The 218,915-nt window shown below is 38.6% G+C and overlaps 4 protein-coding genes and 1 pseudogene across 7 annotated transcripts; 3 read left to right on the forward strand and 2 right to left on the reverse strand.

Annotated features, from left to right (window-relative positions):
• Positions 1 to 14,236: 14,236 nt before the first annotated feature.
• Positions 14,237 to 81,599, reverse strand: UBN2 (ubinuclein 2). Of its 2 annotated transcripts, none has more exons than XM_036230835.1 (17): positions 80,978 to 81,599; positions 76,768 to 76,857; positions 63,921 to 64,022; positions 59,515 to 59,652; positions 58,738 to 58,841; positions 56,733 to 57,234; positions 51,722 to 51,792; positions 45,856 to 45,985; positions 43,023 to 43,141; positions 42,386 to 42,499; positions 41,656 to 41,799; positions 40,841 to 40,891; positions 38,864 to 38,906; positions 34,130 to 35,677; positions 27,887 to 28,118; positions 27,376 to 27,465; positions 14,237 to 24,481 (listed from the first exon to the last, which is right to left on the reverse strand). In XM_036230835.1, exons 1-17 carry the CDS (start codon positions 81,455 to 81,457, stop codon positions 24,432 to 24,434), a joined length of 4,008 nt encoding a protein of 1,335 aa, XP_036086728.1. In that variant the 5' UTR covers positions 81,458 to 81,599; the 3' UTR covers positions 14,237 to 24,431. The 2 variants fall into 2 exon arrangements, with proteins under 2 accessions (XP_036086728.1, XP_016017386.2); XM_016161900.2 differs by having other exon boundaries at positions 76,768 to 76,860.
• A 12,244-nt stretch (positions 81,600 to 93,843) lies between these two features.
• Positions 93,844 to 129,662, reverse strand: TTC26 (tetratricopeptide repeat domain 26). 2 transcript variants are annotated; one of them, XM_016161909.2, is made up of 18 exons: positions 129,532 to 129,662; positions 128,854 to 128,991; positions 126,621 to 126,713; positions 125,021 to 125,135; positions 123,474 to 123,523; positions 122,736 to 122,881; positions 121,646 to 121,817; positions 113,285 to 113,359; positions 108,516 to 108,618; positions 107,171 to 107,226; positions 106,283 to 106,336; positions 105,220 to 105,283; positions 103,693 to 103,781; positions 103,408 to 103,491; positions 102,384 to 102,453; positions 101,408 to 101,514; positions 96,760 to 96,893; positions 93,844 to 95,377 (listed from the first exon to the last, which is right to left on the reverse strand). In XM_016161909.2, the coding sequence occupies exons 1-18, from the start codon at positions 129,532 to 129,534 to the stop codon at positions 95,266 to 95,268; spliced, it is 1,665 nt and encodes a 554-aa protein (XP_016017395.1). In that variant the 5' UTR covers positions 129,535 to 129,662; the 3' UTR covers positions 93,844 to 95,265. The 2 variants fall into 2 exon arrangements, with proteins under 2 accessions (XP_016017395.1, XP_036086730.1); XM_036230837.1 differs by lacking the exons at positions 128,854 to 128,991; positions 129,532 to 129,662 and adding an exon at positions 127,893 to 128,377.
• A 13,679-nt stretch (positions 129,663 to 143,341) lies between these two features.
• ZC3HAV1 (zinc finger CCCH-type containing, antiviral 1) lies at positions 143,342 to 191,250 on the forward strand. 2 transcript variants are annotated; one of them, XM_016161894.2, is made up of 13 exons: positions 143,354 to 143,717; positions 158,272 to 158,407; positions 161,606 to 161,858; positions 165,657 to 166,778; positions 167,216 to 167,314; positions 169,617 to 169,740; positions 171,647 to 171,812; positions 174,634 to 174,754; positions 175,888 to 175,990; positions 179,811 to 179,901; positions 180,654 to 180,784; positions 181,146 to 181,279; positions 187,418 to 191,250. In XM_016161894.2, exons 1-13 carry the CDS (start codon positions 143,410 to 143,412, stop codon positions 187,678 to 187,680), a joined length of 3,051 nt encoding a protein of 1,016 aa, XP_016017380.2. In that variant the 5' UTR covers positions 143,354 to 143,409; the 3' UTR covers positions 187,681 to 191,250. The 2 variants fall into 2 exon arrangements, with proteins under 2 accessions (XP_036086729.1, XP_016017380.2); XM_036230836.1 differs by lacking the exons at positions 179,811 to 179,901; positions 180,654 to 180,784; positions 181,146 to 181,279; positions 187,418 to 191,250 and adding an exon at positions 177,655 to 178,529 and having other exon boundaries at positions 143,342 to 143,717.
• On the forward strand, positions 156,057 to 156,184 carry LOC118610896 (annotated as a pseudogene).
• A 192-nt stretch (positions 191,251 to 191,442) lies between the features above and the next one.
• On the forward strand, positions 191,443 to 202,433 carry ZC3HAV1L (zinc finger CCCH-type containing, antiviral 1 like). Its single transcript, XM_016161895.2, has 4 exons — positions 191,443 to 194,306; positions 195,289 to 195,424; positions 197,117 to 197,375; positions 198,565 to 202,433. The coding sequence occupies exons 1-4, from the start codon at positions 193,951 to 193,953 to the stop codon at positions 198,699 to 198,701; spliced, it is 888 nt and encodes a 295-aa protein (XP_016017381.2). The 5' UTR covers positions 191,443 to 193,950; the 3' UTR covers positions 198,702 to 202,433.
• Positions 202,434 to 218,915: the final 16,482 nt, after the last annotated feature.

Genomic DNA, 218,915 nt, shown 5'->3' on the forward strand with positions numbered 1-218,915 from the left:
TCTCCAGGTATCTGAACTTCCCATTGTATTCCTCTCCACACCTTATGTGTTACTCCCTCTGCCTGAAACATAACCGTTTGTATTAATATTCCTACTCACCTTTTGGGCTTCAAGTTTCCTTGAGAGGTCTAGGTTAGACACTTTTCTAGGCCCTTGTGGTTAATATGGCAAAGTTAAAACAATTCCCCTAACCTCTGGGCTCCTCTATATCACCTATGATTTTACCTTTTAATAGCTAGATTTCCTGTGTCTCAGCTCCATCATCTTCCAAATGAGCCAGGATGCAACTGCTTAAATTCAGGAATTCCCATTCTAACAGGTCTCTCCTAGGTCCCTGTCAGGGTTCACCAACTCTAGCTGTGGCTAGCTTTGAAGTAACTTTTATATTTTGGCTGGAATTTTGACACTTCAAGAATCAACAGAAAATTGGTATGATTTAATGTGAATGAATTACTCTCCCTATTACACTCATAAAATATTCATTTTTATCAACGTATAATTCACAAGTATCTGATTTTAAAAGGTAAATGTGCAGGAGGTAGGGAGAATGCTATCAATTATTCTTTTAATATAAATTTGTTTAACTAGCCTTCTAAGATGTAGCGATTTAAGCCAGCTCTGAGGAAGTGGAAGAATTTATAGGAAGTAGGTCTTAGGTAACTTAACCGTTGATACATTGTGGTAAGAGGGAATAAATAATTCTGAATTCCATTTTACTGAATTGCCAAAGACTTTTCTTCCACCTGAAGCTAGTTTTACACTAAGGTAATTGTAAAATGTTAGCTCTGTGTAGTCACTGGTCTCCTTAAATGGCCTTCCCAACAATCTTCTCCATGTATATATGTTGCTGTGTACATCAAGAGGTGAAGCTTATTTCTCATCTCACCCATCCCTCCCCCTTTTGAATCTAATGAGGCCTTGTGACTAGCTTTGACCAATAGAATGCAGCAGAAGTAAATCCTAGGGCTTCTGTGGAACACCAGGCCTTAGAACTGGCAAGTCTAACTTCTTATCTAACTACCATGCGGTGAAAACCCCAAGGGCCGTGGAAGAGTACTGAGACAGATTTCGCGAAGCCCTCAGCGGAGAGCGTTGACTATCCACCATGTCAGTGAGCCATCCTGAATGTGTCAATCAGTAGCACCCCCAGATGATGACAGTCTCGGCCAACATTGGATGGAGCAGAAAATTGCCCAGTTAAGCCCAGACAATCCAAAGAAACATTAAAGATAATAAAATGGCTGTTGTTTAGGAATAATTCCACTATGTTTTCAAATTATTGTGCGGCAATCAAAAAACCAAATCAGTCTAGAAAAGTTCTTAGAACAATTTAACCAAACTTCTTAATTTGGCAGTTTTAGAAAATCTTTATATTCCCAGGGCAGGGCTACAAACTCAAAACCCTCCAGCAGAGACCAGGCAGGTAAGACAAGAATGAATCAGGCCACGTGAGTTCCTACCTCCTCCAAAGGAGCTAGACTCTTCAGCTCAAAATCATTGTTGCAAAATAGGAGTGTGGTCCCAGTGTCATCAGAGCTTTCGATTTTTCAAGAGCAGTTATACATCCAGAATTTTTACAAAATGCCGTATGTTTTAAATGTTAGCAATCAGTTAAAAACAACCAGTCAAAAAAAACCACTTCTGTGGCCTAGGTTACTAGGGTTGCAAGTGTACAAACTATGTCCCAGTGCATTTTATACACACTGTCTCATTTGACCTTCACCAAAAGCCAGTGAATGAGATTGTACTCTGATTTTCCCCACTTACAAATGTGGGAACAAGCTCAGAGCGGTTTTATGGTTTGGTCCACGGTGAAGCTAGTGTTTGACCTCAGGCACTCTTAACTCCAAGGACTATTAAAGAAAAACATCTTTTAAGTTTATAGCAGAAAAGAAATTTTTATTAAAAAGATGCTGGGTGATTTTCAGAATTTCCTGGTTAAGGCTAGAGATCAGGCTTGGAGGCTGCAAGCCAAGAACCTGCCCCCCAATCCTGCTCCAGATTTGGTCCAGTGAAAACACCATCAGGTACAGTCTCTACATCTCACAGTGCTGACACAGTGACACTGGGCAGGGACTGGACGCCAGCATCAAAGCTGCTGCTCCAGCACATTGCCCATTGCTGGCTTCTCTCCTCCTCGGTCCAGGATGGATGAAGTCATTGAGTCATGTCCTGGGATGAGTACTTCTAACTAGCATAGCCTGGGTCATGTTCCCACATAATGGTTCAGGGAGGCTGTGAAAGCAAGTACTTTATCATTCAATGAATTTTTATTGAACACGTGCTATGAATCGGTCACTCTTCAAGATGCTAGGCCAACCAAAGCAGAATTGGTCAAACTTCCTATACTCGTGAAGCTTCCATTCTAGAAAGTTGGACAGACAATAATGATATAAGCAAGTAAAACATAAAAATTTTCAAATGATGGTAAGTGCTATGGAGAAAAAAATAAAAAATAAAAGCTGGCAGGGGATTGGGATCTGCTGCTTGATAATGTGTTCAGGAAGGTCCTTGCTGATAAGGTGACATTTGAGCAGAAACCCAAGTGACGTGAGGGCATTTTCAGCTTGTGTGTGTGTGTTGGGGTGGGGCAATGCCCATACTTTTAAGTGGAGAGACTCTGTCTTTATTCTCCGGCCATTGTGAGGCCACCATACTCTACCCTTCAAGCTCTCTGAGGGTAAAGAAGTTGTTTTCGGTCAAGCTTTCTATGTCCAGTAAAACTGTGGAAACAGATACCCGAGGGTCCGGTCTTAACTCTGCAACTACAGTAGTGACTGGCTACCAGGCCATGCATGTGGGAACTGGGGAGAAATTTCGGTGGGAAAGAGCCAGGACTAATCAAATGGGTATTTCTGAGAGAGTATACATGTGTAGGCACTCACTTCCATCAACTGTGATACTGTTGATGTGTATCCTAAAGCATTTATTTCTAAACTTTTTTGATATAGTGTATCCACAGCTGTAAAAATTTTGTGCCTCCGCCATGTCTTTGTATTTATTTTTAGATAACATACATGTACTACTGAATCAATGTAGTATAATATATATTCAAAACATGCACAAAATAGAAAAAGGATGTTTTTAAAATGAAATAAATAATTTGAAAATATTTTTATTTATTAACAGTAAAAAAGGTCCTAATTTTTCTCGGTAAAGATTATTACTGTTTATTTTATTGAAAACAGTGTAATTCAGTATGTTTCATTATTTTGAAAATCTCAGTGGAACACATTATTTTGGGCAACAGAATCACATAGTGATAAACATTTCTAAACATCCATTTTCAAATTTCTTCATAGCATGAGTTTCTTTTAAAAAGGCAGTTAATGCCTCACTTGTAGTTTTTAAAAAATTACTTTTAACTTAAAGGGACCCATTAAGTATGTTCGTTTCTTTCAAAATATCAGCTAGGCAGCTGTGTCCAGCAGACCTCCTTCAGAAAGAGAAACCACTGCAGGCCTTTCAAGCAGAAAGAAATTGAGTGCGGGGGCATTGAGGTGCTAATGGCACTATTGGGAGAACTGTGGAAGTTGGGGGACTTTGCCATTGACATTCAGCAGTTCAGAGTATTAGGAGGTTGCTGCTGTTATGCGGGTCAGAAAAAATGCAGGGTACCTCCTTTGCTGATCAGAGCGGCCCCCAAGTACTGAGCCAGGAGGCTAATGGGAGGTCACTGGAGGCTATGGTACAGCTTTAAATCTACCATGGCCTACTGCCTATTTTGCTAGGTGCTGCCAGAGAAAAAAATGCCACTTTTCCCTCCCACATCTGAAATCTCACAGGAACACACTAGCAGAAAGAAGTCACACTCAAAACCCTGAAGGCAAAGGAGTTTGGGAAATGTAGTTTCTGCTAGAGAGTCACACGGAAGGATGTGGGGATGAAGGCTGGCTGCCAAAAAAGACTTTAGACTGTACAGCAGCCTACTCCCGACAGCCTCTTGTCATCACAGAAGAGGACAGCAAATGAGAAACATGTGCTTGTTTTGTAAAAGAAAAATAGTAGTAATTTTTAAGTCTGACAACTCTTATAAGTACCTTTCAAGAAGACAACCACTCAGTGTCTGGTTTACAGGATTTTCATGGCGATTTCCCATTATGTATTAGTTTCTATTTAAAGGTCTTCTTTTTAATCAAATTAACCTTATTGATAACATCCTGTCACATGTAAACTGCAGTACATTGTAATACTCAGAAGTAAACACGGTTATTAACCAGCAGGCTGGACTTGCTCAGTGCAGGCAGAGAGCAATTTATTCCGCTCGCCATGGCTGCTTGCGAACCTCCCGGTTCTTTCTCTCCAGCATAAAATCGTGGGTGGTTCACAAAGCTTTTCCAGAAACTAACAGGACAATTAGCCTTTTTTTCTTTGGTTTAAAAAAATTCCAGTCTGTATAACATGGAAACTCCAAACTTCATCCAGTGAAACGTCTCATTGTCAGCAGAGGCTGCCGGGGGGATGAAAATGGGCCGTGAGGGCGGCAGGCCTCGGCCACTCTCTGCACCTCCCTGATCTGCTCTTCTGCTCTTCGAATTCAACCTGTCTGTGGGACAAGCTAGACCTTGTGAGGTATAAACAGAAAGCAACTTTGTTTTCTCACGAATACCCCTACAAACTTATTCTTATGCCTGGGTGAAATTTATAGCCTTTCCAGCCTTTTTTTTTTTTTTTAGGGAACAAACAGGTTAGAGAGTTATCATCATCACCACCATCATCATCATCACCATTTTTAAAAGTCTCTTTTTTCTAAGTATTAACAAATCTCATTCACTGTTATATCAAAACTTCAGATATCCATTAATTTAAAACTTCTCCCCTCCTCCAGCCTGGAAATCTGAGGGAGGATGGGGTTCATGGTCAGAGTCATTTCTATTTCTCACTTACCACCTCCTCCCCGCTTGCTAGCTGCTCTTCTGTGCCTGGTATCCTGTTGTAGCAGGGGAAGGAAGAAGAGGTAAGGGCTTACTTGATCGGTAGAGCTCTAAACTGGTGTTAGTGTCCTCTGGGAATAGCAGATTCCAGTGCTGCTTCATTGTTCATAGGTGCTTTCTCCTGGGTTCTTCAGAGTTTCTCCATCACTGGGAATCTCTCACCTGTAGTCCCCTTCTCTACTTAGGATTTCTGCCCGGCCCCTTAGTTTCCAGCAGCCTCCCCTCCACTACGTGTTCCCCTTGGTTGGATTCCTTCTTAATGACCAAATCTGGCTCCCTCTCTGGAGAACCACATCGGGTCCACAGGAACTCAGGAACTTTGAGAGTGCAAGCTGTTCCCATTGCGGCCTTCTCTCCTCTTCTGTCTTCTCAAGGAGCTAGCCACCTAGAATTTGTCTTCAGACGTTTAGGAGTGAGTCAGACATCAGTCCCCGTGTCCCTCCAACTCCGCAGGATGTGTCATGCTCTCCAAAAGGTCTTCTTGAAGTGCCCCCTCATTTGGCATGAGGTGAAGAGGAAGCACCCCCACCCTCCCCTTCTTGGGGAGAAGGGAAATGTCCAACATACTGACAACTGCTTCCAAAGAAATGCTCTCACATTTTCTTACCCAGCACGGAGGTGGTTGCCGGGCTAATGCGTCCCAGTATTGAGCTAGTGCTTCCCAGTTTCACAATCTCTTAGCGTGTAGTACACAGGTGATCTAGCTCCTCCTCCCTTTAGAATGTGGATGGACTTGGCACCTATTGTTTTGTTCTCAGCCTTTGGGGTTTCTGGTGAAACTGACACAGAAAGAGTCCCATTTTAGTAAATAAAGTTACATTGTCAACCCTTCCTCCTTATGGAACTCCTGTTCTTTCATTGAGGACACCTGACGCCCTGTAGGTGACTCGGGACAGTCTGACTTATGAACTGCTGGGTAATGTGACTGTACAGTTAAAGGAGAACTATTAAATATATAGTAATTAGCAAGTGTATTAAATATTAATTATGTTAAATATTCGTACTTATATGTTTGTATTTAGATGTAACTATTTTTATATAAAATATATACAGGACTTTTTGTTTTTGACATTATGGAAGATTAGATGTATAGAGAAATCTCTCTCAATATATGAAACCCCTTAAACAGCTAGGTGAAATTTTAACACACAAAAATACTTTTTTGAAGCATGACTGAGCTTAACGTACAATAAAGGAAGCTAGAAAAACCAGAGGCCAGAAGAGGAGGAGGAATGGGTAAGAGAGCTCTGAAAGCAGCATTTGCCTTGAGGATATCTGCTGATCCCTGGTGGCCTTGAGCCTGGATTTTATCTTACTTTAGAAAGTCATAAGGAAAGACAGCTTCAGACTAGCACGGAAGGAGGTCAGATCATAAGCTCTTGACAAATGACGAAACCTCCAATGATTGACCTCATTGCTGGGAATGAAAAAATATATATCCCTGACTTCACCAAAAAGAGACTTTTCTGACTCAACCTCAGCTCAGGTTGGAGTGGCAGGGTGGGGAACCTCCTACAAGTTTTTAGCCACCAGCATTAACCACCCATGTACATTTGAGGCTGAAAATCATTCTATCTCTGTGGCCCCCAAATCCCTAAGCTAAACATTTAGTCTGAAAGGTTTTTCTGGGTTGGTAATGATCCTAGAAGCCTGTAAGAAGTAAACTCAAATATTCTTTAGAGCAACACACTTTAAATCCAGGCCTCAAAGAAAGGTCTTCGCTAAAGTCCCAAAGTACAGAGATATGTAATAAAATATCACCAAACACACAGAGAAATAGGCCACTGTGGGCAAGTTGCAGGATTAGACCCAGAGTTTGCTTCAAGGTCTAACTCTGGTGCCTGGGACATTGCTGTGGGAAATGTCCCCTGATCTTCCCAGCCTGCTTATCAAAGCACATGGTAAGGCCCTGACCTTGGCCTCTCCCCTTAGTATACATCACCAACTAAGAAAGCTGATAAACTTAGGAAAATATAAGCTCATAGGTGAAAAATAAATGGATATTTGAGGAGTATAATTACAACAAAAGAGACAATAAATGAAACAAACTGTGCTGAACCAAGCAGAATGGTACAAGACAGATCAAAAACTTAAGTTTAATAAATATCTTCACAGAGATAAGGGGATAATAATAAGGAACAAGCAGCTATACAGAACCAAATGGAAATACTAGATATGAAATATGTAGTAGTTGAACAAAACCAATAGACTGGATTAAAAAAAATAATGGCTACATAGCTGAGAAATGGATCATGACCTACAACAACTCAGGGAATTTTCCCAGAAGATACTGGAAAGAGATGGAAAATATAAACATATAAGAAATTACTGCTACTGCTAGATATTACTGTCAATATCTCTATAATACATGTCCCAGAAAGAGAGAAAATAGGTTCAGGGAAGAAACTATTTAAAATCATAAGTGAGGAACTTTAAATAATTAAGACTCCATTTAATAGTAGGGATATCAAATTTAATATTAGGGCAAAAAATATCAAAGAAAAATGAGGGACATTATATATTGGTTAAGAACTTTAAAAAATTAAGTACCAAACAGAATATATACATAAAAACTCAAACTATGACACATTATAGTGAAATTTTAGAACATTACAGAAAAAATAAAAATAAAAAATTTAAAAGTGTCTAGAAAGAAGGGCAGATGGTCCACAAAAGAATGAGAATTAGATTGACATTAGTCTTCCCAAAAGAAACACTGGAGACAAAAAAGCAAAGAAGTTATATTTTCTAAATGATGAAGAAAAATAACAACTTAGAATATTATGTCTAGATAAACTACTATTTAAATGTGAAGAATCAAAGATAATATGTTCAGATATATAAGACCTTAGAAAGTTTATAGCACAAAGGGTCTTTTTGAAAACTCTACTGAAAATATTTTTATACTTAATATACTAATATATTTAATATACTAAGTACTTAACGAGCACATGAAAAGATGACTCAACGTTATTAGTCATTTAGGAAATGCAAGCCAAAAGGAAGAAGATATTACTTTATAACTGCCAGGACAGCGGTAATAAAAAAAAAAAATGAGAAACGGCAAGTGCTAGCGAGGGTGTGAAGAAATTTAAATAATTACGTGTTGCTGGTAGAAATGTAAAATGGTTCAGCTTCTGTGGGAAACAGTTTGGTGGTTCCTCAAAAATTACACAGAGTTACCATATAGATACAGCAATTTCACTCCTATGCATATTCCCAAGAGAACTGAAAAACAAACATCCACAAAAAACTTGTACACAAGCATTCACAGCAGCATTATTCATATTCGAAAAGTGGAAACAGCCCAAGTGTCTATCGGCTGATGAATGGGTAAATAAAAATGTGAAATAATTCATACGATGGAATATTATTCAGGATATGGTTATCACATTTAATACTAGAGATATCAAATTTAATATTAGGGCAAAAAATATCATAAAGAAAAATGAAGGACATTTACGTATTGGTTAAAAAATAGATCAAAAAGATATAACCATAATGAACATATATGTATCTGATAAACTTCATGGTTCTTTGAAAGATTAATTTAAAAAAACCTCTGGCAAGACTGAATAAGAAAAAGGAAGTTGTCTGTAAACACAACAGAGAATGAAAACAGGAAAACAAACAGACACAACGGCAAAAAAAAAAAAAAAAAAAAAAAAAAGTTATGCATATACTAAGAAATTTTCTGCAAGTGTGGATCACATATGGATGAGATGGAAAACATTTAATATAATTCAACTCACAATTATGATCAACAGTCCCAAAAAATTAAGAATAGAAAACTCTTAACTTCATAAAAAGGACATTCCAAAAATTTATAATAAACACCATACTTAATGGAGAAAATTTAGATATTTTCCCATTAAAATAAGGAGCAAAGATGCTATTTTCACCACTTCTGTCTAACACAGTATTAAAAGACCAGTCTAATGCTCAAAGATGAGACAAGACATAGAAAGTAAAAGAAATAGGAGAGGAGATTAAACTATTATTATATGTAGATTATATGATCATCTCCATTGAAAAGGTAATAAAATCAAATGAGGTATTAGAACAAGAGTTTAGCAAAGTTGTTGGACAAACTCAAATTTCAAAAATCAATAGCATTCCTTGATACCAGCAAAAACCATGAGAAAATATAACAGAATTACATACATACCATTTATAAAAGCTGTATTATGACATAAAATATTTGAATATACTACAAAGAAGGGAATTTGACAGGGTAAAGAGTCTATTCTTCTTCAAATTACTAATTAAATTCAATCCCAATAAATATTTCAGCAGAATTTTTTAAAGGAATTTGAAGATTTTATTCTAAAATTTATAAAGGTGATAAAAATGCAAAATTAGCAAACGCAATGTAGAAGAGCAGAGAGGAAGACTCTCTTTACTAGATCCAGTCATCCCCCTATCTATTTAATAATTTCAGACTGTGGTTGACAATGGGTAACTGAAAAAGCAAAAAGTGAATGTGGATTCAGGGGGACTACTGCATTAAGGCATGCTATAAGTCTACAGTAGTGAAAAACAGTCTAATACTGGCATGGAAATAAATAGAACGATGGAACAGAATAAAGCTCAGAAACAGATCTGTGCATATATGAGAACTTGACATATGATAAAAATGATACCAAAAATTAACAGAAGTATTGATTTAGTAGATGGCGTTGGGAAAATTGGCTCACTAAATGAAGAAAAATAAAGCTAGACCCTTATATTACAAGACATACAAAGGTGGACAACAGCTTGATCATAAACGAAAAAATGAAAGGTCAAACTATAAAGCTAATAGAAGAAAATGTAGGAAGATATCTTTGTGACCTAGGAGTAGGGAAATATTTCATAACAAACTCTTTGAAACATATAGACAAATGTAGACAGATTTGACCATTAAAAAAAGTAATGTTTTCTGTTTAATGAAAAGACAGGTAAAGAGACTAAAATATCTGACACATCTAACACTGATGAGAGATTATTATCTATAACAAAAAGATAAAAATGCAATTGAATAATAAGCAGAGATGAATAAGTAATTCACAGAAGACTTTCTTGTGATAATAAGGAATTGGAGGTGACCTAGGTATCCAACTCAAGGGGGACAGGTATGGAAATGTGGATGCACGGTGGGGAATTCTATGCAGCAATAGGAAGCAACACACAGGAAGTACCTATAGCAACTTGGATAAATCTAAGAAAAGTAAGGAAAGTAGGAAACAGCAAAATTTATAGTACAGGACCATGTGTATAAATTTAAATTGCATACACACAAAATAACACTACTGATTATAGAACGATGCATGCATAACAAGATGCACGTGTCAAAAAAGTGGAGTGGGTGCCTACGAGACAGAAAAGAGAGAGGACTAAAGGAGACGTAATTTATAATGAGGGAATAAACTCTTATACTGAGTGATGATAACCATGTATGATGAATTGAGAAACATGATTAATGCATTGCTTTGCATTTGAGGTACAATAAAGCAGAAATAAACTATATACGACACACACTCCAAATAGTTTGGAACTGCAGTAGCCAGTTGGCTATGAAGGGCGAGGCTGAAGTTGTCAGAGGTCTACTGCTTGTGAAGCCTGACAGTGACTGCCAGAGCAGGGGCAGGCTGGATCTCGGTGACATTGAATCACTGGATAAAGCTTCTCCTGAACTAGGTTTACCTCTAGACTACTCAGTTATGTGAACCAAAGGATTCCCTTTACTGTTCTGTTTAATAGATTTTGTTTTCAGAGCAGTTTTCCATTTCCTTGTTAAGCCATGGGGGTTTGACACCTGTGATGAAAAAGTTTTAACTGTACTTTTAAATATTAAAAAAAAAAAAAGATTAAAAAAAAAAACACTGTGGCTTCACTTAGATATTTTGGGAAATTAGGAGAGCAAGAAGAAGCATGAATTTAAGAAGAAAAAAGGCAGAAAAGAAACAGAGTAATAGTAGCCACCATTTATTAGCTCCTATGTGCTAGGCACTATGCTAGGTGCTTTCCATACCTTGTCTCTGATTCAACAACAGACCCCGTCGTTGGGCATTATCGCTGTAGAAAGGAGGCAACAGGCTGACAGGAGCTAAGCATCTTGTCTAAAGTGCCACAGCTTCATCGTGAGGACTCGTGAACCCAAGTCTGTCTAATGTCAGCCTGTTCTCCTTCAGGCTATGCCACCCAATTAGAAAAAAGAGAGTGGGAAATAGCGAAGGGACAGACACAGGGACAGAGAAGTAAATACACATAAAAAACGAGCCATGTCAAGGCACATATTGATGAGGAAGAGTGAACGTTTTTTGAGGTAAGGACACTCACGACATACCAGGCTATACCAGCATCAGAAGGGGTTGTCAGGGTTGCAGGGTCTTTTGAAAAGCGCATGATCTCGCTTGCAATGTAACTCAACTCTTGGTGCACCCAGACTAGCTCCCCTGCTTTTATTTCCAATTTTCAAAACTCTTTTAAATAAAAGACTTTTCTCAAGCGTTTTTCAAAGCTTACAGGGATATGAGGCAATGTCAGATTCTAGACAGACTTTCAAATCTAGAGCGTCAGGGCATTATTTTTCATGCCAAAATAAACTTTTGACCGTCCGTTTGATATGCATTCACGGACTATAAATATCTAAAGGATATTATAGCTTGACCTGTGATATCTAAATGCCCATCTATAATGAATGGATACAGTAAGTCATGATACCGCAACTACGGAACACTATGAGCTTGTCAAAAAGAACAAGACAGATCTCTATATGCTGATGTGGAATAATCTCCACAATTGGAAAAAATCCTAGGTACAGTACAGCAGATAAGTATGCTAAACTTATGTTTAAAAATCAGATACATATTTATATCTAACTGGAGAAATTGATAGCAGTGGTTTTTGTGGGGGAAAAAATGGGGATCATGGATAAGAAAGAAATGCTTTCCCTTCACTGTCTGCCTGTGTACTTGGTACTTCTTTTTTTTAATCAAGTACAAGAATAATCAAGCAGTTCATTGTGTCTTCCTTCCTCCAAGCCAGACACAATTTTGAGATCTAGTAGGGTCTGAGTAGAAGAAATAAATTACTTTCCCTTCCCCCAGTGACGAGACGAAAGCTTTTCCTTTTCTCCCTCTCTTCAACCAAGTCTACCGATTTTCTTTAAAACAAATCCAGGCTACAGTCCTCTCTGGTGTAGCCCATTTCTCCTGAATAAATCTTACTTCTATTAAAAAAAAAAAAAAAAAAACCAAAACCACCAAAAACGCCAAAACTTACTCATGTCATCCATGTTCATCGAAAATACATTTAATTAAAGGAAAAAGCAAAGCACTCCTATCACTTCTCTTTGTATTTTGTAGGGTATGTCTTACGTATTTTTCTGTGCCTAGGTGCATTTACACTTATAACTGCTCTTTCATTTAATACATGCACATCTTGCTCTTTACTTTTTGAAGTTTTTTTATTTAATGCTATTGTTTTTTACATAACTAATCCCCTCTAACATGGCATTAGCTAGACTGTTTCAAACTTTCACCGTTATGAGCAACATTGAGAGGGATATCCTTATGCAGAAGTCTTTGTACAAGTCCATCTTCCTGAGAATAGATTTGTAAAAGCAAAGTTGCTTCATCACCAATTTGACTTTGCCTGCGATCTCCATCTGTAGTTGCTGCTCCATGCATTTTTTTTTTTTAAATTAAGTTTACTGGGGTAACATTGGTTAATACAATTACATAATTTTCAGGTGTACATTATAATTTGACATCTGTATCTTGTATTGTGTTTACCACCCAAAGTCCAGTTTCCTTCAGCTACCATATATTTGATCCCCTTTACTACACCCTCCCTCTACCCCCTATATTTGACCCCATCTATGCATCCTTTTCCTAACCAGCCGTAGACACTTCCCTGTGCCAAAGCTCAGCTCTGAGATGACTTCTTGCCCACGTGGACAAGTGTAAAACATACTTCCTGCTTTGCGTTTTTCTATACTCCCTTGAACAACCCTCCCTTTTGGATACCTGGCCCTTGATTGAACTCTATAGAATTAGTTGCATTTCTCCAGCTGTTTACTTCTTGGCTCTCTAAATCAAAATTTCTCTCTTGGTTATTATGAAATCCTTAACTCTTTGGGCCATGGTTTTTTAAAACTTTTTTTTTCCCCAAATAAAGAATAAAACAGAACTGGTATGAATGATAATAAAAGCTAACATTTACTGCAGTGCTTACTATGTGTCATTATACTGTTTTACGTGCCTTATAAATTTTTTGTGCCTTGTAAAATTAATGTTAATTGGAGTTACATGAAAAAAAGCATTCCATGGTCAAATTAGTGGAAATTATGGGTTAGAAAAAATCATAGGAATGGCACTTTTAAAATGTTAACATACATTAACAAGATGGCAACGACGTAGCTAAGCATTGTCAAATTATTTCACAGATTTCTTGAGGGGACAGTACTCCCAAGAACACACTTTCATAAAACTATAAAGGCACTTGCAGCCTACCTACCTCCCACATGAGGACCATGCCTTTTCGAAATTCATCTTAGTGACAATGCACTGAAAATATACTTAAGTTAAACTAAAAAGCACTCATACTATACTCATATTTCAGTACATACATCCTTTTCTATATGCACTCATAAATGACAAACTTCAATTTCTCTGACAATTTGCTTTCTATCTCTTCATCTTTTCTCACTACCTAGATTTATAAAGGTTGAAATCTTTTTCTACTCTCTTAACACTTTTCCTAGAATGCCCCACAAGTAAAGCTTGAAAAGATGACCACTTTTGCAGATAATTCCCAGATCTATATTTCAAACTGTGACCCTGGTAGCATCTGGAACACCCTTGCCCCCACAATCCATTCCAGGACTCACACGACCTGGCTTCTTCTGCTAATCACAATGCACGACTCACACCAGCCTGGTCTACTGCCTGCTTCTGGTTTGCTCAGGACATTCCCTTCTTTCCTCCTAGCCAAATGCCACTTATTCTTGGAGGTCCTGCTCAACTGCCATCCACCTGACAAAGTCTTCCCAGACCCCTCCAGTCCAGTTTCTCCTTGCTCTGAACTAAATAACAGGTGGCAATGAAGCATAGTTTTGTGACAAATTTTGAACTGCTGTCTTTTAACCTGTCATGTGATTGCAAACTGTCAATATATTGAGGGTGGGGACGGTGTCCATTACTTCTGTATCCCACAGTGCCCAGCACTAGTGCGACACAGACGACAGATACTCAATTGCTACTGAAAGATGAGATATTAAAATCCAAGTTAGGCCAATAATACAACAGACACAAAAATAATATGTACATTCCTCTTTATTTAATACAACAAACACGGAACACATACAAAAAGAAAAAACAATCATGTAAAAGGTCCTGTCACAAAGGAGAGACAGGAAACATCTACACTAAATCAAATAAGGCTCCTGCTTTAAAACAGGGATTTGCTAGCTACACCTGGAATATGAGCAAGGCTGTTGCAAAAAAAAAAAAAAAAAAAAAAAAGAAAAGAAAAAAGAAAAAAAGAAAAGGAAAGGAAAGAAAGAAAAGAAAAAGAAAAAGAAAAAAAGAGAGAGAGAGAGAGAGAAAAAATTCCCTGCACTGAAGTAGTATATCCATGGGGTTAATTTACTAAATTCACAGATCCATATTTTAGGAATGTTTAAGCCCTCTCACATAATTCATCAGGATTTTATGAAGTGTGTGATTTTCTTCCTTTTTGGTTAGAAAAATTTACCTGTCCCTTCTTCTTAGAAAATAGTGACAAGAGCTCTCTAAAAACTGGAAACCAGTAAACCACCCGAAGTTTGGAAAGCTTTACCATTGAACGTCAAAGGGCGTATAGAACTCAGAATGCAAAGGCAAGATGGCAGTGGGAAGAAGAATTGAACTTTTCTTATTAGTCATTTCCTGGTAGCTCGTATGTAATCGACCACTGGGAAAGACAAAATGGAAATACCTAGGCTCAGTGCAGGGTTCAGTAGCAGCAGTTTGTCCATATTCCTGCTCTGATTAGAGCCGGAAATTAAACAAGCACCAGTTCGTCTCAAAAGAGCCTTATACAAACACACACACATACATACCCACACCCATTCACATGTCATCACCACCCCCTTTTATTTAAATTTATTATTATTATTTTTTTTTACTAAAATAATACAAAAAAGGGAGACAGGGATATTTACAAAAATCCATGGCTGGTACAGTACATAATTTTTAAGACACACTAATGCTACAATCTTTCAGGTCCTGAGATTATTACAAATATCAACTCAAAGCTGTGTTCAGGTCCAGTTTTAAAGGAAGAAAAAAAAAATCCCCAAATATTAAGTCACACACTTATTTAAAATACAGCATATCCCTTCAAGTTAGCGAAAATGCACCTCCCTATAAACAAACGCAATACAGCAACCAGCGCCCCTCCCCCAGAGGAGCAGCTCTGAGGCTCCTTCCTTCAAGATCGGTTATGAAACATGTTGGCATCTGTATCGAACGTGGAGGTGGCTAAAGTAAGAGAAGATGGGTAACTGGAGGGAAGTTCCTCTACAGAGTGAACATTCACTGTATAAATAAGTCCCATTTTTCCTTATGTTACCAAACGAAAGTCTTTCCCTTATCAAATTTATACCGTACAGGCTGGAAATGTGTGCTTGGCCAGACTAAAAATCAGAATCCTTATTTCCAATCAGTTATAGCAAATAGGTCTGCAGTCACACCGTAAATGTTACAACTGCAAATTAACTTTCTTGTTCTAATAAAAGAAAGAGAACACCTATCACTTAGTTACCTTGGTAGACTTTGATTAACACGTTATTTGGGGCACAGAAATTTCACCAGCCAGAGATTTCTTTTCCTCTTCTTTTAAGCTTGAAATGTTTCACAAGCAAAACACAATGGCAAGCCTCAGATTTACATACTCTTCTGAAGAACAATTTGTAGTTTTGATACTTTCTATAATATAATTTTTCAATGACAGCCAACAAAGGACAAATAGTACAAAACTTGAATCCTTTCTCTGGAGGCTCGCCATGGATCAGAGGGAATTATCTGTAGGTTGGGAATCCACTTCTATTGGTGGAAGGGACCCTTGTTTATCTGAAAGTCTCAGAGGGTATAGGTAATTAATTATGTAGGCATAGCCAGGATTTAAAAAGTTGGCCAAAGTTGGTCAACTTTCCGACTAACTATATAAAACAGTAATACCTCTGTTAACTGAGAATAACTTCTTTCACTTTTAATGCCTCTAGTCAAAACTACGGTAATCCTTGGTAACTTAGCAGGTACAAGAAAACCCAATGCGCTCACACAGAGCACACTACCCTGCAAGCAGCAGAGATAAGCAAAACACGAGGAAAGTTTATGGCTGCCCGGACAGGAAATACAAGACAGCTAAGATCCGACAAATCAAGAGCAGGCTGTCACACAGAAAGACACGCCAACTGGCTGGTCCTAAATGTGCTTAGAGGCTGGATGGAGCTGCTGACTTCAAAAACAGAAGTATTTCCCAGTTATCTTGAGTTATAGTCATCCTGTTTGAATTTAATTAGGTTTCCACGAGTGCTCCACTGCAAAATATTTTAAAACTAGATTTAAGGTAAAATAGAATTATATCATTATTAGGAAAATGGGAGCAAATACTGTACAGAGTTTCGGAGAAACATAAAATTGTTACTAAGGATTCATATGACCTATTTGGTTCAAACCTTTGAAACTGGATTTATTCCAGGGAAATATGAAAATATGCAAGGCAGAACAGTATGAGAAATAACAGCCGCTAAGGAAGGCCTGCACCTCTTTTGAATAACCTCAAAAAATGTCCAGAGGAAGCCATGAAATGTGGCTACTACCATGTTATATAGTAGAGAAATCTATTTTTTAATACAAAGGAGAAGAGAAAAAAAAATTCTGGTCACCAGTGATAATTCTAAGTCCTGGAAATACAGACACCCTTAATTATACTACTGAGTTGTCTGAAAATATTCTTGACCTATTTGGGTAACAGTTAGGAAAAGTGTCAGAAATTTAAGTACTAACTCACTATAAAGGGAAAATATGTAAGAAAGATTGAGAAGTAGCAGTATTACAGAATGAGGAAATTAAATAAAGATCACAAATAGCTACTCTGAAGTAAATGGTACTCTGAGACTATCTGAGAAAAATAATTTAATGTCAAGTTATTCAAAGGCAGTCTGCTTAAAAGCCTATGAGTCTCTGTCTGAGTCTTTGCTGGGATGTGAACAGCCTCCTGGAACACGCTTGTCGTCTTTATGCAACCGGTATTCCAGTGCAGCAACTGGCTGATGAAATGGTTGACTTCAGAGCTCAGACCAGAGGAAAGAAGAATGAAGACTAAAGCAAATGAAGAAAGAATTATTCGACATTAATACTCAAAGCTGTCTTTAGAGTCTGATCATCTGTTCAGCTCTACAAACCTCAACACTGTGGCGCAGTATCTAAAACTGTCTAAGACTTATACACTGGGATGATTTATCTTAACAACCCAAAGATATTCCATGATTCTAACTATAGTTTTGCACCAGTGAAAGGATCTGTACTTAGTTTTTGAATATAAAGTTCACATTTTAGGATAGAAGAACACAAAATATCTCTATTTTATGCTTCTGTTAATTTTCCCTAGGGGAACCAACACACATTCAACAAAACCCTTATGCCTTATTTCTTTGGGTAGAAGTCTTAACGTGTTATTTAAAGAATAGCAAAAGAAGAAAAACGTGGTAAATAAAAATATATTTATCTGCATAGTTGATACTTAGAGGCTACTTATTAACTAAGGCCTTTTCTGGAAAATGCAGTAAAAAACCCAAAAGTGATTTTTAAGAAAAAACCATCCTCACACTAGAGATTACCTGGGCCTGGCTGTGCTGACCCCGGGGACTGACCCAGCGCTTGGTCTGCTCGGGCCTGGTGCTCCCTCCTGACTCACTTGGGCTGGACAATCTGTTCCTCATCCCTTCCATTGTCTTTCCTAATCCTCAATATGTGCTACAATTCAAATCTACACACAGCCCCTGACAACTGTTGCTCAGCATTTATCCCTAACTAAAAACGCAGCATCTATTTTTTTTTCCTGTTGTTTTAAATGAAAAAAGAAAAATTCTATGTATTACTATCTAATATGCTGGGATGGAAGGCGGGATAAAATGATCTTCACTTCATTTTCTCTTCAGAGTTGGGCAAAACGTTTCTTTCTACCCCCACCCTCTTCACCCCTGCCCTGGCTAGGAAGTGAACACACTGCCTTCCCTCTCCCATTTCCCTACCACCTGAGCAGTTGAGGGCTCTGACTCTTTCAGGGATAGAAAAAGCATAAACTGCAAAGGTAGATGGGCTAAAAGTGTACCCAGCTGACTGCGTGTAGTGCTTGCCCCTTGGGAGCAAAGCTGGATAAACTCATAGTCACAAAAATAGGACACAATCTCTGATTGATAAGAATGAGGAGACTCCCATTCATTCTTAGAAAGTTAAAAGCTTAGCTATCCATCACCAAACAACTAATAAAGGGAAATTAGATTGAGAAGATGGAAAAGTGAGGCAGACAACACTTTCGGGATCATTTATCACCTCCAATAAGCAATCATCCGAACTGGATCTAGCTTGATTTAGCTCCACAACCGTGGCAAAAATCACACATGTAATAACACCATAAAAGGCTAAAAAAAAAATCTATGTATACTTAAGAAACTTAGTGTTATTTCCCTCTCCCCACTTATTAACCTGAAAGTACCCATTTTACCCCATCACAAATATGTTTAAATAACAAATATGTATCTAAATTAGAATTCCAGTGACTTTTTTTAACTTAAAAATCATATGGTGCTTTTTATACCCATTTTTTTTAGCCTCTGCAGGATGATGATAATACTTTAGTTATATACGACATTTGAGAAAAACTCAAATTATTTTTGAAATAGTAAAGTCTCTGATATCCCTGGGAGGTAGGTGAATATTATTATACCCAATATTCTTAATGGGTAATCTGAGGCACGAAGGTTAAATGATATTCCCCCTAAACACAGTAATCCAGAGTACCACGACTGACAGAGGCTGCTGACGACGGTTTTGCTAGCAGGTGGCATGATCGGGAGCCTCTGCCCTCTCCTTTTCAGCCACCAGTCTCCTCTTCCCACTCGTATTCAGAAGGGGGCACTTATCAGATCTTTGTGCTGGCTTTTGAGGATTGGTTCACCTTAGTCTTCCTTAATATGTCGCATCTGTTTTCAACTAAAAAGTCGGATGAATCTTAGATACTGAAATTATGTTATTTTGCTCAAGGGAGGAATGTAAATAACCATAAAAGCAGATGAAGCCAAATGAAAAGTGAAGATCTCTCAAGGGTGCTATCAGTTATATGAGTGTTCTTCTCAGTATCTGAAGTCCTTCTACTTCTAAATGTATCAACCTTTTGACAGATATGCAGCTATGTGAATTCTTCAAAAATAATTTCCCAGAAGAAAACAGGATGCATTTTTAATGTTGACAAAGTTGCTGACCTCCTTGAAAACGTATCCAGATACAATACCATGACTTCAACTCTAGCGCCTCATGTCCTTTTACCTGCCACAGTGCACCTTATTGACCTGACCCACAAAAGACTCTTGTTATTCCAATGCTTTCTCCAGTATCACTCGTGCCATCTGAAGGGCACAGAGTGGTTGGTTACATCCGGGAATAGTCAAGTAGTCCATACATTTATTTTACTTGTATTAACTGACTTTTTATATATATGTATATATTTTTGGTTAACTTCTACAGACAGATATTCGAAGGGGGAAGAGAGCATCTTGTGAAAAGACAATTTCCCAATCCACCCACCTGCATTGACTAAAAGCAGTGGAATAAACAAGGCAGAAGTCTCGCAACACTGGAAGGAGAGTGTTCAGAAAGGATGCGATGTTACAGCAGCTACTAGATTTATATATATATTACATATGTATACATACATATATATACACACACACATATATATGTATGTATGCCTGTATGTCTCTTACAACATATCCATATACATATAGGGAAGATGAAGAGTATGACATGACATAATGTTGGCAAGTTTGAGATTCTTCCTCATGTATCCCCTGACTTACTAGCCTGTACTTTAGGATATCTGAGAACAGTTTCAAAAGAGGAAGAAAAAGAAAAAAAAAAGGCACTTAACAAAGACAAAGGCCTGAATTGAGCATGTTTTAGAGGAGCAATATAAGCATTTCACCAGAGCTAAGAAATGACTTACAGAGTTAAACTTTTCCTCTTAAATCTTATAAAATAAAACTGCATAACATGTTTGTAATCAGTCATTTACCTATTTCTGCATTTTTCTTCTGCTTCATTATTATAAAAACAAAAGCCCCAAAAGCAATGAATAAAACAACGAAAACAATTATACATGCACAACAGAAAGTAAAAGTGCCCCTTCTGAGAACATAAGGTCAGCAGAAACTACAGTGCTGAGTGAAGCACAGGGGAAGTTCTCAAGTTTGGCCTGATTATAGGTTCTTCTCACTCTTCTTTTTCTAATTTAAAACAAAACAAAACAGAAAGAGTACCAACAAACAAAACAAGCGAACACAAATTCAAAACCTAAGTGATGATAAAAAGAATACAGAGACCAGTGTGCTTTTATGGTACACTCCTAAAATAAAGTATCCTAATTCTATAAATGGGTCAAATTATATGACAGAACCTTCCAGAAATAAAGAACTGTAAATTAGGTTAAAGTCAACCAATGCAGGCAAAGTTCATTTTAAAAATTTAGCAGCAAATATGATAGGTAAATGAAGTTCTAAGAGATGATCCCAAGGGACACACAGTCCTCATAATCAATGGCAGTTTGAAAAACAGTAGAATTTCCATTTCAGGAAATATCTTGAACCAAGTAGAGGTGGAAAGGGGTATGGCAGAGGGCAACCAGAGGAGAAAGACTAGAGGTGTCTGCCCTTTCCAACCCTGGGTAGTAAACAATTTAGATCTGCTTTGGGAAAAAAAAAAAAAAATCCTGGGTTAAAAATCTTTTCCAATAAGTTGTTTTCAAACAGGTGTCAAACCCACAGTATTCAAACATGTGTGTGCCCGGTTCTTCCTCCTACCTCAGTGATACAATAAACCCTACTGGACTTCTATGATACATAAAAAAATGTTATTTGGGCTAACGACATCCATCAAAGGGGTGGTAGGCATGAAGAATGTACTAACACAATCCTCTGACTTCCTTGGAATATCAGGACTTTGTAACTTCAGATTAACCTCTCTTCTTTTCCCAAACCTTTTTCTTCAGGCTGTTTTAAAACCATGATTTTTTTAATCCTCTGATCTCAGAAGCATAGGAGAAAGAATTATAATCGACTTATAGTGGAATTATTGCTTGCATGGATTTTGGAGGCTCTGAATGAGCTTGACACTTTGCTCCCAAACAGTCTCCAACTGGGGCTCAGCATTGCTATCTTGGAAGACAACGCTGCTGACCGTTATTGCTGTGAATACTGAGGATTAACTTGTATGTACAGTAACAGCTTATACATCAGTGAAGGCAATTTAAAATACAAGACAGTCGAAAACAGAACAGCTTAATTTTCCTGAATCAAGAATCCCGCTGAGTGGGATATAATTAAGTGTGCTGATTATTTTTGCATTGGGATGTTGCTAATGCTCTTCAGAAAGACACATTGCTCTAAATCCTTTCCAATTACTCACCATTTAAAAAATAACAGAATTTGACTTTTAAGTGCAAAAATACAGTATGAGTCACACGTCTCTGTGCTAAAAAATAACCAATTTTTATGTTTGTTTTCTAGTAAGAAAAAACTGTAAAGTTAAGTGACCATATAGTATGGACATCACTTTCAATGTTATGGTCTAGAAAAGAAATAGTTTTGTATTTACATGTAGGAACTCTTTGATTATATTTATCTATTAAGGGATATAAAACTGTTTGTCTCATTTGTACAACAGAAAAGGGTAGTCTTGATTGAAATGGATTTAAGTTAGTGAAAATGTGGCGGTGGGGGTGGGGTGTGAGGTGGGAATCTGGCAGCAGCCCCCAAGGAATCAAGACTGAAGAGAACAGAACATCATCTTCACTTACATGGACCTCTCAGAGTCAAGGGCCTTCAGACAGTTTTCATGGCTAGTTATAAAATGATACCAAGGGGAAGAGCTGATAATCCTGTTCTTTAATGACGACAGAACCACCAGAGATTTTCACACAGCATGATTCAGAAATGAGGGATTTAAGAAATTAAATTGGTGCTCCTGACTTAAACTAGCGATGAATTTATATGTGAATAAATACATGTGTGCATCTATACACACATACAAATGAATACATACATGCACAGCTATCAGCAGGAAGAGATTAGTATGCACTGACTTCCCTCCTGGTACCGGAAGTAAAACAAAGGCTGGCTTCCCAAAGGGCAACTCCTACATAGTATTAGCAAAGGCTTCCTACACCCCAAATTAAATAAAAACAAAAGGTATGCTATAGTGGAATAACTCAAGAATTGGGTAAGCTTCCCTAATTAAAAAAACCAAACAAATGTTAATCAAACAGACCCATTCAAGTCAAACCTCTCTGCAACATCCCAATATCCTTCCAAAATATCTACCAGGGTTGATACAACATTCTTATTTGTTTTACGGGTAAATTAAATTCTTAGAGGCAAGTAATTATATCAATGATTCCTTTGAAATAATCCTTTCCTCTTACTGTAACAAGTTCTTGGAACTAAAGTTTTCAGTTATTTATTAACTTTTTTGCTATGAAGCAAGCCAATGTGACTCTGAAGTCGAAATATAGGTATACAGATCTGAAGAGATCTGTGGTCATTTATTCATAGTTCTATAGGCTATTTGGGACTTTTGTTTGTAAAAAGAAAAAAGGGGCCTGGATAATACTCTGATTTGAATCAGCTTAATGGTATAGAGTGATTTGTAATGAAAACATTTGCAAGAAATCTTGCTACTATCAATCTGATGCTGTTTTTAGTTAGTTTGTCATTATAAATGGACCATGTTCATACCATTTTTGCATATTGTTTGAAAATATTCAGAAGCTTAAACAGGAAGAGAAAAAAAAGAAGAGTGATACTAGACTGATGATGAGGCATAAAAAATCAAATAGAATGTATCCAAACGGAACCATAAATTTCTCCCTTAACATCCTTTGTGGACTATGCTGTTTGCATGAGGAAGCCATAATAAGCAAGGAGTCTGTAGTATTATCTGTAGCATTACTCATATACTATATTCTCAGGAAATATTAGTAAATGCTCCAAATCAGTTTCACTAAACTGGATATAGGGAGTAAAAATACACTGTGATTGTTACAAAAAATAATCCCTTGTACACATGATTCTAATGCAATTCCTCTCTTTAAAATACTATCTTAAAAATTCCAAAAATATATATATGCTATTTGAATGACCAGTGAAGAAGTCTATGTAGTACACACTTATACCTGTTTATATCGATATTTAAGTCACCTGAAGTACCACTAGCTAAAAGAACAGGAGAAATTGTGAACTGAGGTGAAGATGGGGGAAATTTACAATTCGTAGTGGTAAGCTTGCGAGGGCTCAAGAGCACCAAAGCCACAGCCCTACGTCAAAGATCCCCATTTCTCAAGAGAAAAATGTGAATAGTCACATTTTAGCATCAAGAATGGAAATAAGAATTAACCAGTCATACCAGATGCACGAATCACCTGAAGAAAAGAGTTAAGTACCTGCTTCTGAATGGAAGATGAAATTGACCCTTTTACGAAAAGGGGACATCTAAGTTTCGTCTGTTAAAGAGCAACAGGCTCAATTTCTTGACTTTTAAAAATCTCGATGATTAACAATATATATCACTGTGCTAAAATAGCTTTCCCGAAGCATTTTTAGTCCACTGATTTCTATGGGGGAGTTGCTACACACTGGAGAAGATTCAAGTTTGTTCAGGATTTTTGAGGGTAGTATTTACTCAGCTACTGTCTGTATTAGACATAGTGTAGTTTTTTTTTGGTGGCAAATTTGCTGCAGAGTCCACTCAAATAGACATGCTCATTACTCCTGACAAACTGGCCTAATTCCAGACATATTGCCTTTTATTATGAAATTATGTCTATAAGTGTTCAGATCCAACCCCCAGGATGGATGGAGTATACCCAAATCCTCAATTTCCTTCTTCCTCCCCCCGGGGAAAAATTAAATTTGTACTTCTGTGGGTTTGACAACTGAGTCTCTTTCAAGTCAGTTATTATGGTAACTTTGTCTTTCTTTAGAAGAGACCAAAGGTCACTAACTTCGCAAGAAAGCGTTTCTTCCTCCTGCAACTGGCTTTACTCAAGTAATGTTCTCTTTTCTCTTCCTCCTCACCACAGTGCTTGGGACGAGAGAGTGTAAACATCGACAGAACAGCAGCCCTATGACTATGCGAGTACTTTCCCATCAGGTAGATCCATCAGCCAGCTGGATGTCCTTCTCTTGTTGGGAAGTCACTGAGATTTCCGTGGTAATTTAGTGTCCCCTTTACTTTGGCCTCCATCTAAGAAAAGATATGTTTAATGGGTATAGGTAGGCATGTTATAAAGAATTGATAAAAACTAACAAAGCAAAAAATATCCTTCAATTTTCATGTGGATGACATGGCTACAAAGATAACCTTTTATATTTCACATGCTATAGCATTACAGAAGCTGAGAAAACATAAAGGAGATACAAACTCTGCAAGACCGATCCTCTTATCTCAAATGACTGTGGTTCAACTGGTTTACAGTGTCCTACAAAACCTATCTGAACAAGTATTTACCACCTACTTAATAGCCGATTGTGCCGAATTCTCTGAGGATTATAAAAGAATTTAGGACATAATCCCCACCTTCTTGGGACCTACCACATCTTTCGATTCCTTTAGGAGACAAGGTCAATTTCACTTATTTTGCAAGTGAAATTGAATTTCTTGCCATGATAGAGAGCACTTGATAATGAATTCTCAATTATTTAGGTTAATGAATGGGGCACCCTGGTAGTGAAAAATCCAGTTGAGTCTTTGTTTTGGTCCTAATCTGGCAAAAGTTGTAAGTGGTAGGAGAGTCTGCTGCTGGGAATAATGGTTTCCTGTTTTTACACATAGGACCCTTACTAGAAAAATGTTGCTTACTCTGTTTAAATGAGGCAAGAGGAAGGCCCAGAGATTTCAAAAGCCCAAAAAATATAAAGGAAGTCTCTAAAAGGCCATTCCCTTAGCAAGGAATATGAAGACCTCTAGGCCTAACAGAAAAAGACGGGGGGTGGGGGGGAGCATGGTAGAAATACACAGGTGAAAAGGACAAAATATTGTATTACAGTAACAATCTTAAGGTTGGAGGAGACCACAAAAATCATAGTACTATGTCCACTCATCTGAAAATTACTGTTAAAAAGAAACGAAACAAAACAAAAGCACTTCCTCTACTTTAGGAAAGATGTATCAATGAAACAGAATGATTCTTTCCAAAGCTGTATAAACAGAATACTATTAAAATAACTTTGGCGACAACAGCTAAGGTATTGGCTTTTCCATTTATTATATAATTGCATTAGTAGAGAGTAACGATTTAACTTGAGGCATAATTAAACTCACAAAATGGCAAGGTGGGATTTTGCTCAAAGACGCTTTCTTTGGTTAATTAGCAAAATAAAATACTCCTAATAATTGAACTGTGAGAGTCTTTAGACCAAGGGCCAAAACCAGCCCACCACCTCTTTTTATACATAAAGTTTTATTGGACTCCAGCCACAGTCATATTATAAATTTCCTATGGCTGTTTTCGCACTATAGCGACAGAGTTGAGCTGTGATAAAGACTATACAGTCTGCAAAGCCTAAAATTTACTCTTTGGGCCTTGATAGGACAAGTTTACTGACCCTTGACTTTAGATAAAGTTAGAGAATTAGTATTAATTGAGCTCTTACTATGTTATCAGATGCCATGCTAGAAGCTTTAATACATTTTTATTAAATTCTCATAAGAAGCCTATTAAAATATGTTGTCCCCAGTTTACAAGCTAGGGAAGTGATAGCCAAACAAGTTAAGAAACTTGCTCAAAGTGGCACTCCTTGAATTCAAAAATCCAACCCTGATAGTCAAATTCTGTCTTATACTTCTAAATGTTATTAAAATGAAAAACTGTACACTTTTTATTTCAATTACTTGAAAAATACTGAGTCATATTTCCTTTCTCCCTCTGGAACAGTGGTGCTGCCCAGACAAGAAGCTAATTCATATAAAAGCTGGAATACTGGGGCCATGTTGAACCACGAGAATCCTGCATCTAATTCCTTGCTGGTTCACACCAATTGCTCTATGTGCATATGGCCCTAAGCCAAACTTGTCATACCAAGCATCGTCAATACTCAGGGTAGAACAGCTTAAAGCATTAAACCTAATTGAGGAGTTTAGGAAGATTAGGATGGTGGACATTTATACCTACTTTGTGTACCCCTTTTGCACAACTGTGGTTTTTTTATTCATTTTCTCAAGGGGTGAGTCTGAGGCAGCTTACCACTTAGGACTTTTACATGGCTAATTACAACCTATTGCCTCAAGATCGCCACATAGCTCCTCCTATTTCCATATGTGGCCAACCCTAAGTAAACTTGTTTAAAGACAATTTGAAATGCAGTGACCAAAGAGATCAGTGAGGCCCCAGGCAACTTCCAAAGTTAAGAGGGTTTCTGAGCAATTATTTCTGCTCAGAAGATCCTGAAAATGGCCTTCAGAACAGTGTCAGCAGTCTATACTGATGCCAACTGCTGTGAGAGCAGGAACTTGGAGGCCAACATGACCAGTGCCCACTATCTCATTTCATATTTCAGAGTTATCTAATTGGGCTGCAAGTATATAATGTATAGATTTTGGATTATGCTAATTTAATCCGTGCTAAGAGGCAGAAAGGTTTAATGGTTAAGGATACAGGCTGTGAAGTCAGACTTCCTGAGTTTATACCTTAGATTGCACACTTGAGTGTATCGTCTTGGGCAAACTGCTTATCACTAATTCAGTTTCCTGATCTACAAAATGGGAGTTGTTATCTCATTCACAGGCCTGTTGTAACAATTAAATTACTAATACAAGTAGTCACAAGACCATCTGGCACTCAGTAAGCTTTCAATAAATGTAAACTATTATAATTACTTGACATGACTTTTGTACACTGTCTCATGAATCCTCTTGTCATTTCCATATAACACCTTCAAAGAGGCTCTCCTCATTGTTAACAAAAGATCTCATTTACTTATTTCCTCTCAAAAGGAGTTTGTTGCTACTGAGGATTTAGCCATATGAAAATGTTTTTTCCAACCTTTGTCATTCCATTCACATTTTCACAAAAGATTTCTAATCCAATCGATATAGCTATATAAACAATAAAGAGATGAAGAAATAGGTGGCTTTCTTACCATTAAATGTTTGCTGTAAATGTGTAGGCAGAGGTGCGTGGGAAAGTGTTGCTGCATGCTGAGCTCCTGGCTGTAAACCCTTTAGTAAATCTGAGAGGAAAACGGATTTGTCAGTGATCTCCTTAAATCTGATTCGAGCCCTCTTAGATCAAAAATGAAAATAGCTTATCTAATGCAAGCACAGCCTGTGACTTCAAAGGCCTTCTTAGAGTACGTATACTTTTTAAAATTTACATATATAAATGTATCTAAATAATGCAGCAAATTTAACTTCCTCTTACAAATTTCATTAAGATAGAACTGTGGTACAGTGGTTCATTTAAAATGCTAAATTAAATCTTGAAGTCCAGTAATTTGACTTTTCATATATAGATGAAATGAACTGCATTTTAAAAAATCCTATAATCTTCATTCACTAACTCCAACTGGACCACTCTCAGTTAGTATAAATTCGTGAGGTTTCCTATTCTGTCAAACTCAGTACCCAAGCAAATAAAAGAATGCTACTTACTCTGAGTTAGGCTATGGTGGAAAGCGGCTGAGGTAGATCCCGAGGTGGTTGTCACTCCAGCTGTGTCCGTTCCAAAGCCAAGTAGCTCCAAGGGAAACTGGAAGGGCATGGTCACTGGAACAAGGCCACCCAGCATCCCAAAAGGAGTCACATTTTGATTTGTTACAGACAAAGGTGATGTCATGAGAGTCAGAGGTGAGGCATTAGCCAATAATGATGCTCCTGCTGTGGACTGCAGAAACCAGGGGTCAAAATACATAAGAAATCAAATCTTTAACCTGAATTATTTCATATCCTCATGGGTGCAAGACTGTGTCTTATAACTGCTCTAACAGAAACTTTTTGAGACAGAAATGAAGACTGAGGTGAAAAAAATATATTTCAAAGAGCTACCAATATTGGTTTTGCAATAATTCTATACTCAGCTCTTCATCGCGTTTGGACTCAATTTAATGCCTGTATTAACTTGCATTTACCCTCTTAACCTACACTCAAGTCTCACTGTAGATTTCCACTTTGGCTCCTAGCCCCTCGTTCTCAACGACTCGTGATTAATTCCATACAACTGTAATCTGGTCTCTGAAAATGCTTGGTCATTTTTCTCTTTGTCTCTCACTCCTTCTTGGCGCAATCCCTGCAGTTGCTGTTCCAGGCTATTCCTCTCTCAGAGCCTCCTAACTCGATATCCTTCACTTACAATCTAACACCTTAAAGAGATGAGGCCGCCCTGGATGTTCTTCCTCACCATCAGCCTTACCTGCCTCTTCTCCAAAAGCTGACCACTGGACCGATGCCACAAATCCCATCTAGGCACAACTTTCTGGTACAAATAATATCTAGTACTACACCCCTTCCATGTTTTTTCTGCCTTCTCATATACAGAGACCTCTTACCTCTGTACAACCACAGTAATTCTGGGCTCTTCCTCAACCACTAGAAACAACCTGACTTTTTGTATTCCTTTCATTATCAAACTTACTGAATGACAGCCTCTGGTTTCCACATTATTTAGTCTCTCCCTTACACCTGAAAGCTGGTATCTATCTCTACTACTTTTCTAAACTCAGACTCCCTAAGGTAAAAGGTAAATTAGAGGATATTTTGACGCTTCCTTACTTGGGCTTTACAGCTATGTTTATGAAAAAAACACTTAAATCAGAAATATGATAACACTGATGAACTTTCATTGAGAAATGAAATGTTTTATTAAGCTAATTTAATTCCTTAAACGATTTTTCTATACAGTAATTAAATAATTTTTCCCATTTTGACACTTCCCTCTGTGCACTTATTAACAAAGATTACAATAAGCTTTTCTTGGTATCAGATATTATCTATTATAGTTTCTGCAACTGTGAGTTTTCTTTTGTAGTCATATTTCATCAACTCTAAATTTCCCTGGCCAAAAACTTTACATGTTAGCTATTGTTAGGTTTATTTTATTTTATGCGTTGATTATTTTACCAGTAAATGTTAATTTATAAAGGATTGATCATTTTATTTCTTAGTTGATGTATAAGAAAAACGTAGGTGATCTTCCCACACATATATGCTATATTTTAACAAATATTTACACACTTAGTGGTCCATGCCACTGCTGAACAAAAATTGAAGAACATCCTCAAAAAGCTTTCTCTTCTGGTTTCTTTCCCTTCTAGTTTTTACATTCTCTCTCCAATAGCCCCTCTTTCCATTATCTCCTTTATTTTTAATCTCTTAAATTTATACCCATAGTTGTGACCTCTCAATTTCAATTCTGTACATCTAGAAGTTAGTGAAGAATTTCACTTTGATACCTAACACTCACCAATCTGGCACGTCCACAAGTGAATTCATCATCTCCTGCAATGTTAACTGCTACCATTAACAAGCAGTCTCATTTTTTCCCACCATTGAGGCTTGAAACCTTAGTTTTTTGGCATAAGGTGAAGGACAAGCTGAGCTCATACCCATTCTTTCTTTTTTTTACCATGACTCCCTTCAACACTTAAGCATAGTCTTTATGACTTCATGCTTGGACATGATCCTTTTCTTATTTTCCAGTCTTTCTGTTGTGCTGATCCTGACACACAAAATTGGTGCATTACAAAAGAATTACTAAGTTAAAAATAGTGCTTTGAAGCCATTTGAAGAGAAAGAATCCTGCATCACTTTTAGAATTAACAAGAGGTCTTTCTTCTTTTTAATAATAATTCTATTGTGGTCTCAGGATAATATGAGGTTCACACTCCAAGGCAGTGTGCTCCAAGTGGAGCCCCCTAGTGAGAAACATTAAATACTGCGAATACGGAGAACTCGGGCTTTTTTGGAGGCTAATTTAAGCATTAAAATATTTTAGATGGAAAATGTAAATTAGGGCAATTTCAAAAATTAAGTAATTGAATATTAGCAATAAAAAATGGTGCCATGCCATAATTGTCTAATGTTTTGTAATGTCAAAAACTTCTTTACTTAATTTTGTTTATAAAACTAAAATGAAACATCGGATTATCTAAATGTTACATGGATATTTACAAATTTCTCTCTCCTAGAAGATGGAGAATTTTCAAAACTGGGGTGTCCCACCATTGATGTCATTCAGAACCATACATGAAATAGGTAAACAGCTTGGGATAGTGCCTCATAACCAAAAATACTTTCTATGATACTTTCTATGACTTCCACATTTCATTTCCAGGGGAAAAGATGAAGGTAAACTTTGCTCTTCCTGTGGTGGGCACTACATTATTTTTAACCACATTTTATTTTGGTGAGTGTACCCACTCCCCATCCCTATTCTCTGCAATACCCAGAGTGATCCTTAGAAATATCAAACAGACCTTGCCACTCTCCTAGAAAATACCCTACAATAGCTTTCCACTGTGCGCAGAATGAAATCTAAAGTCTTTATCATGGCGCATGGTCCTCCATCACATGATTCTGGTTGACCTCCAACCTCATCACCTACCCATCGCTCCCTGGTCTAGCTATCAGGTCTAAATGTCAGGCTCTTTCTTGTCTCAGTGTCTTCACAGCCACCATCCCTCTTGCCTGGACTTTTTGTTCCCTCATTCCCAAATGGCTGGTTCCTGCTCATTCAGTTCTGAGCTTAGATGATGCTTCCTCAAAGAGGCCTTCCCCAGCTGCCTTATCTATGTTAGCAACAATCACACTTTATCATATCGTTCTATTTTATTTTTTCATGGAACTCAATACATTTTTTAAAATTGCATTTTGCTTAGCTTCCTATCTGGAACACATGCTCCACGAGAAGAGGAATCTTGGACACGGTGTTCACCCTACTTCCCCAGCACCTAGAAGAGTGCCTGGCACATAGTAAACACGTAACGAATTATTTTGGGAATTATAAAGTGGCAAAGACAGGATTCATAGATAATCAGTAAGCTGAAGGACAAGAAAGAAGAGGAGTGCCTTGACTGGAAAAAGTTATTAAATAGAAATTAGGTAGAGGCAGTACTTTGAACCCAGAAAGATTTTAACTTTTGTTAAACTCAGAACCTGTCACTTTTACTCTGCAAATGCAGATGAGTAGACAGCTGAAGATGTCTTTCATAGAGGAGTTGCGTGCTTTGCAGGAATATATAGGAAATCAGTGGTTAGTGCTGGAGTGCTAGAGAGACAGGATCTAGAGGCCACCAAAGTAGCTGATAAAACTTCAATGAGATACGCAAAAAAAAAAAAAAGAAAGAAAAGAAGAAATAAAGAAAAAAATAAGAAAAAAAAGAACCTTAGGTCCACCAGAAGCTGGAAACAATCTTATTCAATTACTGACCTTTTCTTCAGTCAAACCAGTAAGATAGAACAAAAAGGATCAGGTATAAAGGCAGGCACAGTAAGGTCTCCAAATTGTAAAGCCCAACTGGGAAGGGGGAAAAACCCGGAGGGAATACTTTTTAGAGAAACAAATTTTGTAAGTTCACGTTGACAAAATAACTGGTAAACGGCCGCTACACCAAGTATGTGGGTTCTTTTGGGATAAATAATCATACAGAAATGTTCCTGGGGGAAAAGAAAACTGATAGATTCTGGAGATAACAAAGGATGAAGGAAGAAAAGGAAGAAAATGAACAAAAAATTTTTTTAACTCTAGGAAAAAAGCCAAAAATTTATAATAAGAAAGCAAATGAAACAACAGCATTCGATATTTAGCCCAACAGAGAAAATACTGTACATATGTCTTTAACCAAAATTGTAATTTTACTATTTCAGGAAACTGAGAAAATTATAATAGAGCTAAAGCCTTGATTTATCACAATGAGAAGTTAAAGACAATACTAAAAAGAATAAATTAAGAGTCTCCCATTCATTCTTATTATTTAAAAACGGAGAAAAAGCTAAAAGTTATAAGTAGTTGACTCTAGGAAGGAGGATATGGGGCAGGGAACTGCCATTTCCATTATTCTCTCACATTCCCTTTGACCGATTAAAAATTAATTTAAAAAAGTCAGTATTTTAATAAAGGTTATACAAATAGGAACATGGACTTTCTCAGACTTTAACTTAAATTTTAATATACAATCCCTAATCAGTTTTTTTGTTTTCAATTTCCTGATAAAAGTAAAATTATATAGATAAAACATCAGTAAATCCTAGATTTCAATTAATAAAATATCAGGTAATTGAATTTTGTTCTATATTAGAATTCTGGAATTAATTCGCTTCAAGCCTATAGTGATGGCAGTGATGATTTGGGTTTTAATTATATACTGAATACCAGTGCTTAGCTTGTTTCCAATACCAGAGAACATCTACGAATGCCAAGGTGTTAATTCTTTCATTAAGTGTTCCTATTCCACACAAATAGGATGCAGTACAAAGTTAGAGAACTTTCTTAGACAATAGAATGCCATACATCAATACGTCAGGTTTTCAAAGAACATTTAAGAACTTAAGAATACATCATAAAATATTAATTTTTAAAAAAGCTTGGTATGAAACAGAATATTATGTAAAATCTACTTTCTGGAAAAAGAGTTTTAAAAGGACCAGGAAAATATACACAGTCGTGGAATAAATGGGTGATTTTTTTTCCCTTTTTTGACTTTGCCTACAATGAACATGTTTTACTTTTCAAGAGAAAAAAAAAGGAACATGGAAGAAACCAAATCAGTAACATGAAGGACAAATCTGAGAATGTCTCAGAATACAAAGAAGTGGAAGAAAGATGAAAAGAGTAACAGAGAAGATGACATGGAAGGCAGAGAGAGACAATATATGATTAATAAAAGAGGTCTGAAAACTCCCAGGCCAAATGGACCAGAAATAATAAGACACATAATAGAATGAAACATTCTTGAGCTGAAAAAGCAGCCAGGTCTGAGAATGAAAGACATTACCACGTTCTGGGTACAAAATTAATGAAAACAAGATAAATCTAGCCAGAGTCTGGAAACACTTCAATTTCAACGAAAAAGAGAAAATCTTACTAGCATTTAGGCAGAGAAAATAAATTACTGGTAAGGGAATGAAAACCAGAATAGCCTGAGACTTCTCTGTAATCCTAAATACAAAGCAAGGGTCAGCGGGACAGTATTTACAAAATTTGGAGTGAGACACTTAGCGATCCAAGAAGTCCACAACTACTCAAGTGTGACAGCACAGAAATAATCAGGTATGCAAGAGCTTAGGTAGCACCGCTTTCACATTAGCTTTTCGAAAAGATTCCTTAAGTGAGGTACTCCTGTTAACTGAGAGACAAATTTAAATTAAAACTCATGAATGGGGGGACTGTGGTATAAAAGGATGACTGAAACTAATCTGACGTAGAGAATCAGATAGGAGTAACTTCAAAATTCATGCAAATAAAAACTTTATTCAAAAAGACAAATGGTTAAAGGAAAACACATGAATGTATCAATTTGATTGAATGAAAAAATAAGAAAGTTGACAGGAGAAAGGGTACTGGAGTGGGAAAGAGAAAACAAGTGAAGGTATGCTAAATTCATAAGTTACTACTTTGTTCTGGACTTCAATAAGATAGTTTTAAATATGCACTTTTGTCATGTCTTTCAGAAATTTAAGGTTAGCACGTGATACTTTATTAAAACAGACAAATCCGCAGCCCGACAAAAGCCTCCTTTCCAGTGTCCCCATTACTGTGATGTCAGCATCAGGAACGGTTGTTGGCCATAAGCTATAATAAGCTATCATAAACAAGCTATATATTATAATCAGGTTTTTAAACGGCCTCACAAGATCACACAATCTTACATTTTATCACATGAACGTATGTAACATACATACCTGCACACTGGCTGTTACCACTGAAGACCCTGAGGCAGAGGATGGTCTATGTGGAGTAGACAACGGTTTAGTAGCACCCTGTGTTCCACTTCCTGTTCCCCCAGATAGACTAGTCCTATTAGCTCCGCTTGAGTTAAGGTTGCTACCTCTGCTGGCGGGTACATTCATTGCAATTCCACTCAAGCTGTTCTTCCCAACAGTTCCAGTGGATGATGAGTTTGGTAGCTTTGAAGAGGCCTGAAGATTTTTTGTAGATGAAAGGCCTGAAGTACGATTAGAGGGCAATAAATTCAAGGTGGGAGACTGTCTGCTGATGTTTATTCCACTGGGCTGTTTATGGACCGGGGTGTTACTGCTGGAGTGACTACTCTGGGCTACTAGTGCATTTGGACTGGAACTTGGGGATACAGTAGGCTTGGGAGTTGGGTTGGACTTAGAAATAAGTTTAGTTGATACTGAAGGCTTAGCTGACAGAGAGGGCTTGGGTGAGGCAGAAGGCTTAGGTGAGGGCAAGGGTTTAGGAGATGTGGCAGGTTTGGGGGATGCGGCAAGTTTTGGGGATGCAGCCATTGAGAAGGGAGATTTGAAACCCTGCGTGGAGATTTGTGACACCATAGCCTTGGCTAAATAGTTACTGGAGGTAGTGGTGCTAGGTACTGTCCTAGAAACCAGGGGATGGGACCCTTGAGAACCATTTCCAGGTGAGGGAGCAGATAAGGGAAGGCGGTACATAAGTGGCTTATCTGAAGTCTTAATAAGTGAGGATGAACAGGAAAGCTGGGGATTATTACTTAATTTCACCACTGGGTTGGTCTGTGATTTACTAATGGTTGCTTGTAATGGAGACACATAATTTTGTTGGACAGCTGAATGCTGGTGCACCTTTGTTACTTGTGTTAATGAAGAAGCTTCTTGGGCCTCTGATGTTCCCAGAGCATGAGAGGAGGCAGCAACTTGGGCTTGGGAAGAAGAGGAGATGTGAGTCTGTGAAGAGGAAGAAGCATGGATCTGGCTTGACCTCTGCAGTCCTTGTTGAAGTAGTCTGGCTGGCAAAGGTTCTAAGGAAACTTTAGGGTTCTGAATTGAAGAACCAGCAATAAGGCCTGAAGAGATGCCAGTATGAGCTAAATCCTGGGGTTTCTTTGGTACTGGCCCTGTGTGACCAGCAATAAGACTTGATGAATGTGCAGTCTGAGTAGAATCTAGTTTTTTGGGAGTAGCCAGTGGCAGCTTACTCATGATACTTGCTAATTTTTCTTCCCTCAGCCCTGGACGAGGTTTTGCAGTTGGCATGCTTATCCTTGAGCCAGCCGGAGGGCCCTTGTTCCCATTGTTGATAACAGCTAAAGCTTCAGAAACAAGATCTAGTGCAGGTGGATGGAAAGAAAGGTCTTCATCTAGTGAGTCGTCAAGGCAGATCGTCTCCTGGGCTGGTGTAGAGCTAGAACTGGTGGAGGCCACGGCGGATGTACTAGAGCTCGTTGAAGGACCACCAACTGAAGCCACCAAGGATGCAGGAGTTTTCTGGTCCTTTTTTGGACTACACTCCTAGCATAAACAGAATTATATTAGAACAATTAAACTGATGAATAAAAAAATCACAAAGTATTATTTTTAAAGAACTAAGAAGTTATGATGATTAAAATTCCACTGTGAAAACCAAAATAATTTTTGACAGGACAGAACTCCTGAAAGAATTGTCCTCATAAGCCTAACTTATCTGATATATTGCACACAGCTGCCATACCTTAGTATGCCATCCTCAGAAGGCTTAAAATGAAACTGAAGGTACATTCATAAATGAGTCACATTGTTGATGAAACTCCCCTGTCCAACCCACCCATGTCAGATCTTTGGATAATATTACTACAAATACATCTGTTCAGAGATTACTCTCTTTTTATTCTTGTACCTAGGAGAAATTCTGTCTTTATCTTAAGACTCTGATCCTCTTGTGTACTATAATTTGCTAGGATACTGACCCTCATTTTCTGCTTCTTTGCATTTCTGCCTCTTTGTATGCTGTCCTGAAGTTACTCATGGCTAGTTCATACAGAAACTTGTACACCAAACTGGCAGATGATTCAATCCAAGCATACTTAAATTGTGTTTTCTATTCATTATGGAAGAAGTCATTGATAATGTTTTCAACACATATTTACTAAGTGTCCACTACGAGTGAGGTACCGTGGTAAGAAAACAAGGAAACAAACAGCCCCAAGTAAACCCAAACCCAAAGTCTTGCACAGTAATGGTTATTTGCACAACCACAGCACTTACCTTAGCCATAGTGAGGAAAGAATGGAGAGGAAAAGGTCTTTACCATGACTTTCTAGGTACTATGGTAAACAAGCTGTTAACACTGTTACACTTTAAGGCCCTTAGCCCTTAGCAATTTTTCTAAGTTGCTATTCTAAAAGCCATGATTGAAAACCTCACTGCTTCTTAGATGTCTGTAGTGCATTAAGGTCAAAATTGTCTGTGAGGATGAATGTTAATGCAGGTGAGACACATTTGTTTTGACACGCCATCCAATTAATTACATGATTAGTAAAAATTCCATTATTACAAAAGGACAGAAACTGAGTGTGGGGGAGTATTATCAGAATAATACTGGTAGTGTTTTTTAAGTCTATTAATTGTTGTTTTAAGTCTATTAATAATTTTTTCTATATAAAAATAACATTAAATCCACCCAAGAGAGCACCAAGTAGATTTACATTGGCAAAGAAAACTGGTCAGGACATATATTTGAGTCAAAAAAGCAGGTTACTCCCTTTATACAAAATGTTAATTCAACCTGAATAAATGAACAGTTGGATGGATGGATGGATGGATGGATAAATGGAAGGGGGAGAGGTAGAGGCAGAGATCCAGAAGATGGGAGGGCAGATGCATACCAAAATGTTCAAAGCATTTTTTCTCTGAGTAAGCAAAATTTCTGGATACTTTTACTTTTCTCTTTCTTACTTTTCTGTATTGTTTGTATTTTATACTGTATTTCCTTATATTACCTAACTAAAATAGATATTTAAGGAGTGATAGGATAGGAAAAAACCAAATCAGCAATATAGTTTTTCCATTTTGAGAAAAGAAAAAAGTAACTTAATTACAAAAAAATCTTATAGTATCCTATCACAGTTATTACTAGAATTCTGACAAATTAATCATATATTTGATAGATGTACCAAAATTTAACCAACCCTCATTGGAGGGTATTAGGGACTTTTAAAATAAAGTGTCAAAACAAAGCATAAACTTAATGGATTTAATAAAATATTGGCTCAATATTATTTGGATTAGAAGACTAAGTAGGTTACTAACGAAAAGAAGGCTGTTTACGCTTTATTCAAAGAGCCCGTAAAGTTAAAAGTTAAAGCCCCAGAGTAACAAAAATTTTGCCCTTCTGATCATAACCTCATAAGCAAAGAAACTCATCTACTCAAAAAGATGAAGGCTATGGGAAAAGTCTAAAACCTAAAGGAAGTGAGTTTTCATTATAATTTTAATTTCAAGTAATTACAGATTTCACCGCTAGAGGTTACACTTGGTTCTTTCTTAACTCTGCTTTGTCTATTTGATAGGATATCTTTTATCCCCATTTCTAACTTCTTAACTATCAAAAGAAATTTGAGTTATATTACTATGTTCTAAACCCAATAAATCCATCACTTGCCCTCCTTAAGGATCTAATTCTGTTGATCGTTTCTGAGTCTCGCTCATAATAATTTATTTCCTTTCATATTCTGTATTTGCAGATTGTAAGCTTATACTTGATGCGGTATTTATTTATGTGATAAGCTGTTGAGACCTGGGATGAGGGTGCATTTTTCCAGAAAGAATTTGATTTGCCAGGTGCCCTTGGTTAATACTAATCTAATAACTTAGGGTTATTTTCTCAGCTTGATGTTTTCCCAGATTGTACAGGTAGTGTAAATTAAACTCCTGAACCAAGGAAATTCTCAGGGAGGACTCTCCTCTACTCCAGAACCCAGGCCAAGACACATGAGTTTCTTAACCTTTCCGCTAGTGAGTGGATTTCTTTTCTAATCCTTTCTTTTACTAAAGATGTACTTCTTTGAGGGTCCCAAGTTTACGCAACGTTTCATTTTAATTCTCAGTCTATGTTAGCCCAAGAAAAGCTAATCTGCTGTGCTCGGAGAAGAAATTTAAAGGTCCATCACAAGGTCATGCACAGAAATTAGCAAATGTCCCTAAGGACAACCAAAGTTTCAGTAGCTGATTAACACTATGGTAGCTGCTTCTTCGTTTGGGGCCTTAGGATTTCTCCTATATATCTGTAATCTCAGCTATGATTTTAAAGAAGATCAGACTCCCGAGTTCCTTCCAGCCCCTATTAACCCTAACTTCTCGCTGGTATACTGTGCGCCATTGGCCTCCCACTAGTGTCTGTCAGCACGGGACGGGGGAGCCTTGCATCCTCCTTGCCACTGGGGCCTCTGAGTCTGCACCTGGCACAGGGCGGCTGCAGGCAGGACTTCTAAGTAGCATTAAGCCTTACAATGTAATTACTATATGCAAACATCCCAGTGCTACATAGTCATCCATTCTCCCGAATTCAACTGTTTTTGGGTTTTTACAAAGTCTGAAAACCACCATCTTAAGAGTACAGTACCTGTTGATCTATGCTAAACACCATATACCATTTCCATCTTAAGAATGCATTTCGACATTCACCATTATGACTAATACAAGATTTGGTTCAATAGTTACCTTCACTTTGGGTTTAGGTGGAGGAATCACCTTTTTCTTTGCCCTAGGATGAAAGATGAAAAAGGAGGCCAGGTCAGCAGCAGCTAGGTCACTCATTAGGAAGTTGTAATTACACGGATAATTTTTCCTGCTATCTGGAGAGGTCTTTGAAGGAAGGAACTACACATAAGTGCTGAACTTCTACGTGACTATATAGCAACATCTTCCCCAATTTCAATTAACTCAACGAAAGGAAATATAGATGATACAAGTTTTTTAAAAAATTGAATGTAAATATTCAAAGTAAAATAAAAATAACTCAAACTAGGCTAACAATGCTGCCTAAGGAGATTCACTTCAAAGAGCTGGTAAGAATTTATAATTAGTTATAAGAAAACAAAGGTTCGAGAAACTTCGAACTCAAATTAAATCATGCCAAGTTGTAAATAATATTTAAAAAACAAAAAAACTCTCAAGTTTTAAAGAAATTATTTGTAATATAAAAATTCAAATAAAAACATCAAAATAATAGAAAAAAGGCAAGAAAAATACCATGAAAACCTGGAACCTTTGGAAAGCAGTGTGAAAAATTTAGAAGATTAAAAGCATCCTATGAATTCCATAGTAGGAGAAAGTATTCAAATGTCTGTTGAATAAAGGGTTGACAAGCTAAAATACTTAACATTGTCTGAATATTTCTATTTCACTAAGTTAATGTCATTAATTAACAAGTATCTTGATTAAAACTGCCAATCTACATACGACTTCATTAAGGCAACAGCAATTTTCAAAGTTGATTTTTTTTTTTTCTTTTAATAAAGACCACTTGGACAAAAGACTTTCAGGCCCACTTATTCCATAGATTCCTACTTTCTGGTACAAAAGAAAATACAAATTTAGTTATGCTAATGAAACCATTAAAAAAAAAACTGGAGAGAATCTCTGTAAACACCTGCTTTATAATTAAGGAAATGAATTATTTATATCTGAATTAAAACATGCGATTTTAGAACTATAGGGAAATTAAAGGCCAGAAATAATATTGACAAATACACATATACACATATCTCCCCATCCTAGGATAACTAAACCACCTACAACAAGATAAACTTGTAACATATGAAACCAAAGAACTCCAAATTTATACCTAAAACAAGAATAGTAAGAATTGAAAACCACAATGAACTCAATATATTTCTGATGGTATACTAACAAAGTGTCCTTCCTAAGAATGGAAAAAATTGCTTCTGTTATAACTATATGCAAGGAGAGGGAGAATTCTGTAATGTCACCCAGATGTTAACCAGAACTCTTAGCAGTGACTTGCTTATTTTTATAGTTTATTAACCCATTAATACGACACTTGTAGGCTACAGAGAATTAGCTCTAAGTTGCAGGTGAAAATAAAAATCTTGTCGAGTTAACAAGTATGCACCCAAAAATGTGACCACAGAAAAAACTTGCCTTTTTACTACTGCCTTAGTAATCGCATCATTGAGGAAATAGCCAGTTTTGAACAGAAGAAAGGACATGAAGAGTAGGTTATTTTGTGGAATGAAACACTCTACAAGGCAAGTTAGTATAGGTATGTATACGAAACTGTCTTGGAAAGTACAAAGCTGTAAGTTACCCATGCAGATGGTCATTGAGAGTGGAAGAAAGAGGATACAAAAGAACTAAAGGACAGAAGGCCCAGGACAAAGGGAACCACCACAGCCCTTCCCATGTACATGGCTCCTTACAACACGTGTTACAGTAATGGATGCAAGTTTTTGGAGACTAGCCTGAGAACTGTGTAACAGAAAAGTGTGTTCTGAGGTCTACACAGTTAATGGTAAAAATAATAATTTTTTAAAAAGGCGATGGTAACTTGGAAATTGTTTAAATGTATGTTTAAATCTGATTTCACCTAGCATTTAATTAATGATACTTTTGTTTACTAAAGCACATAACGTGAATAAAAATAAATGAAGAAATCTGGAGTCTGCATTTACTCACGGAGCAGAAGTAAGATGATTATGTACACTTCGGCTTTCCTTAAAAAGCATTCTAGAAAAATTAAAAGGACACAAATTTTTTTATGGCAGATAAATAACATCATTTCAATTATCTGATTTTCGACAGGCTAAATATCTGCTTAATTACCAAGTAAAATGTATAATGGTACAGTAAATTCAATAATTTATTTCATAGGGAGTTATTATATCACTTCTATTTAAATCTTTAACAGATCAACAGGTGTTTTCTGTTGATTTTAGATGCAACACTTTAAAATGACTGGTTGAGATGGCCAAGTCTATTCATTTTAACATTCTTTACTTAAATCTTTAAACTTTAAATTGGGATACTCAGAGTTTTCAATAGAACTGTTTCAATAGAATCTAAGGCTACATCTCTTTTACTACCCTCTAAATCTTGTATTCAGTTCCTTATCTTCATAACTCTCATATGAAATTCCCCAACCAAAGTTCATAATCATCTTTTCCCCCTCCCTTTTTCTCTACCACAAATGAGGGCAGAAAAGAGTTAAAAAAAAAAAAAAAACCTTTATTATATTTCTCTATCTCTATATCCATGTGACTGTTTAGTATTTTAAGTGCCTGAAGTTTCCAAAGCAGAGATCATCTGAGATGATGATATAGAACGTTAAACTCTTTAGGTTCTTAGCAAAACGAATGCCATATATGTGTGTGTGTATATCTACATCTTTTTTTTTAATGTTTGGCATTTTAATTTAGGTTTGTATTTGAGTTTAATGTTGTGTATAAACAGCAACAATAAGAAAGTACACTCTAGGACTTCGTATTGCTTACCTTGCCTGCATCCAGCCCTTAGGCCACAATGGTTTCACTTCTGTCTCCATAAAGGATTTAAGATAATCCTCAGCAGACTGGCTTTTATTTGGCTCTAACTCGTAGCATCCCAATTTGATCTCAACGAGGTTACATAACAAAGTTCTAAAGAGATTAAATATGTATATCTATAAATAAATCTGACTGTAAAATCATAGAAAATTAAGCTCAAAACAGATTTTTTAAAAAGCACATAAATCTGACAGCATTAGTAAAAAGTATTACCCAAAGAATTCAGAAGATGACATAAAGATAGTTAATTTCTAACATACATCAGTAAGTGAACTACAGCCAGATCCCCGAATTGAACAATTTTTTGAAATCTTTAATCAAGGCACCAAAGATGGAAAAGCGTAGCCGCACAACTAAATCCTTATTTGGGGTACGGAATTATTGTTAAGAAAGATGACTGATTACACAACAATTCTGAGTCCTTCACCTTCTGAAATTAGTATATGACTTACTCAATAATTAAAAGATTAGCTAATAAAAAGCATTATATGAAAATAAAACTGGTAACACTTTAAACATATTAGGATCAAATCAATCTTCTCTTGAATTAATTTTTCCTAAATACTAGTCTTTGGCTGCTTCTAATCTAGTCTTCGATTTACTGTAGATTATTTTTATGAGAAACCTTACTTCTACATTATCTATTTAGTTGAAAACGAAGGCTCTAGTTAAATCTTACCTAATGGTGTCATCCCAGTGGAATTTCTTTCTTGGTCCTATGACACGTTTCCCTGGTTTTTCATCATCATCTTCCTCAGATCCATTTTTTTCTCGTTCTTCATCTGTTTGTAACCTAAAAAAGAAAAACGTTTTATGAAGCCAAGGTCTAATTCAACATCGCCTATAATATGCTCCTTAGAGACTTGTTGAATTGCTTAATTGGATGTTAACCCAAAAAACAAAGTAAACAGGAAATCTATCTTTCCACATGTCACTTTGAATTTCGAGAACGTTATAAAGAGACTGGTAAATAGGTCTTCAAACTATAATATAAAGACATGAACACTTATCTTTTAGTTCAGAATATATTTGTGTCCAACCTCAGGCAGTGAGGTTGGTCAACAAGTAAAATATCTGACCAAGTGTCAACTCTTCCTTTGATTACACCATACACTAAATCAACAGATCTTTTGCCTTTTGCATCAAAGCAACTGAGTGGGAAAGTGATGTGTCATTTAGAAAATATTCAATTATACCATTTCAGTGGTACATACTTTAGGCATTACGGATTAGCCTTAAATGGACTTGATCACCAAGAAGAAATCCACAAGTATTTCTCAAATGCAAAAGCCAGTCCAAATAGAAGAGGTACATACTTGGCACACTTCGCTTGACTACGAGCCTGGCAGTCCTCTTGGTATTTAAACAGCTGTTCAGGCATGACATTGCTAACAGCCAGTTTCAGTTTTTGCAGAGGTTCTCTTAAACGATCATCCTGAGGAAAAAAACAAGGTTTTTTCAAACATATTTACAAAACTTATTTTGCACGCAGATCCTCAAAATATAAAATTTATGTTTTAGACATTGATTAGATATTTGAAATATTAACATATTTAAATGCAAACATTTCTTCTACAACACTGAGTTTTCATAATGCATACTGATATAAAATTAGGACGACTAGGTAGCCAAGGAAAGTCCAGTTTTTAAATTTTGCCTCAACGTTAAGTATTAATAGAGCTCCTCTACATTCTTAAAAATCCCATGTCTGGCCAACAAATTATATGGACACTTTAACTATAATACAAATGATTAAATAAAGAACAAAATCTATAGTGTACAGACTGCTACTGGTTAACCCCAGCATGACGAGGAGCCGGTACCATGAGAAGAGATACTGCTTTGGAATGCCACAATGCACGATTTGGTCTGGATGACTGACAACAGGATGCTGGCATCCTGTTCTCCCCTTTATTGTTAGTAATTGTGACGTTAGTAATTATGACTTATGTTGCTAGCAAAAATGCAAGGCCAAGGCCAAAGTGAAAGACAAAACTGGAAGACTCTTATTCATGTGGGTTCAGGGCAAAAAGAAAAGCAAGTAAATTTGTATCTGACTAGTTTAATCAACTAATTTATTATTTTCATCTTGTGGGTAACAAAATATATATGTAACTATTTAAAACATACTTTTATTACTGTCATAAGCGCAGAAATATTATGAGACTGCTTTTCTTCACTGACATAACTATTTTTAACGTGATTTCTGGTATGGGGAGGATTTTCAGGAATACAATGACCATGTTATGGCAGGAATATTTTACAAATCAAAACATTTTATTTATAACATTTATGTTATAATAAAAATATAAATGTTACTAATAAGCATTTTACCTATTTAATTCATACCAATTAATAAATATTACTGCCATATGACACTGTCTGCTATAAAATCCTAATTTAAAAAACGTGAAAAGCCAGTATCATAGTTCCTGGATGATCACCTTTTAAGAATTATGTAGCTGAGATTATCTGCCTGGGAACAACCCGAATATCCATCAATGGTAAAATAAATTAATTGGGCTATATTCATACAATCGAACACTGTTCACATAGCAGTAAAAATGGAGTTCCGCCACATGTCAAGACACAGAAAAATGTGAGGTACATAAATAATGCTAAGTGTAAAAAAGCAAGCTGCAGAAAGAAACAGTACGACTCTATTAAAAAAAGCTCAAAAACATGCAAAGCCAAAGAATATTTGTTTACAAACATACGAGCTAAAACCATAGAAATAAAAAGCAAAGGTAGCCAACAGGGATGTCATTTTCCTACTTCCAGTTCTTTTTTTATTAGTATTCACTTGTATCATTTGAACTTATAGCAGTCACCTCCAACTGTCAATGTCTGAAGAAGCCAGCCAGGCACATGCACAAAACCTGACCTCAGATAAATTTCACTTGTTCGTTAACCTGCTTTGAATTGAGAAAGAACTATAGTTTTCCAGTTGAAAAGTATTTTGTTAACAGAAGTATAGTAACTATAATAAAGAAACCTATGTTTGTCAGATCACATCTAGCACAGTCATCCAGGACACCACGCTTATTCCCCCGTTTGCACCCAATGGACCTTGCATAGCCATGTTGCGCTGTGTGACTCGTACCCCTTGGCCAGAAAAGTTTAGGTTGACCCAAGATGGTATAATCGGATTTTTTTGTCCCAAGAAGAATTTGGACTGGGAAGACAGAGCTGAGTCAGTCTCTCTGTGTGGCTTTTCTGTAATATAAAACCTTGGGAATGAAGTAATCTTATCTGCAGATACGCATAAAAGGATAAAAATGAGATGTGGGGAAAGAGGCAGAGAGAGAGTTGACCCAAATGAACAGCTCCCATCTTTCTTGGCTACATTCTTGCCCTTAATTCCACGAAATACCTTTATTCCTAGAAAAAAAAGTCCTTGTTTCTGGTCTTAAACTTCATTCAAGTTTTTTCTATTACTTGTAAATAATTAGTATTTTTAAAATATATAGGCAAACAACTCATTAAGGGGCAAGTAATCAAGACAATGAAGGTACTAAAAACCATTTTATGGGAAGTGAAGAAGGGGACATAATAAATGCTTTTAAATATATAAAGGCCATCAAGTGGAGAAATGAATAGATTCGTGAATGGACTCGAAGGCAGAATTAGGACCAATAGGGTGGAAAGCACTTGAATTTGGCTCAATGTATAAAAGAACTTTTTGGTATCGTAATGAAATGTTTCTGACCAATGAAAGTATTTAACTTGGAAGCTTAGTTAACCTGAAGTCGAGAAGAATCTAACAAAACATGGATTTTATTACACTAAATAATCTTTAAATTTACGTGCAACCCGTGATTCTTACCACTGGTCTTCATAATGTCTTTACAGAATCATTTCAGGAATAAGAAAATTGAGTTATAAATGTCAGATTATTTGTTGAAGGCAAAGTTGTGTCAGCTGTGGAACTGAGGTTAATTTATTAGCCCAAGAATCTATGCCTTAGAAAACATTATTTCTCACCTAAACCTATCAATTATTGAAAAGTAATTTTTTTCAGGGATCCAATATGCTTTTAATATACATACCACATAACGATAAAGCAAATGACATGCAAAAATTCGAAACAAAAACTGGCCTCTTGATAGGTTATAAAACCCCCAGCGTAGATATTGTTTCTCCTCTTACCTGGACATTGAGATGTAACTTCTTTAGACGTTTTACCAGTGTTTCTTTGTTGCATGGCACAAAAGCTTCAAGATGGGCATAGACACCACTACGAATGACAGGGCCTAGTTCTTGTAGCTGTAACTCAATGCTGACCAAAAGCAACAACAAATAAACAGAATTTCTTTTAGGCAGCACATATGAGCAAGGAGGCAAAGGTAGTGATTCTTTTCTCATTTTACATTTCTATGATTTCCTAGATAGCACTTTTCAGGGCAAAAAAAATCAATAAATAGTAATGCTATAGAAAATTTCAATGAGTCTTGCTTGTTTAAGAGTAAAATTTATATAACCACAAATAAGTTGCCAAATACTTTTTCACGACAGGGGCAAAGCTTACATTTTTGTGCAAAGCACAGGAAATCCATTATTAACCGAAAGCTCATTTTCTCAAAGAGACATCATATACCCCTCCCTATAAATCCCCTGCAGTTACAGTACTAGTGAGTCACATAGTTTTGGTGAGTTCTTAAGAGTATATTTTCTTTAGAGGTGTTTGAAAAAATTTCATATTCAAGAGGTAAAACTCTTCTGGCTACTACGCATACAATCTGTTTTATTCATCTTTGTTTCTCTTATCGTGCCTGCATTACGAACTAGACATTTAATACTTTCTTGGATGTATTCCACTTTTTTAGTTCCTTTCCTGTTTTCACTTGAAAGTTAGTTCTTTAGGCAGAAAACAAAGTGTCAAATGGATTTTTCGCCTAATAGTTATTTAAAAGTTAAAAAATAAAAATAAAGGAAGAGTTTGTAGCAGACTGCATATGCTCAGTAGGACAAGCCGATGAATAAGTAATTGAGGTTTCTTCCAAGATGGAAGACATTACATCTGACAGCTGCTACTGTAGAGAGATGAAAACACATGTTAAGTTGAAGGCCAAGACCAAACTGGGGCTCTTGGCAACAAACTATGTCCAACTCTTTACATTCTATCATAGGGGAAGGTGCAGATAGAATAAATACTTTTCGCAAACATAAGATGCATTCAAAGACTCATTTAACAGCTTTTGGGGAAGGAAAGAAACCCTGCTATAGCAAATGTATCCGTCAATCCTAAGACACAGTGCGATTTCAGAAACAACAAAATGTGGAAACCTATGTTCCTTGGAATTGGCAATGGAATTCAGCAGAGAAGCCAAACACAATTTTTTAAAAAAAGGATGGGGTGGGGAGACATTTAAGATCTGTAAGAACCAGGGGTCAAATGTGGAGGTTCATCTGGAAAACAATTACCATGGTCACAAGTTCTGGGTATAAACATTTGGTTAGGTAACAGTATGTGGTTAGATTTTTATCACAAGTCTAGACTCCAGGTAGGAGGCTTTTAGGCTTGCCCCACTATTAAAGGTTAGTTGAGGCTGAAAAGAAAATAGAAACACCACGTAGTAAGAGATTTCAAGTAAGGAAAGGTTAACTCAATGACCTACTTATACAAATCAGTGGTTTCCAAAGAGGGAGGTAACTCAGTAATAGAAGAGCTGACTCCTTGCTCCTAAGCCAATAATATTAGGTAAAAAGTATAGAAACGTATTAATCCTCGAGGTTACTGACTGCATTGGTCTATCACAAATATACGAAAATTGCTATCTGAGAGTAGTACACAATCATGTGCCACATAATGATGTTTCAGTCAACAACAGACCACATATATGATGATGGTCTCCTAAGATTATAATGGAGCTGAAAGTTTCCGTCACCTAGAGATGTTATAGCCATCATAATGCCATAGTCCATCATGTTACTCGCAGGTTTGTGGTGATGCTAGTGTAAACAAACCTAATGTGCTGCCAGTCATGCAAAAGTGAAGCACACAGAATTATGTATAGTACATAATGCTTGACAATAAAAATAAATGGCTTACTGGTTTATGTATTTACTATACCATACTTTTTATTGCTATTTTAGAGTGTACTCTCTCCACCTATATAAAAAAGTTTGCTATTAAACAGTATGCTGTGTTAAACCAGCAGCAGCCCCATGTCTTGTGTTTACTCCGTCTCTTGATTGCATTAATTTTCTCGTGTTTCATTTAATTTCATGTTGTTTTACAAATTTAGTGTAGTCTAAGTGTACAGTGTTCATAAAGTCTACAGTAATGTACAGTAATGTCCTAGACCTTCACATTCACTCACACTCACTCACTGACTCACCCAGGGCAACTTCCAGTCCTGTAAGTTCCATGGACGGTTAAGTGTCTCATATAAGAGTACCATTTATTATGTTTTCCTGTGGTCCTCAACATTTTTGGTATCAGGGACTGGTGCTCCTCTGAGAATCTAATGCCTGATGATCTGAGGTGGAGGTGAGGTGGTGATGCTAGCGCTGGGGAGCGGCTGCAAATACAGATGAAGCTTTGCTTGCTCACCTGCCGCTCTCGACCTGCTTTGCAGCCCAATTCCTAACAGGCCACTGACAGGTACTGGTTCACAGCCTGGGAGTTAGGGACCCCTGTTTTATACCATAATTTTACTATACTTTTGTTTAGATACAAAAATACCATTGTGTTACAACTGCCTACAGTATTTAGTACAGTAACATGCAGTACAGATTTACAGCCTATGAGCAATAGGCTGTACCATGTATTCTAAGTGTGCAGTAGGCTACACCACACCGTCTAGGTCTATGTCAGTACACTCCATGCTGTGTGCACAATGACGAAATTATTTAACATATTTCTCAGAATGCATCCCCATTGTTAAGCAGTGCATGGCTATTTTAAGCACAAGTCCCTCAAACATCTACTTTAATTTTTTTTTAACGAATTCCAATCTTCTAAGATCTAAGAAGTATCTGGGGACAACTATAAACACATGGCAATGAAAGTTTGAATTTCAGATATTTTCTTATTTATTTCACAGAGAAATAAAGGTTCTCCTGAAGTGGTAAACATTCTTTAAACCTGCCTCCTTCTTTCCATCAGGCTCCTTTTCCTTCTTAAGTGAAATCTCTTCGAGAGCAGATTTCCATGCATGAAAGTTAGTATCAATGGGACTCAAACCTCTGATAATTATGAGCATGAGATCACTAAAGGGTCTAAATAAATGAAAATATACTGGGACCATCTGCTGTTAATGCACTAGAGAACAAACATGGGTTCTGTTGAGTAAATATGTTGGAAACACACATTTATACCCCTGTCTATGCAAGGCTCTCATTTGCCTGTGCAGAAGCTTCAAAGAAATGCTACATGTGAATCCAAAGCTGAAGCAATGGCTACCTTTGTAAAAAAGATTCTCCTGCTTGGGAATATTCAGTGATAACTACTATGGTATTTTTACACAGTATTCTAGAAATACAGCCATTTTCCTATAGGTGATATATGACATAGCTTCATAGCTCATCGACTCCCTTTTTTTTAAAAACAAAATATTTTTCTTATTCAATCAGTTTAAAACACTAGTAAAGAAAAGCTCTAACTCCAAATGAATTCTGGAATCTACTGAATTTCCTGGATTTTTCCTCACATATTCCAGGTATCCTACCAATATTGTCTAAGTAACACAACCGTCAAAAAATACTCATTTAAGAAAGTCTTAGGGAGCTGTTATATTACAGCAAGAATTCAAAAGCCTATTGACGTTTTAACTGATTATAGACAAGACATGTGCTTGTCCCTCCTGTCCCTGAACAACTACTTTATTCAGATAGGCTGGTTAGGGTTCCCTAAAGACTTGGTGTGGAAACGTAGACATGCGGTTGAGAGTTGTTCGGGATTTTTCTAACCCCTCAAAAGAGTAAGAAAAAGCTGTGGCATAGGATCAACCCTTTCACTTTGTTAACCTTCCTTTATTTGAAAGAGATAGACACAGACTGACTTATTGATAAGTCCATTCATACTGAAATTCAAAAGTCACTACTCACTCATGAGCTCCTTAAAGGAGCATCTAACAATGAGACTACAGACAGGTCTCATTACAAGTGTCCAACAGGAGTGGCAATAACTGCCTACAGCATTTGTTGAACAGAACCATTAGGCTGAATTGAAATCAGAGGCAAAGAATGTCAAAGATTTTATTAGCAATGTCTCCCTGAGGTAAAAGAAGAAATAGGGGAGAAGATCAAGCCAGCATATTGTGCAAGTGTTGATCTAGGTTGAATTCAATTAGGCAAAAAGTAAAAGTGTTTCCTATTCCAACAACTCATCTTTTTTCCTCCCCAGCACAAGGCAGCAATGGTGAGGCAGATCCAGGACACTTGGATAACTTCATAGGAATAACTACCCAAAATAACCACGTACCATATGCCCTTTGAAGATCAACTCTGTCCAGGGAATAAGAGAGGTTTGTTTAAGAAAGTGGAAAAAAGAGGTCAAGGGCATTAGCAAATGATGAAAAGGAAAAAAGTTCAACTGCACAATAAGGCTTGCAGAACTGGAGGCACACTCTCTGTGAAAAAAAATGTAGATGGGCTCCAAAAAGCTAGAGGATTTGTTTTAAGAGACACATGGGATGAATTAACAGAGAAGCCTGTTAATAGAATGCTGATAGTTTATTTGGGATGTTATGTCTCAAGGAAGGTCTTTTGATTTTCCCAGGGAAAAAATAGTCATTCCCACTCACAGAAGAATAAAATAAAAATAAAAAATTGTCTCAGTCTCAGGAAACAGACCTGATCTAGTAAACGTAAGGCTTTCAAATATAAAGAAAAAGAAGAGCTAATCGGATCCCTGATGATGGAATCGGGGGCAGCGCTGATGAGTTATGGTCGCCCTGTTCACTGGATCTGGGTTTTAGAGGAGATAGGTAAAAGGAGCTGGTGCAGACAGGAAGCTTTCACCTTGCTTTTAGACGACAGAAGGAATCTAAAAACACCTGGTTAAAAGAGATACACCACACTAGTAGTATACTAGGTTTTGGTCTATGGGGACCAAAAACATATTTTAAGTACTCCAGGATAATGAGAGATTGCAATTAATTAAAATAGTTATCAGAACCAACAATCCAATCCATTCTCTTATCTCATGAGAAAACATCTCCATTATATATTTTAAAGGCAAAAATAATATTAGAAACACTGCCTTCCTGTTTCTATACGATGCAACTAAACCACCAATACATTATTTTTATCAGAGAGGAGTAAAATTTGCTATTTTCCCCAGGATCACTTCTTTTTTGCCCAGTTCTGCTTGCAGCCAATTATATACATAATTTTTTTAAGTTAAAATTTATAAGTCAATAGGTTTATAAGTACATCTTATTAGACCACAATCTTAGAATCTGAAGCTTCATTACTATCAAACTAAACTAAGAGTGAAAATTATCACTAATTTAAACAGTCTATATCAGCCCTGACCCGCTCCTTCCCAATCTAACTTTTGTCTTCTCCACACTGGACTCCATCCTACCCCATAATCACGATTTCTTCATTAAACATACTTTCCACTTGGCTATAAATGTTTGTATGTATTATAATTAACTTCATTAGACATCAATGGAATTATATTTCCCAAATCTGAAAAGAAAAACAGAAAATTCTATCGAATTTAATATAAACACTCAAAACTGTCCCGAAGGGTATGTTCATATAAGTTAACAAAAAATACATTTAAATCTAGAATACTATTCAACCTATACAGTGCTCACTTGCAATTGTAACACTGGAAGTTTTGATCATCACACAGAAGCATAATTTTGCCGAGGAACAAATGTTAATCACACATGCTGTGAAGCTAAATGGGAAGAGCCAATGCATGAGACTAGTCAACCACTCAGTATTGTTATCTCGAAGACCAGCGATATTTTTAAATAAATTCTTATTTTTAAATAAATTAAGGTTTAAATAATTTTTAAGATTTTTTTTTAAATCAAAGAAGAAAATTACTTACTCCAGAAGAATGTTATTCATATCTTGTGTAAAGAATTTTTTCCTTCCTTCTTCATCAAAAAGTTTGGCAGCCTAGAGAAACATAAGATTGGCAATATAACTCTCAATAAACTCATTATTTGTTTCCCTATTTACCAAAGAATAATCTCCTTGAGGGTGGGGTTATGATTTACTTCACTTTTTATCCTCATAGTACCTGGTATAAGTAGTCAATTAAAGAGTACTGAGACAAATTTAGCATACATACTTTTTTTCCCCATTATGTCTGTATTTAAGTTTTCTCAATCTTCCTAAATTCACAAAATTATACATAACAACTTTTTAGTGCTTTGGGTTTCTTATATATTTTGACTATCCACAGATTTATTAATTTTTGCTGTGACTGTCAAGATAACAGAAAGCAGATGTCTAAGGTTCTACAGACATTATTGTCTACAATGTATCTGATGTTATATTTTATACTCATTACCATTTTTAATACACAAAACAGCTGATGATATTGGTATTATAGCCCCCATTTTATAAACAAGGAACCTAAATCTTACAGAGGTTACAGAATATGCCCTAAACTCACACTGCTAGTAAATGATGGATCCAGGGCTCAGACCAGAAGCTTTCCGACTTCAACTGTGCAAACATGGCCACTCTGTACAAAGACACTTGGCTTACTGCAGCCAGCTGGGTTCTATCTAAGTACATACTAACGATGAATAAATGAGCCACCAAGGTTATTATCAACAGATAAATAAAAATTCATTCGATGAGCTTAAGGATAATATTTTCATCATATTTGTCACCTTAACCAGCTGACCAGAAAGAAACAAAGAATTTACAAACCAAGACATTCTCTCATAAGCAAATTTTACTGGGAAATCACCAGATGTCAAACATCAATAGGCCTGAGCCAGCCACATGTGACTCTGTCAATCTACCAAGTTATCTGACATGCTGTAAACTGATGAGGAAAATTTCTGAGATAAGCTTCAGCACTTCTAAGAAAGGATAAAGACTGGCTATGTGTAGGGGGCAGAAATATAGAGGAAATATAGAAGAAAGCTAGAATGAAAACTAAACTTCAAGAAAGGGAATTAAAAAAGTCAAGAGGTTGAATAATGGAAGAATGTTACATAGTAAGAAAAGAACACCAAGAAGAAACTCTTTATCAGACACGAGCATTTTAGACAAGGATGAATTCTCATCTACTAAGGGGCGGGGGGACCTTTCATATTTAAAAAAAAAAAAAAAAGGAAAATTCATAGATATCAGTAAGTAAAATGAATCCTCTTACTGATAACTTCCTGAAAGAAATAAAATCACAACCTAGAATATTATACCCAGTGAGGTTATCATTCAGAACTGAAGGAGAAGGAAACAGATTCCCAGACAAGCACAAATGAAGGGAGTTAACCACCAGTAAAGCAGCTTTGTAAGAAATGTCAAAGGGTCTTTTTTACGTAGAAAAAAAAAAGGCTATAACGAGAAATAAAATAGAGGGAAAAAATCTCACAGGTAAAGGCAAATATATAGAATTAGTACAATGAACCAGCGACTTATAAACCTAATGTGAAGGTTAAAAAACAAAAGTAGCAAAATTAACTATAATTATAACAAATAATCAAGATATGCAAAACAAAAAAATATAAAATATGCTGTCAAAACACAAACTGTGCAAGGGGGTAGTATAAATGCAGTGCTTTTAGAATGTGTTTAATAGCTTAAAACAGACTGCTATAGAGATGGATGGATATATGTGAACCCTGTAGTAACCACAAATAAAAAAAAATTACAAAAACTTCACAAAAAGTGAAAAGAACCCAAACAAAATACTAAAGAAAACAAGCAAACCAAAAGGAAAGAGATCAAGAGAAGGAACAGAGAACTAAAAAAACAACCAAAAACAATTAACCAAACAGCAATATACTTGTCGATAATTACTTTAAATGACTAAACGGACTAAAAGATCCAATCAAAAGACTAAGTGGCTGAATGACGTAAAAATCATGACCCATTGATATGCTGCCTATGAGAGACTCCACATCGAAAGACACACACAGACTGAAAGTGGAGGAATGGAAAAAGATGTTGCATGCACATAGAAACAAAAAGGAAGCTAGGATAGCAATACTTATATCATACAAAATAGACTTTGAAACACAGACTGTAAAAAAAGACAAAGGAAGAAATTACATAAAGATAAAAGGATCAATCTAAAAAGATACAATAATTGTAAGTATTTGTGTACCGAATATAGGAACACTTCAATATACAAAACATCTTAATGAACCTAAACGAAGAAATTAACAGCAATAGAATAATAATAGGGGACTTTAATATCCTTCTAACATCATTGGATGATCATCCAGCCAGAAAATTAATAAGGAAATGAACTTAATGACATTAGATAAGATCAAATTAAGATATTTATAGAACTTTTAATCCAAAAACTGCAATGTACACAATTTTTTCAAGTGCACATAGGACATTCTCCAAGACCGATCATATATTAGACCACGAAACCAGTCTCAACGAATTCAAGTAGGCTGAAATTATATCAAGTATTTTTCTAACCACAATGGTATGAAACCAAAAATCAACTATAAGAAAACTGGAAAAAACATAAACATGTGGAGACTAAACATGCTACTAAATAACCAATGGATTAAAGAGGAAATCTAGAAATACCCTGAGACAAATGAAAATGAAAATACAACTCCCCAAATTCATGGGATGCAGCAAACGCAGTTCTAAGACAGAAGTTTATAGATATACAGGCCTACCTCAAAAAACAAGAAATGCCTAAAATAAAAACTTAATTTTATTAAAGTTATAACTAAAGGAACTAGAAAGAACAAAACCCAAAGTAGAAAAAAGAAAATACAGAAAAGATTACTAAAATCAAGAGCCATTTCTTTGAAAGGATGAACAAAATCGGCAAGCACTTAGTGAGATTCATTAAGGAAAAAAAAGGGCCCAAGAAATAAAATTAGAAATGAAAAAGGAAAGGTTACAACTACAACTGACATCACAGAAATACAAAGGATCATTAAAGAACACTATGAATAATTATAGGCCAACAAACTGGACAACATAAAAGACATAAATAAATTTCTACAAACACACAAACTTTCAAGACTGAATCAGGAAGAAATGGCAAATCTGAACAGACTGACTACTAGCAACAAAATTGAAATTAAAAAAAAAAAGAAAAGTAAAAAAAAAAATCCCAACAAACAAAAGACCTGGAGCAGACAGCTTCACAGGTGAATCCTACCAAACACTTAAGAAAAATTAATACCTATCCTTCTCAAACTATTCCAAAACATTGAAGAGGAAGGACTGTTTCTGAACTCATTCTTAAATTCTCCATAACACTAATACCAAAACCAAAGACGCAACAAAAAAGGAAAATTATAGGCCAATACCTCTGATGAACACAGATTCAAAAATTCTCAATAAAATATCAGCAAACCAAATTCAACAGCACATTAAAAAGATTATATTAAGTGGGATTTGTCCTAGGGATGGAAGGAAGGTTCAATATCTGCAAATCATTTAACACAATACACCACACTACATCAACAAAACAAAAAATAAAAATCACATGATCATCTCAACAGATGCAGAAAAAGCATTCGACAAAATTCAACATCCATTTAGGATGAAAACTCTCAAAAAAGTAGGTACAGAGGGAACTTATTGCACATAATAAAGGCTATACATGACAAAACTCACAGCTAGCAACATAACAGTGAAGTGTAAAAATCACTATTACTAGAAGAAAACACAGGCAGTAAACTCTTTGACATGTCTTAGTAGTGTCTTTTTTGGTATGTCTGCTCAAGGAAGGGAAACAAAAGAAAAAATAAACAAATGGGACTGGAAGGCTATATTCGCAAATGATATATTTAGGTTAATATCTAAAAGACATAAGAAACTCATACAACTCAGTAACATAAAAAATAAACAAACTGATCAAAAAATGTGCATAGGATATAGACATTTCTCCAAAAAAAACATATGGATAACCAACAGACATGTGAAAAGATGTTCAGCATCACTAATCATCAGAGAAATGCAAATCAAAACCACAGTGATACCACCTCGCGCCTGTTAGAATGGCTATTATTAAAAAGTAAACGAATAAGTGATGGCGAGGATATGGAGGAAAGGGAACCTTTGTGCACCGTTGGTGGGATTGCAAATTGGTGCAGGTACTATGGAAAACAGTATGGAGATTCCTCAAAAAACTGAAAACAGAACTACCATATCACACAGTGATTCTACTTTTGGGTATTTATCTGAAGAAATTCAAAACACTAAAAAGACATATGCACCTCTATATTCATTGAAGCATTATTTGCAATAGGCAAGATATGGAAGCAACCTAGATGTCCATCAACAGATGAATGGGCAAAGAAGATGTGATACACACATGCATGCACACGCACACACACACGGAATATTATTAAGCAATAAAAAAGAATGAAATCTTGTCATTTACAACAAAAGGGGTGGACATAAAGGTTATTATGCTAAGTGAAGCAAGACAAAGACAAATATCGTATGATTTCACTTATACGTGGAATCTAAAAAACAAAACAAAACAAATGAACAAACAAAACAAAGAGACTTATAGAAATACAGATTGAACTGATGGTTGTCAGGAGGGAGGGAAGTGGGGGGACGGGTAAAAAAGATGAAGGGGAATACAGTCAATAATACCGTGATAACTGCATAGTGACAGATGATTACTAGACTTAGTGTGGTGATCACATCTTATTAAGGTATATAAATGTCGAATGATTATACTGCACACCTGAAGCTAATATTGTATACAAATGATGCTTAAGTAAATATACTAAACAAACAAAGGCCTATGCATATAGCTAAGGACTGAAAAATTAAGTTTGTTGATAATACGGGTGTTGGAATTGTGGGTTATTAGTTTTGTCTTTAAAAAAATTTGTTATAATTGTGTAGCAAATAAAAAACAAGAGAATTAATCCACTTACTACACGGAGGTCTTCAATACGTTTTTCAAGAAGGACAGGTAGACCCTCTGGGAGTGTAGGTACCACCTTGGGCATAACCTGAGAGGCATAGGTTGGCTGGGTGGTGTTTCCGTTCTCTCCCCCTGACTCAGAGAGGGGGCTACCATCAGAAGCAGCATCCAGTAATCTGTCAAAGTCGATATCATCTATTATCTTGAGGGCACTTTCAGCTTCCTGCAACAGTTCATGTTCATTTGTGCTAACAAAAATGGGGAGGTCCGGATCAGTATTGTTCAGATTTAAGTCTGAGACCTTATTTCCCAATGCTGCAGCAGCAGATGGGGGTTTATTCAGAGAGGTGGTCATTAAGTTCACTGGGACTTTGATGGGGACTTTAGGGTTAGACTCTTTATCTAACGCATCCTTCTCTTTCTCAAATTTTCGTAACATGGCAGCTAGAGAAAGAGGATCTTTATAACGTTTCTTCTTTTTTTCAGACTTGTGTGAATTTAGAGCCATAACTCTGTAAAGAAAAAAAAAATCAGTCAGACTATGTATGATTTTAAAGATTAAAGTCCCAAGTAAATAAGTAGACACAGATTATCAAAATAATCATTTGACAGGTGGGAGAGCTGACTTCTTGTTAAATTATATTTTTACACTAGCATCTTCATCATCATCTGGATTGTCACTTAAGAAAGGTAGATAGGTAAATGGGCATTCAAGTGAAGAAATGAAAGGAATAAAGTTAACAGTGTAACAAAACTGAATGTAGCTCAGGTTTATTAAAGTATACTAGGCTTAACTTCCTACTCTTTTTGGTATGTTCACATTCTTTAGCACATCTATAAAGTTGTCCCCTAAAGAATTGACTAAGTAAAGAAATGTACTTTTGTTGAAAACAGAGCTGTCTTAGAGCCAGAAAAGCCCACATAGTACACCTTCAAACTTGTAACTCAAGTGGCTTGTGCTGCAAACTGCCAAAGAAATACAAAATCCTCTTGTCAGTCTGTGAGGCTTCATCCATTACCGTGTCATCTATCTAGACCCTATTCGACCTGCTACTACCTTCCGATCATTTTTCACTTTCTATTCTAGGAACAGTCATGGTGGCGATTAGAGATATGAAATCTTTCCTAAATTCTATGGCTTATATGCTTCCATGCGCACTAGAGAACCTAAAAGATTATGAGTACCCTGAAGGCAGTCCAATGTTTCAATTATTGTGCCTAGTATGGGTACTTAATAAATAATTGCTAAATAAGTTATAAATGAGACGATAAATTCAATAAAAGGCATTGCCTATAGTTTCTCTTCCCAAAGAAGGTTACTTATAAATAATGAACATTTTAAAAAAACGTTAGTAATAAATATATTGATAGCCAAAATTTCAGATGCATTTATGCTGCTAAGGAAGGGAAGAATATCTGGCCTCTCAAATTTCTGTAACTTAATTTAAAAAAAAGAAAAAGCCTTAGAGTGGCAAGGGCAATTGGTAATCTATGACTACATGGCACGAACATTTTATTCTTATTACTTAAGGTTTCTGAGAAATTCTACTTGGTTTTTAGAGGTAATGTCATTAGCTAAAGTCACAAGTATTAAGGATGGCTAAATAAAATGACTTTCGATTAAAACCACCATAAATTGTTTACACATAGACTATTGCCAATTCTCATTGCCTAGATATCTAAACTTAGTTTTAGCACAAAAAGATTAAAATGATTTGTTCAATATTTATAACCATCTTTTCAAACTGGTTCTTATTGGTAAAAGTTTTAACAAGGAAAATACCTAATGAATCAATTTGTATATCTGATCTAATATACTGTGAGTCTCTCAGATGACAAAGCCTACTTACTAATAAATACAATATTACTAAGATATGTTAGTATGTCATTGATATTTATAAAACTGTATTAAATTAGACCCAGCTAAGCTGAATTATTTAATGCAAAATATATCTTTCTAAAAGGAGAGCTAGTCATGCTACGATCCTAGCTCTCTTATGTTTAATTTCGCATACCCCAGTTGTTTGGGTACTTTTTTCCTCGGCTTCTTCTCTTTTTCCCCTTCCTCTTTCCGCTTCCGCTTCTTCATCTCAATATCATCTTCTTTTATTTTGGGAATCTGCAAAATGATAAAATAATGCATTGCTTATCTAAGTAGCAATTCTTTTCTCTGATGTTAGCAAGCCAGTATCCAGGGCAGTGTTTCTCAAATATCAGACTGTATTAGACTTGCTTGTTAAAAAATGCAGACTCTTGGAATCCAGGAGAACTCCCACACCTGGTCTAGATTCAGTTATCTGGGGTAAGGCCTTATATAATCTGCATTTTTTTAAACAAACATTTTGATGATTCTGGTATAAATATGTCTTTGGACCACATTTAAAAATTACTTTGCTTAAAGACACTCTCTCCGTATATCAAATATAATATATATAATATATATATTCCATAGAATTTGCTGTACAAATAACATCTTAGGAAAGATAATGGCTATTAGCAGTTATTTCTATATGAAATCTTAACACACCATAGAAACTGAACCATATCCCATAACTAGTAGATTATGAGATCACATAGAGAGAAGTTTTAATAGAAAATAGAATTTTGTTATGATGTAAATATCGACTTCCCCATATCTACATTTTACTTTAAGGCATGTAACTAACTATAGACTCATTAAACAATGGCTGGCATCTTCCTTATATTCCAGTAAAAAGCACAAGTAAAATTCAAAAAGTATATCCTGATTAACTGAATGTTCCCATTACTGTTGCAATGTTAAATAAACTCACTTTGGGTGGTTTGTGCTTTTGGTTGTCTGTAATATCATCTTCTTCAGTATCTGAAGCCTGGCGAAACTGAAGAGTGCCAGTGTTGATATAAAAGCCTCCATATTTTGTTGTTAGAGAAGCAGGAACTAATTCATCATACTAGATTAAAAAAAAAAAAAAAAAAGGTTCCAGATATAGCTTATTACCTTTAATTCTATAAATATGTCAAAGAAATTCAATCACCATGACACCATCTTCCTTAAATCCTAACTGCAAAACTGACTGCAATGAGAATGCTTGTGGAATAAATTTAGAAGTTACTATCTGGAATAAAAAGGAGCTGTGATCATTGAGTATCTATTAGAGAGGCACTTCTAAAATAATGAAGCAAATTCTAAATATACAGTCTGCTGAGAAAAATTTAAGGATCACTGCTGCTACTGTTCTCAATGACTGATTCTGATAAAAAATTAAGACAAAAATAGATGACTAAATCCAGACAAATAATAAATTTCATCCCTACCATACCAATACATAATTTTATTCATAAGATTATAAAGAATAACAAAGGCATTTTTTCGCTCTTAGCTCTAAGCTTTTATGTGGAAATTTTTTTTTAAACATCTAAGAGAGAAATAGCATCTATGTGTTTTAAACGGAAGAAGAAAAAACTGCCCAATTGAGTGACCATACACTGGGGCCGGCAATGAGCTAATAAGCACTTTGCTTCACACAAGAGACGCAAATGGCCTAAATCAGACTGAAGGTTCAACCTAGAATAGTCCTTAAAACTGATGTCCTCTAAGCCTGGATTTTAAAGTTTATCATTATCTCACCTGACAAAGATGAACAAAACGCAACCGTTAAATGAAGGTCAATCTTAAACAAATGAAGGTGTTTACAATGGAAGAGAAGAAAGGAACTATTTATCTAATAGAAGCAAAATCCATGCTATCTGGGGTCCCCAGAACTCTACTTAAGGGTTCCTTCATATTATATAATTAGTCTTTAAGAAAGTCAGATTTTTAAAGAAATTTCTTTGCCATTGGCAAGAAATATATATGACATACCAGTTGCTGTAAGAATATTAAGGCTACGTACAAAACTTGCGATTTTAACCTGTATCCTTTTAAATTACATGAGAATGGAAAAAGAAAACAACGTCTGGTTTAATCATATTGAATCAAAAAGAAATGAAGTGAGAAAAGAAAAGGCATGAACTCCTTGTTGCTCCACTTCATGGACTATTAATACAAATCTACAGGTAAGGCCTTCGGAAAGGGTCTAGTATTATCTATCTGCTAGTAAAGGAGTGATAAGAGGAGTAAAGGATCAAAAGTGGAAAAACTTTTTAGTAATTATTTGAAAAATGTGTAATTGTGATAAGATAAATACACCTGTACCTTTTGCTTACATATACTTATACACTGCTTTATAATTTTCGATGTTTCATCACATAAATTATTTCAGTTGGTCTTCCTGATACCCTTGTGAGTCAAAGAAGGCAAACATATTCCTATTTTATAAGTGTAATCCAGATGCAGAGAGGTCAAAAACCTTGCCAAGTAATTTTATTAGTTTATGGCAGAGTCCCTGGCCGGCTCCCCACCCACCCACTTCGTCAAGCAGCTTCTCACGTGGGAAACACCCTCAATCATCAGGTCATCAGGTAACGCGGACATTCTCAACATATCTTTTGCAGTATTCTGTTGAGCTTCCTCAGAACACTCTTTGGTAGAACAAACTCTTTATGAATATTTAACTTATCCTTTTAAGTAGAATGTGTTAAGAGGCAAATGCAGGGTTGAACTTGAGATCATCAGCAGGCCCGGACTTAGGTCTTTTACCAATGACTAGCTATGTGACCCAGAGCAAAGCATATACTGTCAATATTTTGGGGTTGTAAAACTGTAGAAATATTTCACAAAGTTCTTGTGAAATTTAAAAGAGACAACCTAAACAAAACTCATGCCTGGTATTATTTATTAATAATAAAAAACACTTTCAGTCTTTTTTAAAATTTGGCAGCATTTAAGCATGAGACTACAAATAAGCTTCAAAAGCATTTATTTTCAGTTCTTTATACCAGTAAGTAGCACATGATTCTGAAAATTAATTATAACCAGATTATATCCACTCTTTATCAAATAATAAATGAACAGTAAAGCCAACTGGCAATATAATCAATGAGAAGAACAGAGAATCACTTGGTTGGATCATAACTGTTTTATATCTGAATTTTCTGATAAAAGAACCAAACAATCTGTTCAAAACAATACAAAATTATTTTACAAATCAATAAACAACCTGAATTTTAGTTTGATTTCTGCTTATAGAACAGTGATGTGCCTTGTCGTATAACTGCGTCACTTTTATGCAACTTATACCTATGAAATGTATCCTCATTTATTAAAGCAGTGGCTTTCAAATTTTCTTCACCACAACCAAGTGGAAAATAATCATACATCATAACCCAGTGCATATGTACGCACGCACATTCACACACGCATAGAAAATCACATAATCTAGAGTGGTTTACTATGACAGGTCCTACTCTATTCTATTTCATTTTCTTTAAAAATGTTGTCTACACTTTTAAAATTGATATATAATCTAAGTATGGGTTGCAAAAGTGTTTGAAAACACATTATTCAAATATTCTGAATGATACAAAAGAAGATATTTAAAATGCTATTTATGAAAGGCTCCATACTGTATGATTCCAACTATATGATTCTGGAAAAGGCAAAACTACGTTGACAGTAAAAGAACTGGTGGCTGCCAGGGGATAGGGAGAAAGACACGAACAGGCAAAACAGAGACTTTTTTAGGGGAGTGAAACTATTCTGTATGATACTATAATGGTGCATGCATGCCTGTCATAATACATTTGTCAAAACCCACAGAATGTACACTAGGAGAGAACCCTAGAGTAAACTATGGACTCTGGATGATGAAGTGTCAATGCAGATTCGGTGACTGTAACTAATGTACCACTCTGGTGGGGGTGCTGATAATGGGGAAACTGTGCACATGTCGGGACAAGGAGTATATGGGATATCTCTGCACCTACTGCTCAATTTTGCTGTCAACCTAAAACTGCTCTGAAAAAATTAAGTTTATTAATTTAAAAAATGCTACTTATGTAAGCCTCAGTACATGTAACATACATTTATATATGGCTAAGTTCTTTCTTGGGTTATTTAGAATTCAAAATCTACTTTACATATTAAGTTAACATTAATACTAATGCTTTATGTATGCTTTATGCTTTTCGGCATGTCATTATCTTATCTGAGTCTCAGAGTAATCCTTCTAGGCAAGCCAATCATAGCAGAGAGAAGTGGGTGATGCTAAAAGACCTGCTTATGGTCCATGGCAAACTAGAAACAGTCAGGTCTGGAATCTAGGACTTTTGACTTGAGTTCCAAATCAAGGTCATAACTCTTGAAAATACCCCACACCCTAACCTTCTGGCTGACAACCTTTTCAGTAAACAGGAAGCCCTCTCTGCTCTAAAAGGCACTGTCAGTATTTTACCTCCACAGACCAGGTTGCCTGGTATGGTAAACCAGTTTATGTCAGGACACAGAAATAACTCAGAAGTATGATAGGGTATCCAGTGTGCCTCATGCTGGAAGTCCTTCTTGTCCACTCTTGTACCTCTATGTGCCTCATCATCATCTAAGCAACCAAGCACTACAGCACCAGGTAAAAGACATACTAATTTGTGGGTAAGTCATTTTAGTGTCACTTTCTGTACATCCTACGTAATCACTGCATGATGATGATGATATAATTCCAGCATTTAGATTACTCTAGTACACTGAGAAGAATGTAAGAACATATATTTAACCTATCCCAAAACATGATATATCCTCCTTCACTTAAATTCCTCTTAAATTAAGAAAAAGAGGATTCCAGGGGGAAAGCTGTAGTGCTTGATCAAAACAGGCTGGTGATAAAGGCTGGCAATTAATTCCCACCATTGTAATAAGTCTTGGCAGCAATAAACAAATTTCAGTACATTTTAAAGATGTCTGCCAGATTAACTTAAACCCAGTAGCTCCAATCTTCGAGATCACGTGATTCTTATCTAGAAGTCATTTCGAAATATGTCTGGTCCAAGTTTGGGAATATCAATAAAAATTCAAGATGTAAATATCCTTTGATCAATAAATCTCATGGCTAGAAATCTATCCTACACGTATATTTGCACTTTGTAATTATCTTATATACATATTTACTCAAGTACACAAAGATAAATGTATAGAGATGCTCAATTATTTTCAAGTGCATAAAACTAGAAACAATTTAGATGTACATCAATGGGGGGTTAGTAAAAACATTCACTGAACTATTTTACTTACTTTACCCTTGACTTCTATCCCAAAGAATTACTGCTATATTATAGACACATTACTCACAGCCTCTGAGTTATCAATAAATGGATCTGTCTCATCATATCCAGAGCCTATATCAATTAAATCTTGTAGCCGATCCTTCCGGTGTTTATGGGGTTTCCCACCCTGCAAAGAACAGATATGTTAGACTGATTCAGTACTCATAATATATTTCCGTAAAGTTAAAAAATACCTGTTGGAAGAATCCCAAATAATTTTTTGTGACTATTGCCCTCCAGGAGGTTGAATTTAAGTTCCCCGACATCCTGAATGTAAACTGTGCTTGGGGACTTGCTCCCAAAGAGCGGAATATAAAAAAGAGGAGCAAACATAACCTTAAAGTGAAAACCTGGGCGACATTACCTCAGCCAGGTGCTCAAGGTCAACATCGACAGTAATAAGTCATGCTGACATTATGAATCCTTGGTAACAAGTGATAAAAATGGTACTTTACCTGTGTGGTCTTCCTCTCAAAAGCCTATAACCCCAGTTATAGGTTCACAATGGAACTAGTAACAGACGTTCTATAAATAATTGACCAGTATTCCTCGAAGTTGTCAAAATTACAAAAAACAAGGAAAATCTGAAAAACCATCACGGTATAGAAGAGCTAAGGTGACATAATGACTAAATGTGATGTGGTATCCTGGATGGGATCCAAGAACTAAAAAAAGGACATTAGGAGAAAACTGGTAAAATCTGAAGAAAGTGTGGAGTTTAATCAATAGTAATGTACCAATGCTGGTTTGTGAGATGTAACAAAAGCACCATACAAATGTAAGATGTGCTAAGGGAGAGTGGTTAAGAACTACGTAGGAACTTTCTGAATTATCTTTGTAACTTTACTTTAAATCCAAGCTATATGTGCTTTTTAAATGTCACAGAATTATTTACATAGACATACAAGAAAATGAAACATAAGTGCATGCAAAAACTGGTGAAATCTGAATAAGCTCTATAGTCTAGTTATTAAACTGTATTGTGCCAATGTCAATTTTCTAGTTCAGATGACTAATGTAAAAGATATTATTACAGGGAGAAACTAGGTGATGGAGATAAAGGACCTCTCCGTACTACATTTGCAGCTTCTTGTGAGTCTATAATTCTTTTTAAATAAAATTTTAAAAGTAAAACAGCAAAACAAAAATAAAAGAACTAATGAGTGTAAATTCCACTTTTAATGTCACACTTTATGAAGCCTTTTAACTCTGGCTAATTACAATATAAAGAACTCACTCTATCTCAAATATAAAATGTTACATGTATTCTAAAGGTTATATACTATAAGCTTGTTAAAAGTCGTTTCAGTGAGCAGGAAGCCTAAAATTACTGTGGCACTATAAAAATGAGGATTTAGTTCAGTCTCTAAGACTCATTTAAAATATTCAAATAAATTTATTCACTCGAATTCAACTATACTTTCTAAGCATCTTTCTAATACCTCTCCAACCCCTGATTTTTTTTGGGGGGGGGGTGGTGGTGAGGGGCACTGAGGGAGAGGATGCTCAGAGAGAGGAGGGAAAACAAATAGTGTAAAGAATTCTGTCTACCAACATGCCCACACTAAGCCAGGGTGACTCCTACAGAAAGCATGAGATGCAAGGTATAAATTTCTCATTTGGTTTCCATTCTCACAGTGCACTTCTCTCAATGCAAAATGTGATTCTAATGCTGAAAGATGAGTAATATTTGTGTAACACGGTCCTTAAATGAAAGCAAACTGTTTCACCTTATTTCTATGCAAAGAAATAGTGATCTTTTCCAGCGCTTGATGGAAAAAATGGTTATGCTGGGTATACCGAGAGTTGTCTCCAACATGGTGCCATCCCTTTACAAGTAATTTGCAAAAGTAATTCTGACTAAGTGCTATGTTTGTATTAGATATTTAAAACTTAATTCCCATAAGCTCTGACTCCACTGTATGCTTTTCAGTGGACAAAACAACACTATTACTATACCATCCCTCCAACAGAGTCATTATGGTGTGAGATAAAGTAGTAGTTCCCATATTTTCAGATTTTACAAGTTAGGTAAATTTCAAAAAAAAATAATAATAATAATAATAATTCTAGAGACCAATACAGGGTGGCAACCATTTTATTTTGCTAAATAAGGCCACTAAAGGCATAATCTCAGGACAAGGACAATCCTTCTCAAGAAATACCAGTTGGCAACTTTAAACATACAGACAAATGTGTAGCATATATATGTAGACACATATATATACACACAACATATGTGTGCATAAATGCAACACACATAATTAATTGTCCTTACTTTTTCCATTTGTTAGGTCTATAAACTGTTACCTTTATGGTAAGTTATAGAATTACAGTGAGAATCAAAAGTCAGAGGAAGGAAAGAGATATTTCTAAAATAGGAGTTATTCTATTGAGAAAGTCACGTACGAGTGGTTAAGTACATGAGGGATTGTTTCACCCAAAAAAGAGAAAGAGCTCTAGAGGAATGTGAAAACCCACAGACAAAAACTAATGAAGAGAACTAGCTGTCACATACTAAATATATATAGTTATAGGAGTTAAGAATATACCAATAAAACTCAAAGCAATCTGAAAGCATCTGTCATGAAATTTTTTGTCAATCTCTTACATTTCCTGTGCCTCTTCCATGTTTTCCAAATATTCTATGAAGTATTAATGTGATAATAAAAATATCCTAAAATAATTTTTAAAACTTCATATTTGATTTGATAATTCTAAGTTATATAGCTTATTTCAAACCTGTTTAGACTCAAAATTATGTTAAGAACTTATGCTACAGAAAGCAACATGTTAAATGTCAGAAGGAATCTAAGTGTGAAAAGTCCTGTCCTCGAGGAACTTAAGATAATCTTCTCAACAAATTTACTGAGCAACTACCCAGTGTCAGCCTTCATGGAGTTTATAGTATTGTGGCGAGGAGAAAGATCTGACAAATAATTACAGTAGTAAATGGTAGAAAGAAAAATATAGGTGGTCCTGAGACCTTTTTTAACAGAGAAGCTAATCAAGGCTTTTTGGAGACCTTTACACCCAGACTAGGATGACTGGAAGTAATAACTAGTAGAGGCCACTGAAAGGATTAGAACAGGAGAGTAACCTGACAAGATTAGTGTTTAACAAAACCACTATTGCTGTTAGGGGAAATGAACACGGTTGAGGAGGCGATCAGTTATGAAGAGAAAAAATGCCAAGATTTACAAAAAAGTTACAAGTTATGAAGGCATAAAATTATATTTCAGTACCAGTCATGACGAGGATGACAGCTACCATTATGGAGCACTATCCTTGCATTAGCACCTATACTAAGTACAACCACCTATTATATCACATTTGACAACAAATGGGGGAAAAACTAAAACTCAGATATTTTCATTATTCACTAAACTTAAAAAGGCTGATAGTACCAAATGCTAGCAAGAATGGGAAGCAGTTTGAAACTCTCCCATGTGGCTAGTGCAATATGATACAGTCACTTTGGAAAAGTTTGGCAGTTTCTTATCAAGTCAAAGGTACACCTACCACATGACTTAAGGATCCCATCCTTGTATTCTAACTTCAGAGCACTTTATTCATAGCAGCCAAAAACTAGAAATAGCCGAATGCCTATCATCCAAATGCCCATCATCTGGTGAATGGATAAACAAACTGTAGGACATCCATACAACGAATCACCATGAAACAACAAAGAGGCAGAACTACTGATAAATTCAACACATGGATGAATTCCAGAAGCCTTATGCTAAGTGAAAGAAGCCAGACACAAAAGACTGTAAGATTCCATTTATAGAAAACTCTAGAAAAGGCAAAAAAAATCCCCCAAACCTACAGTGACAGGAAATAGATCTGCGATCGCCAGGGTCAAGGCTGGAGGGGGAGGATTATCTGTAGGTAAATACAAGGGAATTTTCTGGAGTGATGAAATTGTCCTGTGTCATGATTGTATAGTGGTTATAGAACTGTGCGCATCTGTCACTTATCAAATTGGCACACTTAAAAGGATAAACTTTATTTTGATTATATTTCAATAATGTTGATTTTTAAAACCCTCACAACTATTTCCACTTTAACTTTCTGCCCCCACAAACCTTTGTTCCTATGTTTATTCACATCTACAGCTTTCTTTCCATTCACCATCACTATGCTGGCTATTGTTTTTCACTTAAAAGCGATAAATGCTTTAATTAGCCTCTCCTCCCTCATATTTATCCTCATTTATCCTATGCAGTATCATCTAATTAAAATTTCTAAATTACCATTTCATATCACTTCCCTGCTCAAAATTCTTCAGTAACATTATACCTACTATAAAATAAATCCCAAACTCTTATCATGGCATATATAAAATGCTTTCTGCATGTTGACTCAGATTACTTTTCAATGTTTTTCTTATAATTTTCCAACTTGAACACTGATCCATTCACTCTATCTATGCTCCCCTAACACACTGTTTATCTTTCCTCATGCTTTTTCCTTATTCAGAATAATCTTTTAATTCTCTCTGAATTCTCCCACCTTCACAGCTCACCTCAAGTTTTAAACCTTTTCTCCTTGATGCTTTCTCCTTAAAATCACAATATTTTTTCTGCTTTCCTAACATATTTTTTTCTAGGCACAACAAGCTGCCTGTAACATTTACCTAAGGGAAACTAACAAGAAAACAACAACAAAACAAGCACCACCACCACCACCTCCCCAAATAGGTTCTGTTGTGATGGGCACAATCAGACACATGCAGAAGTACAAATAACTTATGTATAATTAGAAAGATTTGGGAACATTTAATCTAGTCAAGGTGACCAGTGGTTACCACAGAAAACATAGCTGGTAATCTAATCATTCTGAGTCCATAATCTAATACATGCAGTAACCGGTCTAATTAGTAAATGTGAATCTTATCAATGATAAACAAAATGGCTAAAGCTTTACTTAATTATAATTGTATTAATCTGACAAAAATGCCTCTCAGAAAAGGATCTTACTAGTTTTAAGATCTTCACCGAACATTTTATCAATCACAGCATAACAATATTGATAAAGGTATAAATTGTATATATTATGACACATCCATTCAACATTAACAGCTATTTTAAAATAACATGGTCAAAGCATATTTACTAATACAGAAGGCAACAGAAGCAGTTTATCAAATGTTATGTGTAGTTCAGGCTATTCACGGAAAAGGTGACATTAATGCTAACTAAGCATTTGAAAGTGTTTACGAAGTTAATCATGGAGGTGATATTAAAATAACAAGACACGCTTTTTCAACTATCAATACAAACAATGGGATCTCGTTTACGGAAAACGCAACACAGCGATCCATGTCAACAGATATATATTAAATGCTCAAGGAATCATGATGAGCAGATAATCGTTATCACGGATCGAAAAAGGATGAAATTGGAGACAGTGGTGAAGGAAGGCTTTGGCTCAATATGTATTACTTAAATTTGTTTTAATGACAGGAATGTATTCATGTATTATTCAAGTGATTAAATTTTTTTTTTACTCAGTAGATCACCAGTTTATTATAAAAAGAAGTAACTCAGGAACAGCAGGTAGAAGAGATGCACAGGGCAAGGTCTGGGGAAGGCAGCCCAGGGTGCTTCCAGACGCCAGCCTCCCCACCTCTTCACAGGTTCCCCAACCCAGGGCTCCAAAAATATTTTAAGTGCAAGAGAGCATACACGTGAGCACGCGAGCATTTTTAAAAGCCCTGAAAGAATAATACTCAAACTATTAACAGTGGTTATGCCTGGCAGTCGGCTTACAGATGATTAGGTGATTTTTTTTTCTTTTTATTTATCTGTATTTACACATTATTTTGCAGTGAACAAAATCTTTGAAATATGTAGATACTTCCATACACATAGATCTCTGGGACAGGAAACTCAAAAGAGTGCTTATCCCGGAGTATGAAACTAATTACCTGGGAGTCAGGAGTAGGTGTAGGAAGATCTACTTTTCATATTACTCATGTATCTCTTGAATTTTTAAGTACATGTATTACTCATTCGAGAAATTTTATTTTCTTGGGTCTGGTCCACCAAATGTTCAAAAGCATTCGGTTACTGACTCCAGTCCCACAGTGGGGACAGAGCTTTGGATAACCTGCATTTGACACACCCATCGCTAAGTAGCTCTTCCTTAAATCCCTGTCCAATAGCCAGGGTTAGATAATGTATAGTCTTTGCTCTACCTATTAATGGATTTCTGCTGAAGCATTTATTGTTCAGGCGTGTTCAGTCCCCTGCTTTACCACAGAGGCCACGAAAGTAGTTTTTTGCCCTCAGTTTTCTTTTCCTCACCTCTGGCCTTACTGGAAAAACTTCTCCCCTGGCCAGCTTCCTGCCTCACTCCCCATCCCTGACTTTCTATTCTCTAACCTCCAGTTCTCTAGTTCTCCAATAATGCTAAGTCTGTGACGTGCAAATGATACAAACTGCAACCAAACTTTTGACAGTTGCCAAAAAGGTACAAACCAATTAATATTAAAATTTTACCAAAATGAACTCAAGATAGATTGGTGAAGGATTATTTCACACTGTCTTGCCTACGAGGCTAACTTTGAACTGCTCTCTTTTCAGCATCCTTAGCAAGAACACCCACTGCAGCAAAATCAAAGTCTTATTTAATAAATTCTCTGGACTTCTACAGTTGTTGACGTTAACAGTTTGCACAGTAAATACATCTCATAAAAATACAAAATATATTTTCCAAATTTAAAAAACACTTCAATTTTGCTACATCTAAAATGAAGAAACCCCTTTAAGTCTGTTCCCCTAGGGCACTAGTTCACTATGACTCAGAAAAAATTACTGAGTCATTAATACCTGCTTAACTTGATAATCAGTGTTTCCAGCCAATACAGTCTAATTACACAGTAACACTAAGCTGGAGAACATACAAACAAATAAGATGTTCTTTGTATAGGACCCCTACTGCCTGCAGAAAATAAGAAACCTAACTAATAACCAACATTCATTGATCACCTATGGCAGACTTAGCAAGCTCTACATTAATTGCTAGGACTCCAGCCTAATAATTAAGGAGAAAATATCCCCTGGTCACAAAGCTTCCCTATCTGTCCCAGCCCTGTCACAATCTAAGCTTTCTCCACCTCTGCTGATTTCCTTAACCTACCAATAGAAAAGGGCAGAGATTTAAGTCAGGGGAAAGACAGCCAAGAGCTGATTTCACAGCACAAAAACAGTACACCCAGATTTCTATAATCACCACTTAAGAATACAGGGCCTTCCTCCCAAATATCCTAAAACTGCTGATTCTCAGTTGTTCCTAAGGGATTTAAGGGAGCTGAAGAGTTATTTAGCTCTAAGAGGCCAAGGAATTAAACAGGCATGTCAAGGCAAGTGATTACAATCACTAACTGCAATATGAAATGATTATTTGAGTTGAGAATTCTTCCTTGCCCTTTTTAAGATCTTCTCCTCCATCTGTTTTAAAATGCTATTATTTTGTTTTTATTGTATATGTAATATCATACTATTGGTCTATAGAATATTGGTCTATAGAATCTAAATACACTGTTGTTTGTGTTTTGTAAGTAGAATTTATTCGGTGGTGATGGTAACAAGCTTATCCAAACTGCTTTAACCAAAGCCTTACCAAGTTGATCCCTTAGGGACCAGATCCAACATGAGGCCAAAACAAACAAGAAAACCTTTCAGCCAAGAAACTTCCCTAAAAGCTTTAACCCCTCAGAAGTGTGGATGACCAACTAATAATATGACTGATAGAAATCTTAAAACTCCCCAAAAGAGTGCATAAATGCTTTCTGACATCCACTTGTGTGTTAGTCCATATTTGAGGACACTTTTTAAACAACTGATAATTATTTTAAGTATGAAAATATATGTCCTTCACACTCAACTCAGTAATATTTAACTGTGAAGAAATCATTCGTTGGAAATTATAGTTATTCTAAGATATTGCCATTCTTTAAAACCTATTTGTACAAAATCAGTTTTAAAAGCCACACCAAAAGAAAATCAAGACTTGTTACGGATATACTTTGTTTTTGAGTAAAACCAATGTTAACTCCATTTGATCAACTGTTTTATTTATAAGACTACTCAGAATTATTTTTATACCATCAAATCTACCCTTATCCTTTCCTTTTAAAATACAAAGCCACTATACCCCAAGAGTCCAAAACCACATAGAGTTAAGTATCAAAGGTGGTATTCAAAGTCTACAGAGTATAGTAAGTAGATTTTAAAACTCATAATGTGATTTTATAAATGCTAATAAGTGCCTGGCAGGCTACGAGTCTTCCTATTCAAAAAGTCATTCAAATTTAAATAGTCTTAACTGAGCCCCTACTAGGCACCCAGTGTTGTGCTAAGCACTTTCATTTAGATTACTCATTTATATACAATTCTAGGATAGCAGGATCTTAAAAGATGGGAGGAGTAACAGAGTGAGAAAAAACAAACCACTAAGAAATCTTCCACCAACTACAGGATATCCTATGCTCTCAAAAGCTCAGAGAACAAATCTATACCCATCAAACCCAACATCATTCCCTGCTCGAGTTCATGATATCAGAAAAAGCATATACAACCTAGAAACCATCTAAAACTGGAAGCGGAAACTAGGATAATTAACCTAAATATCTTGAGCCTTAAAAATGGTAATAAGGAAAGGAGAGGAAGGGAGCGGGTTTAAACTGTATTCTGCTTCCTTCCTACAATAATCAAAACAAATCTGAAACCTATAAAGTAGAGATGTCAAAACTTGGACTTAACTATTAAATGAGATTTATGCAGAACAACCAATTTAGTATACGCTAGGTCATAATGCACTTCCCTCCCCCCAAAAACCATTTAGCAATTGATGCTGAATATGGACTGTCACATTACCCAAATAGTAACACAACCGGAAATAGGACATAAGCATTACAAATAGGACAGGATTGGGGGAAAAACACAAACCATTCAATATAGGGTATCCCTTTCACAATTTTATACTCTCTGTAATTTGTTATCACTGCTTTTCAAATCCTTCTACCCTGAGCACATCCTATACGACACGGTTACCCTTCCCTTCTCCCTTAAGTGGCAGCACCGACCGCTCCTTGCATATGAAAGACCAAAAAAAGCCCATAAACTTGCCACTCAGGCCTTCCACCAACCATAGAATACATCGCTAATGCCACTCTAGACCCAGCCACACCTCAGTGTACCTAATCTCTGCCCAAATCTGAAAACCCCCAGTTGAATTTCGCTTGCTCAGTTCTCTGAAATTTCCTACAAATAATCTTCCTCCTCAATGGAAATGGCATCTGCTCCCACACATGCCCTCAACGACTCTGTATGCAGAAGACAAAGGGCAAAATGTGAAAGCTGACAGACTGGTGAGTTAAATAAAGTAGGAACAAAATAGTGAAGCAAGTATACTGAGGTCTCAAACTAGGGCTTGAGAACTGAACTTTGCCCACAGATGTATTCTGCTTGGTCCTCTAGGCGTTCTCATCAGAAACCAACATGTAAAAGAAAGAGATGTTAGAAGAACCTAAGCCCAAGTTCCTGCAAAGTAAAAAAGGGCTGAAGCTGAGAAGCAGCTGGCCCCTTTCGCTAGGGCAAGTGCTGTCCTCTGCTTGAGACAATCACCCATATTGATTGTCCATCTGGCCTGCTTCAGATTGAGCAGCAAAAGTCTTGGGGACTTCTGAATTTGCTACTCCTGAACTATAGGACAGTAAACTATAAGTCAATAAAGATCTTCATTTGTTGTTTATGAGTGATCCTTGGTGAGAGCCTAGCACTGGACAAGACATCTTCTCCCAGGTCACTTTTGGCTTGATGATTTTCTTAAGTGGTTCCAAATAAAAGACCAAATAGTTAAGATGAATCAGTAAAAAGTGACTGAAGGACCAAAGGTAAAGGCCATTTGGAAGAGAATGCCTGAACTAGAAGATCGGATCAGTGTGGGAATCAATCAAAATCCGATATTTACGTTAAAAAGAAATTATGACATTTACAGAATAAAAGTAGCTATCTACAAGAGTGATGTTTAAGTCACTAAACAGCATTCATTTAGAGAGCAATTTCAATATGTCAAACCTGAACAACTTATTTTTTCATCTATGTTGATAAAACTCTTGTGCGATAAAATTGGCTAGGCAGATCTTATTTTCCCCTCACAAGTACCAAAGCATAAAAAAGCCAAGAGTCTTCACTAAAGTGACCCTAGTTAACATGGCAAAGATAGGATCAGAATCCATCCAGCTGCATTAACTCATAAATTGTGCGCTTCTTCCACTACAATACTGCCACAATCTCCATCCACCGCTATCTGCAATGGGTAGAAAAACTACTCCAAAGATTAAAGGGAAACTTGGTTCCATAGGAAATTGGGAGTATCCAATCAATGACTCTGCACCAAAGTCTAAAATGCATTTTGATTTCAAGAACAGAACCTGCCCTTTATTCACTTTGAAACCCCCAAAGGAGAGTCACTCATTTCTATAACCACTTCCTGAAACTCCATTTGTGTATCACATATATATCTCTTGTCTTGACAACTATTTTTAAAGTTTTTCCAAGAAAGGGCAACTGTTATGTCCCTTTGTATGTCCAGTGTAAATGCTCAAATAATTATTTGTACACAAAATTTAACAAATAACTGCATCTCTTGTTTCAAGAAACAAAGGGCTAGAAGTAATCTTAAGAGCTTTTCAGAAATAATGACAAGGACATCAAAATTATAATGTGAAGGAAACAAAAGTAAGAAGAAAAGATGGCAAATTTTGTTTTATAGGCCTCATAGAATTAAGTCTTTTTCCCATCAGCAAAAACAAAAAAAGAAAGAAAGAGAGGGAGTGGGGGGGAGGGATGGAGGGAGGAAGGAAGGAATTTTCTGGGTTAACATTTTGCAAGGTCTTACACACAACATTTAAAAATTTTTCTTTTACTTAAAAATATAACTATACCTATAGCATATGTATAAATGCAAATACACATACAGACATCTGAATTTGCTAATCAATAAAAATCTTTGTTATTTAAGAGGGACCTTTTGGGACAGCCTGGCAGAGGAGGTATACTCTGCCAGGTCACTTTTAGCCTGATGATTTTCTTAAAAGGTTCCAAATAATTTGTTATAATATATATATATATTTAATACTCGAAGATATAATACTTAGGACATGATTTTAGGTGTATGCACATAAATCCTTCATGAGGTAGGACATTTTAAATCTCTACTTAGAATGAAAATGAGCATTGAGTAGCCAAAGTAAAGATCTGGAGAAGAAATACAGACCAATAATTTGGATTATAACAAAATTAGAACGTTATCCCTGCACAATGACAGCTGTGGATACATACCAGTTATTTGGAAATCAATTTTACAAATCAACCAACTTTAGAACACTGGTTTTTCTATGCCAAGTACTATTAAAGGACTTCCCAATAAGATTTAATGTCATGCTACTAAGTAATTTGCTGTAGCATTATTTACAAGAGCACATTTTGCAAACAACCTAAATCCTTTGGGGACTAGTTAAATAAACTGTGATGCGTCCACACAATGGAATACTATACAGCCTTAAAAAAGACAAAAAGATCTCTTTGTCCTAATATGAAAAAAATCTCTGACAGAATAAATGAAAAAAAAAAATTAAAGAGTGGAACTGTGTACTTTGTAATACGTGTAAAAAGGGGTGTCGGGTGGAGGGAAGGAATTACATATATGTACATAAAGATATACATAGAGTATCTCTGGAAGGACTTCCAAGAACATTAGTTGCCTCTAGGAAGTGAGATTAGGTGACTAGACCAAAAAAATGAAAGGAAGAAATTTTATTCTATACTTTTAATTTTTGAACTTAAAACTTGTAATTGAATTGCTTGGTTAAAAAATTAAATTTAACGAATGTATTAACTTACATAAGTATAGACAGTACTTCAGAATTTGTAATCTGAGAACACTGTCCTGTAATTAAACAATGTAAGTAACAACTTCTGCTATTCGTTCCATCAAAACGCCTGCCCATCTATCCCTAAAGTTATTATTATACGGTCACAGAATATAGTGCCAGAAGGGGTTTCAATAAAACTAAACCCTTCAATTTACAGAGATAAGAAAACTCTTTGGGTGATAAATACACAATAGAATATACAGATGTCAAATGATAATGCACACCTGAAAATTATATAATTGTATTAACCAATGTTACCCCAATAAACTTAATTAAAAAAAGAAAATAAATTTAAAAAGGAAAACTACGGCCCAAAGAAGGTAAATAATCTCAACAAAAAACATAATTAGTAGGCGGCAAAATATGGCCTAGAACTTGACCCACAGTCCAAAGTATTCTCATACATTTCCTCTACCCCTAAATGGTTTCTTTACTACAAAGAGCCAACAAGTGTCAACCAAGATCCTAGTTAAATTTTGAGGATAACATGAATGACAGGACTAAAGGGAGCTGACATCCTACTTTTGTGAGATACTTTTCAATGTTCACAGAGGAACCGGAGGGTTAAGTCTTGCTTCTGATGGGTTTAAGCAAAGTGCCAAAAAGTAGTCAAAGACATAAGAAAAATATGGGGTGGAAACAACTAGAAAATTCAACTAGAAAATGAGAAAATTTTAAATAGTTTTGTTAGAATTGGAGATAATACATGTTAAGCAAACTGCCTGATTCTAGAAGGAGTAAAATAATGGCTACTAATAATAGCTATTACAAACCTATCAGAATCTTTATTCAACTGTCTAACCATTTATTTGGATTCAATTTGTGAGACTAAGATAAGGTGGGCAATGGATATTATAAGCCCTCCCAAGCAGTCAAAGAAAGAAATTAGGCCAAAGGGATAAAGTGAACACTTTATTATACTCACATATTTCATTTCAAACTTCTTAGCCAACATTTCCACTTCTTGCCTCTCTTGATGCTCATCATTAAACGGGTCTTCTGTGTGAACAGGCTTCTTCTGATTCGAAGTGAATGGGAAAAGAAAGAAAGAAGTATTAGTACCACTTCAACCAGAGTTGAATGTATCCTTAAATTTAATAAATTCTACCAAATATTAACAAATAAGTTAGAAACAATAAAAGTAACCAAAAAGAAATGTTGTAGTAAAAAAATTTTACAGTTTTAATGGATTCTTATACATTCTATAGTTTTTTGGCAGTTAAGAACTCAACAATTCAAATTGCTCCCACCTGTAAAATGGTCATATATATGGTGACCCCCCCCCCAAAATATGGCCAATAAACTCCCAAGAAAATTAGGTAAAAATAAAAATCCCATTTATAACTCTACTTTGAGATCTTCTCAACAAACATTAACTGCTTTGGTCAGGAAATGCTTCTAACAGGATCTCTAGGTTATTAACTTCATCAGCATTTAATCGTCTGCCCTGAGTTATTGACAGAGTATCTGTAATGACTACACCTCTCTGCTGAGGCCCAGCATCAACCTCCATAGCACCTACATCCTGTCAATAGATATCCATTCAGAGAATACATTCTACTTGTAAACAAACTAGAGCAGTGATATCGCTGCAAATAGATTACATTATATGGCTTAACTGTGGCAGGGGGGAGCGAGAGTTTGTTAATCATACATGTTTTTTAAAAACACACATACAGCTAGGATCCCGTATTTGCCATCTATTTACCAAAACAAACAAAAAGCTAAATCACATCCTTTATCCAAGTTTACTATTTTAGTACACTCATTTTATATATGTAGTTTTTCAATATACAAAAATGTCCAAATAAAAAGAAACAATTGACTAGAAAGTTAATTTTTTAAAAGCCTAGAAATTTTTCCTGAAGTAGCACCTTCAAGTAATTAAAAGGGAAAGCACATTACAGCTGAAATACTGGATACAGATTTCGATGACCCTGAAGGACAAGAAAAAAAATCCAGAAGATCTGCACACTTTGGAATGGAGACACTTACTTCATCCTGGATACAAAGGCTGAAATATCAGCCCAAAAAATATGACAGAAAAATAATACAGACATATGAATATAAAACAATTCATCATACCTAGGGCATTAGAATAAAGAGGTTCTTCTTAAAGCTTAAAGGAAATAATTTCGGAATAAATCTTAAAGGTTATCATAAGTAGTAATAAATTCACAGAATCCTTTATTCTTACAAGATTTACCAACAGAAAATATAAACATGATGTGAGAGGAAATAAACTAGCAGGAACAGACTGATAATGAAAAGAGATACCAGGCACATTCAGAGTACGGCCTTGAGACTAAAGGACTGAGCAACCACCATGTCTTGCCATTGTAAACTGTTCCTTCATGTTACTATGAAGTCTAAATAGTAGGTCTTACTACTGGATATATATTTTTAAATAAGAATCACCTTACAGGCCATTCTAAAACATTTTATGCAGGCTTTTTATAGGTAAATCTCTTATTTACTTGGCAGTCTATAAAAATAAATTTACAAAAACTGACTCTTTTCTTTCACAGTTAAGAAATAACCCCCTACCCACAATCAAGGCTCTAAGTAAGCTGTATGCTTTTTAGGTGGAAAAAAAGATCTGAAAATAAGTAAATACCAAAATTACCGATTGACACCACATAAAATTGATGCAATAATTTTGTTTTTTGATGTTTACTCATTAACATCACTTTCAGATCTTTCATATTATCCAAAATACGCATGACAAGCAATAGAAAACCACAGAATTCTATAACAATATAATCATATTATTATTTATTTTCTCTTTTATAGTAAATGTTCAGTTAATCATGTTCACAAAAGGATATTCTCTTTAACTGATTTTCTGAGTTAAATAAAAAGTTTCTTGTGTATCAATTACTGCTGAAACGTATTTCTAAACTGTACTACTTCCTTTAGCCAGCAATGGTGAACGAATTAATCTTTCAAGATAAAGATTACAATGCCTTGCCACTTTACAGATCAATTCTAATGGCCACATTTTGCTTCTTGATGGTCTGTCTCTCTTCCTAGGATTTGCTTTCATGGATCTATGACAACTTTATCTAGAAAAGTATCTTCTATATTTATGTAATGAATATGTTCATTGAGAGTAATCATAAGAAAATCTGGCAAATCTTTGCTGCAAAGATGCACTTGTATAAAAAATGGATTTTTTTTTTGTTAGGTGGAATATGTCAATTGATATATGACTACATAGACAATGAAAAAGTTAGACCAATAAACCTTAAATTGGTAAACAGAAGAATTAAAATGAATTATTCATCTTTCTCCTACTAATGAAACTAGTAGTTCTGATGTTATTATTATAACAAGTTAACATGTTGAAATTAACTTTTTCATAATTAAGACACATATCTATTATTAATTTATCAATAAGTGAATATTACAGCGTAAAGAGGGTTATAATAGAGGTCTCTGTATTCTATGACTTTAATACTAGTTCATTTTGGCAGGATCCTATAAATTTAAACTATGCGTGAATTGTAAGAAATTTTGTTTTACTAAGAATTGGTGCACACAAGTATTAAAATATATATATATAACCACTCTGCGTTAGCCTTCTCATTTGTAAGGTACTTCATGGATCTCAGCTGCACTAAACTATACACCGTACTTAGAACTGTGTCTAGCACATCCTAAGAACTCAGTAAATATTAGCTATTGTTATGTATTTTTACCCAAATATGCTTTTCACCTACAATTTATGAAATAGATTAGAGTAAAACTGCAAACCTACTTAGATTAGAAGATAAAATACAATTTATTTGAAAAATGCTCCAATCCAGTTTTTTCAAAATTCTTTTGGGGAAAAAAAATGACATTATGTTTATAAATAATAGGGGCACTACAGTGGGTCTAAAGGATACGATGTTATGTAAAGTGACCAAAATGGTCTGTACCCTTAATTCATTTTGGTTGGAAAATTCAATAATGATTTGACATACAATTTTTGTAAATAATGATCAAAAGATTAGTTGGCCATAAAATAAAATCTAGTAACATCGTTTAATATGATATTTAAAACTAAGGCATCATTTATTTCAACTACAAAGATAACTGAGGATAAAAAACAAAACAAGTGATTTCTGGAGTCCATTAGACTTGTGCTAAAGCAAAACCTAATAAAGCGCATAACCTCTAAACAATGGAGGAAATGGTTCTCTTATTACTGTTACTGTATCATTTCCCTTTTAGTTTACTTCTGAAGCTCACCAACCCAACAAACCTATCTCCATTGTTCACCAGTTCCACCAAAAGCATAGTCATATATTTTCAATAAAGTTTTTAAAAATTCAAAGTTAAGGTTTTTTTTCATCATTCTCCAAAAATTATGATGACTAAGTGCAATATCCTCCACCTCGGACTTATAAATTAATGATATGCACTGAAATAAGAATATGATTGATAGTAGACGCCAAATACAACAGGAGTCACCTTCCCTTTTAACTGTGATATGAACAAACTCCGGAGAAAACAAAGCTAAAAACGATTACCAATAACAACGCGAGAGAGAAAAATACGTAACCAGATAATATTTCTCCTTCATTCCTGAAGTGGAATACTTAGTCTGAAAATGTTTAGATTACTTTTAAATCCCTTTCAATTAAGAAATACAATCCACGCTCACAAGCGCATCTCTGTAGCCACAGCACCAAGCATAAATAAGAGATGAAGATGAGGATAATACTGGAGGGGGTTACACAATTTCCCTGCTTTAGATTGGGGGGCGTGTCCCCCAAGGTTTTCTCTTCTTTTCTACTGTAAAGGACAGCTGGAGCTCCGCAGGGAAAACACAATCACACAACTTGCCAGGGCCCCGGGATTTTGTGTGGGGAGCAGAAATGAGGAAAATCTGAGCTTTCGAAGGGTGCAGAGGAAAACCTGCTCCGAGCCGCTTTGGGAGAGGGTTCACGAGGGGCCTCGGCCAACCCTAGCGAGCAGAGGAAAGCAGCACTAACCACCCGCCCAACTGCTCAGCCCCTGCCCCCCTCCAGCCCACCATCCGGGGCGACCCCGCGCAGGGTGGGCGTCCGAAGGTGCAAACCACTGGGGCAGTCGGACAGGTCCTGAGGCTCCGGGGGTCTGGGGGATGAGGGAGGAACCTTCTGTACCCGTTGTTCTCCGAAAAGCAGCAGCTCCGGGTAACTGAACTCCACGCAGCTCTCCTCGGTGGGATCCTTGAGCACCAGCTCCAGGCGCACCGTCTCCCTCGGTGGCCTCTGCTGCGGCTCGGCCCGGGAAGCCGACTCCCGCGGCGGGGGCGGCTGCAAGTGCAGCTGCGGGAGCGGGAGCGGCGGCGGCGGCGGCGGCTCCGGCCGCGGGGGCTCGCGCTGTAGCGACATTGGAGGCTCGGCGCGGCTGACCTCGCGCTGGGCGAGCGGCTTCTCCCGCGGCGGGGGTTGCGCGTCCGGCCGGGGGGCAGCCTCCCGCGGGGCCAGCTGCTCCGCCCGGGCCGGCTCCCGGTGCGGCTGCGGCTCCAGCCGGGGGGGCTCGCGAGGGTACTCGGGCTCGCGTTCGGCCCCCGGGTACTCGGCCTCGCGCCGCCTCACCGGTGACAGGCTAATAAACGCTACTCTGCGCGGCTCCGCCATCCCCACTGTTCTGGCCCTCTGCCCTCGCTCGAGCCGGCGCTCGGTTCTACGCCGAGTTGTTTGCCTGCCCGCCCTTCCTTTTGCTCTCCGTCGCTTTTCTTCCCTCCACCACCCTCAGCCGTCTCCCCCGACGCCACCGTGAGTGCGGACTGTGCCCCCCTCCCCGCCACTATGTTCTGATGGGTTCCACCGCCATCGCCAGGGTCGCCGCAGCCGCCATGTTGGATCCCCCACATAAATAGAAGCTGGCCGCTGAGCGGGCGCATGCGCACACCGGAGACGCTCGCGTCCACCGTCGTGGCTCTGGCTCAGTTTTCCTCTTTTCCTCCCAACAGTCTGGGAGGCCAGACAGGTCAGCGGAAGTGACGTCACGGCAGGGCCGGTTTCCTTGGAAACGGGGACGCAGTCTGCGCCCTTCCTACCTGGGAGGAGTCTGGGGGTTCCTGAGAAGCTTCCTATTCGCACCCGGAAACCCGAGGCGCGCTTGAGGCTTGCGGTGGGCGAGCGGCGGGATGTGCCTGGGACCGACTTAGTCATGGCGCCGGTCCCTCCTGGCACATGTCTCCCTCTCTCGGCTCTAGAGAGCTGGTGTTGTCAAGGCGGAGTCGGAGAAAGCGTAGAGGGACGCGAGGACCAGCCGCTGTACCTGCCGGCCCAGCGCCCCGGTCGCCCTAAGTACTGAGGAAAGAAAGGAAATGGCTAACTCCAGCCGGACTCGCCCGGAGGCTTCTTCCTTCCGCAGAGCGGGACGCTGACTCCCACAGGCCTCCCTATCCTACACCGGTTTTCTGGAACGACTCCCGTTTTTCTCGCCTGGCCGCGGTGGGGATTTTGTGGCACGGTCGTAAAATGCTCAAAAACGTTTTGCAGTTGGGAAATTGAACTAGCCAGTGAATTATTCCGGGCTTGATTATAAAGCCTAAACTGTTGAAATCAATAGAAAACTTCTCAAGAATGTTCGATGGTACTTTAGGATACGTACTCTGAAAGAATGCTCAATGACCCGGTTCGGGGTAGGGGAGGAACCTGGATTGGGCACGCCTTGATTAACTATTTGGAATTCAGATTAAATGGATACAATTACTGTCAGGTTTAATCCATTCAGTAGGAAGTATTCGAGGGCACGCCCCCCACATCCTGAAGGGAATCCTGTTAATTCCACTGACGCGGTAACAATGCTATCAACTATTGACGACTCTTTGATTGAGTCATTGTGCGTCAGAGAAATTATCAGTAGGTTCAGTTTTTTTCTTCTGTTACTTTCCCTATTTGTATGAATATGATGATGGAATCCATGGTCCAGAGGTCCCTCCCAGCGCCAAAATGCTATCATTTTCCCCTGGCACTCCGTTTTACCTCTGGTGTCTTTCCCATTGCTCCTCTTATAATTCTGCATTAAGGTCTCATTTCTGGTTTGTCTTCTGTAGCACTTTAGTCACCTTTGTGTCTTCAGTCTCTTTTCCTCCCAGTCTTGCAATGGGGCAATATTAATTCTTGTAAAACACTTTTATATTATATCATTCGCTGTCTTAGCTGCAACTTACCTGCAAAGTAAATTCTATGCTTCACTCACATTCAGGATCCTGCACAGTTTAACTCAGAGCACTGGTAGTCTGTGTGCCACAGCGTTCTGTAGGTGTGGTACTCTTCCAATTTTTATCTTCTAACATCTAATGCATTTTCCAACTTTTTGAACCACGACCCACAGTTAGAAATAGATTTCATCTTGTAACCCAGTATACATGCATATATGTATATGCACACATATCTGAAATACAAGTTTCTCAATACTTATTGTGTAGAATACAGTAAGAACAACAAAGGTAATATAAACATTTTATAATACATAGAAATAAATCTTAATGTAAACAGTACAAAAAAGCAAATTAGTAAAAATTTTATCGAATGCCTTGCCTGCTCATAGGTTTACTCCAGTACAGAATGTATGAGAACAATACTACATGCACATCTGGTCTACTACTGAGCCTGATCTTATCCTTTTGTTTTAAAACAGGTCAAAATTGATAATCCTGATTCACATACGTAGGCAGTTGTTAGTAGTAATAATGTGAATCAACTTTCTCTTAAGTTCTTTAAATACAACATGATAAATTTCATGTCTGGCAATTACTTTTCTGTGTAAATGAAGTACTAAGCCAAAATAATTTACTCTCTTCATGGAACAAGTTTAATTATTGTATACCTTATATACAATTTGTTGTTTTAATGTTTCAAATTATCTTCTGTTTTTATTGGTTCCTAAAAAATTTTTGTATTTATACTATGCTTCTTGATTGTATTTGTACTTTTATCACTTGCAATTCTAGTATAAACTATAAATATAATTTTCTTCACAGTCAATAACTCCTCTCTAAAATTGTCTCGCTACACATACCGCGTAAAAGTGTTGTAAAACTTGCAATGTTAGTAATCTCATCAAGTTAGACTGCATCTTGCACAGTAATCATTGATTCTTCTAACTGTTCTGTGATAATAGAGTTGATATTGTGCTATTGCCAAGGATTATAGCTTTCAATTTATCAGCTGCCTTTTCATCAAAAACATATGCACCATATCTATAAACACTGGTTGAAGGAGATTTTCAGCACTTAATACGATCCTTTTCTCTTTTGCTACATTGATGGGCAACTAAAGTTGTCTCTCTCGTTAAGATTTACGGAGCAACTGAGAAATTGTGCCAATAACTTTATGCCTCTTCCTTTAAGAACATATTCGAGAGGCTTATTGACAAGTTGATCATGCCGTATTTTCAAATGTCCTTTTAATTTCGAAGGTATTAAGCTTTCATTTGCAGGAAATGCAGTATCTTTTCCTTTTTAGAATGAGATGTCAATTCAGTATTTTCTGATTCCTATGAACATTTTTCTCAATATTTTCACTATAATTCCAAACCTAACAGCTAAACTTAAACATGCATCTGTGTTTTTTACTTCATTTTTTATTCAATTAATAAAGCAACTTCTTTGAGCATTTTACACTAATTTGATTAATATATTTTAACACACACACACACACACACATACACACACCATACTTGGTGAAATCCTTTCCCAAAAACATACTGTTTTTCATTGGAACTCAATTGAAAATTCTGGGTTTTCAATAAATAAAATTCCCGTTATTCATTTCATAAATCACAAGTAGTTGTGATAATAAAATTAGGCCTTTCGGTATTATCTGTCCAGGAATTCCACTGAGATACTAGTGCATACTTCACCCCACTCTCCCTGACTCTAGTCCTGGATAAGGATTAGTGTGGTATACTCTGATATTAAATTCTGCCGTGGTCTGTTTCATTTTTTAAAAAACACTTCTTGTGACCCCCAAAACTGGTTGCAGTCACCAATTTCAAATGGATAGCCACCTTAGCAGTTGGGGACTTTATTAAGTGATAAATTAATTTGGTAGCTAGGGAGTTTTTAGGGGCAAAGCATGTCTACCTATGCATTTCTGTGCAAATTTGGAAAATCACTTGTTCAGTAGTAAGGACCTTTGAGATGACTGGGAAGAGGTCAAAGTCAATTTCTTCAAAACAAAGTCTTTAAAGATATTATCTTTTAGACATTAGATTAAGATATCTAAGATATTAGTGTTGTCTAACCATCTAACCAATGCTAGAAGATCAATCACTTTTTTTTTTTGTTATACGGAAAATATCAAGCTGCTCATACCTTTTTCGTGAATAATTACTGTGTAAAACATCTTCAGCATAGCAATTTTGATAATTTTGCAAACTCGAATCTCATATTGAAGAGTAATGTTCAATTCAGGGTGTAGTAATCTTGCACCTATAGAAAAGTGGCAGATCGACCCCACTTAATAGTGCCTTCTCTGTTAATGTTATATCCTAGAAATTGAAAAGTGGGATTGTCCCCAAATCCCTGTGTCCCATCTTCCCCCAAATGAATTTAGCGATAAGGTAGGATGGTCATCCTCTGAAATTAAACAATAGGAAAAACTTAACTGGCAATAGCAGAGACAAAGAGAATCAACATAAATAGGTAGAATGGACCACAGTTCATGACTTCTTATGTTAGTCTTCTGAGGAAGAAAATTTTAAATTAAGACCAAAAAGTCTCTGGAAGACCTTAAGGAAGAGCATCATAGAGAAAGAAAAGCAAATGCAGAAGGAGTGAGCTGGGAGGATTGGTCAGAATGGCTGGAGCACAGCCAGCAGGATGGGAAGAGATGTAGGACCCAAATCCAAGTGGGAGGTACAGACCAATTCACAGAACGACGAAAGGAGCTTGGGTTTTATTATAAATGAAACCGGAGCCACTGAAAAATTTTAACCAAAGAAATAACATGATTTTTGAAGAAAAGCATTTCAAGAAAGTGGGAGTAGTCCACTAATGTTGAATGCTACCAAGTCTAGTAAGATGAGGACAGGGGGATGATTCCTGCATTTGGCAAATGGAGGTTATTGGTGGCTTTGATGAGCTTTTTAATTTCAGGCGAAGGAGGTTGAATTAATCATATTCCAGTTTTTGGCACATTATCATCATTTGGTTATAAAAGGCGCTTCTCAATCTTCCCCCTTTTCTCTCTCTCTCTGCCTCTCAGTCTCTTTCTCTCTATCTGTCTGTCTGTCTCTCTCTCCTCCCCCTCTCTCCTCTCTTCCCACCTCTCTCTGAAATTTTCTCTTGACTATCATTCCTTATCTCCAACAACAGAAATTCTCTAACTTTTTGTTTGTATGTGAGTTTGTGAACGTGTATTATTTTGTATGCATCTATTTTCAATTTGTAAATTTACTGTTATGTATCTCATGCTGTTTCTTTTTTCACTGAACGCCATGTTTTTTTAAGACCCACCCATGTTGCTGTGTATAATACATTTGGTTTATAACTTTTGGTAGCAATCTGCAACAGCACATTTTGCCTGTTCACTCAGTCATGGATACTCCAACTGCCTCCTGCTCCCCTTTTACCATCACAGTGCAACTTATGAACATTCTTATTCGTGTGCCCTTTGGATCTGTGTGAAAATGTCTTTAGACATATACTCAGGTGAGAACCATATACATAAAAGGTCTTGCTCTCCAGAATGGCTGTCCCAGTGCCTGCGAGTTACCATATCATTTCCTGCCCTCTACCCCATTGCCACCACAAAATCCAGTTTTAATTTTTGCCAGGTGCTTTTCTCTCTCTGTCTGGTTTCTTTCAATCAATATAATGGTTTCAAAATTCAATCACGTTACCGCGTATTATCAGTAGTTTGTTTTTTCTTGCTGTGTAGTATTCCATTTATGAACTCACCACAATTTGTTTATACAGTGAACTTATTAATGGACATTCTATATACTCTTCAACGTTTATGCTTATAAAGTGCAATAATTTTCTGTTTTCTAATTTTAAGGAATTCATCTTGCACAGTTCCCTTGAGCAGAGCCTGTTTTGTTGCTAATCGTGCTTAATGTAAGGAAGTACTGAATTAATAGTAGATTCGCTTTTGAACAGTTTTGTAAGATTATAACTATGGGACAAAGCTATGGGAATTTCACACTGCAGAAGCAGGAAGACTAAAAGAGTCTGTGTGAAAGTCAGATGCTTGAGATGGAAAAAGTTTTGAGGGTTATTTGGCATAGATGGACAAACATTTTTCGGTTCTTCCAATATACAAAAGTTACATGGACCTTTAGAGAAGAAAGGCATCAAAGAAATTTGGAATAGTTGAGAACACTTATGGAGGAAACAGGGACTTAATTCTTCAGGGTGATGAGGATGTAGATAAACAGAACAAGAGAAGGCGTGACCACAGAATTAGAGATGGACCGTGATGGCCTGTGAGTATGGAATGAGCTGCCATGAACCAACATGGTTACAAGAAAGGCAGTGGGGATTAGAACTGAATAATATTAGAACTTTCAGGTTCAGGTCTTATAAAAGAAATCAATATAAGCTAGTTGAATACACAGAGAAGTGTTTAAAGCGGATGCTTGGGTATCTCTCAGAATCCAAGAGAAGGAAGGCAATCAAGCCCCAAGAAGATGAAACCGGAATTAGGGACTAAAAAAGCTACACAGACTCCAGACAGTGTTGTCTCTGTCTCATTTTTGCTTCTCTCTCAGATCTGTTTTGTTCTGCTCCCTCCTCCTATGGTGTAGCTTTCTCTCTTCCCCATGTTACATGATTTAAAATATGGCCTCATTATAGTACCTCCAATTTTTTTTACATCTTTACATCACTTGATGTCCACTACATGAGATGGCAGAACAAAATTGCGGGTGACATTGTGTGGTAAAATCACTGTGACTCACAATGATGATTTATCCTAGAAAAATATGTAACAAGTATTACAAAACCGATTTCAGAAAGGACAGAAAATCCAGACCAATTATTATGAAGGAATCAAAAAAATGTCGCTTCCAAGGAGCTAAGCCCCACTCAAACAAACAAACAAACAAACAAAAGACAAAAACGAAAAAAAAAACTAGGACCAGACATGGAAATTCTACCAAGGATTTATAGAAGAGTAGGTTTAATAATATTTAAAGCGGTACGTGATATATAATGGGAGAAAAGCTTCCAACTTCTTTTCATGACTCAAGCCAAACACAGATTCTGCTTCTAGCAAAGACTGTTCCCACAAAACAAAACAAAATATAGACATTAAAAACCTATACGGGGATATTATTTTTTATTTATCAGGTTGACAAATGAAAAAAGAAACTTGATAATACTGTGCCGCTGAGATATGGGGAAACAATTGCTTTCATTCATTGCTGGTGGAGACAGGAATTGCAATAACTTCTGTATATGGTGGTTCAGCAATATCTGTCTAAACACCAATGTTCATACTCTTTAACCCAGTAGTTTCACTTCTATCAATTTATCCAAGAGCTATAATATTTTCTATGTATGTGTTCTCTCCTCCTACCTTGATTCATTCAAGTTTTTTCTATTTTTCTTTCAAAGAACCAACTTCTTCACCTACTTATTAGTTATACAATTTTTCTAATTTTAAATACTTTAATTTCAGAGTTTATTAGTTCTTCTTCATGGAGTCCTTATGTTTATTTTAATGTTCATTTTGTTACTTCTTGATAAGGTACTTAAGTCGCTCATTTTTTTTTTTCTGTTTATTAATGTAAAGATTCAAGACATTAACCCATCCTCCAAGCTTTACATCTAATCCAGTTTGGCCACAGCTTGGATTTTCTCTCTCACCCAAAAGTTAAGAGACAGTTTTTTGTCTAGGTTTTGTTTGTTATTTGTTCAGTTTTTTTGGTTGTTGATTGATTGGTTAATTGGCCTGCCTTTTTCTTCCTCCCTCCCTCCCTCCTTCCCTTCCTTCCTTCCTTCCTTCCTTCCTTCCTTCATTCTTCCTTTTCTTTCTTCTTTTTCTTTCTTCCCTTCCTTCCTTCCTTCCTTCCTTCCTTCCTTCCTTCCTTCCTTCCTTCCTTCCTTCTTTCTTTCTTTCTTTCTTTCTTTCTTTCTTTCTTTCTTTCTTTCTTTCTCTTCCTTCCATGTTTAGGTACAGGGTTCTTAGCTTTCTGATTTTATTTTCTACTTTATGACATTGCAATTAGAAAACATCTTCATTGGTTCTATTTTTGAGACTCGTGCTTGCTAACTGTGACTTTAATGCAAGCACCTTCAGCATCCAGTGTCTTAGTTTGCAAAGTTGGAATAATAATATACATACTTTTCAAAGTTGTTGGAATTGAGTTAATATATGTGAACACTTTGATGAGTGGCTAGTGCATAGTAAACACATGTGTTCGACTTTATTTTCTTTGTGGCCTGTATACAGTCATTTATTAAGTGAATGTTCTATTGGCTCTTGAAAAGGAAGTCTGCTCTCTATTTTCCAGATATAAGCTGTGTTAACAGTATATTCCTTATTAGTTGTTGTATTTATCTATATGCTTTACTTACATTTTTTTTCATTTCAGCTGTCGTGAACTGTAATCATCTGTTGCTACTGTCGTTGTAACTCTTATAATTTTTGTTTTTTAAATATCGATGCTATTTCCTTTGTTGCATATTCATAACTGTTACATCTTTATTGAGAAATGGACCCTTTATCATTCAAAGTGTGTTTCTTTGACTTGCTTAATGATTTTGACCTTGTTTCAACCCTGTTTGATTGTGACACCTGCTCTCTTTCTATTTGCATTTGCCTGATTGTACTATTGCCCATCTTTTATTGTCAACATTTATGTGTAAACAGCACAGAGTTAGGTTTTGCTTTGTGATCCATTCTGCCAATCTTTTTCATTTAATAGGTGAGTTAAGCCCATTTACATTTTCAACATGAGAGGTATGTCTGAGCATAGATACGCCACATTATCTTATGTCGTGCTTTCTCCTTTAAACCTTTTACAAAGTCCTCCACAAACTGTTCTGTCTGCTTTGTTTTATGTATGTTACTTTTGATAATTTGGAAGTTTTATATTTTTGTTCTAATGGGACACTTTTATAATATACTTAATTCTCATTCTCTTTGGACATTGTCTATAATTCTGTGCTATGATCAATGATAAAATTTATGTATTTTCTTTTTCTACATTTTATGTTTAACTTGATATTATAAAATATACTTATGTATTTACTACTTGATTTATCACCTTTAATAAAACCTTAAAGATGAATTATCAGTGAACTACCTTTATCTTCTACCTTTCTGTCAGTTTTACTATTTTATATTTTGTGACAGCTTTCATATACACATCACCAATTTTCTAGTGATATTTATCCAACATTTGACTTCCTTCCTTCCTCCCTTCCTTCCTTCTTTCCTTTTCCCTTGTATTAATTTTCTATAGACCCTTAGTTGTATTATCTGTTCAGCTTACTCATCTCTGAGGAAGACAACTTTTCCTGGACCAATTATTTTGGTGAATAGCATGCCATGGGGATTCCAGGGCCATGTGTCCACCTGAAAGATATTTATCTTATGACTTGGGGTCTTGCATCTCTCTACTTCCTATGATTAGGTTAACTCTGTGATTCTTTTGTTTGCTCAGCCTCCTCTATTTCTCAGAACTAAGTTGTAGATATTTTCCCCCATTTATCGTAGTACAATGAAATATGAAGATTTAGCATTTTCTCGCCACCTCCGACATGGACACTTCCCATCTCCCTCTCACCCCCATCTTCCCAATATTGTTGGATCAAGTTTTGGTTGAACCTGTGTTGTCTCCTCTCCACCCCAGCCTTCTCCTCCCCAGCTGCATTGGTCATCATTCTCCTGCTTCCATTTTGATTGTATATTTATGTTTGTGTTGTCTTTAACTTTTAAAAAATTATTGCTATAAGCAATTTATTACCAAGTTGCATGCACGTTGTTGCAAGAAGCATTAGTCCCTTTATTTTGTGTACTGTGCCATTCTGGCTTTCCCACAGTTCATTTATCCAGTCTCCTGTCAACAGGTATTTGGTTTGTTTCCAAGATTTTCCTGGGGACAGTGCTGCGAGGATCATTCTTGTACATATCACCTGGGGTACAGGTACAGGAGCATCTCCTGGACATATACTGAAGAGTAAAATTTCTGGGTCATAGTATGAAACTAGAAGTTTACAAACAAGGCCATACCGTTTTTCAAAGAACAAATTAACCTCTATATGAAAATAAAGAATAGGAACGATTAAAGGTTAAACATCTGTAAATATTATTCACGACTTCACTTATAACATTATTGTCATCGACATAATTGTTTACTCATTCCCTACCTCGGTTGAATTCTATGCTTCAAGTTTCACCTTCAGATTCGCTTCTCTCATGTAGCCTTTCCTATTTAACCTGCTGCACAGTGTTTTCCCCTCTTGAATTTCCTCAGTAAATGCATAAACTCCACCATCCCATCATTTCATTGCTTTTACAGTACCTTGCAATTATTGTTTAGGTCACTATTATATTTTTATCCTAACATATGCTTGTAATTTTTAAAACTTGAAATGACTTGTCTTGGCTCCACCACATTAATAACTACTCTTCAGTCAAAAACCGGCAGAGAATATAATTTTATGTTTATAGAGGAAATTAGAAATTGATGGACACATTTAATTATTGAACTGTGAGTCGTAGGAAAGAACTGTCCCTGTTTAGAACAATGAGAGTCTCTTGAAATTGTTGTTAAGCATGTAGTTAGTTATGTCTTAGTTATAGTGCAGAAAGCCTAATTCGGAAACACTTGAACAATCAGAGATCCTTGAGGATCCAGGCTCTTCTGCCCCTTAGGGCATTCATTCACACACAGACTATGAATTTTCTCTCTGGTTGTGTTTCTCTCTTTGCTTTGGTTGGTAAGAAGCCTTAAGGGGAACTTCTGGTATGGATTTTTTGTTTTTACTCTTCTCTTCCTTTACTCTTAAATGCCTTCTATTGATATTTTGGAAAATTCTCTCAAATATGGAACCCAGTGGGATATAAGTAACTGACCGAGTAAATACACAAGTACAGGAATGACTATACAAAAATCAGATTAAATAAAATACGTTCATAGTTTACATGGCCAGATCTGTGCTTCCCACTGTCCTCGCCCAGCAGGGTGCTCATTCCTCACACTTGAGATTTGTAAACTGCGTTGCCCTAAGGAGGGCAGCCTGGGTGGTGGACCTGCCGCGTCTGCTTCCTTTCCTCTCATTTGCCCTGACCACCAGGGAAGTTCCTAGTTGTATTTAGCATCTAGATTTTTTTTTTCCCCAAAGAAAGGGTTTTAATGCAAAAAAAAAAAAAAAAGTGCCAACTTGTCTATACACTACACACTCAATATGCACACATCAGCTGATTGTATTCATCTGGCGTTTTATTGTGCACTCTCTTATATTCATTGCATATTCCTGTGGTCCAGAGTTAAGGTGGGTTACAGACGCATTGTCAGGTCTCTAGTTCTGCTTCTCTGAGAGCATCTCTAAAGAAGCAGAACACTGTTTGAACATTATCATAAAATACATACAAGCCTTAGAAGTATTTTATAGGATGAAGAAGAGAGATAAGAGAACGATCCAAGTCAAATTGAGACAGTCATAAATACAGGCATTAGTAAGTCACTAATTCATTTTTGCCACTGGAAAGTAGATATAACTATTGTGATATAATGCCCACCTGCTAGCAAGTTCTTCAGTGTGCTAAACTATAATAGAGGAAATCAGTCCTTTGCCTTCTGTGTGCCTGAGTGTATGTTGCACGTGCTGCACATGCGGCAAAAGCCTGGGTATCTTGCTGTTGCGTTTCAGGGTCCATTCTGGCTGCTTCTCCTAAATGAGGTGGGGTGTCCCATTTACTTGGCCACAAACATCCCCATTGCCTTCCTTTACCTCTCAAGGCTCTGCTTCTACTGATGACAACAATCATGTTATTGTGTTTAGTTGCATAGACTCTGTTAGATGGAGCTCCTTAAGGGTCGGGACTGTAAGTTGTTTATCTTTGCATTCCTAGCACCTCATATAGGGTTGGCACATGATAAAACAATAATTAGATGGGAACCAGAACAGAAGAGGTCAGGTCTCACAAGTCTCCTGCTCTACTATGTTTATTTATCCAGTAAACAAGTATTTGAGAGCTTTCTATATGTGAGGTGTTATAGAATGTGCTGGTCATAACAATTTCTGGAATGGGCTATAAGCTAGTGAAGAGCCAAACCTAATATGATATAGCAGGAACCGCGAGCATTGGTGGGCAGGGATTCTTCTCTTTTAATAAAAGAATAGCTTCTGGAGCCCAAAACTTTTTTTTTTTCCTTTTACTCTGGGGTCAGAAAAGAGAGAAGGCACATGACATACCCAGGGCTCACACTCACCACACACACAGAATATCACAGTAAGAACCAAATAAACTTTAATTTGAATATATTACAGTAGAATAAAATTCTCTTGACATACAAAAATAATTGCAAAATTTCTTTCCATTTGCATGTAATATTTGTTATAGGCTATAAATAGCACATTAACGCTATGAACTGTACACACTACGCCACGCTCTCCCCTGTATCGCGTGAAGACAGGCAGCTGTGCAGCACCATCCTGCAGTCCTGAGACCCTGCCAAGACATCTCACAAGCGGTTATCCTTGACGGCAGAATCAGATGGTCATTGCTCCTAACCCCGTCTTTATGTTTTTTGGCTCGCCTCTATAGATAAAAAAAATCTTTTAAAAAAATTAGTATAAAATTCTGGAAATTGCTATTTTTGGAATATCTGATTTGTTTTTTCCTCCCAAAGACACAAAAATACAGCGAGAAGTGTTAAATTCAACAAAAACTCATTTAAATGTAAATCACCATCAATGGAAAAGCTTTTCAAGTATAGGAAATTTGAAAACAGCAGCAATTAACGAGAAGACAGATTTCATTGCCAAAAGCCACTGAGGGGTTCCATCTGTCTTTTTGCACTATTACGTTTTCTAATATTTTAAGTGAGGTAAAATTCCGTTTAAGCCAATTCATTTTGATTTGTGCTCGGAACTAGTTGTGGTCTATGAGAAAAGACAAGAAAACTGGTCATCTTCTCGAGTGGAGAGCTGAAAGAACCTCTTGGCAACCGTCTGGAAGGCGAAGGCTCTCTGCGGTCACTGGTCTTCTCTCCTCGGCTGCTTTGCCTCCTGCCATGTCCCCATCTCCATTCCACCCACCTCCTTCATGCACAGTGGGATGCTGGGGGCTTGGGTGGAACAGCTGATGGAGTGCTAACAGGAAATCTTCCGTTTTTATAGTGTTTCAAGGAATTATGACTTTCTTTCGGTTCTCATGCTGGATAGGAATGGCTCGGCGCTTTCTACATCTATAATACTGGGTACCTTAAACTAACAGAAAAAGAATGGTATAGTGTGGAAATAAAGGTATCTGGTACAGAAACACATGGCGGTCTGTCTTCTGAAAGTAGCTTGTGAGCCTAAGAATGCTCAGTTGTATAATAGGTTCATGCTGTGAAAGCTCAGACATGGGGCTGGAATGTGACCCCTCAAAAGGCTCTACACAACCCATGTTCTATATCATGACATTAATAAACGGCCATAATGCATACATATCATCTCTGTAGCTCTACTTTCAAAATTCATGTTTATTCAGCAAAATACATGCAGAAAAAAAAAAAAAACCCTAAACTGTTTTGTTACCTAAAATATAAGGGAGAAGTGATGAATGCAATTTGTATACTTTGCTTTCTAAATAACCTTATATGTGCCACACAGATTTTTTCATGGTATTTACCTTTTAAAAAACTGCAATACTCACGTTACTCCACTGTAACATGTTGTTATCAAGAATTCAATTACTGCAGAGTAATCCCAGAAGCTTATTATCTATTAATGACTGCACAGCTTGATAAAGGATCTTACTGCCATTCTTAGAATCATATAGCTATTTATAATATCTGTTCTCCCAAGAGTCAGAGATGCATCACGAAACTCTTTCTGGAATTCCCCAGTAAAAAGGGGTAGTGTACAGAGCTGGCTGAAAATGAGAAGACAGAATGATGGTGACTCTTAAGCATTGATGGCATTTGTTATTAAAGCTTAGAGAAAATGCCACAGAATTTTAATATATAAAAAAGGTACGCCGTTCTCCTTAAAGTCATTAAATTATATTAGAGTAGAGTAAGAGTATTTTTGGAAGAAAGGCACTTATTGCTAGTCAGATCACACAGCGGCCACGGCACAGGCCATGGCACTTAGCTCATCCAGGAGGCAGGGCCTACGCAAGCCAGTCACTGGTCTTGTGGGTTGAAGAGCAAGGAAGGAAAATGTCAATAAAATAGAGCCCTGTGTCTTACATTTAACTCGAGGGAAATAATTTCCAGCTTTATGTCAACATGGTGACTGGTTCCCGAGGCCTCTGGAGCTATTTTAGATAGGCACTCTGTTTTCTTTGGCCCATTTCTTCATAATCCGGATGATGTACTCTACTTGGGTGTTACCGGTGCTTCTCAGTAAATGGAGCACTTCTCGAAGAGTCTCTCTAAGCAAAGGATTTAAAAGGACAAAGTGTTTCAATAGAGAATGAAAATTAACAAGTGAAACAAATTCATACCTATTCTTTGTATACTTCCAGTAGAGCATTTTTTGGTAACAGACTCACTCCCTGAGTATTCACTGACTAATTATAAACTTATTAGCCTTCTAATCTTATAGTGGCATAGTAAAATGAAAAGTCTATGACATCTTTTTCTCCAACCCAATTTTTCCTTGTTTACTTATACTATCTATATACATGCTGTTAATCTTTTTGTCCTACTAAACATAAATATTTTCATTTCTGTGCTTATTCTGCATGACAGTGTAGAAAGAGGGTATATTAGGAGCTGGGTTTAAATTCTAGCTCCATACCAATATGTCACTGAACTTGTCTGAGTCCCAGATTTCTTCTTTGTTTAAGGTGATAATCACCTTGAACTTGGTGTGACTGCCATATTTGTAAAATTTTACGAAGCCAGAGGAATAGATGATTTCTCCAATAAAACAATGTAATAATGAATATGGAAGACAGGAAAGGTAAGGATCAAGATTTGGTAAATGTCCAGTATTTACAAGTATTTTAAATTTAATTACAATTAAAATTCATGTTTTAATCAAACATGAATCAAACCTACAGGTAACTGCTGATTGACCCTTTTCCTAAGAGTTCTCTCATAGTTTTGGCTTTTTTCCCCTGAGCAACCTCTTTTACTTAACCAAATTCTTTTAAACTTTAATTTAGGACTGGAAGTAGATACAAGGCAGGAGGTAATTTTTTTTGATAAATTATTTACTTATAAAATAATCACATCTCCTATTCATACATTGGTAACAAATACATTCTGTGAAGTTATTTTTAGAACACTGAATTTTGTTTTAAGTGTTTTAATTTTTGTTTCAAATGAAGCTACAAGCAACTAATTCTATATCATCTAATGTCTTAGTATTTCCTGAAATATGAGAAGGCAAAAGAAAAAATATAATTTTTAATCACATCCACTCCATTTTTAATTCTTGGAAGGCTAAACTAAAAGATACAATAAAAACCTAATAGGCAAAAAAAAAAAAAAAAAAAAAAGTAGAAGATATTGAAAAAGACTATGAAACAGTACTTCATTTAGAGCCATATACCTTGCTGTTATAGCTGAGAGGTTTAGTATACTCGGTATCCCCACTACATATGATTTAGAATGATCTGATTCTAAACAATAAATTTCTGGAGGAAAAAGTTCAGATAGAAATACACAACATCTTAACCTTGTATTCATCATTCTAAAACATCATTATAATTTTGAGTTTTCGGAAGACGATGTTGTCCACAAAAACAATTCCTTTATCTCGAAAACCAGCAAATGAATAGAGGTTGTGTTTCGTCTGTTCACTTACTTGGGTTCCCTTCCAGCTAAGATCATCTGGAAAATGCCCACACAGGCACCCCTCTTGCCTTCCCAGTATTCGGGGTTGGGATCCAGTCTCTCCAAGACATCAAATGCTTTGGCTGAATAGTAAAACTGGCCCATCTGAATAAAAGAAAGCATTGTGGTAATAACTGTAGTCACAAGATCGCACCGAATGAAACTAAACGTGAAGATACCATGAAATAGCTGCATAAAAATGAGTGCATGGGTAATGACAACATTGTCAGTTAGATAAATTTAAATTTCTTATAAAAAAAAATCACAGTTTGGTATGTTAGTTCAATTTAAATCACTTTAGCGTCATTCAGGTTTCAACAATATAATATTTTTTCTACATATAATCAAGTTATGTTATAATTGACACATGTTATTACTTCTTATTCCAATCTTGAGGATAAACTCTGATGACTGTGATTTGATCTGGGTATTTTTCATGTCTTCTTGGTACATTCTTTGGATGATTACTATCATTTATTTTATGTTAACTTGATCGTTTTCAACCCAAGAGGATGGTCTTCCCCTGACCTTGTTCCTGAATTCTCAGAGTCCCTGGGTGTACAATGACTTACTGCTCTAAACACCAAATCTTTTAACTATTTATTTTGGCAGACATCTCCCCCAAATAGACAACACATTTCCTTCCTTCTGGAACATGCTGAATACCATTACATTTGCTGAGATGAGTTTTCTTGATTGGCAATCATAAATGTACAGAGTTACCAGTTTCACTGAAGGCTTCAAGTTGCTGAGTGGTCCTCTCGCTCGGTGTGGTTCGATTACTTCCCCATTCCTGTGAAGTATTGTTCTAAACCTTTGCCAAGTTCCTTAAGGTCTCTAGTGAATTCTTAGCTTAGCTGCTTTCTGTACTTTGTAGAGAAAATACCGCTTTCCTCCCTTCAATTCAAATTATACCTTTATTCGTTCTTCCCTCTGTTCTGCTTATCTCTCGGGAAATTTTCTTATTCCTTTTTAAGGTTAATCCTTCTTCCTATGTTCCCATAAACATTTTTTGGGGGGGGGGGTGAAATAACACATATAGAGAATGTGCATGACACATAAGTATACCGTTTGATGACTAATTATAATGTGACTGCAAATGTAACCACCACCCACGTCAAGAAATGAAATTTTGACAGCAAAACAGCTCTGCGTGTCACTTCCAGATTACGTTCTTCTCCTTCCCACCAGAACTACTTTTCTGATTTTTATGGCCATCAGTTCTTTGACATTCTTTATAGTTTTATCACATACAAATACATCGTTAGACAATATAATTGAGAATTTTATCTATATGAAATAATGCTGTGAATATTCTTTTCTGTCTTGCATGTGTTTGTAAGATTCATCTATATTGCTTGGATATAGCTCTAGTTGGTTTATGTTTTAAAAACTTAAAATTTTGAAATTATAGTTCGACAGAAAGTTGCAAAGACAGTACAGAGAAGTCCCAGGCACCGTTCACTCAATCCGCATCCCCGCTGACACACACACCTTGCAGCTTATGTAACAATAGCACCATATCACAATAGCAAAACCAGAAAGTTCACACTGCTACAGTGTGTATAATTCTGTCATTTTATCAAATGTATAGATTCACATAACTGCCATCATCATCAGAATACACAACTCTTCCACCACCACAGAGACCTCAGTCGTGGCACTCCTTCATAGAGTCACCTGCACTCCCCTTCCTGCTCACCATCCCTAAACCCTGGCAATCACTGATTTATTCTACAGCTCTATAATTTTTAAGGATGTTATATATATAAAATCAAGCAGTTATGGGGCCCATTGAGATTGGCTCTTTTCTCTCAGCATAACGCCCTTGTTTTTCCAAGTTACCGTATGTATCAATAGCTTGTTTCTATTACGTAGCCCTGTAAATGCACAGGTGCTTCTGGCATTTTGGTTTGGATGTGGAGAATGATGATGCCACACACACGTCAAGTGGGTATGAGGTTTTCTACTTACGTACTTGAGGTCTCTGGAGAGAGTAGGGTAGGGGCCTCAAGGAGACCTAAAGTGGCTTGAGCAAGCAAGGAAAGGAGAGCAGCCTGGGTTTTTCCTGTGGTTGGGGGCGGGGCTCAGGGGAGAAGGTCAGGGGCTTGTGTAGTTTGCATCACCTGATGGTGCCAGAGAAGGAAATAACCAGGGTTTCTTATAATTTTCTCCAGGGCACAAGGGGACATGGACAGGGTGAGGCTTAAAAGCTGTCAGCAGTGAAACATCAAAAAATGGAGTCAGACCGACCCATCATTACAGTTCCTCTTTTGTTTACGAGTAGTGTTCAATGACAAACCACAGTTTATTTAACCCTTCACCTTCCGAAGGACACTTGGATTGTTTCCAGTTTGAGGCTGTTAAAAATTAAGCCACTATTGATGTTTGTGAATAGGTATTTATGTGGATATAGGTTTTCCTTTCCCTGAGATAAAATGCCCAGGAGTGCGATTGCTGGGTTGTATGGTAAGCATATGTTTACATTTTAAATGAACTGCCTAATAATTTCACAATATATCTTTTTCCATCCTTTAATTTTCAACCAATTTTTATCATTGTATTTGAAGTGAGTTTCTTGTAGAGAGCACGTAGTTGAGTCATTTTTTTTAAATCTACTCTGTCGATATCTTTTAATTGGTGAATTTAGACCATTTTACATTTAATGCAATTATTGATACGTTAGGACTTAATTCTACCATTAGGACTTAATTCTGTTTCTATTTGTCCTTTCTGTTTTTCCTGCCAAGAACATGTCTTGCAGTTTGTAGCTGGAGAAAGACAGGACTGTGCAATCTGCACACAGGAGGGACAAGAAAGCCTGTGCTTGACCTCTCTAGTCTTTGCCGATACATAACTTTTTCCTGTTGTTCTGCAGTGTAATAAGTCTTAGCCATCAGTATCTCTCTATGTTGAGTTGTATGAGTCCTTCCAGTGAATCTTGGAACTAGTGGGTAGTCGTGGGAGCACTGAGACACGAGGTAATGCTGAATTGTTTTTCAAAATCATTATTTTCCTTTAATCTAAACCCCACTTCCCTCTCATCTCCTCTAGGGCCTTACTCCAACAAAAATGCTACCACTCTCTTGAATCTTTAATCTCCCTGTATAATGGCTCCTCTTCCTCTGCCTAAAGATACACTCTTACTATTCTAAAAGAAAAATAACTCTCCCTCCACCTGCGAAAATAACGCGCCCCCAAATCCCTAACCTTGTTTCCCCTTTTAAGTTAACATCACATTTTCCCCTTTATCCTCAGTATCACTTTGTTAAAAGGCGGTGGTCTACATTATATTCATTGCACCTGCTTTGTATTCTTCTCTACCTGCTCCTGTTTTCTCAGGCTTCATGTGGTTCTTCTTCCTAGGCTTTTGATAAGATAAGATCTGGGATTAAAAAGGTAATGGAAAGCACATTTTTCCCTCTCCTGGGTTTTTTCTTTCCTTTCTGTTCATCTGCATCCTCTCTTTCCCTGACGCTTCTTCCTGTTCCTGTCCCATAACCACTGGTGTTCCTCATGGTTCCTCACGCCATCCACTGGTTAACCTTTCTCTCCCACGCTCTGCTGCTCCTGCTGCTGCTGCTGCTCCTACCGCCACCACCACAACTGCTATTAACTTCTAAAGCCACTTCTCTAATCCTGACCTCTCGCGTGAACACCTGATAATTTCCACATGTAATATCTCTGCCTGGGAGCCCCAAACACACTTCAGATTGATTATACCTCAAACTGAATTCAGTTCCTGTCTTTTAATGTTTTATTTTTCCATCTGCCTCCCCTAAGTCACTTAACATCACCAAGCCATGTCAAACAATTTCAGGTTTCCAATGTTTTGAAACCTCTTCCATCGATGGTGATTCACTTTATTTTTGTAATGATTCGCTTTTAAATGAGCCATTATTGATTAATTTAACACTAGACTCTCTTTGCCTGACATTTTCTTGTCTTTTCAATAGTAAGCCGTATTTCAAAAATAAGAATTTCTGGAATTTGAGGCTAACTTTTAAAAAACTTTTAATCTATAGGATAGGGCCCAGAACTCTTCCCTGCCTTTCCAACCACACACACACACACACACACACACACACACACACACACACACACTCCTTTATTAAATGACTACTTTTTTATTCTCTTTTTCTGGTTCCTTTGTCTTTCCTGTCTACAATTTATATCTTATCATTTCCTAAGGTTTGGTTTGAAACCTCTACTTTTCTCACTTTACTTCCTTATCTGGGTAATCTCACTGTTTTTCAGGGTTCCAATTACTACTGAAATGATGATTTCTCCAAATCTGTCCCTAGATTTCAGAGAACATCTTTCTTGAGCTTCAAAACAAAATTCACAACAGCCACATGAATATCTCTATCTGGATGTTATCTAAAGATTCACAGCCTTTAGAAATCTAAAACTTCCTCCCTAAATCATTATTTCATGTATACATAAAACCCTGAAAAGCTGAGTTCAGTTCATTCATAAACGAGATGACATTTCTGATATCACTATGTGAATCCTCTCACCAATAGCCATGTAGTCTCTAGGCCACTTTCCCCTAATATTTAGCCAATGTGGCAAAGTGATACTGATCTTCAGTTTTCTTTATTCTCAGTCCGCCTCACCTTGTAGCAGTCATTGGCAATGAGCTGTAAGAGGCTAAAGGATTCGCCAGAGGTTTCCATCTTGAGGTAAAGTTCCCAGGCTAGTCTTGGTTTCTTATTCATAATATCTACAAAAAGAAATAAATGTTTTTGCTTTTTAAATGTACAAAAAATACATTCTTACACCTTGCTATTCTACAGATTTGGTTCTATGTTTCAAATACACAAAGTGATGATAAATAGCTCCTACATAGAAAGCTTGCAATGTTGGCATTAAGCTGGTCTGAGCTCTACCATACTTAAATTTTTCCTTTAAGTTAGAATTCAGTTACTTACGTCTTCTTAGATTGGATTGATTTCCAGGGGTTCCTACTCAGTTCATCTGCTTAAAAGAGGACACTCCTCATTTTATTCAATCCTACTTATATAGTTTCAGCTTCACTTAGAATATCTGATTGCTAAAATTTTCCCATAACTTCAAAAACTCAGTGAACACTTTAAACCAAGTGAACAAAAGGAACAAGAAAGGACAATGAAGAGAGAAAGACAGAGGTTATAGGCTAAACAATACACCAAAAAATTATGTTTTTGACATTTTGCCACTTTTAACGCCTGCATCATAGTGAAAAGGTAGAATGAGCATAACAGGATTATTTCTCACACACACACACACACACACACACACACACACACAAAACAGTGTAAACTGGGATTCTGGAAACTTTAACAGGGCTAAAGGAAGAACCTGGAGTCTTTTAGAACTGCATATACTTGGTCAATGTTATATGGGAGAACTAATCACAGGGCAAACTAACATAATATATGTCCATGGCCACACTCACTGAGTAGCATTGATAACACAATTTTGGTGTTTACTCATTCTACAGAACAAAATATAAAATAAAATTAGAAAATGCTCAATATAATTTCCAACCAGAAGATTATGCAACAGAGAGGAAAAAGAAGATTCCTCTGTAACATTTAAAAGAAGACTCACAGCATCGAGCTAACCAACTGAGGTAAATGTAATCATTTTTCATCTTCTCATTTTGGATTAAAAGAAAAACCTGTGAGAAGAGGAAAGAGAGAGAATAAACATGAAGATGATTTTGCAGTGAAAACATTCATATTGGCTTATCTAACATTCATAATTAACATAGTCTTACGGATGACCAAATTCTAAATAGGCTGCTAAGAAAAAGTGAAGAACAAAATTGTGGTGATTTTAACACATTTCTCTCAGTTATCGAATATCACAAGCTGACAAAAGGGTGGTAAGGATAGAGAAGGTTTGAACAGAATAATTAACAACTGCATAATACATATTATTTTCAAGAACACATGACCAAGCTACTGGGCAATAAAGCAAGTCTCAACAAATTTTAAAGGACTGATATTATACAGACCACATTCTATGACAATACAATTAAATTAGAAATCAAAATAAAATAATCTGGAAAGGAAAATCCATGTTTAAAAATCATGAGACACATTTACAGTCGAAGAAGAAATCATAATGGAAATTAGAAAATATTTGCAATTTAAATAATATTGAGATGAATAATTTGTTTAATAACAAAACTCAATTGAATAATTCAACTGAATTATTTTGAATAATTTAGACAAATCAGTCTATGAAGTTAGATGTCAAGACAGTGGTTAGCCTTGGGAAAAAGAGAGTGACTCAAAAAAAGATGAGGTGGTTCCTGGGGTTATGATAATATTCTATTTCATGATTTGGGTACTGTTTATTTGGATATGTTCACCTTAAAAATCCATCAAGTTGTAAACTTTTATCTGTATACTTTTCTCAATGTATGCATTTATAAAATTTATAAAAAAGGAAAATATTAATGTGGTTATGATGTCTATATGTCTAGTCACATTGTACTTTTTAATGTAACCTAAGAACAAAGGAACTCTTAGTAATCTTTTACCCTTGAACATTTTATTTAAGTGAGAAAAAGATAACAATATTTTTAGATAGAATCATTCAAATGCCTTCCAAAGCAGGTACCCACCTCTTCACCCTCACTGGTATTGCCTGTTGCGGCTTTGGCTTGGGCATAATTAAAGTTAAAGATGTCGTCATTATAGAAGTAACTCTGGAAAACATACCAAGAAAGGTCACATTGAGCATGAACATACAAAATATAAAAACATCAGATATACCAGAGAAACACAAAAATAATCTTACAGAATTAACTGATTCCACTAATGCCATAATAGTAAAGGGGCCATCTTATCTCTGATACATTATATACAGTATTTTGTATACAAAGTCCTCTAGAGAAGTCTATACTTACCTTAAATGAATTGAGATAAATCAAGACATCATCAAATTGCTTAAGCAGGAAGAAACAGGAAGCCATGCACTGCCTCCCTGGTATTGTATCTGGAACGGAATGGGAAAAGAAGCCATGTGCATTCATTCATGTGTACTCATGAAATTAAAAGTTCCCTTTAGCTGTGATTTATTTTATAACTTAGATAGGAATGCATTCCAAGACATCTTTCTAGATTCTGAAATTACAGATTCTATTCAGTGGACAAACTCCGAATAGAGTTTACTCTATTCAGTTTACTCTCAAAGTCCAAAGTAAACACATGCCCTGCATGCAGGCTCTCCTCCAGATCTTTTTCCAGGGCTTTGATTCTCTCACTCAACTCCAACACCTGCACATGCAACCAGTGTGGCTCGGTCTCCATCACTACTCACCTACGACAACCTGACACTTTAATCTCAAATAGAGAAATAATTTGCCACGGAACCATCTGATCCTGATCCTTACCCAACTTTTTGTCTGATATCACAGTCCTATTTGGTGTAGCAGATGAATAGTATAATCCTCTCTTGCCACTCTTCAACCCTCCTTACTCTCTCTGTTCAGTTCGTTCCCCATAGCTCTCATCACAGACACACTACATAATCTATTTATTATGCTTTTAGCCTGTCCCACTATGCCGTACACTCCACAAGCGTGGGGGATTTGTTTGTTATGTTTACTGCTGCATCCTCAATACCTTGATAAATTTTTGTTGTCTGAATGAATGATGTAGGGAAAGGAAATACTATTCAATAAATGATTTTAGTGAAGCATTTGAAAGAAAATGAATATCCAATGGTGATAAAAATAATAACCAGTTTGGCATGAATACTGTTCAGTGGAATAGATGCCAGCCATAGACAACCAGTACAGAGAGCCATATCCTTAACTGGCTAACTATCGGCCCTTTTTATAGTCCTTACTCAGATTTTACAGTGAATTTTAACTGATGAAATCAATACTTTAATAATAGAAATGAAGCCATAAAACTACTTTTGGAGAATATCGGTGAATATTATGTAACTGCTGGGGAAGGAAAGGACTGTCTAAGCTTGATATCCACGTAAGAAATCATAACTGAAAAGATAAACTTAATTCAATGAGATTTAAATATTTTTATATAGGAAAAAATGTGATGGGTAAAGTTAAAAGTCAAATGATCCATTGGAAAAAATATCTACAACATAACAAATGTTTACTACACAAAGGGCTCTTGAAAAATCAATAGAAGTTAACATTTCAAATCAAAAACAGAATCAAAATTTTAAAACTCTCATGAACTAAAGAATACATTTATTCTCCTCTGTTTCTAGATTCCCTCATCCCATTTTAGCTGAGATGGCGAGAAGAGCTAATTCCAATTTTCTCCCCTGTGTCTGACTCCTCACTTCATACTGGGAAGCCTAACGGGTATCCCTGGGCAGAGAATCAAACTCCGTCAGTCAGTACACGACACAGCCAGCTCCCATCATGACTCGTGGTCACAAGCATGGATCCCAGACACACCGCATTCACTAGCTGATCCTCCCACCAGCTGGAAGAACTGCTGGGCAATTTTCATATGATCCCTCTGAAAAACAAAGCAGAGCAGATACCGAAGAATAAGCCGAAGATATTTTATTTGTACTATACTTTATGGTTTTAACATATTTGTCAGGATTTAACATATACCCTTGTTTTCGGTTCTCCCCAAAATAATACTAATTCTGATTAGCATAAGCAACAAAAACTGATAACCTGAAAATGAATTAAAACCTACACTGGATCGGATAGAAAAGAAGAAAAAAAAATCCACCCCCAAATTCTATCCTAAAGTATCTTCATTATATGAATTCATTCCTTTACTCAACAAATATTTATTGTTCTTTTACCATGTATCAGACCTTGTGGTAAGAGCTATGGTTAAAACAAGGAGTATTTATTAAATAAACTCATTCATTTATTCAATAATTATTTACTACCTATCTGCTATATGAGGCACTGTGAAGTGAGCTGGAGTTAGGATTTACTTATATTCTGCTTCGTTTCAAAAAGAACTTAATATTCTTATTTAGAATACGAGAATTCTAAAAAATAAAAGAATTCTTATTCTTTTTAGAATATTAGATGAATAATATTTAGATGAGTCGGAGCTTAATTTTAGACAGTGTTTTGGAGTTTATGAAAAGCTTTCCCAGAGGCACAACTATCTCATTTCACAGAGGCCAAAATTACAGCTCTGAGGTGTGCAATGTTAAAAAAAGAAATCACTGAAAATAAGAATGGAGCTGTGCAATGATTTGTTGTTGTTGTTGTAGTTGTTGTTAGATGGAAACACTGTTTAAAAACTGGGCCCTTTTTAAACAAAGCAGCAATTTTTAGCACTAAAGTTTTTTTGTTTTTTTGGTTTTTTTTTTGGTCTTTAACATGGAATGTTTTACAATGGAAACTGGATTGGGGGATGTGGAAAATGGGGAGCTGCAGAAGAGCCTATGTATAAGCCGACTGCTGCTTGAACTCTGATTCATTTTGACCCTTTCTATACACTGTGGCTTTGCAAACTGTAGAGGACAAGCGATTTCACACTCACCGAACCCATTTCCTGGCCGAGGGCTGCATTGACCACTCCTTTGAGGATATACTCCTAGAAACATGAAATGACACTCATTTAAAAGGAATGTGGAGCTATGAGATATCTTTCAAATCAATTAGTTTCATCAATGCAATACTTTATGTCTATATTATCAAAAGTTACCCAGGGTCACCCTTTTCTGCTCCATCCTGGCTTGAATGAGAACTCAGCTGTTTGTAAATCCTCGGTCTTAAGCAGAAATAACTCAGTGGAAATGTCCAAGAGTTAAGTTTTGTATTATTTCAATTCGATAGGGAAAAAAATTAACAATAAAATGTTTATGTAATAATTTTATCATCTTATTTGCCACTTCCATTTTCTGTGACCACGTCATATATGTTATTTTCCTTTTCCATTGATATAATGACCTTCCTTGGCTAGTGATCCTTTCCTCAAAAAAAAAAAAAAAAAAAAGTCTTCCGGTTCCCATTTGCAAGGTATTCTCTTTTGGAGTCCCTGAGTGCAATAAGCTACAATCTAGTGGTGGAGAAAGACGTTACAGACAGTTATGCTAGTGACAAGCAGCTATACCTCATTAGAATACTAGATTTCAGTATCTTCAAACTTCTATCCTTCTGAGGAAATGACCACATATAGGGAGTTTAAAAATATAAAAAAGCCCCAAACATTCATCTTACATCAAAAGTCTCACATAACATTCCTAGATCTCTCTACACACACATACACACACACACACACACACACACACACACACACACACACGACACACGAACCTTCCCGGGATTCGACAAGCAGGAAACTTCTCTAATATGCCTTCCAACTACTACTGTTCTGAAGTTTCATTTTCAGTAGAACTTAGTAAAAATATAATACATTCTCGATTACCTGAGGAGTAGTAGGTTCAAGATCCTTAATTAAATTATAAGCTTCTTGTACATCATCTGAAATATAAGAAACAAGTAGCTAGTATTTCAGCAAATTCTTCTGAAACAGTCCCCCAAAGGTATGATCCTTCTGTACTCAAACATTCACGGGAAATAGCATCTATTTTAGCTGTTCCAACACTCTATCAAGTTCAATGTTGAGTAGTTACCCTAAAGATAGTCAAATATCCTTAGGAAACCCACATTAAGCCATAAAGCACCTAAAGAAATGTTTAAGCTAAGAATTTGGACTGGGTGTTATATACCAATGGTATTATAGTTATCTAAGAAAAACAACCATTTTTTAAAAAAGAGATAAGTTTGTAGGAATGAAATGACATGAAGACTGGAATTTGTTTTAAAACTTTTTAGCAACAGAAAAGGAAGAGGGAGGATATGAAACGCTTGTCAATATCTTGAAAACTGTTGAATCTGGGATGAATATTTGGGTGTTCGTTTTGGGTGTTCATACTGGTTATTTCTATGTTTGATAAGTTTTATAATAGAAATTAATATATAAAATATACGAGATGTTTCTTTAATTCTTGTCCAAAAGACAAGAATTCTTTGTGCTTATATAAAGAGAACTCTTTGGAAGTTCATGTTCTTATTTTAACAAACACTTATATTTTCCTTGATGAGGAGTATGTTGTCTGGTTGATTTCTGCCAGGCACCTAAAAAGGCCCACACTGTTGTTAGTCCAAGGTCCATTCCAGAGTGTCACCCCCTGCCACTGAATGAGTGGCTGTGACTACCCCGTACTTATAGCTGTTATATATAGGACTGCTTGAGGCATCTGTCTAAGAATAATTTTAACCTTACTTAGGGGCAATAAATATCACATTCTCTTTGAATCATAATATTGCTGATAAGAAACCATGGTTACAAAGCAATAGAAAGGCTGACAGAGAAAAAAAAACCGGTTAATGATAAAAAAAAAAAGACTTAATAACATGTGGATGTATATTATACATAGAGGAACACTAGGAAAAGAAAGAACTGTAAAGGAGGGGATGGGAAAACAATGGGAAAACTGAAATACAATGGGTAGAGAACAAAGGAGACAAAAATAAGAGGGAACTGGAAAAAGAACTGGGTAGAAGGTTGCAAGCAACAGAGGAGGAGAGAGAGGCTAAAGAGTAAAGGCACAACAAATAAGCACCAATAAATTCATTCTGTCCCACGAGCCTGCTGGGAATTCATTTTTGGAAATATTACGGATTTTAAAGTTAATAGAATATTCAATTAGAGATTAAATGTCCTAAAATATATCATTACAAGCAAGAACAAGACAACTTTTTCATACCTTGACGAAGGTAGTAAATCACTAAGTTTAGCCGAGCTTCCGGAATGACATCCACCAAGGGAGGCAAAACCTGCAAAGCCCCTTCACCTCCTCGGAAAACAACCTAGAGACAGAGAGACTGTGTTACTGTGGCAATAAGTACAAGTATGTTTATTGGAGGAAATGTTTAGGAGCTCCCATTTATAACTGAGTGCATGATGTCCAACTGAAGTAGCTCTGGGAATCAGCGAACATGCGGAGACCTTTCACACTCACTGAACGTATTACTGCCTAACTATTGCCGGTGCCTCTTACTGGTTCTCTTCCCTCTCCTCTGATTCTAATCTTTCTATTTAATAGCCCGTCGTATTGAAATAGGTAATTTTTTATACTATTTAAAACCTATACCGCCACTATTAACCTCTACACACTTATCCTTCTTTATTTTAATTCACAGCACTTATGACTTCATTTTACGTATCTTTTGTCTGTTTATCTGTTTCACCCACCAGCATATACGCTCCACACAACAAGGAACTTTGCATTCATTATGTACTCCTGGGTCCTAGAACTATAACCAGTAAAGTTGGCACTCATTTATTCTTTGAAAGAATGAACATATTTTTGAAGTTCTCTATATTATACACATGACCTTGACTTCATTGAAAAAAAAAAGCCACTATCTAAATTATAATAAGTATAAGAAACAGAATAAATGTGTTGTATACTTTTTTTTTCAAAAATACTGCAGCAAACTCTTAAAGTAGCAAATAATTTTTTTTGCGTTTTTTATTTTACATCATATATAGTACAGTGGTTACACATTTATATAATTTATGAGGTGATGCCCCTGATTACTCTAGCACCCATCAGGCACTACACACAGCCATTACTACAATATTGACTATACTCCCTATGCTGTACTCTACCTCCCCGTGACTTTTTAACTACTAATTTGAAAAGTACCGAATAATTAATGAAACATTTTTCCTAGACAGATATTCTACATCAAAAACCCCATGAAAGAATTTATATAACCTTTCTGAGCCTGTTTTCCTCATCTCTAAATGGCATTAGTAATGTCTACCTTTCAGGGTTATAATGAAAATGAAATGAGTTAAAGTGGGATGTGTGACACATCACAGATACTATTTCATTTAATTCAGCAAATACTATTTCATTTAATTTCATTTAACTCACCTACTATATGCCTGGTATTATAATAAGCAGTAGGGTTGTGGTGGGAACAAGCCACTGCTCCTGTCACTATATAGGCTATATTCAAGTAGGAAGAGACCTTCAAAAAGCAAACACATAAGTATGTTTTCATATACTAATAAATGCTGTAGAGAATAGCCAAATCAAAAACACCATCCATGAGAGGGCAGTTTTGTGTACTGTGGTGCTCCCAGACCCTAGCATAGCATCTGGCACATAGTAGGTTGTTTCACAAGTAAATATGCAGAAATCAAGACCATCGGACATGAACTCCCTAATCCCTTCTTTCTACCTCAAAATACCTATTTGGTCATCTTTTTTGGTTCCTTCTTGTCTGAGATGTTCCCTTCTTTTGCCGAGATTAATTCTTTCACCTGTCTTCTTGAATTCATGACTGCTAACTCCATATGAACCTTGTTTCTCTATTAATTCTATTTTCATTAGCCCTGGTTCTGCTCCTCAGCTTTAAATATACACAAAGGTTTTTGCTCTCTTGGAAAGCAAGGTGCCACTGTTCTCTCTGAATGGTGCCCTATCTTTCCCCTTTCTTCCATGACCTACTTCTAAAGTGTGTGGCTTCCTGTTTCAACTATCTTCTCATCCTCTCACTCCTTAACTTCCCAGAAAACTGGCTCCTGCTCTCAGCACACTAGTACTTACTCTCACAAGTCACAGATTAACCCCTTTAACCAAATTCAGTGGACTTTTGTGTTTAGTAAATGCTTACTATCTGCCAGATACTGTGGGAAGCACTTTCCACAGACTACCTCCGTGGAGGGTGGGGAAATTTCCCTTACCCCTTCAGTTCTTTTGGCAGGTCAAATATTCAAATGACATACAGCAGATTGACAGGAGAAAATAGAATTTTAATATATCTGCACAGGAATTCACATAAGCATGAAAATTCTAAAGATTATGAGCCAAAATGAGGTATGAGTGTTATTTTAGGCTAAGAAGGGAGAGGGGTACACAATTCACAGGTAGTTGAGAAAGAGCAAAGATTTGGTAAACAATTTCTTGCAGGGCCACCCAGAAACAAAGAGACACAAAGGGGAACCTAACAAACAGATTTTAGCTTGGCTCCTTCCTGTTTGCCACACTTCATTCATGCTAAGGTGAATATGCAGGTTCCCTTCCTGAAGCAGGTCTTTCTATCTGAATCTCTTCAGGCAGGTAAGGGAGGGATAAAAGGCTCTTCCTGAGTTTGCTGGGCTTTTGTGTTCAGCTCCAAAACAATCTGCATGCCAGGGTGGCACATTGTAGGGGGATTTCACACGGACCTCCCACACCTCATTTAACCCTCACAAGAACATAAGGTAGGTACTGTAATTTCCCCTATTCCACATGTGAGAACACTGAGACTCAGCAATGTTAAGTGATTTACCCAAAGCTACAAACCTAGTACATAAGTTGATTGTGATCTCAAGTCCGTTTACAAAAGTTTATGATCATAACAACCATTTATATTGTTCAATATTTTTCAGGTTTTGTTTTAAACTTTAATATGTGTTCATTGGGGAAGAAACTTACATACAATATTACAAAAGCAAAAAGGAAAATTTCCATATTCTCACTTTTGTCTTTAATGCCACAGCCCAAGAATAATCTCCATTTACTAGCTGATCCTCTCCTTCCAATCATATAGTCACGTGGTGGTTCTTTACTCTGGCTGTACGTTACAACTGCCTGGGACGCTTTTAAGAAACACACTGATAGCTGGGCCCCAGCCCAAGCATTAAATAAGAATCTTGGGGCGGGGGGGGGGGGGAGGTGATGGAGGCCATGCATCATTATTTTTAAAAACCTCCCAGGTGATTAAAATGTAGAGTTGTAAATGGCATTACATTATCTAGATGTTCTTTCTTCTTGCCTTTTCTTATTTACTTATTCCCCTTCCTCCAGCCCCTTAAATATAGATGCGCTCTCGGAACTATATTTTCCCCTGTGTTTGATCCTTTCCTCCATATATATAGTTGTCAAGATTTTGGCAATCACTTCTCTTATGAAAACTCCTAAACCTATACTCCAGTCTTGATCTCTCTCCAAGCTTAATATCCAAACTACTAACTCTAACCCATCATTTTCCACAAAAATGCATCTGGCTTTAATTTATAAACTAGATTAGAAGTGAAAAGATTAGAGGCAGAAGCTTACAATAGAAACTATCCAAAGAAAAGTCTAGCTGTGAAGGAGGCCTGAATTGGAGAAGGACTAGAATAAATATAAGACATGGCCAAGAAAGGATTAATAGGTTAAGTGACTGAGCAGACATCAGAAATAGAGGAGAGAGAGAGTCTAAACCAATGATGGTTTTCAGCATTCATACTGGGAGAATTGGTACTAAAGAAAGAAATAGAGAAGTCAGAAGGAAAAGGTGTAGCTGTTATTATTGCCATTTTTAGATGAGGAATCTGAAACTCAGCAATATTAAATAATTTGCCCAATGTCCCCAGATGTCTGAGTTGAAAGCTGCTCTGCATCCACCACACTGCACAGCCAGTAGAATCAAACTTCACTGGAGTCTGGAGTTTTTAGCAGGGGCCATCACGACTCAGCTCTAAACCTAACCGCCCCTTACTTTTTCACTGAGGACAGCTTTCCTTTCACTATCCCCCAGTACAGACTTTCTGCCTAGTGAGCTCAATCTGCTCACAACCTTCCACATGTGTCATCCTAGTTCTATCATGTATGTCATCTCAGCCAAAGGTGGGCTCGACTTTTACTTTCACCCGAGAATCCTTCCCATTTATTCTAATCCAGAAAGACATATTCTTTTGTCTTTGTCAACAAACTGAACACTTGGATCTACACCGCCTGCACTTTCTAAATGTTACATATGTAGAGAGGAGCAGAGTTTGCCACCCCAAACGTGACCTTTTTGGGACATTGATTATTTTAAGCTGGTTACTTTTAAGAAACAAATGACTAAAGGAATTTATATAGAAAAACCTCCTCCTAGATGGAAACTATCATCATAGATAATTGTACTTTCAAGGGACCTTGTGTGGCAGACAAGGAGGAACCCACAAAGTCTGTTTGTTAGATTTCCCTCTGTGTCCCATTGTTTCTGGGTGGCCCTGAAAGAATTTGTTTGCTAAATGTTTGCTCCTTCTCTACCTGTGAATTGCTTACTTTCCCTCTGAACTCCAATCCACTATACCCCTTTCTCCTTAGCTCAAGATAGCTTTTGAAGCCTCAACTGCCTGATTTGTTCTCAGGACTCATATTCTTATGAAGCTCTTGTATTCACACATGTAATAAATTTGCCTATTTTCTCTAGTTAATCTGTCTTATGTCAATTTGGTTATTAGACCAGCCAGAAGAATTTAGAAGGGTAAAAGGAAAATTATTTTTCCTCCCCTACATACGTATTACTACCTTTTCTATAAGTATTTCCTTGATGAAATGACCTGATATTTTAAACTCATTTTCTCTCCTTGACAACAAGAAGGAGTTCACTTGGAACAGAAAAATATTTGCTGAGATATCTCCCTCCATTCATCGTTCTAACCACTGCAATGTACCAAGTAGGTCAGGATTCAAGTCAGTCAAAACGGGAAACTATTATTCACCAGATTGTGCCTGATGAGTTCTTTAGCAAATTCAAAGGAAGAAGAAGCGTTGTCCATCAAGCTTTTGAGTTCGGCCTAAAATTGAAAAAGGAAAGACTCGTGAAAATGACAACTGTGTAGTTCTGACACCACATATTTGCACAATGCTTTATAGTTTACAAAGAATTTAACGTGCTATTTTATTTGTTCCTCAGGACTCTAAGAAATAGTCAATGCAATTATTATTACCTCATTTTACAGTTGAGAACATTGAGGCTTATAAAAGTTAAGTGACTTGAACCTTACAGCAAGTTTGAAACCGGTAAACCCAAGTCCGCCACCTAGAGTTAGTCTTTTCTTTCAGCACAAACAGTGGTAAAGGAACTAAATTTTTAACAAATTAGGTCGATTCTTCAATCTGGCCATTCCATCTATATCCTGAATTCTCATAGTACCGCCTTCCTGCGGAATTGCTGTTTATTTACATAACAATTAAAATATCTTCTTCTCACTATTTTATCATTTATTAGACCTATCAGATCTCTTCTGTGTTTTCCTGCCTTCTTCACACCCCTTAGAAAAAAAATCAGTCAGCCATTTCCAGTGTCTTTGTTGGACTCACTTCCTCCATTTTCTGCTATTCCTATCTTGCCGATCTATAATTTCGAGTAATCCTCCTCTCTTCCTTTTTCTGCTTTAGCCAGTGAGTAGCTAAGCTTTTCTGGATAAAACAACTAAATTCCTGATTGTTCTCACTAGCCACTACCAGCTCAGTTGGGAGTGTACGTCTACTCGGCAACCCTTTCACTAATCTCTTTTCTTGATCATAGCAGTTCCAGAGTGTTGGGTAATGTTCGGCTAGATCAGCAGTTTTCAAGCTTTTAAATCTTAATCCTAAACATTATGAGGATCCCGAATAGTTTTTGTTTATGTGGGTGTTAGTCATCAGTATTTATTGTTTTAGAATTTAAGTAATCAAATTCAATTAATCAAAAATAATAAAAAATAATAATAATAAAACCCCTACTATACATTTACATAACATGTTTTATTTAAGAAAACTGTATTTGCCAAAACAAAAATTTTGTGAGTGATGGATTTACATTTTTGCAAATCTCTTCGATGTCCGGCTTAACAGAAGACTGCTAGATTAGCATATCTGAAATAGCATTTGATCTATTTTGAAATCATGTTGTCTCTGGAAAACTTAATTGCACACCTGAGAGCATGAAAGTGAAAAGATGAAATCTTTTACATTATGAGGATAGTTTTAATCTCAGACAGGGCTAGCCGGAAATCAGGGTATGGCAGGTGAGGTGCCCAGGGCACAGAGTTTAAAGCAGCATTCATTCACATCTGTGTGGTGGTGCAAGTGCTCACCCTTCAATTTTGTACCCAGGCAGCTTGCTTGCTTCATACAAGTCCCGGTCCTGCCTCACAGACCCCATGAAATGGAGTCCCAGATCACACTTTGACAGCCACTGGCCTAGCTTATTTAAATCAATTATCCCACTGAAAATGACTAAATAAAAAGTTATATTATTAAAACATTTTCTTAAGAATACCAAAGACAGTAAGGAATTTCCAGATCAAAAATGAAGGAGAAAAGAAGCATGAAAGCCATTTTTGCCCTGAAGGCTTTAAAGAGTCTATAACATTAAAACCTCTAATTGACAGTTTTGTCAGGCAATGAGGACGAAAAACAAAGCCCGGGACATGCACAGGAAGTCCAGCAGGAGGCCCTCCCCACACTCAGCCAGGACTCCGCAGAGCTCCACTGGCAAGGGGAGGACTGACTAGAAGAACTAGCACATCCCTAGTGTGGAATCAGAATCGCAGCCCAGCCAGGAGCCCGTGGGCAGACCAGGCAATCTCAAGCCTTGAATTTGGTTTAAGGTAGTCCCAAACTGGTAGTTCTCCCAGGTATCTGGAAGAGCAAAGGCATATCATACAGGGAAGAAAGTGCCTTCAATGTAGGCCTTAAATTATTGCTGTAAGTAATTTTTCAAATACTGTATGGAACTCACGAAGATAAGCTGACATGCAGAGAAACTAGATTCCCCGAGGGAGAACCAGGAGAAACAAGAGAAAATAGAATCGAACCCACAAAAATTTCAGAAATTCAAATTATCAAACTCAGATCACAAAACAAGTAGGCTGACAATGTTTAAGAAAATAAGACAAGCATGAAAGCAGAAAATGGACACAGCAAAAAGTGAAGATTTTTAAGAAAGAAAGAAAGAACTTTTAAAAACATAAAATACTGCAAACAAAATTAATCACTAACTAGATGGCCAGGTGTTATATATATGAGTCAAAAATGGCCACTATATATCGGCCTCTAGGTTGTTTATTTTTTTACAGCAGCCTGGGACCAAATAGCTCAAAAGTTTTCTGGCTCAAATTTTACATATCCAATTGTTTTAAACATAGCTCAAATAAGCAGATTTTTAGCCTTTAACATCCTGGCTGTTCTTTATACCCCACAAGTTTCCCCCCAAATCTGCTAGCCACAGATTAGATAAACCCCAGGGCTATAAACCAGTTGTTGCCCATCAGACCTCAAGTGTCTCTGACTCAGACACCCCCTAATCTGCTGCTGAGAGATAGCATCTAGCCACATAGCTCCTATCCAATTCCCCTTCTGCCTAGGAGTTATTTTGCCCTCCTCCCATTCTGGATGGCTGTCCCTCTGCCATAGCCTCTGGACAATCACATGCTGTGAGGGACTTTCCCCCCAACAAAAACCTTTCAAAGAGTCACCCAAATAAAGTCTGTACATGCTGCTGTCACATAGTCATATCTTTGCCCTCGATGATCTCTTCCTGAAATCCCTTGAACCCCCTACACCAGGTTTTACAGATTAGACATATCATAAAAAAGAATTAGTGAATGGAAAAATAGGTGTGAAGAAATTCTCCAGAGTATAGCATGTAGAGATGGAGGAAAATAAGAAGCGACAGTAGGACTTAGAAGACACTGTAAAAAGGTCTAACATACACTTAATCAAATTTCCTGAGTGAAATATGAGAAATGAGAAGGAAAATCTGAAAGAAAATGATTGGAAACTTTCATTAACTGATTAGAATCATTAATCCACCAATTCAACAAGTCCCATAGTGAAACTGAAGAAAATAAAAGATAATGTGAAAATTTTTAAAGAAAAAATTTTTAGAAAAAGATAGATTACCTTCAAATAAAGTTAGATTGATAGTTGACTTCCCAACATAAAAATGGAGCTAGAAGATAATGGAAAGATATCTTCCATGTGCCAACAAGGTATCCTACACCTAGTAAAAATATCTTAAAATATATAAAAGGCAAAATAAAGACATTTTCAGACAAACAAAAACAGTTTGTCACCAGACTCTTATTAAAGAGATTCTGAAGGATAAACTTCACTTCATTCAAAAGGAAAAAGATCCCAGATGGAAGGTTTGTTACAAATAAGAATAAAGAGGAAACAATACAATATTTAAATATGTTGGTAACACTAAATAAATATAGACTATATTTAGCAGAAATAATTTCAAAAATATAACACTAAAGTTCATGGCAACAATGCCATGAGTTAGAAAGGTGGTAAATGAAGTTCAAATACTGTAGTCTTTGTATTGCTTAGGAAGAGAATAAAGATTAACATTAAACTTGATTAAATGAAAGATATCTGTAGTAATTTTTATGGTAACCACTACCAGTATGAAAATAGAGTGTATGACTTCTGAAACTAGCACAGGAAAAAAAATAAAGATTAAAAATAGCCCATCAAAACTAAGCCTCCATACCCCAAAATAGGACAAAATAGGAGAGAAAAAGAAACAGAAGATATAGTAACCAAATAAAACACCAAATAAGATGGTAGATTTATACCTAAGCAACCAGTATTACAACATAACCAGTAATTAAATCTAATTGTATTAAATACTCTAAAAGACAAAATTTCAGACAAAATAAGCAAAATCAACTATATGTTTACAAGAGACACACTTAAAATATGAAATTATAAAGAAAAGGGAAGGTAAAAAAAAACTATACCCTAGGAATACAAACCACAAGAAAAACTAAATTAAGAGTACACAAAATGGTCTTTAAGGCAAAAAACATAATTAGAGGAGAGTCACTTTCTATTGATAAAAGGTTAAATTCACCGGAAAGATGTAACCATTTAAAATGTGTACATTCCTAAAAAAAAAAAAATGGCCTCAAAATATATAAAGTGAAATGTATCAAAAGAGAAAAATTCACAGTAACAGTAAGAGATTTTAACACACTTTTCTCTGTAATTAACAGTAAGCAGATACAACAAAATTAGTAAAGTGATAGAAGCTTTGATATATCATAAAAAATTAACTTGACTTAATGGACATATATGGAATCTACACCAAATACTTCAGAGAACACGTTCCATTCAAGTACATATAGAAAGCTTAGAAACAGTGGCCACATTTTGGAGCCATACAACAAGTTTCAAGAAATAAATACCAAAGGATTAAAATAATATAGGATATGTTCTCAGGCAACAATATAATCACATTAGTAATTGTAATCAAAAGATAACTGGAAAATTTCCCATATATTGGGAAATCAAGAATTCTAATTAAATCAAAATAACATACTGGAAATTAGAGGTTTTATTGTGTACTTAATCTTAGAATGTAGTTAAAGCTATACTTGGAAATTTATTACTTTAAATGAATATTTTAGAAAAGAAAGGCTGAAAATTAATAAGCTAAACATCCATTTCAATAATTTTTAAAGTACAGCAAACCCACTGAAAGAAAACAGTAGGAAGGAAATGACAAAACTAAGTATAGAAATTGATAAAGTAGAAAACAACTATATGATAAAGAAGATTAATAAAAGCAAAAGTTGTTTTTTTTTAAAGACTAAAAGATTTTGAAAATGTAAATGAAATGGTCAAACTTCTTGAAAAATACAACCCACTAAAAATGATACAAGAAGAAAGAGAAAACATGAGTAGTCCTACAAGTATTAAAGAAATTGAATTAGTAATTTAAAATCTCCCAAGCCTAGAGGACTTCTTCAATAAGTTCTAGCAAACATTTGAGAAATCCTGACAGCCTTATACAGGCATACCTCATTTCATTGTGCTGTGTTTTATTGTGCTTTACAGTTAATGTATTTTTTTACAAATTAAATGTTTGTGTAACCCTGCATTAAGCATTGGCATTATTTTCCACCAGCATTTTCTCACTTCGTGTCTCTGTGTCACATTTTGGTAATTCTCGCAATATTTTACATTTTTTCATCATTATTATAATTGTTATGGTGATCTGTGATCAGTGGTCTTTGGTGTTACTATTTTCATTGATTTGGGGCACCACAAACTGTGTCCATATAAGATGGTGAACTTAATGAATAAGTGATGTGCGTGTTCTGACCGACCAGACATTCCCTGGTCTCTCTCCCTCTCTTTGGGCCTGAGGCACTGAAATTAGACCAATGGAAATTAGACCAATTAATAACCTTAAAATGGCCTCTAAGTGTTCAAGTGAAAGGTAGAGTTACATGTCTCTTACTTTAAATCAAAAGCTAGAAATGATTAAGCTTAGTGAGGAAGACAAGTTAAAAGTCAAGATAGGCCAAAAGCTAAGTGTCTAGTTAGCCAAGAAATTGCTACAGCTACCATCCTGATCAGTCGGCAGCCAACAACATCATGTCTCCCAACAAAAACATATGACTTGCTGAAGGCTCACATAATGGTTAGCATTTTTTTCAGCAATCAAGTATTCTTAAGCGAAGGTATATACATTGTCTTTTAGACATAATGTTACTGCACTCTTAATAGACTACAGTATAGTATAAACATAACTTTTACGTGCACTGGGAAACCAAAAATTTTGTGTGACTTCCTTTATTGTGATATATGCTTTATTGCAGTGATCTAAAACTGAACTCATAATATTTCTGAGGTATACATGTATAAACTTTTCCAGAAAATAGTAACATATGGTCCTTCTCCATTAGGTTAATGAGGCTAGTATAACCTCTGTATCAAGATCTGTATCAATAAAAAATGAAATTATAGATTAATCAAATTGATAAGTATTGATGCAAAAATCTTAAATGGAATATTAGCTAACTGAATCCTGTGAAAATTTATTATAAAGCTGTAGCAATTAAGGCAGCATGGCATTGACAGCAGGCACAGAAAAATGGATCAACAGACTAGAATAGAGAACTTCAGAGTCAGATAAAAAGGGTGCGAGACTTGAATACGTCTCTTGTAAAATCTTGGGCAAGTTATTTAAAGTACATTAAGAATTAAGTCCATCGTCATATATTATTTCATGCTTACTACGGATGAGCAGAATGCTATTGGTGTTTGTGGAGAGAATGAGCCATATAATAGAGAACCCATTACACAAGTTACTAGAAGAATGCCCTATTGTAGATGGTTTAATAAAGTTATCAGAAGTAAACATAAACTATATCCTATTGTTGCCAGTTAAAAAAGTTTCTTAGGATACATCTGACAGTCATCTATTCCTGGAGTACATTATAAAATCAATATGTAAACTGCACTGAAACAATTGTAAATGAAAAAACATGCCTTTTGGGGATGGGAAGTGCAGTTTGGTTACCTGACTTGGACAGCATAAGACCTACAGAATATTGGTTAACTATGCTACTCATACCAGACTATGGAAAGAACACGTGCAGATGAAATGTTAACATTTAATAGATTGGACCTTGTACCAAAATTGGCAAAGTCCCCAACACTGACTCAAAATAGAAAGGTAAAAATATATTTCTTTTATTTGTTCTTACCAATGAAGAAAACTCTAAAGAGATTAAATTGCAAACCCAGCTTACTATTAAACTGCTGATGCTGGAAACTGGCCAATTAGGCAGACTCAAGGGACTCTTTAGTTGAAATACCCAAGAATGTATTTTATATAATATTTAAATGGACTGTCTGATTGTATGCTAAGCAATTAAATTGATGGGCATTTCTTTTGCCACAACTGGCCACTTTTTCTGACATAAGCCATGAAAAGTGAATCTAGGCTTATGTTAAGGACACGTGCTCTCTACCCACCTCTCTCCCTCCCATTACTAAATGCTGTTTTACTCAGGAGTTGACTCTCCTGTCAGTGTAAAGCATGTTCATAGTGCTTCTTGCTATTTCATTTTCACAATAAATTTTACTTTGATATAGTTAATTTGCTGGTTTCAGGTTCTTTCCTCCTCCAACTCTAGGGTAGCATGATGCCATCTAGAACTGTTTTTTGGGCAAAGGTGGGATTTAAACATTTTAGCACATGCAGAAATTTTACGTTTTAATTTTGGTGGCCTCAGACATTAACTAAAGTAATGGCCAAGGTAGTAATGTCTAAGCATGGCCCCCCTACAGGGTTAACCTAAAAATATCTCTGTGTAAAGTATATACATGTATATATGCATATATACATATGTTATATATATACCTGAAACTATATATAGATGTAGTATATAGAACATGCTCTCTATGTATTTATATCTATATCTATATGTATGTATATATGCATATGCATGTGTGTGTATATATATAAAACGTTAAATAAAAGGGGGTCCCCTGTATGGCCTCCTGTATACTCTCGGTTTCCCATAAAAAGAGAGCTATAACAGAATTTATCCACAGGATAGTCAGGAAAACTAAATAATAAATATAAAGTGTTCTGCACAGTGCCTGTAACTACCTAATTTCCACATATTTATAAAATGTCTACCACTATTGCTATTTGAGGGAACCTTAAAGGAGACACTGAGGTGTATCAGCAGAGAAAGACATTCCGGGAAATGGGAATGGTGTATGCAAAGCTGTGGTAGCAGGAGCGTATGGTGTATGGAACAAACTCAGTGGTTGGACTGGAGAGTACAAGCCTCGTGGCAGGGAAAGCACTGAAGTAAGAGGTGAGGACTGGAACGGTGGCAAAGGAGAAAGGAGGGTAGATAACGGAGATATCGAGGACTTAGAACTGATGGGAACTGGCAAACGATTAGATGGGGGATGAAGGGAAGAGAGTTATGGATGTCCCAGGTTCTGATGTGAATTACACATTGCTGACACTGAACCACAGAACCTCAAGCATATTTTGGAGGAAGAAGTTAAAATGTTTGGTTTTAACGTATTTGAGTTATGTAAGGCTTCTAGGTAAAGATCATCTACACTATATCGGGCACACAGAGAATTCAGAAGTCAATATTCTTTTTAGATTATTTGATCAATGTAAATGCTGATATAATTAGGCTCTTATAGAATCACACTGGCAATAACAAAGGGATGTTGATCAAGAGTTAGAGACTATAGTCATGAAAACCTGGGAAGTAGAGGGTAATTCAAGTGAAATTAATTAGAAAACAAATTTCCATCACTACCTCGGCTGCTTTGCCGTTGTAAAGGCGGAAATGATTACAGGCCTTAAGGTTGAGTGCGATGGTACTATCGGGGATTTGCTGGAGGTAAACAGCCAGAACTTCTTGAGACACATCATAGTAATCCAACTTGTAGTAACACAGGGCCACATAAACATTGAGAGCAAGGTACTCCCTGTTAGATGAAAGAATGAAAAGTTAACGGTTTAAGTCTACTTCAGAGAAATGTCAAACTACAAAGACTTTTTTAATGGCTCAAATGAACAGCAAGGCAATGAAAATATGAATTTTCCTTTTGAAGAAAGGAGGCAAGATATAATCAGTACAATATTTTTCTTTTTTATTCTCATGTTTGGGGAGTTTTGATATAAGTAGAGTAAGAGATGACAACTAGAGGACAAAAAGAAAAGTTCAACTCTTACCCGTTCATGTTAAAAAAAAACATATGCTGTAATTGCGCATAAACACAAATGAATACATACCATACCAAGAGGACAGACAGACAAGGCAAGTAGACTGGAAGACTGAAAATGGGAATGGGTGGGAGAATGTAAAGATAAAGCAAAAGAAGGAAGAGGGATGTGGATGAGATAATTTGGGGACACGGGACAGAGGCCAAGTGGTCCATGATAAAGTTGGAATGTTAATTTTTCCAAATTGTTTGTCTCTAATTTTGTCAACAAGTTACCCACAATGTAATTATTACATTGAAATTGATACATCTAGACCGTGCATCTTCAACAGGGGTATAACCCCAAAGGGGTAAAATTTTTTTTTACTCATTTTATGTATAAAGCATACACACACATATAGTATATAAACAGATATACAATATCTGTGGTATTAAAATTTCATGGGAGGGCAATTAGGAAAAACAAGAGTCTAAAAATGCTCCTTGGCAGAGTGATAACAAAATAAAGGTGGATAAACCTTGGTGGAGACAATAAGGATGTATTAATCTCACTGGATTATCAGCTACACAGATTAGAACACATAGTGATTCTGTATCCTAAGGACACCAGGTCCTCAGCCAAACAAGTTACAGAAGAAACTAATGGAATGAGTTTTTGAGTAAGCGTAAAGGGACACAGACCTGTTATCTAGCAGTATTCGCTTATAAATATCAATAGCTTCTTGATAGTGAGAGCGCATATAGTGGATTGAAGCCAAACTGAGTTGATCTTCTGTGATATCCTGGAGATTCTGATGAAAGTTCATCAACTTCTTCTCATCATTAAACTAAAATTGTGAGGGAGAAAAAGACATAAAGATTCACATCAAAGTACAGTCAGAGAAATCAACACCTTGAGCCATTTGACTCTCTGTTCTATTTCCCTTTAGTCTCCTGTCTTCTCCTTTATTTCTCCTTCAGAGGAAGAGGAAGAATGGAAATAGCCTCGGAGGCATAGCCTTGACAATGAAAGCCTTTAAGTCACAGCTCATATTAATTACATGACCACCCACTCCCTCTTACCTTCTTTTTCTTTTCTATTTCGTTCTTTATATATTCTCCCTTCCTTTTTTTTCTATGTCTCTTTATCTTTTTTCATATGCAGTTTACAAGAGAGACATTTAAGTTATAAGGACGCAAATAGTAACAGATAGGCAAATAGTAACCAAGAGAGCTGGTGTAGCTATACAAATGTGACAAAGTAGACATTATGCAAAAAAGAACTTTTACAGATAAAGGAAGACATTTCATAATGAAACTGTTTCACTCCACTAGACTGACATAACAAGAATTTCTAGTTAATTATTTTTCACCATTGTTGGTAATGGAAAAGAAAAAGAAAAAGATATTTTAAAAACAGAAAGTGTGAAATGAGAATACCTTGTGAGCCAAGTGAAAGAGGAGGCGGTTTTGAAGTCGGCTCTTTGGAGCTGAAAAAAAAAAACTAAGCTGCTTATTACAGAACTCAATTGTCTATGGCACTTAGGCCCATGCAGGAATGACATAAGACTCAGATAAATCTTCCATAATCCTTATCTCCTTATCTGCTCCTGATATGTCTCTGCTATATATGTTATTCTAGTCTAGTCTGTACCTGCAGTAGCAGCAACAGTATCAAGAACCAGAAGAAAAACGTTCTACCTGGTTCTATTACGGTGACTGAGACTATAGCAGGCCACGCACATGACCCATCGCTGTGTTGTTCACTGAACCAAAGACTGAAAACAAATAGTTACGGTCATCTCAACACACAAAGGAACCCACTCTCAGTCAGCTGTTCGTTCCAGGGTTCCTTGTCGATTCCTTCTTAAATCTCATTTTCCACAATTACACTGCCATAGTTTCTAAAATTCTACCCCAGCCCCCACTCCACAGATCTTCTAGCATGATGATCTGCCAAAATGAAACAGGTAGCCAAGCAAAAAGGTTAACGCTTTTCAAGTTCAAAGTCCCCTTTGCACTCTTGGAGAATTTTCCTAATTCCGGAAACCCAATCTTATATGACTACGCAAAAAAAGTCATATGTTAATGTATAAAAAAGAAAAATACATATGGAAAGACAGATAGCTACCTTGATCACCTTCTATGTGTCTAATACTGTTCTAGGCACAGGTAAAGTCTAGAAACATGAGATAAAGTAACTTAAAGGCCCTTCTAACTAAATGAGGAAAAATTACATTAGTACATATGTAACAATTTGGGTACAAATCAAGAAAAGCTTCAAGTTCCACATTATGCATGATTTTGAGTATGAATTCTTTATAAATGTGTATTTGTCAGTTAATTCACTAAGAGTTCTACCCTGAAATATACTCTTCCCTAACAAATTTCCTAACAAACATTCTCTTACCTACATTCTCTATAGTCTTTTGAATTTAATTTGATTCATACTCTAATTATTCTTAATCTTTCCTCTCTTTGTCTTACATATTTCCCTTTGTCCTACTCTCATTTGCAAATCTGAGTCCAGTTCTCCTAAAATGACCCTTATCACAAGTAAAGCAAAACAGAAGAGATCGGAATTTTTCAAACTGAAATTACCTGGCTTCTCACTCAAAAGCAGGAAAAGCAGCTATAAAATCCACATCCATCAGAGCCTGAATAAATATACTCAACTCCTACCAACAGGGTGAATATCCTATGATGATGGGGCTCAAGAAAGACATCTTGCCCTTTTTCTTCTCTCATTCTTCTGCCCGGAGCTATAGCTCCTGGGGAGGTGGGCTGGGGTGGGGGAGCAGCACAGAGATTTATTCCCTTTAAACATAAAGTTGCTCAAATCCAAGATTCTTGAGGAGCAAAGCTAGTTTTTAGCTTTCTAATGTCAATTGGTTTTTGCTCAACAGAAAAAGTAACCAATTTTTAAATCTCTAAAATAACTCTTACTATTAGTGATGAGTACCAGATATTAAAAGGGCCCATTTTACCTTTAAATCCAGCAGCTTCGGCTTGCTTATACATTCCAAGAAAAAAGTAGGTACAGGCGAGGTTCACCCAGACTTCAGGATTGCAATTTTCCTCTTTTGTCGCATTTTCATATTCCTGAAATATATGTTAAGCAGTGATCTCATTTTGACAGTTAAGCAATCGACGGGCCATTCTTCTGTAATGGAATATAATGGAATAGGATTTCTTTTTTTTTTTTCTTAAGTTTTTAAATTCTATCTATGTATTTATTTATTTTTATATCTATCTATCTATTTATTTTTAACACCTACAGCACCTGGTCTTCCTAGGTGGTCTCCCATCCAAGTACTAACCAGGCCCAATCCTGCTTAGCTTCCGAGATTAGGGTTTCTTACTGAGACCGGGCAGCTTAGGAAATCCTACATATGTAACTCTTTTACATTTGTAAGATTAAACACTGGAGTTAAAGCTCAATCCTGTCTATGCAAGGCCATTGGCCATATAATCTTACACTTATTTTTTCACCTTTAACACTTATATGGGCTAACAAACCATGGAAAGGAAAAATAACTAATATATTTTATTTTTTGCTAGCTTAAAAAGACATACAAAAGAGACCTGATTAAAAATGCATAGGTTTAGTGAATTCAAAATCTGATAACCTTAGTATACCACAAATTCCATCTCATTCTAATTGTTTTCTGGCTTTGTTTATTTGGCTTTATATTTTTAAAAGATATATTTTCTTCCTGCCAAGGACCCTTTCTGAGATTCACTGTTAGCTACACTTTCTGTATACTCCTACTATTTATCAGTCTTCATCAGATGCCTTTGTTTCTTCTTCTTACTGCATTTGGGTTACTCCGTTTCTCTTACATGTTTCACAAATACTACCAGTCTCTATTCCATCCTTTTCACGTCTTCCCTTTTTCCTTCATTGATTTTGTTGCTTTTGTTCTTTATCTTATCTCCACATTACCTGATCTTGGATCTTAATTAGGTAGGTTCTTTAAGTATCCTTAGATTACATTTTGGGAGTAAGAACATATGAGAAATGTATTAAAATTTTCATTTATGAATTAAAAATTGCTTGACATAACACATCTATAATTTTATTTAGATCCATAATCCTACAGATTGTTCATTAGAGAGGTAGGGTTGACAATGACCAAGAAAAACAACTAAAACTATACTTGCAAAAATATATATCTTTTCCTATGTGCAAAAATAACCAAATAAAATAAAAAGAAACTTCTTTTGAGAAAAGACTCATGAAAATTTTTCTATCAAAATGGTATCTTTTTCTTGGAGACTTACTTAAAAATGTAAATGTTAAAACATTCTATAACCTCATTAATTTATGCCTAAAAGCAAAAAATAAACATGATTTATACACATACTTGAACATATATAGAAGATTTCTGAAGCAACACATCAAAAAATAGCTGATGGTTTATCCATTAACAAAGAAGTAGAACTGGGGATAGCATACGGGGTGACTTTTTTTTACTTTATTCCCTTCTAAGTTATTTTATCATGAGCATGTATTATTACAATACAAAGCTTCATAACATTTTCAAAGCCCTTCTGTTATAATTTTTTTTTTTTTTTTTTACTAACCTCCAAAGCTCTCTTGTAGTCTCCCAGGTGAAAAGCACAGTATCCAATCCATAAATTAGTATCCTCTTCTTGTTCCCCAACATGACGTTTGAACTTCAGGTTAAAATTTCATTAAAAAAAAAAATAACAAAAAACTTTTAAAAGTAAGCTCTCTGTTTAAAAAAATGCTACATTAAGTGATTGATGACTAATAGGAAATCATAAGTAAGAGAAACTAATAAATACCCAGTTTAATTAAATTTATTCCTACAGAACTCAGGACAATTACCTTCTAATTGTCATAGAAATTAATATTTTCAAACATTTCACATTTTTCTTACCTCAGCCCAGCAAAATATGTAAACGCAATCCTCATAACAATTCTGGATGATGTATAATGAACATGAGAATTATGTGAAATATTTAGTTCCAAATAACTGAAGGTTAGAAAAATTAAGCAACAAACTCAAGGCCCCACAGCCAGTAAGTGTGGTGGCTGGTACTTTACATAATATTTGACTCCAAAGCCCATGTTCTCACCCTCCATGCTCTGCTGCATTTAATCTCATGCTTCAGATCTGTCCTATTAGTACACACATGTATTTACTTATAGGTTATAACCGTTCGCTGAAGACAAGCCGTTAAATCATTCTATGACCCTTGACCAAGCTAACCAGGACTTACAAGAGTTAACGATGTTCAGAATACTGGCATCATATACATCCACTATGAACAAATATTTATGAATTCATCACCCAACAAAAGAAAAGTCTTGTTTTGGGGGAAAGGACTGAAACTCTGAAGGTAAAGTCTGAACTACCATGATAAAGTGAGAGTTTTTCATTCCACAGAGTGATAAATCAAAAAACATGGGTGAAAAATTAAATAGTGAAACACATTTACAGATATTGCTACGGAACTTTGGGTGCCATAGTCATTACAAGATGAAGATATTCTTTGGTACCTTCTTGTTTGGGATAACAACTTACTCCTGTACCTAACTCTATCATATCAGAAATCCTCTGCTCATCAAATGTTGTGAATTTAAGTTCAGTACCTTAAATCTGAAAAAAAATCTTATTTGAGGTCTCTCTAAATTTGCAGCAGGAATTAAGGAGAGCTCATGAGACTTCCTCACCCCAAACCATGGAAGTTCTCATTTCCACACATCATGGCACTTTCACTGGCTACTTAAAGGCAGTGTGGAATTATACAATAAGGAAAATGTGGTCATTGCCTTAAAGAAAAGAGAGAAGAAAAACAGAGACTGAAAAAATGTAGACATATACCTACCACTCAGTCCACTCACTGATTTATGGAGCTAGATCGTCCTTCTATGTTAACTCCCCACTTTAAAGATGAGAAGGCTGATAAAAAAAGTTAAACAATGTGCTCAGTACCGGAGCACTAGGAAGAAATGTAGGACTATCCCTGGAAGACTGAGAAAGATATATAAAGCTACTTAAAACAGTTATTGCTGATAGATTATCAGTAATATGTCTGGAGTAGTGCTCTGGAGAAATGACTGTGGCATAACATAACCAAGCTTGCTGTCAAACATTATCTCTTCATTCTTTGGTGCACCCCTTCATTCTCCTACGGCATGTGCTTCTCACAAAGCACTTTCTCAAAGTGCAGTGTCCTTGAACCATCTACATCAGAAACACTTGGGGTACTTGCCTACAATGCAGGTTCCTAGGCATCACTGAAGATTTATCCTGTAAATAATCAGAGTCCCTAAGGCAGAAGCTCAGGAATATATATTTTAATAAGCACTGCAGGTGATTTTGATGCATATTAAAAGTTTACTACTGCCACAGAGGTCGAAATATTTTCTGAAGATATACTATTTTATACAATAAGCATGAAGCATAGTAGATTTAAGTTTGATCAAACTTTTATAACACATAATAGATATAAATCATAAATTGGTCAGGGGTTGGGATATATAATGTGTGAACTGATGTTGAATTAAATGACTGACTCTCCATATTTTTAAATGGATTCACCATTAACAAGACTAGACATAATTAAAAGTGTCCCTCAATAAATAAATCTATCTTTTTTAGTTCATCTTTAATCAGACTTATAGTTAAGTCTGGAACCTGTAATCTGTGCCTGGCTAGATTTACAGGAAGCCTCAGAATGCACCCTCCTGTTCCAACAGCATAGCAACCAGCATTCACCCAAGCATTCGTCTATATTGTGGTATTCACCTCCTAAGAAGCAACCTTTTTTGGACATTGGACATTACCTCCAATAGGGTAATAGCGCCAGTGAAATCTCTTTGTGAAAGTAGCTCCTCGAGTTTTGGAATCTTCCTACCTTTCTTCTTTCTTTTGTCGGTGTGCGGTAGGTCTCCGCCTACAGCAGGTTTGGCCCTTGAAAGCATCTGTGAAAGAAACAACAGACATCTGTATGAACCAATTCAGACGGTCAGTTTTAAATGGTGAGTGACAGCTCCGAGATTTAAAAGTCAAATCCTTAAAAACGAACCCCAGGAAAGCCTATTCGAACTCTTTTAGTAACACGTATTTTACTAAAAGGGCACTTCTACTGGCCACTTAGAGTACTTAGGCAGATTCTACCCTGTACTTAAGCTGAACCAAATAGCTACTCTCAACTTCTTTATCATCTCCAATTAGAGGGAGGTAAGAGATGCTTTCGTGCAGCTTCTATCATCTCAGCCTTCCCTTGGTCTGCTTTCCATCCCACGCGCAACTCAGGTGTGGGGAAATCGAGAAGCAGGAGGGAAGAAAGCTTCAAAGTATTTACAGCTGCATCCCTGTCCCCTGTGGGAAGACGGGGAAGACAGGGAGATAGATCATCCTCCGCTGACACTTCTAGATTTTACCCAGAAATGTGCTGGGAACCTCTAATCTCCAGTCCAGGACCTACTCAAAATTCTCCCTCACTGTTCATAGCCACTAACCATCTTGGCGTGAGTCCTGTGAGAGCCCTCCGCAGACAGACAGTAAGGACCTGGCCTCAGCGCTCCTCCGCATCCACAGCCCGCTCCGTCTCCACGGCAACACCGCGGGGGGCGGAGCGGGGAGCTGGTCCATTCCAGAAAAGCGCTCGTGGGAGAACCGGTGCCTTCCGCTCTTTGGTTCCACTACGCTGCCGCCGCTTCACGAGTGGAAGTTGCTCTCGTGAGGAGAACGTAGTTTTCTGTGCTGAGAGCGAGGGTTTGACTGTATCTCTGTTTATGAGTTTATTTTAGGAAAAAGCGAATTCAAATGGCATTATTTTCAAATATGTTTCTTGGGAAAGTAATTTTCAAGGACTACTTCCGATTTGGACCGCGTTGGGCTCCATAGCAACCCCCGGCGCTGACTGACACATGATCTACATCTCCTGCGGGTGCCGGAAGGTTAGAAAAAAAATTCTGCTGAACCCAGGAAGCTGACGTTTGGAGGCGGGAGTTCATCAAAATGCAACTTCTTATTTCCATAGATACACCTACACACAGTAAGGTACCGTAATAAATATGTGTTGATTGGACGATTTTATTTTACTCATGAGCCCAGTTAACACGGCTGAAAGGGTCGTCTAATGTTAGAACTGAATGAAACCTTTAAAGGGCATCCAGTTCAACCCTCAGAACAGATTAAGGAACTAACGTCTGGAGAAATGAAGTAATTCTTCCGTTTTCTAGGTAGTTATGGCATGGTTGAATCACATTACATACCATTCAAAATAACTAGCCCTGTGGAGACTCAACTATACCATAAACTCAGAGAGGGCAGGTATGATTTCTTAGATTCTTTTAGCATCTTCTTCGTGCTCCAACCCCTGTCTGTCCCCACCACGCTCACCTTGCCCTGCAATCACGTAGAGAGTAAATGACTACATATCTTAATTCATATATATGTATATATGAATTATATATATACTTTTTTATACAAACAAATATAGATCTGTAGAGACACATACAGATAGGAATATACATAGACTTCAGAGACGTACAAATTCACCAGCACTATACATCTGTCCCCATCACCCTCCCAGCCTGTGGCAACTACTAACCTATTTTCTGTATGGATTTGCCTCTTCTGGATTTTTCATATAAATTAAATAATACAGAGGTAGGTATACATACCATATGTCTAAATATTGGAACATTTTATATATCAGCCTAGCAAACTGTTACAGTGTGTTATCCTCCTACCTTGACAAATATACCATCATGAAGGTCAGACTCCAATTTAGAATTCTCGTTCTTCTCAGAATTCTGTGCTGCAGATGACGGTGTAGGGAGAGCCAAAGCCAGCCCTGAGTCCAGACCCTTCTCTTCTCAGCCCAGGCTCCATCCTGCACTATGAGGGGCTTTGCACATGTGTGTGGATACCCAGACAGATGCAAGCTCTAGTCATCCACTGGCCTGTGAGCTGTCACCCCCTGACAGACTTAAAGGGAGGTCAGATCCAAGGCTGGGAAATAGGCTTGGGGTTGTATGGACAGGGAATTCAGAGTCCCGGGCACCACAGCATAGTGAGGAGGGTTGCAAGAACTCTGAAGAGAAAAAAAAAATTAGAGAAATTCTAAATTAAATTACAGCTGCCGGAGAGAGAGAAAAACTGTTAACAGTTAACCTGTGGACCAGCTCTGACAAAAGACTGCTCATATTCTTGTATATCTGTTGGAATTTAGGATTAATTTCCAGGTGGCTATTTCCCCAATTATCTTAAAGAGAGACTAGCCAGGCTCCACAGAACCCCAGGACCCTCCACTTGCACATGAACTTTCCAGTGTGCTGCCCACAGCCAATCATAGGAGTAGACACTTATTCCTTGCAACTAGCTCCTGCTTCACCTTTTCCCATCCCCTTTGTCTACAGCTGATAAAAATCCTTTCAGACAAGCTTACATCTTTCTCCCCACTACCTGATGTATAAAAATCTTACAAAACTCCAGGAGAATGGACATGTTGTCTTTCCTACCTAGGCATGCTGCTGGTGGTTTGGACTTCATGCCCCAAGACTGGTCTTTTAATTTTTTTTTTCTAGCAATGAGCTGATAAATCCTTTCTTTTAAAAAGACTTTCAGCCGTGGAAGTTAAATTTTTTTATTTTATTTTATTTTTATTTAACAACCCCTTAGCTCCATGGCCTCTTTATGCCTTGTATAGGGTGTGGTCAGAGCCCAGAGGAGGAGCCCTTCACATCAGGGTCTAAGGGCAGCATTGCTGATAATACTGTAAACAACCCCGTTGAACTTGCTAAATCTATTGAAGTGACCTCTGTTTTTCAGCAGTTTGAGATACTGCTTTAAGCCTCTAAATCCCTGCAGAGGTTGTTTGAACTGTAGCTGCAATTATGAAGGGTAGAATATGGCATTGAGTGTGCTTGAGAAGCAGTTATTCCAAACTACAGCTCTAAGACTCTCCCAGGTGTTATGAAACACATAATAATATAAACACACAATAGCTGGCTGCATGGGTAAGAGGCAAAGTTGGAACTTGCAATTTTATTGCAGTTGCAATAGAACAGAAGTTTCTGAAGGATTGTAAAAAGTAATTCATATTGTGATGATGGTTGTATGGCTATGTAAATTTACTAAAAACACTGAATTGTGTGTATAGTTAAAACCAGAATTTTAGGATGTGTAACTTGCATCTCACTCTATCTGGGGCTTTTTAAAAGAAATATTCCAGCTTTGAGCTCAGAGTGATGTTCCAGAGTCACTGTTACTACAATTTAGCCCTGATGCACAGTGATACTGACTCTGGGTCCTAGGAATCATGACCTCATTATTCATCAGGGCTGTGAACTCATTATTCATCAGGGCTGTGAGTTGCTGAGGGAATGTGTAAAAGACAGTAAGAAAATTTGGCTTTTTTTTTTTTTTTTTGCTAGGGTAGGTTTTCCTTAAGGAAAAAAGTCTCATGGAAAGAAGAATGCTCAGCATTTCTGCCATAGCACCACAGTAACTCTGTTCATCAGCTCTATTGAGTGCTTGGTTCTTTCATTCTTTTTTTAACTGGCTTCACGAATATTCTACCTTACCATCAAAAAGAATGTTTAAAAACAAATTTTATTTCATTCTCTCCTAGCAAGTTACATGGGCTTATAGAGGGAGGACCCCTTTTGGACTGTTTTAAGCAAGAGAAAGAATGACTCTGGGATTAAACATTTGAAAACATAGTCCTTAATAAATGTTTTTCTTTTATTTTAAAATAACTTATTTTTTAAAATTAAAAAAGGACTATGTATTTACCATTGAAAATTTGGCAGATACTGAGAATTAAAATGGATAAAATGTAAATTATCTATAAATTTATAAGCAAGAAACACCTATTAACATTTTGCTTTTAAAATTTTATTTAACCACTAGGTACTAAAGTATAATATAGTCATGGCTAAACTACTAATAAATTGGAGACCTAACTAACAAGAAATCTATAGGTGATAAATGTTGAAGCTAGGCGATGAGTACATGAGTGTTTATTTCACCGTTTTACTTTTGTGTATGAATTTTCCACAATCCAAAATGAAAAAGAGACATCTACTTAAAAACTCCCAAGTACTCCTTCATGGCCAGTTTTTTAGCTGAAGTGAGCTAAAGATATGATAGTCAATATTTATTGACATATAAAAGGTAACTTTTATGTATACCAGTTAGAATTAAATGGATTTGTCTCTGTGGAGATACAGAGAAAAATAATTTTCAACTTCTGATTGCTAATGCAATTATTTATTTGGTGGAAAGACCATTGGAAAATCAGAAAGCAATATAAGCATAATAAAATGTAAACAAGAAAAATAATAGTCTTTGCAATTCATGAACCTGTATCAGCCCATGGCTGAGGTGTGAGATCCTGGGGAGGCCCAGTTCAGTTCATCCCCTGGTCACCCAGCCTGTAGCAATAGCTGAAGATAAAATAGGGTTGTATGCTTTGGAATCAGCAAGACCTCAGTTAGAACCTGCCTCTCTCCACCCCTAATTCTTCCTACTTGTGTGACCTTGAACATGTTACTTAACCTCTCTGAGTTTTTGTTTTCTGAGGTAAGAAAACCCATCTCACTGATATGCTTAAGACTCACCTGAGATCATTTACAAGCTAAAGGTAGTGTAATGTAGTGGCTAAGTGTGCAGCCTCTGGAGATAGACTGCTTTGGCTCAGTTCTTGGCTCTATCACTTGCTTTAGCTGTGTGACCTGGGCAAGTCACTTAACCTATCTGGGTCTTAGTTTCCTCACTTGGTAATGATAATAATAGTACCTACCTCCTAGGTCCATTGAGTATGAAAGTGTAGGGGAGGAAAAATTTTTATGCCTTTCTAAGTTCTTCTGGCTGGTCTAATAATTGAATTGACACAAAACAGATTAACAGGTTCTCTATTTAAATTCTTTTATCTAAAGCCTTACCTGCCTGATTTGTCCTGGGGTCCCAGATTCTTCTAGAACCCCCTTAATGTACAAACACCATCACCATTATCTAAGTTTAGAACATTTAGTCACCTCCAAAAGAAATTTGTACTCATTAGCAGTCACTCCCCATTCCTCCACCCCCTGGCTCCTGGCAGTCATTGCTCTATTTTCTGTCTATGTGGATTTGCCTGTTCTGGGCATTTCATATAAGTGGAATCATACAATATGTGATTATATATGTTTCGCTTCTTTCACTTAGTGTAATGTTTCCAAGCCTCACCCATGTCATTAGCATGTACCAGCGCCTCATTCCTTTTTATGGCCGAATAATATTTCTTTAATGGATACATCTCATTTTATTTAAGTCTTCATGTTATAAAAGCACTTAACACATAGTTGAGGAATAGAGTGAAGAAATAAAATAAAGTTACCAGGTCAAACTCTAAGTTATTATTTTTAAGTAGGTTGTTTTAACTGGTTCTAGGAACTTAAACTTCTGAAATTTCCAGTCCTTCATCAATGCCTGGACATACATCGGACCCTCAGGTGATCATCTGAATGACCTCAAGAAGAAATTGTTTCATTGCCCAGACCACCAGACATCTGAGGATTACCCTCTTGGACCAATCCAGGGGTTAAGAATACAGGACAGGTTCTTCTCAAGAAGGTACTTTTTACTTGAAGAACCCTCAGCTTTTCTTTCATCTTTGGAACACTTGTAGGTTTTGCCTAGCTGTGTTCCAGTTTGCAAACTCTAAATCTTTGTCATTTATATCTAGCCAAAGCTTCCTGACTCTTTGAGCACATTCGGTGTAGTAAATGCTCAGGGCCTGGAGTCTTGTCAGCATCTGACTCAGTCAGTGACTTGGGGTTCAGGGCACAGTCTCAATCCTATCTCATCCCAGGTGGAGCAGTACTCAAGCAAGAAGGCCAAGCTGTGAAAGGCCACCCAGATGCAGCCTGCAGCTGGGCCTCCCTCTGCCTGCCAAGCCCAGTCCTGCCTTAACCTTTTATATACCGGCCTCAGAGATCTAACATTCCACGTTTTCCCTCTCCAGCCACACATGACCTGGTAACCTGTCGTAATTCCCACCCCCATCCAATCTGCCCTCTTCACTTAATCCATTCTTTCAGCCCTTTGGACCCGATTACTCACCCAGTTTCCATCCACATTACTTTGTGTTTTGGACCTTTGTTACTTTGTGTGTTTGGGTATGCTGTGTTAATTATCCATTGCTGCATAACAATTTACCACAAGATTTAACAGCTTAAAGCGATCAATGTTCTTATCTCCTGTAGTTTCTATCGAGTAGCTTAGCTGGATGGTTCTGGCTCAGAGTCTCTCCTAAAGGTTGACATTGGACTTTCAGCTGGGGCTGTAGTCACCTGTTTCGGCTGTTGCTGAAGGGTCCCACTCCAAACAGCTCACCCGCATGCCAGGAAAGTTAGTGCTGGGTGTTGTCAGGAGGCCTGTTACCTGCCACGTAGACCTCTCCGTTTGGCTGCTCGAATTTCCACACAGCATAATGACTGGCTTCCCCAGAGCTAGTGATGAGAGAGTGAGCAAGATGGAACTCACAGCCTTTTTTATGATCTAGTCTTGGAACTCATACTGTTGCCTCTGTAATATCCTGTTGATTACATAGATCAGTCCTATTGAACATGGGAGGGGTCTATGCAATGGCGAAAATATCAAGAAGTGAGACGGGCTGGGGTGAGCCAGCTACCACACCAGGCCACCTCATCCCCAAGTTAGCCGTGCCTCTAGAGTATGACGCGCTTGTTGCCTCTGATTTCAGACAAGTTACAGGGAGGTTTGTAGTCTGAAGTTCCTCATTTTAACACCACAGCAAAGTCTATAAATTTATCCTCAATGACGGAAATGACCCTTCTCACTGTAAAGTTAACTCCTCCACTTCACAAACAACTTCCTCCCTTCCCAGTTCAGTTCTTCCAAGGGAGCTTTGCTGCCAGGTAGGTTCAATCTAGCGAAAGGCCCTCTTCCGCTCCTACCTCCACCCCCCTCTGTCTGGCTGACTAATGTTTCTGGCTCCCGTGTCTCCTGGAGAACACCTGTTTACCATGGACTTTGGACGTTACGTCTGACTCAATCCTCTGATGTTCATAACCTGGCATAGCTGACTGACTCATCACTGCCTTGTGTACGTTTTGCTTCCCTTTTCGATTGGTGGTGGTTCAACTGTTTCACGTAGCCTGGTATCACACTAATGAGCCCTAGAAACTGTAGCTTTGACTCTCCCCAGAGTTATCTCTTTGAAATTTTCACATATCCCCAGATCTTCCAGTAATACACAAGAAAACGAATTTTAGAAATCTTCCTCTAGCTACTTGAATAATTCCTCTCCTTTCCTCTTCCCTCCTCTCCCCTCTTCTCCTTTCCTTGTCAATCTTCTAAAATGAGTGATCCATTTGATTTTAAACCTTACCATTCTGGAAAAAAACTGTTCTATAAAGAGAGCTAGAATATAAGACTCTATACAGGAGAATTTATTGACATAAGAGCATTCTCGCAGGATATAATCTTTATCATCCCGGCAAGGACCAAGGAGTGGTATCAAGTTGCTAATAGGTGGCTTGTAGAAGCCTAGAAAATTGATGGCCCATTAAGAGTGAGGTTGGAATGCCTACATTTCTGGGTCAGACAGTAGAAGAAAGGATTAAAAGACTCAGAAAAGTGGACATGCCGAAATAGATATATGATATTAAGGACAAAAGGCCCACCAGAGCATCAGGCTCCACAGGTGGCTGAGAAGAGTCACATTCATCAAGCCTACACTGGTGATAGGGACACCAATATTACTAAGAGATTTAGTGGTACATTCCCTGTAGGACAGAACTGATGGAAGGAGGGGCCATCCTGGAACTTGGCTCACTGACCGCCATGGGGACGATAGGACCCTGATGCAACAGACACCAGGTGATGGCCCTTAAGTGCGGAAGCCAGGGGTTTGTAACAGCAAAGTCAGAGTGGCAGCCAGGGGACCTGACCTGTAGAGAGCTTCAGAGACTGTGAACAGAACCAAATTGCCCTAGGAAGAAAATAGATGGGTAGCTTAAAAGTACTGTTTCACCTGTGTAATCTAAAAAGAACGAGAATTAATAGGCAGGGCCATGAGGAAGATGGTCACCCCTCAATAAAAGGTCACAGTTCTTGCCCAGTTTTCATACCCAAATCAATGTTCAGAAGCAGAACCTGGTGACTGAGAGGTGGCCAGGTTCCCAGGTAGAAGGGCCTATGACACTATGGCAAGAATGGCCTGTAGTAGTTTCTCCAGTCCTTCCCCAAAGAGATCTGTAGCATTTACTTGGATGACAGAACACTGGCACATTTTGATGACTATGGGGCACTAGGTCAGAAGTCAACTAACACTGTGAAACTTGAAGCTTCTTCATGGACCCCCTGTTAGACTGGGAGCAAAGGGAGTCCTAAGGCCACAGTGGATCCCTTGGGTCCATGGACCCACCGGTTGTCATTCTCCTAATTCCCAAATATACAGTTAAGATTGACATTCTTGGAAGTTGGGCTAACCCTCATATTGCATCCCGTGATCCTTCGCTACTGTGCTAGCTCTCACTGGGGAGCATCTGAAACTGCGCCCTGTCCCCCCACCTTCAGCTCAGTATAGTAACCACAAAATATCATTGCATCTCGGATTGGGGAGGGTGGCAGCTGTTAGTGCCACTCTTAATTTCAACAAGAGGAAGAAATGCTATCCCCATCCTGCCTCTGTTGAATGTGCCAGTGTCGACATGGCAGCAAGTGCATGGGTCTAGAGAAGACCTCAGACTCCTGCAAGGTGGAGCCCCTTTAACCCACTGCACCTGATGTAGCAGCTTGGCTGGATTGGAGTTATGCAGCCTCAAGTACATGGCTTGTGGCCATTGATTTGGCGAATGCATTCTTGTTGATCCCAATCAGGAAAGAGGATCAGAAATAGTTCATACTCACACGGAATGGTTACCAACAAGCATTTATAGTCTCGCCACAGTTTTGTGTTCATCCTTCAGGCCTCATAGACCAAAGAGAACCAAAGGCATTTGGACATTCACGTATCATCACCTCCATCCACTGCGTCCATGATACCACGCTGCTCAGGCAGGATGAGAAAAAGGCGGCACACACACTTGCGGCTTGGTGTGACACATGTGCTCCAGAGAGTGGGAGATACGTCCTACAAAGGTTCCATGACCTGCCACTTCACTAACGATGCTAGATGGAGCAGTGTGCTGGGACGTTTCCTCCTAATAGAGACATTGTTGCATCTCAGTTCCCTTACTGGAAAGAAGGAAGCACAGAGACTCTTAGGATTTGGGGGTTCTTGAGGAAACACATTCTACAGCTATACCCTTATACTGGGTGACCTGGAAGGTGGCCAGCTTTGAGTGGGGCTTGGAGCAGGGACGAGCTCTGTGGCAGGTCCAGGCTGTGATACAAACAGTCCTTCTGCTTGGACTATTCAACCCGGCAGAGCCTAGAGTGTTGGAGGTGTCAGTGACGGGAAAAGATGCAGTGATGGCAAATCCCAGCAGAAGAGTCATGATCTCGTCCCTTGGGATTATGAAACGGGGGTATGCCAACGGCAGTGAAGAAAAACACTTTTGAAAAACAGCTCCTAGTTTGCTGCTGAGCCCTGGTTCAGAACTGCCCATCATGAGCTAGGTCCTACTGGACACATCAAGTCATAATGCCAGGCAGGCCCAGCGTCAGAGCCATCATAAGATAAATCTGGTACGGCGGGAACCAAGCACCATCAGGACTCATGAACTGAGTGAATATGTAGCCCAGATCTCCATGTCACTCGTTATGGTTGCTCTGTACCTCTCCCCCAGCGTATACCTTTGATCACGTGAAGAGGGTCCCACAGAAACAGCTAAAAGAGGGGGAAAAAAAGACCAAGTTTGAGTTATGGGTGGGTCATTTCACTATGTGGGTACAAGCTAAAAACGATGGTGGCTCTATTACAGTCTCACTTGGGGAAGGCAGCAGGAAACAGTGGTGAGGGGAAATCACAACGGCAGGGGCTCTGGGATGGGCCTTGGTCGTAACAGAAGGATAATGGCCCAAAGTTAAAACATTCGTGCATGCATGGGCAGTAATGAGTGGCTTGGCCTGGTGGAGGGCCCAAAAGAAAAAGATGATGAAATCAAAAGCAAGAAGGTCCGGGGTAGAGAAATATAGATAGACCTATAGGAGTGGACACAAAGTGCGAAGTTGCTTATATCATGTCTAAGGCCCAATAGAAAGTATCTATCACAAAAGATGTGCCAACTAGACAAAATGACTCAGCCTTCGTCAGAAATCTCTCTTCCCCAAATGCTGTGTGATGGATGCTTGAACAAAGAGGCTATGGTGGCAGCGATGGGGGTGATGCAAAAACCTAACAGCATGGACTGTCACTTACCAAAATGAATATAGTTACTGCTACCTCTGAATGTCCAACCTGCCAGCCATGAAGACCAATGCTTGCTCAGCTTTTATATTCCAGAAGGAGGTCAACAGGCTGCTTGGTGACCAGTTGATTACATCGGGCTCCTTTTTACCTAGAAGGGCCAGAAGCTTGCTCTCACGGGGATAGACACCGATTCTGAGTTTGGGGCTGCCTTCTCTGCCTGCAGGGCCTCAGTGGCACCACTCCCTGGGGGCTTAAAGATCACCCGAGCCACAAATGTGGAATTCCATGTCACACAGCATCTGCCTGGAGGACTCTCTCTGTGGCACAGAGAGTGGGGGAGTGGGCTCACAAGTGTAGGACCTGCTGTTCACATCACACACCCCACTGCCCAGAAGCTGCTGCACAGATAGAGTCAAAGTTGCAGCGGAAGTTCCAGCATGGAGGTGATAGGCTGCCATGGGGACATTTCCTCCAGGGCATCACGGTATATGCCTTTACTTTAATCAGACAACTTAGAAACTTAGTATGGCGCTGCGTCCCTAATAGAAAAAGTACATGGGCCTGACAGCAAGGGCCAGAGCATGAGTAGCCCCAGTTAGCATCATTCCAGTGACTCATTGGCCTCCCTGTCTCCACAACTCTGGCCTATGCAGGGTTACAGGTCTTGGTCCCCCAAAAGGGAACATTCTTGCCTGGGGTAAGGGCAAAACTTCCATTGGATTACAAGTTAGTGGCTGCTACCAGGCACTTTGGCCTCCCTGTGGTCAGTGACTGATAAGTAAGACACGGAATAGCTGTCTTAGAGGTAATTGACCTGGTCATCAGGAGGAGGTAGGGCCGCTGTTAGACAGTGGGGGCAGGGAGGAATATGTGTAGACTCCAGTGATTTATTTGGTTGTCAATTGGTACTATTTTGCCCAACTGTGACTGTGAATGGGCAAGACAAGATCAGCAGCCCTAGTCTGAGAAGGTGCTTAGACTACTTAGGAATTAGGATTTGGGGCGCCCACCTCGGTGAGCTACTTAGAGCAGCTGAGGTGGTAGCTGAGGATGAGGGAATTGGAATGGATAGCGGCGGAGGTATAGCATGAGGCTTAGTCATGTTTTGGCAACCCCGACAGGGCTATAGTTCATGCCATTAACTTCCCTCTGCTAAGTTTTCTTTTAGGAATAGCGCCCTACAGGGCCCTGAAGGAACTGTGTGCCCTGAAGAGAGAGAGAAATAGATACACGTGTCACAAAGGGGGGGCTAGAGCAGACAGGGTGTTGCTCGGATGCCCCTTAAGCTAGGGCTTGTTGCCCAACTCAAGGAGTATGTTTAGGTGATAGCCTCCAGCTTTAGCTCCTTCAGGATCTGCCCCAGTGTTTGAACTTAAATATTCTTCCCCAGTGGCCCCCTCCCCCATGACTGAGTAAGGCAGTGGCCCAAGGCTAGACTCCTGCTCCCTGCCAGGCTGGAAGACTTGTGAGGTCTGCATTGCAGTCTGACAGTTCCCATGGACCAATGGACCAATCGTGCTTGTTACCCTGACTTTCTCTGTGTTACACCTCATGAAACCTTCTGTACTCCAAACTCTATATCAGTATCTGCTTCCTGGAGAACTCAACCCATGACAGCCCAAATTTCAAAATTTCCCAAAATGTTGCCTTTTCCCTTCCCACAATCCCTTAAAGCATTTTTCATGGCTTCAAATTGAGGGGAATTTTATATCTCTATTCCCAACCACTCTAGCCAATCTGTACTCTTCCTTCTCAAACGTCTTGTATACCAATTACGGTGTTTAACCTATTAAAAAGCAAAATTCAGCTGCATAAATTTGAAGACCTAACTGGCTTTATTGAAGGATTCACGAATCGCACAGCATCCCATCTGGCAAGTAGAAGGGCTCTCTGAGGGGTTGTACAAAATGGAAGGTTTTTATAGGCATAAGATTGTGGCAGGTGAGTTATTAGCAAAATAAAAGACAGGACTATTTTTTAGGCCAGGACGTCATCTTTTTTGGTGAAAGGAAGGGCAAGGGTTTTATCGTGTAAATTGTGTCTTCTTCCTCTTAGGTGGGGAGGGCAGTGTGGTGTGGAGAGCCTATAGGACAGATTACCTTACTGGGTCTTGACCAGAAAATTCCAGACTAGTTGATTAAAATCGTATTTCTGGGAGAGGGTGAAACTGCAATTAAATCAGGTATTAAATCTAGGTTTAATATCATGGGCTTTTAGCACAAGCGACGCCATTTTGGGCATGTGGTTTTCTTTTTAAGAAACCACTGATTCCCTTATGTTTGAATGTTTTTTTCACATCTTCCCAAACACAGTTTCCTTGAGGGCAGGCACTATTTCCTAAACCTCTGCATGTTCAGAGTCACACACTGATATAAGGGCCACACAGAAGATCCTATGTTGAATTTGATTTGATAATGAATGTGCTGTCCCGGCTACCTGTCAGACCACAGATAAGGCCAAGTAGATCAAAGGCAACTATGAAAGTAACAGCTAGAGGGAAGGAGAAGTCAGATGATCCTGTGGAAGTCCCACATTTGGCTGTTTTTCATACCAAAGTATTCTATTCCTGAGGGACATAGTTCATCTACCACTAATTACTAAACTGAGAATTCCCATTGATCATTTTGAAGATTTTCTAAATTGACAACCATAGTCTATCCTTTTAAAAAAAGGTTTATTTCCGATCTGATTAGTGGCCTATTTATTTTACTTGGGAGTGTTGGGGGGAAAAACCCTTTTCCCCCTCCAGTTTGGGTCCAGTGTGTGGGGACCTGTAAATTAAGTGACAGTAGACAGGTGAACAGGAGAAAAGACAAGATGTATTTACATCTTGGGAGGGGTGGGGAATATCCAGAAGTTTCTCTCAACTTAACAAATGAGAAGGATTTTTAGGGCTCCAGTGGAGAGTGTGGAAAGTTCTATTGGGGCTGTCTCCACTAGACAACTGAATTAGTAGGAATCGCCTTTGTAAGGGGGTTGATGGTAGTAGCTGCATTTTCCAGGAGACTCTGCTTTAGTCAGAGTAAGAGAATTTCAGATAAAATATTTTCACTTTAAAATACTGTTTATACCAAGTCTGGGGGACCAAGCCCCGGAGGGTAAAAGGTCTTGTCCAAATACCTAAAGAAAGAAACCGATCTGCAATCCTGGGTTACGTCCAGACCTGCCGGCCTGAGACTGCTTGCTGTGGAGAGACAAGCGATGCCTGAGGCGCCGCGGTTAGCGATAACAGGTAGGCAAGAAAGGTCAAGAAATGGTTCTTCAAAAAGTTCGAGAGAAGGCAAAAGGGAGGGAGACGTATAATTGCTCTTTTTCAGGAGGGCATGGTGGTGTGGGAGAAAGTTCACATCGGCCCTAGCGAGGCGGTCCACGATCTGGGGCGTGGGGGCCAGATTTGGGGGACCTCGGGTAACAGACGGGCTCCAACTTGGTAGCTGTGCGTGTATGCTCTTTCTTAAACACAGAGCGAGGTTAATAATACCTAACCCGAGGAGTTTTTGATTAGATTGACTGATAGCGGAGGCAGGGCGCCCAGCTCGGAGCAAGCGCTCACTCTCTAGGTGTGCTCTTTCCCTGGATGGGAGGGGTGCAGAGAGCGCTCCTCCAGGGGGCTCCCAAACTCGCGTCATTCGCCACTTGCGCTGGCTTATAAAAACTGCACCAGTGCCCCGAGATCATTTTTAGTTTCTCTTCTTTCGGAGGCAGCCTCACCCTCGTGGACGCCAGAACCCAGCGGAAGCCGCTGTCCGCGCTGCTCGCTTTCTTTCCCTTCGGTTGCCGTCGCGGTTGACTTAAAATCTGACAGGCGGGTCGGGTCGGTGACATCCGCTCTGTTGTCCCGGAGCCGAGTGGGAAACCGAAACCACTGGGTTCGGTTGACGGCGGCGGAGAGCGGAGAGCGCGCGCTCGTGGGCCCAGGGCGCGCCCAGCCCGGCCCCGCCCGCGCCCGCCCCCGGGGCTCTCGTAAGTTTCGATTCTCCCCCGAGCTGCGTCCCGCGCGCCGCGGCGAGGCCAGCGCAGCGCCATGGCGGACCCGGAGGTGTGCTGCTTCATCACCAAGATCCTGTGCGCGCACGGGGGCCGCATGGCCCTGGACGCGCTGCTCGACAAGATCGCGCTGTCCGAGGAGCAGCTCTGCGAGGTGCTGGAGGCGGCCGGGCCCAACCGCTTCGCGGTGTTGGAGACCTGCGACAGGGCCGGGGTCACCCGGTCCGTGGTGGCCACTACCGGGGCTCGGATCTGCCGTCGTAAGTTCTGCAAGAAAGGCTGCGGAAACCTGCACCTCTGCAAGCTCAACCTGCTGGGCCGCTGCCACTACTCGCATTCGGATCGGTGAGTGCGCTGCGAAGGAGGGGCGGCTCCCCGGGGTCCCCGGCTAGACCACCCCGGGGGCTGCTGTCCGCGAGGGGCGCGCCCTCGAGGGGACCTCGCACCCCACAGCCCCTTCCTCCACCCCCTCACTTCTCTGCTGCGGTGGAGAGCCCTTCCTCTAGCGCCTCCGGACCTTGCCGAGAGTATGGCTAACGCGACATTGCCCCGGGGACTCCGCTTCACTCCCCGCGCTCATAAGAGTAAAGTGCTTCGGGGGCCCGCCAGACCTGGGGCATTGGGAGGCAGGTTCGGGAACGAAGGAAAGCGCCTCCACTCTCAGGAGTGTTGAGTCTTTCCCCCTCGGCCCCCTCCGTCCCTGGGCGCGTTGCCGTCTTCCCGGTGTCCACGCCGCGCTCGGCACCGGGATCCGTCTCCACCGCCGCCGGCCGCTGGTCTAGCCACCCCCAGCCCCCTCATGTCGCTTTTCTGATAGTTGACGCTCCTCCGCACCACTTGACAGAGTAGTCCTATTCCAGGTTACCATGGTGTGTCCTCTTGGGGCGCTCCTTCGCATGGTCTCTCCGCGGTGATCCGACCGCTGGCATCCCGCCCTGGGGACCACTTTGAAATAGTGCGGCTTACTTCTCAGTCAGCTATTTGTTTTTCCAGTTGTTCTTTTTTTTGGCCTCTTAAATATAGGTGTGCCCCAAGGTTCGGGTTAAGCTTTTTGACCTATCTACCAAGTCTCCCCTAGAGTTCCCTCCCTTGGGTTCAGCTGTCACGTCTTCAAAAAATGGCTGCGTACGTGCCCGCGGCTGCCCAGTCCTTCCAGCTGAATCTAGGTTCTCTGTCTCAGTGTCTGGCTATCCAGCTAGTATGAGTCAAACTCATCTTCTGTCCCCCAGGGCAAGGTCTCGACATTCCCCCCCCCCCCCCAAACCCTTCTTCATCCTTAATCATCAAGTCCTTTTACTGAAGTCTGCCATCCCTTCCTGGAGGGTCCTTCTTCCCATCTCATTTCCGAAAGAATGTCTTGAATTAGTGAAAGATTCTCTGGTCCGTAGTCTTTCCCCCTATCTTTTCTGTCCCTGTGTACTTCTGCTCAATTATTTTTCTTGATATAGTACTTTTTGCTCTCATCAAAAACTTTAAGCGATGTCCCCGTATCCAAAATGGCAGTCCTCAAACTTTTGACCTCGTGCTTGTTAGTGGAGAACTTTAGATTACTCACTCCCAATACATGTAATAAGACATACAAAAGACATTTTAAATGGGTAAGGTGGATAAGATAGTATTTTTAAATTTTTTATATTTGTTTAGGGCAAAACTAAAACTTTGAAAAAAGTGCTCGAGTGTGCTTCGTTATTTAAAAAATATTTTTTGAATGCGTCGTGAGGCACCAATTAGAAAGTCTGTGCCTGGGTTTTGGGAAGTTATGTGTTTAGGAGACATCTAAGTCACAGCAACGGTTGAAATCAGGAAGCAAGGAGGCAAGAGGGGAGAGGACAGAAAGAAGAAAAGGAAGGAATATTCTAGCACTATACTGAACAACAACAGTTGGAAGCCTTCATCATCCATTTTTTTTTCTGTCGTGAAAATTTTTTCAATAACTAGTTGACTTTTAACCTTACTAACTTTTAAATACATATGCTTCCTTTAATTTTCTACTATGGATATTTTCAAAATATACTATAGTAGTAAAGAAATATACACCATTTCGCTTCAACAGTTTTCAAAATATGGACAATCTTGTTTCATTTATTTCCCGCTTCCCCATCCCTGTCCCCAACTCCAATGTGTTATTTTAAACCCAAAAAGAGATCATTTGCTTTGTAAATAATACTTTAGTATTTCCAGAGGATAAGTACTCCATTTTATTAACCACAGTACAATGATTGCATTGTTTTACGATTACAATTTTAATATCATATAAGATCCAGTTGGTTTTCCAATATTCCTGATTGTTTTATAATCTGACTTGCATTTTCAGGTAAAAACCTACACAGACATAATCCATAATCGTTTCAATATATTCTATATCCAGTATATTTAGAAACTTTGTTTTAGTTTCTTACAATATGTTAAGAAACTTTAGTTTTTTGTTTCATAAATTTTATTATCATTCTTATTTTTGCCTGGTTTGAAACATCAGAACCATTTTAAGCTTATAAATTGGGTCATTAATCCATACTCCTTTATATTTTAAAAGAATATATGTAATTAGGGATAATTTGGTCAATGCGAGTTCGGATGGATCTTTCAGGGAATTCATTAAGGTCTACTTTTTTTAGTGAAGTGGTAAATTCTTATTTCTTATATTTATTGATCTTGTCATATTTTAAATTAACTTTTATTTCTTTTATATCACTTTTGAATCAGAGAATTACAGATTTTTAATCCATTAATGTGCCATGTGAGTATCTTTTTTTGACCCAAGCCTAGAAAATGTTTTTTCCCCAAGTATGCTTAAAAATTATTCTCTCTTTTTTAGCAACTTATGAAAGCTTATCTTCTAAAGCTAGAAGTGTGGGAGTCTAAGGACTTTGTGGATTACAGGTTATTGGGATCTGTAGCTCAGTTGATATCCAGGTTGAGATCACCATTCAGTTTGATAAACTGGTATCTGTTTGCCTGAGGACAGTTTGCATTTTTCTGTCTTTATAAAATTTTCCCTATGATACTGTTATTCATAAATGGAATTTCTTCTATCTATTCTGTAATTCCCCTTTTTTCCTTTACATTGTTTTTACGCCATACGTTTTAGTCAACAGTAGGGCTTGCTCCAGTGTTGGGTAAGTATTTGTTTTGGTGCATCAGTTTGGATATTTCTATTTGCTTTTCTGAATTATATGCACACACATGCAGTTCTAATCCCAGTTCTGACACAAACATTAACTACCATTTATTGAACAAATAACTATATTCCAAGTACTCTGATAAGCACTTTACAGATGGTATCCAAGTTAGTATTTACCGTGATTCTTGAGGTAGGTATTACAAGTCCTATCTTAATGTAAGGAAACTCAGGCCTAGAGTTGTTCGGAAACTTACCAAAGGTCTCTTAGCAGGTAGCTGGCAGAGTTAGTGTTGAACCCAGATCTGCATGACTTCTTAACTAGCTTTTGTGTTGTCAAAGCCGGGAAGTGTGATCTTTCATTCGTTATTTTTTTGCGAGCGTGATTTCTGTTTAAAGCTGGTTGTTTGAGTGTCTTCGACTAGCTTTGTGGTTTTTTGCTAATGTGGCTATTTCCTCTGAGCTTTTTCCTGTTTGTATGCCTTTCCTGTGTGGTCGATTGAAACTTTGGGTGGGGGTGGGTAGATGAGAAGAGGATTAGTTGACTATTTCATAAATCGAAAAGAAAAAGTCAAAGAATAATATAACAGGCATTGTTATATTGTTATATTATTGTCATATTATATTCTGAGTATATAATATGACAGAAGTTATATATAGTATCACAAGCTTATCACTCATTTCCCAGAATATTTACATTTTCCATTTCTGCTTCTTATCTATTAAAATAAAATAAAAGCCATAACAGTCCTAAGGTTATATTTTCACTCTTCCCTAATCTTGTTCCTGTCTTTTCCCAGAAGCAATCTCAGTTATGATTTTGGTGTGTATCTTGCCCTTCCATAATTTTGTAATTTCCTTACTTAGATGTTTTTATTCATATATTAAATGTAGTATTGTTTTATGTGTTTTAAATTTTTTATTCGATGTTATGTTTTGGAGATCTTATCATGTCATAAAAGTCTAGTTCGTTAATTTTAACAGCTGAATAGTATTACATCATATGATTTATACTATAATTCAGTACTTATTCCTCCAATAATGGGCATTTGGGATGTTTCCAATTTTTTGCTACAACAAACCATGCTGCCAAGAATTTACACGTCTCTTGGTTCTCATGGCAGGAGCTTGTAGGGTGGATCATTAGGAAATGAAAGTGCTGGGCTGAATGATTATACAGCTTCAGCTTTTCCATATTCTGACGGATCGGTATTAAACTGGTTGTACCAATTTATACTTTGATGTTTGAGAGTCCCAGTTGTCCCCATTTTATGGCCAATGAGCACTTGGTATTATCAGATTCTTTTGATTTATGCCAAATCTGAAAGACATAAAATGATATCTTTCATTTTAATTTTAAAAGAATTTTCTCATTAAAGTTTTATTATGTGATACTTAAGTCTTATGAAAATATATAAAGCATACAATAAATATCTGTGTACCCACAAATCAGGTTCAGAAGTAGAATATTCCACAGTTAGACCCCCCTGAATTCTCTTCCTTGATCATCTTCCCCCATTGTAGAGGTGATCACTACAGATAACTACTTTTTTTTTTCCTCCAGCTTTATTCAGGGTATTATTGACTAATAAACATTATATATATTTAAGGTATACATTGTGATATTTTGATATACAGCGAAATGATTCTCTTGATCAAGCTAATTAACCAGTCCATTACTTCATCTGTCTCCCCCTTTTTTGATGATGAGAACACTTAAGATCAACTCAAAAAATTTCAAACAATCATTTTTATTAGCTATAGTCACCATGCTGTACTTTAGTTCTTTAGAACTTACTCATCTTATAACCGAAAGTATATAACTTTTACCGACATCCCTCCATTTCCCCAACACCAGCCCTGCCAATTCTACTCTTCTCTTTTATGAGTTTGACTTATTTTAAGATTCTGTGTATAAGTGAGATGATGTAGTATTTGTCTTTCTGTGAATAGCTTATTTCACTTAAGGTAATGTCTCTCATTGTGATACATGTTGTCTGTCACAAGCGCAGGATTTCCTTAATTTTATGGCTGCATAATGTTTCGTTATATACATATATACCAAATTGTTTCTTTATCCGTTCATTTGTGGGTGGACACTTAGGTTGTTTCCATGTCTCGGCTACTGCGAATAATGCTGCAATGAACATGGAAGTGCAGATATCTCTTCCAGATAGTGATTTCATTTCCTTTGGATAAATATTCTGATGTGGGATTGCTGGATCATGTGGTAGTTCTGTTTTTAGTTTTTCTGAGGAACCCGCATACTCTTTTCTGTAATAACTGTACCAGTTTATAATCTCAGCAGCACCGTTCTGCTTTTAGTGTTTATTTTTCTCATTTATTATTTTTCTACATATGTGTGTATTTCTAAGCAATGTTTAGGATTGTTTTGCCCGTCTTCAAGCCTATAAACAACATCAGTATTGGATGTACAGATGTGTGCTTTATTCGCTCTTGTTCATGCAGCATGGTGTTTCTGAGACTCACCCCTAATATACAGAGCTCTGTTCCTGTACCGCCTTGAGACCTGAGCAAGGTAGACTTCTATCCTGTGCCCTCTGCTCTCCAGATGCAAGTTCCAGGCCCCCTTCAGTAGTATTTTTACTTTTTGAGGAGTTCATGGGGCTGAGGAATCATGCTCATTTAGAACCTGTGGCCCTACCATGTTCTAGACTATGCCCTGGGTTCCTGGGACCCTGGAGTTACCAAGCCCGCTTCCAGAGCCTGTGTGGGCTTCTTTTCCAGGTCTTCCTGCACATGGAAGGAATTTGGCTGGTGTGTCCATTGCCTCTATGAGCAGTGTGGCAGAGCCTGGCTTGGGAAGAGAGTGGTGGGCTGGAGCTGGGAGCCATGGCTGACCTCGTTCTTTCTGCTATAGTCTGTCACAGAACTCTGAGGTGTCTGAGAACTCTAATTCCAGCTTGGCTTTCCTGGTTGTTATGGAAGTATGTCAGGATAGGAAGACAGGCCATATTTCGTTGACTCATTTCTTAGCTTGATTAGTTTTAAGTATTTCAACACTATATCAAAATGTCCGTTGCATCACGGTTTGTAATAGCAAAAAATTAAAACCAATCTACATTTTCTACATTTTCAATGTAGATTGGTTTTAATTTTTTGCTATTACAAATCATGATGCAATGGACATTTTGATATACCCTTGTGTACACGTGCAAGAGTTTCCTCGGTATCTATTTAGTAGTGGAATGCCCATACTTATCTTAAGTTTTATAATGTCAAATTGTTTTCCAAGTATTTATACCAAGTTTTATCCCACCAGAAAAATACGAGTGTCCTCTTGTTTTATATTTTTGTCAATTGATATATCATCAGTCAGCTTTTTAAAATTTGTGCCAATACAAGGAATATGAAATGCACCTCATTGCTGTTTTCTTTGTATATTCTGGGTTTTTTTTTAACTTTTGTCTTACTTGGTATATAATTCATAGTTGCTTCTTGTTTGCTTGTTACTTTTTTGGTCATCTTCACATTCTGTTTATTTTTGTCTGTAATAACCCTTCTTTTATTTATTTATTTATTTTTACCATTTTAAAGTTCATTTTATAGTTCAATGGCAATAAGTTCACTCACAAGGTTGTGCAACTGTCATCACTATCTAGTTCCAGAACATTTTCATCACCCCGGAAAGAAGCCCCACACCCATCAACAGCCACTCCTCACTCCCTGCTCTCCCTGGCCCCTGGGGACCTTCATCTCCTTTCAGTCTTCACGGATTTGCCTGTTCTGGACGTTTCCTATAAATGGAATCATACAAGATCTGCCCTGTTGTGTCTGGCTTATTTCACTTAACATCGTGTTTTCGAGGTTTGCCTTTTACTTTTGCATGCTATGTGTCATTCGTGTGGGTGTATTTACCCAGGAGGCATCTTTCTGGAAGTTCCTTCTCTTACTGACTGTTCTCTGTCCTCAGAGTCACGTTGTCAGGGCAGTGGCCTTAGAGACGTGCTGTTCTGCGACATCGCAGCACGAAGGGGTGTGTACCCCACAAGAATCATTTGAGAACTTCTCTTCTGCTTTCAGATTTGCTTCATATTTATTTTAATTTGATCAAATTTGACTTTTCATTATCTGTAGCGTTCTGCAGAAATTAAGCCAAGAAATCACAACACTGTAAGGGATACTGTGAATCGTGATACAATCTTAAATAGTGACAAATAAGCATCTGATAACAAAATATTTTCTACTTTTTACACAATATAGAGATGGCACAAGTAAACAAGTAAAATAAGTATAGATTTGTTTTCCTCCTGTATAAGGGTTCTAATTTGCTTACTGCTGCTAGTCACGTTTACCTCCAAACAGGTATCTGTGATCGTCACTGATATGCTACTTTGGAATTGACAAGGCTCCAAGATGGGAGTGGAAAGGGAGTAGAAGAATCCGGAGCGACCTCGGGTTTCAGGCCCAAGGAGAAATCAGTGTAACTGAACTGAACTCAGGTCGGGAGCAGAGAGTAGAGACGCAGGTCATGGTTCTACCTCCCTACTGAGAAGAGATCTTAGCACATTTCAGACCAACTCGAGCATCAGATCAGGTTAAGAGAGGTCATCCAGGGACCTAGTTGCCAAATATTTCGATTCCTCACCACTCTCAGCAGAGGACATTTTCATCGTGTACTTTTATTGTATGTATATTCATTTAATAATCATAAAATGTATAACTCTTAATTTGTGTATTAAATATTTGCTAATTGTTTACCTTTTTGAAAAACTTCATTTTTCAAGAAAAACTTTAAAATCAACCCTATCAAGGTATGATTTACATAGAAGAAAATATACCCGATTAAAGTTACAGTTTGAAGAGTCCGACAAAGGAATACACCTATGTAACCACCACCATCAAGATAAAGAACATTTGTATCAGTCTTGAAGGTTGTTCTCTTGTGCCCCTTCTAAATTAACCCTTCTACTCTTCCACCCCTCTCAGCCCAGGCAACAGAGTTTTTTACTCTGTTAAGAATAGAAAATACATATAAAGAGTTGTTACTTTTTTCCTCACATGTTGATGGATCAATCTTGGGTGGCCCCAGCTTCGGAGCAGTACTTCTCAAATTTTGATGTGTATCTGAATCACTTGGGAGGAACTTATTAAAATGCAGATCCTCAGGTCACACATCAGAACTTCTGATTCAGAAAGGATGGGTTGGGGCCTGGACTCTGCATTTCAACCATCATCCTAAAGATTCCTTGGTCCAAGAACCACACATTAAGAAACAGTATCTGGGGTGCACTTCCCAGCAGAGTGCAAATGCAAGGTTTTATGTGGCTGCATTGCTTGAGAGAATAAAAGAGAAATGGACCTTTAGTACAGAGTGAACAAAGATGAATAAAGTATTATTTTCTCTAAGGTTAGGATGACATGTCTGTTACCCATACAATAGAACCACAAGACATTCAGGAAACCTTGGACATTCCAGGCACCCCATCAACAAATATTTCTTTGGCATATACTTTGCGTTGCAGACAGTAGACTGTTTTTGAGGAATCCCACTAACGGAATCCTCAAACACTGTTTATTAGTTCATCTTTCTCTCTAGTTTATCGTAATATTCTTAACTTCCAAGGGGATTTGTGTTGGTAAGATGGCAAGGGGCATGTGTGAAGAGAAGAGCCTTGTGTGACCTACTTCTTCTAATCATCAAGATTGGAGCAATACCGCCACTGTCTCCTGCCCTTTACCCTTGTCACTACACTTTTCCTCACTCCTGATGTGGATGGTTTCCAAAGTTTTGCTGAACATTGGAGCCGCTTGCAGAATCTGTAAGAAATACCGAAGCTCAGCTCCTGCCTCTAGACATTCTGATGTAATTGGTATGGCTTATGACTTGGGCATTGGTATTTTTTTAAAAAGCCCCTTGCTGGTTTCTAACGGACAGCAAGATTTTGGAACCACTAATTTAGGGGACCAGAGCAATAAGTCACGACTGGGGAAATTGCCTACAATAATAGGTGATTTTGGGGAGGCATGAGCACTGTTTGCCCCACTCTTGGTGCAACTCTAGAATATGCCCCATTCCTCGAGGAGGCCCCCTACCTCTCCTGCCCTCAGCAGGCGGGGTCTCCTCCTGTTGCCCTCTGCTGCCCAGCGTCTTGCAGCCAACCAGATGCATGCTTCTCCAGGCGGAGGCCTGCAGCTGTCGGCACCTGGGCTCACCGTGCAGCAGCAGACAGATGGCGGTCTCTTCTTTGTGCCTGGTGTGTTCCTGGTAACACCTGTGGTTATAGCGGGCCCATTTCTTCAGCTCCACCCGTTCCCTTCCCCCCATTGTTCTTACTCTGCCCCCGTGCGCCCTACTGGTCTGCTCTGGTTCTCCCCCATCTTACTAGGGGTTCCAGATTCAGCGAACCACCCCCGCCTCTGGTAACATGGCATTTTAATCCTGAACATCAGAAGTACAAACATATAGAGAATAGGAGCCTCATGACTTTAAAATAATACTTCGATAGTGTTGTTTCATTGATGACATTTTATTTTTTAGATCACTGTTCTCTAGATTTTATCTTTCACACATCCTGGTTCCTTTTTCACCTGGTTTGTATCATGGTGAGCTATTTCCTGTTTTCTGTACAAATGAACTCTCTTTATTCTTATCAACCCCCATGGTGTTGGGGAGCAGAGACGGTGAGGGGGTGAGGGGGAGAAGGGACGGGGAATTCAATAGAAATGACAGTCAAACAAATTCAGGCTCTCCCTCAGGTTATTTTCCCCTTTGGTCTGTTTGGTGAGCCCAGAGCTGCCCCTGTGTTTACCGACTTGTGAAGGGCGGCAGGCCAGAGGTGAACATCTAGTTCAAGAACCTAACTTAGAATCTAATCTGACAAGCGCAGCTGGTCATTCTCAGCCTAGACCGTACCCTTGAGTCACCTGGGGTCCCACCTCCTGTCACACTAAATCAGTCTCTGATGTGTGGCCCAGGCTGAGGTATTTCTAAACACTCTCCAGTTGATTATTATGTATAGCCAGGGATGAGACCCACTCCGCAGGCTAGGCCTCATTCATGGTGGGGGAGGGTGTGTTGCCGGGGTTAAAATAACATTTTGTTCTGTGGCTGGAAAAGAAAAGTGAAAAGATCATTTGTTTTTAAGCTTTTGGCCCAAGATTCCTGAAGGAGAGACAATTCTGCCTGTTTCAAGGCCATCTTTGCTGGTTTTTTTTTTTTTTTTTTTTTTTTTTTTAATCTTCTAACTCTCACTGTTCGAAGTTTATCTGCTCCAAGTGCAGGGAGCATTCTGCAAACACCTGTTTATCCCTGGGCAGTTCATGGTGGTTTGTAGGAGAGCTCTTTTCTGTTCCAGGTGGGGGGAGTCCCTGTGACTGCGAACCAGCCTTCTGCAGGACCCATTGTCCTTGGCTGGAGAAGGCAAATTTGAGCCCTGATACTCCGATACTCCAAGCCAACTCTCTTGATTGGACCACCAGCCTCAGCATCACCCATGAACTTTTCAGAAATGCAAATCAACAGTCCCCCTGACCAGACCTACTGATTAGTAGAGGGTGGGGCCCAGCAATCTGTTTGCTCTCTAGCCCTCTAGATAATTCCGATGGGTGATAAAAGTTTGAGACACCCAGAAGTTCCGGGATAGAGCTTGATAATTTGCATTTCTGACAACCTCCCAAGTGATGCCTGTCTGAGGACCTCACTGAGAACCCCTGGCTCAGAGAACTCCAAGTCTCCCAAGCCATTAGGAGGCTTTCACACTATTTCCTAGCTAAAGCCTTCTAGTCAATATTAGGGACCTGGAGCTGGGACGGAGTGACCAGAGGAGAGTGGGAAGGGAGCGTCTGCCACCTTAAACCTGAACGTGACCTCCATCAAGCCCTAATGCGACTGGTGCTGTTGAGCTTGTATTCTCAACGCCGCCAATTGTAAGAAATAGTCAGTCATTTACTGTTTCCCTCCCATACCCTTTACATGGTTTATGCGTGTTCTCTCCTTGCATTCTGCTCTCAATTTTCCATTTAGTGCGGGGAAACAGTGGCTTAAATAATCCAGAATGCGTTTTTTTTTTTCCTGATTTGAAAAAGTTTCAGATCTGTCTGTTTTTGTTTTTCCAGATTAGGTTTTTATTTGTTTTTTGAGATCTAGGTTCAGTTATTAGACCCTTCCTCCTATTTGAGCTATCTTTGGTTTCTCTTTTTATCCAGCCTCAGTTTCTCAAAGTAAATTATTACCTCACAGGATTATTATGAGGACCAAATTAAATAACAGATGCAAAGTTCCTGTCACCTAGTAAATATGTAATAAATATTAGTGTCTGTACTTCTGGTCTTATTTACCCCCAAATAGGTGAGCACAAATGCTTGCCCCCCTCCCCTGCCCACTCCAGACCTTGTGGCTGATCAATATGCTGAAATTAGGGAAAAGATAAGATCTCTTCTGAGAAGTTGGGAGAAGTCTAGGGAATGTGGGGGAACGGAGCTGGGCCTCCCAGCGAGGGAGCTGCATGTCAGAAACCAAGACTAGATGTAGATGTCGCAGACTGAAGCTGGGTTCAAGGTGAGTGACATAGAATCTAGAGAAGGGAGCAGTTTTCCCGAGGATGGATAAGAGAATGAGAAGTGAAACCGGGCCCTCGGACGGGCAGCATCGAGGACCCAGACAGCACAGCGTGTGCAGCCTGGGCTCTTCTTCCAGGCATGGGTGTCTGGGGCGGACTTGGAAAAGCCTGGACGCTCAGGGCTCCAACAGAGGGGTCTCTGTTATGCTGCCCGGCTATCTTTAGTTATTTAGAGGAAATATTGAATTCAAGGACCTTGGAGGTGCCCCACCCCTCCTCGGTTAGGACAGGACAGACACAGGACAGGTATGACCAATGCTGCATCTCTCTGGGACCTGAGTCCTCTTCTATGATTCTAATTTGGCCACCGGAGAAGTGCCATGGTCTTGGCTCTATGTTCAGGATCTCTGGACTGGAGCTAAAGAAAAAGCAATGATTCTTAATTCCCTCTGATTAATGGTTGGCCAATATCTCCAAGCCAGAGGGCAGAACCTGTCTAGCTTGTGTGAGGTCTTTCAACAGGGTCATTTTCAGCTCCATATCGAGAGGATCATTGATGACAACAGCCAATGGAGTGAGATGCCTTATGAGGCGATGAGGGGAAGTCATAACGGCTGGGCTTCTGCTTTGAGCTGAAGGCTGGGGCCTTCTTGCTGTAGATTCTCTTCAGACCCTTCCTCCCACAGGGGTTGGGAGTGAGATAAGGTGGAGCCTTAGCTCAGCTGCTGAGTGATGGGGGCTTCTGGGGAGCAGTTATCTGAAACCACAGAACCCAAAAGCAAGCAGAGAGCTGAGGTCAGCCTTATCAAGGAGCGCCAGAAACGCTAAAAGTCAGGGACACTGGATGTGAAGAAAGCGCAGAGAGGGCCCGCCTGAAAAAATGGCTGGGATAGAGACTGTTCCCAGAGTCTGAGCAGCTGCCCTTGACTTCTCCATGAAGCAAGGTGTGTGGGAGGTTTGGTTGTTGATTCTGTAATCTATCTAATGAGGCACCACAGCTAGATCTGAAAGCAGTTCCAGTGGGTTTCAGAAATGCCTTACATTGTCTACAGCCATGCCATCCTGAACACGCCCAATCCCATCTGATCTTGGAAGTGAAGCTAACTAAGCAGGGTTGGGCCTGGTTAGTACTTGGATGGGAGACCACCTAGGAAGACCAGGTGCTGTAGGCATAAAAAAAAAAAAAGCCTTACACATAGGCAGCAGCATTTCAATAAGCAACTTTCAAAGATTAACTCTTAGAGAATAACTTTATATTTAAAAACAAACTGTTTCACGCTAAGTGAAATAAGTCAGACAGGAAAAGAACCATATGATTTCACTCATGTGTGGGATATAAAACTGAAAGCAACAAATGAACAAGAGAAACAAACAAAAACTCATAGACACAGACGACAGTTTAGTGGGTAGCAGAAGGGAAGAGGGGAAAGGGCAGGTAGATAAGGGTAAAGAAGGTCAAATATATGGTGACGGAAGATTTGACTTTGGGTGATGAACACACAATGCAACATAGAGATGATGTATTATTGAACTGTACAATTGAAACCTATATAATTTTATTAACCATTGTCACCCCAATAAATTTAAAAACCAAAAGATCAATTTCAGTAATTTTGCAAAGTCATTTGCATATTTGTTTACCATAGATAATTTTGTGAAGTCATTTTCATTTCTCTCTACCTACTGACAACTAAAAAATACTAGTGGCAACAGACAAATGTTTAATATTTGGGAAGTGAAAGCGAACTATTAAGGGAAAGATTTGAATACTCAATAAGGAAAATAAAACGAGAATTGAATAAATAGAAACATTTATTTATTAAATGCAAATTAATGGTATAAGTCTATTTCATGCCTATCAAAGTAACAGAATAATAAAACTCAATGTCAATATGCTTGTGTGGAAATGGACACATTCATAGATTGCTGGTATGCATTCTGGAGATCAGTGGATCAAAATGAAAAACAAGCTGCCAAAAAAGTAATTGTGTCCTTTGGGGACTACTCCCGAAGGAATAAATTCTAGAGAAATAATGTAAAGGAAGAACGATTATTTGTAAAAAAGTAATTGTAGCCACACTATTTTATATAGTAAAAATCTAGCCATTACCTAACAACTTGATAATGGTTGTGCAAACTAGAAAATATTAATATCTCATCATATGAATAACTATTAAAATCATAAATCTGAGGACTTTGGGGATATGTTTTTGTGGCATATGTAAGTTAAAAAGTGGAATGAGTTTGTTATGTGGACATTGATAACTGTCAAACTATGTATATATACTGAAAACATTAGTGCTATCAAGATTTCTCAATGATCTAAATCAGTGCTTCTTGGACTTCAGCGTGATTATATCATTTGGGAATGTTGTTGAAAGAGATTTTGTATTCACTAGGCCTGAGGGTGGGGGCGGCTGACAGTCTGTATTTCTAACAAAATCTCCAGTAATGATGGTGTTACTGGTTCTCCCACTACACTTTGAATAGCAAAGGTCTACATCTTTGCCCTTTAGTGTGGTACTACCAGTCACGTATGGCTATTCAAATTAAACTGATTAAAATAAAGTAAAAGAAGAAACTTAGTTTCTGAGTCTCACTAGCTATATTTCATAGCCATATAGGGCTTGCATCTTGAAAAGGTCAGATGGTAGAACCATATCACCATCGTACAAAGTTCTGTTGGACAGTGTTGACCTAAATCATCAAGGCCTTAAAATGAAGGGGATTTTTATCTTTTTTTCTCGAGAGCGATTTGAAGTATACAGTTAAGAGCTTGTTCCATTCCTTTGTACTCACAAATCATACAAGTATACATTGGTAAGATGTGGAGGAGACAAAGCAGTGAACAATTTCACATAATTGAAATGTTCGATAAATGGAATTCTGTTTTCTCACGGACTTCATTGTCAGTATGTTATCCTAATCGTCCTTTGTCTCTCAATGGACAGTCATTTCTAATAAATTGGTTTCAGTTTCTTTGCTAGCTTTTTTCTTCTTCTCACATTATTAATGCATACTAGATGAGTTAGTGTTTAAAGAAGTATTGTAGTAACTTATAGATGTTTATTGTTCCTTCACTCTCATCTAGATGTTTCATCAATTTATATTTTTGAAGTGTATTCTGTAAGCTGGACCAATCGGTATTAGTTATCAAAAGATATGGACATCGATCCTCAATGGCTAAAAGTTCCCTAGATGGTTTCTTTTTCTTCACTTCTGTGAATTGGGAACACTGACAATTGTCATTTTCTTCTAGGAATTTATGCAAATATTCTCACGACGTTCTCTCGGAAGAGAATTTCAAAATCCTGAAACAGCATGAGCTCTCTGGACTGAATAAAGAAGAATTAACAGTGCTTCTTGTCCAGAGTGACCCTTTTTTTCTGCCTGAGGTAAGTTACAATTCCTTGGTTTAACAAGCAGGAAGAATATAGTTGGCAGTGTCGAGTCACGGATATGTTGGAGTAGGAGCAGGAGCAGGAGAAAACTCAGAGTCAACATCAGGGCTCTGCAGGTCGCAACACCAACAGGTGACCTAAGAGTCTCCAGCAATTTCCTTCCTACTTGAAATATTATAAGAATTTGAGTCTGGAATGCCTCCTCTGCTAGGTTGCTAGGGAGCCCTGTGTGAGCAAATGTGATCTGAAGATGCAGTGGCCTAATTGATGCTTCATACCAGGGTCGCCTTCTGGAACAGGTGGACTTCGAATTGAGGTTTTGGAAAATGACAGGGCCTATTGGTTTAGGGTACAGGCCAAGCTATTGTAACAAAGAGACCCCAAAATGTAGTCATTCAAATAAAATAATTTTATTTCACTATCATTTGATAGTCTCGATCAGGGGTCATCAAATTCCAGCCCATAGTCCAAATCTGGCCTGCCATTTCTCTTTATAAATAAAGTTCTGTTAGAACACAGGCACACCCATTCATTTACATATTGCCTATTACTGCTTTCTATATACAGAGGTGAATTGAGTAGTTGCAACAGAGACTGAATGGCCTGCAAAGCCTAAAATATTTATTATTGGTCCTTCACAGAAAAATGTCGACTTTTGGTCTTGCCTGTATGTAGGCAGGCAGGGCCAGTGGAAGGCAAGTAATTTCCTTTTTAAAAGATGCCACCTGGACATGGCACTCAGTGCATCTGCTTTCATCTCATTGGCCAGAGCTTATCACATGGTCACACTTAGCTGGATGGGAGACTGGGAAATGTAGTTTCTGACTAGATAACCAAGTGTCCAGCTAAAATTTGGGAGCTTCTATTACTAGAAGATGGGAACAGTGGCGGATAATTAACCTTCCATCCATATAGTAACATTGACTTAAAAATTAGAGAATGTTGTTTAAAGAATGGTGCCTACCCTGAGAAAAATCTTTTGAGTAGAGAAGTTAGCCTCACACTGAAAGAGAGATGCAGAAACATAATGGAAGACCCAAGTGGAGTGGGTGGAAGGGATGGAGAAAACTTAAACAGGGTTGAAATTTAGTCGTGTTTTTATATATGACAAGATAGCTTTGGAGGGTTGAACGCTTTTTGACTCTAAGCTCAGTATGTTTTCCTGAAGACTTAAAAAACTTACGACGTGAGGGGTGATTTGGGGCTGACCACTGAGCTCAGGAGAGATAGGAATCCAGGGTACTCTATAAAGATTTGTTTAGGGAGAGGGAGGAGGAGGAAAATACATCTCATATCCTCTCCCCACCCCATGTGTTCTTTTATCTAGGTACTTGTATTTGTCTTTCTGTTTCCAGGAGCCCAAGGTTTAGAGGTCTTGTTTTTGGATATCTATGGCCCTTGGCCTATGTGCCAGCCTAGTCCCCATGGAGAAAAATGCCCTATGCACTAACCTCGTTAAAGGTCCTGTTGACAAAAAGAGGCATCTTCTCCTTTCCCTTTTATGTGAAGGAATGATAAGATCAAGACTTGTTATGACATTGAGAAGAGTGTTGACCTGTGGACCACCCTAGTTTTAAACTTGGAGGTTTGGGAATGCCAGTTATCAGGTCCAATCTCTGCTTCAGTTCTCCAGAATCACCAAGGAGTTTTTATGTTAAATCCCTACAGAGCAAGGGGAGTGGCTACTCTTCCTTATCTAGGGACGAGGTCAGCCTAAGAACCTACTAGAAAGTGCTGTTGTCGAGGGATCCCAGAGAACCCATGGACAAAAGCACTGTAAGGATCCTCCTATGGGAATGCTCTTGTCATTCTTCTATCTTCAAAAGAAGGGGGCAGTGTCACCTGAGGTTCCCTTTGTAAGAATTCAGTACCCATGTTTAGTAGGTGGGGAGGTTATTTTAGCTAATAACTTAATTGCCGTGTACCACTTGTTAGGGTTAAGCTCACAGACTGGAAGACTGCACTGTTTCCTGACCTAGAGGTCTGAGGAACTGCTTCCTGTTGTGGAAAATCGACCAGGGCATCATTAGCATGTGTCTCCTCGAAAATGTTGAGCAAGAGAAGTCTCTAAAGGAGTAACTTAGGGCATTAGAGCAGAATATTTTTATAGGGTGTTAGCAGGAGGGGGTCAGCAAGGCTCAGCTACTTCCAAGAATAATTTTGTTGAGGATGGTTCTTCCAAGGATGCTCCATCTCAGAGTCTGGTCTCTGCCGCTAACTGTGTGATCTTGGACAAGGCATTTAATTCTTCTGCGTCTCACTTTATTAGTTTGTTTTCATTTGTTCAGTTACACCTAGGAATGCCTGCAAGTGGAGGCAGCAGTGGACAGATAAATCACAGTGAACCATGTTCAGTTTATTGAAACAATTTGCAAATGTTTTGATCTTTAAAGTTTTTCAGGTTAACAATTCAAACATTTGCATCACATTTTATATTTTGCACAACACATTCACGTATTTTAATATTTCATCTGCTCAACAGTGGCTTAGGTAGACAGAGCAAATATTTGTCTCCTTTAGAGCAAAGGAAACAGAGGCTGGGAGTAAGTAATTCAGGTGAGGTGATTCCAGGGCTGCAGATTTAAGCTAACATCTTCCAGTCCTGCATCACATGGTCTGGCCTCAGTGGTAATATTTCTTCTGCCCCCCTTTTGGCAAGAACTACATCTCGTCTCTGTAGAGCTAGATATGTGGATACATGTACATTTACATGGAAATATAAAAGTTGTCTTCTTTGGTTACCCTTTGGAGAGTCTTTACCATGTTCTGCCTAGCAGAGACTAGCATCTGGATTTTCAACAGTTGCAGGTAAGACCAAGACCTTGTCCCACCAACAGTAGAATGAGTTGATGTCCAAAGGTGGTCCTTCCTTTTTGGGGAACCTATATAATGTAGGGCTCACTTTGGGTCCTGTTTGGTCCTATCTTATCTGTAGCTGGCCGCCTTATTTTGATTCTTCCAAAGGGTTATCAAATTCATGTTTCTTTCAGTTACTTCACAGCCCTCTTCTGTCCCAAATAAATGACCACTTGAATACAGTTCATCAAAGATTATAAAATACACATGTATTGTTTTCCTTTGGTGTATCTCTGCTTGCTTCTGAAATTTTTGGATACTTAAACTTTCCTTAGTGGATGTATGGCTGTTACAGGAAGGTGTTTTGTCTCTTGCTATTCTTTTTCTCTTGTGTAGATATGCAAAAATTATAAGGGAGAAGGTCGAAGGCAGATTTGTAACCAGCAGCCACCGTGTGAAAGGCTCCACATCTGTGAGCATTTCACCCAGGGGAACTGCGGTTACGCCAACTGCATCCGATCCCATAACCTGATGGACAGAAAGGTGCTGGCAATCATGAGGGAATACGGACTGAGCCCAGAAGTGGTCCAGAACATTCAGGACATCTGCAATAACAAGCACAACCGCAGGAAACCCTCTGGGTTGAGAGGTCAGTGCTCGTTCTACTTTTTTATCAATGGGATTGACAGAAATAAACAGAAATCACGAGGAGATAACTTTACTTAGGATCACTCTACCTCACCACGTAAAACTCCATTTTCCATTTCAGACCTTGTCCACAATCTTTACATAATTATAATCACAGCGTATATGTGATTATGTGATTCGAATTTTGTGCTAAGCACTATTCCCCCCACCAGGTTTTAAAAAATGTTTATCATTTCTCTAAAAGCTAGTTTGATACAGCATTTTCCTAATGAAAAAAAGATATAAAATTTTTTAGATTCATCAGCTGTTAACACTTTGTCACAATTGTTTCATCACTTTCTCCCTGCACACGTCCACATAGATACTCACACACCCATCCATTTCTGTGGTTAAAGCATTTGACGTACGATGTCAGTCATCAGGAAGCTGCAAACGTAAATATGTGTGTACCACCTCAAAACCGGGCCAATCTCTCACATAACCACAACACCATTAATACAGGAAATTTAGCATTAATATAAAACTACATACAATTTAATTTATTGTTCTCAGTACTGTTTCTTTAAAATTTTTATTTTCTAAATTGTGGTAAAATATAAAATTGACTGTTTTAACCATTTTTAAGACAGTTCAGTGGCGTTAAGTACATTACCTTGTTGTGCAAGCATCACATCCTTCCATCTCCACAACTTTGTCATCTTCCCAGAGTGAAATTCTATACCCATTAAACAATAACCTCATTCCCTCCTCCCCTCAGCCCTCGGCAACCATCACTTTCGTTTCTGTCTCTATGAATTTAATTTCCCTAGTAACCTTATAGAAGTGGAATCACACAGAATTTGCTGTTTTGTGACTGGCTTATTTCACTTAGCATAATGTATTCGAGGTTCACCTAATAATCCATGTTATAGCATGTCAGAATTTCCTTTCTTTGAAAAAAAGAATATATGTATGTATATAATTTTTTTAATCGTTGGTAAAAATACTCTTATCCTAAAATTTATCATCTTCACAGTTGTTAAGTGTTCAGTGGCATTACGTATATTTGCATTGTTATGCAACCAATCCCCAGGACTCTTTCATCTTGCAAAATTGAAACTCTCTCCTCATTAAACAACGCCCCATTTCTTCCTCCCCCTAGCTCTGGTTAACCATCAATTTAGTTTCTGTTTCTTTGAATTGATTAGTCTAGGTAACTCATGTAAGTGGACTCATACAATATTTTTCTTTTTGTGACTGGCTTAATTTACTTTGCGTAATGTCCTCAAAGTTCATTTATGTTGTTTCCTGTGTAGGAATTTCCTTCCTTTTAAGGCTGAATAATATTCCATTGTATGTATGTGCCACATTGTGTTCGTCCATCTGTTGCTTCTACCTTTTGGCTATTGTGAATAATGCTGCTGTGAACATGGTGTACAAACATCTCTTTGAAACCCTACTTTCAATTCTTTTGTGTACATGTTCAGAAGTTGAATTGCTGGGTCACATGGTACTTCCACACTTTATTTTTTAAGGAAATTTCATACCATTTTCCACAGTGGCTGCACCATTTTACTTTCCCACCAGCGACACACAAGGATTCTGTTATCTCTACCTCTTCGCCAACACTTGTCATTTTCTGTTTTGAAGATAATAGCCATAATGGATATGAAGTGAATAGTACTATTTCTTAAGCATTTTCATATTTTTACTAGTATGAACACTTACAATTTTAAATGTCTTTACGAGATGAATGTAGAAGAGGTGAATTTTGTGAAGTAAATAGAATACATAAATCTAAGATTCTGTAAGAGGTATAAACCACTACGCCACCTTATATTTGAGAAGTGCTAGTTGACAAGGGACTTTCACCTGAAATACCTAAACTATCTCATCATTGTTCCTTATAGTAAAACCATGAAGAAATGCAGGTATATTATCACTTAATGGGCAAGGAAACCAGTCTTGGAAACTTTAAGGGACTTTTTTTGCAAGTAGCCTTAAATCATTTTTCAAAGAATAAAGGATAATAATATGAATAAATAAAAGTAATGTTTTCGAGGCCTCACACCAGTAGACAGCAGCAGAACTCATGTGTTCTGACTCCACATCTAGTGTTTTCTCTCTCATACTACGATACTCTTTCATCAGGGGTACAAAAACAGGGATGGTTTTTGATGTACTTTCCTAATATGAATTTACTGTGAGAGAGATCTTTAATATCACTTGTGGTTAATCTACTTAATTATTTTGCTGACAGGAGGTTAGCTTTTACTATATCCTGCTGCCTCCTGGGTTTGGAAGAGAAAGGACTTTTCCCTTTTCCATAATAGCACAAGTCACACACACTGCACACACCACACATGCATATCCTACCTATGAATACACTCATATCGGCTATATATCACACACGACTGTACCTGTCTCACACATACACACACACTCCCTGCACACATGTATGCTACACATGCATATCCTACATGCACACATAAACTTCACACTCGTGTATATCACATGCATATATTTCACACTCACAAAAACACATGCTCACTCATTGCTTCCTGGGGAGTGTGACTCATCAAGCTTCTAGAGAGAGGCCAGTTCTTTTTAGTATCGCTCACTTAAGTTTGGGCATTTGTAGGTGAAGAACTTGGGAAAATTTTCTGATTTAAATGAAATGAAATTAGACCTTTAGACTGTAGTTTCAATTTTTGGGGGGTGGGGGGAAAGGGTTGTTTTAAGTTTGTGAATCCTTACTTGTTAGGTACAGCTACCTCACAATGTGGGCAAAATCTAGATGATTTTTGGAAAATCCTTGCTGATTTGCACTAGACTGCCTATCCTTTCACCACAGTGGTGAGGTGACTTGAACCAGGGGATGGTGGACAGCCCCACTGTTACAGTAATCCGTTATGAGTGAATTTACCCTTGTGTGAATTAGATTTGAAAATAGATCTATTCCTGTGTGTATAAAATCAAAATGGCTTCATTAATGTCAAACTTTAAAAATGTAAACATGTTTTTGAAATTAGAATTGTTTACCCCAAAGAGTGAATTACGTAATTTGTTTTGACCAAGTGTGATAACCAGACACCCGTGGGCCTGGCTAAGACATTGAAGAGCAGTAAGGGCGCTGGATCTACGCTGGGTCAATTGCTGGTTGATCAACCGTCCATCAGCGACCAGGCCTCTTGTTTAGATGGACAGAATCATAGGGTCAAGAGAAGGAGGGACGCTGTCTCGTGGAAAGGAGAGAGTGTATTCTGGTTTGTGCCAAGAGTCTCTGAGATTTTATGTGTAGCGATGACGTCTTCAGTGTCTTATCAGCCAGGCGCACGAGTGTCTAGTTATCACACTTGGTCAAAACAAATTACATAATTCACTCTTTGGGGTAAACAATTCTAATTTCAAAAACATGTTTATATTTTTAAGGTTTGACATTAGTGAAGCCATTTTGATTTATACACAAAGGAATAGATGTTTTCAAATCTAAGTCACACAAGGGTAAATTCACTCATAACGGATTACTGTAACACCCACCTGAGCGTCTGCTGCTCGGGGGCCACCTCTGAACCCCAGGAGAGAGGCTGAGAAGAGCCAGGGTTCTCCCGGTTTGTGGGATGGTGTTTTCTTCTGTGCTAACAGAATGGCGGGATTCCTTCATCGCCACCATCTCCCTTCTCAGGGTTTTTACACACCATATTAAGACAAGTAATTTGAGATGACATGGATCGCAAACCTGGAAAAGCTAGGAAGGAACAGTGGTGGTGAGACCCCAATCACGTCAGCTCTGATTTTCATTTTTTCCTTCCTTTCCTAGCTCCTCCCTCGCAGCGCCGAGACAGGGCGCCTGGAGGTCGAAGCAAGAGTAGAGATCGATTCTTCCGGGGCAGTTTAGAGTTTCTTCCATCTGCCTCAAGCTCTACCGACAGGTCCGGCACGTCCAATCCAGATCAAGGCGGCCGCAGGTCGCCCCTGGACGCTGTGGACGACCTCACCCACAAGTTCCTGCGTCTGGGAAGCCAAGGGGGCCCCCAGTCCCCCGCAGCCTCCTCGTCCCAGGCTGCTGAGGTCGGAGGGCCCGGCCGGGCGGGGGCAGGCCACGCGTTCTCAGAGGACGGCAGCCCAGAGGGCTTCTTTTACAGCATTCCGGTCACCACTCACCTCCCTTCCGACTTGGCGGCGGCTCCCAGGCGGAAGGGCCCCGCGCCCTGGCTGAACGGCCAAGGCGCCGGCAGAGAGAGCCCGTTCCCCGCGAGCCCCGCCGCCCCGCGCGCTCGCCTCGCGCGCCCGCGCACGCCGGAAGCCGCGACCGCCGGCCCTTCCGGCCACGCGAACGCCGAGGGCGGCGGCGGGAAGCTCGACGCCCTGCTCGTTCCGCTTTTCGATGGTGATTTCAATGGACTGGGCACGGATATCACGTCCACGAGGTCGTCACCTTACAAAACCGCAGCCACGAGAGAGAGAGAGAAATCGTTACCGAGGAATCAGGAGGCCGCAACCGCTCACACCCGTCTCCGGACCGGCAGCCAACTCCTCGACGGCGATGAAGCGGGAGGGGCATTCGGTAACAGTAAAGACAGGGAGAAGATGTTCTGGACGGGTCAGTCTGTCCACAACGCCCCGAACGGCTCTAGTAAAGTTCTGTACGAAACTACCGATGTAAACAACACTGGTGTCGTCGGGTTTGGCTTAACATCGGCACTCAGAGGAGACCAGGATGTGTTACACTCTGGAAGCCAGAACCTGAGAACCCAGGTCCTGCCCACACCTGTGGAGCCCACGGCCCCCACGCAAGTCGGCGCTCTGCCCAAGGCGCCACTTTCTATACCTTCCCCGAGCAACAGAGCTGCAGCCTGTGAGGCCCATGGTCTGGACTCTGCTCAAAAGCCCCTTAGCTCTGCCACTGAGCTTACACAACGGACCCCAGGCTGTGCTCTGAGTAAGTCAGTAAAGGACAAAAGGGCCCTCTGTCTTGTGTCTGCGGGAGAGCGACTGTGGCTGGTGGCTGCTCTTTGGATGGGCTCCAGCGGTTATTAAAGGGTGTAGAGTTAGAGGATTCGTTAAAGGGAGGAACTGGTGAAGTGACTGACATAGAAGATGGAGGGACCAACCAGTAGAACAGTATGGAATCAACTGCTACATTTATTGAGAACAGGAATAGCTTGACCATGGTTTAAGATATAAATGTAACTCCCACGTGATCCTAATGTTCACGTTTGCGTTTATGGAGGGCTGTGTAAGTTCTCATGAGCAACACATGGATGGTGGGAATTTTCTTGAACATTTTAGACATTCTTTCCCATTGTGAGACCAGGGATCTTGATTTTGGGTTTAAACATTAAGATTGGCGTACATGCATCCTCTTTTGTTTTATAGATTCCACATCTGATGTTGCGAGTACTGCATCTTCCCAGATGGATGATCATGACTCAAAGGAAATTTGTCTTGACCATCTGTATAAGTGGTGTCAATTTAGTGAGTAACTTAAGGCCTTTCTGGAAGCAGAAACTTTATTAATAGTAATATAGTGAACATTTCTGAGCATTTTCTATATGTCGGGCACGATGAGAAGAGCCTTATGTGCATCTTCTTTAAACTACATGTCAACCCTAAAAGTAGGTTCTATCTTTAACCCATTTTACAGATATGGAAGGTGGAGGAATAGAGATGTTAAGACCTCATATACCCAAGTAACCAAATTGGGTTTTGTCCCTACACCTTCCAGCCCACCTGTGTTCTTCACCACTGCATGATAGTATACTTTCTCCGTTTGCAGTTCAGTTTTAGGTGAAATAGACTTAATCAGGGACCCATCTTTTCATATACTAAAAGCAAACAAACAACAAACCCAAATCAAAAAGGTATCCTAGCAGACACGTTTTCAAAGTTCATTTCCTGTCCTTTAGGTATTGTCTCTCTTCTGGGCCCTGGCTGTTTGCATTCCTTCTGTGCACTGAAGAGACCTGTGCTCCACATGATCTGGGTGTCCTAGTTGTGGAGCCACACCTGGTCACTGTCCCCTCCCATCAGGCTTCCTATAGAAAAGATTCTCATGGGACTGTGCTTGGGCAAATTGCTGTCCTCTCACTCTAATACCACTTTCTCACCTTTATATCTCTGTCCCAGGCCTGAGCATTGTGCCCGATTTCATTCACTTGATCATTTTAGTGGTCTGAGACTCATTTGCCTTATGAAGGGGAGGATTCTGCCCCGTGTTCTCTCAATCAAAAGTCTTTCACTTAAAATTTTGTGTTTTTTTAAAAAATTGTGGTAAAATATATATAACATAGTGTACAGTTCAGATAGTGTTAATTATACTCATATTAAGATCTTTTCATCTAGCAGAACTGAAATTCTGTACCATTAAAGAACAGCCCCTTGTTTTCTCCTTTTCCAGCCCCTGGTGGCCATCATTCTAGTTTCTGTTTCTATAAATATGACTATTTTAGGTCTGTCAAATGTGTGGAATCATACAATATTTGTTTTTGTGCAATGGGCTTATTTCACTTAGCATAATGTCCTCAAGGTTCGTCTATGTTATAGCTCATGCGAAAATTTCTTTCCGTTTTAAGATGTAATCATATTCCGTTGTACATATATTCCACACTATATTTATCTATCTGTTGATGAACACTTGGATTGATTCTACTTTTTGGCTGTTGGGAAAAGTGGTACTATGAACATGAGTGTACAAATATCTGCTTGAGTTTTTGCTTTAAATTCTTTTGGGTATATATCCAGAAGTGGAATTGCTCCATTATATGGTAATTCTATGTTTAATTTTTTTGAGGAACTGCCACACTGTTTTCCACAGCAGCTACACCATTTTATTTCTCAGCAGGAATGCACGAGGGTTCCAGTCTCTTTACATCCTCAGCAACACCCATTCTTTCTTTCTTTTTTTTTTTTATAGCAGCCATCTAATGGGTGTGTGGTACGAACTATAACGAATTGTTATATACTTTGAATCAGCCAAATCTCAGGCAGTTTCATTCTATGAGTTCCCTGTGATGTCTAAACCTGTCTCTTTTTGTTTTAAAATGCTCACATACCTTGTGGACATTTCGAAACAATTTAAGCATAACATAATGAAAATTATGAAAAACAACTATTTTCTGTATTCCCATATTACAGGCTTATAACATTAATTTGTTATTCAGCCAGTCCTGCAAGGGAAATATAAGCTAAACAATGATGTAAGGTGTTTTTCAATGATATGTAATTACAGTAGGGTATCAGAACATCCACAAATGAGAAAACTGCATAAAATAAGTGAATACATAAATTCAAAAGCACAAACAATACTGAGTGCTTACTAAAGGAATACAGAATACAAATCAGATCAGAACAGAGTGAGATGAGTGAGAGAACCTTGCGGGAAGAGGCAAATAGTAGGCCAGGCTTCAAGGAAAGACAAGCAGTGGCCTGTGCTGGGGAGCATTTTGTCTGCATATATCCACTTGGGGGCTACAGAAAGGGTAACTTTAAATTTATAAGGACCTCACATTTACCTGTGGGCAAAAGGGCTTTTTGGGGAGTGGGAATCTTTTGTTTTCTGATGAATCTCCATTAATAATAAAGGAGCCTGGAGATATGGGTATGGGACAAGTTAGGCAGCAAGCCAGCATGAGCAAAGGTGTAGATGGGAAATGTGCCTGCATAAGGTCTGGCAAGGTGCAAAAGGCAGGCCTTCATGGGGAAAGTCGGCAGTGAACTTGGTTGAATTGGTTGGAATCCCCACTCAGCAGACCCTCAGACCTCCTCTCTGTCTTTGTAGACGACTGCAACAAAGTCCACTTCGCCCTGCCATACCGGTGGCAGATGTTAGATGCCAACATCTGGGTGGACCTCCAGCCTGTGGAGAAGATTGAGAAGGCCTACTGTGACCCCCAAATCAGTGTGTAAGTTGGTGGCTGGACTCTGGATTGTGAGAGCCATGACATCATCAAAGGAAAACAGTGCTAGGCTATGGGAAGAAGAAAAGAATTTCCTTTAGAATCTTGTTCAAGTTTGAGATTAAAACGGCAGATGCCTGCTGAATTAATGAAAACAACAACAACAACAACCCATTAGCTGGGTAGTTGAAGTCATGCAGAGCCTGGCTAATACTAGGGATTCTAGGACTGTTTTTCTAACTCATACAAAATAAACAGTGACATGATTATTTGTTTAGTTGCTATTTGTCAGTGTATTCTGCAGATAAACACAATGCAGAGGTTTGCCTGCATTTCTATTAGTTCAAAAGAGGCTTTGGCTTAATTTCATAGTTTTAGAACGTGATTTGAGTAATTGCATATAATTTGGGTGCAGAATTTCGTTGTCTAGTTTGACGTTTTATACTTGCCTTTATGTTTGCTATTTCCTCTATCCTGGAGGTATCTAAGAGGATACCTTACGTTTCTGTTTCTGTCAGGACTGAAATGGGTGATACCATTCATGACCATATTTATAAGATGCATCCTAGTTTTATAAAGAAATTCTTTGGGGCAGAAAAATTACATACATTTCATCATCCGCAAATTTAATGAATTTTTATGGTGGTTTTGTTGCTGCGTTTTGCCACTAGATGGTGGCATCAGCTATTTTGTTTCTAGGTGATTTTTTTTTTTTTTTTACCCCCTCAGTAAATCCGAAGCAGGGTTTCTTTCTTTTCTTTTTTTTTTTTTAAGTTTATTGAGGTAACATTGGTTAATACAATTATATAATCTTCAGGTGTACATTATAATTTGACATCTGTATATTCTATTGTGTGATTATCACCCAGAGTCCAGTTTGGGGTTTCTTGACTAGAGACTATTGACTTTTTTGGGCCAGATAATTATTTTTGGGAGGTAGGGGGTAGGTTTAATAGCATTCTTGGCCTTTATCCACTAGGTGTCAGTTGTGATAACCACAATTCTCTTTAGACATTGCCAAATGTTCCCCCAGGGGACAAAATCATTCCTGGTTGGGAACCACTGATCAAGAGTGGTATTTCTTAGAGTAATAATTCTCAAACTTTTTGGTCTCAAGACCCCTCTACAATCTTAAAATATATTGACAATCTCAAAAAGCTTCTGTTTATGTAGATTATGTATATTGACAATCTCAAAGAGCTTCTGTTTATGTAGATTATTGATTCATTTAAAATAATAAACTCATTACATGTTAACAGTGGCATTTTACATAACTATACTTATGTAATTGTATGTAGTTATTATACGCATTATATATTATACCTGTATATATGTATAACAAAAATTAACTTTTCCAAAACAAAACAAAATTCATTGAGAAGAATGACATTGTTTTATACATTTGGAAATCTCTTTAACCTATTGTGAAATCACACATTATGTAGCTTCTGGAAAACTCCACAGGGCACCTGTGAGAGTATGCAACTGAAAAAAGGCAAATAATGTCTTAATATTATAAAAATAAATTTGACCTTGCTGCCTCCCTGGAAAAGGCTTGGATTACACTTTGATAACTATTCGAATAATATAATTGAAAAACTGACCTACTGTGAGTTTCTGACTCACTTTCTAACATTGAGCCAATCAGTTGTTTTGTGGACACAGTTTTATTTTGGGATATTTTTTGAGGAAAGAATACATTTTGGGACACAATTAGATATGTGGAGTAGACAAGTTACATTACCTCTCTGTATCTTAGTTCTTTTTTTTTTTTTTTTTTAATGCATTGCGACCTGGAGCTGTATCAAGAAATTTGAAGGTCCCTTTCAACTCTAAAATTTTAATTCTTTGCTTTTGTAGGAAACAGAAGTCACTGAAGCATTTTGTTAACTTGAAACTTTTCCCCCCTCAGCATTTCTTTTGGAAATTATAGAATCGATTTCAAGAAAATGACTTGTAACTTTAATCCCATCCGACGTCTCTCCACGCCTTCATCTGTCATGATTTCGAACAGTCCCACGATATGGATTTGGTATTGGAGGAGTGAATCTGACACATGGGTCGAATATGGGAAGATGGTGAGTTCCATCCCTCCTTGTGGAGGCACGTCTTTAAACTTGCCAATTCCAGAAGAAAACCATTACTAAAATGTTTGATGCCTACGTGATTACCCATGGAGAGTGGACGTGGTAGAGGAAGTGTTGCTTTTTTATATTATCCACACTGTATTTGCATTTTTATTTCTAGCAAGCATGTAACGTGATTGCAGTCATCAACGGAAACATCTATTAGTTATTTTTAAGGAATTGCTTGAGACATGAGTAAGCCACATGTCCTTTTTTCCTCACTCTCAAGGACTGGGATGGAACCTTGAGTTGGTTTTCTGTGTATTAGTAATAACTGCACAGAGACTACTGCTTCCAGCCAGAAAAGAAGGCGAGAGTGAAGAATCAGAAGACTGATATAGATGGTCACTAAGATTCAGAATCTGGATTCAGATGGACTACAAAGACTGGATCTAGCAGAGTCTAGGCTTCGCCGTGCAGCAATGCAGTAATGGGGAATAGAAGTTAGATAAGCAGAGCCTCTGTCTAGTGTCCCTTTCTCCTTTTGTTTCATTGGATTAGAGAGGGAGAGCAAGCAAGTAGGCAATGAAAGCAGAGTGATGAGAAAGAGAAAGTAAAAGCAAGAGATTAAAACAAAACCCAAAGACAAAGCAGGGACATGGAAATGTCAACTTAAGGTTCGACGTAGTTAGAAGTCAGTGGGCCGCAAATTTGGCCCTGAGCTGCCTAGCTGCCAAAGCAAACAAACAAGCTGGTATGAGACGCCCCCGGACCCCTGTGGGGAGAACACACAGTTACTCAGGAAGAGCTGTGCTTTTTTCTGTTGGTGGGGCCTAAGGAAGACATCCACTGTGGAGCCATGTAGAGGGGAGTCTTACCAGCACCACGTAGCACAGCAGTTTCCCAGCTGTCCTGTGTTCAGTTGTCCTTCGCAGGACCGCAGTGAGCACGTTGGAGTAATGGGAGCTGCTCTGTGCACATGCGCCTGGGGCTCAGAGCTGGGCTCTTGGTCCCCTTCCCCTGCTCTCCTCTGTCCTGTGGCGGCCACTGGAGCACCTTGGTGTGAAAACTTCCCCGATGTTAGCTTTGTACAAGTTTATTTTGTGTTCAGGCCAAGGATGGTGTCAAAGTGCAAGTTTTCGAAAGTGATTCTGTGAGGCACCTGTGGAGATAGAAATTATAAAGTCTAGTTAATTAAAATAAACCATGAGCCTCAATAGTATTAAAGTTAAATGCTTAAAGTTTTCGGTAAGAGAAAAGGATTGGAAAATATTTACATTCTAGTGACATCTGGGTCCCAGAGACTAAGGAGAACTCTCTGTGGGGCATAGACGATATTTAAATTTACCCAAGTTCCATTATTCCATAAAACATCAAGAAACTTCCTGATGAAACTTCTTTAATACAGAATTCTTCCTGGAACATTCAGTCTGTATTAAATGCAGAGTTCTGGAAAGTAACTTTCAACCTGCAAACATGTAAAATGTATTCATTTAGAATCTATAGCACATATCTGTTATAGGAAGTGCTCTTGAAGATGTGACTAAATTCCTACTGTCTTATATTAATTAGAACCATTATTATGTAAAATGAGTTGGCTCTTCTGTTATTTAAAAAAAAGAATGTGGTGACAGAAAGAAATCTAACTATGGGTAGTGAACACACAATGCAAAATATATATGCCTTCCTGTTGAGTTGTACACCTGAAACTTTCTGGATTTTGTTAACCAACGTCACCATAATTAAAAAATAAAATAAAATAAATACCTATTTTTAATAAGAAAGGAATGAAAACAGGTTCTATATTTGATGTTTTTCTACCTGGCTGTCCAATTAAAATAAAAGTGGCGGTTCCAGGAGATTTGAATACAAACATAATGAGCAGCCTGGTTTCTATCGTTCTTTCTTGTAACTGAATTTAAATAAGAGTTGGGCAACTGAGGTTTCCAGGTTAGAACCTCCCTGGTAGGAATTTGGAGAACAAACTTTTGCCAACAAAGGATAGGTGCCTATTCTTTGACAGTGAACTCTCTGGAAGGTAGAATTGATATCCTTTTATGTAGATTCTGGTGCTTAACCAGGACTTGTACTGACAGAGATGGTAGACAGGAAGAGGACGTGGTTTTGGGAGAAGCGATGATTGACAAGACAGGCAATTGGGCAGCGATGGTGAAGGATGGAGTTATGGCAGGAGTGGCAGGTGGCAGAGCCTGGTAGGCATGAGATGCACATCCAGACCCTCAGACGTGTTTACCAGCAGGTAGCTGAGTTGAGTAGCCTTAAAAACTGGCATCGGGGAGTAGCAGGAGACCATGGCCTGAGAGAATTACTCAGGGCAGGGGCAAGACATAGCTTTAGAAAGCCAAGGTCAAGGCAGTAATGTAGATACAGGACAAAAGCCAAGACCTGGTTACTGAAACAGACGTAGATTTGAGTCTCCTGGGAGAATAACTAATTGAAGGTTCTACCATTCTTTCATTCACTCCTTGAGAAATAGAGTACAATGTGAGGGCAGGGCCAGAGGAGGGTCCAGCGGAATCATACTTGGCTGTCCAGATACTCAGACACTGACTCACTGGCATTGTTCTGTCCAGTTTCTACAGGGTGGACTCTTTTCTCCTGGCAGGCAGTTGAGAAATATAGGACTTCTAGACAAGACTGTAAACAGGTGTGGCATGGCCCCAATATGGAAGCCTTTATAACCTGGTTTGGGAGGCAAGAAGCATTCCTCTTTTAATCCTACAACTAATGTAAAATTATGTAAGATACAATGATAGAGATTTATTAAAAGCCTACCCTGAAATCTTTACTTTTTTTTTTTTTTTTTAATTAGGGAGGCGATCAGGAAGTTGCAAATATCGACTCTTCATACCTGGAGTCTTTCTTCCTGTTATATCCGAGGGGGATTGTGTCATTTCAGGCGGGTTCACAGACCTACGAGCTGAGTTTCCAAGGTAAGATTTTGCCTGTGGCAGTGGTGCCTGTCCACGAAGTGGACAGGAGCAGAGGGATGTCCATGCTGCACCCAGGATCAGGATTCTTTTTAACAAGGCCGGAAGTATAGGGCGTAGAAGCCAGTGGCTGTCAGAAGGCCTGTGAGCGCTTCGCCTCTAAAACACAGTGGCTTTGTAACCCTGTGAGGAGCCCCTGGCCTCTCCAGGCCTCAGTTACCTCATTTGTACAATTTGTTTTATCTATTCTAGGACTTTATATAAATAAAATCTCTGTCATCTCTGTACTTTGCATGCGGATGATTTCTTTCACTCTGAATGGTTTTTTAGATTTATCTATGTGGTTACATGTATTATAGTTCTTCCCTTTTCGTTGTTGAGTATATCGTAAGACTATCTATCTATCTATCTATCTAATCTATCCTTCCACACACACACCGTAGTTTATTTATCCATTCACCTCTGGATGGGTATTTGGATCGTTTTCACGTTTGGTTATTATAATACTACCAGGACCATTTAACTGCAAGTCTTTGGATATAGGTTTTCATTTCTCTTGGGTAAAAAGCAAGGAGCAGGATTGCTGGATCACACAGGCAGTGTATGTTTATAAGAAACTGCCAAGCTGCTTTCCAAAATGGCCATGCTATTTTACCATCTCACTAGCAATATCTGATGACTTCCTTTTTAAAGAGATCACTCTGCTTGTAGCTTGGACCTAGCTCTACAACATGTCCGAATTGGAAATGGCATTTCACACTTGACGTAGGAACAGATCTTTAAAGTTTATCTACCACATGCCAACTCATCATCATTGATGCCTGGTTTAGTGCAGCTTACGTGGATGACGTGACCTGGCTACCCTAGCCTCTCCTCTTACCATCCAACTTTGGTTTAAAGATTAGATTGATTGTCAAATGCTCATTTACCTCTTTGTTTTCTGGGTCTATCAAAAGGGCTGTGACAATTACAGGTTTTTATCATGAGCAGTTTCCATCCGAAAGGATTTTTTCTATTCATACATGTATAGTTCAGACAGGAATATTCACTGTTACTAGCCTCTTTGAAAAATAACAATAAATCATTTTCTAGAATTAATGCTTAATTCTTATTTGTTTTCTTTTTTCTGTCTAAAGGAATGATTCAGACAAACGTAGCTTCCAGGACCCAAAAGGATGTCGTCAGAAGGCCAGTATTTGTGTCTGCCCAGGATGTGGCACGGATGAGAAGTGGGCCAGAGTAAGTGTTCTGAGGCACTGCTTGCCGGCAAGTTTGAGATGGTCACGCGTTGATCTCACCGAGTCATTCTCGAATCCGCAGCCTGTTTTCTTGAAGTGTTCCTGTTGTGTTACATTGCGGTTTCCATTTACGTTATCTATGAGCAAAGTGCTTGCTAAACAGCATAGTGTGATGGAAAGAGTACTAGAGCAGGAAATCTGTCATCCCCTGTAACTCATAGGGGACTTCCCGCAAGTCGCTTAGCTGCTCTAGGCCTCAGCTTCTTTGACTCCGATGACTATGTGAATGGGGTGCACCTAGGAAGTAATCAAATGCTTCAGGTTTTGTTCTGCTGTGGGTTCTTCTGTGGAGCTTTTGTTTTGTTGAGGGAATTTATAGAGGAAGGGAAGCTGAGAAAGAAATGGGGCTGTGGGGAAGAGGTGAGGTAGCTGCCTGAGCAAGGGGATTTGGAGATAAACTTGACAAAAAGGGAATTTTGAAAGAAATTTTGCTGTGTGGGATTCAGTGTAACACTCCTGTGTGTGCTCATAAAACTCAGTAAACTCGACATTTTTCATCATCATTTTTTGGAGTTGGATTTTTTTTTCCTGGGTGATGTGTGATTATATAAAAGAGATTTCAAGACAGGTATAAAATCAAGGTGTTCTAATTAGCTTCTTTTGGTTGTAGGAATTAAGGTATTTAATGAAAAAGGGAAATTACTAAAAGGATAAACATGGTGTAGTAAAGAAAACATTTCGTGAGAATCCAAGGGTGGGAACTGGGCTATATCACGGCCTCAGGAACGAGCACCTGTTCTAATTCTGCTTGGAACCCAGCAGCCTGGGGTCGCAGGTTCTTGCTTGTGACTGGGTTAACAGCCCCGACTCTCGATCTACATGCCAAGGTTCAGATTCTGAATGCTACTCATGAGTCGTGTGGATTTGGGCAAGTGAATTACTCTGCATCCCCTCATCTATAAAATGGGCTTAACGACACCACATTTGTCAAGGTCGCTTGATGAATGCATTCTAGACACTCAGAACCATAGCCGGCATGTCAGACTGTTCAGTAAATGTAAGCTGCTTTTCTTCTTACTAGTTTTATTCCCCTGCTGTTAACAGACACTCAATGACTGTATCTATATTTATTTCTATATCTATATCTCCTAATACTTTTCTGTGGCTGTGGCTCAACAGTTTTAACCACAGAATTCCAATCTTCATATCTCTTCAGCTTGCCTTCTGCCACTCCTGCCTAATTATTTCTGAATATCTTAATTCAAACTCCCAAGAATTGGAATCAGATCAGCCTAGCCATCCAGGGTCCCTTCTAGCTCTTTTCATATTCAAATAAATAAGGTAAAAATATTGCAGCGTAGGGAGGAGTGAAGTTTGTGCCCTCACTGGCGCTTACACTCTGATGGATGAGACAGGATGTCTGTCTAATGACTTCAGTTAGTAGCAGGGCAGCAGGGCAGGAAGTGGGTGCTCTTTTTATTCAGGCGACTAGTGAGGTCGTGGTAGTTTAACGACTTATTCTTTCAAATGGTTCTGGCAGGATGTCTCAATAAAAAAAAAAATTAAGCTGTGTTTTCTTAAAGCAACCTGCAATTTTGAATTTTCAGCAATTCTTGCACCCCCATTTGGTCTCCACCAGTGAGACCTTGCTTTGTTGCCTTTCAGGAACTGGCCAGACTCTTCCTTTTTAACTTCAAGCTGGATGATTACTTCTGTGCACATATATTTCCAAGGGAAGAATTTGGTTTGTGACATTTCCAAATATTTCATGAAGTCGGTCCATTATGTGTCTCAATAATTTACATGCCATAGTTCCCTCTTGCTTTTCCATTTGTTCTTCCTCTTCTCCAGAAACATCTTCCCCATCACTCATGTGAATCCAGCGTCTTTCATGGCCCGGCTTGACTGCCACTTTCCCCATACAAACGTTACTTGGGACTGTCCTCCAGTCTTCTCCTTTGCCCTCCAGTAACACTTTGTAAGTCCCTTATGGTACTGACTCATTCGACCCTACGTAGTTTTCTGTGTAGCCATCTTCCCTAGCACAGCTCTCCCTACCTCTTGCCCTCTGCTCCACTCTTATCAGCCCCCCGAAGCTCTTGAAATATTTGCACAGTGAATAGTACATCGTAATACTAAATGGATAGCTAAGAAAGTGAATAAATAAAATGAATTGAGAAAACCCTGTTAGTGGGAGGTCATGTAGAGAACCAACTTTAATCCTGCTGTCACTAGCCCAGAGGAGACATATTTGCTTTAGGACAGAATAAGGGCTGTGAGTGCTCTCTCATACAGTCTGAAGAGAAATTAACTATAGAACACTTCTTTGTCGATGGGCACCTTAAAACAATTTAATCTGTTCTCTGCTATATACAAATTCAGTATGGAAATCTTGAATTTGAAATATATATACATTGAGGCCAATCTCTCACCCCAAAAGAATCTTCATTTTAGAAAAGGAAATCTTGAAAGAATTTTTTCCTTAAAGCGTTTTTTTAAAATTTAATGTTTCATTATGGAAAATTTCCAAGTTGGAGAAAATTGTATTTTAAGTCCCTATATATATGTGTGTGTGGTGGGGGGGGCATCAAGGAATCAATATATTTTATTATATTTCTTTTATCTCTGCCATCATCTCTACGTTTTTTCTTTTGCTGTAATATTTTCACGTAAATCCCACATATCATATCATTTCACTGTAAATACTTAAGGTGTGTCTCTAATAGATAAGAAGTTTTAAAAAATGTAAAATACCATTAACCCACCTACCAAATTTGATAATTCCTTAATATCATTTAATACCCAGTTCGTGTTCTATTTCTTCCCCATTGCCTCAGAAATAACTTTTTACAATTGATTTATTTCAGTTTGTATCAAAACAGGGTATGTATATTAAATTTGCTATATTTGTCTCTTTAGCCTCTTTTAATCTATTAGTTTCCCCACCTTCACCTTTTTTTTTTTTTTTTTTTTTAAGAAATGAAGTCATTTGTCCTATAGAATCTCCCCAGTTCAAAATGTAGCAAGTTGTATCCTCATGGGGTCATTTGAGTGTAATTTTTGTGAATTGATAGTTAGATTTAGAGGGTTGATTAGATTCAGTTTCCATTTTAGATCGAGAATACTACATAAGTGGTGCTTTGTACTTCCTGTCAAGTATTCTTAAGAGGTAAACAGTGTCTCGCCATCCTGTTTTTAGTGATGAAGATGGGAGAGTGGTCACTTTAGTCTGATCCCTCCATTATAACATTCCTCATCTGAAATGTCACTTAATGGTTTTAGTAGCTTTTGATGGTCCTTGATCAGATCCATTATTTTATTAGGGGTTGCAAAATGTTGGTTTTCTAATTCTGTCAATTCTTCTGTAATTAATAGCTGTGATTGTCTATAAAGGAGAATTTTTCCTCGTGTATGGTTACCCTGAAATACAGTTCATAGGTAGCAGAATTCTTTCCCCTGTCTCTCTAAGACTTAAAATGTTTATAATTTGACAAAGTAGCTGTAAGACACACTGAATTCTAACACATTAAGACCCTTGAAGGCTGAGCAGGAATATCAAAAAAGAATCAATGCTTTTACATTTTAAACGAATGGGAAAATAACATTTAATTAATTTACCAAAGTATGAATAATTTCTGCATTTCAAAAAAGCATGATTACTGGTACATCTATATCAGAAATATGCAGGAATGTAGTCCGAAGAAAAGTACAAAGGAAAATTTCTGTGAGAAACCTTTGCTTAGTGCCCAGAAGTTAAGGACAGAGGTGACTTGGGCTCATAGGATGGGGAGCCAAGTGAATTCTTACTCTCTTATTTGTAGTAATCAGCCGGTGCAGACCCAGCTGGAGACTTTTACCTCAACATTCCCTCCTCTGTTGGACTTTTCCTTCCCATCCTCGAATAGATATCAGGTACTTGGTTTTTACTTTTTGGTGGGTTGAATGATTTAAAGGTGGGGAAAAGTACTTTGCTACAGATGAGTGTGTGAGTGAAAGAACGAATTGCTTCTGTAAAACTCTTGGATCATGATTCAGAGGTGGACATCTGAATGGTGATTGTCACTGTCCCAGCAGAGGACTGCCCCCTGCAGGGCACCTTGTTGTCTCCAGGGTCCAGCCACACAGGGTCTCAGTGGGTCAGACTCTCATCACAACCTCGTGAGACAGATACTAGTATCTTCCTTTACCGATGAGAAAACTGGAACTCAGAGAGTAAAAGTGACTTGTCCATTGGTTGGAGTTAAAGAGCTGGGAGTCACACAGACTGTGCCTTACCTCCTCGCCTAGCCTGGCTGGGGCAAGACTTTCTGTATTGTTTAGCCTCCACATTATGCTCCATTTTGGGGTGCAGGCTGTTTGCTCGGGCTCCATGGGCACCACCACTGCCTCTGCCCCTGCACTGGCATTGGGCAAGAAACCCGCCAGGTCACTGAACTAAATCAGACACCTCAGGGGCCTCCCTTTGCTGTTAGCCATAAGTCACCCTGAACAGATGGGCCCAGTGCCAGCTAGTTCACTACTAGAATGAACTGCCACATGGGGAAACCTAACCCAGCTTATCCCACCTGTTTTCTGAGGCCTGGCAAGGAAACCCCATAACATGTGGACATAGTGTGCTTTAAATGTTTCCTGTTTCACGTTTTCATATTTAAAAAATTTTTTAGTTGTCAGAGCTCAATAACCAGGATCCAGAATATGTCAAAATAAGCGAACATTTTAAAGCAACCATGAAAAATGTCAAGATTGAAAAGATAAAGAGGATCAAGAACACACAGCTCTTGGATGCTTTTGAAAGGTTGGTGGCCACATGATCAAATTTCTTTATAGAAAGTTTGAAAAGATTGGTTAAGATCTGTCCTTTAAGACTTGCATTCACTGATTTCTGTTACTGGTCAGCAGTTTCTTTAGTCTCTAGTTTTCTTTGTGTAAACTTGAGCTTCTCTCTTTCACCTTTAGTTTTACAATTCAATGGTTACATGTGTCCGTCATATAAGTTTTCATGACATTTTATAGCTGTTACCTTAATGTTAGTAGCTCCCTTCTGAACTCTGCTGAAATAATATATTTAGACAATTAGACTGTAGCTAGGATTAATGTTATTAACTAGAGTGGGAGAGAAATGTTCTCAGTATTAAGTTTTACATTTCCTGTATTAGGAAAAAAATGAAGATGCAGACGAAGAACGAACAAATGCTATTTTATGCAACAAACCGTGCCAATGTGGATTTTATCTGTGCGAATAATTTTGACTGGGCCTCACATGGAATTCTTGAAAACAGATTCGGAAAAGGTTTGTGCTGGAATAGAGCGGCCTAGCTAGTAAAGTCATAACGGTTCCATACATGCTTCTCTTATGAGGTATATGTAATTATTTTGTATTAACCAGAATATTCAGGCTTTCACAGTGATGGAGAGAAAATAAGCTCCCCTTAACCTTAAGTGCCCAAATTCAAGTGATAAATTGACTCGGGACTTGATTGCTACACCTTAGCGTGGCTTTTGTCTTCTGTGATTTTTTGGTGGAGTCGGGGAGGGGGAAGGACCAAAGAGTCTCTATACCTGTTGGCTACATTGTCTGCCATTACTACTCAGTTCTGGCTATGGCTCTTCCTGACCATGTCCATCCCTGCAAAGCCCCTGGGAGTAGTCTTCTATTGCCACTCATGGATTTTCATCCAAGGTAGGAGAAGAGGCCTCTCCCCATTTTGGGTGACTCTGGGACTGAAGTAGCACAGGTCTGCCTACACACAAAACCTTTCCTTTCTTTTTTTTTTAACTCCTAAACTCCTTCATGCAACTCTTAGAAACAAATAAACAAACCCACAAAGAATTGTCTGTCTTAAGGGAACAAGTAATGATTTATCAATATTCAGATTTGGCTCAAGTCATATAACTAAAATTAAATTCACAGAGATAGCCCAAGGAGCAAGAAGCCAATCACTTGGTCTACAAATATTTTTGAGGGTCTGCTATATGCTAGATGCTGGGAGCATAATGGTGAACAAATGTCCCCCTCCCCCCCCCAAAAAAAAATATGTCATATAATTAATTAAATGAGTGCAAATGTGCAGCTGCTATAGTGGAAAAGAACAGGACCTGTGGACCCCTAACCCAGTTGGAGAGGTGTTCCCTGACAAGCGTGGAGTGAGGGACAAGTGGTATGAGGTATGGCCACACAGGAAAGAGTTCAGACTTGACTGTGAGGGCACTGGAAGCTAATGCAGGCTTTTAAGCTGGAGAATGACTCAATGAGAATGTCATACTTTTATGAGGTTTATATGCTTCACTAAAACTTACCGAGATATGGCTGTAGAAAGTGGAGTAACCATCTTGAGTGAAATGTAACATGTGTGAAATTTAAACCCATCAGTTTCTCAGAGTCTCTCTTATGTCAGAACTCAAATATCTATCTTAGAAAATGGAAGTACGGTATAAATGTGTTTCCAGTTTGGGCCATAACTGGCTCTGATAGTGACATACGTGATGCTTAGTCTTTTTCTCCTCTTTTATAAACAGAAGGGTGCTCAAGCCCTCTGAAATATATTTTGATGGTTTGATAGTGTTACTTACTTGCTATCATTTTTCCTTTAACTTGGGAAATGGGGGAGAGTTGTTGACAGCCAAGAAGATACCCTCATGCAGCAAGGATGTAGCCTGCAGCTCTCACCGATAGGCGAGGTGTTTCTCCAGGAACTTTGCCCTTTTTCCCCATGCCGCCCTCCTTTGTGAAGGTCAGGGAGTGATCCTTCTACTTGGCCTGTCTCTTGTTACGAAGAATTAGGAGGGGTTTTTGTTTTGTTTGTGTTTATTTATAATGTCAGTGTTCTGTTCCCATCAGCCATGATGCTGTTATTCCTGGCTAGATAGGCCGGTGTGAACCACCAGGCGTACAATTTTAAAAGGTCAGGCAGTTATCCTACAAGAGGCCAAGCGGTAGATCTCAGAGATACTGCTACCTGCCGAGGGAAACCAAAGCCCCTCTGGCGCGCATGTGAGACCACTCCGCGAGGCTGTTATCTGTGTAATTTCCTAGAGACTGCGTTTAAGGGGTATTAAGTGAATAAGACATGCCTGGAAAGATAGAAGGGCTCTGGGCTACAGCTTGGTAAACAGGAGCTAGAAAGTGGGTATCTTTTGGGAGATGGAGGATAATCATGGACAATGTGTTAGTGAGAGAGGTCATAAGAGCTGTCCTTGGGCCAGAACTGATCAGTCTGGATGGAGGACAAGAGCCACAGCAGTTAGGTAAAAGCCACTCAGCTCTAAAGAGGACACTATAAAAACTGAGATTTGAATAAAAGTAGAAGAAAGTAACATTAGAAAAAGAAACACATTTGGGCGGTAGCTAAGCAAAGGACCCGTCCTGGCACAAACTGGACTTGAAAGGCTAGACAGGAGGCACAAAAAGCCAGGAACATATTTCAGATGTGAGGTCCAGCAAGGTTCACAAGGTCTATAAAACTGCCCATGATTCTGCAGCCCAGGTACATCAAGATGCTAGCTAAATGGTTAGAAAGAAAGAAACAAAAATGTTATTTTTAAAGATAATATGGGTGTCTAGATAGAAAAAAGCCAAAAGAAGCTACAGAGAATTGGAATGCTGGTGCTCCACACAGGAAGTGAGACATGTGCTTCCCTCTGCCCCTGGACCACTCTGGCGCCTCTTCACTTCTAGTCCAGGCCCGGGGTGGTGGGGCCTGAGGCCCCTGAGCGATGGAGGCAGAGCTAATGGGACACTTTTTGACTGTCACCCTAGAGAGGGTACCTTCCCTTGTCTTATTCATAGTTTTTTTTTTTTTTTTTCCCCCTAGTTAAAGCCCTTTATTTTTGGCAATGCATTTCTAGATCCTATTTTGGTCATCAAAAGCTGGCCAAGATTCTTCCTTTCTCCCTATGAATTTCTTCTAATGATTCTAATACTCTCTAAGGCAAATTGTGTGTCTGGCTAAATAAAAGATGGTTATTTATTTTTTAAAAAAATTGTGAGAAAAAAACCACAATGCTTTTGACAGCATTATCACGTTACATCAATTATATTGAGTGAATTGAAAAACGAATAAAGTAGGTTAAAGAAAATCAGCATATTGTGAAATTTGAGTGTGACCTATGGAATAAAGAAAAGCTAGCTAGGCCAAAAAAAAAAAAAAGGAAAAAAAAAGTGGGAAAAGAGCGTTTATGGAGATGAGAGACTGGCAGAGGCCTGGGAGGCTGTAGCTAGAGCAGCACATTTAAGGTGTGGTGGGAATGACGCAGACAACGCCGGAGCTGTTGGCTGGCCTCAGATCCCGATAGGCTTTCAAGCCATGCTAAGGGGATGGAGTTTTTCCCGGGGGCAACGGTAAACTGTCAATGACTTTAGGAAGGAATGACGTGATGAGGATGGATGGGACCAAGACTGAAGGTGGAGAGAACACTTGGAGGTTGTTTAAAGAGGCCAGGCCAGAAATGAGGGTGGCTTAGATGTAGGTAGTGGCAGAGGGATGACGTGGATGTTGGGGTTCAGGGGATCTAGTCCCTGTATTTGCAGCTAAATGGAGTTCAGGTTGTAGGAAAATGGGCTATAAGGTAGGATCATTTGAGCAAATGTCGATTCCAAATTATATAAACATGATTTAAAAACTACTGATACGTCATTTGGAAAGTCAGTCGTTTAGGGTAATGGTTACTCTTTTCTGAATGGAGAGTGTAGGACTATAATACCTGTATAAAGAATCATTTCTCATCAACTTGACAAGTCTTCCATTTGGTTATCCTTGATAAACAAAAATAATTGAAGAATCACATCAGCACTCAGGCTTTCTTACAAAATAGGAAAAAAATAATTAAACAAATGTAAAAGTAACTCAGTGCCATTAAAATGTATGTACGGCTATCTCTGAATGTTGAAAAATAGGTTTTAAGACTTTATCAAGCAATTAAAATGCACATCGAAGAAAAATATGAATGGAATTCCTGTCTATTGATGTAATCCCATTTTAAGTCAAATCTCCTTTTACCTGTAACTCTGTACTATTTATTTTACACCTTTTACATGCATAACTGGAATTCATGTACCTGGAAATGTTAGCTTTCTGGACCATAACTCAGAATCTGAAGGAATGAACAACTGTGTTATGGTAGCCTGAGTCGTTGTCACCAGATTCCTGTACTGAAGATCATGACTGTTTATCCTTGGAAGTGCTTCAGAATCCACTTAGCCTTATTTCAGAAAGTGTTATTTTTTTCCCTCAGCCCAGCAAGTATGTAGTGTGGGAGTAAGATACGAGATACAGGCAGCAAGAAGAAAGTGAACAGCTTTTAAGTGGGGAATGAGGAAAAATGATCTGCAAGACACAAACACAGCTTAATATGTATATTTTTTATCATGCTGTGGCCATTAGTGTCGGGGTGACGGTTCTATCTATCCGTCTTTATTAGCTCCAGAGGGCAACCCCGTGTTGTAACACCATGTGTCAGAATTCCTATCTACCTCTCACACATCAGTAAAAGAAAGGGTAAAATGAGTTTGTTCTATTTTTTTATATCAGAAAAAGGTATATGCTATAAATTTCTTTCCGAAATAGCTTAAATTGATTAAGAGTTCTGGAAATTGAGGTAGGAGGAATAGTTCTTTGCAGACACTTAAGAAATGACGTGTGACTGATGCAGAGAGATGGGTAGCGTGATCCAGAAAATGTAGTGGGTATCTGGCACAGTGAGAAGTGACACAGAGAATGCGCAGCCTCTGCCCGCGTGCGCCCCTGGAGGCTGTGGCAGGGCAGTACAGGACGCAGCTCTGCCTGTCGAGCCGTTCACACTGAGGGGCTGGGGTGAAGGGTCGTGGGCAGTGACCGAGGTGAAGTGAGTGGTGGCCAAATAGAAATGTGGTGGGTTGACAATTTTTGTTTGTGTCACAGGCATTTTCCAGACTTGTTTTGGTTACACATCAGTAAGAAAAAGACATACAATAGGAACAAAAAAGATGAAAAAGCACTTCAGAGAAAAAGCATATGAAATGTGCCAATAAGTATATGAGAAGATGCTCAATGTCATTAGTAGTCAGGGAAATATATTTTAAAATCAGATTTTTTTTATTTTGACTAGTATATTGATAACGATTAAAAGGATAGATGATATCCAGTGTTGGTAAGGATGTGGAGAAACAGGACTTTCTTCATTGTCGGTGTTAACATTTTTATACCGCCTTTGGAGGGAAATTTTCAATATCTGTCAAAATTTAATATGCTCATGTCCCTTGACTCAGCCATTTTAGTTTTGCCATCTGTTCTACGGAACTACTTGTATGGGTTCTCGAACATAATTTACTAGGATGTTCTAGAAGTTTTTGGTAAGAGCAAAAGTGAAATCAACTTAGGGTTTTCATTGATACAGGAATAGTTAAATTAAATTATGATACATCCATTATGATGGAATCCTATACAGCCATTAAAAAGAATGATGGGGGTGAGATGTACTGACATAGCAAGATTTCTAGGACTAAAGTGGAAAAAAATTTGTGGAACAGTTCGTATAGTATGACCTATTTATGAATAATTAATTTAAAGTAAAACCATTTCAGAGTATATGTGCAAGATGTATGTAAATGCAAAGAAACAGGTGTGAGAGAATTCTCACCAAGCTGTTAGCTGCGTTTAGGTGGGCAAGTAGAACTGGAAATGGTAGGTGAGTATAGGTGAACTTTCATTTTTTATTCTGTGTCATTGAACAAACAAAATAAATGAAAAAGTATTAAACATTTGTTACTATAAATACAACATTCATCTTATTAATTTTTGCATAGAAAATCAGACTTTGCAATGTATACTCATTTCCTTTAAAAGGGCAGGAAAGAAGCTGGCAATGATAAAAATTGGACATTTTAATTTGCCAGGAAATTGTCGATCTGCTGAGTATGGAAACATCAGTGATTATGAGGAGTTAGTTATTCTAGAGTTGAAAAGGCTGAATCAACTGTCTTTGACAAGCGTTGCCAGGGCCAATTGCTTGCTCATGCTACGCCTCTCCCTTTCGCATTTTCCAGGACCTTCCCATCAACAGTAAATGACCTTTGTCCCTTACAATATTTAATGACCTCTGCTGGAATATTTTTAATGCATTAGCCACAATTTAACTCATCTTGCGTGAACTGCACGAACTGGGCCACTGTGATATCGCCACTTTGGCCATTGAACCTAGTGGCTCTCACCATCGCTGTGAGCTCCGCACAGCAGTAGATGTTTCTGTTACTTCATTAGGGTCATACACTGTATTCAAGTTGACTTGTATAGCAAACATGTTTTTAATTACAAGGGAAGTTTATAAGTATCAGCCAGGTATTGTTGACATACGCTTAGTCAATGCCTACCATCCAATTATGTGTAAACAATCTTACAAATTGCATACCTTCTTTTATAATTGTTAACCTTTTTTTTCCCCTGATTATTTCTAGGAAATCACTTCTCAAAAGATGCCATCTACTTTTACAAAAATTGCCAGCCCGATCCCAAAAACATCGTTATGTTTGTAGCCCGAGTCCTGGTTGGCGATTTTATTGAAGGGAAGATGAGTTACATGAGCCCTCCTCCACGGTATGACAGCTGCGTGGATACAAGGTTTAATCCCTCGGTTTTCGTCATCTTTCAGAAAGATCAGGTTTACCCAGCGTATGTGATTGAATATACCGAAGTAGACAAAGCCTGCGTGATCAGTTAGAAAGGATGAACACAGCATCACGGAGGATGAATCGCCATTTCGTGCACTCATCACACCAGATCGCCCCAGATGTTATGCTATTTTACATTTTCCTGCCTGGCTATCAGATGCCTTAGGTCGGTGGTTCCCAAACTATGCTGCGTGTTTGGATCATCTAGAAACTTAAAAAAATCCCCATGTCCAGAATGCACCCCATTCCAACTAGATCACACTGTTTCTGGGTGAGAGTCAGCTGTGAAGATTCAAACGTGTCAAAGTGTAAGAACCATTGTCATAATGTAAAGACTGATTTCTAAAACTTCTATGATTGCAGCAAGCGTTTTATCCTAACTACTCTTTTAGTTTACTGTATGGCATAGTTTCGTTTTTGTTAAATTGAGAAACAAATTAATTTGGGAAATTGGAGAGAAATCTGAAAATGCCCATTGAAATAAGGATGTAAGACAGTACAGCCTTGGATAGAAAATTGTGAAAAGTTGGCAGGGGGTGCTTTGGAATATGTGGTTGGGGGGGGAATAGTAAAGGTAATTTAAATGCTATTACAGACTTAACTGCAGACTATGCCTTTGTGGCTACACTGATTTGGGGCACACATTTCATTATTTCTACGTTTATTTAGAGCTGAGAAGTGTGGCTCAGAGAGAAGCAACCAGCTGGAGTTATTGGCCCATTTGGCCTATTTAAATAATTATGGTAAGGTAGACATTTATATTCTAATCAATATGATTCCAGAGCAGGCATTTTTCAGGTTAGACCTTTATGAAATGCCTGTATTTTGGGAATACCGAGTTAGAATAACCAGAGTCACGCAAGCATGATTGATAAATCTGAGTGCTACTGTAGTTGTTGGCTGTGACCGATAAGGCTCACCCTAGGAATCAGGAACAGGGCTAGCCTATGGAAGGATGGGCCCCCTAAGGAGGCAGGGTTTGTTTCCTGGTGAACATAGAATCAGAACAAAGAGAACAGGTCCTCAAACAGGCCTTGTACCTGTAAGGGGCCTCTTTTTCTAAATATAATAAATTGTATGGAATTGTAGTACAATCAATTTTTAAAGCAGTTGAGGTGTTGGGACCAAGAGTTCCTTCCTTACTCTGAATCATGGTTTTCTTTTCAATTTTCCTTTTTCAACATTCCATACAAATGGCCAAAATCTCCTGTTATAGTTCCTTCTAGCAGATCTGTTACAAAAATTAATTAGCATTAGCGATTTTACGTTTTATATTTTCAATCAGTGCAAAAGCGTGCTACAACTCCTTGGATTAAAGAGCTCTACCTGTAACAAATATACAGAGCTTTTTTAGTGTAGGGTTATTTTCTGGGAGGCTTGCCACAAATAGTTACTCTCATTCACTTATTTTTTTTTTTCTTGGTAGCTTCCGTTTTGGAGTTTTCCTTTCCTGATCTTGACCCTCACGTTGCAGAAATGCAATTTATCCAACTTTTTCCGACTGCCTATTCGATATCTCTAATTGGATATTTCATGGGCATCGCTAATTCAGCATGTCCAAAACGGAATTCTCAATCTGCATCCCCTAAGCGAGCCAGTTCCTTCTTTATATAAGGATGTGGTATCTTCATCCACACATCCGCTCAAGCAGAATTCCAGAAGCCATCCTCGACTTCTTCCTCTCCCTCCCCTGTGCATCCAAGCTGTTCCCAAATCCAGTTTTTCCTCTTAAATATGTTTCCCCTTCTAAGTTGTTCTTTACTTAGCAGCAAGGATGGTCACATTTTTAAATTTTGTCTTTAGCCATAATCTTTCAAAACAAATATCATGCTTCAGAATGAAGTTCAAAGTCATTATCATAGCCCCACATGATCACTCCCTTCCCTACCTGCCTGCTCTCATTTGTTTTCTTCCACACAAACCACTCTGGCTTTCTTTCAGTCCTTCTGTACCCCCAGCTCAGTGGTTCTCAACTAGCATTCCTGCCTTTTTTTTTTTTACCCACAAATACTGTATAACCTCCACTTTATGATCTTCAAACTGCAATTCAGTGGTTATATACTCTAGCTACACACAATTTTACAAAAAAATTAAAATGAAATAAAATTAATATTAACATAAGAGGGAAATAAAAGTTACATAACTTGGACATGACTATACTGAAAGACCTAATTAAGTAGGCTGCTGTTTATACCTACTTACAATGAGTGAATTTGAACTTAAAAGAAGGTAGGAGATCAGAAGCTGTTTTGTGCGGAGAAGTATGAGGAATTGAAACAGGGAAATGAGTGAACATTAGAACAAAAACTAGTGATGCAGTCACTTATTTGCATATAATACTTATTTCTATAAGAGCGAAATAGCCTTAACTGAAATAAAGATACTATGCAAGAAAATCTACAGGTTGTCGAAATGGAGAAAATGAGGAACTATATTGTGCAGACGAGCTGTAGGTCATACACGAATGTCTAGTGAGACATTCAAAATTCGTATAGGGTGCAGAACCATGCCTTGCTGTGAGGAACTGTCCAAAGTATTGCCAAACGTTCAGCATACTTGGCTCTCACATACTAAATGCCAGTAGCACCCTCCCCACCCCCTAGTCGTGGTGGCAACCACAAACCCAATTAGATCTAGTCATCTTTTTCAGAGCAGATGTTCTGTGACATCCCCTTTGCTGTCCTGAGATGATTCATAGATAATACAATCTACTGACATACATGCATTTCTTAAAAAATCTTACTGCCCTATCTCTATTGTAATGAAGAAACAGAAGGGAAGAAATTTATAGTAAAAATAAACTGAATTACAATATGTAAATGCTCAGGCATGAATACGCTATACGACATCATGACATAAATATTTACTCCTACTTATAGTGGATAGATGTGGATTTAAGAGTCGACAGAGGCTACTTCCTGTAAAAGAAGTACAGGGAAATGAAAGATAGGAAGTGTGAGTGACTTGAGAATAAAGGCCACTGTTAGGGTAAGTCATAACAGACCATATACCTTATCTGTATATGGTAAGAGGAAGAGCGAAATTACCTTACTTTAAATGAGGACAATAGGACAAGACAAATTACAGGTTGTCTAAGAGGAAAAAAACATTATATTCTCTCAGTCAAGCTGTAGGTCCTACATAGATGTCCAGCAGGACATTACAAAGTCGTCTAGGTACAGAATAATTCTTCGTTGTATGGGGCTAACCCGTACACTGCAGGGCATCTGTTAGCCTTGGCATCCACTCGATGCCAGTCATAGCCCCCAATTATTATGAAACCAACAACCAACCAATTTCCAAAATGCCACAGTGAGAACCACAGACCAGTTAATATATAGCATCTTGAGATTAGCTTGTTACCTCCATAAGGAGTCCTGTAGGTCAGATTGGATGCTTGCCTCCCAAATCTCCAGTTTTTAAAATATTTTGTGCCTTGCAGTGTTCATTTTTAGCATCTATCTAACTTGACGTCTGCTTTCTTTGTTAGAATGTATGCTCCTTGAAGACTGAGGTAACCTGTCTTGTTCATTGTGCTACACCTGATACCTAGCTGAATGCTTGATATGCTGATAACATTGTATAAATTTTGTTGAATAAAGTAAGCTCAGCTATTTATATTTCGGTAGTTGTATTTCTTATTCTTCAAGCTCAATTCAAGACTGTCTAATAAAAAGAAAGCAATATTAATTTTTCTTTGCTGCCTTTGTTTGCTTCATTTGTAGGTATCTCTGAAAAGATAATCAACCTCAGGCACCAGTTTATTCAGTGGAGGACAGAGGATATGTTTTGTCCCTTCCAGCGTTATCATTCCAGGACTCAGTGAGCAAGGAGTCTGTAGCACACTGTCCAGGGAGGGCAGGGTGGTAGTGATGGAGAAGCCCATACAGTAGGTTGGCACATCTTTTGTCTAGGGACATAGAGGGGGAGAGGCTGAAATCTGCTAACACTTTTCTTTCTCTGGACCCTGGGGTAGGACCAGTGCCAGGCTGAGGCATAAAAGTTAAAACTGTGAATGCTTATTAGAATTGTCCTTTTAAAGGTTACTCCTTTAAAAGCCCTTCTCTGTTCATTCTTTTTTAATCGCAAGGCTCTGAATGGAGAGAGAAAGGAGGAAAATCCCTATATGGCAGCATAGATATGATTAAAGTGAAGGCAAAATTGCCATTCGATTTGGATCTCAATGTAGATAAAGCTGTGTAGCCAATCCCAGTGCTGTCAAAGCACCCACATTCAGATACATGCAAATGCCACCAAACTAAGCGCGAACAGATGTTTTGAGTTTTTCCAATTAGTTTTTTGTTCTATTTTTTGATTCACTTTGTCATAGCAAGTTCTCAAGTTTTCAGAAATGTTTGATGTTGCTCTTCCCCAAGGTTCTATCCTCCCACCTCTGCTTTCCATTTTTGCTGAGTGATCTTATCAGTAGGTAATTGAGTGAGCTTCAATTACCTACTACTTCGATTCACTCAAGTCTGTATTCCCCTCCATCTTTCTTAAGCTCTTGATTTGTATGTATAATACAACTGTCTAACGAGCATCTTATTTTGGATTTTCCACTGCAAACAACACAATAAAAATCGAGATTACAATCCCGCAAATCCCGTTTCTCTTCCATTGTTCCTTATTTTGCTTTTTAAGAAATCCATTCTTATTGCCGTCAGGGGTGTTTCCAAAACACCTATCCTACAGTATTGCCAGATACTGTTTTAAGTTTGGGGATACAGTGATGAGACAAATGAGATTCCTGGTTTCCTGCACTTGAATTCTACAAATGTATAAATAAATAAGTAAAATTATCAGTGATAAAGTTCCATGCAGAGACTGGAGAGTTACTTCAGATTGGGAGGTCAGGAAAGGCTTGCTGAAGAGAGGACGTTTACGCTCAGAGTTGAAAGACAAAAAGGAGACCTCTGGATCAGGAGGAAAGCAGGGGATCATGTCATTCTCCAACTGAAATTCCGTAAGTGGCTTCCCGAAGTCTTCAGTACATAAGTCCAAACTTCGTAGCACAGCAGAAGTCTTCCAGGATCTGGCCAATTGCCTACTTCTAGCTTCTTCACATGACATTAACTCACTCAGTCCTCACCACCACCCGGTAAGATAGCAACTAGGCTGGCTGAGTTCCGGGAATGTGTCTTTTTCATCTTTGTACTGTCACTGCTTAGCAGTTGGCTCAATAAATGTTCATTAAATGAGCATAATATTGAGTAAAAAGACTAGCTGCTTAATAAATGTACAGGTCTAGACCTGTGCTGTCCATCAGAAATATAAAGTAAGCCACAAGTGTAACTCACAATTTTCTTATAGCTCCATTAGAGAAGTAAAAGAAGCAGATGCAACTGTAATAATTATCAATTTAACATGATTAACATAAAGTTATTAATGACATATTTTGTGTTCTTTTCATGCTAAATCTTCAAAATCCACTGTTTCACACACATCTCAACTTGGACTGGTCATATTTCGAGTGATCAACAGCCACGGCTCGTGGCTACCTCCTCAGAGACCTTCTCTACCTACCAACTAAGGCCACCCAGGCCTGCACCTTCTACTACATGACCAAAACAAACAAACAAAAAAATCAGAGATATTCTAACTTAAAATTACAGCGAGCAGGAGAATGAGAGAAAGAGACAGAACAGTTAGCCTGTTGATAACTGTGGACCAGCTTTGACAAGACTTTCCAGGCGGCAACTTCCAGACGGCTAACTTAGCCAGTCTCCTCAGAACCGCAGGACACTCGGGTTATTTGCACATGAACTTTCCAGTCTGCTGCCCACAGCCAATCACAGGAGGGGTCACTTTTTCCTTGCAACTAGCCCCCCACTTCACCTTCTCCCATCCTCTTTGTCTACGGCTAATGTAAATTCTTTCAGACTGGCTTACATCCCTCCCCTCCCTACGTGATGTGTAAAAACGCTTGCAAAACTCCAGGACGATGGCCATGTCCGTTTACCTAGCCATCTGGGTTAGATTCCACGTCCCGAGACAGCTCTTCCTCTTCTTTCTCCTCTTTATGCTAGCAAAGGGCCTAATTAACCCTTTCTTTTAGAAAGACTTACAGCCTGGAAGTTAAAATTTTTTTGTTCAATTCACTACCTAGTTCATGTTCTCTGCAGCCCTTAGTAGCTCCTCAAAGTCTCTCCTACTGCACGAGCCCTTCTGGCCAGCGCCTGGGGCGGAGGAAGGGCCGCCTCGGCCCCCGCCCGCCCTTCCCGGGCCGTCCGGGATCCCGCTTGGAAATCGTGGACGTGACTGGGAGGAGTCGGCCCGCCTCGGATTTCAGAGCTGCTGGCGCAGGGAGTCGGGCCGCGACCATGGCGGAGCCCACCGTGTGCTCCTTCCTCACCAAGGTGCTGTGCGCCCACGGCGGCCGCATGCTCCTGCAGGACCTGCGCGCCCACGTGGAGCTCTCGGAGGCCCGGCTCCGGGCCGTGCTGCGCCAGGCCGGGCCCGACCGCTTCCTGCTGCAGGAGGTGGGGGTGCAGGACGGCCTCTGGGGCGCCGAGGCCGAGGCGGCGGCCGGCGCGGGCGGCCCCTCGGCCTGGCGGGTGGTGGCCGTGTCCTCCGCGCGCCTCTGCGCCCGCTACCAGCGCGGCGAGTGCCAGGCCTGCGACCAGCTGCACCTCTGCCGCCGCCACATGCTGGGCAAGTGTCCGAACCGCGACTGCTGGTGAGGCGGCGGGGGACACGGGGCGGCGGGGGACACGGGGCGGCGGGGGGACCCGGCGGCCTCCCGGGGCTCAGGCTGCGGCGCCATCGCCGCGCGCGAGCCGCGGGCCTGGCGCGTCCACTGGAGGCGGGGGACCCCAAAGAGATGAAAACAGAGGGGGTCGTTCGCCAGGGGCCCGGCGCCCCCTCGGAGAGGGCGGAAGGGAAGCCTCGGGAGGGGGCGCCGGGGCGGGGGGAGCTTCGGGGAGGCCTCCCCGCGCTCCGCCCGCTCCTGCGCAGAGTGAGGCGGAAGGTCGGCTTGGTTCGGGTTTCTCGCCAAACTGCAGCCCCCCGGCCTCCGGACCCTTCACGGGGGACGAACACGGCCGGGACAAATCGGGATCGGGACTTTGGGGTCCTTTACTCCAGTGCGCCTTTGGGGGCGTTCGCGGATCCTGTCACCACCCATGCACCGTGTACGCAGAGAATGCCTCTTCCCACACAAAGACTCACAGCAGCCAGTCTGTGCCCTCTGGGTTTAGAAAGCCCGACCCAGTCTGACTGATGGCGGACGATTTGGGAGAGGGCGTCCGAGGCTGCCTCCTGACCGCAGTCTTCCTCGGGTTACGCAGGCTCCCCAAACGCGGGTGGGGGCACACTTCTTTGTTAACAATGGTGGACTGTGGGGGGCGCGCAGCTGTTAGGTGTGGAGAAGCCAGGTGCAGTCACCTCCAGAGCAGGTGGGCACGCTCTGACAAGGCATGGGACTGCGGGAGGGGGTACCTTTGACTTTAAATTATCTTGATTCAAAATGAAAATGACCCTGGGAGGGAAGTCGCGTCAACTCAGCTTTCTTATTATCAGAGCTTATTAGGCTGTAGTATCTGTGAATTCATGGCAAATTGTTCAAGTTCACAGGCAAGTTGAAAGCAGCCCTAGGCAAGGAATTTGACAGACTGGCCCCTTCTTCGTGGGAGCCTCTGATGCAGTACTTTGTGTTCCAGGTCTACCTGTACCCTTTCCCACGATATCCACACACCTGTCAACATCCAAGTCCTGAAAAACCAAGGGCTTTTTGGCCTCAATGAGGCCCAGCTTCGGATTCTGCTCTTACAGAACGACCCCTGCCTTTTACCAGAGGTAAGTCACCAAGATGTCACCGTCATATATTGTCTGCCTAGTGAAAGAAATCACCAAGAGGAGAACATCATGTCTGCTTACAGAGGGACAGCCTGAGGTGTATTGGGGCCGGGGTGGGGAGGGCTGGGGAGTTATGGTACCGTCCTGATCTTTCTGGAATCTCTGCTTTTACTGGACTCTGTTGGATACACAGGGAGAGATGGACCTGTGTGGGATAGAAATAATAATAATGACTACTGGGTTTTTGAGTGCTTACCGTATACTTAGCAATTTATATACATTAGCTTATTAATAACCTGCCCCCATTTTACAGGTGAGGAAACTGAGTCAGATTAAAAACTTGGCCAAGGTCACATAGTAAATGGCATATTTGAATTTAGGTCTGACTATGAAGCCTGTGTTTTGTGAATTGCCTGTTTATGCTTTTGCCTATTTTTCTGGTGAGGCATTTATCTTTTCTTGTTTATTTATAAGATGTCTTTAATGATAAAAATTCCTTTTTTGGTCACATTTGTTATAAGTATTCTCCCCCATTTACTTTTTTGGGTGCCTTAGATATTAAATTTAATTGCTATTATAATGGCAAAATTAGTATGTGTGTATCTGTTTAGCTAGACACAAAGAATTTTTAAAAATAAAGTAGTTGGAATTCCAAAAGAAAATTTTATGAGAGGCCACCAGTTAAAAGTAGAGTTTGCTAATCTGGCACAATGATTCTATCACAGACACCCCCAAGTGATGTGGGTAGCTCATGACTGTGGTCCTATCTTAACTCCAAGGTACTGCAGGTTCTAGAAGGGAAGGAAGTCACACAGCTGGAGGTATGAGCTGAAGCCTCTGGGTACAGACTTGTCAAAGCAGCAGAGTGTGTACCCAGAAGGCAGTACTGGAGTCAGCCTTGGGGGCCAAGATACTTCTCCTTGGCAACCATCTCCTTTCTCATTTCAAGATTTGAAACCAGGTTAGGTATGTCATGAGCCAGATATGTTCCAACCATGTTGCCAGGAGGTACACAGTGTCTAGTCATCTTTTTTGTGTGTGTCCGGATTGACAGCCTGACCCATCATTATAAAGTTCCCCATCAGGTGGTTCTTGCTGCCTGGGACAAACCCAGTTTACATTAGTTGTCCCAATGTAATCGTTAATAGTGCTCCCTTAAAAATGCCCTTGTCAGGTTGACGAATTATCTGTTCACACTACCTGTCTAGGTGGGTTCTCTGGAGTCAGAGCCTGACGTGGGGACGTAGGTACGTGTGATATCTCAGAGGGCGCCTTGCGAAAACTCCATAACGTATCAGAGACAGAAGCAGGTTACAAGGACGGAAAAGCTATGAGCAGGGCAAAGTCTGGCCTTGACTTCATTCGTGGTGGGGCTCTAGAGCAGAAATTACACTGAAGAATTGGTCTAGCCTGAGGCAAGGGGTCAGCCTTTAGTACCTCCATGGGATTCCCTCACTGGCTGCAGCCTTTGGGAGAGGAGGACAGGTCCACTGAAGGCCAAAGTCAGGAGCAACTGTGTGTTAGTGACAGCTGAAGTAGATCCAGGTGGGGGTGCTGTAACACTACCCATCTGCCTAATGATTTTAAAAGCCACTGAGGACCGGAAGTTGCCATTCAGAGAAGCTGTCAGTTTACTGGCTTAAAAGATACAGTGAAAAGCGATGTTTTCAGTGTTGCCTCATTTCTCCACAGGTCTGCTTACTCTACAACAAAGGTGAAGCACTATATGGTTATTGCAGCCTCAAGGACAAGTGCAGCAAGCTTCACGTGTGCAAGTCCTTTGTCAGGGGAGAGTGCCGGCTTCCGAGATGCAAACGGTCCCATCAGCTCATCCACGAGACATCCCTGAAGCTGCTGCAAGACCAAGGACTGAATATCCCCAGCGTCGTTAATTTTCAGATAATCTCTGCCTACAGGCACATGAAGCTGCACAAGATGCTTGAAAATAAAGGTGAGACTATCAGGGATAACAGAGCACTATCCACAAGGCAGTTTTGACCTGAAAGTGAGTCAAGGGAGGAAACACTTTTGAGTGCGTTAAGTGCTTTGTCCTTGGGGAACCAGGATGGTCAACATTTTATGATACAGAACTGTGATTCTAACCAAAGGAGGGAGGGATGGAGTTTATTTTCAACGCTGCCAGCGGATAGCACTTGCCCAGGTGTTTGAACAGCCCAAGGGGAGCTCCTTGGTAAGTTGGGGATCAGGAAGTAAGTAGACCAATCTTAACAGCTGTGTTAGGAAAAACGAGGAGGGAGGTGGGCCAGTGAGGGTAAGGATAATATAGGGAAGGCTTTCTTTTATTAAATTGAATTAAAGTTTTTTTTTCTTTTTTAATTGTTAGGAAATTACAGAAAAATTTGAATAGGAGACAGCAGAAATAAAAATTACAGATGATTCTACTCTAATCCGTAGTAATTGTTACCATTTAATTGCAGGCCCTTCAGTTTTGTTACTATAGAAATACCTGTCTAGTTGTCATCGAAGTCTGTGTTAGTTTAGTATCTTAAATTTTCTCTTTATACAATGTCATAACTATCTTCCCATATCGCTGCACAGTCTGTCACTTTTTAAGGTCTGTAAAAGGTGGTTTGGTATCTTTTCATTGCAGTGCATCTAAGTTACTTATTCTATTAGATTCGCCTGTAGCCAGTTTCAGTGGGTGGCGGGTTCAGGAGAATCATTGATGGGAAAACCAAATCACCACGGTCGGGGTCTCTAAGCTTTTACTATGCAGTTTTCTTATGTTGGGATGGGAGTGGGCGACTTCGTGAGCGGGTGGTATGAGGGTAGGAAGGGCTCTGCGTGTCCCAGTGTCACAGACATCTCAGGAACCCCGGATGGCGGCAGGACCTGCTGCTCTCTATGGGGCCTGTCATTATCTTTGTCTGGTCTTGTTTGGTGGGTCTCTCCTAACCATGAAATAGTTTCTTTCTGCTTGCTGATTATGTGTGTGTGTGTGTGGGGGGGGGTATGTGTATTTAATATATTTTAAATCCAGAAGACACGGACTCTCGAAATCCAGAAGACATGGACTCTCGTCTTGAGAGCTGCTTACCTGGACTGATGCTGCCAACAAAAAATGAAATTGAGAGCAATGAAAGGAGTCTTTGGAAACCTCATCTTTTTCTTCTTTTTAGATAATTCAGCTGCTTCTGCTGAGCATTCACAGGGCCTTGAGAAACAAGGGGGGCGCGTAGCCGGGGCTGCAGAAGCTTGTCCCCTGGCTTCTGTCCCTGCCCAGTCGGCCAAGAAGCCATGCGCAGGTAAACCGTAAAGGATGCTGGTGACATCAGAAGCTCGTCCAGTTGGAAGGTCTGAAAACAAAGCTTCTGTTGAGCTTCGATTCTTAACCATTTATTCATTTAATTGTTTCTTAAGAATGGCCATAATAATACCTACCTCACAGGGTGTCATGAGATTAAAGAAGCTAGAAAAGGAGATATAGGAGGATAAAATTGGGCATGGGTGGTTGGGAAGGAGTTTGCACGTTGAGCAGAGAAAGGGTAAAACCTGGGGGCAGGCGGGTCAGTGCAGGGCAGATGGTGCGGATAGCAGTTCTGCCTGCAGCCCCTGGGCTCTGGCCCCAGGCCGATGGGCCAGAGAGCCTCGAGAGGCAGGTTTCTGGGGACTTGCTCTGTGACCCAGCCACATGTTTTTCTGTACGCTCATATACACATTTTACACGATGGTATTCACAGAGTACATAGACTTTATATTCTTTTTTTTTTTTTTCACCTAATGTTTCATAAGCATCTTTCCGTATTTGTTCACATTTATCACATATACTCATTATTATGTACAGATACACTAATACATCATAGTTTACTTAACTGTTTCCCTTATTCTGGGATACATTGATTCTTTCTAACCCATTTTGAATATAACTCTTTTCTTAAAATCCACACAATATTGAATTTTTAACGTTAGTCTTTTGCTTAGCTTATAGTTGCTAAATGATGCTGTGTTATGATTTGCATTTCCTTAAATTTATGTACAAGTGGATATTTTTCTGTGTGTCTGCTTTCTGTATGTCTTTCATTTCGTGCATTTTGTACTTGCCCTTGAGTTACTGGCCCATGTCATTACCTCCTCTGTGCTGGTGCGGGATGGATGGCCTTTCATTAGGCTCCTTAATTTTTATATAAAAGGATGTCAACCATACTGTGCTCATACAGTATCCAACTCCTGGGGATCCATCCTCAGCCAACCCTAGAGAGTATAAAATTTTAGGGTGCTAACCAGACATTTCTACCTCACTCTGTTTACTCTCCATCTCTCACCAAACTTTTACTAAAGCCCAGTTGCTATGGTTTCAAGGATGCGTAATCCATTTCTCGAAGTTGTATCCATTCTTTTATGAATCAAGATGGACCATCAGTGATGTCTATACCTCGCCCATTTCATACCGGCTTGCCTCTTTCTCCCTCTTTTCTTCCTTCACCCACCCCCTATTTTACTGAGAGGTCTGAGTCTTTGTTTTCATCAAAGGGTGCCACCGAGAAGCAGCTTTTATGAAATCCTTTTCTGTGTTTGCTGTAGTAATATCCCCAAATGTCAGTGTGTAAAGGGTTTTTAAAAAATATTTAACCGTCTTGCAATAATATAACATTTGGGAAATAAGGAAGGATAAGGTAGTGAGTTTTTCATAAAGCTAAATTTCTTTAAATTTTTTTAAATCATGAAATGCTATCTTCTTTATTGAGGAAGGTGTGCAAAAAACGTCCTTTGTGAAGGGAGAACTTGCTGTGTTTTTGCCTAACGAACAATAAGAGTCATGAACTTACGTTAATATTTTCACTTTGGTTGTCGTCAACAGTATTTCTGAAAGCCCTTAACATCCTACATATTTTGTTTCTTTTTTCCTGCTTCTGATTGCTCCTGGTGCTAATTTTTTTTAAAAAATTATTTTTTCATTTATTATTATTATTTACATTTTGTCCTTTTACTATGTATATTTTTGTTGTAAGCCATCTTAAGCCCTTCATGGAAACAGAAAAATTTATAAAGTAATGTGTAAATCCATATCCTTTACATTACCAGACTTGGTAGGCTTTTACATTATTGTGTTCTTTTTATATACCTTATAGTTATGCTTTTATATATGAAGTTATTGATCCTCTGTAGTCTTTGTTTCAAAATTTGATTCAATTCTATATTATTCTGCTTTAATCTTAGTTCTGTTGGTATTCATTCCGTAAAAATATTTTATGTAATCATGCCTATCTCTCTTATTTTTGTCTGATGATCACCTGTTAGAGAGTATCATGTTAGACTTTGAAATAAATTTTCTTTGGCAATTTATTGGAGCTTATGAGATGAAGCTGCACATCTCTATGCTCCACAAAGTCAACCTGTCCTAAACTGAATGATGAATATTTTTCTAGACTTTTTCTTCCTTTTGTTTGTTTATTTTGGAATGTCACTGCCTAATGACTTAAGCCAAAAACCTGCAAATTGTCTTGTACTCTTCTTTCTCCTTGTTCCCTGTATCAAATTGATTATCAAGTGCTGGAAAGTTTTTCCCCAAAATCTCTCAAATATTTATCCTTCTCTGCCCATTTCTTCCCATTCCCTACATCCTGCCTTGTTTCAAACCCTCATCTCCTCTTGCATTTATTCCATAGATGCAGAATTTGGTGGTTTTCATGCCTCGAGAGTGTTTTTGTGGGAGATGCCAGGTGACTCTCCTTTAATGATAGTAGCTCCATTTTAATTTTTAATATAAATAGGGTTTTGTTAATTTCATTGATCACTTCACCTACCTTCTCTCTCTCTGCCTTCCATCCTGCTGTCTGATCGATCTTTTGAAGTCCAGACCAAATCATTTGCTTTTTGCTGCCATAACCATCATTGGCCCCATCATGTAGGGTAAGAGTCATAAACTCAGATGGCCACAGGGACCAGAAAGGTGAGTCAATGGATGAAGTGAGCTGGATGTAACAGGAATGTGAAAAAAGAAGAGGTGCTGTGGTAAATTGTCCCCTCTAAAAAGGCCAGCTGCCTCTTGTTTCCATATGGGAATGTGGGCCCAGTTTGTCATATTGTTCAATTGGACAAAAGAAGCCAGAAATCCAGATTTTTCTGAGAAATTTTCTAATTTTTAAATATCAGCTTTTAATTGTGTGTACTGACCTACTTGCAAATTTTGTAATGTGCCATTTTATCTTGTGACTCGGTGTTTGTAAACAATGCTCCTTCTAACTGTCACTCTTTCTTTCTTCCATCTGCCTCAAAACCTGGCAAAATTAGATTCTTTACAATGCCGATTTAACCTTTCCCAAGAGTGTTTCCCAAGACCCCAAGAGCGTTCTCAAAGTTCTAGCACAGCCCTTATTACATTACAGCGCGATGCTTTGTGTTTGCATTTCCTAGCTTTGAGCAAATACATTATTTATCCTTCTTGGTAATTCTAACACTTGATAATTTTTTTTTTTTTTTTTTTTTTTGGCCATGAAACAAATTAAACTCTGCATTTGAATCCAGTGAATCAGTATCGTATTGGTCTTCATTGTTCTTTTTTCTTCCTACATATATATTATTTTATAATCAAAATAATCTTTTTTCCCCTAAGGAATGTGTAATATAAGATAAAAATCTTTTTAATGCTTTAATTTGAATTCCTTAAGTCTAAAATGAACATTTTAAGAAACTTATGTTCATGGAACTAATTCTTCCCATCAAGTAATTAACTCTTTTCATTATTGATAGGTTTCTTGATCTCTTTATAATTATAACTTGTTTTTGTTTTTGTCTAGGTCTTATCTGGCTTTTAATACATTAATTCTTTCTTGGATAAATACATCTATATTGCTATTCAATATGGGAATTTCTATCATTAGAATGTTATTTTAAAAATATTTGTATTTTAGTGAATTGCCTTTGTTCTAACAGTGTTGAAAGGCCTCCTTGTTTGTTCTTTATATGAAATCATAGCTGCAAAAATATTTGTTTTTCCTTATGTATTTCTGTTTTGTTTTGTGTTAAATAAAGTTGTGATAAAAAGATATTTTTTGATATTTCTTCATTAGATATGAAGTTAATTGTTAGCTTTGAACAGATGCTCTCTATTTAATAAGGGAAGTGACATCTATTCTTTGTTAGAAGCTTTTAGTCGGTTGGTATCTTTCAATATAATCACAGAATTTTTATTTTAATAATCTAATATGATTATATTAATGGTTTTCACTATATTAAAACAGCCTTAAATTCTGAGTAAACTCTACTTGATTATGGCATTATATTCTTCTAATGTTTTTTTCTCTAATTGGTAACTTTTATTATAAGCGTATACATCTATATACATTTATAAATAAAATTCATTTATAGTTTATGTGTGTATGTAGTAATTTTTTGTTTTTATTGCTTATATGCTCAGAGTATAAATTTTTTTCTAAGTGCTGTTTTGCATTTTTAAAAATCGATTTGTAATGTCATTATCTTTATTTTTTCCCAGCTTTATTGAGATATAATTAACATAACATTGTGGAAGTTTAAGGTATACAAGTTGATGGTTTAATACATGTATAGATTGCATAATGATTACTACAGTAAGGTTGGTTAGCACATCCATCACTTCACATTCATTATTATTTTAAAAATAATTACTGTTTTACTGTATCCTGGCATTATTTAGGAATATTTTTTCCAAAAAATTTTTTTTGGAAAATATAATAATATGTCATTGTGGAAATTTTGGAGAATATAAAACTACATTAAGAAGGAAGTAATAATCACCCATAATAACTATTTTATAGAGATAATCACTCACTGTTAAATACTTTAGGATATTTTTTCAGGGTTTTTAATGCATATATTCTAAAATATTGAGGGTGTACTATAAATACAATTTCACATTATGCTGTTTTGGATTTAGCAAGTATTTTCCTACATGTAATTGAAAGCATTCATAATTATATTTGATGACTGTATTATGTTTTTTATGTATCATTTAATTATCCTATGTTGTATATTTATCGTTTGCTACATTTTAGTACGTAAATCTTTGCATTTCTGATTATTTTATTAGAATAGATTTCTAGATTTGAATATACTGTTTCAGAGATATGAGTATTTCGAACCCTCAAAAAGTATTTCAAAATTGTCTTTGAGAGTGGCTGTACCATTTATACTTGTCATTAGTATGGAAATTGCCTCTCGCGCTACTCTTTCAGCAGCATGGGTGTTAGGCACATTCCGATGAAAGAGACGGAATGCCTTTTGTTTCCTTAAGGAGTTCTTCTGAGCAGATATTTAGAAAAATATGTTGGTATTCATTGCTACTTAATTACATGTTAAAGGTGATATTTTAATCTGTGCAACAACATGATTAAGCTATGTGCAATTTCTGTCTTACCTTCACTGAGGTTTCCTTTTAGCTTTACCTTTGCATAGTCAGTTCTCTCCGTGAACCAACGATCATGCATTCATCTCACAAAGGTATAAAATTGTACTCTCATGGTGCCTCATAGGTGCTCACTCTCAGATGTTTATCTCCCAGATAATTTTTTCTTTTATTCAGAAAGACATATCGTGAAACTGCCATCCTCTTATACACATGGCAGGCTCTTAGTTCATTGATATGTCTGCTAACCTGAGTTGGCTCTACCTGCTTTCAAATTTTGAAGAATTTGGCCAAGGAGAACTTTGAAGTGCCTCTGATAAAGCTTTCTTTGGCTTAGATTCTTCTCCAGGTCCTTAAAACCAAGCCAGGAAACACAGGCAGATGTTCCAGAAAGCGTTTTCTTTGTTCGCCCTCTCTGCTCTGTATGTTCATGCTTCTCCCTCTGGTCTCCCCAGGTGTTGGGGATCCTGACAACTGAGTCTTGCTTTCTGGAACGATGTCTAGCTTGGCTTCTTTGAGTCCTTACATTGCTAGCCATAAGCCCATGCACCCACTTTCGCTCCACTTCTCACACCTAGCCTGTCAGGCGAGGTAGGAAGGAGTTAGATATTTAGCCAAGTGGCTGCATTCCTGGTCTCCTCATCACTCACATAGCTGGCCGAGATAGTTCCTGCACTGGAGAACAAGGCACCATGATAAGAGATTGCTGGCTCCTGGGGCAGGTTACTCTGTTAGTCATCTGGGTGATGGAGACTAGAGTAGAGTCCATATCATACAATTACCCTGATGGCACAACCCACCACCTTCTTCCTCTGAAGAGAGTCCAGTGAATGTCCAGACTGCCCTAAGTCAAAAATCTGGGTTCATACACAGTGTGAAGACATATTATTAAGATTAGTTAGGTCATACTGCAACAGTAAACGTCCACCAAATCTCATGATGTAGCAACAAAGATTTATTTTTCACCCATGTTTATCATGGTCAGTTTCAATTTTGTTCCATGTCCTTTACACTTTGGGAACCAGGTTGACAGAGCAGCCCCATCTGGACCAGTGCTGGTGTCCTGGCAGGGGGGAACCACGAGCTGGCTCCTAAAAAGTCCACTCTCATTGCATGGGTCAAAGGAGATCATGTGGCCAACCCCGTGTACGACAGGACGGGGATGTATAATCCTACATGGGGGATGGGGGAGTATGGCAGGTCACATGGTGGAGCCTACTGTCAATGAGCAAGGATGATAAATATTGTTAACTATATACTGTCAACCAGGAAGAAGCTCAGACAAGCGGCCTCCCACGGGGAGGGAGGCAGTTCCCTTTAAAGATGCTGTAGAATTTTCGATGTTGGTATACTTTTATCACTTTCAACCAAGATGTGGTAAACACTGCCAACATTTCGACAGTGGAGGTAAACCAGGATACTGCAAGGCTAGGATTTCTGGCTGCCAGCTGAAGGGACCCAGATCAGCCCTGAGAACCTAGTTCAGGAAGGACTTGGGTGAAGGGCAGAGTAGCTAAATCCTTTTTCTGTCCTGTGGCCTCCCGTCAAGCAGCTATTGATCTATAAACAAATACATAAGTGCATTAAAATTGTTTGTCATTGGTGGAACCATGTTCTGAATGCATTTTTTGAATACTAACAATGCAAATGATCTATTTGGGGAGTTAGGAATATCTATCCATCTATCTAAATATATATAATATATAAATATACATATGTAACATATACGACAACATATATAACAAGTTATATATGACATAAAAACTAATACATATAGACATAGCTCTCTAATGTATTATATAGAGCGAGAGGCTGACCTTCTTTATTCCTCTCCTTTATCCTCACCCTCTGGATTATCTTTGATTCTCACTCCCAACATGCTAAGAACTACCTATTCACACCTTTGCTCACCTGTCAACCCTCCCCTCGCTTTTTGGCTCTATGTTGTCTCTACACCCAATTTTAAGAAGTTTCCGGTGAGAAGGAAGCAAGTAGCCCGAGTAAATTCGACTGCCTCACAGCTAAACCCACACGGTGTCTCCTGATGCAGCACAACACTGATTCTGGATCCTAGGGTTTGTTCCCCACTCTGTTGAAGACTTTTGTCCCGACCCGTGGGTAACGGTTAACTCCTGTCCGTGGTTTTTCCTGGCAGTCTTGAACCTGCCCATGGATCAGATAGCCCAGCTACAATTCCTGCATACGAGGCAAGCAGTATTTGTTTTGAAATGTAGATTTTGTTTTTGTTCAGGTATGCCAAAGCCAACAGACTAGGAAAAAGGCAGTACATTACAGTTCCCAAGAGGAGGGGGCAAGACAGACCATGCAGAGCCACGACCAAGGTCAGTCACAGGCAAACAGAGGTGGAGGAAAAAGGAATAAGAGGGAGAGAGCGATGGAATGGAGAGAGGGAGAAGGAGAAGGAGGAAGGGAGAGAGAAATGGGAATGGGCGAGTAGGTTAAGGTTTAGGGCTGGTTGGTTTGAATAACCACACTGGGCTATTGGGTGCAGGGGCGGCCTCGGGCTGTCTGATGCTAGCTCTGGGGTGATGGGCAGAGTAATAACGTCCAAGCAAATAAAGCAGGAGGTGGGAATCCTCTAACCCTCGGAGGGGCAGTCCCTCTCTCATCTGCAAGGCCCCAGATGTCAAAATCTCAAATACGGAAACTAAAAATCATGGTTGATACAGTATTTTAAACACATTCAGCCTTTCATGGGCAGGATAGAGCACTAGTCATCCACCTGGATCTAGTGCTGGGCAGAATGCTGGTGGTCCCTTGGCTTTGGCTGTGTTGCTGGCTATCCATAATAACAATATACAGCGTTTATTGGGCCAGTACTGTATATGGCACTTATAATGGCAGATTGGTTGTAAAAGTGGCCAACACTCTACCCCTCCCTCCATCCATGTCCTTTGCTGTGGGACTTCTTAGCTCCTCCCATCCCTTGAATCCGGGCAGGCCACGTGACTTGTTTTGATTGATAGAATGCAGCAGGAGTGATGGGTTTGGACCTGCATGAGCATGAGCGAGTTCATCCAAGACCAAAAGAACTGCCCAGTTGACCTGCAGATTTGTGAGCAATGATAAATGCTGTTTTAGCCTTCCCATGGGTTTGTTTGTTTTTCTAAATGGGTAGATACATTATATATATGCTTTTTGTTATATAGTTTGTTAAAAGCATGTAGAACTATATTTTTAGAAAGACTACATTCTTTCAGAGTAGGAATTTCTGAGGAAGTACCAGACTAGCAACTTAATCAGGGTTGTAATAGAGGAGCATTTCCTAAAATTAAAAGAAAATAAGCTAAACCTCAAATTCAAAAGAAATATCTAGTTGGACAAGGACCCTGAAGGCTAGCTCTCATGCACTGCTGGAGGAAGGCTGTGTTAGAGGACAAGTTGGCAATAAAACGTCTTAAAAATACACATGCTCTTTGATCAAATGATTCCAGCTTCAGAAATTTATCATGTGATAATAATAGAAGATGTGTAAAGACATTTACCTACAAAGCTGTTTGTATTTGCTAGGATCCTGGCAAGAAGCAGGTGGCACATTTAAACTGGGTAAGTGGAGAGTTTAATGGACTATGGATAAAGGCGTGGCAGGGTTAAGGGAAACCAAAGAATGGCGAGGTGCTTGCACTAGCCGTGATGGGAACAGCAGATCAGCCTAAACATGAAGGTGCAAGGGGCGGAACCCAGAATAGCCGTAGAGAGACCCTCTACCAGATGGGATCAAGGTCTTGTGTTCAAGGGCACGGCCAAAGTCGCAGTGCTTCAGGGAGGGAGCTGGGCAAGTAAATACTCTTGTCTCCTTTTCCCATTATCAGATTTCTTGCTGGTACCCCCACACCCCCATTAAACACACAGGAAGCTAGAGAGAGAGGAAGCTCAGTGATGCATTCTTGCAAAGTTCAGCTTCCTGGGGCAAAGAGCATAATGGATAAAGGTAAAGCATGGACAGAGGGCTAATGAGGATATGTAGCACAGTGTTTGATGCAGCATGCTTATAATGGTAAAATATTGGGAACCGCCTACATACTTTTAACTTATGATAGGTTCATATCTTGGAATATAGTGCCATCATTAAAAATGGTATGTTGGAAATATTTTATTAAGGCGAAAAGATGTTGAATAAAACAAAAAACTTTAGGTACCTTCAGATCCGTTTTCTGCCAGTATTGTAAGTGTGTATATATGTGCATTTATGCATTCAAACTGTCTGGAAGAACATACAGACTAATGTTAATAGTGCTTCTTTTGGGGTGATGAGATTACAGGTAATTGTAATATTCATAACTTTGCTTCTTAATATATTCTACTTTTTCTACAATGTACAATAAAAAAATTAAAGTTCTTTTTAGAAAATGAGAATCATGGCATGATCCCAAATTAATTCTTGAGAGTTCAGTAGGTGCTAGTCTTAACACTGAAAAGGAAAATTTCTTTGAAAATTCTGTTAGAAGCCAATTTCAATTTTGAACATAGTTACGAAATTCTTAAATAAAGTTTCAGCAAAGAATTGAGCAATAGTAACTATTATTGTATATAGTTAGGTGCCAGTTACAATACTGAGTGACTTCCCTGATTCTTTTATGAAGTAGGTATTAACATTTCCATTTTTAGACAAGGACACCGGAGCTCAGAAAAATCATGCCCAAAATTTCATGGTTATTAGGTAGCGAAACAGTATTCGAAGTCTGGTCTGTCTTCCCCTAAACTCTGTGTTCTCAACCATACCGCATCTAAGTAGAACTTATCTCCAAACACAAGACTAGCAGATCACAAAGAGAATTCTGAATATATTACATCGTGTCAACCAAATGATTAGTGAACATCAGAAGATTACTTTATGGACACAGCAAAGGCATTTGTATGATATTTAAAAGACTCAGAAGCTAGCAGCAGATAGAAACCTCATTAATTTGGTGGCTATGTTCAAAGAAAAAGTCAACATCACATTGACTATAAATTAATTGTTCACTGTCATAATTATTTACAGTCCTTTTAGAGATCATCATCATTGCTTTAAGATGGCGAAAATGATTGGAAGGAAGATCAGAACATTGCTATAGTGAGTAGCCTAATGGAAAGGCAATCATTCATTCATTAAGTATTTACTGAGAACCTACTATGTGCCAGATACTATACCAGGCACTGGCCAAATAGTGGCAAAGGATAATAATAGCTGGCATTAATGTGGAACTTGCTATAAGCTAGGCTCTTTTCTAAGTGTTTTGTGTATACCAGCTCATTTAATCTTCATAAAACTCCACAAGTTAGATACTATTATTGTCACCCCATTTTATGGTCGAGGACACTAGGTCACAGAGGGGTGAATAAGTGGTGGAGCTCTGACACAGATACAGACCGTCTTGGCCCCAGCATCCAAGCAATGAACTATTGCATTGTGTAAACACCTCTCTTTAAACAAGACATAATGGTCTCTGTCTTCATGACATACATAGATGTGAAGCCAAATGCAAATTAAATATACGGTTTCAAATATTAAGTGCCAGGGAAGAAGAGACTAACAAGAGTGGCTTATTTAGATAGGATGTGGCAGTCAGGGATGGCTGGGGGAGGAATCCATCAGTTGAAGGGCAGGTGATGGGCAAGGCACAGCAGGAAGGTGAATGAAGAAGACCTGGGGTAATATGCCAAAGGGTGGTCTCAATGGCCGAACCTCTCTGCAGGGGTCTGAGAACTTTGCAGGGCGTGCTGAGTGATGGATTTTGTTTGAAGGATGATAGAGAGCTTTCGAAGTTTTGTTTTTATGAAGTGTTTTTACTACAGATGTTCTATCTGCAGGTGTTTTTTTTTTTTTTTTTTTTAAATTCATCCAATGGCTAATCTATACTGCACATACGACTCCCTCAGACTTCTTCCGTGGTCATGGGTGGTGGTGGCTGAGTTTGATTCTGACCTGGGTCTGAGACAGACAACCCCTCACACCCAAACCTTGAATCTCAAGTTGAGTCTCAGAAGGTTAGAGGGGCACAAGGTGCGGGGTAGTGAGGAAACTCAGGTACAGAAAGTTATTTTTGCCATAGATATCAGTGCTTGTCATGGACCAAGTCCAGGAGTTATGATCAGATCTGAACAGCGGGGTTGTAAATTGGCAGTTTCTATGGTTAGTTTACCACTTGGCAGACATCATGCTTTTTTTCCCCATGGTCTGGGACTATGCTGTCCAATATGGCGGCCACTAGCCACACGTGGCTATTTACCCTTAAATTAATTAAAATTAAACAACGTTAAAAATTCAGCTCATCAGGTTGCATTAGCTACGCTTCATGTGCTCATAGCCATTTGTGGCTAGTGGCTACTTCATTGGACAATACAGGTTTATAGAACAGTTCCATCATCACGGGAAGTTCTTTTGGGCAGCCCTGGTCTAGAAATTTCATAGTTCACCCTTTTAAATGGGGGCGAGTTCCACACAGAGCTGTTTGCGGGCAGATAATTTTATCACACAGCTTCTCACGATTTTCATCTAGAGCCTATAAAATTCAAATTTTGTCAGTATATTTTATTGTTTTGAGAGTGTTATTTCCTAAAGGGCAGAGACCATGTCCTTCCCCTGTTTCTGTGAAGAGCCTTCATTCACTAAATTTAATAAACATTTTCTGGTGCCAGTTATGATGACTCACTGAACTCTGCAAGGCCAAACCAATGTCATGTCTGAAGTGACCTTTTATATTTTTAAGGAATCTTCAGGTGGTGTTTCATGGTATACAGCAAAGGAATCTAGCATTTCTTGACATACTTTGAAGTCTGAGAAGTTTACTCTGTCAGTGTAAAAATAGATAAGTAGATGCCACATCTTTTTTTGGCCCCGGTCCCAAATAATGGCAGACAAACTCATGCTCCCTTAAGGTTAATTTGCTAAATTAGCCTTAATTAATGAATTAGGTTATTTGTTAATTGGAGATCAGAGAGGGGCGAAGTGAGGAAAGAGACTGGCATGGGGCTTAGTCCTTGTACTTTTATTTATTCATTCGACAAGCATCAACTGAGCCCTATGACCTGCCGAACACTGCGCTAGGCACCGGGGAATAATGAGATGAAAACAAGGAGACTGTGACATTGAAGGACTTACAGACACGTGAAGATTTATTCCATGTGGTCGGCCAGTGACCGAAGCATCACAAGGACTTCTGGGAACGCAGAGGAAGATCAGCTCCGGGAGATCAGGGAAGGCTTCCTGGAGTTGTGATGCGCTGCCCACAGAAGGCTCGAGAGCTGAGATCTCTCCGGGAAGGGCGCCCATCTAGGGATCTGAGTGAGGGTGGAGTGTCCTGGAGAAGCTGAGAAATTTGGACAGAGATATAGATAGTGTGAGTTTGGCTTTATTCATGTCATTGATCCCAACTCATGGCAAGATGGAAGAACAAGGAACTGAACTAGACTCCTATCATTATTCTTCTGAATTTGAGCCAGAGTCGATGAGTTTTAGAACACAGTCAGATGTGAGTTGGAGTTAGCCGAATGCCAGAGAAGGAGGGTGATTCTAAAAATAGCTCTCGCCAACTGTTGCAGGGAATCGGCTGTGGGTGGGCATGCTTTCAGAGAGCTGCCCGTGGGCTCGAGGCAAATGACCATGGAGGGTGTGGGCAGGGGATTGAGCCAGTTGATCTGCGGCAGCTTGTGTGTTTGGGGGTGCGGAGTTGAGGAAAGGAGGTGAGGAAAATTGCAGCAGAGGGGCAAGGCCTGGAACCTGTCTCAGGAACAGTCTCGCTTGCTAGTATTGCTACCAAATTGTGCAGGAGGGACAGACATTTCCAGCACATTCCATCCAAGACAAGGGTCCTGGTTTTAAGCATGGCGTCCGTGGTCATTGGCATTTTGAGGATGTCTCTCCCTCCATTGCTTCCCCTTTGCTAGGCGGGAGGTCTTCCCTAAGGACTGAGTAAGTTGAGGTAATTATTTAGTGTAGATCATGGCAAGTCTACACTCTTTGCTTGCTACGATCTGACCATAACCTACCTATTTTCAAATGTGTCCCCAGATTCCTTCTAAATCGCTTTTCCTCCAGTGGGCCAAGTGGCCCCGTTCTGTGCTCACATTCCATTCGTTTCTACCTTCTCGCCTTTGCAATTTCCTTCTTGCCTTTGCTCGCCTTTCCACCTTGCTCTTCTTGGCAATACCTTCACTTCCTTTCCCTCCCTTTAACGAATGTACCCACTGCTCCAATTGCTCAAAGCCCAGCCCGAGCCCCACGTAGCTTATGAAACCTTCCCTAGTTTTGCAGCTCAGGCAGATCTTTTCCCTTCTCGGACTTTCGTATTTATGCTTCAAATCCTGCTGTTTAACACTCAGACTTTCGGTGCCAAAGAGGGAGAAATCGTTTTAGAGACAACCTAAGGCTCATCTCGACCCATTACCATCTGTCCTTTGTCTCTGTTCTTGGAGGAAGACATTGCCTTCTAAACATTTCTTACTGAAAAGACAAATATAAAAATATCAAAGGACAGAATGCTCATAATTATCTTAATATAACGATTTTAAGTAGTACATGTTTTTTTTCAGTCATACATGTTTTATATCAGCTCATAAGCCATTTTATAATTAGTTTTCCCCCCATTTAACATTATAACCCAAACACGTCCCATTTTTTTTCACAGTTGCTATAAAAGAAGCATAACATCCCCTCTTGTGACCATAATGTCGTTTTATCAAGCCACTCTCTTGATATTGGACAATGGGTTTCTGGCTCTGCCTTTTCAGAAGAAGTGCATGTTGCTCTTGATTCCATCTCCTCTTAGCCCTGAGAATTTACTCTATCGATGATCCCTTCCTTGCATTTTATTCTCTCATTTTTAAGGATACCTTCTTTTCTCTCTACGGGGTTCTTCAGTCTTATCTATCCTAAAACATGTCTCAACCCTGCTGTACACCATTCTCCTCTGTAGCCTCCATTATTTCCAAACTGGCTTGTTCTTTTACTGATATTATTCGCCCCTCCCCACCGTCCCCATTTTAACAGGAAGTCAAGTGTCTTTCGAATGACCACGTATCAAGTCCAGAGAGATTTTCTCAGTCCTTATTGTTCCTGACATTGACCATTCCCTTCTGAAACTTCCCTCCTGGGCCTTTGGTGACATCCCATTTCCCTTGTTCTCAGTTTTCTCTGGGTCATTCTCTACCCTAATTTCACCGATTCCTCTTCAGCTTTTCCAAAATGAAGGCCTTCATCGAGGGCCTGTCCTCAGCCTTCTTTTCCTTCTCTCCTTTCTTCCCAGGCAGTCGCGTATTCTCACAGCTTAAGCTAATAAGTGTGCGTATCTGTATTTTTAGCCCTGCCTCATCTCCCAAGCCGGAGGCTCACCTCCACCACCCACTGCTTGCATTCACTTAGCTCCTGCTGCTTGCTCAGCTCCTCACAGCCAACACACTCAGCACTAAAGGCTTTTTTCCCCCCCTAATCCAGCCTCTCCAACTGACTTCCTTTTAACTAGCCTTGCATATGTCCTCAAAACCTCTGAATCATCTTTTATTCTTTTCTCTCTTCATATTTCGCCCGTCGATTTAACATCCAGAATATGTCTCATCCGTTTTCTAATTTCCATTCACACATATAGTTTTTATTTAAAAAACAATTTAGTCCATGCGTGTTTTAAAAATTCAAATGGTATCAGTTGTACTAATCAGATGTAATATTCTTCTAATCAGACGTAATATCATTCCAATCGGAGCAAAAAGTGAATGTTCCTCTTCGGAAAAGTGAACATTCCTCTTCGTGAATGTACTCTCTGTCCTCTCTCCAAATGCTATTTCTCTTCCAAGTGGATAAACAAATTGTGGTATATGCATTCGATGGGATACTAGTTAGCAATAGAAAAGAACAAGCTACTGATACATTCAACAACTTGGATGTATCTCAAAGACCTTATGCTAAGTCAAAGAAACCAGACAAAAAGGGCTACAAACTGTATGATTCCATTTACGTGAAATACTAGGAAAGACAAAGCTATAGAGACAAATCACATCAGTGGTTCCCAGAGACTGAGGTAGGGGCAGGGGATAGACGGCAAGCTGGCACAGGGGAACTTTTTAGGGCAAAAGAAATGTTCTTTATTTTGAGTGTGGTGGTGATGACAGGTTGTCATACATTTATTAAAACTCATTGAACTGTACACTTTCGAAAAGGAGAATTTTATCTGAGTTATCTGACTGAATTCACTTGTCTGAATTAAGCCTGACTTTAAAAAAAAAAAAAAGAAGGAAATAAAAGAAAAGAAAAAGAGGAAAGAAAAGAAAGAAAAGCAAAAGCACATATTTATTTTGAAGTGGAACTTTCTGTACCAGATGGTGAACTGATTTTAAATTTCCGTAGATAAGAGGCCAAATCATCCTCTAGAATGGCTATTCCAATTTACACCTCCGCCAGTAGACTCTGAGGGTGCCTATTTCCCCACATTCTGGCACAAATGGATATAATCAATTTTTTAAAAGTTCTGTCTATTTGATGGTGAAAAATGTTATGATTCTTGATATTTCAGGCACATACTGTTAAGATCTTATCCTAATTGGTCTCTATACTTGCAGTCCTTTTTCTTTCCAAATTACCTTATATATTGTTAATAGAGTAATCCTTCTTGGGCTTAGTTCTAATAATATCTCAAAAAAAAAAAATTGTTAATGATACCCCATTGCCTACAAAATTAAATCCAGACATTTAGCCAGATATTTGAGTCCTGGTTTGACCCCAGCTCCCCTTTTCTCTCTTCTCCACTACTGTCTTATCATTTTTACTGGAAAGTTCGACTCAAACTTATAGCTCAGTTTTTCTTACTCTTTTTTTCCTAGCTTGATTGAGATATAATTGACATATGACACTGTAAGTTTAAAATGTACAATGTGATCATTTGATAGATGTATATGTTATGAAATGTTTATCACAATAAGGTTACTGAACACCTCCTTCAGCTCATGTAATTTTCATTTTCTAGTTGTTATGCTGACTTTAAAGCTCTACTCTCATAGCAATTTTCAAGTATACCGTACCGTATTGTTAACTATAGTCACCCTGCTGTGCCTTAGACCCTTAGAATTTACTCATCTTGGATCTGAGAGTCTGTCTCCTTTGACCAACATCTCCTCATTCCCTCCATCCCTGGTCCCTGGTAACCACTACTCTGCTCTCTGTTTCTATGAGCTTGATATTTGTAGATTCCATAAGTAAGTGAGATCATACAGTATATTTGTCTTTTCTCTGACTTATTTCACTTAGCATAATGCCCTTAGGGTCTATCCATGTTATCAAAAATGGCAGGATTTCCTTCTTCATAGCTGAATAATATTCCATTACACACACACACACATATAAAAATATAATGGAATATGATATATATACATAGCTGTCATCAGCTGAATATATATATAACACTTCCTTTATCCATTTATCTGTCTATGGACACTTAGGTTGTTCCCATGTCTTGGCTATTGTGAATAAAGCTGCAGTGAACATGGATATGCAGATATCTCTTTGTGATAGTTACTTCTTTTAGATAAATACCTAGAAGTGGGATTGCTGGATCCTATGGTAGTTCTATTTTTAATTTTGGGGGGAACGTACTTACTGTTTCCCAGCAATCCTTACTCCTGACTTCAGACCAGAATAGTGGGGAGCTTTTAAAAGCTGTGATCACCCAACCCTGTCTATAGAGATTTATATTTAATAGGTCTGAGGTATGGCCTGGGAGTATTTTTTTGTGTTGTTGTTTTTTTTTTTTTGGAGTCCAGATGATTTTAATATGCAGCCAGAGTTGTGACTCATTGGTGCCACTGATCCAGTACACTAGCTAGATAAATCCCATGCTTTCTTGCCTTTATGTCCTTGTTCATACCCCACCTGGAATACCTGTCCTGTCTTTGTTAGCTGTCCGAATCCTCCTCATCTTTTAAGAAGTCCATAGGGCCCGGCTCATTTGTAACTCCACCATGAAGCTTTCCTTGATTCCTCCTATCCAATATGATTTCTTCCTTCTTCCAACCTTTTGTAACGTCTTTCTCACATTTATCACATTCTACTATGCAATATAGTTATGTTTTAAAGCTTATATTTTCCTGTAAGAGTGTCAGCTCTTTGAAAAACTACAGAGAATGAATCTTGCTCATCACTCAGCGTACTGCTTGGTGGGGCCCTTACGCAGTAGGCTCTCGGTAAATCTTTTTTTAAATGTTTACTCTGTTCCAGTTTCTTCGCTTTGCACGTTCTGTCTGGAACTCTCTCCCCCTAGACATCCCCATGGCTCACTTTCATCTTTGTAGAGTGACATATATGTAGCTGTCATCAGCTGAACATTCACTTATTTATTTATTGCTCATCTCTTCTCACTAGAATGTAAGCGCCATGAGGAAAGGCCTTTGTTTTGTTTGCGGTTTTATCCCCAGTGCCCATGGCAGTGCCTGGCATATAGTAGGTGCCCAGGAAGTATTTCTTGAAGTTAATGAATGAACTTTATGGACATTTATTTACCTTATTTTGTGTGATCCTCAAAATGACCCCCAGCTAGGCAAGGTAGACATAATCAAGCCCATCATCCGATGAGAAAGATTGAGGTCGGAGGTAAAGATAAGCTTTGTGTCCAAGATGACAAACTTTTAGGTGACAGAGCAGAGCTCAGAGCTCAGCTGTTCTGTTCCCTAGCCCAGAGTGCTCGTTCTTACTCCCTATTACCTTCCATCTGGCCTCTAACTATCCAGTTTGTCACTCTTCCCTCCCATTCCTATCCAGAACCACCCCTAAGAACTGAGGGTCCCCAGTCAGAAGTACAAACTGAGGCTCACACACCATACATCTAAACATCAGAAAGATACATGCTAAGCAAGCATACTATTAAATGACGTATGTCTATCCTCCTCCCTTGACAAACATACCTTCATAAGAACCTGGTAGGTCAGGTTCAAAAGCAGAATTTTGACTCCTTGGAGTCGTGAGCAGGAATGTGGCAGCTAAGTTGCCACATGAATATGGGCCCCGTTTCGTTTTCTCCTCCCACACCTCATTTTTTGCTTCACTCCTGTAGGCTTTGTGTGCTGATCTCTGCCCCCCCCCCCTGCCCGCCACATGTCCAAGTTCACCAATCTCCTGCAGACAAGCACTCCTTGGCCATACCTTGGGACCTGACTCTCCAGCTGGGCGAGAGAGACCACGCGGGCCCTGGAAATGAGCTTGGAGCTGAGTGGGCAGGGACTTCTGGGGTCCTGGGTCCCTAAGCATAGGGGAAGTGAGCTCCTGGTAGGGTATTCCTTTGGCCCCTAAGATTCCTTGTCTTTTGGAGGGAGGTGCAGTTGGAAGAAGCCCAGAGTAGGGCCCTCAAAGCTGAGGCCCATTTTGAATAGGTCTGGGGGCACTGATCCTATCTCTCCACCTTAAACCAGACTGTATGCCTTTTGGAGATCCAGGTTAATTCTCCCCCATCTCCTAGGGGTTGTTTGGTTTAACCGGAAGACAGGAGATGGGGGTTGAGCCTGAGGTAAATTAACTAAACTTTTTGGCTTGTTTCCTTATCTATAAAATGAGAACTAGATGAGATAATCTCTAAAATTGCTTCCTTTATGTCCTTCTTCTATATCCCCCATCCTCCAACTAACAAGTCATAGCAGGTGCTTCGATGTGTTTGCTAATATGAATGCCCTAAGATCTTGTCTTAATCCCTTCTCATATCAGATGAATGTGTGTAGGTGTGTGTGTTTATACATGTGGGGGTACGCACATGCTCACGCAGTGCACACACGTGCACACGCCCCTACCTTGTACCACTCAGTCGGTCTTGGACTCCCAAGTCACACAACTTACCAGCCGGACTGTCAGAGCCCTGGGAGACATTTTTGCAGACATTGAGGCAAAAGGCTCGAAATCCTAACAGAAGTAATACTGAGTTTATGCCTTCAGAGCTTGGGGACGATGGGACTCTAGGGATCTTACTTTCCTTAGAAAGTTAGTGACCTTGAGTCACTTCTGTTATATCCAAGTTGCGATTTTTAGTTCTGACTGATGTCAATCCCTTCTTACTGGCTGGGGAAATATATAGTTTTTCTTGAATTGAGAGGGAGCCTCCTTTCTCTGACACCGTGGATTCTGGTGTAGGTGGGAGTTTACTGAAAGGTGGGGGCAAATCCGGAAGGTTGAAGATCTTCACTGGGCAAGTGGATGCTGTGGTTCAAATCACCAAATGTACAATGAGTTCCTGGAGCTGTGGGAAATCCTAAACCGGAAGACGCCAGTTTCAAACTTCACATTGATTTGTTTAACACAACAGGACAAGACAATTTAAGAATCACTCCAAGGCAGCGGTTTGTGGTCAAATGAAATTTTTACACAATGAGTTCAGATAATGAAGTAAAGTGTGACTAAGAGGTCCCCGATCTAGGGCCATCGTATCCAGGGACCGGACATTCTGGGACAGCCTCAGCATCTGCACATCAGTACTCACCTGGCGTTTATGAGTTGGAGGCAAGGTCTGCAAAGCCTTTCCTTGATGGGGTGGAGGAGGGTGGGGGAGATCAATTGCTAAGGACAGGGACCGTTTCTGATGGGGAGGCATAATAAAGTACAAATTAAAAACATTAACAAAAGTTATCTTTAACCTTCATTCTCAATTATCTTCCTTAACACCAACAGGTAGGCCTTATTCTGAGAAGGGGCTATCGCTGACTTTCCTATCTCACCACGGGCCTAGACGCCTGGATGCGTTGAAGATGCAAGGCTGGGCCCAGTAGGAGAACCAGACGGGAGCTCAACCGGACGCTTTTGTCAGTGTTGATGGTTCCCAATCTTCACCGTCCATCATAGATAGCGTCTGGGGCAACGAGGGAATGTTCCCAGCTCACACCTGCCTGGTGCAAGCGCTCCAACAGGATGCAAAGATTCGAAATGGCCAATTCCATCTTCCAAGACCTTTACGCCACCAGCGTCTTCAGAGTTTTCTGTCTGGTACATAGCCAGTCCTTGACAAATGTTAACTCCCTTCTTCGCGTTCCTCATTTCGCGGGGGAACTCTAACTCCCAAACACGCCAACCCTCCCTCTGACGTTCTCTCCACCACCCCAAAGCGCCACTTTCTCTAAAAGGGCCTGGACAGCGCGGTTCTCTTTATTTCCGCTTCGATTTGGTTCAGCAAGCGTCCTTTGTAG

The sequence above is a fragment of the Rousettus aegyptiacus genome, unplaced genomic scaffold (genome assembly GCF_014176215.1).
Source record: "Rousettus aegyptiacus isolate mRouAeg1 unplaced genomic scaffold, mRouAeg1.p scaffold_m13_p_13, whole genome shotgun sequence".
Taxonomy (NCBI): Eukaryota; Metazoa; Chordata; class Mammalia; order Chiroptera; family Pteropodidae; genus Rousettus; species Rousettus aegyptiacus.

Coding starts and splice junctions, on each gene's coding strand:
- ZC3HAV1 (XM_016161894.2), top strand. CDS start 143,410: ATGGCGGACCCGGAGGTGTGCTGCTTCATCACCAAGATCCTGTGCGCG. Junction 167,315..169,616: donor GTATAAGTGGTGTCAATTTA/GTGAGTAACTTA, acceptor CTGTCTTTGTAG/ACGACTGCAACAAAGTCCAC. Junction 180,785..181,145: donor CTCTTGGATGCTTTTGAAAG/GTTGGTGGCCAC, acceptor TTCCTGTATTAG/GAAAAAAATGAAGATGCAGA.
- UBN2 (XM_016161900.2), bottom strand. CDS start 81,457: ATGGCGGAGCCGCGCAGAGTAGCGTTTATTAGCCTGTCACCGGTGAGG. Junction 64,023..76,767: donor AGAAGTTTGAAATGAAATAT/GTGAGTATAATA, acceptor TGTTCTTTGCAG/GGTGGGAAACCCCATAAACA. Junction 57,235..58,737: donor AAAGTACCCAAACAACTGGG/GTATGCGAAATT, acceptor TTTTCTTTACAG/AGTTATGGCTCTAAATTCAC.
- TTC26 (XM_016161909.2), bottom strand. Junction 123,524..125,020: donor CGAAGCTGCTGGATTTAAAG/GTAAAATGGGCC, acceptor TTTTTTTTTCAG/CTCCAAAGAGCCGACTTCAA. Junction 108,619..113,284: donor AACTCATCAGGCACAATCTG/GTGAATAATAGT, acceptor CTCTGTCTCTAG/GTTGTTTTCCGAGGAGGTGA.
- ZC3HAV1L (XM_016161895.2), top strand. CDS start 193,951: ATGGCGGAGCCCACCGTGTGCTCCTTCCTCACCAAGGTGCTGTGCGCC. Junction 194,307..195,288: donor TGTCCGAACCGCGACTGCTG/GTGAGGCGGCGG, acceptor TTTGTGTTCCAG/GTCTACCTGTACCCTTTCCC. Junction 195,425..197,116: donor ACCCCTGCCTTTTACCAGAG/GTAAGTCACCAA, acceptor ATTTCTCCACAG/GTCTGCTTACTCTACAACAA.